Source organism: Mustela nigripes, chromosome 4 (genome assembly GCF_022355385.1).
Source record: "Mustela nigripes isolate SB6536 chromosome 4, MUSNIG.SB6536, whole genome shotgun sequence".
Classification (NCBI taxonomy): domain Eukaryota; kingdom Metazoa; phylum Chordata; class Mammalia; order Carnivora; family Mustelidae; genus Mustela; species Mustela nigripes.
Genome location: NC_081560.1, coordinates 155,491,568 through 155,779,925, shown reverse-complemented (window position 1 = coordinate 155,779,925; position 288,358 = coordinate 155,491,568). Strand labels below are relative to the sequence as shown.

General features: G+C 40.0%; 2 protein-coding genes across 19 annotated transcripts; one reads left to right on the top strand and one right to left on the bottom strand.

Moving 5' to 3' along the window:
- Positions 1–86,061: 86,061 nt before the first annotated feature.
- On the bottom strand, positions 86,062–153,311 carry KIF20B (kinesin family member 20B). 9 transcript variants are annotated; one of them, XM_059398107.1, is made up of 34 exons: positions 153,217–153,303; positions 152,055–152,210; positions 149,433–149,580; positions 144,012–144,098; positions 143,791–143,907; positions 143,048–143,186; positions 142,304–142,488; positions 140,200–140,227; positions 139,492–139,719; positions 138,387–138,498; positions 137,391–137,462; positions 136,946–137,092; positions 136,096–136,258; positions 135,172–135,459; positions 130,568–130,707; positions 129,712–129,850; positions 128,842–129,070; positions 127,890–127,942; positions 122,188–122,341; positions 116,673–117,912; positions 116,195–116,333; positions 110,543–110,662; positions 108,585–108,645; positions 107,446–107,571; positions 106,456–106,583; positions 104,916–105,071; positions 100,179–100,355; positions 98,417–98,527; positions 95,998–96,195; positions 94,938–95,006; positions 93,172–93,273; positions 92,625–92,775; positions 87,989–88,131; positions 86,062–86,304 (listed from the first exon to the last, which is right to left on the bottom strand). In XM_059398107.1, exons 3-34 carry the CDS (start codon positions 149,577–149,579, stop codon positions 86,227–86,229), a joined length of 5,427 nt encoding a protein of 1,808 aa, XP_059254090.1. In that variant the 5' UTR covers position 149,580; positions 152,055–152,210; positions 153,217–153,303; the 3' UTR covers positions 86,062–86,226. The 9 variants fall into 9 exon arrangements, with proteins under 9 accessions (XP_059254090.1, XP_059254089.1, XP_059254093.1 ...); XM_059398106.1 differs by having other exon boundaries at positions 152,055–152,191; XM_059398110.1 differs by lacking the exon at positions 152,055–152,210 and having other exon boundaries at positions 153,235–153,311.
- Positions 153,312–153,416: 105 nt separating this feature from the next.
- PANK1 (pantothenate kinase 1) lies at positions 153,417–261,948 on the top strand. Of its 10 annotated transcripts, XM_059398101.1 has the most exons (11): positions 153,417–153,627; positions 153,934–154,004; positions 154,098–154,231; positions 159,780–159,912; positions 177,648–177,772; positions 238,337–238,689; positions 247,898–248,151; positions 252,900–253,076; positions 253,581–253,704; positions 257,414–257,539; positions 260,421–261,948. In XM_059398101.1, the coding sequence occupies exons 6-11, from the start codon at positions 238,354–238,356 to the stop codon at positions 260,478–260,480; spliced, it is 1,077 nt and encodes a 358-aa protein (XP_059254084.1). In that variant the 5' UTR covers positions 153,417–153,627; positions 153,934–154,004; positions 154,098–154,231; positions 159,780–159,912; positions 177,648–177,772; positions 238,337–238,353; the 3' UTR covers positions 260,481–261,948. The 10 variants fall into 10 exon arrangements, with proteins under 10 accessions (XP_059254084.1, XP_059254085.1, XP_059254082.1 ...); XM_059398102.1 differs by lacking the exon at positions 154,098–154,231; XM_059398099.1 differs by lacking the exons at positions 153,934–154,004; positions 154,098–154,231.
- The last annotated feature ends 26,410 nt before the right edge of the window (positions 261,949–288,358 follow it).

Genomic DNA, 288,358 nt, shown 5'->3' with positions numbered 1-288,358 from the left:
CTCTCAGGACCATGAAGTCCTTGAAGGACTTGCAAATCTAAGTGGAGTTAATATATTTCAAATTACAGTTGAGAGTTGGGAATTTGCATGACAAAGGAAAAATGGGAATGAACAGGCAGCTACATGGGGGGCTAGAGGGTGCAAAATAGATTTCCTCTTTCTGGACCTGGTCATGGAACAATGGGCAAAAAACATGCTGCATCACAAAAATGAGAAAAAAGACATGTTTTCTCAGAGAGTTGCCAATGTGATTAAGAGTGACAAAAACTAAAAGGTAGGAGAGAAAATAATCTTTGTAAAACCAAAAATAATGGGAATTTCTTTGCAGGAAAAAAAATAATAACTGTGGGAGAGAAATCAGGAATCAACAAGAAAATACAAGCAACAATGGAGTTACACATAGGTTTTGGCCTGTGTATTGGAAATTGTTTAAAAATCAGCTCTTTGAGGGAAAAAAATGTGTATTTCCTATGTACTCATATTATAAATTTTACTTACACAAAATACGTATAGCTCACAATTTACAAATAATGATAAAATACATGATACTTATTATTGTAAATTCCATCTAGCAAATTGACTCTGACAAAATGTTTCTGTTGATTTTTGCTAAACTCTTGTATCTATATTCAACCTGTGGTTGCAAATGACAAATGGACATAATCCTGAAATAAATTTTGGTTGATGTTTTCATTTACACTGGCAGATAAGGACAAAGGCAAAACAACAAAGACATATGCTGGAACTTTACTCATTTGTCAATGAGGTGAACAATTTCCTTGATGAATTGGAAAATAGTTTTCAAATACTGGAAGGATATTTTACCATTTTTTACACTACTCCTAATGTAATGACTACAGATACATACACTTTTATGTTTAATGTGCATCATTTACATCTGCTCTACCACTTTTTTAAGACTAGTTAGCCAATAAAACAATAAGCCAATGCCTGACTTAGCATTTGCTGATTTCCATGAGTGTAAATATTCCCAGCACAGCCAACTTCAAGCTACTAACCTGATGTAATAAACAGAGTTGGGAAGAGATGGGCAGTTGTAGCACACCATTAAATCATATTACTACCTTACAGGAAAAATAGACACAGCCTTAGAATTCATATTTCTACTATACAGAATAATAGACATAGCCTTGAGAGTACAGATACTGTACAGTGCAGTAGAGTAAAAAATATAGTACAATAATTGAAAAGTGGTATGTTTTTGAATCTTTATTATCTCTGTATTTAATTTAATCCAATTAATACATGTTTATGTAATTTAACTTTTTATACTATGTTTAAAAATCAACTTACAAAATTCTTAGAAATTCAATAGTCAATACAAACTAGCTCCAGCCATATCTATCTGTGGAACATAAACAAAGAAAACTTACATTTTCAACCCAATGAAGGAAATGTAATCATAGGCTGCTACTGTGACTTACTGGAGTAGAACTTAGGACAAGAAACCTGCCAAGTTCCCTGGTTGAGTTTCAAGACTCTTCAAGATCTGACCTTAGACTGACTCTCTAGCCTCATCACCAGATACTCCCTGTCTTGAACTTCATTTTCTAACAACACCAAATGGCTTGTATTTCCCAGACCGTATCTTCTACCCCAATGCCTTTGCTCATGGCTTTCCCTCTGTCCAGAAGACCTTTTCCTGATCCCCGTGCCTCACCCTCCACTTTTACATCACTAATTCCTACTCAGGGCTAATATCTAGTCAGGTCTCTAAGCTTAGCTTGAATATCACAACTTCTGGGACCCTTCTCTTATCTCACCCTACCAACCAAGCAGGGTCAGAACTGCCCCTAAGCATTCCCATGAGGTTTGTGCCTCTCCTTGGCACTTAGAACACTATACTGGAAATGCTCCTTTTGTGTATCTATCTTGCTGAGAGGTCATAGCTCCTGGAAAACAGAAAGTATTTTACTTATTTTTCTGTCACTGTACCTTGCACACACACTAGGACTCAACAAATATTTATTGAATGCATAAATGAATGAATGGTATTCTTGATTTGGATTAAGAGAAACAGGCTTTTTCTTAAAGAGGAGCAAAAAATGGCCCTGAATGTAAGAAGATTTATCTAAACCAGAAGATGTACCATTGGTATATACAGCAATAGCAGAAAGCAGCAAGCTTCCCAGCCATACAGACAGAATGTTTGTGTCCATGGTGTAAATCACAATTCTGGCACAGAGACAAGATATAAAAGATGGAAATTATGTTCTGCTTAATAACAGAAATTCTTGGGGCACCTGGGTGTCTCAGTCGGTTAAGGGTCTGCCATTGGCTCAGGTCATGATCACAGGATCCTGGGACAGAGTCTCACGTCACGTCCCCTGCTCAGTGGGGCGCCTGCTTCTCCCTCTCCCCACTGCTCATTTTCTCTCTCTCTTTCTCTCTCTCAAGTGAATAAAGAAAATTCTTTTAAAAAAATTATTTTTAATTTTTTAAATTTTTAAAATCCTTTTTAAAAAATCTTTTTATTCTTCTTTTTTAAAAATCTTTTAAGAAAGATTTTATTTATTCATTTGAGAGAGAGACAGCATGAGCAGAGAGGGGCAAAGGGAAAGGAAAAAGCAGACTCCCTCCCGAACAGGGAACCCGATGCAGGGCTCAATCGCAGGACCCTGAGATCATGACCTGAGCCGAAGGCAGACGCTTAACAGACTGAGCCACCCAGGCATCCCCTAAATAAATAAAATCTTAAAAAAAAAAAAAAAAGAAAGAAAAAGAAAAGAAATTCTCACAAAGGTTGGACCTGCTTGCTGTCACAGTACCACTCCTTTGAAGACAGGAGAATGAAAGAGCAAGAGTAACTTAACAGCTAATTTTATCCAATTAGGAGAAGCTGAAAGAAAATGAAGATGTGGTAGAACTCTAGGTGAAAGCAACCATGATGTACATAAGCTCACTCCTTGGCACATCCAGTAGAGCCATGGACTGAGTCGGGCCGGTTTTGTCTTCAACAAGCAGAGATAGAACAGCATTATAAACACTAAAATAAAATACATAATGAAATAAGGGGAAAGAGATGTATATCTCTGATTCTATGAGAAGTTGCACTCAAGGGGCACCTGGATGGCTCAGTCAGTTAAGCAACCAACTCTTGATTTCAGGTCAGGTCATGATCTCAGGGTTGTGAGATCAAGGCCCGTGCCAGGTTCCCAACTCAGTGAAGAGTCTGCTTGAGATTTTCTCTCCCTTTCCCTCTGCTCCTCCCACTCATGCTCACTTGCACTCTCTTTTTCTCTCTCTCTCTAAAATAAATAAATATATCTTTAAAAAAAAAAAAAGTTGCACTCAATACTGGGCGGGGGCAGGGGAGCTTGAGAAGACTTCACCAAAACACCAGAGTTGCATCTTGAGAAATGAATAAACTTTCAATAGAAAAGAGTACATAGGAAGGATATTCCAAGTTCCAAAAATGACAGAAGGAAAGGTAGACTGGCATGGAATTGTTCAGGAAACAATCTGATGAGGAACCCTGTTTAATAAAGGGACTAGAAGACTAGAAAACAATATCTGTTTAACAAAATATATTGTTCATAAATCCTTGAGAATCCTGCTGATTCAAGTTTCTTTTTCTAAATGTTCAGTAACCATTGTTCAATAATTTATTCTAGAGCCCGGCCCAATAGCAGTCTCAAGGGCACCAGTCTTTGGTCTGCAAACTTCATTCTCTTCTCTCTTTTGTGACAGAATCAAATTTGCTCAGAAATTTGCTCTAATATTTTGGCATCTTTTCCATTTTATGTAGCTCCCGGAGATTAGAAACAGTGGGTAAGCAAACTCATCTATGAGTTCTAGCAGAATTCTAGACTATAAAACCAAAATTAATTAAGAGGTACACAACCCAAACACTGTAGCCAAAAATAAACAAAATACATCCTACTTCCATCTTTTTGTGTCTTCTTCAATTTCTTTCATGAGTGTTCTGTAGTTCCTTGAGTACAGATCCTTTAAAGAGCTGGAGCAAATAATCCTAAAATTTGTATGGAATCAGAAGAGACCCCGAATCGCTAAGGAAATGTTGAAAAACAAAAATAAAACAGGGGGCATCACATTACCTGATATCAAGCTTTACTACAAAGCTGTGATCACCAAGACAGCATGGTACTGGCATAAAAACAGACACATAGACCAGTGGAACAGAGTAGAGAGCCCAGATATGGACCTCAACTCTACGGTCAAATAATCTTCAACAAAACAGGAAAAAATATACGGTGGAAAAAAGACAGTCTCTTCAATAAATGGTGCTGGGAAAACTGAGCAGCTATATGTAGAAGAATGAAACTCGACCATTCTCTTACACCGTACACAAAGATAAACTCAAAATGGATAAAAGACCTCAATGTGAGACAGGAATCCATCAGAATCCTAGAGGAGAACATAGGCAGTAATCTCTTCGATCTCAGCCACAGCAACTTCTTTCAAGATATGTCTCCAAAGGCAAAGGAAACAAAAGCAAAGATGAACTTTTGGGACTTCATCAAAATCAAAAGCTTCTGCACAGCCAAGGAAACAGTCAAGAAAACAAAAAGGCAACCCACGGAATGGGAGAAGATATTTGCAAATGACAGTACAGACAAAAGGTTGATACCCAGAATCTATGATGAACTCCTCAAACTCAACACACACAAAACAGACAATCATATCAAAAATGGGCAGAAGATATGGACAGACACTTCTCCAATGAAGACACACAAATGGCTGTCAGACACATGAAAAAATGTTCATCATCACTAGCCATCAGGGAGATTCAAATTAAAACTACATTGAGATATCAACTTACACTAGTTAGAATGGCCAAAATTAGCAAGACAGGAAACAACATGTGTTGGAGGGGATGTGGAGAAAGGGGAACCCTCTTACACTGTTGGTGGGAATGCAAGTCGGTGCAGCCACTTTGGAGAACAGTGTGGAGATTCCTCAAGAAATTAAAAATAGAGCTTCCCTATGACCCTGCCATTGCACTCCTGGGTATTTACCCCAAAGATACAGATGTCGTGAAAAGAAGGGCCATCTGTACCCCAATGTTTATAGCAGCAATGGCCACGGTCGCCAAACTGTGGAAAGAACCAAGATGCCCTTCAACAGACGAATGGATAAGGAAGATGTGGTCCATATGCACTATGGAGTATTATGTCTCCATCAGAAAGGACGAATACCCAACTTTTGTAGCAACATGGATGGGACTGGAAGAGATTATGCTGAGTGAAGTAAGTCAAGCAGAGAGAGTCAATTATCATATGGTTTCACTTATTTGTGGAGCATAACAAATAGCATGGAGGACATGGGGAGTTAGAGAGGAGAAGGGAGTTGGGGGAAATTGGAAGGGGAGGTGAACCATGAGAGACTATGGACTCTGAAAAACAATCTGAGGGTTTTGAAGGGGTGGGGAGTGGGAGGTCGGGGTACCAGGTGGTAGGTATTAGATAGGGCACAGATTGCATGGAGCACTGGGTGTGGTGCAAAAATAATGAATACTGGGGCACCTGGGTGGCTCAGTGGGTTAAAGCCTCTGCCTTCAGCTCAGGTCAGGATCCCAGGGGCCTGGGATCAAGCCCCATATCGGGCTCTCTGCTCAGCGGGGAACCTGCTTCCTCCTCTCTCTCTCTGCCTGCCTCTCAGCCTACTTGTGATCTCTTTCCATCAAATGAATAAATAAAAAAATTTTTAAAAAAATAAAAAAATAATGAATACTGTTATGCTGAAAATAAATAAAAAATTAAAAAATATATATCCTACTGCTTCTTGTTCTATAAAGAAGTTTAGACAGATGGGTGAAAGAAAGATAGAGAGATAGATAGATATGTAGGTGATGCTATAAACAGAAATACAGAGAGAGATATATGGAGATGAGTTTAGTCTTAAGCTCCAATCCCCAAAATTCTAAAAATGTGCAAGTAAAGAAGTTCTCGTAATTCACAATTAAATTAATGTATGAAAGTAAGTATGCAACTATGGGCTATTTAAGGAAAAATCCTACAAAAGAACAAACATATCCTTTGTTTAGTTTGAGACTTAAACAGAAATAAATTCCCCACCTTTTTAAACGATAAACTCCGTGATAATTAGTATTAATATATTTGCAAGCACTGCAATCAAAAAACAATTAGGTCCAGTCAACAGTTTTTGAAATGAAAAGGATGTTTCACATTAATAAGTAGGTCATTTGAACAGCAACATAAGCAATACTTTGGAGATTATCCTCCACACAATATCGATTTTATTCTCTTGGAAGAAAATACTTTTCACTCTCCTCAAAGCTGTTGCTTAAAGCTTGAAATAAAAATAAACAGAAACGGAAACCAAGATTCCTTATCAGAATAAGCAAATACAACACTAAAAACATTAATAAATAAATGTAATCAAAAACCAAATGTACAATAACCTCATGATTCTCAGTGAGTGATTGAACATGAGGAAAATCCCACTGACTTCTGTTCAAGCTATTCTAAGAGTTCCACATCATGGGAAATGGACATTTACTCAGACTTAGTAGAGACATAAGTCACTATAAATGAGGGGACAAAAATATGGAGAAATTCAGGAGGCTGACCACAGGACCAGGAGGCCAAAGATGGAGTCAGAGCCCCCATCAGTCTAGCAAATGTCTATTCAGCCCCACACATCTTCTAGGCACCATGCCAGGTGGCCAGGTTAAAAGAAGAATGAGCTATAACCCCTGATCATGAGGAGTTTACAACTGAGTGTTTTGGAATACTCTGAGCTGTAAACACTGGCGAACACAATGTACAATAAGATCAGCACTATAGAAACACATGGTTGTAGTGAGGGGAGGGAGATCAAGGACAACGTTACAGCACAAAACTTTAAGGGTTGAAAGCTCCTTTCCTGATGAGACCATGAAGGAAGGACACCACAGTCAGGGAACAGGAAGAGCAAAGGTTCAGGCTGAGAAAGCCTGTTGACAGTGGGCACTATAAAGACGAAGAGGGTGCCCGCTCGAATCACTTTTCCCCTGCTGCACAACACAGCGCCTCGTCCATTGTGGGGCCCAACACATACCTACTGAATGGATGTATCCACACTAGCGAAAACCTAAAAGCTCTGAGAAAATAATAACTCATTATTAGATGTTACTGGGGCTTTGCTCATCAAGCCAAGGAGCTTTAGGAATGGCCTATAAACCGTGGGGAGCCACCAAAGATTTGCAAATAGTTTGTCTTACTCTCAGAAGTATGAAGGATACTGTTGGTGATAGCTCACATCAAGGTAATTGTTAACAACTGAAAACAATAAGCTGTCAACAAATACATGCTCAACGCACCACCGGGGAGTATTTGAGGAAATTTGGGTCTCACCACCGGCAAGTAGTTGAGGAAGGTCGGGTCTCAGACCATCGTGTGACTTGTTGGATGGTCACCTTTCCGACTGGGCTTCTCCACTCCGCCAAAATCACATTTCCACAGGGTACCGAGCTGGACTAGCCTGAAGACAGAATCAGGGCCGACTTTGTGCAGATGCGCTTTCATTTCATTCTCATGCACAAAGGTACCATGCGACTCCTCTTTGAGGGGAGATGCCCTTCTGATAATGTGCTCTTTCAAGGACTCTTCGAGCAGCACACCTTGCTCAGGGGGGATGACGTGATGATTGACGAAAGTAGCATCCACACTAAACAGACACCAGTGGGCAGTCATTTGCAGTTGCCACGGGGCCACGTCAGGCGTGTCCCCGCAGCTACACTGACAGGGCCGACGTGGCGCTGTTCTGAGCCGACGGCACCCACGTGAGCTGACGCGGCGGCGTCTGCGCATGCCCGCAGCTCCATTCGCGTTCCGGCTGTTCCGGCCGTTCCTCACTGAGAAACCCGGCAAGGAGAGCGTCTCTCTCGTAAAAGTTTGGCTTTAACAACCTTCATAATTGCGACCCTGGATACGTATTAAATTGTATTTTTGTGTGTGTTAAATACTGGGACAAATGGTTTGCAGGAGCATTGGGCCATTTACAAGGCAATAAAAGGATCTGGAACCTCGTCCTGACTGTCCCCGAACGAGCGGCATAACTTGGATAAAGTCTCTTCATTTCTCTGAGCTGTTTCCAGGAAGGGAAAAAGACGCGGCTCCTTTTAGTGCTCCTGGGCTATGGTTTGCTTTTGCACTTTGAACAAATCAGGGTGAAGGAGAAAAACTGTGATCCTTTTTTATAACCTCAAAGCTTATCATTTTCAACTCAGCGGTTGAAATACAAAAGGTCTGTCTAAAGGAAATGTTCTGGGAGTGATCCTTCAGAGAAATGTGCTCGCGCGTCAGGCTAAGGAGCCTGGGGAAACTGTCCCTGGGGTGCAGAGCACCACTCACGCCCCAGAGGCTGGGAGAAGCAAGAGAAGGGGCCCTGGTGTGGCCAGGACCCTGTGCTGGCCCTACCCTCTGCCCGGGATACGAACTGGCACCCCCAGATTCTCCCTTTGCCTGGCCTGATGTGCCGCCACCATCACTAGGCAGGCACTTCTCCCCGACTCTCTGAAAAAGCAACCCCTTCCTGCATCCCAGGAAAATCTCCCTGAAGAAAAGTCTGTTTGGGTCACTATAATGCAGTTTTGCGTGTGTGTTGCGTTGAGGCCCTGGCTAGAGGCTGGCTGGTCTGTTCCCAGATTAAGTCCACACCCTCAAACACCTCCCCTGTGGGGTGCTTATGCTTCAGGTCACTGTACACCCACCTTCAGTGCCCCAGGGCCAAGTACCAGACAACCAGCGGCAGTGTCTGTGCCACAGGAACACACTGAAATTCTTCGAAATTCTTCGAATTGGCCAGTCCTCAGCCTATTTGCCCTGCCTTGACCATTCCTCCTTCTAGGAACCACAGTAACATCCCTCTCTCCCTCTGCCTCATGACCAACCCTGCCTGGGTGTGTGTGTCCCCTCCCCAGGGAACTGTAAGAATAACCATTTGGGGTTTCTTCCCCTGACCTCACCACACCTTACTCCAACCAGCGTGATTAAAACAATCACGTGTGCTTCAACATGGCTGTGACAAGGAAGTATTTTCTGAGGCTTGAATAGCTATCCAGTGGTTTACATACAGAGCTATAGTTGGTCAAACTCTTGCCTCAAGATGGGACTAATTCTTTGCCAACAGTTTTGTGCTCCAGAATCTTTCTGGGGGATTGGATTGGAAATAGTCTCACACCTAGGTTGGAGGGAGAGGAGGGAGCAGAGATGGGGGAGGGGGCACAAGGAGGGGAGAAGAAAGGTAATCGAGTCACCCAGTGAAAGCTGGGGGCACAGTGGGCCTCACAAAAGCCTGGATCTTTGCAGAGGTATTTCTGCTGCAATAGGTATTGTCCAAGGCAGAGAGGCAGAGGTAGACATACCCTGGCTTCTCCCTTCTTCCCCAGTACCATCTCCCACCAGTGCCTCCGATGGGCAGGACCCAGGCAGAGCCGGCTGACAGGGGGGTCCAGGAAACACAGTCTCCACCATCAGAATAGAGAAGGGGGCAACGCAGGAATAGATTGAAGGGGAAAGAGAACTGGCTGCTGGGCAGCATCTTGAAAAACGCCGAGTTGGTAGCATGAGCCCTGTCATCATGCTAGTCTCTGTGGGTCTCAGCTGGCCAGCAGCCGCGGTCCTCAGCCCAGGCTCTGGCTCCTTACTGGCTCAGTTTACGCCCCTCCCTCTTCTCTCTGTAACTTACCTGCTTGGACTCTAGTCAATGTGTCATGAGCCTGTGAATCACAGAGTACTGGGGATGGAAGAGACTGCAGGGAACATCTAGTCCAAACTTACCGTATTATAGAGAAGAAGAGGGATGCCTCGGCCGGGGGGGGGGGGGGGGGACGACAAAGTCACCTAATTGCTGGAAGGCAGAGCCAAGCTGCTTTTCCAGTTTGCTGCCCTTTCCTCTACACACCGATCTGTGGCAGAAGGGATTCAAGTCCTCCTCTAATCACAGAGAGTGCTACAGACAATGACTGTATTTTAAAATGCAAAAGAGCAATTCAAACTTTTGAAGAAAATGGGTGGTTAAAATCAGGTTGAAACCCCCTTTGTAAAATGAGTTTAATAAACAAACAAACAAACAAAAAACACAACCTTCCAAACCTAATTGAAAGAGATCTTGCCTTCCAGTTTTTCTACTATATCTGAAAGACATGTTCTTTTCCTCCTAAATGACTTTAGAAGGAGTGCCTAATAATGAAGGCTATTACAATGAAGCTTTTTTTATGAATTAAAATAGCTGTTTTGTTGTTTCAGATGGCTACCTGGGTTCTCTCGATGTCTTAGTCTATTAGGCGCTCTGGCTTTTATCTAAAACATAATAAAATGGGAGGAGGGAGTCATTTCCTAGGTACCTTCTTTTTCTTTTGCATGTTGCACCATACATAATTTGGAAAAGGAAGTGATCTGGGGTAGCGCAGGTTGCTGGATTTTAACAGCAAGGGTTCTCAGACTTCAGAATTCCCAAAGATGTGTGAACTGGCTTTAACTGAATCTTATTTGCTTTAGTTGAAGAGTTAAATAGTTACCCCAATTCATCAACTCTCTCAGCAGTGTTCCTAAGCTTCTCCTCTAAACTGGCCCACTCCTGCCTCTATCTAAGCACAGCAATTTGCCAAGAGAACTTTCTGGAAATTTGGCACCAGGTGGCAATACTGCTAAAGTTTATCCTCATCAGAGCCAGGTAACCTCACAAATTCCTCTGTTCTCATTTTAACCACAGATCATTTGTGTAGGAAAATCATGCTAACAAATATGATAATCCCATACGTTTTATTACTTTTGCTCTGCCCTGCTATTTCAACAATAAAATATTAACCCTCATTTGGGTTCATTAATTCCACAGTTCCAAAAAGGGGTTCCTAGAATTTTAAAAACAGGATATTAACATGAATATTTCAACAGAAATAATTTCATATCAGAATAAAAGAAGGAAAAGATGCTGCTTAAAAGGAAAAGACTAGTTTTCCTTGTCTTCCCAATACAGGTTTCTCCACTATGCAAAAGTTTGCTTTACGCCATTTCTCTTTTACAAAAGACCTACCTTTGTACCTGTTGTCTCTAGCTGACAGAAATCCAAAGAGGACTTTTGCTTTCAGAAAATAGTAATTGCGAGACGCGTGGGTGGCTCAGTCAATTAAGCATCTGTGTTTGTCTCTGGTCATGATCCCAGGGTCCTAGGGTCCAGTCCTGCACAGTAGGGAGGTTGCTTCTCCCTCTGCCTGCTGCTTCCCCTGCTCATGCTCCATTTCTCCCTCTCTCTAAAAAGAAAGGAAGGAAAGGAAAGAAGGAAGGAGGGAAGGAAGGAGGGGAAAAAATAGTAATTGTTTCTTCCCTTTACACCATTTCAGCTTATGAAAGTTTCCATGGGAATATTCTACTTTCAAATAGCTTGAGAAAGTGGTATCTCTCTTTTTTGGGCTGCAAAACCTGTCATTTCAGAAACAAGGTTACAAATGAACTCCTTGGTTTTCATCAGCAGTTTATCAGCCTGAATCTCTTTAATAATCTCACTGTTCTTTCTCAGACACTATTAGCAAACTGAAAATCACACTGAAAGATAACTGACTTTTCGTGGTAACATAGTCCTGTCTTGAGGAATCTCTAAAAGAAGAAACTGCCCACCATCAAATAACAGTGGAGTCCTATGGTCCTTCTGGCCAAATTATGAACACTTCCGAGTCTCTCCCTTCCCCCAACGAGCTTCCTATTCCCCACCAAACCAAAGCCAGAGCTCTCAGACTACAATATGAGACTGTATTTCTCACTATTCCCAGCCCAAACAATGTTCCTTTGAATAAGGAATGTTGCAGAACACACTGGCACTTGTTTTAATCAGGTAAGGTGAGACACACAGATATGGAATGAAGTGTCATGAAGGAGGTTTCTATTCACAGATCCTTAGAAACAGGAGACATGGCATGCACAAACAAGGGGGAACCTACTTGGGGAAGTGCTGGGATCATTTAGGAGACAGAAAGAGCAAACAGAAAACGTGGGTAAGAGCCTTTAGTGTGTTCCTATGGGAAGGAATGAGTGAGGCTAAGTAGGCAGGTTTAGGACTGACTAGTTTGAATATTTCAACCAGGCTGTGGAGTGTGGTGCTGTCTCTAGTTGTCTCATACCTGGTCCTAGTATGATTGGGGCAGGTGGACAGTGACCCAGAGTGGAAGAGTTCAATAAAGGAGATGGGGGGATGTTGCGGGGAGGGAGTCTCTGTATTAATCGGTTTCCACGTGCTTGCTGCCAAGTCATTTACTATCTCTCAGAATTGGCTAGCCCTAGGAGGGACAGTCTCTCCAGGTCAGCAAGGTCGCAGATATCAACACCTCAGAATAAGGAGACACACAGGACATAGATAGTCTCAACTCATCTCAAAAGGTGATTCCTTTCTCTCTAATCAGAAAAGTACCTAGCCAACCTCTCTGCCTTTACTTGTACAAACCCTCTTATTTCCCGGATATTCTTTCCTTTCCCTACTGCCTGCCTTAATTCCACTCACCCTTCAGTTTCATTCTTTCATGAGATATTCCACAGCCACTCTTGTCCTCACTGATCCCTCCCACATCTGAATCTCTACAATTCACACTTAACCAAATACACCTATCAGGAGGAGCAAACTATTGGTAAGGTAGCAACTTTGACCAGACTATTTCCATGAAAATAAGGCAAGAACAACAGATTTATAACCAAAACATGCCTCTGAGTTGAAACGAATATCCAGCCTCTTCTTTTTTCTGAATAGCACCCCAGTTCTTTTCAGAGAGATCAATTGCCTAGTCCTTGAGGATTAGTCATGGTTGCACATACCAACAGTGGCAATCCTATTCCTCTCTTGCCTGGCCTCCTTGAGACTAGACATGGACTTGTGATATAATCCTGATGTAGGAGATATATGTGAAAGTAGACTGATAAAAGACTGTAGATACCTTGATTCTTCCCCCTTTTCCCTGATGGCTGGGACTATTGCAGCCATTTTGTACCCATGAAGCAAATAAACAAGAAAATGAAAAACAGGGGTACCTAGGTGGCTCAGTTGGTTAAGTGGCTGCCTTCAACTCAGGTCATGATCCCAGGGTCCTGGGATTGAGCCCCATATCAGGATCCATGCTCAGTGGATCCTGCGTTTCCCTCTCCCTCTGCCCTGCCTACTTGTGCTTGCTCTCTATCTCTCTTTCAAATAAAATAAATAAATAAATAAAAATAAAATCTTAAAAAAAAAAAAAAAAAGAAAGAAAGAAAATGAAAAAAAACTTGCTAAGAATAACAGCACAAAAAGATAGGAAGTCCCTGGATCCCTGATGGCATAGTTGAGAGGGTAAGCCTACACTAGTAGCCACTTACAACTGGAATGCCAGTTGTGGGGGGCATGGGAGGAATCTAATAAACTTTATTGCCTTAAGCTACTAAAGATGTTTCTAACTGCTATAACCTCATTTTCCCAGGAAAACCCTAGAAACTTTCTTTGAATTATTCTTCTGTTCACTCTACTATGAATAAAAGAAAGAAAACTTCTCATTGTCCATCTTCCTAAATTATTAAAACAAAATGCATAGGATAAAGATTTTCATCAGTTTAACATATTTGGTGAAGTGTTTAATTTACTATTGCACCTGAAAATCTTGTAGCTGCATCCAAACTGATGATTGGTAACGTGAGCTGTTATTTGGGTGACTGTGTACTTTATTTCCCAATTGCATTTTGTTTAATAGGTAAAATATCCATTTATAGAGCCCCTGCTGCTATATAATGGCTTATCATTAAAGATCTAGATCCCTTAATTTATTCATATACAATCCATTACAGTATATAATTTGGATGGGCTGGGGTCATAAAAATAAGTCTCTTTTAATGTGAGAGCAAAACAAAACAAAGTGAAACAAAAAAAATCAATAGATTACAGAAGCAAATTTAATTTGTCAGGCTTAATATTAAACTCCAAATAAATTCTGCTTTCCCCACCTCAAACAAGTGAATCAAAAATCATTAGAAGATAATGAGTTCATTGTGTAGTACAAAGTAGGTGCTACACAAAGTTAATGGCTCAAAATAATATAATTCTGACATTCCAGGTACGAGTTTATAGTATTTGAAGTTTCAGCAAACAAGCTGAATCCAAGCTGACTCCCAACCTAACTATCTATACCTTAAATTCTGTAAAATGTGGGTTTAGTTACCCAAAATAGACTAATGAAACCCAAAGGAATGATAAGCACTGCATGACTATTTCATAAGCTGACTAGGCTTGCATAAAATCTTTTATTGAGGGATGCCTGGGTGGCTCAGTTGTTAAGCATCTGCCTTCAGCTCAGGTCATGATCCCAGGATCTTGGGATAGAGCCCCGGGAAGCCTGCTTCCCACTTTCCTACTCCCCATGCTTGTGCTCCCTCTCTAACTCTCTCCATATATATCAAATAAATAATTAAAATCTTTAAAAAATCTTTTACTGAATTAATAACAAAGTTGTTGCTAAAAATAAACAAGTCAATTCAAGTATCCAGCTTCACCATTTCATATAAAGTGTCTCCCAAGTAGAATGACCAGGTAGATGCAATAAAGCAAGGGGAAGTAAGGTTCTGGGCACTGCCCAGATTTCAGAGACAGTTGGGCCCGGATTGATGCCCTTCTAGGCCACTACCCACTCTGCCTTCTTGGGCAAATCATTTCATATTAGTAAGCTTCTCTGTCGAATGGAGAGAGCTATTGAATGGAGAGAACACCTACCTTTCAAGATTGTTTGGATGATTATTTTGTAAACAGAGTGGTGGTCTCAGGGCCCCATCCCACGTAACAGTCAAGCGTGTTTAAAAAAGGAGAGGGTGGGGGCGTGACTGTGGACAGTAGACTCTTTCTGGCACCTGCTGTTGCAGCTGCCATGCTGGACTAATTACCCTATTGGCATAGAGCAACATAGACTCTGGACTTGAGTGTGAAGTGATGGATCTGTGTGCTCGTCAATCCCCATTGGTTAAGGGACCCAAAACAGTTTGCTTTTTTGTGGGAAGGACAGCACTGCTCATTCACTGTCTTGCCTCAAAGCACATCACCTCCTGCTCTCTGTTGTAAGGAAGTCCAAAAGGACCTTGATCTTCCTCACTCTCTATAGAGCGCCGTGCTGGCCTACTCCAGGGACAACACCCTGGTAACTGGCCCTGGTGATGGCTAGCGGGTTAATTCCTTGAACTCTTACACTCAATCCAGAACCGTTGCCAAATGCCATCCCCTTCTCTTAGAGGAAGAACTATGGGACCTCAGGCCAGTTTTTTAACCTCATTGTGTTTCAAGATCTTTTTTCTCTAAAGCTGAAGGAATAGTAACTCTCTTACAGAATTACTACAAGGATGACATGAGATAATATATGTGAATATATTTAGTCCAATGCCTAGCACATAGTAGGAGAAAAAAAAAAACTAAAGAAATAAGAGCTTTTTATGCTGATAAAAAAAAAAAAAGCCTTAAAGAGTCTTAATCCATCTGTTCCAGGTGTGTGGGTGTGTGTGTGTGTTTTCCTTCTAAGATTTTTGTGGTTGTTTTTTGGGGGGTTTTACTTAAGATTTTATTTATTTATTTGAGAGAGAGAAAGCACGAGAAGGGCGGAAGGGTAGAGGGAGAAGTAGGCTCCCCCCTGAGCAGGGAACCCAACATGGGACTCTTATCATAGGACCCTGGGATCAAGACCTGAGCCAAAGGCAGATGTTTAATCAACTGAGCCACCCAGGCGCTCCTGTGTGTTTTTAATTCATATTTCTTCTCATAGGTTTTACTAAATTAAAACCAGAATTACGTTTAAGAAAAAAACTCAAAACAATGACAAATGTGGGTAGCAATTGTAACCTTCAGGCATTGTTGAATGTTAATCTCTAATCATTTTTATTCAAATTGAAACTTCTTTGAAAAATCCAGTCAATTTACAATCATAGAAGGCAAACCAATGTTTTTGAATAGTTTTTGAATGTCAGAGAGCTGTCTCTGCCTAGGGCACCAGCTACATAAAATTAACGGGCCCTCACCTGACATGTCCAAGTAGAATGATTTTAAACATAGATAGTTCCTACATGAACCTGCAAAGCTTTCAAAATATCATAGAACATTAATTTTGTAGCTCAAAATTAAATGTCCACACTTAATAACAAAAGATACTATTCTGTTTTCCAGAGCTAATATTCTAACAGCACACTAGTTCAGCATTGACCTTAATCACCATTTCAAAGATTAATGGATGCAGATAATTTATTCCCCAGTCCCAGCCTAGGGTGGTAGCAAGGAATGACAAGAAATAGAAACAATTATATATCAAATTAACACAGCCATATAAGAACCTATTCTAGGATTTATAAAATCATTTTTATTTCCAGGAAAAAAAAAGAACAAAGTAAATATTTTAATGAATTTTTAAATGCTTAAAGGATAGCTATACTGGGTGCTTTCAGGAAACAGTGGTATTAAATTCAAATAAATTATTTTCTTGCAACAGCTGAGCAGGTAGAGAAAAATTATCTCTGCGCCAAAAATGTTTTCAGGATATGGGGATATTTGAAAAGAAGAATGTAAATTTGAAAAAATAATATTAAATATGTTTAAGTGGAAACAAATGAAACTATTAATTCCTTGGATTAAGGCATAGAATGTTCTTACAGTTTCGGTCTTTCTAAGTTATACCTTCCAGAACATGTTACTCAAGTATTTTTTCAGCTCAAAAACCTAAGGATACACTCTCAGAAGTAAACGTCTCAAAGTTGTTGAAATCTATTCAAATATTTAGAATGACAGCATTCCTCCTGTGATTCTGGTGGACTCCCCTACTTTAAAGCAACCAGTTCTCCCATTCCAGTCACCACTGAGAATCACCGATTGTATCCCACAAAAGTCTATATGGTATGCAGCAAAATATTCTGTAGTAAGAATTTGTTTTTTGTTTTAATTGTAGAAGCATAGCTTTCCATTTACAAAGAGCCAGACAGAAGACTTCATTTGTGAAGAATTAAATAAGATGAGGGAAACATCCTGCACAAACAATTTTGACCATTCCTCATCTGCTATAATTTCCCCAATTGCTTGTTTCCTTCCCCATTCCGTGCTCTGATTGTTCCGCTCTTATCTTATGATATATCTGAGTATAACAGGAATCATTTGACATGTTTAACAGACAGATGAAAGAGTGTCTATGGCTGATGGAGAACTTTGGGCCAGAATGCCTTCATCCCAGACACAAGAGTTTGCAAATTTTTTCTATAAATCCAGATAGGAAATACTTTAGGTGTTGAGGGCAACCATCCCTCTTGCGTATATCACTGTTGTTGTTGTTTTGCTTTTGCTTTTTAATAACTCTGTGACAACAACAAAGTGCACGAGACAATTAAGGTGATGGTTTTCTTCAGGCTGTTGGAACAGGGTCAGTGTCTTTTAATGAGGAATGTCTCAAAGAAAGGAAAGGGGACCTGAGGTACACAGGGAAATCATCCTTGAGTTTTAAGGAAATCTTGCAGAAGAATGGAGACAGGTCTTATCTCAGAATATGCCAGGATAGAGTGGTTGTCTACAATCAGCCTCAGGAAAATCAAAAGATGGAGAGATTTTCTAACAGTTGCTTTTCTCCAGGAACACAGGGCTCAGGTGAACTTCATACTGCATTATCACATGTAAAAATGTAAAAACCATTCTTGGATTGTGGACTAGACAAAGACAAGCTGCCCTCTGGATTTTGTTCCCGAGCCTATATTTTCCCATACCATGTTCCAGAGGCGCGCTACATTAACAGTGGGCCATCTTACCATGCACACTCCCTCCCCCAGTCTGCCTCATCCAGGCACTAAATTCAAACCACTACTTGACATGAAGGGAGTTTCTTCCATATCCATCGGTATGCCCAGTGTTTATGTGTACCATCTTGCCCAATCTTCGTAAAAGCTTCTGAGGTGGGTATTGTGTCAATCCCTGTTTTACAGAAAAGAAGCCTGGAGTATAAGAAGGTAGCAAAGGCTGGAAAAGGGCAAAGCTAGGCTCCAACCCATGTGTTTTCAACTTCATTGCCAGATCGCCAAACCAGTAATGCAGGTTTGGTCTACAGTCTTGTCATGATTTGACCAGCCAATTGTCTCAGTTCCCTGCCTTTTTTTCTTTTTTTTTTCTATGTAGACTCAGCCCAAATTCAACTTGGTGGTTTTTCTTTTTCTTTTCTTTTTTTTTTTTGTTGTTTTTTTTTTTTCCTTTTTCAATTTAACAGCTGCAAAACCTTAAAATGACTTCAATTTGAAAACATAGCTCTTTATTTCTTTAAACAAGCAAGAATTTGGTGCATAAGGCATTCACTCAGTTACTAAATTCAGAGAGCAGCGTGTGATAAAAATCCCAAAATGCTCTGTAATTCTTGCCAAAACATCTCAGGTTTGGAGAGAGATTTACAGAAAATTTAAGATATTTATGAGCATTATTTGTAGAAAAACATTGCCCTCAGCAGGTTATAAAATGTTATCAGGGTTCCCGATTCTAATCATAAGTTTCTTTGAAGGACTGACTCTATCGGAGGTGAACGGCTGTGCTTGGCACAGTACCAAATCAGAGCAGCTTTGGTTCAGAAGGGAACTGGATGCAATGATTTCTCAGCTTCTTTCTGATATCCACCAAGGAAGGAAGCCGCCCTGTGAGTAATGGCCGAAGTATAGCTGTCCAGGGCTACCACCGAGCTAACTGAACGCCACCTCTGAAAGCATCTGTGGAAAACGGCACACCGAGCTGAGCATGAACAGGGAACTCTGTTCAGCGGTGGGATGGGCAAGAAGGCTGTGTGAAGGCATATGTTTTGCCAGGAACCTAGTGTGTTATGTGTTTTTCTTTGATTCTTGTATTGCAAGTAGCACAAACCAACTCAAGCCAGCCAGGAAAAAAGACGAGAGGTGGGAATTTCTAAAAGGGGTACAAGAGAATCTCACGGAATCCAGTAGCGGGCCGACAGCTGGGTCTGAAGAAGGAACTGGGTGAAGGGACAGGAAGGAGATTGGGACTCTTCCCACTTCTCATGCTAGTCTGTACACAACCTTCAAGCTTCTCTCCACTCTTTCTTTGTTTCCCAACCTACCCAGTAGGAAATAAGCTCCCTAGTTTATAGGTGAAAGGTCCAGCCACATGAAAGGTCTCAATTTCAGATTCCCAGAAGAAAAGGCCAAATTTTGCTCCATTGAGTTTCTTCCCTTTGTCCAATCAACCAAGACCAGGAGGCCTAGGGTGGCACATAACAAAAGTTGCAGCTTGGAAACCAGTGATTATGAATCATGGGAAAAAAGGCCAATTCTCAGGAAGGAGATGGTTATTAGCTTCTCAACTAGACAAGCAATTCCAGAAGTCTATATGCTGGTCACCTCCAGCATGTGTAAATTCAGAACCTACTCTGTACCCAGGTGTCAAAATGCTAGAACTACCCTGTGAAACACACACACACATACACACACACACGCACACACACACACACACCTATATCTCCTCAAATGGTGAGCCTCTTAACTATTTAACTGACATGATGAACTCCTCGCCCCTCAGTGGCACTTCCACCGGCTTCTCCACCAATCCACCTGCTGGCTCACACATTATCATCAAAACTACGCTGTGAAAATTTTTATTCCACCTGCTGTGGACTAAACATTTGTGTCTCCCCATCATCTCATTCATTGGCTTCTGCTTGCTTTACTTCCTAAACATGTCTTGAATCCATCACTGCCCTCCAGGCCCACCATCACAAGCTTTACCACCATTCCTTCTCACCTAGATTTCAAAAGCCTTTATGCCTCTCTCCTATCTTTCCCTATGCCTAGGCATGCCCCCCTTCAATCCTCTGTCCACTCTGCAGCCAGGAGGGCCATTCACTCACTGCAATTCTGATCAGATCACTTTCCTGCTCACAGTTGTTCAGAGGCACCTTACTGCATTTAAATTAAAGTTCGAATTCCTTCCAATAACGTAGAGGTCCTCCAGAATCTGACTTCCTCAGCCTCTCCACACTCACTCTCTGCCTCGGTCTCTGACCCTCCAGCCATGCTAAACTTCTTTCAGATGCCTAACCTGCCCTATTGTCTCTTCCCTCCAGAACTTTGTACATGCAGGCGGGTCTCTCTGCCTTAAACACTCTTCAGGATTGCTCTTTTACTCACTGCTCTCCTCCATGGGGCCATAAGCTTCAGGACAGCAATACCCTTTCTGTGCTTTTCAGTGTTATCTCCAGAGTGTCTGTGACAGACTTGGTACTGGAATGGTATTTATGGCATGAACAGCTGGAAATCCACCTGCAGATTTCTATTTCCCTTGGATTGAAATCTTTCTAGAGTCTTTTACCTCCCTCCCCGACAATGAGGTTCCTTGCTTCTTGCTTCCTCTGGGTATCCTGTCCACACACACACTGACCTGTGGGTCCTGCTCAGCATGGACATTAACATGGTCAGCTGAAATGCACACCCCCCCCCCCCGCCACAGCTAGAGGGCAGCTAATGGGAGAGATGTTTCATCCACCCTGTGCTTCTGTCCTAAGCCTCCCTGGCTGCCCCCCATCCCCAAGGGTAGGTGTTCCACGCAGCACCTTAGGTATCCCTGGATGCAAACAACTGCTCCTGAAAACATCAAATATCTCTGACTTTGTAAGCATCCCCAGTGTCAGGGGTGCCTGGGCGGCTCAGTCTGTTAAGCATCTGCCTTTGGCTCAGGCTATGATTCCAGAATCCTGGGATTGAGTCTCACATTGGGTTTCTTGCTCAGTGAGGAGTCTGCCTCTCTCTCTGCCTCTGCTTGGCACTCCCCTTGCTTGTGCTCGTGCTTGCTCTCTCTCTCTCTCTCTCTCTCTGTCAAATAAGTAAACCTTTATTTTAAGAAAAGCATCCCCAGTGTCTTTTAAAGCCCCCTCAATATCTCAGATATGGACTTGGGAGAATAATCTGCATACACACCTAGGCTTAGAGCTAAAAAATATCTGTGATGTCACTTAGTTCAGCTCTTTTCTAGTCGAGGAAACCAAGATGCAGGGAAAAGATGTGTCTTGCTCCAGGTTGTAAACTATCAAAATAAAACAACTGGGAGACCCAAGACTAGAACTCATGACTTCTTTCTCTTTCAGCTATAGTAGGACTTTCCCAAGAAGAAACATGTTAACATGAATCTTCTGCCCAAAGTGATCCCTGAATATCCCAGCCCCCATTTCTATGTGGGATGCTCTCTCTTCCATGATGTGGGGTACAGGCCCCCCCTATCCTCCTGGTCAAAGAACTCAGTTCTTGACCTCAGCTTTGCAAGGAGGTTAGTTTTATAAACGTTTTCTGATTGACAGAAACATTTTGCTGGAAAGTAATACAATTAAGGCATACCCTGGAAACCAATTTAAAGCTGATTCTGCCAAATTAACCTTTCTTGACAAGCTGACAGGTCACCCCAGGAAAATAACCAGTAAATCTGACTTTTTTTTTTTTAACTGAATTCTCAAAGATGGAATTGGCTACCTCTTCTACCAAATTTCTTCCTCGGTTTTAATATCATATTAGCTTACTGTCAATAAAAATGAAGTACTTTATTTCCCAAATCCTCATCTTAAAATGCTTCATCTTACACTCCAGTGGGTAACATTTCCACTTTCTGAGACTTTTGAGGGGTTTACATGGCTCATATCATTTTGCTTGGGATTTTTGTTTTCTCTAGAACTGAAGGAGAAGTGAATTGGATTGACCAGTAAAAGATTAAGCATTTCTGGAATTTGATCAAGTTCGCAAGTTGCTATCTAATCCTAATGACCCAAATAATTTAGCTGTGAACAAAAATATGTAAATACATCTGCCTACACATATAGGCAACTAATCTTCCACCAAGAATTAAATATGGTACATGGGTATTCATGTATTCATCCACTCAAAAAACATTTTCTTGGGCATCAAATATGTACCCAGTGCTCCTTTTTATTTTAAAAACAAAAAGATGAAAACCAGGAAATGCCTGTCCTCAAGGAGCTCACTGTCTAGAGCCAAAAGATGATCAAACAACAATCAGATCCAGTAGGTAGGAAACAGAAGAGCAATTTGTCCAGGCTTCACTACAGTGATCTTTGACTGCACATTAGTCCATAGTAAGGGGACAAGGGCACCGTTCATTCTAGACCAAAACACTAGCTCACAGTGTGAGACATCACGCCCAGAGACACTACTTATAGGTCTGACCTGTGGAAAAAAATAGTTTTGATTATATATATATTTAGTCCTATCTCAGTTTTTCCCCATCTCTATTCCTAGATCCCATACAAAACTAGCCCTCTATTCCCACTTGGCCTTAATTAGAAATACTAATAATAACTAACATGTATTACTGTCTAGCAGGCACTGCACTATAGTCCTGACATCTGGTTGTGCCTTGCATCCTAAGGACAACTACCAGATAGTGCTATGATCCTCATGTCATACTTAAGGAAAGAAGAAAGAGAAAAGCAAAATAATTTGCACAACGACTTTGGACCCAGGTAGTCTCCTCAGCGCCCAGTGACTCCCATCTCCTCATTTCCAGGAATCTGAAGCATTAAATCATTTCTCTGACTGAGCTACTGGTTTATGGTATCTTACTCTTCGCCTCACCCCTACCACCAAAATCAATTTTCATTCTAAAGAAGCACTTCAGTCATTGTTTTGCAATATCAGGCATTGTGGAATGATATAAAAATTAGTAGCTGGGGAAAGAGGAACAGATCCTGACACCGCCCCTCAAAAAACATCACATAGTCATCTAACTTGAACCTTTTTCCAGTTGTATTGAGATATAGTTGACACACATCATGGTATAAGTTTAAGATAAAAATAAAATTTTAAAAAGTCCTTATCATAACTCAGGATCTCCTCTCTTAACATATTAGTTAATATACAAGAATATCATCCCTCAGTGTTGACCACACTCACCAGCTGTACATCACATCCCTAGTACTTATTCATAGGTGGAAGGTTGTACCTTTTGGCCACCTTCCTGCAATTCCCCTGCCCCCAACCTGCAGGAGTAGTACTTTTTTTTTCATTCTAGTATGGTTAACATACAGTGTTATATCAGTTTCAAGTGTACAGTATAGTGATTCAACAATCCTATACATCACTTCAGTGCCCATCATGATAAATGTATTCTTTCTTTTTTTTATTTTCAGCATAACAGTATTCCTTGTTTTTCCACCACACCCAGTGCTCCATGCAATTCGTGCCCTCTCTAATACCCACCACCTGGTTCCCCCAACCTCCCACCCCCCGCCACTTCAAACCCCTCAGATTGTTTTTCAGAGTCCATAGTCTCTCATCCCTTCCAATTTCCCCCAACTCCCTTCTCCTCTCTAATCCCCTTGTCCTCCATGCTATTTGTTATGCTCCACAAATAAGTGAAACTATATGATAATTGACTCTCTGTTTGACTTATTTCACTCAGCATAATCTCTTCCAGTCCCATCCATGTTGCTACAAAAGTTGGGTATTCATCCTTTCTGATGGAGGCATAATACTCCATAGTGTAGATGGACCACATCTTCCTTATCCATTCGTCTGTTGAAGGGCATCTTGGTTCTTTCCACAGTTTGGCGACCGTGGCCATTGCTGCTATAAACATTGGGGTACAGATGGCCCTTCTTTTCACGACATCTTTATCTTTGGGGTAAATACCCAGGAGTGCAATGGCAGGGTCATAGGGAAACTCTATTTTTAATTTCTTGAGGAATCTCCACACTGTTCTCCAAAGTGGCTGCACCGACTTGCATTCCCACCAACAGTGTAAGAGGGTTCCCCTTTCTCCACATCCCCTCCAACACATGTTGTTTCCTGTCTTGCTAATTTTGGCCATTCTAATTGGTGTAAGGTGATATCTCAATGTGGTTTTAATTTGAATCTCCCTGATGGCTAGTGATGATGAACATTTTTTCATGTATCTGACAGCCATTTGTATGTCTTCATTGGAGAAGTGTCTGTCCATATCTTCTGCCCATTTTTTGATATGATTTTCTGTTTTGTGTGTGTTGAGTTCTTTATAGATTCTGGGTATCAACCTTTTGTCTGTACTGTCATTTGCAAATATCTTCTCCCATTCCGTGGGTTGCCTTTTTGTTTTCTTGACTGTTTCCTTGGCTGTGCAGAAGCTTTTGATTTTGATGAAGTCCCAAAAGTTCATCTTCGCTTTTGTTTTCTTTGCCTTTGGAGACATATCTTGAAAGAAGTTGCTGTGGCTGAGATCGAAGAGATTACTGCCTATGTTCTCCTCTAGGATTCTGATGGATTCCTGTCTCACATTGAGGTCTTTTATCCATTTTGAGTTTATCTTTGTGTACCATGTAAGAGAATGGTCGAGTTTCATTCTTCTACATATAGCTGCTCAGTTTTCCCAGCACCATTTATTGAAGAGACTGTCTTTTTTTCCACTGTATATTTTTTCCTGTTTTGTTGAAGATTATTTGACCGTAGAGTTGAGGGTCCATATCTGTTCCACTGGTCTATGTGTCTGTTTTTATGCCAGTACCATGCTGTCTTGGTGATCACAGCCTTGTAGTAAAGCTTGAAGTCAGGTAACGTGATGCCCCCTGTTTTATTTTTGTTTTTCAACATTTCCTTAGCGATTCGGGGTCTCTTCTGGTTCCATACAAATTTCTGGATTATTTGCTTCAGCTCTTTGAAAAATACCAGTGGAATTTTGATCGGAATGGCATTAAAAGTATAGATTGCTCTAGGCAGTACAGACATCTTAACAATGTTTGTTCTTTTGATCCAAGAGCATGGAATGGTCTTCCATCTTTTTGTGTCTTCTTCAATTTCTTTCATGAGTGTTCTGTAGTTCCTCAAGTACAGATCCTTTACCTCTTTGGTTAGGTTTATTCCCAGGTATCTTATGGGTCTCGGTGCTGTAGTAAATGAAATCGATTCTCTAATTTCCCTTTCTGGTTTTTCATTGTTAGTGTATAACACTGATTTCTGTACATTGACTTTGTATCCTGCCACATTCCTGAATTGCTGTATGCATTGGATCCTATTTGCTAGGATCTTATTGAGAACCTTAGCATCCATATTCATCAGTGATACTGGTCTGAAATTCTCCTTTTTGGTAGGTCAATATTTATTTATTTATTTGAGAGAAAGAGAACATGCAAGTAGGCAGAGGGGCAGAGGGAAAGGGAAGAGAGAATCTCCAGCAGACTCCCCACTGAGCATGGAGCCCGACACGGCAGTTGATCCCACAACCCTGAGATCATGACCTGAGCCAAAATCAAGAGTCAGAACTTAAACAGCTGAGCCACATAGATGCCCCTCTTTGTGATAAGTATACTCTTAACCCCTTTCGCCTATTTCACCCATCCTCCCACCACCTCCCCTCTGGTAACCATCAGTTCTCTGTAGTTAAGAATCTTGTATCTTGGATGTTTTTTTCTTTGTTCATTTGTTTTGTTTCTTAAATTCCACATATGGGAGACTTAGCTGGGAAGATGGCAGAGTAGGAGGACCCTAAGCTCACTTCATCCCATGGATACAACTAGCTAACGCACACATTGAGGTAAATAACCCAGAAAATGACCCAAATATTGGCAGAACAAACTCCACAGCTAAATGTAGAGAATAGGTCACATCAAGAGGGTAGGAAGGGTAGAGATGTGGTGGAGAGCTAAAAAGGACTGAGGGACTGTCTGTGAGATGGATGGACTCACAGGTCATATCCTTGCCAATACTTGCTTCTTGTGTGTTGATTATAGCCATTCTGACAGGTGTGAGGTGTTATCTCATTGTGGTTTTGATTTGCATTTCCCTAATGATAAGAGATGTTGAGCATCTTTCTTTTGTCTGTTGGCCATCTGTATGTCTTCTGTGTAGAAGTGTCTGTTCATGTCTTCTGCCCATGTTAAATTGGATTATTTGCTTTTTGGGTGTTGAGTCGTGTAAGTTCTTTATGTATTTTGGATACTAACCCTTTATCAGATATGTCATCTGCAAATATCTTCTCCCATTCAGTAGGTTGCCTTTTAGTTTTGTTTCCTTTGCTGTGCAGAAGCTTTTTATTTTGATGCGGTCCTAAGTTTATTTTTGCTTTTATTTCCCTTGCCTCAGGAGGCATGTCTGAGAAAACATTGCTACAGCCAATGTTAGAGAAATTGCTGCCTGTCCTCTCTTCTAGAATTTTTATGGTTTCAGGGCTCAGAGTCAGGTTTTTAATCCATTTTGAGTTTATTTTTGTGCATGGTGAAAGAAAATGGTTCAGTTTCTTTCTTTCTTTCCTTCCTTCCTTTCTTATTTTTTTTCATGTAGCTACCCAGTTTCCCCAATACCATTTGTTGAAGAAGAGACTTTTTCACATTGTATATTCTTTCCTTCTTTGTCAAAGATTAACTGACCATATAATTGTGAGTTTATTTTTGGCTCTCTATTCTGTTCTATTGATCTATGTATCCATTTTTGTGCAAATTACATACTGTTTTAATTACTACAGCTTTGTAGAATAACTTGAAATCTGGGATTGTGATACTTTGAAGTTTTTTCGTTTTCAAGATTGCTTTGGCTTTGTGGTGTCTTTTGTGGTTCCAAACAAATATCAGAATTGTTTGTTCAAGTTCTGTTGGTATTTTGATAGGGACTGCATCAAATCTTTAGATTGCTTTAGGTATTATCAACATTTTAATAAAATGCTCTTCCAGTGCATGAGCCTGGAGTATCTTTATGTTTTGTGGGGGCCATGACTGATATTTTTAAGAAGCAAGAAGCTGAGCAAATTTAGCTTTAGATCAATGTGCAAATGACTCACATCACAATCAACAAGAGATACCAAAGTCTGTTCCTGACTCATTCCAAACTCTCTTGAGAGCTGTGTGGAAGGCTTCAGACACTCGCATAAACCTAATAATCTCAGCAATTACTGTGCACATGAGTAGCTTGAGTCATCCTGGCTCATGCAAGATGATAGGACTGAGGTAACAGCCACATTTTTAAGGCACTTTCAGCTCTTTCTTTCAAGCAAAATTTTTGTTTTTTATTGGTGGTGTTTTATAGTTTGGTGGGAGGGGGTGTTTTGTTTTTACCATCATTGTTTCTTTCCAGGTTAGAAGGGTAGTTATTACAAAATCCATCACAAAGATAAAGAATCTCAGGACCAGCTAAACTTTACCCAGTATGATATGATTATCAAATGCCAGAGCCTGTCTCTTAATAAGAACATCTCTCCCCTAGGGTGCCTGGATGGCTCAGTGGGTTAAGCCTCTGCCTCTGGCTCAGGTCATGATCTCAGGGTCCTGGGATCAAGCCCCACATCCAGCTCTCTGCTCAGCAGGGAGCCTGCTTCCCCATCTCTCTCTGCCTGCCTCTCTCCCTACTTGTGATCTTTCTGTGTGTTTCAAATAAATAAATAAAATACTTTTTAAAAAGAAAAATAAAAAAAGAACATCTCTACCCAAGGAGGAGGTGCTCTCCTCCTTGTGAACTGTTTCTGATCTTTCAAAACTCAACTCAAATGTAATATCCTCTAAGAACACCCTACCCCAGGAAGAAATAGTCACTCTCTTCTGTGTCCTCCCAAATTTAGAGAAATAGTGGCTCAGGTATAGTTGTTCTGGTTGGAGGGGCCTTTTATACACACAAAGTGCTTAATATAGTGTCTGTGTGTGTGTGTGTGTGTGTGTGTGTGTCTCTCTCTCTGTGTCGGCCTCATTTTATTAACTAATTCATTATTGATATGGTAATTTCATTTTGCTTTACTTTTTTATTCAGGTGTACTTTATATACAAAGAAATCCATTGATCTTGAGTATAAAGAGCAATAAAATCTAATAAAAAAATACATCCTATCAGATATGGAATTTTTCCAACATCCTGGAAAGGTCCCTCTTGTTCCTTTCCAGTCAATTTCATTCTCTATCCCCCCCAGCCAAGAGACAACTAATATTCTGAAATTTTACCTCCATAGATTAATTTCACCTGCTATGAGCTTCATATGAATCGAATCATACAGTAAATGCTGTATGAAATACTGTATGTAAAAGCATACCAGATTTTCTACTCAGCATGTTTTCAGAATTCATCCACTGGTGTGTTGTAACTGGCTAATACTGACTGGTCCACAAGAGCTGACTGCCAAATTTTAAGAACTGGTTGGCTGTTAAAAACAACTATTATTAAAACTAAATTATATAAACTTACAATTAAGTAGATTATATTTAAAAACAAAGATAATAGTCAAAATGCATTATTCCCTAATCTTTTATTACATTTCACTATTATCTATTCTCTCAAGGTTATTGAGGTCCTCTCTATCTGTGTAATGGTGTGCTGCTGTGCATTTCTTCCCAGTTCTGCGTTCAGTGTCATCACAATGGTAGCTTGAGACTGGCCATAGCAGGAATAATTGCACCATGAAAATTGGCAAACTCCACAAATATGAACTTTTTTTGACTTGGAGAACCAATTAAGCACTTACAAGCACATCACTAGAAAAACCTATGTTGCTACAGGCATCAATAGTTCATTCCTCTTTATTGCTAAATAGTACTCTATTGTATATTTATGTCATAATCCATTTTTACTGTTGATGGATATTTGTATTGTTTCTACTTCTGTGTGAAGAAAGTAGCTTTGAACACCCTTGTCTAAGAATTTTTAATTAGCTTATGTTCCTGTTTTTTTGCTGTTCCCATTTTATTTTATTTTGTGTTTGCATTGCTTTGGAGATTTGAAGAGAAGGTGGTGTTTGACTTTATAAGTAACTGGCCATTCTGTTGCCAGAGAGGTTGTGCCATGTTCCAATTCCATCAGCAATACACTAGAGTCTCAGGTGCTGCACATTCTTAGTTACATCAGTAACTGCCATTCTGCTAGGGGGTTTCAACATTCCCTGATGACTAATAATGTTGAGAAACATTTCATGTGTTTATTGGCCATTTGTGTATCTTTTATTGTGAGGCTTCTGATCAAGATTTTTGCTGCTTTTAAATTTAGTTTTGCATCTTATTAATATTGAGTAAGAGTTCTTTATACATTCTCCATAGAATCCTTTTGTCCAATATATGTCTTGGGAATATTTTCTCCCCATCTTTGGCATGCCTAACTTATTATTCATGATGTCTTTTGATAAGCAGAAGCTTTTAATTTTACTGAGTTCAATTTATCAATTTTCTCTTTTATGGATTCTGCTTTCTGTGACTTATCCAAGAAATCAATGCTTACCGGAAATTCATGAAGATTTTCTCCTATGCTTACTTCTGGGAGTTTTATAGATTTTTCTTTTAGATGGTGTGTGATCCATCTTGAATTAATTTTTGTGTATGATGTGAGTGAAATAGGGGACAAGATTCATTTTTTCCTTATAGATATTTTTTCTAGCATTACTTTTCCCATTTAATTCCTTAGTATCTTTGTTAGAAATTATTTGATTATATTAATGTATGTCTACTTATGTTCTCTAACTATTCCTTCATCTCTTTGCCCATCCTTACAGCAATATTATTACACTGTCATTATTGCTGTATATTTTAAAGATCATTAATTGATTGGTTGGTTGGTTGAGAGAAGGGAGAGGGGCTGAAGAAGAGGGAGAGAAATTCTCAAGCACTGAACATGGAGCCCAGCTTGGGGCTCAATCTCATCACCCTGAGATCATGACCTGAGCTGAAATCAAGAGTTGAATACTTCGCCAACTGAACAACCCAGTATTTTATAGTGAGTTTTGAAATGACTTTTTTTGTTTTTTTCTGCTTTCTGTTTTCAAGATTAGTTTGTTTATCCTAGGTCTTTTGCATTCCCATATATTTTTTAGAATCAGCTTGTTCATTCTAAAACAGAAAGCCTGCTGAAATTTTAATTGAGATTGCATTGAATCTACAGATCAATTTGGAGAGAATTGTCATCTTAACAGTATTGTGTCTTATAACTTGTAAACATATTATATCTCTCCTTTAATTATATCTCTCCTTTATATCTCTTCTTTAAAATCTGTCTGCAATCTTTTGTAGTTTTCAGCAGAAAATTCTACACAGCTTTTACTAAATTTATTCCTAAATATTTTTATGCCATTGCAAATGTTGTGTGTGGGGTTTTTTTTTTAAGATTTTATTTATTTATTTGACAGAGAGACACAGTGAGAGAGCGAACACAAGCAGGGGGAGTGGGAGGTGAAGCAGGGATCCCGCAGAGCAGGGAGCCCGATGTGGGACTCAATCCCAAGACCCTGGGATCATGACCTGAGCTGAAGGCAGACTCTTAATGACTGAGCCACCCAGACGCCCCTGTTGTGTGTGTTTTTAATTTCACTTTCCAATTGTTTACTGCCAGTATATAGAAATACAGTTAATTATATAATAATTTTATATTCTGTGACCTAGTTAAATTCATTTACTGATTCCAAATTTCTTTTATTTTTTTCACTTTTAGTAAATTTCTTAAATTTTTCTATGGGCATGATCATGTCAAATATGAATAAAGCAGTTTTACTTATTTTCCAGTCTATATCCCCTCTATTCATTTACATTCCTCATTATACCGACAAGAACCTTCAGAACAGTATAGAAAAGACATGGTAGGGCGCCTGGGTGGCTCAGTGGATTAAGCCTCTGCCTTCAGCTCAGGCCATGGTCTCAGGGTCCTGGAATCAAGCCCCACATCGGGCTCTCTGCTCAGCAGGGAACCTGTTTCTCCCTATCTCTCTTTCTGCCTGCCTCTCTGCCTACTTGTGATCTCCCTCTGTCAAATAAATAAATTTAAAAAAAAGAAAAGACATGGTAGGAGTGGGTGTCCTTGCATTATCCCCAATCCTAAAGGGTACATATTTAATCATTCACTAATAAGTATGAGGTTAGTTGTAGGCATTTAATAGATGTTTGTTATCAGACTCAGGAAGTTTCCTTATATTTATATTTTGCTGAGAAGTTTTATCTTGAGTGGATATTGAGGATTATCAAATGTCTATTCCAGTCATATATTGGTACAACCACTATGGAAACCATAAATGAAAATAGAACTGCCTAATGATCCAGCAATCCCTTCTCTGGGTATTTATCAGAAGGAAATGAGATCGCAATCTCAAAAAGATACCTGCCTGCCTGTGTTCATTGCAGCATTAATTAATTCATAGTAGCAAGACAGGGAAACTGTGTAAGTGTCCATCTACAAATGAATGGATAAACCCCATTTTGTTTTTCCTCTTTCTAGAACCCCAGATACATTTATGTTACACAGCCTGATATTGGCTCATAGGCCGCCAAGACTTTTTCTTTTTTTTTTTTTTTAAGATTTTATTTATGTATTGAGAGAGAGCACCAACAAGGGGAGGGGAAGAAGGACAGGGACAGAGAGAAGCAGGCTCCCCACTGACCAGGGAGCCCAATGCAGGGCTTGACTCCAGGACCCCAGGACCCCAGGATCATGACCTGAGCAGAAGGCAGACATTTAACAAGCTGAGCCACACAGGCACCCCAGCTTTTTCATCTTTTAAGCGTTCCTCCCCTTGTCCGTGTTTGCACCTTTTCTGTGGACCATTTGTGAAATTCTCCAATCTTCTCTTTTTCAGTGTCTGACTAGACACTAGACTTCTGTTAAGTCATCCCAGGGACTTCTTCATTTTGCATACATTTTTCAAAATGACATTTCTATTTCATTCTTTTTTATAATTTTTATTTTTCTCTTGAGATTCCAATCTACTTTTAATGTTCTTCTATTCCTTTAAGACTTTGCATGTATTTATAACAGCCACTTGAGGGGTGCATGGGGTGGCTCTGTTGGTTGAGTGTCCAACTCTTGGTTTTGGCTCAGGTCATGATCTCAGGATCCTGGGATCAAGTCCTACATCAGGCTCTGTGCTCAATGCAGTCTGCTTGTCCCTCTCCCTCCCCTTTTCCTCCTCCCCCTCCCCCATGCTCTCTCAAATAAATACAATCTTAAAAAACAAAATAATAGCCACTTTAAATTCTTGGCTGCTAATTCCAACATATCTTTCACTTCTATTCTATGTGTATTAGATGATCTTTCTCCTGATATTTTTCCTTGTGTTTCTGCCTTTCTACTGGTCTACTACTTTTTATCGTAAGGTATATATTGTGGATGCAACTTTATTGAGGGTCTACACTCCGTTGTTCTCCCTTCAGTGGTCTTGAGTTTCATTCTGGCATGCAGTTAATTCACTGACCAGTCAGATTTACCTTATTAAGACTTACTTTAGGGGCACCTGGGTGGCTCAGTGGATTAAGCCACTGCCTTCGGCTCAGGTCATGATCTCAGTGTCCTGGGATGGCGCCCTGCATCGGGCCCTCTGCTCAGCGGGGAGCCTGCTTCCCCCTCTGTCTCTGCCTGCCTCTCTGCCTACTTGTGATCTCTCTCTCTGTCAAATAAAATAAATAAAATCTTAAAAAAAAAATGATTTACTTTAGGCTTTGCAAAGGAATATCCAAAACAGCCCTCTGTATGGCAAGAGTTGCCCTATTCTTAAGATACGACCTTCCTGGGTTCTTAGTGAAATGTCTGGAATGCTTTGCAAGGCCTCCCACTCCAGCCTTCCAGAGCTCCAGTATCTCCCAGCACCATGCAACCTCTGCAATTTCTAGTCAGCTTGAAGACCTTTAGGAGCAACTTTTTGCCAGGTCTCATGGAGTCTTGCCTTGCATATGCACAGCTTAAAATTTTCCCAAAGGCTGAAGAGAACCCCTCACAGATTTCTGGAAGTCCTTTTCTATTTCCTCTTTTCAAGCACCCCACCCAGCAAATTCCAGTCAGCCACCAGTACCAGACTCAGATCTGTTCCATTCAGGGACACCATGGAGCTCCTTGTGGATTGGAAAGTGCCCCTCAGCAAAAAACTGAGGTGAACAGGAAGCTCACCTCATACATTTCACTATTCTCAAGAATCTACCCCTGTGGTTGTAAACCATTGGCTCATATTATTTTGATCATTTTATATTTTTTAATGACAAAAAGATAAATCTTCTGTTATTCTGTCATGGCCAGAACAGGAAGTAGGTATCATCTGACCTTTTGAGAATCAGTTCAAGATTCTCCCTATCTCTATTCCCCTGATAAACTGTGGTTCCCACACTCTCTATTGTACATAATGGTTTATGTCACATTTATACGTATCTCTCACTCTACCTTTTATGCTGTGAGCCCCTGGTGAAAGTGGACATTGATTATCATGTTATGGAATATAGTAAGCATTCAGTAAATGTACTATGATAATTTTTACAATAAATTGGATAAGGACTTTCTCCTTAAACTATGGTATGCCTATTTACGGAATTAACATAAGTGTTCTTACATGAAAATTCTTTGAACCGGCTGACAAAAATGATGGGGAAAAAGTCTAGAGACTGGACATCAAGATTTACACAAAGGGCCACAGATACCGCCCTCAGTCTGAGGGTTTAATGCCCAGGTAACAGCAAACTTGCCCTCAGACAGGAAGGAGTTGAGGGAGGCAGAGCTCTGCTCTGGGACTCCGTACGAGTGGCTGGAGGGAGAGGAAATTTGCTTTCAGTTAAGGCAGAGGGAGCTGTCTTTCAAAGTTGCTCTGACCCAACCCGTGAGAACATTTTCACACTTTTTATTGGAAATAATAGTGACAATGAAACAGCAAGTAAATCTGTCACATAAACTTTGGCACTAAAGACTCCTGAGTCATACTTTGCCCAACTTCTAATACTTGTCTAGCACTTAGCACTTGCTAAGAAGGTTGTTGTTGGATAAATGATTGAGTGACTTAACAAAGGACTATTTAAACCTGACTTCCAGAAATGAGGACCTCTGCTCAAGGTGTACCATCAAACAATAAGCACCTCTTCCCTTCAGAGGCGACCTTAGAGTCCCCAGAGTGCTTTCCTGGGCAGGATCACCTGACCTGAGGGGAGAACCAAGTGACCTGCCTCAGAACAATGAGATGGCACTGTTCAATTCAGAATTGAACAAAATCTAGTGAGCGCAGGGAGGATCCATAGGAGAGCAACTTAAAAAGGGTTTAAACAGACTTTCTGAGGAAAGGTTTTAAGAATAAAGATTATTTCAGCTAGAAGAATGGAAGGTGACTATAAATATTCAAACAATGAAAGACTATCCTACGAACAATGGTAGTTAGCTGTGAGCTGGTTTCACCAAGGATAGAAAAAGAGGAAGTTGACAGCTTTTAAGAGGAAAATATTTCCATTAAATCTAAGGAAGAAATGGGAAAAACTGCAGTTTGGAACTAATGAGAATAATCTGGCACATACCAATTTAAGGAAGTCTGTGTTTACATGACACAAAATGACGTAGATGTTTTAAGTCAGAAGAATTGTTGGTTATTTTTTAGAATGTTTTTCAGGTCCCAATTCTATGTATGTGGAAACTTCTTTGCAACATAGGGCAATATTTGGACATGAGATTTCCAAGGTTGAGGCTGTCATATAATGAAGTTGCATTTTCCTTGTGTACCATAAGGTGACCACCCTCAGGAGAGACTCACCTTATTCTAATTTCCATTTTATCGTGCATAATAACACTGTGGAGATGTCAATTGAGTCTCTACCATGAAATTCATGAGCATCAGGCTAGCGAGCCTGTAGCTGTCTATGTATTTGTTATGCTCAGAGAAAAATACAGTTATCTACTTTCGTACGAAAATATATTCTACTGAAAAGTGCCTCTCAAGTAGTTGCTAAGAAACAGATTTGACGGTGGGTAATGAAAACAAGAATAAGTGATTTCATGCTGGAAAGGGAGGCAGCACCTTCCAAGCAATGAAATCTAGGAAAAGTGTAACAGTTCAGACCGACTTAGCACTGGGCAGGCCGAACTTTGGAAAAGATTAGCCAAGTCTTTTACATTTCATCCAGATGTTCTGAAACCCAAACATGTTGGCCAGTAATTTAAGAGCAGCTTAAAATAAAAAAAGTCTGGGAGACAAAACACCTGCCAGGTTTTAACATAACGTTCCAATCTGAAGGTTTAAATGAGGAAGTGATCACAGAAAATTCTGTAAGGCCTGAGTGGTTAGGAGGCTTTTCCGCAGAGGCAGTGCGTGGATACTCCCTGAGCAGTGCTGGCATGTTGTCAGGGTGTGAGCAAAGCTGGAGGCTTATAAAGATTTTCATAGTGATGTAGGAATACCAAAGGCTTTATCTGGGGACCAGAGAGCTTTTCATGTGGCTGAATTCATGGTGCATACAATTATTGGGAGCTACAGAGCAAGTTGGAAGCGGACACAGGAAGCCTTCACTTGTCCCCTCTTCTCCCCATCTCCTCTATCCCTCCCCAAACTCATTTGCAGCTTCAGAAAACAGAACAGTGGGGAATCCAAAATACTCTTGGGAAAACCCATTGGACATCCCACAGAAGAACTTATGTAAGGCCAGTTACGTGGATGTGGGACTCTCAAATGCTCACCTCCCTCAGGGCTGGTCCAAGCTGTGTAGGGAGCTTAACTGTCAGCTTAGAGTGCTGCTCCCAGGAATGGAAGAAGCTTGATGGGGTGGGGTGGGTGGGCCCCAACACTTAATTACTTAGTGTCTGCCCATCAACACAAAAACTTCTGTTTATTTAAAACACGTGCTAAACCTATACAGTATGCTTAATACCATGCTGTTGAAGCAGGGGGTGTGCTAAGTTCAGGGACACCACTACCAGTGTAGTGGAAGAAATGGAAACACACGACTAAAATAATTAGCCCATTGCCACAAGAGAATTGTCTCTCCCTGTGCTCTGGGCACTCCTGGGTAGTCTTTTGGAGCAGGAAAGTCCAGAACTGTGGAAGGTAATTTCGAAATGAATGCTCAGCCCCCTGAACTCAAAATCAGTTCTCAAGGTCCTCTTTAACAGTCACTGCCATAAAGGGGTGCCTGGGTGGCTCCATCGGTTAAGTGTCTGACTCTTGATCTTGGCTCAGGTCTTGATCTCAGCGTCATGAGTTCAAGCCCTGAGTTGGTCTCCAAGCTGGACATTGGAACCTACTTAAAAAAAAAAAAGTCATTGCCATAGGAACACCCTCAACATTCAAATATAGGGATCAGCATTTCATCTAAGTGATAGAATGTTGCAGCTTTTAAATATTTTAAGTTTCATCTTTATTTTTTATACATATATATTGTGTATATATAATTTATATATATACACATACATATATATGTATGTAAGTGTAGATACATTTTTAATGGACAAGAGAACTGTTCAAGAATATAAAGTAGGAAAAATTATAACAATAAAAATTATGTATGTGTATATCACAGTTGTTTGGAGTCAGTGTCAGCCTTTAGCTAGTGATGCCATCGTGTGGAAATCCCTATGAGCACTCACCTGGGCCTATACTACTTTCTGGGAGCCCCACAGAGCCAGTGATGGGCCCAGACCAGTCCTCTGGTTCTTATTATGATTCCAAGTCAACTTCAGCATTTACCATCAGAAAACTTTGAAAAATAAAAATCTATTACTCACAAATTTGGGGGGGGGCACATGGCATGCCTGGGACCACCCACAAAGACCTCTGAGAAAGCATGGTGGGTAGCAGGGGTTCTGCCTTTATTGAGGTCCGTGATGTGGTGCCTCCAGAAGGGAAAGGCAAGCAACTGCATGTTTTCCCTTTCCCAAATTTCTAGATATAGTTGACTCATTGTGTTGTTCTACCACAGCTGGTGGAGGTCCAGAAGACCTGCCCAAGTATTCAGTGGCTGCCAGTGGGCTTAGTTGCTCCTGGCTCCCATGTTCCTGCTTCCCTCCACCCTCATATTTATATTACTTGTTTTGGTCTAGAAATGAAATTAACATCTGTTCACAGCACCCCCCCCCAAAATATCCATTCACACAATGCAGCCAAAGCCTCCCTCCACATCCAGATTCCCCAGCATTTCTGAATTCCTTGTGTCAGAGGACAACAAACCCCCATAGCCCTATCTCCTCCCTCCTTCCTGTATCAAGAGACAAGATGTTCTCCCACGCTGGATCCAGAAAATGTATCTGTTTATTTTTTTCTGTGGGGGGGAAAAAACAGAAAAAGAAAAAAGAATTTCACCAAATTCCAAAGAGGAATTCTGATGCCAGCTGTTACTTTAATTAAAAAAAAAAAATTTTTTTTCAACATATTACACACTAAAATGCGAACAGAGGAATTCCGAGGTCCCCAGACTGCGGAAAATTATTTTCTTTGTGATTGTCTGTATTTTCCAAACGTTCTGTACATTTCTTATCAAATAAAAGATCCAAAAGAAAAATGGCGTTATTGTTGAAAGCACTCTCTTCTGAAGAGGATGTGGAGACCCCTATAGGGGAGGAAAGCCAGGGGGCCACCTCAGAGGGTGCTCCTTTGGGGCCCTCCCCTGACGCCGTGGGATGCCTTATTAGCACTCTCCATTCTCCAGGGTCTGTTAAAGCGGCCCTGGCAAAGATTCCCCCTTGCACCCCTTGTGAATGATCTTGTCTCAGCCTCCTTCTTCCCTGCTCACCCCTGCCAACAGAGAGAGAGAGAGGCTGTGGCATTCTGGGATACAAGCCTCTGCCAGGAAGGGGGTCCTGGCTGCGGGGAGGGTGCAGAACAAGGGAGCCGATGTGTGGGGCCCCGCTCCCTAACAGGCAGCTCGAACCTCCTGGATTCATTAACCTTAGTTCTAATGAGTGCAGCTCCAGCGTTTTGCTGCCGCTCAACATCACAGCTGCTTAATTGCCTGAACAGAGCAGTTTGCCTATTTGGGGCTACAAATTAAAAGGTCTTATTTCAGTTTGTGTGTTTCCTAAATTTTAATCTAATTTGCAGCATTAATCCTTTCCAAGATTCATTAGCACAGAGACCCGCTGTTTGCCAAAGCAAGCAGCCCCACCTTGGGCTTCCCCACCGCTCTTGCTCTGCAGCCCAGAGGAGCCCCAAATCTGTTGGAAAGGGGAAGATACACTCTAGCAGAGCTGGGAGAAATCTCTTTCCTGGAGAGCCCTACTCTGGGGAGATAGCTTCCACCCCATCACTCACACCCAACACCACCCTCCATGAGGGCCTGCTGGAGCTCTTGACCTCCAAGGCTCATCTTTTCTCTTAGCTCTCCTCACTTGATCACGGCCTCCTACTACTGCTCTCTGCACATTCACTGCTTGCACCAAACCTCTGCTCCAGCTGGGAAAGGGGTGGAGGTAACCCTGTTCCCTGAACACCCCCTGAACTTTACTAGCCTCTGAGACTTGGCTCTCCTTGGGCTCCACCGTTCCCTTGCAAGCAGCCACTGAAAAGCCTCCTCCTTGGTCAACCTGTCTCAAGCCCCAGCTCTTTAATAAAAATTGCCTCATTGTTCCAAGGCTGGTCACTGTCTGATGACTTGATGACTCATCCAAGGCCATCTCACAGCTCATCTTCCTGATGGCGCCTACTCTCAGCTCCCCCACTTTCAGATATTATTACAGTGGGGGTTAGGATTTCAATATATGAATCAAGGGGTGAGGGGTGTGGGTTCAAACATTCAACCCTAGCAGTATCTAGGACTCAAACCGTAGGATTGCTAAGCACTGGTTTGGTGCTCTACACTGTCTCCAGTGGAGGAAAATGTGCTGTTTCCTAATTACCACACATTTGTTGGCTTAAAAGAGAAATTTATTCTCTCAAAATTCTGGAGGCCATTAGTACAAAATAAAGGCATCTGCAAAGCCACACTCACTCTGGAGGCCTTGGGGAAGAATGCCCCCCGCCTCTTCCAGCTGCTGGCAGCTCCAGCGTGTCTTGGCCTGTCTTCATGTGGCCTTCTTGCCTGTATGTGTCTGACTCATTCCTTGTCACTTCAGTGGACACTGTCATTGGGTTTAGGGCCACCCGAAATCCAGAATGATCTTATCTGAAGATTCTGTCAGTTTAATTGCATCCACGAAGGCCCTGTCAGTTTAATTGCATCCACGAAGACCCTATCTCCAAATAGTCACATTCACGGGCACTCAGGGTTAGGACCCAGATACATCTTTTAGGGGTCACATTTCCACCCCTGGCAGAATGGCCTCTCACCTGGCCGATCTTCTACTTTGAAGCAACACAGAGAAGACTGTGCAAAAGACATTAAATCCCTGATAACCCAAGAAAGAGGGTACCTCCTTCTCTGAAAGTGACCCTGGAAAATCCACACTACAGACAGAGCCTGGTTTGTTTTTAAGCTCCACCAGCACCCTGAGGCTCAGAGCAGGGAGGTAGAAACGCATGGCAGCATTTCCCTTGAATTCTCTGGAGTTAACAGAGATGAAAGGGAGAGAGATGAAGGTTGAGCAAACAGAGTGTAAAGATTTCTTCCCATTCACTCCCCCCTCTTCACTTCCACTCCAACCACACAAACATCACCGGAACAGAGACAAGGCAGAGTAACTGGTAGGTAAATATTTGACAGATGAATGCATAGATGAATTTGTAAACACACTGATGTTTCTTTTAAAAAGCCATGAATTTCTCTAACATGTAATCAGATGCAAAAGAAGCAACAAGGCAGATAATTTAATTTGACCAGTATTTAGTAAATGCCTACTTTGTCTTCTAAAGTTAGGATTGAAGGGAGACACAACAAATATGAGAGCTTAGTCCAGTGATGGTGGTGGAGCTGGTGATAACACCATCAGTTAATATTCATTCATTCATTCATTTATTCATCCATCCATCCATTCATTTATCCATTCTTCACATGGGCCAGGCAATGTCCTTGATGCAGGACATTGTCAAAAACATTTTGGCAAATGTGTGCATCTTTATTAATGCATTACAAATTAAGATCTAATAATTACCATAATTTCAAAGTAGCAGGAAGCATAAATGATACTTGGAGGAACATGCAGCAACTGTGATATGAGTACATCTATGGTGCATCTATTGCTGAAAAAGTCACAGGTTCTGCTCCTCCTCCTGGGTCTGTTGCTGCATTCATCACTGCAGGAAATGCTGATTTTAGTCAGAAGTTAACAGAAATAAAGAAGTAGTTTTCCCATCCAGATTTACAAACACTTGATTATTGTGAGCTCCTGAGTTTAAAGTCACAGGTACAACTACAACAGCAGAGACTGAACTCTGCTGCAGCTTGGAGCAGGTGCCCCCATTGGCCTGCCAGGGCCATCCCTATGACATTTTGAAGCATCGTATCGACAAATGGAGGTGGGGGTGGAGGGGGCAGGCTGAAAGACATACACCCTATGTCTATTACACTGGAAAATTGCTTACACTGAGCAAAGACTCGGTTGATCACACACGTGTAATTCATTCCATTACTGTTAACAACCTAAATGTGGCTTCAGGCTGGAATATAATAAGAAATCAGGATACATGGCAAAATGTGTTCATTCCCTCTTCTCAACTAAGTACAGGGACGAATGCATCTTAGAAACAATTAAAATCAGCAGGATGGAAGGTGAGGAAGAATTACTCAAATGCAATTAATAGTCATTAATAATTAATAACCATTCCACCCACACACTAGGATTCTACCTTTATTGTTAATAAGCTAAGGACTCAAGGGTTACATATTTTTCTGCGTGTATTTGTTCATTTCTTTTCAAGCATTCAGTAATTAATCTCGAATTAGGCTTCACCATGAGTGAGTCTCCAGGAGAGATGCTTATTCTCTCATAACATTTCCCAACGTGATCCTAATACACCCCCAGTCATATCCACCACTTCGCCATACCCACTTGAGTTCCAGAGAAGTAGAAGGTCTTGCCTTCTCCCAATTCGAGGGATAGAGTTATGCTAAAAACTATTCATTGTTTACCTGAGGTTCTAATTTAACTGGGTATACTCTATTTTTATTTATAAAATATGGCAACACTACCTGGATTACAGTTCATACTTTCAAAGGTCCTTGTCCTTGTCACACTATCCTTTCCCTTAGGATGCACTCCATTGTCCCCTTAGGAAATTCAGTCTTAAAGAACCACCTCAAACACCCTTTTCTCTGTAAAACCTTCCCTATTTTCCTCAGGTAGGTCATCCTGAAATATTTTCTTCTCTCTATTAAAGACTTAAACAGTGAATGGGCTACCTGTCTCCCCCACTGACTGTGAGCTCTTTGAGGGCACCACTGGGTCTGCGTATCTTTGTATCTTCATGCCTTGTATGCAGTAGATACTTAATAAGTGTTGAAGGAATGAATTAATGAATTTCTTTGTAAAGGAACCACTGCTGTTCTTTTTGACAGCCTTCCTACTCCTATTTTCCCCTCGCCACACTGATTCCTCTCCTTAAAACAGTATTTTTCAAACCCCAGGCCATTCCTTAGTAAGAATAAAAATTAGAGGGCCAAAACCAGCATGAAAAAGAATAGAGTGGAGGACATTAAATGTGGTGGTGTGTAGCACCCATGGAAGCTAAACCTTGTTAAACTTGAGTTTCAGGTGCGTGTGTGAATGTGAGTATGTGTGTGCACTAGGTTTTGTCATGAATGTATTTCTTACTGTAACTGATGGCCAAGATAGTAGGACAGTCTTGCTGGGAACATCAGGATTAGCTGTGAGTCTCTGTTAACATTTCTTGTGATTTCTTGGCACTCCCTTCAAACATCTTCAATGGCTCCCCATCTCCTACATTGGAGACCTTCTATGATCTGGCCTCAACCTCCTGCTTAGCCTTCTCTTCCCACAACCAACTCCGTAAACCATCCACGCCAGAGAAATGCCTATTGCACACCCGTCCCACCCCCTTGAATGGACAAGATACACCCTTTCCTCCACAAAGTCTGTTCATTTTCTTCCCCAGTCAGCTCACCCCTGTCATCCCTTAATGGCCCCTCTCTTCACTGTTTTATTTTCCATAGAATTAGCCCTGCTTCCTTGGACTTCCAATCCAAAGCAAACTCCTGCTTCCTTCAACCTTCTACAAAATCGCCTAAAACAAACCAAATCCTCTAATACATCCTTTCTAATTCCCTCTTACTGAGAAGCCCCTCCATTCCTTATGGCGTGCCCACTCGGTTCCACTACTGACTGATGTGTTCCTGGTGGTCTTGGGCTAGATCACACTGCCAGTGGCTCATACTGGTAAGTACAAACCTAATGTTAGCTGTAAAATACTCTTGAGATTTTTGTACCACCACAATTCTTAGCTTTTCATGTGGTAAAAATTATCTGAATTGTGTGGTGAATGTTGTTTGCACAGAGTAAGAAGTTGGTTGTGTACACAGGTTAGGTTACATAGGTCAGATTGGCATGAAGAGTGTCAGGCCAGCTGCAACCTGAAAGTTCTTTTAATTACCTAAAACTTGTTCTTTTGTTTTAATTAACTAAATCTTGTTCTCTTTGCACACCAATGACAAATAGCTCAAAATTCCAGCCCCGTTACTCCATGACTAATGTCAATAAGCCACAGAAACCTGAAGCCACCAAATATACTTTTTAGTGTTCTGGGAAAACTACTTCAAAGCCTTTTGGAGAGGGATGCAGTGTATAAATACATTTCCAAATAAATCATGCTGTACAGTTGTGTTTCACCTCATAGATTCCGAAGTTCTGTGACATCAGTTACTTTCTGGTGACATCCCATCCCACCAGTCATGACTAAAAGTGGCTTATGTAACATTTGTGCTCATCATGAAATGAATGCACATGAGCCCAGGAAACAAATGTTTCCTTTTCCAAAAACTCCTACATATAATTCACAAATGCCAAAAATCAATTTATAAGCATATATGTAATCTGTTCAGTCTACTCAAATAAATTCTAAATTTCTTTCAGTATCTCCCCTCCTCTCAATAGTCTAGAGCATAGTAGAGATTTAAGAAATAAATTGAGGGGCACCTGGGTGCCCAGTCAGTTAAGTGTCTGCCTTTGGCTCAGGTCATGATCCCAGGGTCCTGGGATTGAGCCCTGAATCTGGCATCCAGCTCAGCGGGGGGTCTGCCTCTTTCTCTCTCTCACCCTCTGTCCCTCCCTACCACTTGTTCTCTCTCTCTCAAACAGTAAAATCTAGGGCGCCTGGGTGGCTCAGTGGGTTAAGCCGCTGCCTTCGGCTCAGGTCATGATGTCAAATAGTAAAATCTTAGAAAAATTTAAAAATAAAAAATAAATTGATACCTATTTAAAAACCAGGTACTAAGTATCTATCTACTACATACATATTTTTATTTGATTTTCAGAGCTGGGTGCCAGCAAGTTTCATATGAGGAAATTAAAATTAAGCAACATTTCTGTAATATTCTGAATTGTGTGCCCCCACTCCCAGATTCATATGTTGAACATATTAACACCCAATATAACATATAACACCCAATGTGAGTATATTTGGTAACCGGGCCTTTAAGAAGGTGATTAGGGGGGCGCCTGAGTGGCTCAGTTGGTTAAGCCTCTGCCTTTGGCTCAGGTCATGATCTCAGGGTCCTGGGATCGAGCCCTGCATCGGGCTCTCTGCTCAGCGGGGAGCCTGCTTCCCCCTTTCTCTCTGGCTGCCTCTCTATCTACTTGTGATCTCTTTCTATATATCAAATAAATAAAATATTTAAAAAAAAAAAAAAAAGAAGGTGATTAGGGATGAATGAGGTCATAAGGGTGGATCTTGATCCTCCAAGACTAGTGTCTTTCTAAGAAGAGGAAGAAACACTAGATCTCCTTCTCTCACTCTCACACCCTCTCTCTCTCTCTCTCTCCACACACAGAAGAAAGCCAGGTAAGGACACAGTAAGAAAGGAGCCATCTGCAAGCTAGGAAGAGAGGTCTCCCCAGAAGCCAACCTTAATGGTAACCTAGTCTTGGACTTCCAGCCTCCAGCACTCTGAGAAAATAGATCTCTGTTGTTCAAGCCACTAGTCATCGGTATCCTGGTCAGCAACCCAAATAGACTCACACAAATTCCAAAATCAGATAATAAACAGTGAAGATGGTATTTAAAATCAAATTTATGGAGACCAAATCTAGCGTTCTTTCTAATGCACCATGCAAAAGTGTGTCCTAAATGTTTCATATCCGACTTTAGACCAAGTTCTGAACTTCCTGGGAGCTCAGAGAGGTAAAATGAAACCTAGCTACTCGGTACATAGCTCAAGTACAGTGGTTAACTAGTTTCCCTAGAAGTGACAAGAGGCTGGGGCTATAGCTCAGACTGCTGAGTTCCAGCTGGCCTGGCTTCAGGGAGTTCCCGCAACACTTACTCTTACTTTCATTTTAACTTGACCATGTGGCAGCAGTTCTGAGGCCAGAGGCTGTAGCATGGACAAGCAGGGGTGCAAGATTTGTTCAGTGTCAGAATCTACCCCAAACTTTCTTCTGCTTTTCTTTTATACTTTCCTCATTGGGAAGGGACCTGAGGCTGGAGATGGAGACTTGACCAGCCAAGATCCACACTTGGTCATCAGGGTGAACCTCTCCTCTCCATTACTTTTATTTTAGCTCTTATAAGAACCAAAAAACTGGATATTCTGCTCTTCTCTTGTTACTTTGCATTCCTTATGCAGCCAATGAGCTAATCCCCTGGAAGTTGCATCCATCATTTCTAATTTCCATTGGTAACTTTTTTTTTAAGGTTTTATTTTTATTTATGAGAGAAGAGTGGGAGCAGGGGAAGGAGCAGAAGGAGAGGGACAAGCATACTCTGAGCTGATCTGGGAGCCTAACATGGGGCTCAATCTCACAACTCTGATATCATGACCTGAGCCAAAACCAAGAGCCAGATGTTTAAGCAACGGAGCCACCCAGGTGCCCCTCCATTGGTAACTTCAACTTCCTGTAACTAAAGACAGCTGCCATTCTGTGCTATGGATGACCATGCATGCCATCCAGAAATCAAAAGTCAAGATCCTTTGTCCTCCCAAACTACATGTTTCAGTAAGTCAAGATCATTCTAGAATACCACTTCTCCTGACATTACTTGCTGTTTGCCCAAATGGGAGGTTTGAGGGTACAATCCTTCAGAGTGCCAAGTCTCCCTCCAACTTCTGACACCACCTGCAAAGATAGAGTCCAACTACAAAGTTAGAGGGCATGATTTCCATGACTTTCCTCACTTCTGACACCGACTGCAAGTTCAGGGGGTTCCCAAAACCACCCTCAGTCTTGTTCATACATTCAAAGGACTCACAGAACTGACTGAAAACTGTTATAGTCATGGTTATAGTTTATTACTGAGAAAGAATACAGATGAAAATTAGCCAAACAAAGAGACACATAGGGAAGAGTCTAAAAAGTTTCCAAACACAAAGCTTCCATTGCCCTAAAGACATATTACCTTCCCATCACCATTGTGTGACTATACACATGGAGCATGACCAGGGAAATTCACCTAGTCTTCAGTGTCTGGAGTTTTTATGGGGGCTTCCTATGAAGGTATTAATGATTGGCCATGGAGTTGAACTCAGCATTCAGCTCTTTCCCCTACCACAGGAGTAGGGCTGATATCAAGGGACTCACCAGGAGTCACTGGCCACTATAAATAAAAAGACATCCCTGTCACTTGGAAAATTCCAAGAGTTTAGAGTTTGCCTCCCAGGAGCCAGAGACCAAGGACACACCTCTCTTTGAGCAAGACAAGTTCTTTACTACACATTTTTCACCTGCTTATGCCTCACAGATATGCCTTACAAAGGTGGTTACAGAGAAAAGTAAAAATAGTAGCTACACTCATTGTGTATTAACTGTCAATGTACACTTATTTTTTTCTAATTATCAAAACCCAACAAAGTTGGTGAGTCCCATTTTACAGATAAGAAAATTGAGGCTCAGAAAAGTTGTTTCCCCAAAAACGAAAGTTGCCCAAAGTTTTAGAGAGGGAAAACAACAGATTTGACTGTGGTGACATGCCATACTCTTTGGGCTATTACAACCATGTTCCCAATTACCTTCACTCATTCATTCTATAAACATGTATTTTCTGTCTACTATGTACCAGGAACTGTTCTAGGTGCTGGAGATACAGTCAAGAACAAAACAGACAAAAATCACTCCCCAAATTGAGTAGATAGTCTAATGGGAGGGAAACAGAAAATTAGCAAATAAGCAAAATAGATAGTACTTTGAATGGTGATACTACTATGGAAAAAATAAAGCAACATGTACACTTTGTTTTATCTTTAAACATATCAACTATAACAAGACATCTCTGAGACACATGGGAAATTTACATATGAATTGGTGTTATGTGATACTATTAATTTTATCAGACTTAATGATGGCATGATGTCTGTGTTCCAAAAAATGGGTATTTTCTATTAAAAATATAGACTGATGTATTTATGGATAAGATTGCAAAAATGTTGATAATAATTGATGTTGGATGATAAATATGTGAAGGGCCTCTATACTAATATTTCTAATTTGGGGTATGCTTAAAAATTTACCTAACACAGTTTTAAAAAAAAGAAATTAATGGAAGGGAGTGGCAGATAGGTCTTGCTACACACCTCGCAAGGCCAAATAGGTGTATCAGAGAAGACCTGAGAAGGTGACACTGAAACAAATGCTTGAAGGAGGGTGGGGAGGGGGCTATGTGGATCTCTAGGCAAAGAACATTCCAGGCAGAAATAGGGAGCTAGTGCAGAGCACTGATGTAGGTTTCAGGGTGCCTGGCAGGACATGTTCAAGGAAGAAGTCCAATTGCTGGAAAGCCATGAGAGACTGATAAAAGTAGAAGGTGGCACCAAGCGGTTAATGGAGATGGGATAGGTGGAGAGGAAGGAAATGCTGGGCCATATCCAACAAAGAATTCATACCCAAAATATATAAAGAATACCTACAAACCCATTAAAAAAAAAATGCAGGCAACCCAATAGAAAAATGGCCAGAAGACTTGAACAAGCACTTCAAAGAAAAGGAAATAGCCAGTGAGCATATGAAAAGGTGCTCTACTTCATTAATCATCAGGGAAATGCAAATTAAAACCACAATGCTACACCACCACACACCCACAGAAAGGTTTAAATTAAAAGGCAGGCAACACTAGAAGTTAGTACTGATGCGAATGTAAATTGGTAGAAATAGCGGTGTGTACTGAAACTGAAGGTACGCATACCTTTTAGGCAAGCAGTCCCATTTCTCGGTACTATCCAACAGAAAACCATGTAAATGTTCACCAAAGACTGGAATGAGAATGTTCAGAGCAGCACCATTCTTAATCTCAGACAACTGCGGACGACCCAAATGCCCAGGAATAGTAAAATGGAGAAACCAGGGGTGATGCCATGGCATTTAGAATGACAAAGTCAACCAGGTAGATGAATCTCACAAAAACAGTGAGCAAAGGAAGCAGACACAAAGAATACTGTGATTCCCTTTATGTAAAGTTCAAAAACAGGCAAAATTAATCTATGCTGTCAGAAGACAGAACGTGGGTCATGACTGTGGAGAAAGTGACTGGAAAGGAGGATGGGGGTTGAGGACAAACTGGTGATGTCCCGTTGCCTGACCTGGATGCTAGTTAAGTACGTGTGTTCGATGTGTGGACAGCCACCGGGCCACACGCTAATGATGTGTGCACTTTTCTGTGTATTATGCTTCAGTAAAATGATTTTTAAAAATCACTCAGGGGCATCTTGCTTCCCCCCTCCTCCTGGTGAGCCATGATAGGTCCTCCATACAGACTCCCCTTTCCCCCATCCCACACTGAATGAGAGCAACACCAAGCATGAGGATTGTTGCCTGAAAAAGAAAGAAGACGTGCCTTCTCAGCTCACAGCTGATATCTCTAGGGTTCCAGACGCTGAAACTGTCATGGCGAGTTCTCTGGCTCCTAGGTGAGGATCTACTCCAAAGAAACAGGGCAAAACTGTAAACAAGAAATGAAAATATGAGGACAGTCTCTTCCCCTCAGCATCATGAATGTTGATAAGGAGACTTCTTGTATCTTATCCCACAGAACATTCTTACAGAGGATCACAATGCCAGTTAAGTTGTGGTGTCATTCTTAATTGTTCAGAGTTTTATAGAAAGAGAAATTGAATATTTTAAGTGTAGACATTATGAACTCTTTAAAAGCCAAAAATTATTACAGCTTTTCAAACTAGACATGAAAAGCCCACTGAGGCACCCTGCAGGTTTTAATTTCTAGTATGGTAAATATTGATCTCTGTAACCTACATAAACAAAAAGCTCTTTGGGTTCTCAATTTTTTTAAAAGAGTAAATGATCTTGAGATCAAAAAAGGGAGAAAATCACTGTAGATGATCTTCTGCCACACTAGGTCCATTTATTCCTATGACCTCGTACTATTGTCCTAGAACTCCAACAACCAAAGGAATCTCTGGCTGCGCCTAGGGTGCCATTCCTTCAAGCTCAGGAAGCTGCTTTTCAGTGACCTGAAGGACTTTGACCAAGGTTAGCTTGTTTCCTCCTTGGCACTTTGGTCTATTTTGGTTGTTGGGTTGTTTTTCCCCTATTCTTTTTTCTTTTTCTCATTTTTCTTTCATTTTTACTTTTATCATTTTTTATTGCTTTTCATTCAATTATATTTTAGTTGGTTGATATTTGCTTTTTGTCTAGCACTGTATTTTGATTCCATTACAAAGATCAGTTTCTCAGGTGAACTTTGAACTGATTTTCTTTTGAGGTGATTTGGACCAAACCTCTCCCCAGCTTTTCCCAAATGTAAGCTGACCTTAGGTCACCTTGACTCCAAGCACAGCCTCGAGGCCAGGACACTACGGGGCTCTCAGCCACCTCTGCTGAGGACAGACTCACTGGTACTGACAATGGTCTGGAGGCCACTGGCAAGCATGGCTCAGTTGTGGGGAGGCTGGCCCAGCACCTCCTGCCCCGAGAAGTGGTGGCCATGAAGGTCACTGAGGAGACGCCACAGAGTTCCTCCTGCCTCCAGAGACTTCCCCGCAAAGCAGGAATCATGAAGGCGCTGAAGGATGATCCCAACACAGGGAAATGCTGGAGGAGCCGAGGCTGAGGAAGCTCCCGGCCTCACGAGGAAGGGCGCTGGCAGACGGGGGGCGCCGAGTACCTAGTGGCTGCCTGCAGCAGGAAAGGGAAGAGGCTGAGGCAAGTTCCATCAGACGGTGTCCTCTGTGCAAATCGTCAGCAGAGGCGTGCTGCCCATCCGGACTTGAAGGCAGAAAACCTGCAATTGGAAGCTGGCGGGAACATCACGATTGCAAACTGGCTTCAACGACAAATTCACCTTTTCCAACAAGCCCGACACTGTCTGCGGCGGTGCCATTGGGCTGCCCCCAGCTCTCCCAGGGGAGAACCGGAGGGGGGAGTCCACACTCTGCCTTTTGAGGGACAGACGGTCCAGGAGCTGTGGGGCCCAGTACCAGGCAGAATATCGCCCAGTCCCTTCTCACCCACAGAACGTGGAAATCTGCGTGAGAAGTGCGCATTCCCATCCCAGCAAGAGAGGCAGGTTGAGGATGCTGAGAAGGCTCCGTGGATTGCTGCGGGTCATGACCCTGAGGACCCGAAGGCCGTCCTGGAGCCAGTCTGCGACTACAAGGACCCTGGGCAGACTGCGTGCGGGGCGGGGGTGCTGGTCACACGTGGAAGGAGAGATCTAGGACTCACAGGCCGGAAGGCGATGAGGCATCGTCCACACATCTGCTCCTGGGTTTAAGAGACCCGAGGACATCGCACTCCCTGAAACCTGGGCTTTCAGCTAACCCACCCCCTGCAGCTTTCCTCCCCGCCCCCGGTCTCCGCCACCCCGGGTCTCCGCCAACCGCAAGCCCTTCCCACCCAAACTGCTACTCCAGGGCCACTCGGAGGAGCTGCCCAGCTCCTGAGGACGCCCTGCTTGACGCCCGGGAGACAGTAGAGCCCCTGTGCTCGCCAGGCCCCTGCCGGCCTGAGGGGAAGGCCCTGCCACTGCCACTGTCCCCACTGCCATCACCAGCCTTTCCAGCAGCACAGATCCGGGCAGGAATCCCTCACTGTGAGGGAGAGCCAGCCTCGGCCAGGCCTCCAGGCAGAAGGGCAAAGGCAGCCTAAGTCAGCCGGGGCCCCGGCGCACGGCCCCTGCTTCTGCCAGCGACCCCGGGCCGCTGAACCAGAGACCCAAGGCCGCTCAGGACTCTGCGCGGCGCCCAGCAGAGCCCTTGTGAGGAGCCACGGCGGCCCGGCACAGCCCTCGACCCACCGCAGGGCCCCGGGGCCTCCCCTTTACACCCTGTGCGGGCGGCGGAGCCCCTCGTGTGCACCGGGAGCGCCCCCTGTCGGCAGCCCGGCGGCTGCCAGACCCTGCGATTCCTCGCTTCGCGAGACTAGGCCTCTCCCTGCGGCCAGGGCGCTGCCTACAACGTCCCCGAGAGCGTCTTCGGGCAGTTCCAGTTCACAGCCACAGGCGGAATCTCTGTCCCATGGTTGCCAGGAGGAGCCTGTATGACCCTGAGGGCAGAGGCCGAGGGACGGCACCCGCGCCCCGGGGCCACCGAGGGGAGGAACTGCCCACGGACGCGTGGAAGGTGGAGGACGGAGGTGACAGCTCCGCGGGTCCCCGCACTGCTGCTGGAGGCGGCCGCCGCTCCACCCAACAGCGGCGCGTGCCTCCGCCTCTTTCCGGCTGCTCCCGCCGGCCCTGTAAGGGGACAGACACAGTTGCCAGGGAGAGCACACGAGGCGGCGCGAGCCCAGCTGGGCCGCCCCGTCGCCAAGCTCACCGCGTTAGGCAGGGACTCCAGCAGCCAAGGCCGGGCGGGTGGGGGGAAGGGAAGCTTCCCGGGGCACAGGGAAGGCTGCCGGGTGCGGGCTGGAGGCTGTCGGGCCAGCGGCCACCTTTCCTCCCTGCTCCACCGCGAGCTGCGGGGCTCCTGCCGGTGGCCGGCGCTGAGCCCTCTCAGGGCCTCCGCAGGCCGACTTCCACTCCTACACTTTCTCCGCGTCTTCCCTCCTGGCAAACCAGAAGCCGGTCCTGCCCTGACCTCAGGCCCCTGGGCGGGTGGGCTGGTCCGGCTCTGGGGCATTAGAGGTGTGGCTGGGGCGCTGTGGCGACCTTCCACCCCCAGCCCTCTGCCCCCCTCCTTCCCCAGAGCGGGACACTTCTCCACACGGCGCTGTGAGAGGGGTACTTGTCCCCTTCCTCCAGCCTGTGCCATCACTTCCCCCACAGCCCTCCAGGGCTTGAGTGCTGAGGGGACAGACTGCAGGGCTCCGCTGGGGTCCACTGGGCTGTCTCCCTCATAACAGGAACACTGAGCATTCTCCGCAATAGCTCAGACTTTGTCTGGAAGCATCCGCTGCCCATCACCCTCTTCCCCTTGGTTTGCACTGATGTGGACACTCTCTAGTACCACCACAGTGACCTCGTCTGGCCCCACCCTCCTACCTAATCAGTCTGTCTCCCTGGCTGGCCCTTCCTGAAAATGTGGTCCATCCTTGGGCTGGGGGACAAGCAGGGCAAAGTGGCCCCTGTCTGCCGGCCTCACTGCTGGTGTAGGAATGGTTGGTTATGGGTGTTGGCTGGTGTTGGCTGCTGCATCCCTCAATTTATTTCTCTAGGGTTCTGTTCTTGAGAAATAAGGCTCAGCTCTTGGGCTCCTCTTCCCTCTACTGACTATTCCTGCCCTGTGGAACTATCCAGATGCTCCAATGGGTCCAGGAGGGCATGGCATGGCTCCTGAAGGGGGTGGGGCCAGGGGCACCCCAGCTAGCCCCCCACCCCCACCCCTAGCATCCCAACTGCACTTAATTTCTCCTCAGGATCAAACACATAGTAAAAAGAATGTTTGGGTGGGGGGAAGGGAAACTTTAAGCCTCTGTAAGACTTTGAGAGGAATGGGAGACATTGGAATCTTCAGAAAATTGACATAAGCTGACTGATTTGTTGTTGGTTTTTTTTAAAGGGGGCAGGGGAGAGGCAGAGGGAGAGAGAAAATCTTAAGCAGGCTTCAGGCCCAGCACAGAGCCTGATGTGGGGCTCGAACTCACAACTCTGAGATCATAACCTGAGCTGAAATCAAGAGTTGTTCACTTAACCAACTAAGCCACCTAGGTGCTCCAAGCTGACTGACGTTTTAAAAGGATCCCTATGTTGGGAAAAGTGTTAGGGGACCAGGAGGGAAGTAGGGAAACACCAGGAAATACTGCCATCATGAAGGGGTGTGGTGACCGTGGACAGGACCAGGGTGATGTGCACAAAGGTGAGGAGGAGGGCATCCCTGTGGCTGGCAGCTTGTACCTGTGGGATTAGCCGGCAGGGTGTGATTTCCTCCGGCCTGGCTCTCTCTGCCTCCCCAGGCCCAGTGTGGCCTTGTGTCCTCTTCTATCTCTTCTCTTAGACCCCCTCTTTCAGCTAATTATCAGAATATCCAAGTAGCAGAAGCCAAAAGAAGTCCTCTAAAATGCATATTAAGAAGTATAGAGCAAAAGGCAAGGTAACACAGAGAAAGAGAAGGCCCTCAGTTCACGGTCTCTGCTGTAAGCAACAGAAACCCAACTCGAATTAATCTCAACAGGAAAAGAATTTATGATAATGATCTTGGGTAGAATGCCACCTTGCCAATGTGCATGGAGAGCCAGGTTCCATGGAGCCCAGGGTCGGTGCCCACAACCAGCTAACCCAACTCTTTAAGGGCAGGCAGCCCCACCTCCAGCAGCGAGCTAAAGGCTCTACAGCTTGCTCCATCCAGCTCTCCAGCCCTGCACCCTGCATCTGTCCCACCCCAGCCCTGCTGTCACCACTGCTCTAGGAACTCAATCCAAGTGGAGGCTCCTGGTCCCTACCTCCCTGAGTCACGGGATCCTGCTTCCAGGTCCATGCAAGTCACTTGACCATGGGATAGCTACAAGGGAATCTGGGGAACCAACCGTTAGTCACTGTCATCTCCCCATTGGGGGGCGGGGCAGCCTCTGCATCCCACTATGACCAGTAAGGGAGGGGACATACCAAACATACAAGGGACTGCAGATACTAAGCCGACTTCAAGGAAGACACACACAAATGTCCATAAGAAAAAGGATATCAGATGGGGACCAGAAAATGTCCTAGGATTATAAATGCCAGACTTGGTTTCCTTCTGTGGCTCTAATCCACACTACCAAAAGGAAAACCCAAGAGCAAAATTATTAAAATGTCCCATTCTTTTAGTAAGGGATTTAGCCTCCTGAAAAAATTACCTTAATTGATTAACTTAATTCATTTGGATATTTGTTTGAATATTATTGACATGATAAAATTTCTTTTTTAAAAATGTTTGCATGAGGTGCCTTAGTCAATTGAGAGCAACCAGCTCTTGGTTTCAGCTCAGGTCATGATCTCAGGATTGGGAGATTGAGCCCTGGTCAGGCTCTGTGCTCAGGAGGGGAGTCTGCCTGAGATTCTCCCCCTCTGCTCCTCCCCCGGCTCACACATTTTCTCTCAAATTAAAAAAAAAAAAAAAATGCGTGATATATATGTATCTATATAGGCATACAGATACCTATATATATAGATAGAGAGTACACATCAGAACTCTGACAATACCTTTTAAACACCCACCTTTATCTAACTAGAACTGAGCTGAATAAACTCAGAATTCCCAGGTATTCAAAAAAAATTAATTACCTTTTGGGTTTCAGTTAGTTTGAGTTGAGTTTCTGTCACTTGTACCCAAGAGATTCTAGAATAAAAAATACATATAATTATTGTAAGTAAATATTACTGATACTTAACTTTTGTTGATTCTATTTAGACTACAGACATAAAGGGACTTACATGAGAGAACTTCAAGTATAAATGTAATAAAAACAGGTGATTATATTAGATTTTTATAAACCTCATTCATATCTAGAGCTATGACAAGTTTTTTATTTTAAAATTTCCCATTGTTCTTAAAGTCTCATTTTTCCTAATGCATGGAGGTGGGCCACAAGCTTGTTTAACAAAAAGAAGAAAGAGGTCCTGATGTATTTGGGAAAAAAGTATTTTTAAATTCCAAGCAAGACACATTCTATTATTCCTGGAAAGGAACTTGTTTTGACATAGATTTAATATCAGTGTGTGAAAGGATAGATTTTAAAACTTAAGCTATTTATAACATATGTGGGAAAAATGAGGAAGATTAGACTGGTGATTTAAATAAATGCAGTCATGGCATAAAATTAAGGCTCAGCTAAGTATCTGAGTCTAGCACTGCTGCCCTCTGATCCTCAATGCACACGCACACACACACACACACACACACACACACAGCAAAATAGTGATTTTGCTTTAAGGGCTGTAGGACACTAGATAAAGCTTAAATAATGCACAAAGAATTTTGAGAGACTTCCCACAATCACCAAAAAATGAACAAGGACACCTACCTCCACTCCCTCTTAAAACTCCACTGAAATAAGAGTAAAGGGGTTAGATTAAAAGGTCAAGCCATAAGGATAAATAGAAGTGGCAGAGAGACAAGAAGAATGACATTGGGGAAGCAAGTCTGCAAATGCAGGTGGAGTGACTCCATAGCTAACACGAGCAGGCCAAAGCCCAAGCCCCTCCCCAACCCCCCCACACCTGCCCTGGGGCAGCAGAGCTATGAGCAAGCTCCTTCCTGCCCCAGGCCCCTCTCAAGGTCTGAAATGGAGGCACCAGGGACCCTGGGGGTGGGGGGATATGGCATGCGGGTGAAAAGTCGAATACAGAAGTGGAATACAGTGGAAGTGTGAATACAGAGTGGTGAGAAGCCCCTTTCCACTCCCACTGGCAGAAGACTGGAGCTTTACTCTCTGGAGACGTTCATCCACAGAAACTGGATTTCAGGGCCTCAGGCCCCCCATGCAGGCAGTAAGCTGTGCTGAAAAACAGGGGATCAAGTGAGTGTCTGCCCACCAGACAGTGGGACCCCCTGGCTTCCTGGTCTACTGTACTCTCTGAATCTTGCTGGCTAATTTAGGGTGCTGCATTCAGACTGCCTCATACTGCCTTTACCACCTTCTTTCTGATTATGTTTAATTCCTACAATGAGGTGATACACACACACACACACACACACACACACACACACACAAAATGTAGAAAATGAAATATTTCCAATCTATAATGCTATATCCAGCCAAACTATCAACCAATTATGAGGATAGATTGAAGGATGGACCCAACATGTAAATTTATCTCCTAGAGGAGCCTTCTGAAAGATGTATTCTATTGAAATGAAGGGAAAATATGGGGTGGGGTGGAAGCCATGAGGTCTCAAAAAATAGAGGAGCCAATGTATGAGAGAAATGAATAGAATTCTCAGGATGAAGGTAAAGGGAAATATCAAGACCTAGAAAATAAGGAGACTGGAGAAAGTGAAACCAGGGCTCCTGGAGTGATGGGCACCTCCAGCAGGACCAGCTTATCCATGAAGCATGACAGACACAAGGCCATGATATGTTTAGGGATTTACAAAAATGTATTCTTTTTTGTTTCCTGAAAATCAAGAGAAAAATTTAACTGTGGACATCCAACCTGGATTATATTCATCTTTATACCAACGCAGTATAAACTAATTTTTATTATTTTTTATGGAAGAAGGGGATCGCAATGGCAATACTGCCCAGGACCTACAAAAGTCATTATGTGGCCCTACCTCCCAGGAAAAGAAAAGAAACTGGATAGATTTATTTGAACACATGGAAAGGTGATTTAGGCAGAATGGGTTAGTGATAGGTAAACAGAAAAAACTAAGTGAAGAAAAATCAAGACAACACACAGTAAAGGGAAAACAAAGTCTATAAGAAAGGAGATGTAACTCTAATATATACAAAATCAACATGAATAATACATTGTCAAAAAAACACTGAAAGCTGATGTAATAAAATATATAGCTCTAGGTCAGGAAGACAGGAGGAGGTGAGGGCCCAGTGATAAGAGAGCCAATTCATCATCTTCTCTAGTAGGAGGGAAATAGAAAATAAATTTTAAAATTAATACTGTTAGAGACATATTATAGAAATGCAAAGGCAAATGATAGAAGAAATGGTTAAAAGAGGTGAAAGTGCCTTTGGGAATGAAAATCAAGGGTGGCAAAGGTCAGAACTGGATGCTGACTTGCTTTATACCACTTACAGAACTCTGACTTTGTGAAGGAGAACGTGTGTTATTTTAATGAAATTTAAGATGAAAGGAACTATACCCATTGCTGTGTATTAATATTCTTACTTGAATTTTCTATTTGTCTATTTATGTATTAAATTTATAAAGCTTAAGACATGCAAAAATGACTGAATTGCACATTCGTTCGAATACTTAGAAACCATAAAAGACATGCTCATGGGATATTACATATTCAGGGCTGTGGAGCCAAAGTGAAATTCTAATATGATTGAGATAAGCACAAATACTACAAATAGACAAGAATGCCTGATTATGAGGAAAAGTGAAAAAGGCTAAATCTAATCAAACAGAAATGCCAAAAACAGTCCATATGTTCATAAGGCAGAATATAAGATAGGTTATAAATCTGAGGTCTCTATGATGAGACGCTGAGGGAAGAGCTAAACGAGAGAATACCATAATATTAATAGCTATTATGATCTGCTAAAATGGCATGTTAAAAAAAAGCCTTGAAGATACTTGAATATCTATTCCTAGAAATTACCAGCCCCCCCATTCAGAACGTTTTCCATGGATTTTTTAAATTCCTAACAACTTTCCAACAGCACACCTATAGCACAAGGCAGTGGATCCATCCATCCATCATCCATGGATGGTTGAGCTGTGTGGTTTTGAGAAAAGAGAAAATGGCAAAGATACTCTTAGCCAAAACAAAATCAAAGAAAATGATTCTCTCAGACATGAATCAAAAACTTAGAAATGCATAAAGTAGTGTTTTAAAAAGTCCATGTCACTTTATAGAAGTAGGAGGAAAACCTTCTGCTGACCATAGCATACTGAAGACAACAAGCATCCAGGAGCGGCAGAGAAGAGTCGTGATAAAGGCATCAGTGAGCAGTGAGGCCCAAGCTGACATGTTTCAGACCACCCGTCCTACAGCCCCTATGGCAAGTGAGGCACTTTGGGACTTCCCAGGGACTGGCCTGAGTTTAGAGGCCCAGAACATCCTCAAATACTCCACATAATATTTAAACATGGTCTTCCCTAATAAACTTTTTAAAGCTAGATTGTGAAAGCAAGTCGTTCATATACCTTCTCAGGCCACACCCTCCTCTTTGAGAATCTGAGGGCTGGATAAATAATTGGTAGACCTATCATTTATTATGTGCTTATTAGGGACTTCTGAGGCTTAGAACTAAAGCGTTTCAATAGTTTTAATAGTTTAAACTGTTGTGAACTAAACAGACACTATGCCTACCTTCCCTGAGTTTCTGGTCTATTAACTTATAGAATGAGAACTTGCACAGAATGGAAGGAAATGGGGGGGAAAGTCCAGACTGAGAAGGGAGAGAAGCAGAAAAAACCAACTGCTCCAGCCTCTGGAAGTAGTCATGTGAAAGGAAAAGGAGAACTTGCAGAGAAATCACGGGAACAACATCTCCAGTTTTAAGAATGCGACACAGGTGGGAGCTGGTGAAGAAGCCCATGGAAGGCTATTGCCTCTGCCTCAGAGCCTGGGATTGAGCCTGGGGTTGCTGTTGGTCACCAGCACAGGCAGGAGGAGAAAAGGGCTGGTGGCAAAACAGAGGAGGGCGACGACAAGCTAGAATCCTAGACCAGCACACACGCTGCCCCTTACTGCCTCTAGGCACTACTTGTGGGGAATAATGGCGGCTGCTTCACTTCCACCTCCAGATCTGGCCCAGGTAGCTCTTTTGGCCAACTCTACCATGGAACCATAGAGGCAATGTAGCTCCAGCTTAAGCCAGTTTCACACAATAGAAACTGAGCACTGTCCTATCCCTTCTCAAATTGGAATCCTATTCATCTCTTTGAATCATATTTAACTTTGAATATAAAGTCTGACTTCCACCTAACATGGTGCAAACTATTCCAGATACAACTGAAAACACCCTAACCCTCTCCCCAAAAGACAATATGAAGTTCCCATATGTCACGTTCTCTTTGGGGAATGCCCATTCGTTTTCTTGCTAAACGACACTCCCCTTTTAATAGCCTGAGAGAGACTCTGAACTACTACTAACACACTCACACTCCACGTCCACTAGCAGGAGACTGCGAAGGTTCCTGCAATTACTTAATGGTTTCTGATGGATGTCCACAGCGTAACTGGCTTTCGAGAGGGTGGTATGGTAACGTACCAAGGTCCTTAACGGCAGCTAGGGGCTCGAGCTGCGAGGCTGGGGAGGGGCCAAGTCTCGGCCTCACCCCGCCTCCCCCACCCCCTGCGCCTCCTCGGCAGGCTGGCTTCCTCTAGATGTCTTGGATCCCAGATTCCAGCCCCAGCTCCAGGGACTCTCGGAGGAGCAGTGGGAGATGTTGAAGCCCCAGGAAAGATTTCTACGCTACAACTCACAAGTTTTCTTTCAAGAACTTTAACCTGATGAAATTGCCATGAATGAGTAGCTTATAAGTGGTTTTTAAAAATGGAAATAACCCAAACACGCAACAGTAAAGGGGTTGGTTAAGTAAATTATTGTACTTCCAAGTGATAAAATCATAATGCAACCACTAAAAATCGTGTTTTTTAAAAATATTGAATGACAAAGATTTCCGTTATTAAGTTGGAATAAAAACAGACCCCTAAATTCTATTCAAGTTATGAGCACATTTATGTAAAATTATGTATGCAAAGGAAAATGAGGTTGAAAGTACTAACAGGTACCTATATTGAACTGACATAATCGCAAGAAGTCACTAATAATAAATTAATTTACAGAAAGGAACTTATTGTGAGGAACAAATAAAAAAATAAACTGAAGAAAATATTTGCAAAACATAACATAATCTCTTTAATATGTAACCAATTTTTTCAAATCAATAAGGATTAACCAATAGAAAAATGACATTTAGAAAAGGAAACAAAACGTTTTTAAACATAGAGTGTTCCATCCTACTCATAGTAAGAAAAAACCAAATTGTGGGCTCCCTAAGTGGCACAGTCCATTAAGCAGCTGCCTTCAGTTCATGATCCAGAGGTCCTGGGATCAAAAGTCCTGCATTGGGCTCCAGGCTCAGTGGGGACCCTGCTTCTCCCTCTTCCTCTACACCTTTGCTCTTGCTCTCTCTCTCTCTCTCTCAAATAAAATTTTAAAAAAAGAAAGAAAGAAAGAAAAAAGAAAAAAAAAACAATTGAAACCAAATCCAAGTACCATTTTTCAATCTGTAGCCTTGGCAAAGATCAGAAAGTTTAACACATTGAGTTGTCAAGAGTATAGGAAAACAGACACTCTGATATATTGCTGGTGGGAGTAAAAATTGCTAAAACCTCCCTGAAGGGAAATAAGCAACTCAAAATTTTGAATGCATGTGTCTTTGAATGCAACAATTTTACTTAAAAGAATTTGTCCCACAGTTATACCCAATCGTGTAGTAGTGACATACATAGAAGGACATGTACTGTGGCATTTTTCATAATAGGTAAAAACCAGAAACAACTGAGCAACTTGTTAAACTATGGCACAGCCATAAGATAGAATATTCTGTGGTGTTTAAAAATAGTAAGGTACCTCTTAATGTGTTTACATGGAAAAATCTCCAAGACACATTACACTAAAAATGCAGGATATGTAATGGTGTAATCGAACCCTACTATTTTGTAAAAATAAAATAAAAGATGTGTGTATGCATATGTGTGTATAATCTGTGTAAACTCCCACACGCCTGCGTGGGCATAGACCATCTCTGGAATGATACAATAAAATAACTGATAAATTTCTTCCCTATAATGTTGAGGGCAGGGTAGACAAGCTCCCAATAGCTAATTAATTCTTGTTCTTTACCTCCAACTGGCTCTTTCTTTCATTTCTTCATTTCCAAAAGGTACTACCATTTATCACACTGATTATGTCCAAAAAAGTGGGAATCAGGTTTGTTTCTTCTCATCAACCACCCACCCCCATTAAATCACTCATCAAATCTGGTTAATTTTATCTCCAAAACGTATCTCAGTTTTGTCTACTCCTGTGGCAGAAGATACTGGTTGTCCCCAGTGTTTGTTGTTCCCTTTGTTCTTAGCCACAGAATCCTGGCTTTTCAACTGGTCCTGTAGTTGCTCAGAATAATTATCTTATGTCTCAAACTCTTCTTGCAACCATATGAGGCCATGTGACTAAATTCTGTTGAATGAGCTATAACTAAAATTATCATGTGTAAATCTAGAAATGCCCTCAAAGAGATTGGATATACCCATTTCCTCCCTTCCTCATTCATGTTGGCTGGAATGAAAACATCACAGGAGTTGGAACAGTCATCTTGGACCAAGAGATAGAAGTCATATGTTGACAAACAAGATGAAGGGTTCTAGTGGCTGCTATTTGTGAAGCCACCAGTCTAACTCTAGGCTATGTGCAGATTTTAATTATGTTAGAGAAACAAATGCATATCTGCCCAAGCCACCCTAATATAGGACTTTCAGTCACAGCTACTCCTAATCCCACATAACAAAAGTTCTCTCCATTTCAACCATAAACCCCTTGGTCCAAGCCCCATACATCTCACCTGACCTACTGCAATAGCATCCTGACCATTCCAGCCACATCCAGTCTTGACCTCTCTCTCCATTCAATTCTACACACTCCAACCAAAGCTGTCTTACAGAAATATACACACGAACAGGAATATTTTATTTTATTTTATTTTATTTTTAATATAATTTTTTATTTTTTATAAACATATATTTTTATCCCCAGGGGTACAGGTCTGTGAATCACCAGGTTTACACACTTCACAGCACTCACCAAAACACATACCCTCCCCAATGTCCATAATACCACCCCTTTCTCCCAAACCCCCTCCCCCCAGCAACCCTCAGTTTGTTTTGTGAGATTAAGAGTCACTTACAGGCCATACCACCCTGAATGCGCCCGATCTCGTCTGATCTCGGAAGCTAAGCAGGGTCGGGCCTGGTTAGTACTTGGATGGGAGACTATTTTATTTTTTTTTTAAAGATTTTATTTATTTATTTGACAGAGAGAGATCACAAGTAGACAGAGAGGCAGGCAGAGAGAAAGAGGAGGAAGCAGGCTTCCTGCTGAACAGAGAGCCCGATGCGGGACTCGATCCCAGGACCCCGAGATCATGACCTGAGCCGAAGGCAGCGACTTAACCCACTGAGCCACCCAGGCGCCCCGAACAGGAATATTTTAAATCCCATAACTGCAGACAGACTGGAGTGATACCGTTTTAAAAGTTTTTCTTCTCCTTGTTATTAGGTTTGTTAATGTGTTAGGAAGAAACAACAAAATCTCATGTAGGCTTTTTCTAAAAATTTCAATGTTCTTTGTCCAGATTTTAGATTCTCAGAATAAATGCCTTTTACAGATAAAAAAAAAAAAAAAGAAAGAAATATACACATGATTAAATCACTCCTTTGTTTAGAGTGCTTTAATGGATTCCCATTGGTTTTAGGACAAGTTTGAAATTTCCAAGGGGACCTATTCCATCTTACATTGTCTGGCCTATTAAACTTTCAGCTCATCCCTTGCCACTTTCCCTTCTCATTCTCTGGGCCTCAATCACATTAAAGCTGCACATATCCTGTACTCTCTACTGTTGTGTTCAGCTTAAATCTTTTCTTCTGAGTCCCCACTGGCTAATCCCTAATAATCTCTCAGGTCATCAATAAAATATAACTTCCCCTGGAATTATAGTGAAAAGTTATTACTGTTCTTCCTCATGATATCTTGTACTTTTCATTATAGCCCCTATCTCATTTCCACCTACATAAGTATTTGTGCAATTATTCATTTAATGTAGAGGTTTCACATGGTGTGCCTACAACGTATTCCATGGCCTACAACATTGTTGCGGTGTTTTTCATTAAATTTAAAGAACTTTAGTCAATATCTCCTCTTTGGGTTTGCCACAGGTTCTACCAATTCATGTCATTTCATCAACTCAGGTCCATTTCTTGTGTCTTCTAGGCTTTTGTACCTTAACCTATTTCCCTCACTAGATTGGAAACTCCATTAGGGAAAAGATGATGCCTTTCTTGGGGCACCTGGGTGGCTCAGTTGTTAAGTGTCTGCCTTCAGCTCAGGTCATGATCCCAGGGGCCTGGGATGGAGCCCCACCTCAGGCTCCCTGCTCATCAGGAAGCCTGCATCTCCCCCTCCCACTCCCCCTGCTTGTCTTTCCTCTCTCGCTGTCTCTCTCTCTGTCAAATAATTAAAAAAAAAAAAAGATGATTCCTATCTCCCACAATATTCTATGCCTCCCATCTTAATATGCTTGGGACATATTCAGGTGCTATAGAAATCCTTGTCTAATAAATGAAAGCAATAAATGATATGCTCTTGCCACCATTATTAGGGGCTTTTTTTCTTTAAGTTTTTTTTTTTTTAAATCAGATACAATAGGGAGAAGAATCCATTTGGTAATTATTGCAAACCAAATTTTGAAAAATTTAGCACAAGATTCTGACCTATAAAGCAAACTTTCACCTTCTTTTCTACTATTGAAGTAAACAGAAAGTAAAATTATATGCTTACATTTTTGAAAGTTTTAAGATGAGGTTTTGAAACAAAAACATTTCATCTGGACCAATCTAATTCTGCTCTCAAAGAGTTAGCCATCTCACTGTCAGTGACCCTGATTCCCTGTTGGCTTTTTAAATGCAAGATGCTCCAAAGTGTATGTCTCTATAGTCTGTCCTTACCAATGGCAACACCAAAAATAAATCCAGATCACACTGCTGAAAATTCTTATCATATCAAACATATAGTATATTAGTATAACTTAGGAATGTCTAATTTCTGTAAATAATTAAAAATAAAGATACAAAATAACCATCCCTGTTCTGTCCAGATGTTTAATTTTTATCTTATATTTCCTCATCCCTCAAAACGGCACAAGTTTTCTCATTCATGAGGTTATGAAAGCCTAAGACTCTTCTAAAGCCCTGGGCTGCTTATATTTTGAGACAGAACATGGAACTGAATCACTTCTAAAAATTAAATTCCAGGTTCCCTACCCCTAGTACATCATTATACATCATTATACACTTCACTGCTTTGAAAATTACTTCTTACATCTTCACACACGCGCGCGCACACACACACACACACACACATTTTGTTTCACTTGATGAAGACTACAATCTTCTTAATGTGTCTATGCATTTCAGAGTTATCTAAACTCTAGATGAAAATACTAGAATCCTTTTTGAAATTTTACCTGTACCATGAGAATAAAAAAGACAGAGAGGGGAAAAAAAAGTCAGCTAATCTTAAAATGTAATGTTCAAAATAGAAATTTAAAATAGAATATAGTTTCTTTAACAAAGATCTGGATGGAAAATGTTTCCATAAGCAAAACAGTAAGAGTATTTGTTTCCTAAAACAAAGTGATGTTAATGAAAGCCAATCACACACTTGGCAAAACTGATGTCTTGAAGGTTTTTTTTAATCAGTATAATATCTCACCAAGTATGAAAACCAAAACATCAGACCACTAATTTTGTTCTATGATTATTCAAGTAGCTAAATGGTTTGGTCCAACATTATATATTTTCCTATTTTTTTTCCTCAGCCTCCTACTTACTATTCTTAGTTGAATTGATTTGAAGACGAAAAGCAATCATCTTCTCTAACTTGAGCTCTCCATTTTAAAATATCTCTACTGGACTTTTCCTTCAATTCATTGGAAAGACAAATCACATTGTCTCAAAGTTATGAATTGTGTGCTGCTGTGGCTATTTCTTTTTTGCTGAGAGCAATCTGTCCAACAACCCTGTGCCCTTCAAAAAATGAGTTTCCACAAAACTCAAAGTTCTCTAAATTAGCCTTACAACAGTTTTGAGATGATAAGTTTTCCATGTTTCCATTAAACCTCTCAGAAAATCCAAAATTATTTGACTCCATCATTGACACAGTCCCTGATAATAATAATAACCACTAGTATGTGTTGAGCACTTACTCTCCTGCAGGTGCAGAGTTAAGCAGTTTATATGCGTAATCTCATTTTATCTTCCAAATAACCCACTATTCGTCAAGAATTTTTTGGTTGCAAGTAGCAAAAATCCAACTTAAAATGTTTTTACATGTAAGTAAAAGAAGAATAAGCTTGTCTTGGAGTGTAGTTGGCTAAAGATGTGACTGGATCCACATCCTCAGGACACTGTTCTCCCAGCTCTATTTCCCTCTAAAGTGCTTTATTCTCAAACTATCCCTATGTTATTATGAGATGAATGCCATTATTCCCATGCTTACATCCTACCAACAGAACAGCTTGCTATGATCTGGCTTGTGGGCACATGCTCCCCTTCCACCCTGGCAAATTCATAGGTTGAAGCCCTAACCCACAATGTGACTGTGTCTGGAGACAAGACCTTTGAAGGTAACTAAGATTAAGTGAGGTGACCAGGGTAGAGCTCTAATCTGATGGAACTGGTGTCCTTAAAACAAGAGATGCAAAAGAAGTCCTCTATCATGCGAGCAGGCAGAGAGAAGGCAGCCACCAACATGCCAGGAAGAGAGGTCTCACCATAAACTTACCATCCTGGTACCTTGATCTTGCACTTTCAGCCTCCAGAAATATGAAAAATAAATTATAGAAGGGTTTTCCCCAAACCTCAGCAAAGTCCCAGAACTGATTCTGATTGGTCTTGTTCAGGTCACATGTCCACCACTGAACCAATCACTCTGGGCAGAGTTTTCATTACCTGGCCGCAGTCCCCTGCAGACCCTTTGAGCTGGTATGTGAGATTAGTCTTACTTGAACCTATTTGGGAAAGTTAAGGAGTGATTATTCCTGAAGAAAATTATTACCAAAAGAAGGAGAAAATGATGCAAAGAAAAACAAAAACAAAATGGGAGCAGTTAACTTCCAAACACTGTGGAGAAGGTACTGCTTATCTCTCTCTTTTTCAAAGATTTTATTGACTTACTAAGAGTGAGAGAGCATGAGCAGAAGGAGGAGCAGAGGGAGAGGAACAGGCAGACTCCCCATGGAGTACAGAGCCCAACCTGGGGCTCAATCCCACAACCTGAGCCAAAATCAAGAGTTGGATACTTAACCATTGGAGCCAACCAGGGACCCTGTATCTTATTTCTATAAGAGGAAACAGGTTGAGCAAAGTCAAGTGCTGAAAGACTTGCTGAAAGGCCCATGGATGGACCTCGGGCTCTTAAAACTCTGAACTGTGAGTCACTCCATTATTTAACCTTGATGATGAAGACCTTAAGAAATGGTGTACTATGCTATTTCCACCCTCTTCATGACCAATGTGTCCCACTTCCCTTTATCATAGGGAAATTTAATGGAATGCTAAGTAAGTGATATGCCTCTTTCTCCGTAATTTTTATCATAACTTGAAAAAAAAAAAAACCTCCAGCCAAAATGAAAACAAGAAATGATAATTTTCTGGATTGGATCAATGGCCCACTCAGCCCAAGAGCATCTTCAGCAATACATTTGGAATGCAGTTTGCCTCTGTTTACAGTCTTACTAGAAACATCATTTTCTAAGCACTTCAGTGTCCTTTGAATCATGACTCTTGTACCAATTTTTTAAAGATTTTATTTTTTTAGTTGACAGAGAAAGAGATCACAAGTAGGCAAAGAGGCAGGCAGAAAATCAACAAGTCAGGAAATGACAGATGCTGGCGAGGATGCGGAGAAAGGGGAACCCTCCTACACTGTTGGTGGGAATGCAAGCTGGTGCAGCCACTCTGGAAAACAGCATGGAGGTTCCTCAAAATGTTGAAAATAGAACTTCCCTATGACCCAGCAATTGCACTATTGGGTATTTACCCTAAAGATACAAACGTAGTGATCCAAAGGGGCACATGCACCCGAATGTTTATAGCAGCAATGTCCACAATAGCCAAACTATGGAAAGAACCTAGATGTCCATCAACAGATGAATGGATCAAGAAGATGTGGTATATATACACAATGGAATACTATGCAGCCATCAAAAGAAATGAAATCTTGCCATTTGCGACAACATGGATGAAACTAGAGCGTATCATGCTTAGCGAAATAAGTCAAGCAGAGAAAGACAACTATCATATGATCTCCCTGATATGAGGAAGTGGTGATACAACATGGGGGCTTAAGTGGGTAGGAGAAGAATCAATGAAACAAGATGGGATTAGAGAGGGAAGCAGGCTCCCTGCTGAGCAGAGAGCCCAATGCAGGGCTCCATCCTAGACCTTGAGATCAGGACCTGGGCGGAAGGCAGAGGTTTTAACCCACTGAGTTACCCGGGCATCCCTATTTTTAATCTCATAACATTTCTCTTGGCTTACTCTCCATCACAAGAAGTAGTATTGCCCTTTATTTATCCTAAGCATGCTTCACTTAAACTGCAAAGGCGGCAGCTCTCTCTTGCGTTCAGGACTTGGTATCTCTAATGATACCTAGACCAGACAGTTAACCTTAAAGATTTGCAAGAGTTGTACCTCCCCCTGGCCATCTCCTCTTTCCTAGGCTAGATCTTGGGCAGTTGAGCTTATCCTCAGGAAGCATCCTTCCTGTGATATCTTTCCTGAAAAACTGCATTTGGCATTTGAATGTGGCTCCTAATTGGTTAAAGGAGAAGATGCTTCAAGTCAGGGCATCAGTCAAGGTAAGGACTAGGCCATCTCAGTGTCTCCAGTCCAGATCATTAGGAACAGAAATCATTGAGGGGAGGAGGGAATGAAGAAGCAGCAGCGAAGAGGTTGGTAAGAGTAGATGTTTGAGGGGGTTCTCATCCATTGGATTCATCATAAAGCTAGAGTCCACAGCAACCATGCACATCGAGAGCATGCATGGAAACCCTTCAGACTGTTTAGTTATGAACATCATCAAAGTCTATTATAACCGCAAGGGCAAAGTCCTCTAGTGAGGCCATCAGAAATGTACTCATTGTAGGAAAATGTTATGGGGAAGTACAAAAAAGAAAAGAACGCTTGCTAAGAGTAACTAAATTGTTGAGTGTCAGTCAGCAGGGCAGATAAGTGACTGGTTTCCCAGAACAAGACTTTGTTCCATTTAATGTTTACCAGAAAATTACTTAAACATTTTATCAGGAATATTAGTTTCTTCCTAGAACAGAGGTTGCAAATGACTCCATGTAAAAAGATTTCTTCCCACACCAAGTTTGGGGCAAGTTCTCTTTAACAGTAGTCAGAATGTTTAAAGGTAATGACCATGAAATTCTACATGACAGTGTTAAAAACTGGAAGCTGTGTAGCAGATTGGCTCTGAATGTGGGTTTTGCCCCTAGACAGACCTGTGCATTCAACCTTAAACCTTAGTCTATTCGTGTGTAAAATGAGGGTGATCATAACTATCTTCTTGGGGAGGTAATATTTATAAATGCAATTTCATTCTTGTCATTTTCTCTGAATTATTACAATTGATAACTTTTATATTAATCATTTTTATAGTTATAATAAATAACCATATTTATTATTACAAAATTTTCTTAACAGCCAGGACCTATGTTCCACCTACCATGGCCCCTTTCAAGGCCCTAGGTAACTCCTAAAAATATGGAAAAAATTTAGGCAGCAAAATCTTCAGAAATACGGAACACTGAGTTCCCCAGACTACATGAAGGAGACAATTCTGGTGAAGTTTCACATGCAAAAGTGGGCAGAGGATTTGAACAGACATTTTTCCAAAGAAGACATGGAGATAATCAACAGACACATGAAGAGATGCTCAACATCACTGATTATCAGAGAAATGCAAATCAAAACCACAATAAGTTATCACCTTACAGTTGTTAGAGTGGCAGTTCTGAAAAAGACAAGAGAAGGGTGTTGGTGAGGATGGGGAGAAAAGGGAACCTTGAGCACTGTTGTTGGGAATGCAAGCTGGTGTAGCCACTATGGAAACAGTATGGTGGTTCCTCAAAAAATTAAAAATAGAATTACCCAACAATCTGGCAATCCCACTTCTGGGTATGTATCTGAAGGAAATGAAATCACTATCTCACAGAGATATCTGTACTCTATGGTTATTGCAGCGTTATTCTTAATAGCCAAGACGAAGAAGCAACTTAAGTCTCCACTGATGGATGAGATGAATGGATAAAAAATGTGGAATATATGCATAATGGAATATTATCCAGCCATAAAAAGAAGAAAATCCTGCCACTGGCAATAATATGGATAGACTTTGAAGGCATTATGCTAAGTGAAATAAGTCAGAGAAAATACTGGATGTTTTCGCTTATGTGTGAAATCTAAAAAATTTCATTTACGTTTGGAACTCATAAAAAAGAGGGTAGAAGGGTACTTGGCAGGGGCTCCATTCAGGGAAAATGGGAAGATACTAGCCATTGGGTATAAACTACGTTCTAAGATGAATAAATTCCAGGTGATCTAATGTACAACATGGCTGGCTATATTTAATAATACTATATTGTATACTTGAAATTTACTGAGAGTTAATCTCAAATTTTTTCACTATCAAAAAATGGTAATTATGGGAGGTGATAGAGATGTGAACTACTTTACTGTGGTTATCATTTCATAATACAAGTATGTATCAAATATCTCACTGTATGCCCTTAAATTACATACTGTGCAGCATCCCCTTCTGGCAAGTACAAGGAATGGACCCTGGGGAGGAGCACTGGAGCAGAGTTGGGGAGTGGGCTCCTTTCACCCAGGAAGTGCTCCCTTCACCCAGGAAGTACTGTGATCCAGACCCCCAAAGCTGCCGAACAACAAACCCAGAAGAGCTTTGAAGCAGCCACTGACTGCCTTGCCAGGTGCTGAGAGCCTTGCACCTGTGACGACAAAGATTAAGTCTAGGGAAGTCACATCTAGGAGAGGAAAGTGGTACACTGGATATGCAGGCAGGTGTGCAAAATGGAATGCTCTAGATTTCTCTTTCAATAAGATTAAAATGTACAAAATGTTCACATTGTTCAAAACTCCAAAAGTATTTCAAAACCATCTTTCCTTGCCCCTTCACACATTTCCCTTCCCAACTCCCCTGCGGTGGCCACTTTGGTGGGGGCTCTTTCTCTACCTTCCCTTAGGTCCATTCACTGCTTCATTGGAGGTGAACCATGAGAGACTATGGACTCTGAAAAACAATCTGAGGGTTTTGAAGGGGCAGGGGGTGGGAGGTCGGGGTACCAGGTGGTGGGTATTATAGAGGGCACGGATTGCATGGAGCACTGGGTGTGGTGCAAAAATAATGAATACTGTTATGCTGAAAATAAATTTTTTAAAAAATTAAAATTAAAAAATAAAAGCTGATTGAAATAGGAGGGTGACAGCAGAATGAACCACTTTCCATGTGACTTCAGGTATTGGTGGCTTGCCTGCAATGGGAAAGTTTTGAATGGCAACTGTTCCCAGTATAATCCAGCTTATTTTAGTTGACAAACTTGCATCTACCTGCTTCCAGGCCTCAGACCCCTAGCAAAAGAACCTTAACCTGCCCATCAGCTTGGCTAACCCTTAGGCCTTTTGACTCGAGGCCCCTGACAAGCCTCCCTTTTCTTAGAGCATAAACATTAGAAAATTTGCAGTTATAAATTCTTTCTCTGACTCTGAAATAAACATCTTCTGCAACCCAGGAATCTTTCTCTAGGACCTGGAGCCAGATCCTTGAAACGTAATCACCAAGAAAGATAGGGCCCCTATCTCCCAGGCTCTGTGAGTGGGTAGGAGCCTAACTTCAATAAGCATCAATTAGCAAATACAAATGGCTTAATCACATCGACCGATCTGCCCCCAGCCTCCTCCAGTACTTTCCCCCTTGCTCACCTCAGTGCTTAAAGTTCTTGGGTTTTTGTTTCAGGGAAGGTGAGTTCACTCTCTCCCCTGGTGTATACTGTTGATCCCTGTGCAATACTCCTGAACAAAGTCTCCCTTGCCTGTGTAATTCCATCCAGTGCAATATTTCTTTGACAACCCCTTCTCTTTTAAGTAGACTTCCTCTTTTTGAGGCTCTGGATACTGCCTCTTCTCAGAAGACCAATAGAAGTCTCACAGTGAAGTTTCTCAGCTACTCCTTCACAACTTAACAGCAACAGGCAGAGAGATGGACTGGAGTTCCTTCTTTGTGAGCAGACAATGTGCAGAACAGATTCTAAATTGCATTATGCTTTGCATCTACTTGCAAGGATGCACTCTTCCTTTATTTCTGTCCATCCAAAATGTCCCAGTTACTGAAAGCGTTATTCTGTGTATGTACAGGAATGAATTTCCATTGTTCTTGTATCCTATCAGCTGAAATCTTGCAAAGAGACAGCATGAAAGGGAGGAAGGCACACCTGGTTCTGGTCCTGAGTCTGACTCTAACTAGCTGGTTAGGTCTTGGGAAAACCCTTGCCTTTCTCTGGATATGCAGTATCCATGAGGTAAAATGAGTCATGAAGTAAAATGAGACCAAGGATTCCCTATCGTTTTGTTAACTTATGCCCCACTAATTCCAGGTCAAATAACCTCACTCCTCCCTCCCGCCATGAGAGGAACCAAAGCCAATATTCTCTGAGGATAGTTATACAGTCACAGGGAGGGTCTCCTGTTGCTGTATTTATCATCTTCTGTGTGTTTACACATTGCAGTGGTAGAGCCGAGAATAAATTTAATTGCTATCATTTCTAAGCACAAGAAAAACAGTAATTCCATTAGTGGTTACAATTTGTAAGATTTCATTGGCATGCATGTTATTGCTACAGTAAATCTAAAACATAGGCATATTTTAAAGTTGTAGTAGCGTCATGTGTAATAATGGGAAGGGAGTGATTAAGAGAAATAAGAGATGTGAAATGAATCCAGTGCAGAGATCGCATACTTATCCATGAACCTAGAGTTTGAGTAAACTATCTCAGGGGTGTGAGTGGGGGATAAATATTCACACTCTTTTCCGCTCCTCCCAACAATTCCAACACTGGTCCTGTATTTTTCCCCAACTCCCCACCGACCTCCCACTTCTGTGCTTCACTATGCAGATGGTAAGAATGGTAAGAAATCAGCAGGAAAGCCTAGATTTCCACAAGAAAAGCAAAAGTTAATCATGAGAGAAAAGAAGAGTCAGAAGAGATGGAGAGAAACGAAACTTGTCCTAGAAGAACATTTGAGGTTGGGATTTGAGAGAAAGAGTTTTTGGAAGCAACTTCTGTTCCTGAGGAACATATTTTTTTTAAGTAGGTTGTATGCCCAGCATGGAGCCCAACGCAGGGCTTGAACCCACAACCTTGAGATACAGACCTAAGCCAAGCCAAGATGGACCTTCCTAGACCTTTCAACCACATATGGAAACAAAGATTCTCTCCTTGACCAAACTAGTTGGGTACCTCTGAGCTCTTTTTCTAACCTTGGGCATGTCCTTAAGAGCCCAATTGTAGCAAGAATCTTGCTAAGTCTGATTTTGAGAACCTCCCACCCTCCACATTTGATCATTCTCCATATCAAATTAGATTCTTCATCCTCCACCGTTTCCTTCTGGCCAGCCTTCACTAAGAATCCCACCAGGCTGATTTCGCCAGAACCACCCCCCAACCCTTGATGGTTGCTCTTAGTAATTTTCTATCCACCAGCACTCCAGCCCCTCCAACACACACTGTTCCTTACCTATAAATTCCTACCTTTCCTTGTTGTATTAGAGAAGTTGAGCCCAATCTCTCCCTTTTACAGTGAAACCCTACTGCATTAGTCCCTATACCTCTCTCAGTAATCCTGAATAAGGTCTGCCTTACTGTTTTAACAAGCGTCATGGATAATTTTTTCCTTAACAATGGTCAGAGGATCTCAAAGATCAGATCTGGTCATTTTGAGGTCTGCTTGTGATTAAATGTGAATATGTACCAGGACATTTGGTCTGAAACTTGCTTCCATAATCTACTAGGAAGTTGCAAGCAGTAGCATATAAATCTCACCAGTTTCGAATATTAAAAACTAAAGACATTTGCCAGAAAGAACCTAATGGTTGTACTGAGGAAGGTAGTTTGGGTCCCTTCACAACATCCATCTCAGTGATGATGCAGACCGAGGGTCAAAATCTTGAAGATCTTTCCAGCTACAGCTTTCCACAGTTTTGCAGTTTATCTAAAATGGGCACAACATCTGCATCCCATGCCTAGAAGCAGTTATATAATCATGAAAGTGCTCCAAATCTTTCAATCTTCATTTTGATATTGATCTTTTCCATCAACAGCAGATAAAGAAACTGACTAGGTTTTTCCAAAGCCAGTAATCCCTGTTTTCAAAGGTGCTACTAAGTAGTGATGAGGTAACTGATGTTAGCAGTCGCTAGGACTCAACAATACGGCCCCCAGGAGACAGAAGTTGATGTGTTCACTCACCTCCCTGTCCAAAGAAGCTTCCCCCCGGAGTCCTGCCACCTGAGTGGAAGTATCCTTTGAAGAATGAGGTTGGTCCACTGCCTTCCTCCTTACTTGTCTGGATTGAAAGCCTCTTGCTGATGCCTCATCCAGCTCTTTCAGTGAAGGGTCCTTTCTCTGGCAGCAGGAGTTCTGCCCCTGCTGGAGAAAACCAGCTGGTGACAAGAAAATGGGAATTTAAACTCTCTTTGGGTACCTGGCACTGAGAGGTGGAGGAATCTACATGAACCTGCGGTCGTGTTTCCATGGAAACAAAGCAGTTTGGACCTGCAGTGTTAACATTAACCAGCACTGCTCCACAGACGAGCTCCCTCCCTCTTTTAATTCAATTTAAACCAATATTTCGTTGAACACCAACTATGGGCCACGCACTGAGCTGCTGCAAGGACAAAAAAGAACACAACAGACATCGTCTTTGTCCTCATGAAACTCCAGTCTGGCAGCCTGGAGTGTGTTCCAAGAGTTCCAAGGTACGATCAGAACATAAACTGAGCCGACTGAGCCATTCCTTGAGGCATATAATACGAAACTCAAAAGCTGAGTAGGAGTAATAGAACTTTGTAAATAAATGCATATACATATGTTGAAGATACATATTTTCAATTTTTTTTCACTGCTGGGGTGAATGGTCAAAAACATTTGAAGAACATTGTCTCCAAGCAAATGATCCCCAAACCTCACTGTGCATTAGAATCCCTCAAGGTGCTTACTAAAAGGACAGATTCCCAGTCCTCGCCTGTAATAATTATGTTCGGTAGATTTGGAGTGAGATCCAGGAAACTGTTCAGTAAACATTCCAGGTGATTTTGATGAATCCTGCTCTGCAGATCAGTCCCCTACAAGGCTGATTTATTTCCTCAGCCCTAAGTCCCAAAGGAGGCTTTTATCCAAGGCTAGCCCACATTATAATTCAGGGTAAGGAGGGAATTTTTGGTTTGTTTGTTTCTGTGGGTTTGCGGCATTTGATTATTTTGCTTATCATTATACAAAGCAGCCTCAGTAACTGCTACAATTTCTGGGTTTCCCCAATATTTAACTAGTTCTACTTTGTGGGGGCTTACTTTAAGCAGCTAACCACCAACCTGGACTTCCCTTACCCCTGACCTTAGCCTATAGCTCCACAGACCATTGAAGCTGTCTCTTTCTCCGTGATTTGTCTTCGTCTTTTCCAGTAGGATGACCAGCTATCCCAGTTAGTCCAAGACAAAGAGGTTTACAGGAACTCGGATTTCCATTAATATATTTGAGAAAAGAATAGGAAGGCCAGAATGAGCCAGTCATCCTAGCAGGAAGCTTGGCTTTCAATAAACAGGGTATTGGAAGAGTCAGAATGGTGCGCCTAGTTCATGCTGCCTGGCAGGGCTAGTGTCTTTAGCCTAACCACTTCTAAGCCTTCTTTGTTTTCATCCATCTAATTTCCACCTAGATCCATGGAAACAGGAACAAGAACAAGGCTATTAACTAGAATTTAAAAACCACTTGTCAGTGTTAGCTGCTGGCTGCCTGCAGAGACTTGGAAATGTCAAGTTTTACGGGAGACTCACACTGTTTGGAAGGGAGAAGAACTACTCCACCAGTGTCCACGTTCCTAAGTGTTGTCAGTCAACCCCATCAGATGCATCTTTCTCTGGTTCCAGGTAACTAGGAGCAGTGTGTTTCCAGTCTCGTGGCTTGAAGGATTGTAGTGGACCCAAATGACAAGCCTTCTACAGACTGACCCCATTCCTTGTAATCTGTGTTAAAGCCAGAGTCAGAAAGAGGGTTCTGTGTGAAATCCCTCTCCCTCCAAGTTGAGTCTAGCCCTTGCAGCCCCAGGCTTGCTAGATTACCTAGGAGGAGAGTGTTACTTTCTGCTCAGGAAGGAAGAAATGAGCCAATCTACTATCCGTGTGTTAGGACCTGCCATAGCTATTTTAAAGCCCAATCTCCCTTCGTCCTGGACTCATCCCTAGGGAGGAGGCATCCGCAATCCTCTGTGAGAAATGAGGAACTCGATGCACAGAGACTTTGCATCGTCCCTGTTATGCAGCTAGAAGATAGGGAGCAGAGAGCCAACCAGCGTTCTCTGAGCGGCAGCTTCTCCCACACCTGCCACTCTCTGCTTCTCCCCGCGGGGTCTCTGCTCCTTTCCCATGTTCAGTTTAATTACCACGGGGCAAGCAAGCAGGGAACTTTTCAAAACCCAGATCTTGGGAATGGAAGCTCCCAGATCTCTTGCGTCTGAGCAGCACCTGGGTTCTTAGGCAGCTGGAAAGCATGCAGCCACTCTCTCAGCTTTGCCTCCCAAGGAGCGGCCCATTTGGGTCCTGTTTCCTGATGCTGGTGGGGACTCGACATTCCTTCCTCAAGCGTGATCTTCCCCTTGCTGAATCCCAGGCTCCTCCCAGCCCTCCCAGCTGCTCTCCTAGCTGTTCCAGCTGCTGGATGTTTCCAGAGGGCTCTAAAATGTTCCTCTGTATCTGAGGTTATTCACATGAAGAGTCCCAGCCATTGTGCTCCTGCTTTTGATAAGGCTTAAGAAAAACGGGTGTTTCTATTAGATTGACTGGTGTATGGAAAAGCTGGTTGGCCTATCTGTGGTCCACACGCCATGCATTGTTCACCAGGCCCTAGAGTTTAGTCAGGAATCAATCTATGCAACTCCACAAAATACCACATCCAATAAGATTTCCCTGCCTTTTCCATAAGGTAGAGCTTTGGTCCAACTCTGAAATGTAGGGTTCACCCTCTCTAAGGAGCTCATCCTCTTCCTGCCAGAGGCCAAACTCAGATACCAACTAGGAAACTTGGAAAAAGTCCCCATTTCCACCTCAAAAGACATGACCTGTGCTTACTTCACAAAGCCGCTCACTTCCTTCCAGCATCTTTCTATCTTCTTGTCCAGCAAGACAGAAAGACAAACCAGCTGAGGTCCCCACAATCATCTTTGCCTTCTCCTCCCCACCTGGGATGTCTTTCAAGATTCTGAGGTGGAACCCTAGGGTCACAGAACCCAGCTTGAAAAACCAGTCTTTCCTTCCTCTGCTAACATTACAAAAGGAGCCCTGAGACTTCCTGAAGTGGCACTGCGTGTGCCCGTCTTTCTTCTTCTAGCCAGAGATAGGAGCCAGCTCCACGGTCCTCGATCTGGACTCTCCTCTCTGCGGGGGCATGGCTGGGGCCTCGGAGCTGAGGCGAATGCCTGCATAGTGTGGTGAGAGCGTGAGCACATGTGTCCTGAGTCACAGCGAGTGGAGAGCCTTCCCTCACCACCATCTTCTGTGAGGCTCGAGTTAGGGAACTTTGCCATCCTGCCATGCTCTCCAGCGAGAGTTGGGAATGACAATAACAGTGGAAGGAGAAGGGAGTGGGTGGCTCTGTGTTACTTCCATCTGCAGAACTGAGAAAAAATGAGTCGTGTGCATCAGGTGAGAGCTGTTGGCACAGCTGTGGCTTAAAGGTGACAGAAGACATGGGACTGACAAGGAGGGGAAGCAGGTCTCCCGGGCCAGGAGGGAGAGAGCCAGGGACTGATCAGCTGCAAGGGGACCAAGTCTGACCAAACCACGGAGTACAAGCTGGCTGTACTAGTGGGCTCAGCATCAACCAACATCTTTTCTTCGAACTGACCTAAGGAGAGAAAGCACGGGACGTAACTTAGCACAGAGGTACAATATAGTTCAGTGCAGCATTCTTTTCAACAGCAAAATCCTGGGAGCTCTGAGGACCCGATGACCAAGGAAAGAGGGCAGGCTAAAAAAATTACAGCACCAGTATCCAAGAGAACATCACAGTCTTTAAAGAAATTGAGGAAAAATACTGAATGGAATCTGAAGATGTTCACTATATATTGTTAAATTAAAAAGCAAGGTACAAAGCAGTATTATTTTCTTCTTCTCTTTTGTTGAAGAAAAATATATAGACATAGAAGAGCAGTCCAAAAGGGTATCACAGATGTTCATTTCCCCCACCCACCCCAGAAATAGATTTGATATTACATAATATATAATATAAATATGATTTTATGTATACTTTGTTTACTTTTTAAGAACTTGCATACATTTAAACTTTCTGTATTAACAGAAATTACAAAATAACCCATGGAAGAAAAATATGTTTTTTAAAAACCAAAACCAAATAAATAACTGTCTTTTAGAGCCAGGTCAAAAAGGTGGCATTTGTTCAAACATGCACCAGAGGGTTTTCAATAGCAGAGAGAGAAGGATAAGGCAGTGGGCTCAAAGCCCTTGCTGTGAGCCTTAGGGTGGCAAAGAAGAACTTTTGCTAAGCCGTGCAAAATACTAGAGAAAAGAGCGGGAGAGACTTGGGTACAGAAAGGGGCAGTGAGGTAGAGGAGGGATGAGCAGAGCTTAGTTGAGCTATTAGGCATGGCAGGGAAAGAAGGGAGAAAAGTCAGGGAATCCTGCAGAACAAGAAATGGCCAAATCTGCTAATAGCCTCGGCACGTGCTTGGGTGAAAATGAAAATAATGTCCAAAATGACCTACATCAGACAACAGCTGACCTGGGGACACATCGTGTTGTGGGAGGAAGCTGCATCTCAGGAACACCTTTCTGGGAAGAACACATGTTATGACTTTATCATCCGACACTCTGCAAAGGCAGAGGTTCTTATACATAGTAACATCAGCTAAAAGGATTCAAAGATAACAAATAGAGGAATTATGTTTTAGAGAATCCATTGAAAGGACATGAAAGCAGGTAGGAAGGAACAGGAATTGTGAGCTGGAGGATACTCACTGAGGTCTTTTTTAAAGTTGGAAGCAATAACATGCCTGTCACATAGCAGATTCCAATAAACGCAGATGTGATTCCTTGTACACACGGTTTAGCTCTCCTACTCAGGAGGTCCTTCTATGGTTTCCTCTTATTCTCCCTCCAGAGTGTCTACCAGGTACATTGCCTTATCAGTAGTAAGTGCTCAACAGCGTCTGCTGGAGAAATAAAAATTCTATTTTGTACTTCTTAATGCCACCTTTATTGATAATACTTGTTTCTCCTTATCTCTGCAGCCTCTGCCACTCTAACTAGGGAAGGACAGGTGTGATCAGCCACCAGTGGGATCCTCACTCTCTGTGAAATGATTCACTTGGACACCCAGACTGTCCCAGGTGGAAAGGAGTTTAGAAATCAAGTCCTGCAGTTTTGAAGCTGTGCTCACTTCTACCACATTGTGGTAGGGAGTGACCCATACTCCACTTCAATCAGCAACACAGCTTTTATCTGTTTTGTATTGTGGGCTTTCTAATAAAATTTCATTTGGGCAGTTTTTGAAACTAAGTGAAATCTGAAAACCACACACTTGGAAACCCTCTCATTTCACAGGGAGACAACAGCTGAAAGATGGAGAGCTGTGGGACACCTGCGTGGCTCAGTTGGTTAAGTGTCTGCCTTCAGCTCAGGTCATGATCCCAGAGTCCTGGGATCAAGCCCTGTGTTTTTTAAAAGTCAAAAGATGTATCATATTGAATTTTTTAAAATGTACTTTTATATATCTTATTACTTTTAAACAACACCCCAAAAGACTAAAATTAAAATGAGTCAGGGGCACCTGGGTGGCTCAGTCTATAAGGCTTCCAACTCTTGGTTTCAGCTCAGGTTGTGAGCTAAGGGTGGTGAGATCAAGTCCCGAATAGGGCTCCAAGATCAGCATAGATTGTGCTTAAGACTCCCTCTCCCTCTGCCCCTCCCCCTTGCTGTCTCTCTCACTGTCTCAAATAAATAAATCTTTTTAAAAATAAATGAACATTTAAAAATGATTCAGCTCCCTGCTCAGCAGTGAGTCTGTTTCTCCCTCTCCCTCTGCCTGCTGCTCTCCCTGGTTGTGCTCCTTGCTCTCTAATAAATAAATAAAATCCTTAAAAAAAAAAAAAAAGATGTAGAGCTGTGGCTAGAAACCAGTTCTTTGGACACTTTGTCCAAAATTCTTCCTCATACATCAAATAGCCCCTAACTTGGGGTATGTGTTTCAATTCGCTTTCACATAGAGTTGCCAGATAAAACACCTGATGTCTATTAAATTTGAATATCAGATAAACAAAAAAAATTGTTTTAGTATGTCTCAAAATTGTTTTAGTGTGTCTCAAATACAGCTGCACTTGTCCAGCTGTCCAAACACCAGGCTCCATAAATGCTTCATCTTAGAAGCTGCTGCAGCACCTGGGCCCTCAGTGTTTTGCTATCAGGAACCTATTACTTAACTCTCAGTTTGAATGACAAAAACCCAGCCAGTAAAGCATACTCTCCATGAGCTATTCCAGATGGAGCCAGGATCCAGCAGCCATCACCACAATAGCCCTGGCCACTCACTGAGGTAAAACGAGGAACTTCTCAGGGTAAGTGGAAAGTGCGACCTGTCAGGGTTACCCTGAAGACCACACCCTGCTCTTGTTCACAGTTCAGTAGGTCAAGTGGCTGTGCCCATCTGGGACTGACGAAAAGAATGTCTGTATGTAAGGGAGTTGTCACATCTGCACTGCTGACGTTTAAGGCCAATTGGACAATCAAACCATAAATCATAAGTCGCTTTCTTGTCTCAGGGATCAAATCAGATTTCTTCCAAGGCAAACTGGTATTTCTTCACTTCTGGTTCCATCCCATAATAAGCTCCACTACAAACTGCATTTGTCAAACATACTGCTGGACATGGAAGTGAGTGAAGGAAGTTCCCATCCTTGAGGTGCCCACATTCTCGAAAGGCAGGCAAGTGTGAAACATACTGTGTGTGTGTGTGTGTGTGTGTGTGTGAGTGTGTGAAGCACTACAGTGAGGGTAAATAAGCATGAGCCACTATGAGTGCAGGAGGGCCATGCGAGAAAACCCAAAGTCAGACAAAGATGAAACAATGAGGCGGAGCCACAGAGATGGGACAATAGGATCAAAGGCTCAGAGGCATGAAATGCCATAATAGTGTGTTCAAAAAACCATGAATAGGGCGCCTGGGTGGCTCAGTGGGTTAAGCTGCTGCCTTCAGCTCAGGTCATGATCTCAGCGTCCTGGGATTGAGTCCCGCATCGGGCTCTCTGCTCAGCAGGGAGCCTGCTTCCTTCTCTCTCTGCCTGTCTCTCTGCCTGCTTGTGATCTCTGTCTGTCAAATAAATAAATAAAATCTTTAAAATAAAAAAAAACAGATAGGTTGGTGTTGCTTGAGCGCAAAATTTAAGATGATGAAAAAAATGATGAGGTTAGAAATCTAAGCTGACTCTAAAACATAAAATAGAAAACTACTAGAAAAGCTTGAGGCAGAAAAGCAGCACAGTCTGGTAGAGGTTTTGGAGGAAGCTGACTGGAGGCCGGTTGGGAAGGGATGGGGTGGAGGGCAGGGCAAGGGGGACACTGAACAAAGGCTGGCATCAACGGGTAATGCATGGACCCCGTGGAAGATGGAGACGGTCTCACGAGGCTAACAAGGAAGGGAGAGGATCTGGGCTTGAGAAATACAAGGCCAAACAGGTGAGATGTGGCTGGTTGTGAATGAATGGTCAGAGGGAAAGGACAGAACCAAGCCCAGTTTTCTAGCCTGGGTGACCTGGTGGGTAAAATTTCTGTCAAAGGAGGGGTGCCTGGGTGGCTCAGTGGGTTGAGGCCTCTGCCTTCAGCTCAGGTCATGATCCTAGGGTCCTGGGATCAAGCCCCGCATCGGACTCTCTGCTCAGCGGGAAGCCTGCTTCCTCCTCTCTCTCTCTCTCTTTCTCTCTCTCTGCCTGCCTCTCTGCCTACTTGTGATCTCTGTCAAATAAACAAAAAAACCTTAAAAAAAAAAAAATTCTGTCAAAGGAGACAGAAAGTTCTCCTCATCTCAGATAACACCCTGTGTCCATCCCTTTGTCCTCCTGGAATGAAATATGTCCTTGTCATGTGCTTCTTTGTCCCAGGGCAGCCTGCCCCTCTGAGAACGCAGGGGCAGAACCATGTCAGGTGCCCAGGCCCTCGCATCACCGGTGCTGGTGCCCATTCAGCACGCAATAAATATTTGTCAAGAAGAAAGACAAATACCAAATACTGCACGGTGTCACAAGTATTTAGAATGTTAAAAATAAATAAATAAAATTTTAAAAAGCTTGATCTCCTAGAGAGGATAGAGGAGTGGTTGCCAGGGATCGGGGAAAGGGGTCGAAATAGGGTGTTGGGGAGTAACTGGAAAAGGATACAGACCTTTGGATGGAGGATAAGCTAGGTCTAAGGGTCTAATGTACCACATGGTGACCACAGTTACACACTGTAGTGCATAACTGAAAGTTGCTAGGAGAGTAGAACTTAAATGTTTTCACACACAAAAACAGGTAAGCATGTGAGGTGATAGGTGTGTTAAAGGTATCACAATGTATACACAGACCAAATCATCACGTTGTACACCTTAAACAGCCGCACCTTTGTCAATTATATGTTAACAAAGCTGAATAAGTGCCAAAAATTATGCTCGTGAAAGGGAATATACAAGGAAAAAAGACACAAATAAATTGTCTTCTGGACGGTGGGTCCGAAATGACTACAAATAGACAGTGTGGATAACCGGGAAGCAGCAGGAAAAGTCTGAATCTCGGGGGCAGAATAGGTTTGGAGATAAAGATGTGAGAGATACCACCTAGTGATAAAAGCATGAAAGTGAGAAGAGCATCAGGAGTGGACCCTAATGAAATTCAACATTTAAAAGGGTTTACTTCCTCCCACTTTATAGTGAATTACCTTTGCCTTCTAGAAATGCACCAACTCCGCCCCCTCAGAGCTGAGGTGTGACACAATTCAGGAACACGTTCCTAGGTTGTGACGCAGGGAAGGTTCACCTGTGCCTTTATGACCTTCCCAAGGCAACACCATATGCCTATTTTGCCCACTCAGTTCTCCTGGGTTCTTTAAACAGCCTCTGAATTCTGTGAAATTCTCCTTCATGAAATCCTATGGACCATCTTCAATATTCTAGCCTGTGAATCACAAACTGCCATTCTGCTTAATAAAAGTGTAGAACACTTAATGTTTTACCAGTTCTTTTTCCAAATAGGTATCTTTGTCATCTACCTTTAAGATGAAATTAGACTGTGTTGATGAAAACACCTGTTGTCTATTACTCATTGGTATACTGTTTCTATCCTGTTGACTGTGTGTTCAGCCACAGCAGGATTCTGTGTGCTTTAACTGGGGTGTAGCCTGAGGAAACCACAGGCTATGTCGAGCAAGGTGAGATGACATCCTGGACGTTCCAGCGTCAGTCTGTTGAAACCACGCTATAGCCACGTGCTATGTCAAACTATGCATTTTGGCTTGGAAAATGTGGTTAGGGCAGGAATGTTTTGTAGATTGTGTGGTATTTACAATTAGGCATTTGACATAAGCTTTTTAGAAATAACCAAAAAAGGATGTTGAGCTTCTAAATTCTTAGCTTTGTCAAAAGCCGACAGGGTTTCTTTAGAAAGATTAAAAGGATAATAACTAGAAAGGAAAATGTCTAATGTCAATACGATAAATATATATTTATGTCTATGGGCCAATATAATTTTCAGTGATGGATCAGTTAAGAATAAATTCGTCTGCAAATCATAAGAAGCCTCCCTTTCCCACATAACAAGTTCAGAGACAGGCAGTCCTTGTTAGCACAGGAGCTGCCCACTGCGACCCAGGTTCCTCCTGCCCGTCCTCTCTGTCTTCACACTTGTCCTCACACTTGTCTCTTAGGGATGGTGATTTCTGGTTGGCCCACCTCCAAGGTTCATGTCCCTAAGAAGACAGGGGGAAATGGGTAGAGTCAAGGAAGAACAGGAACTTGTTTTAGTCAGGAAGAGAAGCTCTCCAGTGACTTTCACCTACCTTTCACTGACCAGCTCCGGCTAAAAGAGGACAGAGATCAAGTTTGTAGCTTGTATAGCTTCCATGCAGAACCTGGTCAGAGGTAGGAGAAATCAAAATTAGAAACTGTCAGTCAGGTATTTCAGACAAGAAAAAGTCTAAGTCACATTATTAGATCTACCTATTTCCTAAAATCTTGTGAGCATATTTTAATCTAATTTACACATGCTGATGTTGATTTCTATTTGCATAATCCTTAAGGTGATCTTACGTCAAAATTTTCCACTCTATACAAGCAATATTACCCTCCTTTTTTATATGGTCTACTTTATCAAAGTGAGCTAGGAAAAGGATTAAAAATATTTCCAGATGCTAGCTCAGGTAATAGGGTGACTAGGATATATTTTTAGTTACATGTTATTTTTTAAATTGGTTCCTGAAATTTCCCCCAGCCGTGCCAAGAATATCTGTGGTGGGAAAGCAATGGTATCATGGATAATTTTACCTATCTTGCCACATGTTTGCCCTGCTTGGTCCAAACAAATTGGAGTTGGTACAGATGTAAAGTCAGAGAATGGGTTTTGTGTGTGTAGAGCCTTTTCCGCAGAGAAGTGCTTTGTCTCCATCTGGTGGACAACCTTGTCTTTGCAATGTCGGTGGTGGTTCTCAGGCCCGGCGGCACCTCAGGATCCCCAGTGATGCTTGCAAATAATCTGGATCCCCAGGCCCCTCCCCAGACCATTTCAGTTGGATCTGGGAAAGGATACAAGCAGCAGCACTTCTGTTTTTCTGAGATACATAATTCTAATATGCAATTAGGGTGAAGATCCCCTGAGTTAGAAGCTGCTCTAAATTGGTGATGATACTAGAGAATCATCCCTCCTGCAAGATTGCCATAAAGGAGAAAGGGCAATCTATGAAGGTAAATTCTAGAATGTTCCTGAGGTCTTTCACACCTTCCAGAGGGGAAGTCAGCAAGTTGATGCTAAGAATATAAGAAAGCTAAACTTAAATTACTTCCTGTGTGACTCTCCCTATGAGACAATGTGCTGAGCAAATACATAATAAGACCTCTCCCCGGGCAAAACTCAGTCTCAATCCAATTTTAATGGTTTAGGTGTTTACAGAAGATTTTTACACATTTTCCCATTTAATTCTCTTAAGAACCTATGAAGATGGGTAGTCCATCTTCCCATGCGTACTGGCACTCATCTAGCAACAAAAAGCCCTAGCATATCCTTGGTGCCCACTCAGACCCTGTTTTTCCCTTCATCATCTCTCATTAAAACTTTAACTCTGCTAAACACTGTAATGTATAATTGATATTTCCTACAACTTAAATTTGCTAACCAAAAAAAGGTGGGGGGGGGTAAGTATGTGAGGTGATGGATATGTTAACTTGATGGCTGGGGGATCCTTTCACTATGTATACATATATCAAGTCATCACTTTGTACATTTTAAATATCTCACAATTCTGTCAATTAGATCTCAGTAAAGCTGAAAAAAAATATCTGAGTAAAGACAACGTAAGTATTCTGTGTAATATTCTTATTCATGCAAGTTTTCTGTAATCTTGAAATTTACAAATGCAAAGTTCTTTGAAAGTATTTTTTAGAAACTGACTTTATTAAGATCTTTCTCAGCTTGGCTTTTTTTTTTTCCAACTGATTACAGATTTTACTTCATGTGCACTTGATGACCTTGAAAGAAAAATACATCAAAGGCATATATACACTTAAAGTTCTTATTCAACATGTAGCATGGAAAAATACATCTTATTTATTGCTTTTTACACATTCCAGAAGATATCCAAATGAAGATAGGTTCAAACTGGTCACCCTAAGTGCTTCTCAAATTGATTCCCACTTACTTGTCATGTCCTCTGATCCCATCTCCTGACCCCAGCCTCAAAGCAATCACTATAGTTTTGCCTTTATGTCCAGCTTTGTCTTTCCATGATAACCAATGTCGTCTTTTCATATGTATATTGACCACTGCTTGTATCTTCTTTAGTGAAGGATCTGTTCAAGTCTTTTTACCAGACGTTTATTGGGCTGGTTATGCTCACATTACAATTTTTTACAATCTTATATTTCTCCCAATCAGTGGCTCATATACATTGTGTTGTTTTCCTCACAATTTTTAAGACTGTGTTGATTTTTCTTTCAAAATTTTCTTTATTGTTGGTTTTCAGTAGTTTGACTATGATCTTCTGAGGAGTAGTCTTTGGATTTCTTTATTGGGGTTTATATCTATCAAAGCCAGTGTTTCTTCATAAAACTTTAAAATGACCATTTAAAAAAAAATAAATAAATAAAAATAAAATGACCATTTTTTACAAGTATATTTTTCTGCCCTATTTTCATTTTTTATCCTTATGAATCTCCAATTACATGTCAATCCATTTGATATTGTTCTATAGGACCCTAAGGCTCTGTTCTTTCTTCAATCTCTTTTCTCCCAGTTTGGGCAATTTAAATTGATCTGTTTTTAAGTTCACTGACACTTTCTTCTGACATTTCCACTGCTAAATCTATACAGTATCTCTCTCATTTCATTTATTTTACTTTTCTGCTGTAACAACTCCATTTTATTTTTTATACTTTCCATTTCTCTGCTGAGATTCCTTATGTCTATAGTCATTAAGATGACATTTCCTTCAAATCCCTGAACATACACTTAAGAGTTGCTTTAACGTTTTTTGCAAAATTCAACATGTGCATGTCAAGGTTTGTTTTGACTCTGTATCACACATTATAAGAGATACATTACAGAGAATCTATATTGTGTCTTCCTTTGAAGAGTGTTGATTTTTGTTCCAGGAGGCATTCTGATTACTGACTACTTTCAACTTTATGTAGGTTTGGTTTTATACTTCGTATGAATCTTTGGAAAGCACGAGGTATTTCTCAAGCCCTTCTAATTTGGTAAACTCTGCCTCCCTCACAAATCTCGTTGAGGCTTGATTTCAGTCTATATTCAGGGACACTCATTTACACTCTGAGAGCTGAAACAAGAAGGCCACGTCACTTGTTCAACCTAGCTGGGAAGATGCATGTTGGGCAACTCAAATTTTTTGCCACTCTGCACATGTCTGAGAAGGACTACAAAAGTGCCTACCCCACTGAGACGTACATTTTCCCAAGTAAGCAAATCTGCAAATGTAATCCATGAATGAAGATCAACTATGTAGCTATTTTTAGCATAATGAAACCAGGTAACATAAAAAAAATTAGTGCTTAAAAAGTTTTAATGAATTATTTTGATGGAAATTTTCCCTAAACATAGTGTATCTTAAGATACTAACGATAACTTGTTTCCCTGACTCAAGGTCATCATTATAATACACTAAACAATGATAAAATCCAAAGAAACCTTTAAGGTTTTACATATATAAATGTATACTCTTAGATTTAAAATCCCCAGTTGGCAATAGTTCTTGACACTGCTGCTTTGGTTTTTGCCGGTTACTTTTTTTTTACTTTTTTTTTTTTTTAATCAAAGCTCAATAAACCTTAGCTGTATGATCTTATGAAAAGTAAATTTTATGGGTCTCAGTTTTCTTATCTATATTAAGAAAATGCATTTCTTAGGTCCCTCCAGATCTAAAATTCTATCTTTCCTAGCTAGCTGTGTCTTTTCAGCCTCTAGATGATTCTTTTCTTCCTGCTTCTGATCTTCTGTGTTCCCAAAAAATAGGAAAGCCAACTCTATTTGCTCACTAACAAATAAAAGACATTCTAATTAAAGACTTGAGATCTTTTCTAAATTATGTGCCCACAAATTCTGGTAACTAAGAGACCTATACACACTTACTCCTGGATCTTAGCTATACTCCAAACAGACATGTAAAATCAGTTGTATTTCCTGCCAAATGAAGTAAAAACAATTCATAAGACACTGTTAAATACAGTAATCCAAATATCTGACCTATGATATGAGTAAAAAAACAAAACAAAAAAATAGCATCCTTCCTAGGATCTTCACTGATCCTATGCCTAGGATAAAAGGAAAATGAACAGAGTTTTTATATAGCTTAATATATAACCTTTTCAAATCACTAAGTTGTATACCTGAAACTAATGTAACATTGTGTGTCAACTATACTTAAAAAAAGAGAAAGAAAAAGAAACTATTATAAAAAGTCTTAGAAAAGTAGACAAATAGTGCTGTTAATTTATTATCTTTATTGAATTAAAATTATACTATGTATAAAACAGCAATGTATACACAGGAATTAATGCATCATAATATATACAATTATCTTTGAAAAGTCAGGACTCAAGTTACAATGATTATGAACATAAAACCTGTATTAAAACATTTTCCATAAGTGATTTATTTAGCTGTTTTAGTTCGGAGTCGTCGTTTGAGAATCTGATGATCACTTTCCTTTACTTTATGTTCCATCAAAATCTGAAATTAATAATTTCATATTTTTATAAATAAAAGATTATTTATAATTTAGTAAGATCTATTCATGTGCTTAATAATTGAAATAACAGGTACAATGTTTTTGTCCCTTTAGACTATAAGTATACTAATCTATTAAAAAGCATTATCTAAAGTAATAGATTTTGTAATGATTCTTCCAACACTACCTAACATAGGATTAAAATAATATATACCCTATACTGAATACAGGAATATATAGCTTGAAGTAATTACTGAAATATTTGGAGGCAAGTACTTCAAATACTGTTTAAGAAAAAATCTTTCACAGCAACAAATACAAAAATCCCCCCTTATCTGTGGGATATGTTACAAGTGGATGCCTGAAACCAAGGATAGTACCAAACCCTATGTTTATTGTTTTTTCCTATATACCTATGATATACATATACCTATATATACCTATGATACAGTATAACTTATACCTATATGTATATGATATACATATACCTATATACCTATGATACAGTATAACTTATGAGTTAAGCACATTATTATATTAACAATTCACTAATAAAAAAATTATAACAACATACTACAGTGGGTTATGTCAATGTTGTATTTCTCTTCTAAGTATTTTATCTACTGTACTCTCCCTTCTTCTTATGATGATGAGAAATGATAAAATGCCTATGTGATGAGATAAAGTAAGGTGAATGATGTGGAGGCACTGTGACACAGTGCTAGGCTATTACTGATCTTCTGAAATATATCAGAAGAAGAATCATCTGCTTCCAGACCACAAAGACCACAGGACACTGAAACCAAGGAAAGCAAAACCAAGGATAAGAAGGGACTACTGTAGAGCTCGCTTCAGCAGCACATATACTAAGAAGGGACTACTGTATATAACTTAGAAGAATAGAAAGAGCATTATATTGCAACTAAGAAAAGAAAGAACTTCGATCAAGGGAAGAAATTATACATTAATCAGACAGATAATGAAAAATGACCAAGAAAATAGTATTTCCTATTGACCCTAATTCTTCACCACCTGCCTTCCAGTGTCTGGTATCTGACATCTACTGTTGCAAAAGATCTCTGCCCTGATTTCTCTGAGCCACTTTCTGTTGAAGGCTTCTCCTTAAATTACTTTTCTACCATCCCTTTCATCCACTAGGCAAATGCAAGCATGATGGAAAATTAGAACTTTCCCTGTAATAGCACAGATTGTTCTGAGTGAAGAGATGAGTCATCAAGTCAGCATGACAAACTACAGTCTTTTCTTAAAAGAACCTGGAAGGCTTAGAGGAAAGGTGGGAGGAAATGACTGAATGTCAATTCTGTATTTTTACCAGGCCCACTTAGGCCAGATTTGTACAACTCTTGTAATAAAGTTAACAAAAAAAATAGCTGTTAGAAGCAAATAAATGACTGAACTAATAATTCTATTGATGGGATTAAAATTTCTCTGATTAATTTACAAATGTAAATAGGTGACACCTGTATACATTAATGCAGTACTTATAATTATTATAAATTTAACACATCAGATAGCAAAAGTATAACATTTAAAGCATATTCCAAGAGATCTGATCTAAAGAATAAAAATTCAAACCATTATAAAATTCAGATTGTTATGAATACTCCCAAATTAAAAAGAACATGAACAGTTTTATTTTTAAGAAAACCAAAAAGAGTAGCTTACCACTTGCCCAGATATATCAATAGGAGATGAAATTTCATTGGTGTATAATTTCCGTTTGGCCCGTTTTGGTCGAGACACATTTTCTTTACTTACTTCTACATTTGAGAGCTTTGGAGAACTCATTGTTTCAATTATCTTCTTTGCTGTGAAGGAAAAATTGAAACAAGATAGGATCAGGAAGGGGGCACCTGGGTGGCTCAGTGGGTTAAAGCCTCTGCCTTCGGCTCAGGTCATGATCTCAGGGTCCTGGGATTGAGCCCCGTATCGTATCGTGCTCTCTGCTCAGAAGGGTGCCTGCTTCCTCCTCTCTCTCTGCCTGCCTCTCTGACTAATTGTGATCTCTCTGTCTCTGTCAAGTAAATAAATAAAATCTTTAAAAAAAAAAAAAAAAAAAGATGGGATCAGGAGGGAGACAAACCATAAGAAACTCTTAATCTCATAAAACAAACTGAAGGTTGCTGGGGTGTGGGGCTGTTAGAGATACGGTGGCTGGGTTATGGACACTGGGGAGGCTATCTGCTATGGCGAATGCTGTGAAATGTGTAAGCTTGCTGATTCACAGACCCGTACCTCTGTGGCAAATAATACATTAAATGTTAATTTAAAAAAATTTAAAAATCTTGTTTGGATCTAAAAAAAAAAAAAAATGTGTGTGTGTGTGTAAATTATTTAAATCCTGAAACAAATAACTTTCTAATTGAAAAGGTATGATCCTTAATAAAGAAAAACATACCAAATTAAAGAGAAAAAGCACTGTGAAAGGACACGACTAGTCAACTCACAAAGAAAAAAATTAACTGTCTCATAAACACATGAATAATGATGAACAGCGAAAACAAAAAAGCAAATAAATAAAACATCATTTGGCTAATGTCAAAAAAGGTCTGGTAAATTAGAGTACAGCCAATAAAATTCAGGTGTTTTTAATGATTTGGAAAGCCTTACGCTGTTATGCAAAAAAGTCTGGACTATGCAGCAGTACACATATGTAAAGATATCCACAATAAATGTTAAGTGAAAGTAGTTTAGAATTGTGAGCCCTTTGCTTATCACTAATACACACAGACACACACACATAGAGTAAATCAAATTCTTAATAGTTGATTGCTTCTGGGAAGTGGAACTTTTGTCTTTCAACAGGTACATATTAATTTTAATAGGAAACATATTTCCATCTGGGAACCTCCTGGGTAGAAAATCCTTGTACATATAATATCAAGTGTATATTTTTAAATAGAAAAAATATTGAAGGAAATATGCTAAACTGAAAATCTACTTGTAAAGTGTTAATTTATCCTTGAAAGACCTGAGCTGCCCAATGTCAGAGCAACCTATTAAGTCAATAAGCCACAATGAAAGTAACACTTAAACCTTTAACTACTTACTGCAATAATAGAATAAGCAAGAGGCAAAACGTAAGAAAGTGCCAACTCCCACCCCCACCTTCTGTCTTTCCCCACGTTGGTCCAGGTCAGGAAGATCAGCACAGAACTGGGGGGTCACCCCCTGCCGAGGGAGTACTGAACAAAAAGCTCTTGCATTGCAGTTTTATGGATCTTGGGACTGGAGGCCAGAGGAAGGGCTAAGAATGGAAAAGTAAAGTCAGAGGAGATAGTGTCTTCAAGCTTCCCTCCCCTTTCCTGCCATAAGAAGGTCTTAGGCAGAAGTGCCTGAGGAATCTCTCCGCTGAAGGGCCCTGGTAAAGAGGCTCTCAATGAAGGCACCTTGGCTAGAACTGCAGATATGGATCAGGGCATTGCTGGCCAGGGTCCTGAGTCTTTGACTCCTTTCAGAAACTGCTCTCCTTTGCTGTGGGGAGGGCTGTTTTCCCCATGAGGCCTAACAGGTAAAGCCTTTGTAACTGCCTATGGTCCGCCTAAAAAGAAGATTTGGGCCAGTACCACCAAACCCCTCATTACAGTGTGCCAGCCCAATACTAAGAGCTGAGAATAGGAACCATACAGACATGCTGCGCTTATGAAGTTTATACTGTAGTGCAAAAAGTAAGAAAACAAAAATCATAGCTTAATCAATTTGCACTTTGAAAAGATCACGGGTGGCCACACACTGGATGGACAGGAGATAGATAAGAGGAAAAAGTTGGAAAACCAGTGAATGAAGGAATGAAATAACGGTGATTATCTAGGACAGATTTTTAAAATTAATACCTGTTTTTTCCCCCTACATTTCCAAGTGATCAACAACAGACACAGTGTAGTTATAATACAAAATAGGGGTATCTTCTACTCCTAGAAATAACTTTTAAAAACCCCACACTAGGGGCACCTGGTTGGCCCAGTCAGAAAAGCATTTGACTCTAGATCTCAGGGTTGTGAGTTCAAGCCCCATGCTGGGTACAGAGATTAAATAAATAAACTTAACAAAACAAAAGAACAAATAAACAACAATAACAACAGCAGCAAAAAAACCAGGCACCTGGGTAGCTCAGTCCTTGTGTCTGCCTTCAGCTCAGGTCATGATCTCAGGGTCCTGAGATTAAGCCCTGCATTGGGCTTCCTGCTAAACTGGAAGCCTGCTTCTCCCTCTCCCACTCCCCCTGCTTGTGTTCCCTCTCTTCTGTCTCTCTGTCAAGTAAATAAATGAAATGGAAAAAAATAAAATAAAATAAAGACCCACACCAGGTATACAGGAAGGGAAGAGGTTATAGAGCTGAGTCAACCAAATAAGGAAGTCAGTTACCATATGGGTACTTCCCTGTCCTTGAAAACCTATTTTCTTTTACTATGTAAGTGCTAATCAATATGATTTAAATAAAATACTTATGGATCGAAAATAACAAGTCCTGCCTCTCCACATTCAGACATTTAACAGTTTGCTGTTTGTCCCTTCTATGTTTATACTAATTACGCCTTTTAAAAAAGTACATATTTTTTGAAAAATATATACAAATGGGGTCTGGTAAGTCTGAAGTTCCCAAGCTGTGCACTAACACTAGAGCCAACTCACAAGAGCATATTGAAATATTTTAAATATTCAAAGAAAACAGTGACACACAATAGCTCAAGATAATTCATAGTTTCAAATGATAACATATTACATTTCTTTTGATGATGATGTATCTTTGTAACCCTGATTTTCAGAAGCTGAGTTTTCAGTGGTTGTTTGGCCTTAGTACTAATGGATAAAATATTAGGTGTTTCTCTGGGTACAGGGGAACAATGAAAACAAACAAACAAAAAAATCACTTACTGAGACATTAAGGGCACTGTGAACGAAGAAAGTTCGGGGACCTCTGTGTTAAGTTTTTACAGAAAGTGTATTCAGACTTCAACTATCCCCTGCTTTAGTTCCTTTCCTCCCCCATTCTCCTCACTTCTAGTCTCTAATTTATCTAAGTGCTACCATTGAGGCAATCTCCTGAAAATCTACTCTACTGCCTGTCCCTTTCCCCAATGCTCTCTCCACACTCTCCATGTCAGATATGTACTGTTAACCCAAAGTGCCTGCATGTGCACTACACTTTCCTGGTACTGTGCCTCTGTTAAAACTGTTCCCCTCCAGCAGATGTGTGTGTGGGTGTATGTGTGTACATATACATGTATGTTTGTGTTTATGTATATGTGTACAGAAAAAGTATAGGTCTTAGTATGTGTTTATACACAGGTAGTTAATAAGGTTAATGCTATATTATAAAGAAAAAAGCATGAAGCAACTAAACCCAATAGATATTTACAGAAATACATATTTTTGATATATATGGATCGATAATGTTTGTCAATGCATAGAAAAATATACCATTAAGAATATATACCATAATATAGTAGTTACCTCTAGAGGGTGTGATCCTGCCAGGATTTCAATACCCAAGCTAATCCCATCTCTTCCAAAAATTAAAATTTTCCCTTAGCCTCTGAATCAAAATAGCTCTCTTCCCTCCAATACTACCACAGCATTTTGCTTGAACCCTATAAGTACATGAAGCAAGCCGCTTTGAATTAATTTGATCCTTGAAGAACACAGAGCTTTGGGGTTCTGACCCTTGCATAATGTCAAAAATCTGAGTTCAACTTTTGACGCTCCAAAAAGTTAACTACTAATAGCCTACTGTTGATCACAACTCTTACTGATTAACACACATTTTGTATGCATTATATAGTGAATTCTAACAATAAACTAGAGAAAACAAAATGTTATTGAGAAAATCATAAGAGAAAATACATTTACAGTAGTGTACTTATCAAAAAACATCCATGGGGCACCTGTGTGACTCAGTCAGTTAGGCCTTTGAATTTTGATTCTGGCTCAGGTTATGATTTCAGGGCTGAGAAATTAAGCCCTCTGTCGGGCTTCACGCTGAACATGGAGCCTGCTTGGGATTCTCTTTCCCTCTACCTCTGCTCCCACCTCTAAAAACAAAAGAAAACAAAAACCATCCACATATACGTCAACCTGTGCTGTTCAAACCCATGTTGCTCAAGGCTCAACTGTACTCACACATGGTTCATTCTCTTCCACTCCAGTGAACGTCTAAGCATCACACCCTCTCATACTCTCCCATAGTAATCAAAATAAGACAATGTCTGTTAGAACAATGGTAATCACTGTTGTTGAGTTTACACACTAGTTGGATATTAGAAAACATCTAACATAAAAGGTCATTTAGTTTTCTGCAAACCTTTTGATTGAAGAATTGTTGGAGAATGTTGTAAGAAGTCTCCAAATTTCTGTAGTGTTCCTTCTTTTTTCTTAGTGGTCACATTTGTACTAACTGTGGACGCCTGACTCCGTAAAGAGTATGTTTTCTTAGATGATGGACGTGTAGAAACCTAAAAAACAAACATTTTTTGTTACCGTCAATGAGAAATGTTAACAGGAAACAGTTGTAACCATAGCTGAATAAAAAGAGGCCACAAATTCGCACGCAAGGAACTTGGGAGTAAGTAAATGAGAGGAGGGTAAAAGAACCAAGGCATAGCAAGATGGGTGTGACAGGCTGATAAGACGGATTCCGAAGTATTGAAGGGCCTGCTGCTGGCCCAATGCTGAAGGCTATACTCTAAGCCAAGTTAGATGAATAAGAAATGGAATATAAATGAGTTATAACTGGACAAAAGTGGATTTCTGAGTAATTACTGATCAACTTTTACATCTTTATTTTTATATTCTACTTTATAAATGTAAGTTAAGAAAATGGTCAATTCTGAACACATTTAAAGACAAACCTTTTGTTCCTTTTTGACAGAAGAATTTCTATGCTCAGAAACAGGAGACTTCAGATTAGGTCTGGGTGTAGCATTCTTTTTATTTTCACATTTCACCAAGTCCTAAAATTAATGAATTTCAGAACTAGTTAATTCCTAACAATATTTTCTTTGTCTAGGCTTTTAAAAAAGGATGATTTTTTTTTCTTTTGAAGATTTTATTTATTTATTTGACAGAGAAATAGAGAGAGATCATAAGTAGGCAGAGTAGCAGGCAGAGAGAGAAGGGGGAAGCTGGCTCCTGGCTGAGCAGAGAGCCAATGGAGGCTTGATCCCAGGACCCTGAGATCATGACCTGAGCCGAAGGCAGAAGCTTAACCCATGGAGCCACCCAGGCATCCCAAGATGATGGTTTTTAACCAAGGGTGATTTTGACCCTAGGAGACATTGACAACGTCTGGAGATATTCTGGGTTGTCATTGCTGGGGTAGGAAGGTGTTTACTGGCAACTAGTAGTAGAGGCCAGCAATGCTCCTAAATACCCTTATAAATGCATAGGAGAGCCTTCCAAAACAGAGGTGTATAAACCCAATATCAATCATGCTGAACTTGAAAAACCCTGACCGAAGTTATGACTTTTTCTCCCAACTTTATTGAGGTATTATTGACATATAACATAGGTAAGTTTAAGATGTACAATGTGAGGATTTAATACACACATATATGGGAACATGACTGAAGGTATGAATTTTTCACACACATCATAAATAATGAAATTACATAAGCTAAATAAGAAATAGTAGAAGGGATACATCTTTTATTTGAACCCCATTTCTAAAATATAGCAATACATCTACTCTTTCCCCAACTCCCAAATCATGCAGAGTCTCTATGTTTAAGAACTCTTACTGAAATCTGGCAGCATCAAAAACAAAACAGAACAAGAACAAGTAAAAATCTTCAGTATAAGCACAGGCAAAATGTTAAAATCAAGAAATATAATCTATCTTCCCTACCTAAATAGGTATGACATATTACTTTTTTTCTCCCATAGAACTTCTCTTAGGACAAAGTCTCTTGTAATATATTAACTGAATCAAACTCATACAAATCGTAGTTGTACCAAAGATTATAAACATAAAAGGGAAAAAAAAAAAGCAAGAAAAGAAACAAAGAAAACATTATGACTGAACCTCAGAATTCAAGTTACAAAGCAGAAGTCATAAGGGTAATAAGAAGTGGACTTCCTGAAAGGGGAAAGACAGATGGCATCAATGGGAAACAAATGCACAGTAGTAATGAATCATACTTGCAGTGTGCATTGAAGAGGGCTCTAGAGTCTTCACTGGGTTAGAACGTACAAAGCACTACACAAGTGGTTGTCATGAGGACCTTACAACACTCGGTTTACTAGAGCAGTGAAGAACTAGTCAAATCAGGAAAAACCTTCAATTTCTACATGATTTATCTACACCAATCTGGATATCTATTCTGAAAAACACTTGAGTAGTGTATATACAAACAGTAAAATGAATAAAATAATGGGTTTTCAAATCCCTGAATACACAACCAATTTTTTCTTTTCCCTTGAAAAAAATGAATCAAGGAAAAGTCAAAATAGATCATAATGAAATTAAAATACTATTTTAATGTTATCTAAAATTTATTAAATATAAATTAAATAAATATTGAATAAAAGTTAAATAAGGCTCTACTAAACAAGCACTAAAGTATTCTAGATGTAGCAGGAAAGATGATAAATAAATTTCATTTGGCAAATTTATTACCTGACAGAGAGCCTCAGGAGTATGGTTAATATTATTTCTGCTCTTCCACCAGCTTGAAAATATACTACTCTTTAAAGAGGTAGGAAAAAAAAAGTTGAAGAAAAGTTATTGTGCTAGAGAGTTTATAATTAGTTTTAAATTTAAAACAAGTTACTTTTTAAAATAAATATTACCATTTATTATGTATCCACCAAATGTGGAACAAAAGCTAAGCATTTTAAACATATTATCTCTAATCCTTTATTTCCAAAAGTGAGAATGAGAAAGTTTATGTGACCAGCCAAACCTGCTTGACTAGGATATGGCAGAAGATTAGCTAACCCTACAATCAGAGAGCTACAGTACAAAGTAGTAAAGAGTTTGTATCCTACCACTAAACAGAGGGCCACATTTTAATATACCAGCTGATAGAAAAAGTCTCTCTTCCAAAATCTACTATAACCATAGGGAACTAGATTTTACTTAAATAACAAAGAGTATACTCGAGCAATTTAGCCATTTGGTTTCTGTAATTTATCAACCCTTTTCTCTTCCAATAGAAGGAAAAGCCACTAAGTTTGAACAGGACTGGTATACTGAAATAGCTTTCCTCTGAAATCTACCATCGATCAACCTATCACAGCTTCGATGAAACAAAGGCTAAGTTTTAAAATAACCCTAAGCTTTTTGTTTAAGGACTATTCAACTACAATAATAGTCTTTATTTTTCAAGATTTTATTTATTTATTTGACAGAGAGAGAGAGAGACAGCGAGAGAAGGAACACAAGCAGGGGGAGTGAGAGAGGGAGAGGCAGGCTTCCTGCTAAGCAGGAAGCCTACTGCAGGGCTTGATCCCAGGACCCTGGGATCATGACATGAGCCAAAGGCAGACGCTTAACGACGGAACCAGTAAGGTGCCCCACAATAATATTCTTAAGGAGTACAAAATTTGCCACAAATTATGATTTTGGTCTCCAATAACAGTGCTTATGAACAAGAAGGCTGTATGAAAGTTTAATTATGTATAATAACTAAGCTTAAGTTTTGCTTGTTAAATTTACTCACTAGTTAAGTACTTACCTCCTCCATTTCATTACTCTTCCTCTTCCGGGCCTTGGGAATCTTAACCGTCACGGGTAAAGTGCAACCAGGGTGTTTCACTGCCATTTTGTTTGGGCGTAAAGGTGTAAATTGAATCTCTAACTCAGGTTTTGGAAATCGAGTGGTTTGATTATTTTCTGTTGACACTTCACAAGAGTCAAGAACTACAGAGCCATCCTACAACAGAATTAAAAAGAAAAACAAATCTTATTTGCAGAATATGAATTCATGAATCACCAAGAATTAACTCTTTCAAATACCTATCAGAGACAATGAATTGGAAAAGATTAAAAGAGTGCTGGGTCAAATAAACCACAGCAAGGGCAGAAAGATGAAGTTATGATCTACTCTTTCCAGGTTTATACATGATATGTTAAAATCCAAGGAAACAGAGATCAGTATTTCCCAAACTTGTATGATCATAAGGATAATTTAGACAATTTGTTTAAAAAAGATTCTTGGACCCTACCACAAACCTACTACTGAGTTTGTTGGTACTCCATTTTTATTTTGCACCCAGAACAAAGAGCCTCACTAGTCCCACCTGCCTCTTAGTCCTGGCCCCAGGAGGCAGCCCCCGTGATGTGGGAGAGCACTGCTACTGGAGTCAGGGATGACTGGTTTGAATACTAGTTCTGCTCACCTCTTACTCTGGGTTACTTTGAGAAGCTTCCTTAATCTCTTCACTTTTTTCTTTTCTCTTGTTGACAAAGGCTTATCTACTTCCAGGGTTACCATGAAGAATAAATTATGGGACCTCCTGCATCACAAACCTACTAAATCAGCAATCTCCTAGGAAAGAGTCTAGGATTTTTTTTTTTTTTTTTTTGAGTCTAGGATTTTTAATAAGCACCCTAGTTAAGGTAGATTAAATTGGCTTCTAATTCTTTGTTACTCTTCCCATTGAGAAATGGAGTCTCATTCCCCTTCCTTGAATCTTGAGTGGTCCTTAAAGACTGCCATGGCCAGCAGGATGTGGTGGAAATAACATCAACGTTCTGAGGCTCAATCATAAGAAGCCTATAACTGCCATCCTGTCCTCTTTGAAAAGTTATTTCCACTTCAAAATGCCGCATTCAGAATACAGCCACTGTGCTTTGAGAAGCCCAAGCCACAGGGAGAGGCCACATACAGGTCCAGCTGAGCTCCCAGAAATCAACTTTTAGCTCTATGAATGAATCATTTCAGACTTTAAGCAAAACAGAGCATATTGATTTCATAAAGGCAAGAAAAATATACAAACCAGCATAACAAAACCACTCCCCAGAATACACAGTAACTTTTGGAATTCGTAGTAAGAATTGGAATCAGGAGGTTTAGAACATAAATTTATGTATATATATATATAGTTGTATCAACATACATAAATTTATATATAAATTGATAAAGAAATGTTCCATATATAACTGCCTTTGCAATCAAGATTAATCTTGTTTATGAATTAACTTCAAACTTTTCTTCAAATGATATGATCTTAGTCTCTAAGGCCAATGCTAATTATCTGAAATTCCACCAAAAACTATCAAAGAAAGGGCAAGAGAAAAGAAATGACTACTGCTATTTCTCCAGCTTAAGATACCCCTCTCTTCCTATTCATAGCTCAGTAAAATCTATTCACCTCAAGACCCACTATGATGTTAGCTTCTCTAATCCACATCCACAACCACTCAGGAAAAACTCATCATATCTTCCTCTCAGGCAATGTTCCTCTTAGCACTCTTCATGACTCTTAGTCCACAAGAAGTCAAACAAGTAGTCATTTAGGCATCTGTCTTACTACATTCTTTACTCCTTGAGGATGGCGATCGTGCCTTATGTTTGTCTCAGTATTTAGCAATGTTCCCAACCATTGTTCCCAACCATTTCATTGTTTAAAAACAAATGAAAAAAAGGAATTTTGTCTTCAAAACTTTAAGTGACATAGAATTTTTATCTATTTCATAGGTAATCTAAGACTCTATCTATTATCCAAAGTGATTCATAGAACCCTAAGCCCACTACAGATTAAGGAAACTCACTGTGAATTACTGAGATATGGTGACAAAGTTATTAAATGGGTACAATTTAAAAAAAAATATATTGAATAGAATAGACATCTTATGAGGACATCATCCATGCTTTATCTTTTGCAGGATTTCCTATTTCTGACCATCAAGTTTGTTTATAATAACAGATCTGTTGTTTGCAATGAGTATCATTTTGAGAAGAGATTAATACCATTTGGGGATCTAATCTTCCAAAAGAATTTCACTTCTCAAAAGGCTTTAGGTTTTCCTTCCCAAAGCCAAGAGCACATACACATAACTGCACAGCAAGATACTAAACTTGCAAGTGTTATTTACTAATTAACAGTCACTGTAAAGAGGGTAAAAAGTAGACTGAGTTACCAAATGCCCACCTCTACCTCATTCCTAGAAACTTCACAACTTGTTGACTGAGGTTCCATTTCAACTCTGCCAGGATCCATTGAACTCAGATGTATAGGCTTGATATCGACATTTTGTTCTTCCTAAGAAATATTAAAACAAGCCACTGTAACCAAATATATATTAAAACACTTCACCTGAAGAAAAGAAAATCAAGATTTGGGTGGATTAAATCACGGAAGTAATGAAAGACTTCCTCCTCTCATTCTCAGAGACTTAGGAAAGGCTGGGAAACTTGCCAGCCCCTGGCCCTGATTGAAAGAGAAATCTAAAAGACTACTTTCAATTTTCAAAATTTTAAGTGTATTCTCTCATTTTACTTTCATTCCAACTCTCTCAGCTAGATTTGGCAAGAATAATCATTCCTACTTTCTAGATGAGGAAACCGAAACCTAAAGACGTAAAATCACATGGCTAAGATCTGTATTAAGTTGGAAGTGCTGGAACCCCAGCAACCGCTTTGACGACACCATTCTGAAAAACTCGAGGAGTCTTGAGAATGCAACTACAGTATCAGAGTAGAAAAGACCATATTGATAACTAAACCTTTTCCTGCTGCACACCTCATCCCTTTTTCTGTCATAGGGTATGTTCTATCCCTATACTCTATTTAAGGGATATATAAAGAAATATCAGATTATATTTTTAAACTTCATAAATTCCACCATTCCACCTTGATAAACTTGATAAATTCCACAATTCCACCACTTGAAAAATTCTGCCTTCTCACAACTGCCATTAAAAGCAGAAGTCATATATATTCCTTATGTCACCTACCCAGATAAAAAAGGTTGTACCGAATCTACAATATGGAACAACTAGCATGTATTGACATCCACTTTGGTAAAAACTGTGCTAACTGTTTTGCAAATGTTCTTAATTTTCACAACTCTATTAGGAAGACATTACTATCTCTGTTTTAGAGAAGTTCAGATGTAGTAAGTAATTTTCCCAAAGATCCCGAAACCACAGTGACAGCAACACACACCTAGTTTTGCTGTTTCTAGTCTGTGCTGTTTATAACACGTGCTACTACCTCTTTTTTTTAGCAGTCTTCCTCTTAGGATCATGAAGTCTTTTGTTGTGACAGACAGGCACATACATTTATCTTCCTATTGTCTGGAGGCAGCAAATTTTTAAGCATTGATCATTTATTTTGGAAAGACTAGCTTCAGATGTACCCTGATTCGATTACACCAGGAAGTAGCTATCTGTGAAATGCAATCCTCTCTCCATGCAGGGTTCCCAACCCTGATGTAATATTACAAAAGTAACTCCTGAATGACTCACCATCGTGAGTCACTATCAAAACAATTCATTTTCAAAACAATTCATATCTTTATATAGTCAACTATATAGTTGTTAGGGTGGGCCCAAGTATTTAAATATTACCAAGGGTTCAGGTTGAATCACATTTCCACATTTGAGAGGTAGATGAGGGACTAAATCACAAACTGTTTATTTTCTAATTACGCTACCTGAAAGATATGACCAAAATATTTGAAGAAGTACTATTTCTCAGTTGGTCACTGGCAAATCAATCATAATGATAAAACTCTGAAAACATGACATACATAATAACTACCCAAATAACTCTTCCAACTCTGATTCCTCTGTGATCTATTGAAACTTATTTTTCTATCTCCTGAGAGTTAATCAATTAAATAATTGTGAAAAATTCCTGTGTTCAATTAAAAAAAAGGCACTGAAAGATAAGGGTAAGATTCTACTCACGGTTTCAGGAGGCTCCAACGTGATCTTTCTTAATTGCTCAATTTCATTATCTTTCTGGATATTACTGGAGATCAGTTCCTTCAGCTGTACTTCCAAAGCTGCAACCAGTCGATCCCGTTCTTCTCGCCACTTCTGAAGATTCTCATCTTTCTCTGCCAGTTGTGCTCTAAGTATTTCCTAACCAGAAAATAAAGAAAACATTATGAAAGTAAGAATTTTTTGAAATTTTTACTAGAAATAACACAACTATGAATAAAACAAGGAACAAACTACATAGTTAAGGCTAGATAACATATTTACTTGTAAAACAAAATACACAATGCCTTTCCATATTTACTGCCCACATGCTGTATTTATCCTTATCCCACCCTCATTCCAAGAATCAGTTTATTGGCCACTTTTTCAAAAAGCAATTATGGTTTTTAAACTAATGCTAGCATTTCCCCCAGTATTTTGGAAATGAGAGGGTAATACCTCAGTCAAGCAAATGACAAACTAATAGGAAAAAACAACAGAGAAATGAAAATTTGAAATATCATTTTCAATGAGTTCTAAAACCATGATAGTAATGAATTAAAGAAAATATGCATCAGACCTAAACATGAGGAGCCACAAAACACTGCTGAAAGAAAAATACATCAATAAATGGAGAGATAATTTGTGCTAATGATCAAAAGACTCCATATTGTTAAAATGTCAGTTTTCCCTAAATAGATCTAAACAAAGTCAAAACAATCTCAATCAAAATCCAGGCAGGTGAGAGTGCAAGTATATGGAAATGGGAAGGCTCACTGTAAAAGTTATATGAAAATGCAAACGATCTAGAATAGTAAAAATTATGTTGAAGATGAAGAACAAAGTAGGAATAAATACACTGTCATTTCAAACCTACTATAATAATCAAGACAATGTGATACTGGTAGGAACAGAGATCAGTGGAATTGAAAAGAAGGTCTACAAGCTCATGGTCAATTGACATTCTACAATAACACCAAAATAAGCCAGTGGAGGAAAGGACAGTCTTTTCAATAAAGAATGCTGGAACAACAGCCAAATGAAAAAAAAAAAAAAAGAACCCCAATCCCAATCTCATACCATATACAAAAAGTAATCTTTGGACAAAAGTGCCAGAGCAGTGGGAAAGTTTTTTTGTCAATAAGTACTATCAGGAAAATTAGTAACCCACATTAAAAAATTAGTCTTGATGCCTAACTCACTCCAACACAAAACTCAATACTAGAATCAAAATAGGAAAGGTAAAAACCTATACAGGAAAAAGTGTAAGAGAACATCTTCATGTCTTTAGGGTTAATAAAGGAAAAGATCAGGAAAATGAACTAAAATATATTTAAGAACTCGAATTCATAAAAAGGCATTAAGGGAATAAAAAGTAAACTAGAAACTGAAAAAAGGTACTTGCAACACATGACAAGGATAGGAGGGTTCCCATCCAGAAAGCATAAGAAGCTCCTACATACCAACTAGAAAAAGCCAGATAGTCCAAGAGGAAAAAGGTACAGGGCCCCATAATCTTCAACCTCATTAATACTCAGGGAAAAGCACATTAAAACCATAAAAAATGACCAGTAATACCACATTTTAAAAAATATACAGCAACCCTAATACTAATTAGAGTATAAATGGAGTATAACTACTCTGAAAACCAACCTGACATTCTACCAGAGTTCGACACACAAATACCCTATCATCCAACACTTCCATTCTTAGCTAATTATGCAAGAGAAATGCATGCACATGTGACTGAGAGAAATGTATAAAAATGTTTATGGGAGAATTTACATGTAATATCTCAAAGCAGAAAATAATTCACATATCCTCAGTATTAAAATGAAGAGGCCATGGTATATTCATACACTGCAATATTCAGTAATGAAAACGGACTAATTCCAGCTATATGTGACATGAGTAATTCTCACAAACATAATGCTGAAAGAAGCCAGGTACAAACAAATGCATCCTGCATAATTCCATTTACATAAAAGTGAAAACTGGCCAAAACAAAAGTACAACATTAAGACAGAATAGTTATTACCACTAGGAAAGAAACAGAAGAGGAGCCCCCTGGGGGGGGGAGCTGGTAATGTTCTATTTCTTGAAATGGGTGGTACTTAAGTGGACACTGACTTTACAACAGTTCATAGAATTATCGTTAGTTTTATTTACTGTGATTTACTGCATTACATGTGACAATTTTATAAATTAACAATTTATACCTTAATATGACAGGACATACATCCTAGGTATAACTGCAAAGAAATATATGGGAGAAAGAAGGAAGCTAGCTTTCTCTAGGATTAAAAACTGAAAGTAGGTTTTGGGCACCTAGGGGGTTCAGTCAGTTAAGCTTCCAACTCTTGATAATGGTTCAGGTCATGAGGTTCCTCATGGGGTGTAGAGCCTACTTCAGATTCTCTCTCTCCCTCTTTGCCTGATCCTCCCTCCCTGCCCCTCAAACATGCTCTCTAGCTCTTAAAATGAAAAACAAAACAACTTAATGTAGGTTTACTTGCTAGCACTGCTGCCAGAGGGATCACTGACTAGGAAAAGAAAATAGCTCTATTACTGGTTTAGTGCTGGAGTGACGGACAGTGCCAACAGTTTTGATTCCACTTCTTGCCTCTTACTATTGCCTAGGAAAGTATGATGGGCTGTGGGACAAGAGCAGAGAACTAGTAGCAACCTTTCCTGTTAAGACAAATGCAGCATCAGAGAATCATGCTCAACGCATTTTCTGAAGATCTACTCAATCATGTGGAATTGGGATATGAACTATGTTGCCATTTCAGAGCTGTAGTAATGACAAGTTATTAGTCTTCCATGATTTAGCTTATGACAAAAAGAGTCAAGACTCTAAGGAAATGACAGCTAGGGAGCACCTGGGTGGCTCAGTTAAGCATCTGACTTTGGCTTAGGTCATGGTCCTGGGATCCTCGGATCAAGCCCCACATTGGGCTCTCTGTTCAGCAGGGACTCTGCTTCTCCCTCTCCTTCTGTCCCTCTCCCGAGCTCAGACTCTCTCTCTCTTTAGCTCTCTCTCAAGTAAATAAATAAAATCTTAAAAAAACAAAAAACAAAAACAAAAAAAAGACAACTAATGTAATGTAGTATTATAGATGAGACCCTGGACCCAGAAAAAGATAATAGTGGTAAAATCCATGAAATTCTAATATGTTCCACAAAGTAGCAAACAGAAATACAATAATGTTAATTTGTTGATTTTGATCATTGTACTATTGTGATGTGAGGTACTAACATCAGGAGAAGTTAGTATTAAGTACACAGGAAATCTGAAATAGTTTGGCAACTTTTGGTTTCCAAAAAAAAGGTAAAATTATTTTTAAAAATCAGGGGGAAAATCACCCTTAACTTACTGAAAATTAGTATCTTCGTTTTAAAAGGAAGCTCAGCAATTATCTGTAAAATTCTGTCATAAACAAACAAAAATAACCAGCAACGACAATGTGATACTGCCAACTTACTACTACTGAAAGGAGGCTTTTCATTTAAAGACAGAGTCAATGTGTTGCACAATAGCTTTCCTAAGACCAACAATACCTTTTAGCTTCTTTTTTCTGTTGGCAACATACGGTGTCAAACAGACTAAGCAGTCAATTAAAACAGGAGAGGAAAAACAAGCTAAGAATTGCTATTAAGAGCTATAGCTACTGAAGATAAAAACTAAGGGGTATTTTTACTTATCGTCTTCAAGAAACTATTTAGCTGACTTTTTTTTTAAGATTTTATTTATTTTAGGGGTGCCTGGGTGGCTCAGTGGATTAAGCCTCTGCCTTCGGCTCAGGTCATGATCCTAGCGTCCTGGGATCAAGCCCCACATCAGACTCCCTGCTCAGTGGAGAGTCTGCTTCCCTGGTCTCTCTCTGCCTACTTGTGATCTCTGTCTGTGAAATAAATAAATAAAAATCTTAAAAAAAAATTTTTTTTAATTTATTTTAGAAACAGAAAAGAGCACAAGCTGGGGGAGGGACGGAGGAGGAGAGAGAATCTCAAGCAGACTCCATATTTACTGTGGACACCAACAAAGGGCTCGATCTCATGACCCCAAGACCATGACCTGAGCCAAAACCAAGGGTCAGATGCTCAACCAACTGAGCCACCCAGGTACCCATAAATGACTTTTTAATTAAAAGTCCTGATAAAATCAGCTTATGAGGGGCACCTGGGTGGCTCAGTGGGTTAAAGCCTCTGCCTTCGGCACAGGTCATGATCCCAGGGTCCTGGGATGGAACCCCACATCAGGCTCTCTGCTCAGCAGGGAGCCTGCTTCCCCCTCTCTCCTCCTGCCTCTCTGCCTACTTGTGATCTCTATCTGTCAAATAAATAAAATCTTTTTTAAAAAAATCAGCTTATGAGATAACATACACCATATTAATAGAATCTACAGTTCACAATGCAAAATTTTATAATAGAGTTCACCCTGTAGCAATCAAAAGAAAGAGATGTTTAAGCTCTGTATCTAGATACTAAGATGTAATTAGGCATTTTCCCAACTTGCTAAATGGACTGAAGTAAGTTAAAATAAGAACGTAAGTGAACTTCAAAATTGGGACAGAAAAGTCATCTTACAAACAGACTGTCTTTTAAAAGAGTGAGAAAATCAGGCAACCGTGTAAAGACTGGTAAAAATCTCAGGGATAAACTTAACAAACGAATGAAGCTGGTGAAATACATCAAAGATAAAGTACAATTGTTACCGACCACTTCATTTTGTTGTTTTAAACAACGCTCTCTGTCTTCAGCATATTTTTTCATCTCTTTGTTTCGAAGATTCTCAGCTTCTTTTGCCTGAGTGATAAGCATCATTTTTTCTTCTAGCCATTTCTTTCTATCGGCTTTATATTTATGTTCACATTCCTATGTATATAAAAATCATACAAATAACTATCACGTGCTTAAATAATACTTAAGCAACAGTCAACAAATTTATTTTGAAAACATATCATATAACCTATCACTTTTTTACCTTTTTGAAAATTAAAAATAAGTGTTTTTCCTTAAACAATGATAAGATCAGAGTTTATTTCGGATTATAAAATGAACACTGCTTGTTTCCTTTTCCAAATGGACTTTCTTTTATAAACCATTTAAGGACTCTCCTTCATCAGTGACCTTAAGAACAAACAACTTCTATTTCTGAAACAGTTATAAAGACCCAAGCCTTCTTAATGCCAGAAAAGAAAAAGCCTTGGTTTGTGATGGTCATTTCTAATTGTATGGTTTTAAAAATAAAATATTTCTGGGTAGACGCAATGCCAAGTAAAAAATAACTTTGTGCAACAGGACATTCATGAATCTGAGGAACACTGGGAATGGCTAGACTGAGGATATAGCTGATCAGTAATTTCCATTCCAGAATTACAAAGTTTATAATCTATGTGATTAATCATTTGAGAACATAAAATAAACCAATACTCCTAAATATGAACATTCCCAATATAGCTAATATTTTTTCATAAATAATGGAGTATTTACTTTGTTCTGCTTTGGGATTTTCCCAATAGAAAGGGTAAATTCTAGAATATATAATTAATAGTTAACAAAAGAAAGTATTTTTTTATTTGTTCAGTATCTGATTACATATAGCATGAATTTAAGAAAATAATTTAGATGCAGCCAACTTTTTAAAATCACTATTATGCTTTCTTCAATTTCAAAACTAGTTCCTTTTAATAAAACATATAAAATTTTAAATGGTATTTGGTAAACCCCATTAAAAATATTTTCTCCATATGTTGTATTCTATACAGTATTTAGAACTGAACATGGAAAAAATACAAATGCAAAACAGAATATCTTTTATATAATACAGTTTCAAGTATATTCCAGTGTCCAGATACACAACTGTATTCTTTTCCAAATTTATAACTGAAAATTAAAATGATTATATACAAAATACTCTTCCTAACAGTCCTCTTTTCCATAGCAGAATTTGAGAACAAAGAAGTTTAAGGAGTAGAAAAATAGGTACAAACATGTAAGAGGTAATGATTCAAGAATTAAATATACAGAATATAAAAGAGCAGACCCGACCACTGTATTGTCATTGGCACTAATAGTGGTTTGTATCTTGGGAATTTCTGCCCCAATGTCATCTCAATGTATACTGAAAAATTATACCTATATGTTAACATTTCCCAGGTAATGTTTCCCCCATATTTAAATTAATTTTAAAGTATTCGCTGAATTCTCCTCTCATAAGAAATACCAGGGCTAGATACATACATACAGCAAATCATACCTGTAACTCATCCTGAAGCTTACTGAGCTTTTCACTATGTGTATCTGTGTTATCTTCAAGTTCTCTGTTTGAACTTTGATTACTTTTGGCTTCCAGATCGTTGCACTTTTCCTTCCATTTTTCCAATTCTAATTTGAAAACGTAAATTATTTTTTAAAACACATGCAAGTTATACTATATAGAGATACCTACAGCATAAGATACAGACAAGAATCAGTAGAGCCCAGAAGAAAAACATAAACACAGAATTGAGACAATTCTAAGGGCTGCACTTTGAAGAGTTCTTATAAAATGCCCAGAGAAGAGTAAGTATGGAGGACCTCTTAGGAGCTCACTGAACAGTGTTCAGAGTATACAGTATAAACACATCTCAATCTTCATTATACAGGAAATCTCACATAGTTCTCAAAATATCAAAGAAACTGTGATGGTATTCTGAAGGATGGAATCAGAGTATTTACCAAGATAAACATACAAGATGATACTAAGAAGCTGGACAGAGCTGAAACTTAGTTGAAAATTTGTTTTTAATGTCTGGGAAATTTTGTAAGTTACCATCTGGTTATTATGAAAGTATCCTTATTCTCCCTTTACTATGCATGATTTTACTTAGATAAAACAATTTTCATCACACTGGAAAATAGCAAGTGATAGGACACTCCAAAAACAAACCAATACTTTTTCACTATGAATTATTATAAATACTAAACCACTTGGGCCACCTGGGTGGCTCAGTCATTAAGCATCTGCCTTCAGCTCAGGTCATGATCCCAGAGTTGGAGCCCCACATCAGGCTCCCTGGGGGGCAAGGAGCCTGCTTCTTCCTCTCCCACTCCCCCCCGCTTGTGTTCCCTCTCTCGCTGTCTTTGTCAAATAAATAAATAAAATCTTTAAAATAAAATACTAAAAAATATTTTAAAAGGAAAGAAATCTAGGGAAATACAGAAAATGTCAAGTGGGTCTGGAGATATTTGAGCAGTCTTGTTTTACCTGTGGCCAGTCTTTCAGCTTCCTCTAACTTAGCCTCGAGCACTCGTTCCTGTTCCACCTGAGTTTGTTCCTGTTCTTCCAGGGTCATTCGCATGTCTTCAATTATTTTTTCTTTAACATTTACATCTAAAAATTCAGGGAGAACATTTTAGAAGCTACTAACATCTATATTAAAGATGTTTTACTTGACATATATTCCTACATGATTTTGTCTAAAAAGCTATTCCATTCATTGTGACCAATGTAACTAATGACTTTGTTTTTCACAAAATACTGGCCATTACTTAAAAATCAATATTCGTTTAACTGAATATTTCTGTTTTTTTATTAACATATAATGTACTATTTGCCCCAGGCGTACAGGTCTATGAATTATCAGGCTTACACATTTCACAGCACTCACCATAGCACATACCCTGCCCAGTGTCCATAACCCAGCCACTATCTCTACCCCCGCCCCAGCAACCCTCAGTTTGTTTCATGAGATTAAGAGTCTCTAATGGCTTGTTTCCCTCCCGATCCCATTTTGTTTCATTTTTACCCTCCCTACCTCCCAACAAGCCCCCGCCTAGACTCTCAAATTCCTCATATTAGAGAGATCATATGATAATTGTCTTTCTCTGATTGACTTATTTCACTTAGCATAATACCGTCTAATTCCATCCACATCATTGCAAATGGCAAGATTTCATTTCTTTTGAAGGCTGCATAGTATTCCACTGTATGTTTCTTAATGTTGTATTTTTCTAAGAATAAACTTTTTGGGTGGCCTGGGTGGCTGAGTCATTAAGTGTCTGCCTTTGGCTCAGGTTATGATCCCAGGGTCCTGGGATTGAGCCCCACTGAGCAGGACTCCCTGCTCAGCAGGAAGCCTGCTTTTCCCTCTCCTACTCCCCCTGCTTGTGTTCCCACTCTTGCTCTCCCTCTGTCAAATAAATAAATAAAATCTTAAAAAAAAAAAAGAATAAACTTTATGTTTACAAGTCACTCACTAAAATCAATGCTCTTCTCTTTTGATAAAGTTACATCTTTTGTTGCCCTTACTTTATAAATTTCAAAGGAAAATGCTAACTCAATTGTTATGGTGACTACCTATTCTGCAGTTATTTTAGTACTGGAAGTAGAGGTTTGTTCCTGACCTTTGCACACTCTCTCATACTGTTGCATAGCTTCTTCCACATTTTGATTACTTAACTGCTCCTGCAAGATGAAAAAGCATGAATTCAATGCAAATGTAACTAAAATGAACAGTGGTATTTAACAGTGAAACCTGAAAACAGGGTTCAATGTTGGGTTTGAAATCTCTCTCCCACAAGGTTGACTACTAGTCTCATGCTTCCAAGTTTCTTTTGCCCTGGAAAAAAGGGCTGGGTGAAAAAACTTGACACATTTAATCCACCACAAAGTTTACTACCCAGTCATTTTATTTACTCAATTTTTTTAAGCTACCATGTTCTCCTACACACCAGAAAAAGAAGAAATGAAGAAATGGAGGTTTACTATGCATTTAACATAGGAGGAACAAGGAATGCCATAAAAAAAAAAAGCCTCTTATCAATAAACTTAAAGGGCAGAAAAATAGGGTCCTCCACCCCCTCTATGTCAGAAGTAGCTGGGGAGTTTGAAAAAAGTAACAGGAGCCACAAGAGGCAAGAATAAATTACGGGCTCTGGAAATCCTCCAATTCTAGTTTTAACCTATCAGGTAATCCAACTTTCACTTCCTATCTCATTTAACATCAACACTATCTCCTTACATTTCAAGTCTTTTCATTACAGAACCTGAAAATCTCAGAAACCTATTATGAAAGCACAAACTGTTTTATTAGGATTAGATTCAGTTAAAAATTAAAATCATGTGTTTACACTTAGTCATTAGTTTGCTTCATTCAAAAGTCAACATGCAAAGAATACAATAAATCCACTTTATAATTGTTGCCAAATCCATTTAACTGATGTCAAGCAAAATTTAACCACTTATAAAGGGATTTTGCTACTTTTTGTAAGATATGAACTTCATTTTCTTTTTGCTTTTTATTCTGAAATGGTTTTAGAATTACAGAAGAGTCACAAAGATAGCAAACATATCCCGTATAAGCTCTACTTAGCTTCCCCTAATGTTAACTCTTGTATTACCACAGTACATTTATTTAAAAATCGAGAAACACTGGACCAAAATATGAGCAGTTGAGTCTCTATGCTCTATTATTTAAAATATGGAAACAATCATCTTTGTATGAAAAAAAGAAATTAGCACTGCTATAAATAATTTTAATAACACTATAGACTGTATTGGATTTCACCAGTTTCTCCAGTGAATATCGTTTTTTGCTTCTAGGATCTCATATAGGATATAAGACTGAATTTAGTAATCGTGTCCCCTTAATCTCCTCCAATTTGTGAGAAGTCCTTGGTAGTCCCTTTCTTTAATGGCCCTGACACATTTTACTGGTCGGGTATTGTATACAGACATCCTCAGTTTGGATTTGTTTGATGTTGTCTCATGATTAGACTGAAGTTATGGATTTGGGGGGAAAAATACCACATGAGAGATGTGCCTTTCTGGTCACACAGGTCAAATCAGGAAGCACATGGTATCAATATGATTTACTACTGGTGATGTCATTCTTGAACACCTGGTTAAGGTGGTGTCTGCCAGGTTTCTCTACTGTGAAGTTACTAATTTTTCCTTTCCATACTCTATTCATTAGAAGCAAATCACTATGACCTTATTTAAGTAATTAATTTTTAGATTCCAGAAATAGTCAAGAGAGAATCTGTTATAAAGAACTGATACACTGAGGTGCCTGCCTGGCTCAGCTGGCTAAGTGTCTGACTCTCGATTTTGGCTCACATCATGATTGCAGAATCAGGAGATCAGGGCCAGCATCGGGCTCCAAGCTCAGTGGGGAGACTGCTTGAGATTCTCTTTCTTTCTCTCTCTCTGTACCCTTCCCCCACTCACACTCACTCTCTCAAATAAATAAATAAATAAATAAATAAAATCTTTAAAAGAAAAAAAGAATAGATACATTTAAGTAGACACTAAAACGTACAACAGAATCTACTTAAACTATTTTTAAAAACAAGACTGTTACCTTGAGTTGCTGAATAGTTCGCTGTTTCATATCTATTTCCTGCAAACACTGGTTTTTCTTTTTCTCCAGTTCATTAATTTTAATCCGCAGTAATTTCTCCTCATCACGCATTACAGAAACCTAAAAAGTAATGTTTATAAAACAAATTAAATATTTTTATAAATGCTAAATTTTTGTTGACGTTTAAAATTCATGGCCAGTGGTTCAAAAATTTGTTATCTTTTAAAACCCATTAGAGTGCTCGCTTCGGCAGCACATATACTAAAACCCATTAGAGGGGTGCCCAGGTGGCTCAGTCAGTTAAACATCTGCCTTGAATCAAGTCATGATCCCAGAGTCCTAGGACTGAGCCCCACTTTGGGGCTTCTCCCTCTTCTTCCGCTCATATTCTCACTGTCTCACTATCTCTCTTCCTGTCTCTCTCCAATAAATAAATAAAATCTTAAAAAAAAAAAAACTTTAGAAAAATTATAGATTCTAACATACTGTATGATATGACTTCAAATTATCAGGAAATTTCTTAATACACTAAAGGAGAATGCACATGAAAAGATCATTTTCTTCTAACGATATTTTAAGAATCTCAAACTCTGTAAGTGCTCTCAAAAAAAGAATCAACACAGCACCTTGCAACAGCAAAACCATTATCACAAAGAAATCAATAAAGATACTCTAAGAGGAAAATACTGGCTCAGTTTTCCAACAGTTATTGAGTAATGTGATCCAGTAAAACAAGAAATACTTTAAAAGCAAATAATGGCCCACAGAGGATGAAAATGGAACCGTTACAAGAACAAAAGTTATTCATGTATGTGAAGGTCAGTTGATCTTTTATTTTACTGGTAACCTCGTTCTACAAACTTGTTAGAGAAATCAAAAGCACTATGAACTAGTATGTAAATCTTCACAAAAAATATATATATAATCTACAAACATCTTTATGCCAATTTCATTTCCATCACATCAATTCTAGAGATTTCATAAAATAAAGAAAATTAATTGAAAAAAGTTCTCCTTCATAAAGAGCCTGGAAATATACTTAATAATAATAGCTCTGAGTGGTTTGGCTTCAGGGAATTTTTACATTCCTTTTTAGACTTTCTGAAAGTTCCAAACTTACTACAATACATATTTCCTTTATAATCAATTAAGACTATTTATTTAACTGCTTATTTTGTTTAAAAATGTGGGACTTGTAGTAACAAACACCAACCTTATCAATTTTACAGGTATAAACTGCCAACCAATAATAAATAAAGATCATGTGTTGCATCAATATGCACATAGGGACCACGTCAGTTTCCATCCTGGCTCTACCATTTACTAGCTAAGTTAACTTGAACAAGTTATACCTCACAATACATAATTAAAAACAATGCCTACCCCTAATATTTGTCTGAGAACGAAATGAAATATTATGTATAAACTCAGCATAACTGACCCAGAGTAAGCTGTTATTATTAGTAGTAGTACTAGCATTGACATTACACATTATTTTGAAAAAGAGAAAACAATCCTTATAACGATTATTAGAATACTAGTAACGTAACTGAAGAAGAGATACACTTATAAAAAGTGGGATGAAAAAAATCTCGAAGTTAAAAAGCAATCTTTATATATAGGTGATCCCATAAACAAAAATAAAAACATATAAGTATGTACAGTATTTACATACATTGTTAAGCACAATATATATATCTAATTAGATAAATTAATACACTATGTTAAATACAACATAATATATGTATCTAAATAATTACTTTGTGTTTTCATGATCCAGAAGTGTGTTTTAGGGTGCCTGGGTGGCTCAGTCAGTTCAGCATCTCTCTTTGGCTCAGATCATGATCCTGGGGTCTTGGGATGGAGCCCCACATCAGGCTCCTTGCTCAGCAGGGAGTCTGCTTCTCCCTCTCCCTTTGCCCCTCTTCCCTCTCTCTCAAATAAATAAAATCCTTAAAAATTTTTTTTAAATTTAAAAAAAGTGCGCTTTAGTGATCTAAAAGTGATCTAAAAGAACACTGACAAGAGCTGTTATATTTAAAAAGAAAAGAGAAACGTTTGGGAAGAAGGCTTTCATTTAAATCTACATTTGTTAAAAAATATTTCCAGGGGTGCCTGGGTTGTTCAGTCATTAAGCGTCTGCCTTTGGCTCAGGTCATGAGCCCCTGAGGGTTCTGGGATTGAGCCCCACATCAGGCTCTCTGCTCAGTAGGAAGCCTGCTTCTCCCTTTCTCTCTGCTCCTCCCCACTTGTGTTCCCTCTCTCATTCTGTCTCTGCCAAATAAATAAAGTCTTTGAAAATTTTTTTTCAAAATAATATATACAATAAAAAGGTTTAATTAGAAAAAGTTATTATTTAATTGGAAAAAAGAGCTATTATTTAAGTAATTGGTTCCACTTGAGTCAAAGTCAATTATACCATGCCTGAAATGGTTACTGATAATCATGGTGCTCAGAAATAGTATCTTAAACCAGGGACTTTACATGTCTAGAAAGTAAACAATCCAAATCTTTTGAGTGACAAGTGCTTTCCCAAATTATGCCACATTGCTTTGAACTTACTGATTTGACTAAGAATTTTCCTATAACTAATTATAGTTTAAGTCATCTTTACTGTCTTACATTTCTAATCTGATCTAGTACTGAAATATTTGTCACATGACCTGGAAACCTTCTGTATGTAATTACAAGAAACATCACAGTATTTTGCATTGTAAAACAGGGGTACCTGGGTGGCTCAGTCGGTTAAGCGAATGCCTTTGGCTTAAGGTCATGATCCTGGGGTCCTAAGATTAAGCCCCAAATCTGGCTCCCTGCTCAGTGGGGAGTCAGCTTCTCCTTCTCCCTCTGCTTCTCCCCGCCCCCCAACTTGTGTTCTCTCTTTCTGTGAAATAAATAAATAAAATCTTTAAAATAAAAATAAAGGATCGCACAATTAAAAGAAAATATGAGGTTGGTGGGGTTATGGACATTGGGGAAGGTATGTGCTATGGTGAGTGATGTGAAGCGTGTAAACCTAGAGATTCACAGACTTGTACCCCTGGGGCTAATAATATGTTATATGTTAATAAAAAAAGAAAAAAATATTTTAAAAAAAAAGGAAGAAAGAAAATATAGGGGCACCTGGGTGGCTCAAATGGTTAAGCATCTGCCTCTGGCTCAGGTCATGATATCTAGGTACTGGGATCAAGCCCCAAGTTGGGCTCTGAGCTCAGCAGGGTGTCTGTTTCTCCATCTCCCTCTGTCTCTCCCCCTGCTTATGTTCTCTCTCTCTCTCAAATGAATAAAATCTTAAAAAAAAGAAAGAAAATATGAACAAATGATTTCATAGATTAGAAACCAGAAGAGACAAATATCCAATAAAAACATGAATAGATGCTGTACTTCATTAAGTAATCAGAGGAATGCCATTTCAAATGACAATGATATACCCCTTCATATCCTCTGATCAAACAATTCCACCCCCGGAATATAAACTCTTGCACAAGTATACCCACAGGCATGTGTAAGAGAGGAATACAGTTTCTAAGAGCAAAAAAAGAAGAAAAAAATCTGACTGGTCAACTGGCAAATAGATAAATAAATTGCACACACCCTTCACACAAGGGTGGAAGTAGTTATTACAACCATATATAAATGAACCTCAGGAATATGTGAAAAATAAAGAGTCTCAGAAAAATACAATATACTGCTTAGAAATAAAAAATAGGTATGACTTAAATTATATTTTTAGAAGATAAAAGATAAACACAAAACATTCAATGTAATAACTTCTATGGAGGTAGGAAACCTATAGGGATGGGACCCACAAGCATTTGCTGTATCAATTTCACAGACCTTACACATTAAATATTCTTTGTGACTAACTTAAAGTAATATTATATAATTCTTTAAAATTCTCTTAGTTTTTTAAAAAAAGAAATAAATAAAAATAATAAAACCGTTTCAGCTTTTAGAAAAAGTCTAACTACAAGACAAAATCAAGGAGTCAGAATAGGAAAATTAATAAATTTAAATTCATGAAAATCAAAAATTTGATCTAAACAAAAAGAACCTTACCAAAAAAACAGCAATAAGGGCAGGGGTCTACAATTCATACTCTTAAAAAGATTAACTTCCTGAATATGTTATAGGCTCCTATAACGCAAAACTAATTTAAAAACAGAATAAAAATCAATAACCCAAATTTAAGAAGCCCAAGACATGAATATACAGCTCACAGAAACACACACACACACACACACACACACACAAATGGCTTTTAAACAAAATGATACTCACTCATAATTAGAAAAATGCAAACTGGAATTACAGTGACTTTTTTAAAACTAAAGTTTTTAAAATTAGAAACAGAATTATACTTTTTATTAAGATTTTATTTATTTGACAGAGAGGGAGAGCACAAGCAGGGGAAGCTGTAGTCAGAAGAAGAAGGAGAAGCAGGCCTCCCACAGAGCACGAAGCCAACACAGGGCTCATACCCAGTATCCCATAATCAAGACCCAAGCCAAAGGCTGATGCTTAACTGACTGAGCCAACCCAGGCATCCCCAGATATATACTCTTTATCTGTCAAATATAAAAAAAATATGATAAAATACTACTTTGTGGATAAGGGTGAAAGAAATACTCTTATTCTCATACATTACTTCTGGCATATAAATTGGCATAACAAGCATAATAAATACCAAATTACAATGTACCAACAAAATTCTACTTAAGTAAATGTTCAAATAATTTTGCTACATAAGGTCAATCAGAAGAAGATGAAATCATCTGAATTGTCCAACAATCCAGGACCAATTAACATTTCTGTCATAATTTTGTGATCATTTTGTAGTCATAAAATTTTGTAGTCATAAAATAACTATGTTACCCTGATACGACAGCCAAGATGCACTACTAAGTGAAAAAACTAAGATTTACAACAGTGTTTACAGGATGCTTTCATTTTTTTTTAAACAAAGAGGGAAAAAAAAAGGATAGAAAGAGGAAGAAGTAAAGAAAAAGAAAATAACTGGTGTCATATGATGCCTTGAAGAGAAACTTGATCACTGGGACAGCTGGGAGGGAATTTTCTCACTGAATGCACATTTGTATATTTTGTATTTGGAATCAGTGATTGTATTTCCTATTTTCAAACTAAACTATGATAAAAACTTGTAACAACTATACTGCATACTCTTGTGAATATTATCTGCAAACAGAAGTCTGCTTTTTACTTTTGGTGGGGAACTGAACTGGGCAGTCCTTAATAGAGAAAAAGATTCTAGTACTACACGAGGCACATTTTTTTCTTTTTTGAAATTTATTGTTTTTTATTTTAATTACAGCAAAGCTAACAGAGTGTTATATTAGTTTCAGTGGTTCAACAATTCCACACATTACTCAGTGCTCATCATTAGTGATTAATGTGCTCTTAATCCCCACCACCTCTTTTACCCTTCCCCCAAGATCTCCCCCACATATTTTTTCCTAATGTTGGACATTCTTCACTTTAAGCTTTCTTTTGTGAAATAAGTGTTCTTCTCACTTTAAAAAAAAAATTGAGTTGATAAATGTTTTATTCTAAAATTAGTGTCAAAAAATGTGCTCTATAATGAAAACAATCTTTGTTATTTAAATTGGCCACACAACTTTTCAAATAACCTACCTCTTTCTGAACTTGCTCAATCTGTTTTTTGGCATCAGTGAGTTTCTCTTTCAGCTCAGCATAATCTTCTTCCTTCCTCTGAAGATCTGCTTTCAGAGTCTGTGTAAGGGCAGAGCTTGCAGATAGCTCCTCTTTCAACCTAAAGAACACAAATCATTTTTCCATAGTGACACACCACAAACCACACAGGATCATATATGTGAGCTAGTAACAACCTATAAAATTCTAAATTTTCAGAATCCCAGACTGTCCAATCAATGACTGAGTCCTTCATAGAAGATTTCATGTTATTTTATGAACAGATTTTTGCAATAACTTTTAGTTCCAAAGACTTAGTTGAACTAAGTTCAAGTTCTTTACTCTTTAAACACACTATGCTAGATTAAGTTATACCCACCTAAATAATTTAAAAGATAGAGGAAAACTGATAAAATAAACCCTTTGTACATTTTTAAATATTTTAATAACATTATCTTACTTTTCTGCTTTTTGCAAGTTGGTTTCCTTTTCTTCTTCCTTTAACTGAAGTGAATGCTTTGCATCTTGCAAATTACTTGTTAATTGTGAGATTTCTTCTTTCAACTTGACTTCCCTTTCACTTAAATCTCTGTTGTTTTTGACAGAATCCTGAAGATTTGCTTGAAATTCCTTTAGATTTTGTTCTAGCTCTAAGATGACAGATTCCTTTTCCAAAATTTCTTGTTTTAACTTGGCTGAATGATTGCATTCATCTTTTTGAGTTTCTAAAATTGCTTCAAGTTCTTTTATTCTCATCTTATAGCAAGTAACATCTTGTGTAAGTTCTGAAAGTGCTCTCTTCCCTTCAACTACATGTTGTACTTGATTATCAAGAGAAATATTTTTTTCTTGCAATTCTTGTTGCAGCTGCTGTATAAGATTTTCCTTTTCTTTTAGTAGGTCACCTTGATTTTTATTCTCCTTCTCCTCTGTTTTTAATCTATTGTTTTCAGCCATGCAACCTTTTAATTCTGCCTGTAACTTTTCAATTTGTTGTTCCAGTTCCTGGATCTGATGACTCTTTTTGGAAGAGACCTTTACAATTTCCTTGCATTCTTCCCAAATGGCCTCAATACTAGAATGGAAAGAACTTTCCCTACTGAGTTCTTGAGTATGATATTCTTTAACCTGCTTACTTACCAAATTATCATTCTCTAAAAGGTGTATCTGTGTATTTGGCAAATTATCCTCTTGAGAACCACTTGACAGATCCCTGAGATTGAGTAAATCTATGTTTGAGATCTGAGCAACTGAATCAAGCATTCGCAGTTCATCTATTTTTGCTTGCATTAATTTAATTTGGGAAACATTATTTGTGATGTTTTTCCTAGCGGTTTCTATCTCCTTTGACAATCTCACAATCTTTTCCTCTTGTTCTTGATTTATACCTCTCTGCACATGTAACTCAGAAATTGCATTATCATAATTTGACTGAATTTGTTGGACCTCTATACTTAAAGTAAAACTCTTTTTTTCAGAAAGAGAAAGTTCCTGCTGCAAACTAATAATCTTTTTATTTAATTCTGCTTTTTCTGCCTTTTCATTTTTAAGTTCATTTTCAGTGGAAAGTAAACATATTTTCAGCTCTTCATTATTTTCTTGTAAAATTCTAATGCCTTCCCCATCTTCTGAAATGCTCTTCTGCATTTCTTCACTTTTCTTTTCATCTTCAGTGATAGTTGGACTAGCATGAATAGATCCTTTAAAAATAAGAAAATTGCTATTAATCAGGTAAATCTTAAGAAAACCAAAAAGTTACCATATAAGCCAACATTTAAACATTAGAAAAAAAAAACGGAAGCAAACTTCTAATGAAAAACAAAAGTAAGCCACTGAGTGAAAAAAAAAAAAACCCAGCTTGCAAAACACACCAATATAAGCCCATTAAAAACTATAGTTCCATTAATTAATGCAGAAAGAGCAAAAGAAGTACACCAAAACTGACGCAAACTACCCAATTTTTTTATAACTTTCAATATTCTTTCAATTATCTACTAATTATCTACTAATTAGTAGATAATTTCAATTATCTACTAATATTTGTTATTATTATAATGTGGGACAGAGGGAAGGAAATCACATGAGACACCCCAATGCAGACATTCCAAATCCTAAAGATAATTTAAAAGCACAACTGTATTACAGATCTACTAAATGAATGACTTGAAAACTGAGTACCTTGTATTTTCATAGCTAAAATTAGGGGGAAAATGGTTGAAATTCTGGAAACTCTCATGCAGCCTTACCCATCACTAGCTGTATAACTGTCAAACTCCTTAACCCTATGACCACTTCCTCAGGAAAACAAAAATAGTATCATCTGTCTCAGTTTCCATAGTATTTATGCAAAAACAAGCTTTATTAGTTCAGTTTTCATTCTTCGAATACAATCCACATTAGTTTCCTTCACCCAACCATCTAGATGCTACTGTACAGCTGTAACTGTGGAATCCCAAGATCTCTTTTCTTTAATATGGACTAATTTTAAAAGCTCAGTGAATAAGGATTTATTATCTATAACTTACATTGTTATAGATAATAAAATTACATTGTCTCCTCTGCCTCAAAGAGTGCAGGGAAAACATGGCATTACCCTTGTGATAGAGCGTCACTTTCATCAAAGCTTGATGAGGAGTGTATTTCTGAAGCTTTTCTTATGTTTGTAGTTACATTTTCCTAATTTACTGCCTTGAGATTCATGATTTATTCTAAGTATTCCAGCTACTCTGAAATCTTAAAGATTCACACTATTTTTATAACAAACTTGCCCACTTACTCTTACATATTTTTTCTTTTTTTAATAATTTTCAGCCAATATATCCTTCTTCCCTCAGACTGTCTCCTATCATCTTACAGTTATGGCAAGTCATCCCAAAGTGGAATGACTCTATCTTCTCCACTGGTTCAGACTTCTATTCTACTTTCCATTTAATATAATTCTCTACTTTTGATGCTATTTTTATACCTTTGACTTCATCAGTGGAAATGACTAAGTAGGAAAACTAAATGAGGATGGATTTTTTTTTTTATAACTTAGAAATGGTTTTCTAGGGACACCTGGGTGGCTCAGTTGGTTAAGCAGCTGCCTTCGGCTCAGGTCATGATCCCAGCGTCCTGGGATCAAGTCCCACATTAGGCTCCTTGCTCCACAGGGAGCCTGCTTCTCCCTCTGACTCTGCCTTCCACTCTGTCTGCCTGTGCTCGCTCTCTCTCTGACAAATAAATAAATAAAATCTTTTAAAAAAAAATAAATAAATAAATAAAATCTTTAAAGAAAACCATGCTCTTTAAAAAAACAAGTTATAAAACTATCTGAACCATTCATCAGGAGAGAGAGAGAGAAAGGATCTAAGCAAGTTTAAAATGACAACAATCAGAAATTCAGAACTCACAAATAGATCCTATCTATCCTGAGTCAAGAGATTTGAGTCATGCATACCATATGGATACATATACTCCAGTCCCTAAACCCTAGAGTGCATACAGAAAGCTCAGTGAAACTTTTGTGATCAAGTAATGTTCTTCTTTTAATTTTACCATATTCAAGAACTAGGATAATTACATAAGGTAAATCAAACTAATTTGTTTTGTACCTAATTTTTTTTTTTTTCAAACAATCACACTACTCTTTCAGAAAACTTTAAATTGTCTACAGCCATACCACCCTGAACGTGCCTTAACTCATCTGATCTTGGAAGCTAAGCACAGTCGGGCCTGGTTAGTACTTGGATGGGAGAAAACTTTAAATGTTTTATATCCAAAGATTTATACAACATATTCGGGACAGCCTTCTTAGGAAAACATTAAAGTATTTGTCCAGCAATAGAGATGGGATAACTTTTAAGTATCCATTGTTAACTTATAAAAACTAAACACAAACAACAAGAATGCAGTTGACACTTTAATTCAGTATTTACACTACATTCAACCTATACTCTCCTGCTTGTATTCTGTTACAACAATTACAGTTTGATTGAAAAATCACAAGTAAGCAGACTATATTGTGTCTCCGGTTTGTCTCTTTTATTGCTATTTGAAGCCTTATTTCTTGGACTGTTCACATGGCTACCAGTTTTCCCAAACTACAGAAACAATGATCTCAAGCAAGCAAATTCACTTCCACGGGGAAATGGCTTTGCATTTCCATGAAGCATCAAGCATCCCATGAAACTATCAACCCCCTGATCTTATCCTAGTGGTTAAAGGAGTCAGAGATTTTATTCTAGACATTTTTTAGTATGAGGTAAAGGGGAGGAGGGTGGTTACAGCTACGATTTTCATAGGACACCTTATGTAATCCCTGTTGTCTCTAATAACATAAATAATTGAGAAATAGTCAAAGTGGTTGTGACTTTAAGGAGAAAAAAAGTCTTTTGTCGTGTTACCTAAACTTACTTAAATCTATCTGCATCAAAATTATTTATAGCTAACAACTATAGTTCTTAAGTATGCTTCTTCATGAATGGGTTACCTTTAGGATTAGTCCCACTGTGTGTTTCACTTGTTCCTGGCCACTTCTACTTCTTTTTTTTTTTTTTTTAAGATTGATTTATTTATTTGTCCAGCAATAGGTAGGCAGACAGGCAGCCAGGGGGCGGGGGGACAGGCTCCCCGCGGAGCAGAAAGCCCGATGCAGGGCTCGATCCCAGGACCCTGGGATCATGATCTGAGCTGAAGGCAGAGGCTTTAACCCACTGAGCCACCCAGATGCCCCACCACTTCTACTTCTTAGTGACCTACAGATCCTACATTCTCAGCTATTCTATGGCACTGACCAAAGTGAAAGGAGGAAAGGAGGAAAAAATCATAGCAAACTTGTCCTCCCAGTTGCAAAGAATAACAGAAGGCATATGCATATTATTCTCGATCTATTAGCTCACACAGCACTATACATCCCATAAACCATATATCTAATATTATCCTCTAAGGCATCTACTTTTGAAAACATTCATTTTACTGCAGCTCTATGAGGTGTTTATTAAGTTGGTATACTACTCCACTGTTTTCATCGTTGACAACCCAGGAGGCAGGTGGTACTTATTTTACTTTACTAATAACAAAAGTAAGACTTAACTTACCCATTTTTCTCAGGATGAAGCAGCTAGGAAGGTTTCTAAAGCTACGTTTCTAAACCTCTTAGAAAGCCCTTACTCCCTGTATCATATTACAACAGTTTTCTAAAAGAGATAACAGGGATGCCTGGGTGGCTCAGTTAGTTATGCCACTGCCTTCGGCTCAGGTCATGATCCCAGGGTCCTGGGATGGAGCCCCACATCGGGCTTCCTGCTCAGTGCAGAGCTTGCTTCTCCCTCTCCCTCTGCCTGCTGCTCTGCCTACTTGTGCTCTCTATCTCTCTGTCAAATAAAGAAATCTTTAAAAAAAAAAAATTAAATTAAAAAAAAGAGAGGTAACAAATAGCTTAGAGAGAACTTTAAAATTGATCCATCTTCCACATAAATAGGGACTTATACTATACAGTAAGCATGTACCTACTTTTTTAGTAATTCATTCACCTACTTCTTTAGTAATGTACCTACTTTTTTAGTAATTCCCTAATAAATGCAATAACTTGATCACATACATCTTTCATAATGCTCAGCTTGAAGTCTTACTGGCAAATGTCTTTTCATAGGCGGAATAAACAATGTGGGGAGATTTGGGCATAAGAAAATACTATAATTATGAAAATAGAAGTGATGTTTTAACTACCATAGACATAGAAGTTAAAAGAATCATACGTATGCAAAATGTGATAAAAACACAGTATCTAAAAATATTTTATTAAAATAAAGGACAGCTATAAATACATATACCCATACTCCAGGCAGTCTATAACATGTTAGCAAAAAATCAGTGACATATACATTTTCTTGGTTTTTTTTTTAATAAAAATTTCCTTCTATTTACAACTTTTCCCATTACCAGCTTAGGAACTAACTTTCTGAAAGCCCTCCTAATGGCAAGTTAAGTAGTACCTTTCTTTGCTGGTGGCTCTTCTAGTTGAAGTTCATTTTTATTTATTCTTTTTCTTCCCAAATCAGTTTTGGTTTTGTTGTCCTCAGGCACTTCAGTGGTTTCATCAGAAGCCGATTTATTGTTTATTATTAAAGAAAATGTACCATCCTTATGCTAAAATAAATAAAGATTAGTTGGCATATACAAAGCTGTAAGAAACAAAAGCTATAGGAATTATGTTTCAGTAGTGTAGCGTAAAAATTTTATTTTCAAATTTGTTGAAACATTTTCTAAATTATTTCTTAAGTCTCACCCTAAATAACTGATGGCTCTGGCAAGAGAATAATATTAACTAACTTGTACATTCAGTAAGGAAAACAAAAACACTTATCTTAAAGTCAGTTAAGCATATAACTTTATCCTGATACCTACAAGCAAATTCATTGTTAATGGGCTAGATATTATTACTGAAAAACCCTAAAATACTTACCCCAGTCACATTCAAAATGTGTTTTGAAAAGAAAAATACAAAACACTATGACAAAATTGTTTTATATACTTGACCTTAAAATCTTGAGGTTCCACTCTAGAAACTCAACAACTGTTTTGTTACCAAAGCCTCTGAAAGATAGGCAGCATTTTTTTATACTTTAACAACTCCCAGAAAAATAATTTTTGGCCTTAGCTTTAAATATAGCTTTAAATATATAGCCTATATATATTTAAAGATATACAGTCTATAGACAGCCTTAAAACTGAGCCTCTTATTTATCTAAACAATAAAAATCACTTAGACTTCTATTTTTTTAAAGCAAATATTATGCCTCCTAGCAGAAAAGGATACTATATACTGTTATCTGGGAAAAGGAAGGGTAAAGCTCAGCAGTTAAGGACTAGTTTATAAAATGATCAAAGGTATAGTAAAGTCAGAGTTTTTTTTTAAATGCAAAGATTATTTAAATCCCTTCTGCTGGTAGCAAACCATTTCTAGGGATTAAAAAAAAGTGCATGAAAAACAAAAAGTCATTTTCCATCATAAAATCAAACATTTTATTCAGGAGATTAGATGCCTTTTTTAATTATAAATTAATGAGGTTTTTAAAGCAGTTTTTTTAGATAAGAGGGTCTCATGATGAAAAACCGCTACTCTCACAATTAGTCCCCTGGTAGCACTGAGAAATAACAAAATCCTGGAATAGAAAGATCACACCTGTGACAGAGCCTAAGAGTTTTCAAACACTGCATGACAGGTCAAGTTGTCTCTTCCCTCACTCTTGGGAAATGATCTGATCATTTTTTCCCTCCTTCAAGTTACACAACTTCTCCAAAAAAAAATCTATCCTCCATAACTGTTTTTTTTCTTTAAAGATTTTATTTATTTTATTTGACAGACAGAGATTACAAGTAGGCAGAGAGGCAGGCAGAGAGAGAGAGGAAAAAGCAGGTTCCCCGCTGAGCAGAAAGCCTTATGGGATCATGATCTGAGCTGAAGGCAGAGGCTTTAACCCACTGAGCCACCCAGGCGCCCTGATATTTTTTTTTTAAGATTTTTTATTTATTTATTTGACAGACGAGTAGGCAGAGAGGTAGGCAGAGAGAGAGGAGGAAGCAGGCTCCCCGCTGAGCAGAGAGCCCAATGCGGGGCTCGATCCCAGGACCCTGGGATCATGACCCAAGCTGAAGGGAGAGGCTTTAACTTACTGAGCCACCCAGGGGCCCCTACACAACTGTTACTGAAAGGAGTCTTTTCTGCCCCTAGAGTATGTGTGGATATTAAATGATCAAGAACTACCATTCAAAATAAAGTTTATCATTAGGAAGAGTCTGCTTTCAACACAAGTTTTGGAACAGTGACCTAGATCAACAATTAAATAGCACATCAGGTTAAGTTCCAAATTACTTCACATTTGTTTACGTATTTACGTGAAAAATTTCACATACTATTTAAACCTAGCTGGTAACAGAATCTACAACCAATCTAAAAAATCTATTTATAGGCTAGGACTATTAAAATAGGAACATTGCTAAGTTGTTTTTTTTTTTAAGATTTTATTTATTTATTTGACAGAGAAAGACACAGTGAGAGAGGGAACACAAGAAGGGTAGGGGGAAAGGGAGAAGAAGGCTTCCCTCGGAGCAGGAAGCCCGATGTGGGACTTGATCCCAGGACTCTGGGATCATGACCTGAGCCAAAGGCAGACACCCAACAACTGAGCCATCCAGGTGCCCAAACACTGCTATTTTAAATTGTTTATTTACTATTACTTAAACATGACTAACACACTGCGGTATATAAACATCCTATAGAAATAAATAGAATTCCAGCTTAAATTTCCAATAATTTTCTTCAAAGAAGTAGTTGCCAGAGTGATGTCTCTGGCTTTTTTTTCTTGTTTTTATTTTCCTTCACCAAACCAAACAAGACTTACAATCCAAATCAAGTGATCAGAGCAAAACCATGTGCTGAATAGCCAAACAAAAGTGCTAAGAGTCCGAAGGCCCAGCAGTTCATACTATAAAAAGTCAAGCTCCCAGTCCCAAAAGGTCTTATCTCCCCTTATTTCACAAGTCAATATCCTCTCTTAATTTCTACCGCCACCATCCAATTACCCGTAATCAGAGGCCTCATCAACCATCACCTGACTCTTCCAAAGAGGCTTTTCTGGTCTCTATGCCTCCAGTCTAACTCCATCTCAATCCCATCCTCCAAATTTCCAAATACATCAAACTCAAAATAAAAAATCAGCTTTACTACTCTTCTCCTTAAAATTAATGACTTCTCATTGCCCATCGAATAAAACTCAAACTCTTTAATGCAGAATTTAAGAACTTCAACCACCTTACCCCAACCCACTGCTTCCTGTCTCACTTCTCACCTCTCCTTGCTTCAAACTTTTTCTTGAACAATGCTTTCCTACACTGACTGAAAGATTTCCCATTTCTAGGACTTTGAGCATTCTGAATCCTAAACCTGGAAGGCCAGCCTATTTTCTTGTCCCTCCCAGGTATGGACTGCCCCTTCCCCATACTTTCAACTGACCGAATTTTAATCATCCTTCATGGCTCAACTTAATCATTGTCATCTCCAGAAAGTATTCTCTAAACCTCCACCTATTCTCAGCTTCCTATATATACTGACTACCACTGCACATTTCATTGTAATTCTGTTTACGCGGTTTCTCTCCTACTGAGGAGTCATTAAGGGGACTAGTTTTTAGTTATCTATATAATTCTCAAAATCTAACAGTACCCGGGACACAGCAGACATTCAATAAGTGTTTTTGTTGTTGTTGTTATTGTTGTTTTGACTGAAATAAATCATTTTATGCTTCTCATCCTTGCTCTTCTCCTTACTACAAGGGTGTCTCTCCCAGTTCAGGTACCAAAAAAAAAAAGTCAGACAGACTGAATAATGCTTCTAAAGAATACCAAAATGGAGGTCTGCTATCAGAGATTAGACCGAAGGTAAGCTATTCTAGAATGCTTCTTATTTACTCCTATAATATCAAAAGCCCACCTAATGCTCAGATGATTATGAGAATACTGGTGAATACTGGACCCTGACTTTAAAGAGAGAAAGGATAGTCAATAGCACTTTTTACAAGATGTCAATCTTGCCTCATCTGGAAGAAAAGACATACTTTTTTATGTATGAGAGGTTTGGCTATTGGTTTACTCAGGCTATTATGTTATATATATATATTCTGCCTTCTTTAATTCAAACAATAATATAAAGGAGTTTACAATAAAAAAACATAAAGGAAAACCAAAACCATTGTTTAAAAAAAAAAAGGATTAAAAGGCAGGCTGATTATGCTAAACTGACTAAATATGAAATTACCTAAGCTTGTACTTCTAAAACCCTTAAACATTACATGGCATAATATATGATGCAATTTTTAAAATAAAATATCCTTGCCATTAAGCATATGAACATTAGCAAAAAAAATGCATTTAATAAGAATAACCCTCTAACCAGGGCGCCTGGGTGGCTCAGTGGGTTAAGCCGCTGCCTTCGGCTCGGTCATGATCTCAGGGTCCTGGGATCGAGTCCCACATCAGACTCTCTGCTTGGCGGGGAGCCTGCTTCCTCCTCTCTCTCTCTGCCTACTTGTAATCTCTCTCTGTCAAATAAATAAAAAAAATCTTAAAAAAAAAAAAAAGATTTAAATTAAAAAAAAAAAAAGAATAACCCTCTAACCAAAAAAAAACCCTAACTCCACTGAATTTCATTTATAGTTCTATAAAAAGACATAGAAATACAGATAGATACAGTGATAGAAACAAAGAGAGACAGAAATCTTTATGACCTCCAGATATCTGATCCTTTAGCCCAAAGCTCCCCTTCCAACTAGCTAAGGCTTAGACTTCCAAGAGCAACATATTCTTTTCTTTCACATATGTAAAGCACTTGCCAGAATAGTTCATGGGATATTATGTTCAAAGAGGTCAAATGCCCTTTTGCATGTTCTCAAAAACTCAGATTTGCACAATGGTAAACTAAATTCAACACCAAAACAAGCAATTCAACATTCTTAGTAAATTAATCTTAGCTAAATAAGTTATTTTAAATTACTTTATTTTGAACTAAAACATAGACTTTTTAATGTAATTTGTAAGGCAGACAAAGTTAAATTCTTATACTGCTTGCAAATGTGTTTTCTGTATGAAATTTCACATTTTGAAATTTGTTGTTTGTATCCTCTTTTTGATCAATTTTATCTACCAACTCCTGAATTCTTTGATTCTGCATAAGTATTTTCTTTGGAAAGAAGAAAAATAGCAATGTTTAATAAATATATTTTAGGATAGATAAAATGCAAGTCTGGAGCAATTTTAGAATTCCTTCACCTTTTAAGACTAAGTAAAAATATCTGTATGCATAGTATGACCTTATTTATGTTTATTTCAGTAACATATGTTTATTTCAATAAAGGAAAGAAAAGCAATATAACATAGTGGGTAAGAGGAATCTGGAATCAGACTATCCAGGAATGAATCCTAAACTTTTCTACCTTCTGAAGCTGTATGGCCCTGGGCAAGTTATTTTAGGTCTCTGTAAAAATAAAAAATAGTAACAGTATCTACATCATAAAGTTGTTCTGAGATCTAAAAGAGTTAATATATGTAGAACATTTTAGAGGATACATAGTTAAGTGTTCTATAAAAATAAATACATATGGGGTGCCTGGATGGCTCAGTCAGTTAAGCATCTCATTTCAGCTCAGGTCATGATCTCAGGGTCTTGGAATCAAGCCCCGTGGCAGGTTCTCCCTGCATTCAGTGGGGAGTTTGAGATTCTCTCTCTCTCGCTCTCCCTCTGCCCCTCACCCCTGCTCCAGTGCACTCTATATCTTAAATAAATAAATAAAATCTTTCAAATAAATAAATAAGGTAAACATCTAAAAACAAGCTATCAACCAACTTGGTTTTCTCTCTTATTTTCATTCAGGAGGAAGATTATGGGGGGGGCTTTCTTATCTTCTATTTTACATAGAAAAAAGATGTATGTATATGTTTTCTATATATAAATAAAATATCTTCTGGAAAGACTGAAGAAGCTTTCCAGGGGCTATCATTGGAAACTTATAATTTTCAATCTTCTATCAAGTATTACTTTTTCTTTAATTATTTTAAAAATAAAAGTACCTTGTCATAATTCATGTTCCTTCAATTACTTATTAAGTTCCTTATTAAGACAAAATAAAACTGGAAGTATTACCTTATTAGATTTCTCAAGCTCTTGAACCAACGAATTTAAATTAATTTCTGATTCTGAAAAAATAAGAATATTGAAAATAAATAAGCATCTAAAACATATATCACTGAATAATCACAAAACATGTATTACATTTGGGAAAAATGATTTTGACAGGCCTAGAAGCACAGCATTCACCTACTAATTCTACCCCCAGAGGGCAATGTTTCTGAAAAAGCCACATTCAACATCCCATGCAGAGTAAAAATGAATGACATACACTAAATTATAAAAAATTTCTGGTATAATTTCAGAGAAGAGAGAAAAATAGTACCTTTCTAGTCCACTTAATTATGTAGAAACACCACTTACATGCTATTTTCTAACAATTTTTTTTTCACAAAGAAAAGGGCAGAATATTTAATCTAACACTTAAAAATCAGGTATGACATTATAAATATATATGTAAATTTAAAAAAATACACACACACACACACACACACACACACACACACAAATATATAGCTCAGAGCTGGCATGGAGTACCAGCAAACTTAAGAGCACTCCAGAGGAGTCACTTTATCCCAAACTTATAAGCCCAGAGCAGAATATACTACACTATGACAATTCATAAAAAATAGAGAATAAAATTCACAGCATTACAATTTCCTGTAAGATTTCTTTATTTGCTCATAAAACTAATGCTTAGTTTGATGGTTGTTGTTCTTTAGTTTTGTTTTGCTTTTTTTGAGAAGTACATTTTCTACTAATATTAGTCTGAAAGTAAATAAAGGCAAAAAAAGGTTTTAATAGTAAAGTACTACAAAGCCACTAAAATGTTAAATTTTAATTAAATGTTATCTAGATCAAAGAATCTTCTAGTCACTTAGTAAATAAGCTACATAAATCTCTTATACTCACCAACTATCTTTGTATACATTTGTAACATCTAATATGGTAAGATACTTCTACTTACCATTTTCTCTCTTTTTTAACTCTTCCTGGGTTTTGATTAATTCTTCTTTGGTTTTAGTTAATTCAGCCTTAACTTGATTAAATTTTATTTCTAAACAAGCAATAGCTTCCTGGGGGTCAGCAAGAGATGCAATATATAAGTGAGCAATTTCAGCCTGTTTCTTAATATCAGTGACATCATCTTGAAGAGAATCAATAATATCTTCAATTCCTACATGATTATGTGCTTCCTAAAAATAGCAAAAACCACATGCCTATTGTTAACAGTGGCTTTCACTCTTACAATGTGGCACTATCTGATTTAGACAGTTTTAACATGTAGCAAAAAATTCACAACTTAAAATGTTTTCCAATAATGTATATTAAAGTATCTCCAATTATGAAAAAGCTGTGTTCCATTATGCATTTTCTGTTTTATGGAATGGGAGACATAGTTCCACTCTTTAAAAAAAAGTCATAAGCTAGAAGTCATTATAGAACAATTATGACATCAGTTCAGGTATAGTTTCACCTGTAAGTCTCCTAATTCTCTGTTGGGACAGTTGAGGAAACAAACCTCCATTATCACAACTCAGTCCAAGAGCCAAACCATGTTTGGGACATAAAAAAAAAAAAAAAAAAAAAAAATCAAACAATGCCCAAAAGACATCAATTTCAGTGGAAGCAACAGAAAAAGATAATTTTTCCTCAACAGCAGGGAATGGTCAGTCAGCCAGCAAGAGCAATTCCTTTTATATATAATGCTTTTGCTTTCATCACAGCAAAATATTCTGAAAATTCTAAAGTATTTTAATGTTTTTTCATTATTGATGTGGTACACTACATGCTGGCACCAAAAACATCACTGGACTTAACATTTCAGTTAACATACTTTGGTTTCAGCTTTCATGGCACAATCTTGATTTGCTGATTCTTCTTGAGTGTCACATTTACCAACCAAATCCTTGAAGATAGCCAAACGACATTCAGCATTTTCTTCAAGTATCTCTCGTTCCTGAAGGAGAGTTTCCCTTCATAACACAAATTAATCCCATTAAGAAAAAGCAACACTTTTTGAATTTTTTAAAATTTTTTTAAATTTCCAAGATTAAGGACACATGCTGTTTACTGCAGCATTATTTATAATAGCCAAACTACAGAAGCAGCCCAAGGGTCTATCAATAGACAAATGCATAAAAATGTGGTATACACACACACCACAATGGAATATTATTTAGCCATAAAAAGGAATGAAATACTGCCATTTACAACAGAATGGATGGAGTTAAAGATTTTAACACTAAGCAAAACAAGTCTAAGAAAGACAAATACTGTATGATCTCACTAGTATGTGAAATTTAAGAAACAAAACAAATGAACAAAGGGAAAAAAGAGAGACAAACCAAGAAACAGACTCTTAACCACAGAGAACAAACTTAAGGTTATCAGGGTAAGTGTGTAGGGGGATGGGTCATATGGGTGATGGGGATTAAAGAGTACACTTACCATGATGAAAAAAATAAATAAAATAATAATAATAAATTTCTAAGATTAAGAACATTAAAAACTAAAAGCAGATTCTAAATCATTCATGTACAACTCTGAAACACTGTAAGGATTAGCAAGTTACTTTCAAGCCCGCAGAAAGGTCAGAATTCAGAAGCCACTTAATATAAATAAATAACTTTTTTAAAATTCTGAACAAATAAAATTCTCAATTTTTACTAGGACATAAAGAAATAACTTACTTAAAGTCAGCTTCCCGTTGAGCTAAATATTGAGTAAACTCCTGTGTAACTTCATCACGAATTTTAAATTCCAGTGTTAACTTTTCTTTTCTTTCATTTATCAGTTTTTTTTTCAAGTCTTCTATTAAATCTAATAGTTTCTAAAACATAAATATTAAAATCCTAAGAATAAATATATCCCAAAAGAAATACTACAGTCTGAGCATTCAAAAATAACTCTTCATTTAGTGACCACAATTATGCATTCTTTCAATAATGGTAGTATTCTCACTGAAAATATTGCAGAAATTCATTACTCTGAAATATCAAGTGGACCTCTCTGTATTTTAAAAATATACTTACAGTAACTCAAATGTATTACCATGAGGCTACACAAAGAAAGGAAAAAAAAATCTAAAAATCTATTATCTACCAGAAACTACTCTGAAGAGTTCATATTTGATGCTTTTCAATCCATACAACCTCTGTGAGGTTGGTAGTAGCATCCATATTTCAAAGGTGAAGAAAGTAAAGAACAGGTCTGTGGAAAGTGCTGAAGGTTGGATTATAAATTAGTCAAGATCTAAAGCCTAAGTGTTACATAGAGAAGTTACTAAGAATCCCAAAACACTTTCCAAAATGGAAAAAAGAGATGTAACATAAACTTATCTTACTAGGCTTTTATAAATATCCAAATGTAAGCAACAACTCTAAGACTTTGGAAAATGCATACATAATCATATAATATGGACAATGGATAAATAAATCAATTAACACTTAACCTGGCCAATACAGATCTATGACAAAATAAATTAGAGCATCAGATAATAGCCTCATATTCCTTAAGATTTCTATTTAAAGTTTCTCAATAATAAATTAATCAGTAAACACTCTCAAAGCTACAGATCTTTCAGTGTCTCAATTTTAAATCTGAAAATATTTTTTATAGATATTTTGACTTTTTAATTCTCCCATGAAACTATACCAAGTAAATACTTATATAACAGGACCCAGTGTTTTGGCTGTGAAAATTGTTATCAGAGTATTGTTTTGTAGTAGCGATTATATTTAATTAAGGAAAAGTGAAACCTAATTGAAAAGTCAAACATAAAAAGATTGGTTCAATTATGGTGCAATCACAAAGAAACCTACTGTAATGAACAATAATGACATACTATTAATTCATACTTTGCACAATCTTGCACAATTTGCACTTTCAAGTGAAGAAAATCAGCATACAAAAGTGTAATGTGCAGTAAAAAACCATTAACATGACTGGTATGTAAAGAGATTTTTATATTTAGTTTCCCTCTTTTTCTTTTTCCAGACTCCACCATGATTAAATAATACTTTTATAATTTCAAACAACCACATTTTCCCACTGTTTAAAACAATAAGCTGTAATGAAATCTGAGCTGAGATCAAGAGTAAGAAGCTTAACTGAGTGAGCCACTTAGGTGTCACTATTTTTTTAGCAGCAATATCCACAATAGCCAAGCTATAGAAAGAACCCAGACGGCCATCAAGAGAGAATGGATAAATAAGACACACCCACACACACACACACACACACACACACACAGGAATACTGCGCTCAGCCATCAAAAAAATGAAATCTTGCCATTTGCAACAATGTGGATATAACTACAGGGTATTATGCTAAGTGAAATCAGAGAAAGACAATCATCATATCATCTCACTCATATGTGGAATTTAAGAAACAAAAAGGTATCATAGGGGAAGGGAATGAAAAATAAAACAAGATGAAATCAGAGAGGGAGACAAACCATAAGAGACTCTTCAACATAGGAAACAAACTGTAGGTTGCTGGAAGCAGGGTGGTGGAGTAACTGCATGGTGGACATTAAGGCATGTGATGTAATGAACACTGGGTATTCTACCTCTGAAACTAACAATACACTATATGTTTAATAAATTGAATTTAAATTTTAAAAAATATAATAAAATAATAAACTATAATGACTAAAGAAGAAATGCAGGAGACCTAGAGAAATATGCATGAATGTGGGAATAGCTTGGGAAATCGCCTTATTTTAATAATTCTCAACAATTCATGTTTTATCATTATTAGCGCATGATAAAGTTTTTGCTAAAAAAAAAATCTGGTCTTTCTGGCTAAATGAACCATAAGTATCAATATGCCAATATCTATGTATCTCATAATGATTTTTAATGCAAATTAAAATGCTAATAATATAAAGCAAGCAGTCTAATCAGTTTCATTTTTAAAAGTTAAATATTATAGGGGCGCCTGGGTGGCTCAGTGGGTTAAAGCCTCTGCCATCGGCTCAGGTCATGACCGCAGGGTCCTGGGATCGAGCCTCACATCATGCTCTCTGCTCAGCAGGGAGCCTGCTTCTTCCTCTCTGCCTGCCTCTCTGCCTACTTGTGATCTCTGTCTGTCAAAAAAATAAAAATTAAAATAAAATAAAAGTTAAATATTATAATACACTTTGATGTAATTTTTATTTTATCAATGCTATAGGGAGATATGCACTTATACGATATTATCAATTATAAACTGTAGCATTAGTTACCTCTGGTAAATTCAGAAATTTTACTAACATTTCAACTTTAATCAACATCACATATAAACTTCAGCTTTGAGAAAATTACTACAAACTAAACTAGGCCTACTGATCGCTCCTTTTATCACTGAGGTAAAGCATTACATTACAGAGGTCCGCAGTAAGCAAGATCCCATCACAGTGAACAGATAGATTGGGACAGCATCTGAAGCTTTCATTCGCATTTCCAAACAACACATGTGCAATAATGGTCTTCAGGGACATTGAACTAAATTATTAAAACAAGAATATTTAAACCAATATATCATCCATCTACTTTGACTTCTACAGTCCAAGGGTACTAGGACGTGAGATTTGTCAACACTTATATTTTATTTTACTTTTTTCCAAGATTTTGTTTATTTATTCGGCAGAGATCACAAGTAGGCAGAGAAGCAGTCAGAGAGAAAAGGAAGCAGGCTCCCTGCTGAGCAGAGAGCCCAATGCAGGGCTCGATCCCAGGACCCTGGGATCATGACCTGAGCAGAGGCTTTAACCCACTGAGCCACCCAGGTGCCCCTTGTCAACACTTTTAAAGCACACCCATGAGCATATGGTTATCAGGGTACCTAGGACAATGGTTAAGAAGACTCCATATATACAGATGTAGTTATGGCCAATTAATGAGGGGAACCAGTAATATGAACATGACCTAAATCTCAGATTAATACAATGTAAATAAATGTGTGAACTGTATCTGAACAGAGGCTAAAATTACCACCATTCAATCTTATTTATTTACCATAAATATATAGACGAACAACCAATTCCTGTTTTTGAAGAAAGACTAATTGGTACTAGGTGGCCATTTTGAGTGCTTGTACTTAAGACTGCAAACTAAGTTTGGTGCAGTATGCCAGAATCATTGTGTGAAAGGATACTGCAGAAGAAGGCATCCATATGGTCTCAAAAGTATCATCACACAGGTGATACAATTTCACAATGAAAAGAGATCTGAAACACAATACCTTAACCAAATGAGCAAAACCTAGCATCACCAAGAATGGGGAAATCAAGTATCCTGTGTCTCCATATAGGATGCAATATGAAACTCACAATGTGACGTAGATAATAGTGTAATACCTGAATCATGAAGAAAAATCAGAGAAATCCAGATTGGGGGTGTTCTACAAGACAACTAGCCTTAACTTCTCAAAAAATATCTTTGTGGGATTACAAATAACTAAAGAAACATAAGAAACATGACAATCAAAAGCAATTTTTTAACTTCAGTTGTAGATCAAAAACAAAGTGCCTATAAAGGACATAGTAGAATCACTGAAGAAATCTCACTATGGACAGTATAACAGATTATTCTATCAATGTTAAATTGCTTGGGTGTGAAAATGGTCTTGTGATCATAAGGATTATGTCTACAGTATTAGGAAACACAGTGAAGTAGTGGTAAGGTATCATTCATTATGTCTATATCTCATTTTCAAATGGTACAGGCAAAAAATGTGTATTCACAAACATATAAAGAATTGAACATGGTATAATGTTAACTAAAAATCCAATGAGTTTTCACTGTACTAGTCTTTCTGTGGGTTTAAAATTTTTCAAATTATAGGAGCACCTGGCTGGCTCACTTGGTACAGTTTGCAACTCTTGATCATGGAGTTGTGAGTTCAAGTCCCATGTTGAAAAGATTACTTAAAAATAAAATCTTTAGGGGCGCCTGGGTGGCTCAGTGGGTTAAGCCTCTGCCTTCAGCTCAGGTCATGATCTCAGGGTCCTGGGATGGAGTCCCGCATCAGGCTCTCTGCTCAGCGGGGAGCCTGCTTCCCCCTCTCTCTCTGCCTGCCTCTCTACCTACTTGTGATCTCTCTCTCTCTCTGTCAAATAAATAAATAAAATTTAAAATAAATAAATAAAATCTTTAAAAAATTATTTTCTTTCAAAATATAAAGCTGAGATATATAAAAAATTTAGCACATTGTTGAAAAAAATTAGAAGACAGGGAGATTTAAGTATTATTAAAACTAACTTCACAATAATAATAAGCCAAGCTTAGAAATACAAGTTCTTAATACATACTCTCTTCTCCTCGTAGCTAATGAAAGCCTTATCTTCCTCCAGTGTTTTATCTAGATCTTCATCAGTAAGATCAGTTTCCATACTTTGGTTTTCTTCACCTTTTTCTAAATCCTCAATTATATCTTCATCTTCCACCACATCTTCTAGACCACTTTCCCATGAAATTGTGGATCTTTTTACATTTAATATTTTATTAACTGAATTATTAATGTCTAATAATACATCTTGAGACTTGACAGGTCCAAATGATTTCTCTTGTGAAGAATTTAAAGTGTCTGGAACACAAACCTGTTAAAATATCCAATGTGACTTTTAAAACAGAAAAGGAAAAACTGTCGACGAAAAAATAATTTCATAAATTTAAGTCAAATGACAATTCTAGCATTTAAAAAAGACCTATGCAAACAAACATACAGAAGGGCTCCTAGCAGAAGGGCTTCCTGATTAGACAGTGAATTAGATGGGTGGTGGAGCAGTCAATCCATTACAAGAATACTCATAATTTGGGGGTGCCTGGGTGGCTCCCTTGGCTTAGCATCCAACTCTCAAGTTTCAGCTCAGGTCATGATCTTAGGGTTGTGGGATCGAGCCCCATGTTGGGCTCGACATTCAGCTCAGAGTCAGTTTGGGTTTCTCTCTCCCTGTCTCTCTGCTCCTCTCCCTCCCATGCTTTCTTTCGCTCTCCCCCGCACTGTCATTTTCTAAAATAAATAAATAAATCTTTAAGAAAAAATAATAACACAAGGGATAACTTTCAATCTTGTCACATATCCTCTTACTTGGTCAAACATTTACATTTTTAATCTTCAATTATTTCCTAGGTTTACAGTTTTAAGTGCAAAATGTATTAGCCATGCTGAGAAAAAATGGTTCACATTCTAATAAGAGACTTAATAAATTCTGCAGAAATTTGAATATATTTACTTTTTGTGCAATGGCTGAGAATTTCAACACATTGAGCGTTTCATCATAGGCAAAATAACATTGGCTGATGTTGACAATCATGCATATTTTCCCTTTACCATTAAAAAAACTTTGAAAATAGTGGGTCAGTTTGCTTTCCCGGAAAGGCACGTGCTGTTGAAACCTATGGAAAAATTTTTCAAAAAACTCTAAGTTAAAACAAATCTCATGAAGTAAGAATGCTAATAAATTTTACAAAGAAATAATTGATCTGGCTATCACGGACTTCTAGGTTAGTGACTAGCATATAAAACAGAAAAGTCATTTTGTTTATTCCTACTATTGTCTTTAAATACTGCTGATAATAATACCAACAATAACAATACCTCACAAGACAAAATGTTAAGAAAATCAAATTGAAGTGGGTTGTGTTTTCTAATGTTAAGAAATTTTACAATATATGCCATGAAACACCTTTACTAAAAATGATAAAGGTTAATTACAACTCATTCAGCTTAAAATGCTAATTAATGCAGAAATCTATTACATCTAGAAGAACAAAATGATTAGTAAGAATAAAGTGGTTATAGATGCTAAGCCAGGATCATGAGAGGCTTATTATCTCTAGTGTCTATTGACATATACTTGCGATGGAAAATATTATGTTTACTTGATGAGCCAATGGCATCGACTGACATTGTTTTTTCATTTCAGTTTTTTTAATCCAAGAACTCTAAGTATTTCTTTCATATTTCATGTATAGCCATTACAAAAAAGCAGGTTAAAAACAAAAAAGAACTTTCTAAAATAAGACTTGAAAATTTAAATATTATTAATACTTAATATACCCATTGCACTTCCAGCAACTTACTTTGACTTTTCACTGTTTTTCAAAACATTTATACATTTTCCCAGAGTTAATAAAGAAGTGTTGATATTCCCAGTCTCTCTTAACCTTTCCCCTTCATTCTGTGTCTTCATGCTTCTTTCTGAACCAGCAAGATCACATAAACACAATCTGAATTAACAAAAAAAAAAAAACTATAAAAAGTTCTTCAAAACAAAACAATTCAAAATAATTACAATTTTTTTTTTTTTTAAGTGAGAGATAGAGAGAGAGCCTTAGTGGGGGTTGAGGAGGAGAGGGAGAGAGAGAATCTTGAGCAGGCTCCACGCTTAGTGAAGAGTCTAATACTGGACTCAATCTCACAATCCTAAAATCATGATTTGAGCTGAAATCAAGAGTCAGGCACTTAACCAAGTGAGCCACCCAGGCGCCCCCAAAATAATTACAACTTAAAGAATGCTCAACTTACTCACTGACTCGTATTACACGAGGCATTTCAGAATCTTCAATCTGTAATATTCTAATGGTGAATATGCTATGACTATAAGAAATATAGAAAAATCAAATGTTATCTTTCATTTTTAATTTCTATATTCTAAACAGACAACATATGCATCTAAATCAACGTTTATATCCTAATACTAGCCATACCTCCAGCACTGTACTTTCCAACTAGTTGCCAGATATTTCAATCCAGTGTTCCACTGTCACCTACATACCTAATTCCCTAAAACCAAATATCTTATCTTTCATTAAGCCCCAAATTCTCTGAACCCTCTCCTTCTCTTAACATTCGAACTTCTATTAGTGAAATCATTTATAATAAAATCTCAATATACTTGCAAAGATTATGCTATCAGTTAAAATGGTATATATACTAATTTTCTTTTAGTATACACTTAAAGTAAAGCATACATTAGGCCCAAATACAGGCTTATCTGGATCATACACTATCTTCAAGCCATACTGAGTATGGGGGACAGGGCTCTTTCCCCCTTAAGAGACAGCCTGTTTTAAATATTTCACTGCTCCTGTACCCCTGGGGATAAAAATATATGTTTATAAAAAATAAAAAATTTAAAAAATAAATAAATAAATAAATAAATAATTCGCTGCTTAAACTTATTTCCTTTTGTCTCTCAAGCCTCCATCCCTTCCTTCAAAAACATCATTCCTTAACCCCTTGAGATGCATACTGTAAGCAACTCTTAAAATATTGAGCTTAGATATTCACATAAAGAATAAAAATACCTAAGAGACTTTATGCAAATTAGTACATTTTGTTAGAACAATAAATAGTCCTGATAATCTTTTGTGTTCATTGCTCTTAATAAAATATTTTTTATGCCCATGAATTCATTTAACATATCAGAGAACCTACTGCCCACTTTAATCTTAGTTGTATTTATAATAGCACAGATTATACTGGGTACTTCAAGTTCACACAGCAGGGCTTCCTCTTTACCTTCTACTAGAAGCATTGTTCAGTTTGGTGAAGGCAACACTCTGGTGCTTTATTCCTAGTTTTAAGAGTCTATACGCTTCTTTGGAATCAGACACTTGAATCCACTGTAGATCTTTGAAAAGTAAAGAGGACACTTACCACTTTATAAAAACAGCATTTGTTATACAATGTAATCTCTTTAGAGATTTGTAACCTCTTTTCCCAAAGACATATAATGAAATCTTTTAATAACAACACCTAGGTGGAATCCACTCACACATTCTATATTCCACTAGAAGAGATACACATGAGGAGGATACTATACTATTTTCCAATATTTAAGTTATACAAACACAGATGTTTTTCAACAGTAGTCCAAAGGGAAAATTGAAAATAGAAGAAACTCCTTAGAATTAAACACCCAGAAAAAAAAAAAAGATGAAAACAAAGCATATTATAGATTAAACCTACAAAATTACCTAGATGTGAAACACTGCAGATTGCAATTCATTAGTCAATCATGAAGTCAAATTTAGAGTCATAAACAACATTTTATAAAAATGAAACAGAATACAGAAAAATATCAAAGAGTATTCCTTGTACTAAGGGTAAGTATAATTAATGAAACTTCTCAGTTGTAAATACATATGCATATATATACACATGCAAACTAGATAATGTTAATTATCTAGTATCTAGTTTATCTAGTTAATTACTAGATAATTATCTAGTTATCTAGTTAATTACTAGATAATGTTAATATATGTATGTACTTTCTACTTTGAGTAGTGATTTTATAAAGTTGGAAAAACACCACTGTGGAAGAGCAGATACATTTCCATAGCTTCACAGCTGCTACATAGCTGCAGATTAATGTGAATACCAACACACACAGCTTTTCCCACCTCCTAAAATCTACCAATGAAACTCAAGCAAAACAGTATCAACCCTGACCCCTTTACACTCAGGTTTAATTAACATACCAAAACATACCTCCCAAAGCACAAACTTCTCTTACTATGTTGATGTTAATGATTAATATAAAAATTTTCTATCTCCAGCTTGCTGTAACAAAGTCTAGAAAGAAACTTCAGAGCAGTAAAATAAAAAGCATTAATTACTATACCTTTTATAAAAGAATAGCCCTTTACATCTTGCGAAAGGCGTAGCATCTTTCTCTTTTGGAACTTAGATAATACGGGAACTAACAAATCATAAATACATTCATTGTAAATCTCAAAGAAAGAAACCCACACAGAAAATTTTATATTATTATCCATATTCAAGCTAGCTTGTTCACAGTCTTTCATGGATTCTTCAAACTCTGGGATATTCAAAGAGTTGGTTAAACTTCCTACAAAAAATAAAAAAGGATAAACACAAAATTTAAAAACAGGCTAAAACTGACACAAGACAGATCAAGAACCTGAAAAACTAAATAACCTTAAATCTTTCAGCAAGATTAAATACTTTTTGGACCAAAACAGAGGTTTTAAAAAAACTCTGTATGAATTAAAGCTTGGCTCCTTTTTATCTTTCTTTTCTTTTTGAAAGAATTCCAATGAATCAAATTGAAATCACCTGTAAAGGACAAAGAAAAAATAGTATCTCTCTTGAATTCTACATGAAAGTTACAAGTGAAAGGGATTCCTTCTGATATTAAATCCAAATAAAACTTTACAGTGACTGATATTTCATATAGTATGTACCATTTTCTTATAATTATTGTTATTAAAAAAAATTAAGTCACTAGGAGTGATTCAAAAATTAAAAGCTATTCAAATGTATTTCATATAATAAACATTTGAAAAGTAAGTGAGAAAGGAAACCTTACCATCGTAACTATCATTCTGCATCACAACCTAAAAAGGAACAATTTTTTTTAAGTTAAAAACCATTTTTAGTTAAGGTTAAATAACCAGTACATTGATTGTCTATCTGAATAAGTCACCATACAAATCACAACCTTTCATCTACTCCATTTCAATGACCACTATTAATTCTTTCCCCCAGTTAAATAACAGAGTCTCAAAATAAGAAATCTGGGAGGAGCGTCTGGGTGGCTCTAGGTTAAAGCCCCTGCCTTCCGCCGAGGTCATGATCCCAGGGTCCTGGGATCAAGCCCCACATCAGGCTCTCTGCTCAGCGGGGAACCTGCTTCCTCCTCTCTCTCTCTTTCTGCCTGCCTCTCTGCCTACTTATGATCTCTGTCAAATAAATAAATAAATAAAATATTTTTAAAAAAAAGAAATCTGGGAAACCACAAAAGAGTATTAAAAAGACTATCAGGGGCGCCTGGGTGGCTTAGCTGGTTAAGCAGCTGCCTTCAGCTCAGGTCATGATCCCAAGGTCCTGGGATGGAGGACCCTGCTTAGGCTCCCTGCTTAGCAGACAGCTTGCTTCTCTCTCTCTCCCTCTGCCTGCTGCTCTGCTTACTTGTGCTCTCTATCTCTCTGTCAAGTAAATAAATAAAATCTTCAAAAAAAAAAAAAAGAATATCATCACATATGATCCCTGCCACTCACAATTACTAGTAATATTTCAACATATTCCTTTCTATTCTATTCTCCACACTTATTACACTGACAGCTTTTACTTTTACTATGTTTAAAAAATTATTTATAAACAAGTAATGGTGGCTGTGTAATTGAAAAGATGTGAAATACATTAATTATTCCCCTACTACTAAGCATTTAGATCATCTACAAAGTTATGTCAGTAAAATAATACTAAGATATATAACTTTATCATTTTTTTCTTCTGTACTCTAATTAGTTCCTTAGGACATATCCCTAAATGTGAATTAGTGGATGAAAAGTTATGAAAAATTTTTAAGTTCTCACTCACAGTATTGCCAAACCATTTTCTAAAAACACATTTTACAAACAATATATGAAAGCGTGATTTCATTTTTCTAAAATTTTAATAACTTCATAGACTATGTTTTAACTGGATAACTTGTGAGGGAAGTTTTTTTCATGATTAATGACTTCCATCTCCTCTAAGAATTTTCCTCGCTATTCCCTACAATTTCCATAATTTTTATTTATACTCACTATTTTACTTTCAGAGATCTTAATCATGGGCTCTAAATTCTGAACTCACTGAGCAAAAAATATTTTATTACCTTGAATCCCTGATTTCTAAATGTCTTAAAAAAAAAAAAGAACCCCATCAATATTATGCAACTATCTATAAAAACTGTTATTAGTTTTAACAATCTTGAATAGGATAAATGTCTGAAAATGGAACATTAAATCCATAAGAAACAGGAATAAACAAATATTCCTTTACAAAAAACTTTCTGTGTGGAGCGCCTGAGTGGCTCAGTGGGTAAAAGCCTCTGCCTTTGGCTCAGGTCATGATCCCAGGATCCTGGGACGGAGCCCCACGTCAGGCTCTCTGCTCTGCAGAGCCTGCTTCCTCCTCTCTCTGCCTGCCTCTCTGCCTACTTGTGATCTCTGTCTGTCAAATAAATAAATAAAATCTTTAAAGAAAAAAAAACCTTTCTGTGAAAAACTGATTGAGGAAAGAAAGAAAAGAGGCCAATATAACCTAACAGATAAGAAATTTATAATTTCTTATAATAAATTATAATTTATTTAATGTTATAAGAAATTCTCACTTTTTATTTATCACAGTCCCTTGATTAGACTTTGTATGTACAAATTACTTCTACAATTAAAAAATTTTTAATCATTACATATAGTAGTCCCTACAACCAAAAAAAAATTTCAGAACCATTTACATGTGTACTGTTTAAACATTTCTGTTATTTGTATAATATAAAGCAAAACAAGTTTATACTTTTCTCAAAAAGAAAAGACAATGATCACCACCACCACCACCATCACAAAATATTCTAATATAAGCTGAAACAAAGAGCTTATAGAAGATCATAATGTATATATTTTTCACATACTAGACTACTCCCATACCTCTTTAATTTGCCGAAGCAATGCACTTTTGCTAGCAACCTCTTCTTTCTCTTGATGTGGTGATAACCGTAAATATTCTCTAGATCTATGTGGTTTAAGGTTCATCTTTGTGTACAGCCTTTCCTGAAGACTATCAAATAATACATTCAAAGTTCGTGGCAAAATACCAATATTTTCTTCTGTGCCTGTGAGAAAGAGTTTTTGTTTTATACTTTCTTAGAGTATTAGGAAAGTGGAAAACATTCCTGCATTACCAAGGTTCCTTTTATACCACCAATAGGCAAGAGTAAACAGCTATGACAAAAGCAAGAGAAGCTGAAGGATTACTCAGTTTTCCATCACTTTGCTCTTCATTGTATAATGGGACATTTTATCAACTATTCTACTGGTGCAAAATCTGAAAATTTCCATTCAGATCAGCCATAACATTTGCAATCACCCATAATCACAAAGTATAAAAGTAAACAAAATGCTTCCTTGGTTATCCATGCTTAATTCACTATGTCACATAAATCCTTTTTCTGAATTTTTATCATCTCCTTCTCTATCATCTGGGTAAAGCAATTTCACAAACGAATTAAATCAATCTGAATCAAAACCCATCAGCAATACACATTCAAAATGCTATTAGTATTAAAAATGGAGTAAATGTACTAGGTGATGGAAACATAACTACATGCAAGTATTATGAGAATGAGGGTATATTAGTGCTTTAATCCTTTCCAGCAAAAATAATAAGTTTACCTTGAAATGTATATGTTTTTCCTGAATTGGTTAGCCCGTAAGTAAAAATCAGCCGACTCTGTCCTTTCAAGAGGTCTTTTACTGGCTGCATAATGCAACCCTGGAAGAATTCCTTCTGTGTAGTTTCTGGACCAAAAACCTAATAAGCATTTTTTAAAACAAGCCTTTTTAGAAAATTCAAGTAAATTTTTACACTCAGTTCTACCCCCATAACTCAGGTTTTAAATTTTTATTTTTAAAGCTTATTTATTTAAGTAATCTCTACAGCTAACATTGGGCTCAAACTCATGACCCTGATACCAAGAGTTGTGGGCTCCCCTAACTGAGCTCGCCAGGCACCCCTCATGCTTCAAAAACTTAAAAGATCTCTTTTACAAGATTCATATACTTAGGATAGGTGCCATATCCCCAACTCTCACAAATACACATGATATTTTAACTACGTCAGAAAGTTTTCAGGATAGAAATCTGACCTAGTCAATCAAGTTTTCATCTAAATTTTGAAAAGAACATTTCTTAAAACAAAAAAAGGTTTAAAAACTATAATCTATTCACTTCCAATTATATATTTATAAACCTGAAATTTGAGTCCTACTCTTAAGAGAAAAATACCAGTGCCTAATACCTAAGTTCCATAAGCAGATGATGTGTATAGTTCATTATATACAATTATGTGGCTATTTAGCCTAAGTCAAATCGCTTCGACTTAAAAGAAAAATCTCCAGTTTCACATAAGTACTTACCTTGGAAAAACTGAATTTCTGTGCCATCTGTCCAGAGCTTTTCTCACTTAACCGACCAAGGATGCTTTGAGGATCTTTCAGCAGAATGGTCTGTGAGTCCAGCATATACACACAGCCCTAGAACACATAAATAAACATAAATAATCCCACAATAAATAAATAAAAAAAATGGCATTTTGTCCATTTAATGAAAGTAAAACCCAATTAAAGTCACCACAAACCTCAGACTCATGCTCTTTTTCTGACTGTGTAAACGGTCTTATTCGAAGACAAACCTGGAGATAATCTTTGGATTCCAAACTATTTGCCTTAAAAAAGAAGAACAAAATAACTGTATTTTAAAAATGCAAAATATGGCTTTTCAGAAATCACCTTTCTTTAAGTGGCTATTACTATAACTAACTGAGACTACAGAGAACCCCTAAGCAAACTGTGATTCTTCTGTTTGTAATCACTTTATATGTCTAAAAAGAAGCAAATCTACTTTTAAAAAAACACTGCAAAAGACTGTTTCCTCTACTTTCTCTATTTATACTTGAAGCTTACAATATGTCTCTTTTCCATAAAATCCTTGCCTTTATAACTAAATAAAAATAGGGCTCTAAGTCACTAAAACACAGTACTCTAAAATACATTACATGCAACAGAATAGTCTATTAACCGAAATGTTCAATTCCATCTAAAATTTTTTTGCTATACATCATTCTCTTTCCTCCTTCCTTTGGGAAAGAAATAAGTTTAGTTCACGTCTTAAAATAATTCTAAAGAAATGTGGTTTTGGTTTTTTTTTTTAGTAAAAAGGAAAGAACTACTTAAATACACCTTACTTTAAAAAAAAAAAAAAAGCACCCAGAAACTAGAAAATCTGAACAGTTCTATATCTATTAAAGAAATTCAACTTATATTCAAATAAACAAAATAATCCCACAAAAAAACTCCAGTCCCTGGTTTGAGAGAATTTATTAGTCAATTCTCTCAAACATTTTAGGATATAATCATACCAATCATAGAGAAGCCTTTAAGAAAATAAAAAAAAACACTTTTCAACTAACTTTGAGTATGACATAACCCCGGTACCACAATATGACAAAGATATCACCAGAAGAAATTACAGAACAATATCCCTAATTAAGATAAATGGAAAAATTCCCTAATAAAGTAATAGCCAATATATAAAATAAGATAATACATCCTGACCAAAAACTGTTTTATCTCAGGAATGCAAGGTCAATTTAGCATTGAAAAATCAATTTAGGTAAATAACCACACTAAAAGAATAAAGCAATGTACATCTCTAAGGGTGTCTGGGTGGCTCAGTTGGTTAAGCAACTGCCTTCAGCTCAGGGAATGATCCCAGAGTCCTGGGATGGAGCCCCAGGTAGAATTCCCTGATCAGCGGGGAGTCTACTTGTCCCTCTCCCTCAGCCTCAAACCTGCTCGTGCTTTCTCTCTCTCTCTCTCTAATAAATTAAAAAAAAAAAAAAAAAAAGCATTTGAATGATGACATGAAATTGACATAAGTATTCAACATCCATTCATAATAATTCTCAGCAAAGTGGAAGAGACAAAGGATATCCTTCACCTGACAAAGGACATTTACAAAAACCTACAGCTAACATCACATTTAATGGTGAAAGACTGAATCTAAGATGAATAGCAAGATAAGTAACAATATGAGGATTTCTGCTCTCACCATTTTTATCCAGCTCTGTACAAGAGGATCCAGTAAATGTAATTAGGAAAGAAAAGAAAGGAAATGGAAAAGGAAAGAAGGGCATCCCAAAAAGAAAGGAAGGGCATCCAGATTGGGAAGAAATAAAATTGTCTTCATTCACTGACAACATTAATATCTATATGCAAAAATCAAATAAAATCTACCAAAATGTTACCTGAACTATTAAAGGAGTTTAGCGATGTAACAGGACATAAGATCAATATGCAAAATCAATTATTCTTTTATATACTGGGGAAAAAGTCAGAAATTGATTTTAAAAAGCAATACCATTTGGAATTGCATCAAAAATCATGAAATACTTAAGGGATAAATCTGACAAAAGATGTGAAAGGGCTATTCCTTGGAAACTACAAAAACAATGTTCAGATAAATAAAGGAGACCAAAAGAAATTGAGATACACCTTGCTCATCGTTTTGGTAAACTCAATATTGTTAAGATGTCAATTCTTCCAAGACTGATCTATAGATTGAATACAACAGCAATCAAAATCCCAAGAAGCTTTTGTTGTGGCAACTGACAAGCTCATTTTAAAATTCACATAGAGGGGCACCTGGGTGGCACAGTGGGTTAAGCCTCTGCCGTCGGCTCAGGTCATGATCTCAGGATCCTGGGATGGAGCCCCGTATCCAGCTCTCTGCTCAGCATGAAGTCGGCTTCTCCCTGCCACCCTCCCCCGCCCCGCCCCCCGCCCCCCCGCTTGTGATCTCTGTCAAATAAATAAATAAAATCTTAAAAAAAAAAGAGAGAGAGAAAGAAAGAAATGCAAAGTACCTAGAATAGTCAAAACAACTATGAAAAAAATTTGGTGGGCTAACAGAACAACACTACCTGATTTCAATACTACAATGATCAAAACAGTGGGGTACTGGCAGAAAGACAGACAAATAAATGAAACAATATTCAGAAATAAACCCCTACACAGGACATCTGATTGATGATAAAGGTGGAAAAGAAATGGAGTACAGAAAGCACAGCTTTTCCAACAAATCAGGCTAGAACAACTGGATACCTATACATTTAAAAAAAATAAAAAGAATCTGAATACACAGTTCACATTGTATATAAAAATTAATTTAAAATGGATCATATCCTAAATGTAAAATTAAAACTGTAAAACTTCTAAAAAGAACACACAGAAGAAAATCTTTGTGGACTTGAGTTCGGCAAAAATTTTTCTTTTTTTTTTTTTTGTAAAGATTTTTTCTACTTATTTGACAGAGAGAGAACACATGGGGGAGTGGCATGCAGAGGGAGACAGGGAGGGAGAAGCAGGCTTCCCTGCTGAGGAAGAAGCCCAACATGGGACTCAATCCCAGGACCCTGAAATCATGACGCTGAAGGCAGACGCTTAACCAACTGAGCCACCCAGGTGCCCCAGGCAAAGATTTCTTAAATATGACACCAAAAGGACCATCCATAATAGAAAAAATATTGATTAAATTAAAACTTCTGTTCTTCAAAAAAACACTAGTAAAGGATAACAGGCAAGCCATAAACTGGGAAAAAATATTTATAAAGTATATACCAAACAAACCAATGCATCTGAAAAATATAAACGATACTTAAAATTAAATAATAATATAAAAACAAACAACCCAATTTTTTTAAATGGGCAAAGATTTAAATTTAATTTAAAAAAACACTAATGAAAAATAATCACATGAAAATGTTCAATATCTTTAGTTATTAAGTTAAATGTAAATACCAAAGTGATACCATTACATCTATTAGAATAGCTAAAAATAAAGACTGCCCAGAAAAGCCAATATAAAATTGAAGGAGTAGATCAAAGTTGAAGGACTGACAGTGTACAACTTCAAGACATACTATAAAGCTACAGTACTCAAGACAGCAAATGAACTGGCAAAAGAACAGAATCCATCAATGGAACAGAACATAGAGCCCAGAAATAGATGCCCATGAATACAGTCTACTCATCTTTAACAAAGAAGCAAAGGCAATACAATGGAGCAAAAACAAGTCTTTTCAACAAGTGGTGCTGCAACAACCAAACATCCACATGCAATAAACTTAATCTAGGAAAATTAATCTTATACCCTTCACAAAAATGAATTCAAAATGGATACAACCCTAAATATTAAAACTATTAAAGTCCTAGAAAACCCAGATATGGATTTTGGCTATGACTTTTTAGATTCGACACAAAAGGCATTCTTAGCTTGTGAGCAATACAAAAACAGTCCATTGCTTATAGCCCCTGTGTTAAGTGAAAGAAGGCAGACATAAAAGACTACATGATGCATGATTCCACATAAATACCAAGAGGCACGTATTCCTTCCTCCCTTTTTACCTTCTTTCTTGATTTTTTTTTAAAGATTTATTTATTTATTTATTTATTTTAGAGAGAGAAAAAGAGAATGCAAGAGGTGGGGAGGGGCAGAAAGAGGCAGAGAGCGAACCTCAAGTGGGCTCCCCACTGAGTGCAGAGCCCAGACATAAGGCTTTATCCCATGACCCTGAGATTGTGACTTGAGCTGAAGTTAAGAATTGGATGTTCAAACAACTGAGACACCCAGGCACCCCTCTTTCTTGATGTATGATTAAATGAGCTCAAGTAAAAAACCCTGGCATATGATGGATATTTAATAAGTATTATTTTTTTAATTTATGCTCCCCTTCCCCTTCCATCATTCTTTAAAATAGTCCATCTCTCTAAGGCATCAAAATTAACAATAGAAAATATAACAAAGAGGATATAAATAGATTGAAAAGTAAATGTGTAAGAAATAAACTCTAGGGGCAGCTGGATGGCTCACTCAGTGAAATGGCTGACTCTTGTGATTTTGGTTCAGGTCAGGATCTCAGGGTCCTAGAATGGAGCCTGCATCAGGATGCAGGTTCAGTGGGGGAGTCTATAGCTCACCCTGCTGGAGCTCTCTCTCTCCTCCTTTCTCCCTATATCTCTTAAATAACAAATAAATAAATCTTTTTTTTAAAAAAAGGAATAACGTCTACAAAGACACACAACAGTGGTAGTAGATAGGGTGGTAGAAAGAAGGACTTTTACTTTTTAAAGTTATTTTAATTTATTTTATTTAAATATTTTAATAATTTTAATTTAACTAAGGCCTGCAATTCCTAGGGGCATAGTGGAATATTTTACATTTTTGAGGGAATCACAGGCATAGTTCAACATACTTGACATATGTTGAACACCACGAATGATTAGCTTCAAGTAGCTCACAGTTTCAGTGTTAGATCATAGTATTTCTTTTGTTGTCGTTTCTCAGTGAAGCTAGATTTTCAGTGGTTGCTGTGATTAAAAAAAATAAAATAAAAAGTACTACCCCAAAACAAAGAAGAACAGAAAATAAAGTTGGCAATGCCTAATCTGATTCCAAATCTTGAAAAGTTATGAAGTGGCCAGAAGGTATTATCTCCTTTTTTTTTTAAAACATTTTATTTATTTATTTGACAGAGAGAGAGAGTGAGAGCAGGAACACAGGCACGGGGAGTAGGAGAGGGAGAAGCAGGCTTCCCGAAGAATAGGAAGTCTGATGCAGGGCTTAATCCCAGGACCCTGCAACCATGACCTAAGCCAAAGGTGGATACTTAACCAACTGAGCCACCCAGGTGCCCTCAAAAGGTTATTACCTTTACATTAAATAACTGTGGTAATTATTAAAGAAAGTAATCTTTTTAATTTACAATAATTTTTTCAAATGGCTCTTGGTTAAGTATAGTAGTTATATATTAAGTAGTTTGGACCTACTACTTAGAAGAACTGATATATTTAGAATGCCACGAAAAAATTACTGAGATAGAAAGTTGCCTCAAACCCACAAAGTCTAGAAAGCTCTGGTCATACCTGTCAGCAAGTATGTGTGTGCCACACACATTTCCACTCAATCACGATAATCAACATAAAATTTTCTTGTACTTACCTCAGTGCTTGAAGCAACTAAGGAAAATTCATGAGAGAGATTAAGCTTAATGCCATCAAAATTTATTTCCGAAGGCCTTGCAACTGGGTCAGCACTAACAACATAAGATGGTCTAGGCACTCCATCTTGATTTAAATTAGATTCCATTCTGCAAAAATAATAGTAACTTCAGATAATCTTAATAAATTAGCATCTAAGCCACCCATCGTTTAAGAATTGAGTCCAGTCCACTACTAACCCCCATATAACTAGATTTCCAAAGAAGGAAAACATTAGACTGCCTCATCTGTAACATGATGACCCAGGGAAAAGACAATGATCAAAGTATTTACAGATTCTGAATCAAATAATGGCCACAGCCTACCACTACTACTCATATGACCCAACCTATAGATAGATTCATCAAAAGAGATTTCATGAGCAATGGTAGCCCGTTACGTAAGACAGTATAAAACATTCAATCTCTGCCTGAAATCCTCTCAGAAATCAAATAAAAGTAATTTATAATCTTGTGTTATTTTAGTTATTTAATGTCTTCTGAGAATGTTACCTACAAACTCTGTAACATTTTAGCATTTAAGAGCTAAACTCAGTTATCTGTTGAACTCTTTCTACTGAATTCTTCCAAATAATGCAAGTGAAAACTAATGTATGACACTGTGTAAGGCTTAAAAATTAAGGTGAATATGGAATAATGCATCAAAATGTTACAACTAAAGTAAACCTTAACTAAAAAAATTTTAACATTCTAATAGTTATTGACAATCTACTAGATGAATAATACCAGGAAGAAAGAGAGCTCCCTGCTGTTCTTTGACAATACGATGAAATATCAGAATGGTACTCCCAAACGAGGGTTCCTGGCTCAGGAAGACATTAATGGGCAGCCATATGTGTTATATAAAAAAGCCAAAGATGGACCCTGTATATTGCCCCTATGTTGCTTACTTCTTCACAGGCCAAAAATATTAATTCAAAAACCCATTAGGTACCAGACTCAAATTTTTATGCATCAATTTGCTTTTAATATAGCTCAAATTATTTTTTTTAAGAAGTCATTTAGAGTCTAACTAGTTTGCACATCCCAGAAACTGCACCCATCTGCTAGTCACAAACAAATTCAGGACCAAAAGACCGAAACCACTAATGCCTTTTGGAGTTCTCTGACCCCGGGACTCCCCACTGTGCTGCAGAGAAAAATCACTTAAGACCATAAGCCCCCAATTCTAATTCTTCCTCTCCTTCCCCTCCCAAACCCCTAGTTCCCTTGCCTTTTTACTCTTCTAGTGGTCCTTCACTCTACTTTCTGGAAGGTCTCATGCTGTGGGGGACTTCCCTTGCATGCAATCCTGTCAAAGTGCTACCCCAGTAAACCTCCTTGTGTGTGATACCACCATACCATGGTCATAGCTTTCTCCTTGATCAGCCCTGAAACCCACAAACTCAATACAACAGGGTTTTGTTTTTGTTTTTCCTAAATCTCCAAAAGACAAAGGAAATTATTTACTGTGCACAAAGCCCAGCAAACTATAAGATCAACCAAACATACACTTAAACAAGTTTAGTACCTTGGCTGCTTTTGTCTTTATTGTATTAAATCAGTGACATAATAAAAATGGGATAATTACTTAAATGTAGTTTAAGAGAATATCTCAAACATGCAATGTATGAAAAGGGGTATGTGATAGAGTAAAAATAACCACTGATCTACAACATAGAGGAAAAGTTTGCAAAAACATTAAAGCAATGGCTTGACATCACATAAATCAAATTTTATGGAAATGCCCATGAATTTGGAAGATAAATTTCACTTTGTCTTCAATTAATTTCTGGTTTAAAAAACAGGTAAATCTTTTATTAAATTATTGAATTAAAAAGAATAACTAGGGGTGCCTGGGTGACTCAGTGGGTTAAGCCTCTGCCTTTGGCTCAGGTCATGATCCCAGGGTTCTGGGATCAGGCCACACATGGGGCTCTCTGCTCAACAGGGAGCCTGCTTCCCCCTCTCTCTGCTTGCCTCTCTGCCTACTTTTGATCTCTGTCAAATAAATAAAATCTTTAAAAAAAATAAATAACTATATCTCTTTTAAAAAGTAAGGTTATAGGGACGCCTGGGTGGCTCAGTTGGTTAAGCAGCTGCCTTCAGCTCAGGTCATGATCCCAGCGTCCTGGGATCGAGTCCCACATCGGGCTCCTTGCTCAGCAGGGAGCCTGCTTCTCCCTCTGCCTCTGCCTGCCATTCTGTCTGCCTGTGCTCGCTCCCTCTCTCTCTCTGATAAATAAATAAAATCTTTAATAAAAAAAAAAAAAAAAGTAAGGTTATAGTATTTGTACTTGTTCATAGGTTTAATTTCAATAAACTGCCTCTTAACATTTATAAAATTGTTGAGACGGACTGTCGCATCTTGTATGTTTGGTTAACTTCTACTTGCATGTGAGACGTTAACTTCTCCCTAACTAGACTACAGATCTCTTGACAACAAGAACTTTCTTTGTCTTATACTACTCTGTATCCCCTACAACTCATTCAGAGATGCATGAGTGATAAAAACTCCCTGTCTGATTACTTAAATAGTAATAATAAAATCCTCTAAACCAAAGAAATATAAAAATTGGTACTACTCTTTCAGTGGTAATTGTTTTTAGCTGCAGCAGTCTTCAAGACTTCATTTCTCATTTCAGAAGGCTGTTCCCATGACTGAAAAACTGCATCTTTTATCTCTTTTATCTTCTCTCCAGTGAGAGTCCATGGTTGAACACTGGTGAAAGATAACAAATCTGCTACTGAATGAGGTTTCTGAATGTCATCCACAAAATGTAGTCTCAAATATCTATCATCTAATTGATGAATCCTTTATATGATTTTTCAAACTGAAGTCTTGGGTCTTGGACATCTAAATATAAATATATATATATATATATATATATATATATAGCTATCGCTGCTTCTGAATAAACATGCTACTTGGTTTTAAAACCAACAAAAGCAAACCTGGATCTGGTCACTTTAAGCAAGGATTGCTTAAGGTAGGAACCTGTGTCAACTAATCATTCAGCAAAGAATATTAGAGGGTGTGTCAGGCAGGAATCACTGAAGCAGGTAGTGGAATGACATGGAGGGAAACATTCTAAAGAGGGGGATGAGAGCAGTCATTGAATTCGCCACACACACTCCCTTCCATTTGGTACTGCAAAGCCTAAGAGGGCAAGCCCCAGGGACCTGCGGCAGCCTGGAAATTAACGCACAGATGGCCGCGACAGGGCTCCCCGCAAAAAGAGGTCATAGCACCTGCCAAGCAAACTGCTCACCTCGGGGATTCAGAAAACTAGGCTTGGCAATGGAGACCTGCGCCTCAACAGCAGCAGCAAAGCAATAGTAAAAACGTTAATGACTGCAAACACCTGGTGCCTAATATATACTAGCACTGTTTCTAACAACTTTCCATACTATATTATCTAAACAAGGACCGAAAAATTAAGTACTATTATTAGTAGCCCTTTTAACAGATGACCCAGAGAGATTAAATATGTTGCCTTGCCTCCCTCAGCGAATATGCGGTGGAGACAAGATTTAAGCTCCAACCCAAGTAGTATGGCTCAATCCTACGATGCGCAGGCGGCGCCCACGGTCCCCAGGAGCACCCATCGCCCTACAACCCAGTTCCTGAGAGTATCCTCACGGGCATCGCGATCCCCGTCGGAAGGCACTCACACCGCCAGCGCGTTTCCCAGCTTCAGGCCTGGTATATGCGCAATCACCCCACCTCCTTCCTCGCACCCTCACCTGGACGCACAGCTTCACCTGCAAAAACTGTCTGGGCCGCCCAACCTGCGCGCAGCACCGCGGTGTTTTCGTTTTCAAATTCAAACAATGGCGGCGAAGTTAGCGCACGGAACGCTGGGAGTGGGCGGAGCTTCCGGAACGACGCCCGGGAGCGCAGAGGCTCGCGCGGTGGGTTTCCCACCCGCTCCCGGAAGAAGCTTTCAAATCTGGGGCGGATCTCAGAACGCGGGCAGTCACTGGGCGGAGGGGCTGGTGGGCCGCGGGCGAGAGGAGGGCTGGGGCTCGGCGCCGAGTCAGGTGTGCAGCGCGGGCTGGGGCACTGCGTGGTTACTGCGGCGGGTACCACCTCTGTTGGCATGGACGCCAGTCTCGGATACCGTCCTGGAGATGAGACGTAGCAAAGGCCTGGAGGTGAGGCCGCTACCACGGCACTTGGTCCCGAGACTCCCCCAGGGACGGGCGGAGGAACGGAGAGTTAGCCTCTGCCCTGACGCGTCCCCGCAGGCGGGAGCAGGCTTCGCCTCGCGAGAGTCGCTTAGAACTAGGGCAGTCCGCACCCAGAGGGAGACTCCTCCCGCTGCCTGACCCCCTGCCATCCCCAGTGACCCTCCTGGACGGACGAATTAAGTTTCTCCCAGAATAGACTTTTATAGGCATTTTCTTCTCTCTTTTTTTTTTTTCTTTTTTAATCTTTCTTGCCATTCCGAAAATATAAAGCACCTACCGCGGCCAGGCGCTGTGCTGTGACAGTCTAAATCCCATGCGTAGGCAAGGTCTTTGCTCAAAACGTAAGTGCCAGTGCAGCCTTATCTGCTTCTTTTAAAGTGATCCTCTTCTTTTGTGTGTTGCTATAATATTCACGACAAGCATTTATTATTTAGGCCGCCTCTCCCTGCTGTGCTTGATTTTAAAGAAAAATAACTGCTAAAGTTAATTGAAATTTTACCTTGTGGCAGTCTTGGTATTAAGCATATAAAATGGATCGTCTTACTAATCCTGAGAACAGCCCTTGGAGGTAGGTACTATTATTATCTCCATTTTATTGATTCCGAGGAAACTGAGTTCATATGGTTAAGTAATTTGCTAAAAAACCTATGGCTATTAAGGGAGGAGTTGGGAATTTAAGTCAGCGGAATGATTTCATAGACCCACCCTCTTACATAGGGACTTATTTTTTACTATTTTGCTTGATTAGGAGCAGTTTTAGAATACCTACTTTGATGAACTTCAGGTCTTCCTTACCTTATCATTCTATGTATCTCCCTCCACTTAACTCTTCTCTAACTAACTCCCCACTGTCTCCTCATTCAGTTCATCTTCTTTCCCCACAAGATAATCATTTAAAGTGAGCCATTTTGGAGTAGAGGAGAGGATGCAAGGCCAAGAGTTAAAATGAACAGAGAAGGGGCACCTGGGTGGCTCAGTGGGTTAAAGCCTCTGCCTTTGGCTCAGGTCATGATCCCAGGGTCCTGGGATCCCGCCCCCCATCGGGCGCTCTGCTTCGGGGGGAGCCTGCTTCCCTTCATCTCTCTCCGGCTGTCTCTCTGCCTACTTGTGAACTCTGTCAAATAAATAAAATTAAAAAAAAAAAAAAAAAAAGAACAGAGAAAGTCAATGTAAAGGGGAAGACACGAGGAAAGATAAAATAAAAGCTATTTCCTCCTCTCCCGTCTGGCTCGAAAGTCTTTGGTGAACTCAGTGTCAAAGTCTCCTTTGCTCTTTCAGGCAGGTCTACCCCTAAATCTGTTGTTTCTTGTCATACCTCACAACATCTTTATTGCTTTTATTTTAAGATTTATTTATTTATTTAAGAGAGAGAGAGAGAGAGCGCGCGTGCAAGTGCACAAGGGGAGGCGGGAAGCAGAGGGAGAGGGAGAAGCAGACTCCCCTGCTGAGCAGGGAGCCCAACCCATGACCCGGAAATCATTACCAGAGCCAGAGTAGAAGGGAGATGCTATACAGCTAAGCTACCCAGACACCCCTGCCTTTTATTTCTTTTACCAGCCGTTACTGAGTCCTGTCTCCTGAACCCTCCAGGGGTTCTGTTTATTTATTATTATTTGACAAATACTTATTGAAAACCTGCTTGCTATGTGCGAAACGCTAGGCTGGAAGGTAGGGAAACAGTGGAGGAGAGTGAGCAAAATAGACACTAACCCTCAAGGAGCTTACTTTCTAATGGGAGAAACAATCAAGTTTAAAAATACAAATAATTGAGAAATCACAACTGTACTGAGTGGTTTCAGGGAAAATATTCTAAGAGCTGTAAGACTGTCACGGGGAATCTGAGAAAATAATGTTTGATCTGCATCTCCACAGCTCATTAGGAAATTAACCAGGTTTTAAAAAGAGAGAAAGGAGTAAGCATTCCAGGCATAGGAAAAATAATACCAGATACAGGGGAAGAAAAAAAAAAATCCAATGGATTCTCTTATTTTTATCTTGCTCCCAGAAGCAGCCACACAGTTAAATGCTTGAGCCTTGCCACCCTCATTTGGCTTCTGGGTCAGCAAAAAGTCACTTTGTCCTTGTATACTCCCAACCTTACTAACCACCTGTCTTAATCTCCTTTTCTGTCTCTTCTATCTAACCTCTAAATAATGGGCATCCTCAGAGTTTGGTCCTGAACCCACCTTTTTCTCTCCTCTATAGTCGTCCTTTTGGCAACCTTACCAACTCCCATGGTTTTAAGTATCTTTATCCTTACTGGTGACTTCCAAATTCCTCGTTCTTTCCAGACGTCTCCTCTGAACGCCAAACAGATGCAAATATCTGAGTACCCACTTAACATCTCTACTATATTCAATATGGGATGGTGATTTTTCACTCCAAACCCCAACTTCTCTCCTCCCCAATCTCCATCTCAGTGAATAACACCACTATGTCCCTGCCAGTTACTCAAGACAAATAAAAGAATCATCCTTGGGTCCTCCTTTTCCCTCAGCAATTTCACTCAGTTCATAAACAAATGTATCTGTTGTGCTTTTGTGCTACAAGTAAAAATAAACACCTATTTCCTTTTCATTGCCCAGACCACCATAGCCTCCCAACTTGTCTTCCTGCTTAAGATCCTGCTCTCCTCCACAACATTCTTCATAGAGCAACCAAACTAATTTCAAGATGTAATGATCAAGTCACTCCCTGTCTTAAAGCTCTTCAGTGATTTCAGAAAAAATTCATATTTATGTTTTTAAGGGAAGAAAACATACCAAAGAACCTAAAAAATACACTAAATTTTGTGTAAGAAAGAAGAAAGTGTACATACATACATACTACACACGTTGGACCTGTTTTTTAAGAAATAAATTCAAAAACTAAATCAGAAAATTCGCTGAATGAAAATAGTTCCCTGTGGGGGGTAGGAATGTTTTGCAGGGACTAGTGATGGCAGTGTGGCTTCTCTGAATAACCTATATAAATATATGTATATATACGCTGTGTGTGTATGTATATACATATATATATACACACGTATGTATATACATACACACACGTATGTATATATATAATTTTTTTTTGCCTTTTCAAAACATTAAATCTAGGGGCGTCTGTGTGGCTCAGTGGGTTAAGCCTCTGCCTTCAGCTTCGGTCATGATCTCAGGGTCCTGGGATCAAGCCCCACATTGGGCTCTCTGCCCAGTGGGCAACCTGCTTCCCCCCTCTCTCTGCCTGCCTCTCTGCCTACTGTGATCTCTCTGTCAAATAAATAAATAAATAAATAAATAATCTTTTTTTTTTTTTAATCTTTTAAAAAGAAAAACATTAAATCTAAAGCCCTGGAAATAAAACCAAGCCCTAAAATTTAATACAAAGAAAGAAGTGAACATACTTGAGTATCAAATTGCCAGCATAACTATACAGAGAAAAAGCATTCAGTCAATTAATTGAGCACAGTACTCTATCAACTGGAATTAGGAGTTGTGGGATACAATGTACAGTGCAAAGAAATCAGTAACTTCACCTAGTAGGTCTGATGTTGAAAGGGGTATTGGTGTAGCAATTTTGAAACTACTATGCATGAGTTATAGGACAAAGCAAATGAAGAAATATATTTATGTTGCTTAGAACTGAGGTTCTCAACAGTAGGAGAAGAAGATAACAAATACAGAATGATAGAGGCTAAGGAAGAATCCCACAGTGCTGGATTTGAATTGGTAGTAGTAAAATCAAGTTATGATTTTTTTTTATCTCAATTGGTCCATTAACAGGGCCTAGAGGCATAGAAACCCCAACTTCCCAGTGAGAAGAAGCACACCTAGCATCAAGCCACCCACACAGTTGCTAAATACCATTCATCACTAAAAGGAATCAGTGTTCCTTGGAGAGAAGGCTAATTCACACCTGGAGCAAAGAAATTGCAAAATGAGCCTAGAACATTCTTCTCAGAAACCAAAGAAGTCCTTAGAGATTAACAGGGACATTTCAAAGGATATTGGACCTGGATTAACAGAGCTGCTGTTGACCACACTTGTAACAATTTGAGCATTGAAAAGAATAATGATGGTGAGAAAGCAAAACAGATTTAATTTTTTTTAAGCTGTCCCCATGAAAGGGAGAAATGAAATAAAAATGAAAAATTCTTTACACAGGAATGCCAGTTCATGAATACAAATGAAACAATAAATAGAAAATCCCCATTTTGTACTTTCCAATATAAAAATTAATATGGGTAGGGATGCCTGGGTGGTTCAGGTGTTTAAGCATCAGTCTTCAGCTCAGGTCATGATCCCTGGGTCCTGGGATTGAGTCCTGCTGCTACCCATGCGTGTGTGCTCTCTCTCTCTCTCTCTCTCTCTCTCTCTCTCTCCCTCCCTCTGGCAAATAAATAAAATCTTATCAATACATGCTGAAACAGTGGCTGAAATGAAATGAAATGCTAAACTCATTGGCTGAAAGGTTGTTGGGTAACAGGACTTTAACACTATCTCAAAAGAGCGTCCTAGAGATGATTTCACAATCATAAAGGGAAAGGGTAATATTACAACATAGAGATTTATTTATTAGATATACCTTAGCCAAATGAGGAAACAGCATCACCAACAATGGAGCAATTTATCACCTGATGATATCTGTGCCAGAAATGTTTAACCTAAATCTAACTATGAGGAAACAAAACAAAACAAAAACAATATAGAACACTGTAAAAGACAACAGGCCTAGGTTCTTCAAAAAAATGTCAAAAGAAATAGTGTCAGGGTCAAGGGAAAAAAAGAAAAACTAGGTGGAGGATTGCATTAGTCAGGAGACAAATATTACAAACAGAATTCATAAATCTTGGTCCATAATTGTTTTATTTTTTTTAAGAAGTAACTACAGAAAAACATTTTGTGGACAGTTGGAGAAATTTAAATATGGACTATAAGATAATACTGGACCAATATTAAATATTTTGGCATGTGATAATTTGTGACTATGTAGAAGATTGTTTGGGGAAGATAACTTGCCTCACTATTCAGCAACTTACCTTCAAAAGATTTGGCCGAAAAATGAAACAAAAACAAAAGAGAAGTGAGAGGGAACAAAAGAATAGAACAGGGAAAATAGGAACAAAAAAGCAAATGTGGTAAAAAGGTTAAATAACTGGTGAATCTAGGTGGATCATCGTCTCTACATGAAACAATGTATATTGTGCTACACTTCTAATTTTAAAAACAACTTTTGAGATTTTCTAAAGTCAAAAGGAAAAAAAATTTCTAATTCTTTACCATGATCTATCAGGCCTTGTAGGATTACCCACTGGCCAACTTGACTTCCCTCTTCCCTTTATGCAATGACAGTGTCTGCTCTGGGTACTTGACCAGATTCTCTCTTGCATATATGAACTTTGCATTGGTTGTTCCCTCCTCCCCATTCGTCATGTGGCTCACTGTTCTTTCCCCTTTAGATCTCTCTATAATAGTAACTTCTTTTTTTTTTTTTAGGATTTTATTTATTTATTTATTTGACAAAGAGAGATCACAAGTAGTCACAGCAGCAGACAGAGAGAGAGGGGGAAACAGGCTCCCCACTGAGCAGAGAGCCTGATGTGGGGCTCAATCCCAGGACCCTGGGATCATGATCTGAGCCAAAGGCAGAGGCTCAACCCACTGAGCCACCCAGGCGCCCCTATAATAGTAACTTCTAAGAGAAGACTTCCTGCCTACCTTATTCCCATAGGCCCCCTTTTTTTAAATTTGTGAGCTCAATTCTACTTTCATACTTCTATACCACCAGCAGTTATTATATTCATCTGATTTTTGTTGTGTTTGTTGTTCGCCCACCTCCTCAAATATAAGTTCTATGAGTACAAGAACTGTGTTTCTCCTGGTCACTGTGACTATATAAATCCATGGTGATCAAATAAATACTTGTTGAACAATGAATGAAGGCAGATGTGTCTGGGGTGAAGACTGTGGGGAGGGATGGCCCGAACCAAGTTTGCAGGGACAGGCCAAGACTGGATCCTACAAGACTCAGTCAACTAAGCACTGATTTACGTCCTTAATCTGAGGACAATGAGAAACCAGTGGACTTTTTTAAGCATGAGCACAATACAATCTAATTTTCCTCTGTGTTTTGAAAAGGTTAATCTCCTGGAGCAGAGAATGAAGGCAGCCAAAGAAGAGTTGCTGAACCGGTTAGGAGACTACAGCAGCCATCCCAGCAAGAGATGATAACGTGGATTCGCAGATACAGAAAAGTGGACAGGTTTCAGAGGTACTTTTTCCCTATATTTTCCATCTCAGCACCAGCCACTGGGTTTTCCCTTAGAAACAGAGCCAACTTGACAGAGATGCTTCAAATATCATCCCCATTCCAAATAATTCCATCTGTCCCCTTGAAGTGAACATTAGCATAAGATGAAGAAATTGTTAAATTACATTAAGCTGATTTCCTTCTCTCCTCACAGCCTCTAACTGGTACTCTACCAGTCACAGCTAACTTGCCATGTGCCAGAGACTAAGCACTTTATACTCACTTAATCTCAATGGTAAACCCTGTGAGGTGTTTTTTTGTTATTATCCCCCTTGAACAGAAAAGAAAAGTGAGGGGGCGCCTGGGTGGCTCAGTGGGTTAAAGCCTCTGCCTTCAGCTCAGGTCATGATCCCAGGGTCCTGGGATCGAGCCCCGCATCAGGCTCTCTGCGCAATGGGGAGCCTGCTTCTCCCTCTCTCTCTGCCTGCCTCTCTGCCCACTTGTGATCTCTGTCAAATAAATAAAATATTTTAGAAAAGAAAACTGAGGCATGGAGCTAGTAAAGAGTAGTAAAGTTACCACAGAGATTAACATGGAAGTGTTAAGAAGTTTCATTCAGTTAATATTTGTAAAGTACTTATGAAAGTGCCTGATGCATGTTTCATAGTCACCTCTTAAATGTGTGTACATAGTAAACAATGGAATTGGAATCTGGGTAATCTGGCTCTAAAGGGTGTACAGTTAACCACTGCATTCTACGGACTTTCAAAGGTTAAACCCAATACCCCTATAATTCTATTAAAAGAAGACCGAGTACCTACCTTCTGTGCAAAGCCACCTCCAAAAGTGGGACTGACATAGTTTTTCAGCCCTGAAACTGAGTATATATTGATTACAAAGTTTTGAATGGCAGATTCAACAAAAATTTGCCAAGCACCCAATATGCATCAAATGTTTCTACCCTTAGAAGCCTTCAGTCTAAAGCAAGCCCTTCTCGAATGAGATTTCAAGAAAGAATTAATCTCTAATTTCTGAAAGTACCCAATATGTGTAATGCATTCATTTCTCTCCTGTGCATCTAGAGTGGTACTACTTCTGTAGCATCTGAGAACATTGAGAAAATAATCAACACAAATAATTTTGTATGCCTTGTGGTTTATATGGGGAACCCCATGTACAATTTCAAAACGATTTGGCTAATGTTATGGTAGAAGTGTACAAGGAATAATAGGGGCAGAGTGAGTATAGCTTAAGAGTAAGAGCTCTGAAGTCAGACAGACTTGAGTTTGAATATTAGCTCATTATAGGAAGTGACCTCAGGAAGAGTATTTTACTTTTTCAAGTCTTATGAAGTTGTAAAGATTAAAATAGCACATGTGAGTCATTTAATACAGTCCTGACACATAGTGGATTTTATGATTATTTTTATTAGATCTACTTCTTAAGTCACTAGAATGTGAGCTCATGAGTGTGAGTCTTGGGCCACTAGAGCCCTGACACCTGAAACAGTGCCTTGCACGAAACAGCCGCTCAGTAAATATTTTTCAATTTCATAAATGTCATGAACCAGGAAAGATTTCTTAAAGTGCCATGTGGGCTAAAATGAATAAGTGGCAGGGAACTGCCAAGGGAGGCAGTTTCAGGCAATGAGGACAAGACAAGTGCATGCCAGAGTTTCCAAAACCATGTACTACTGTGAGTACGTAGTTCACTGTGACTGTGAGTATTGCTAACATGGATGACGACAGGAAATGAAAAAAGTAGGCTGGGCCTAGACCCTAAAGGGCCCGGTATAACATGCTAAAAAGAGTGGGAATTACATTCTATGAGCCATAGGAGGCTGCAGAGACGTGGAGGAAGAGAAGCAATGGGGAGAACTGGGTCTATAACCTGTCAGTCTTACAATGTGGGAGCCAAGAGATGAAGGATCCCGATGTCGAAGAGATGGGAGCCAAGAGACGACATCCCGATGTCAAAGTTTATTTTGTAGAGGTGCAGAGATAGCCAGTAGAGGAAGAAAATATAACCATAAGGCTCTTTAGCTAAATGCTTGTCATTATAGGAAGTAAATAGATGATATCTATAATTGATATGAGAAGAAATAAGACTAGGAGCATGCTATTCAAAGATATGCCAAAAGAACTAAAATTTTAAGAGTGGTTGCCTCTGGGAGGCAGGACTAGAGGTGTGGAATAGGGGAGGATATTTAAGCCCTTCTTACATTTGTAGTAAACATTTTTTAAAGTAGTTCATCAGAGGAAAGAAGGAAAAATACCATTCTTTTATTAAGCACTCATTGTATGTTAAGCCGTAAAGATCCCATCACCTCCTTACTGAATGAGGCTCCCCGCTCCTGTGAGCCTGCAGAGACTGTACCATTGACTACCTTTCTAGAACACGCTAGACTAGTACTTGTCTGAGAGCTCCTGTGCTTTCCAAGTTTCTTGGTGTTACTTTTTATTCAGTGTTCATTTCAAACACCTTCCCCAATGAAGCTCTTGCCCACGCTACCTGAACTTGTTCCCTTCACCCCCCAACCGGTTACTTTCTATCACATTGGCCTATTTTACCTTTTTCACAGCACTTATAACAACTGAAATTACCTGATTTGTTTATACTATATCTTCCCCACCACAATGTAAGCTTACAAGACCAGGATCTCATCCATCTTGTTCACCACTATATCCCTAGTATTCACAACAGTGCCTGGTAAATAGTGGATGCTCAATAAATTATTTGTTCAGTGAATGAAGTCTTGCAGGTGTGCTATGGACTTCTAACATCCAGGGATAACGTCCTTGAAGACTATGATGGTGTAGCCTTTTTTAATTTTTTTTTTTTTTTTTTTTGGTGTCCCTCGTACCTAGGCATAGGGCCTGGTTCAGAATATGAGCTATTATAAATTTTCATTAGGTATTCAATAAAAGTTTATTATTTGAATATATAAATGAATTAATGCTGTGTACTTTCTTATATGCTATTTCATTATCCTTAACACCTTAGTATTTCCTAATAAAAATATATACACATTTAACCTGGAATGGGTTTCCCACTGTTTAGACCATTCCAAGTGCCAAAGCTGGGGCTTCTGATTCTACTCCATCTTCAGTTTTCTCTGGTGGTGAAGGAACTCAGACTGTTCTGAAAAGTGTGTCCCATTGACAGGGGTGAAATCCATAGAGAGCAGGTCAAGTGGGAGTCTAGCAAAGTCTTAGGGCACAGGTGGACATCCTTCACCTGGTTGGTGCAAGAAGCCAAGTGCAGGTGCTATAAGGGCCTCCTGGTGACGACAACAGCATGTATGGCTTCTCTACACAGAGTGGCATGTTCATTCAAATGCTGGGGGTGGTCTGCAGTCACTGGCCAGCAACCATCGCTTCTCTTGGGGTCTCTCTCTCTGTATGCCCTTTTTTGGAAGTCGGTCAATTGGATATTAACTGTTTCTTTCTCTTTGTATCCCTAATCTAACAATCTCAGTTCTCCACAAATCTGCACAGAAAGATCTAACCCCATGGAAGTGTTGGGCAGGAAAGAAAAGCTCAGCACTAACTTTTCAAGACCTTTTGTCACTGCTCACAACATAGCAAATAAGATAAACAATAACATTCCATTGCCAAAATGGAACTACTTAAAATCAAAATGGTCCTATTTATAGATCATATCTTGCATTGCTTTCAAAATACATAGGGCAGTGCTAGTGGACCTCACATACATATTCAACAACAATTATAGACTTTCTGCTGCATTTATCTATTCCAAAGAGTTCTATTTCTGATGACCTATTTTAAGATTCTAGCTTCCTCAGAAAGAGGAAATAGGACTGTTCCAACATGATCTTTTTATTGTAGAAAATATTTCACTTTTTGGATTTCAATTACTAGGGAATATAATGATGGCATGAATAGCATGGCCATTTTTCATTAAAGAAAGCCATTGAATACTGTGATTAATTGATAAATAGTGAGATTAGTTTCAATAAATCCCTCAAAAAATACAATCTTTGCTGTATGCCAATAGGGCCTTTGTGATTAGGAGGAAGGGAGGGAAGAAAGGAAGAGAGGAAATGAGGAAGAAGAAAAAAGAAATGCATATTTATATACTGTTCATTTTCAGTTATCTAAAAGAATATATTTGAGTCTTTGGTCACAGAGGTGTAGAATATTAGGGACATGTAATGGACCTGACAGTCTGGTTCAACTTTCTTTATTTTATAGGTGGGGGGGAATAAAACAAGGTTCTGAAGATTTAAGTGACATGCCCAAGCATAACCAATTTCTTAAAAAACAGATACACAAGGAAAAAATACCAAGGTATGAATAATTAGTATAGTATGATCTCATATTAGCAATTTTGAGGATGACACACAATTTTAAAAACTGCATGAACAAGCTCCTAACAATCAGAAAACTAGCATTGGTTTTATTTCCCAAATTCCTTTCATCCCAACTTCCCCAGAATTTTACCCTAATATAAATTTTTTACCCTAATGAAGTGTTTGTGTCAAATAGGCTTTTATTAATCCCCTTATCATGTCTCTCAAACAAAAATCCTTATATAGATGTTATTTTTTATTCCAAGTTAAAAGCACAGTTCTGTAGTTATCATGACAATTATTATTATTTTACAAGAAATTAAAACAATATAAATATATTAAATATTTTTATAATTACTAACATTTAAGTAGAAATTTTCAGAAACATATCATTTATTGAGATTAATGGGATTTATTTTTCCATTAGTTCATGTGCTCACAGAAGAATATTATATCTAAAATGGGACAGATTATCATTTCTATTGCTGTTATTCATTTTTATATATGTAAGCGTATAGTTGCCTAATGGGGTGCCTGGGTGGCTCAGTCGGTTAGGCTGAGCCAAAGACCATGACCAGAGCCAAAGGCAGATGCCTTTGGCTCTGGTCATGGTCTTAGCATCTTGGGATCAAGCCCCACATCAAGACCCACCTCAGGCTCCCTGCTCAGTGAGGAGCCAGCTTCTCCCTCTCCTTCTGCTGCCCCCCCTGCTTTTCCTTTCCCTCACTCTCCCACTCTCTGTCAAATAAATAAATAAAATCTAAAAATAAATAAGTAAAGTTGGCTTATACAGAAAATAATGTAGGAATAGAAAGACTTTATGACAACATCACCCAATTCTTTAAACAGCTTTCAAATTAGATGCCAAAAACAAGAGTGACTTATTATCTGAAATTATTTTTAAAGACAGTTCAGTTAGGTCTTCTTTAATTTTCTTGAAAGCTATAAATTAGAAAGAGCTTTATTACACAGACATTAGAGTCTCAATATCTTAAACTACACCAAAAAGGATTTATCAGAAATCAACAAGTAGGGTGCCTGGGTGGCTCAGTGGGTTAAGCCTCTGGCTTCGCCTTAAGTCATGATCGCACGATCCTGGGATCGAGCCCTGCATCAGGCTCTCTGCTCAGCAGGGAGCCTGCTTCCCTCTCTGTCTGCCTGCTTCTCTGCCTACTTGTGATTTCTCTCTCTGTGTGTCAAATAAATAAATAAAATCTTTTAAAAAAAATCTACAAGTAACTATCAATTATATCTTTTACTCTTTTACACAGTGGCACTTCATTTAAACCAATATACTCAGTAAAAATTGGAAATACTGTTTTCAATATCTGTGCAAATGCAATATTTTTTATAAAATTTCTTTCATTATGTATTTGAAATATATTTCTCTCAAAGTCTTACAGGTTTCATTTATTGAATATGTGGGAAAATGTCATATAACCTAATTGAAAAAGCCAGTCCTCACTGTCAAACTAATCAGTTTGTAACACACAGTGTAAGACTTATTTTCTGTTAGAAAAAGTCTGATTTTATTCTTCAGTTTAAATTAATGTGTTAATATCTGGGGTTTTTTTTTAAGATTTTATTTATTTATTTATTTGACACAGAGAGAGAGAGATCACAAGTAGGCAGAGAGGCAGGCAGAGAGAGAGGGGGAAGCAGGCTCTCCACTGAGCAGAAAGCCCGATGGGGGACTCCATCGGGCCATGTGATGTGAGACGGGTCATGTGAGATCATGACCTGAGCCGAAGGCAGAGGCTTAACCCACTGAACCACCCAGGCGCCCTGTTAATGTCTGTTTTAAGGAATAATATCAAAAACACTGAGAGCTGAGTTATAGAATCTGTGTTGTATGATATATTTCCAAAAGCAGTCAAGATTAAAATGATAAACAAGCACCTGGGTGGCTCAGTTGGTTAAATGGCTAATTCAGTTTTGGCTCAGGTCATTATCACAGGGTTGTGAGATTGAACCCCAAGTCCAACTCTGTGCTCGGGGGGAGTCTGCTTGAGGATTCTTTCTTTCCCTCTGCCCCTCCCCCATTTCGTGCTCATTCTCTCTCTCTCTCTCTCTCTCTCAAATAAATAAATAAATATTTTTTTAAAAGATTAAAATCATACAGGTCTAATATAAATCATTTTACATTAGTTAATTAAAACAAGTAATACTTCTTTTATTGCTTACTAGCAGTAATGCAAAGTGGTATCCAGCTAAAACTAGAAGTTACTGATGTAGCAAGACCTATGAGAGTAGGTATTATATTCTTTAAGAAATGTACATATGCATAATTTGAATTCTGATATTAAATTTCTTAACATAATAGAAAGCATGCTTAAAAATCAGAGATAAAGTCATTAATTGCATTAGACATCACAACCAAACTTTTCTTATGTGTTTAATGAAAAATAAAGGTATATAATAATTAGACTAATTAAAGCCAGCTGCTGTAAAAAACAACTCCACACTGTTTTGTTTCTCATTCATTTCTGATATACCACCATTGTGAGTACTACCCTGGGCAACTGCCTTCAAAATACTGCCTTGAATCCTTTCAGTCGGTGATCTGCAGTATTGACCTCCATGGACTTAACAGAGGGGAAACAGAACTTGAATAGGGGTGCCAGAAGGATTTCTTACTAGGTCTGGAAGTGATGTATGTTACTGCTGCTCATATTCCGTTGGAAGGAACCCAATCTAACTGCAGGGGAGAGTGGGAAATGTGGCTTTCCTACACATTTAGGAAGAGGAAACCCAGTTGATGAGCATATGGCCAATCTCTCTCACAAAGCTGTTAACTAATTTGTCCAGCAGCTAGCGAATTCATGTGTTGTTATTGGGAGATAGTAAAATCAGATAATTCAGAAGAGGAAATAAAATGGGAATTGACTATAATCAGAATAAATATCCCATGATCTGCTTTGATAAAATAGGTATAATTACTTTATTGGATGATATATAACTAATCTGTGAGAAATCTTGTAAAAATTTGATCTGAGTATTAATCAATGTCTCTTTTAAAAGTTGGTATTTCTGGGGCGCCTGGGTGGCTCAGTGGGTTAAGCCGCTGCCTTCGGCTCAGGTCATGATCTCAAGGTCCTGAGATCGAGTCCCACATCGGGCTCTCTGCTCGGCAGGGAGCCTGCTTCCCTCTCTCTCTCTCTCTCTCTCTGCCTAACTGTGATCTCTCTCTGTCAAATAAATAAATAAAATTTTAAAAAAAAAAAAAAAGTTGGTATTTCTGAAAAAAACATTTCAGTTACTCTAGGAGATAGTCAGCATTGCTACTACTACTATTCAGGCTGTTTGGAGGTACTTTTCTTTCCAGCTAAAGACAAGTGCCAAGGTGTGTGTTTTTTTAAATAGCTGGAAAGAATTGCTTACATTTAAAAAGGTTTTTTTTTTAAAGCTCTTTTCTTTGCTATCATAGAACTCTCTCTCAAGAGCATTGCATTCTTTGATAGTAGTCCCAAAAGAGCCAAAAACATAGTCACCCCACTGCTCATTCTAATTTCATTCAGAGCATCCCAACACTGGCCAAAATACTCTGGTTCCAAAGCAACACCGTACTCTTAGAAGAAATATGTCTGAGAAGGACAAGCATCGAGCAGGTTTCTCTGTGCTTTGATTAATTGTTCAAGGAGATTTCCCCCAAACCAGTCATTAGAATTGTTCTTTTGTTGGGCAACCAGGAGATTTTTACTCCTTGGAACAACGCACCATAAAGTAGATTAGACTATAATGAAGGGAGAGGCAAGAATGCAGACTGTTTGCTCAGGAAAAAGGAAAGAGTATGTTGAAGGAAAAAAATAGGGCATTAGAGTCAAAGAGGTAGATCCCAGGCTTTGTGAGTTAGAAGTTTGTGACACTAGGCCAGGTCAACAGACCTTTCTGAATCTGATGCTTCTTAAATACCAGCTTCTCTGTGTGCCAGCCTGGCACACAGAAGATACCCAGTAAATGGTACTTATTAGTATAGTCAAATGGGAGAGACCAGTGCTGAAAAGTAATGTGAGAGCAATCTCGCCCTACCTGACAGATATGATCTCTTCCTCTCCTAAGGGAGAGAATCCTCATTGGATTTTATTCATTTCTCATATTTAGTTACTAAATTTTAAACTTTTCTGTGATTACAGCACCTGTGCTCTACTCACTTTATAAACCCCTCAGCTCTTTGACTGCTCTTGCACCTTCTGGGAAAAGGGAGAAGGGCTTGGGACTGAATCAGCAGTCTTCAGTCTTCTATAATACAGGCATCCCCCCCCCTTCTTGAAAGTTCACATTTTTAAAAAAGATTTTATTTATTTATTTGAGAGAAAGAGAGAGAGAACACACGAGCAAGAGGGAGGGCATAGGGAAAGGAAGAACAGACCCCCCACTGAGCTGGGAGTGATTCTGAAGCTGGGGGGCCTCCATCCCAGGACCCCGGGGATGGTGACCTGAGCTGAAGGCAGACACTTAAATGACTGAGCCACCCAGACGCCCCTGAAAGTTCACATTTTTCTGCTTCACTTTTACAAAAGAGCTATATTAGCACCTGTTTTCGCTAACCAAAAGAAATCCAAAGAGGGGTTTTGCTGTCATGAGAAAACATGAAAACAGAGTTCAGCATGTGTTTCAGAGCTAGTCCTTACAGGGACAGCATGGGGCCCAGCGATGAGGGTGGTGCCACGAAGCTCCTTCTCCAGGAACTACACTCGGTGTCTCAGGATCCAGTTGCCATAGCTTCGAAGTGTGTTGTCCCTGAGCATCTGCACTCCATCTAGATTTATTTTGTACATTTGTCAGCTGTGTCCCAAGGTATTAGAAAAGCCTGGAAGAGGTTACTTTCAAAATTCTCATGAATTCTAAGTTGAAAGAAACTTATTAGTAGAGTGTCTAAAATGTGTTTTAATTCTGAGCTTGATTAACAATAATTCTGAGTCCCACTTGGGATATATAATTTGTGGAACAGTTAAAAAAACAAACCAAAAACCTTTCAAATGAGTGGATATTTAAGGGAAATTTGTGGGAGTGTTTGGGACATAATCGGAAATGAGTGGTTTTCTTTCAGTTTTCCTGATTGCTCATTGTGGGACAATAAATAACTAGGCAGATAAGTACCAAACAGATAATTTGGTACAAAAAGAAACATCTATATTCAATGACTATAAATTTAGCATCTCCAGCCACTTCTTGCCAAGACATCTTCATGTTATCCAGCTTGGCGGTCAACTTCTGATTATGCCAGTTAAACAGCCAAGAGTATCAGGTTCCTTTGCTAAAAATATTTCAACTCAAATCATCTTGGCATACAATGATACCGAAATAAGAAGTCTTTGTTCAGCAAAGTGACCAAATTTGAGGAGATTGAACAGAGGCAGAAAAAGACAAATAATAGCTTCATTACCTTGGGCAAGTTACTAATTGAGCCTCAGTCTTTTCATCATAAAAATGATATTTTTTAATACGAGTCCATAATCTCTACTCCGCAATTCCAAAATAGGATAAAAAACAAAAAAGCAAAACTTCTCTGAAACACACAACTATCTTTTTAAGTCTGGCCCCAGGATGATTTGGCAGCAAAGCTGCTGTGGACAAACAAGATTAGCACTTATTTATGTCTTAGCACTCCTGTTCATCACACACACCCTCTGCTGTTTGCTGACACTTTGTGACTTGGGGATTAACTTTACTGTGCAAATGCCCAAAAGACTTAAAGACATGTCCATGGGTAACAGTGAGAAGAAGAAAAGGAAACATGGGTCTTTATGCACAACTCAGATAATGGAGTTATAACAGAAGATAATAGTAGTGTCTGTAAGACATCTTACTGAGACTGCTCTGGAAACAACCACCATCTGAGACTTCAAGAGACAGAAAGATGAGCTGTTAAACTTGTGTAGCGACAGTCATAACCAAGAACTGATGAAAAACAGAGAAACATCGCACAAGGCCAAAAACAAAGAGCTTGACCACGTGTTGATTGAACAGATTCGACAACAAAGAAGTAAAGATATGCTAATGACTAGTTTGTTGGTCCCAAAACAACCTAGAATACGGCATGAAGAACTGAGTTTTGAAAGTGAATATTCAGAATGCTGGCTGCAGAAATGTAAAACGTGTCCTTGTATCAAGTATCTTAAAATCTTTGAAAAAGCTCCTACTGATTATAAAACCACTGATGAATTTGCTAAGATAATACCTGACTAAAACCTTAGCCAGGGCAAATTGACAATGCTGATGAAACAGCTCTGTCCTGGTCCTATTTTCCTAGAAAAATCTTAACAACAGCTGACAAAAGGGCACCAAAGGATTTCAAGGACGCCAAACAAAGTTTGACTATTGGGTGTGCTAGCGCTGTAGGCATACACAAAACGAAATCAGCAATGACTGGGAAAGCCTATATCCAAGGTTTTTTGTTGTTTTTTTTTTTAAGATTTTATATAGTTATTTGTCAGAGAACACAAGCAGGAGGAGTGGCAGGCAGAGGGAGAAACAGGCTTCCTGCTGTGCAAGGAACCCCATGTAGGACTTGATCCCAGGACCTGGGATCATGACCCAAGAGCCAAGACATACCCTTAACCCACTGAGCCACCCAGGCATCCCAATATCCAAGGTGTTTAAAAGGTATGTGCAGGGGCACCTGGGTGGCTCAGTCGGTTAAGCATCTACCTTTGACTCAGGCCATGATCCCAGGGTCCTGGGATCCAGCCCCACATTAGCCTCCTTTACTGAGGAAAGAGAGGGGGAATAATGCCCTTTACCTGTGCATTATTATGTAAACAGGAAGACCATGGTAACAAGAGGAATCTTTTCTCATTGGTTCCATAAGCACCTTGTGCCAGCAGCACAAGCTCACTACAAGCAAACTGGACTGCAAGACAGATGCAAATTATTATTCCTAGACAACTGTTCTTCACATCCCCCTCCTGAAATTCTTATGAAAAGTAATGTTTTCAGCATTTGCTTTTCCCTCAGTGTGACTTCCAAAATACAGCCTTGTGACCCAGGAATTCTATACTCTATGAAGAGCAAGTATAGGGCCCCCAGTGGCTCAGTTGGTTAAGCATCTGCCTTCAGCTCAGGCCAGGGTCCTGGGATAGGATAGAACCCCATGTTGGGCTCCTTGCTCAGAGGGGATCTGCTTCTCCCTCTATCCTCCCCTACTACTCGTGATCTTTCTCTCTCTCTCTCTCTCTACCCCTGTCTCGCTCCCCCTTCTCACATAAATAAATCTTTTTAAAAAAATTATGAAGAGCAACTATAAACACTTATTTTTCCTAAACACCATGTTTGTGTCAGTTAACAGATGTTTGAAAATCCAAGACTTTCTTTATAAAAATTTAGTCTTAAAAATGCCATCAATGCAGTTGCTAATGCTTGGAATGATGTTCATAAGTCAACGTTAATTAATGTTTGGCACTGCACTGGGCTCCAATGATGTTTGAAAATGAGGGGTGCCTCGGTGGCTCAGTGGGTTAAAGCCTCTGCTTTTGGCCCAGGTCATGATCTCAGGGTCCTGGGATCAAGCCCCATATCGGGCTCACTGCTCGTCTCTCTCTCTCTCTGCCTGCCTCTCTGCCTACTTGTGATCTCTCTCTCTCTTTCTCTCAAATAAATAAATTTAAAAAAAAAAAAAAGAAAAGAAAAAAATGACCTCCCTGATGAAGATTTTTAAAGATTCAGAGATTGCAATGAGAAGATATTACCAAAACTCATTACTGGAGTGCCTGGATAGCTCAGTCAGTTAAGTGTCTGCCTTTAGCTCAGGTCCTGGGATCCGAGTCCCATGTCGGGATCCATGCTCAGTGGGGAGCCTGCTTCTCCCTCTGCCTGGTGCTCCCCCTGCTTGTGCATGTGCTCTCTCTCTGTCAAATAAATAAATAAAATCTTTTTTTTTTTTTTTTTGAAGTCATTACTTATGCCAAAAGTCTTATCAGCCTAAAATAAGTTGGGAGAAGTTGGAAGTTCCAATAAATTGGAAGAAGGTGACATTGAAGAAATGCTGAACACTGGTAATGGTGTACCCATCATGCGTTCTTTCAGTTATGGGGAAATTGCTGAGATAGTGTTAAGTACAGACCACTATGAAGATAGTAGTAATAATGACAATGATGACATGAACACAGCTTTAAAAAGTCTCTATAGAGTATATGGTGAAAATGTGTGACTGATTAATTGCTAGCCTTGAACAATGTGCATCCGTCAGTGAGCAAGAGATCATGGCAGTTTAATCAATTAGAGAGAAACTGCTTAGACCGAAACCTATGCTAAGGAGACCAGTTAACACCAGGGAAAGTCTGCAGAAAGGCTACTTGTGGTGATGCCTCTTTGTCCCTTAAGAATCCCATTTGTCGCTCATCAGATGTCCAGCTCCAGCCTGGTTTCACAGACAATGCTAACCCCTGGTTCAAGATTCTCAAACAACCAGAAGTGTGATGACTATTTCTTGCATGTGTTTAGGTTAGTTTTTCATCAATACAAATTTAAAATTTCATTTAAAAATATTTATCATAATCAAGAAAAGAAATAAGTTTAAGTCCTTATGGTCTGTATTCTTATATCCTATATAGATATCATATAGATATCCTATATATATATATATATATATCCTATATCCTAGTAAAATTTATTTACCAACAAATTTCATTTGCAAATAAGTTTATTTATATAAATAAATTGTAACATTATTTATGGACTTTATTCCACTTAGTGCGAATTTTCATACATTTCTCTGTAGAAATATTGTGTTCCATAACCATTTGGGATGTTACAAAGTTACTAGTATTGGCACCATATGCCAAATTGCTTTTTAAATTCCAAAAAAATTCACATTTCCAAAACACATCTGGTCCCCAGGGTTTTGGATAAGAGAATGTGGGCCTGTAATACCTACCTTAGAGATTTGTTGTGAAGACCCAGTAAGATAGTTAATGTAAAATGCCTGGCACAGAGTAAATGCTCATCAAACAGAGTAATTGCTGTTATTACTATTCCATTGCACTACTCTTAAGAGGAAAATGTAGGACAATGTCTCTTTGAAATTAATAAGTTGACCTTGCATAGATGATAATAAGCATGACTCAAAATTTACCACCCTAAGAGATCCTTTGTCCGTATGCTGCTGATATGGACTAGAGTATCTTATAAATCTTCAGCCAAGAGATGGAAGCATTTCCCAATTAGAGAATAGAAAAGCGTTCTGCTACAACAAGCTACACTGTGCTTTATAAAATACATCTACCTCCAGTTAGTCTTTATTTTCTGCAACAAAGAAACATAATTGCTTATCTGCCTGCTAACCATTTGGTCAGCTCCCTCTGCCACAAGCACCCCATAAACAATGATTTAATCTTCCTTGTGAGTAAGGATTTACTCTTAATCCTCTGTGTATACCCTCAGCTGCTATCGCCAAACCTTGAACGGAGCTGAATAAATAAAACTGGCATTTTGTTTTGTAAGTAAAGTTTGCTTTGTAAATTTGCAGTGTCTATAAGATTTATTGCTTTCATTATAAAAGACATATAATAACTATGCAGAATATATGGAAAATATTAACTTATACTTTGTAAAAAGAAAATAAACTCACCTGTAATCTTACAACCAGTGACAATCACTCTTAATGTTTATTTCCTTTCAAAGTTATCTGTTGTCCTAAATCGTGAACCTTGTGAGGGTAGGAAACACGTGCATTCATGACTGAAAGTCTTCCCCATTGACATAGAAGCCATCAGAAAACATTAAACTTTGTATTGTGAGTCAGACCCTAGGAACTAAGCTTATGGGATTAAATTTGTGGACCCTATTCCTATATCAGGCTTTTCCTATCATTTTTACAATATTCTAATGAAAGATAGTATTCTCCTTCCTCTCCCAAATAATATGCTTCACATTAGCTGTTAATTTATCTAGGGATAGTAAGCAAAAATATCATTTATCCTTTGTTTTCTAAAGTGTTACCATCAAATGTCTAGGTGTGATCTGAGGTTTTTTCGTTTTTCTGTTCATTCTAAGCAGGCCCTTTCATTGAAAGTTTCATGTCTTTCATTGACAATGAGATATTTCATCCTTCTGTTTTTCTTGAATATATCCTCGCCTCCATTCCCTCTCTTCTCTCCTTCTGAACTCCTCTTTGCTTTTCTTCAAATGTTTGAGGATTCTTGTTTGTGTCATGTTTGCATTTTCAATTGCTTCTTAGCCTGCCTATATGTCTGAGTACTTACCTATGTATTACTTTCTGCTTCCTGTGGTTCTAGGGAAGAGGTAGGACACACTACCAGTTTGGGTAAGTCATTAGCATTTTCTCTGGACCTGGGAACTCCCATTTTCTTTTGGGGTATACACGCCTCTTGGGTACTACCCTGCTGGTAATGTCCCAGTGGTCCTTTTCACAGGAATTGTCTTTGCTGTTTGCTGCATCACCCAGGTGGAAGGAGGAAACAGATTGTTCCTTCTGGTGTAATGTTACACAGATCACACTAAATGTTAGATCGGGACTGCCTCCTGCTCCCTATATCCACTAACCCCAAGCTTGTAGCAGTACTGAAGCCTCTCTCATGATTTATAGATGTTTTCTTCATTAAGGTCAGACAATGGTTCCCTCCCGTGTCATCCCAGTTCAACTTTCTGTCCTTCAGCTGTTTCCCCAGAATATTTGGTTCATTTAGAATAATTCATCTTGCAATTCAGCATCATCTTCAGATATCTGTGTGTATATATATATGTATATATATATATACACTTTAGGTTAGTTTTAGGGTTTAGACCAGGAGAGGTAGTCTAAAGAATATGTGTTTGCTTTTACTGCCACCTGGACCCAACATCATTGTGGAAGTTCTCAAACATGTTTAACAAACATACTACATTTCAAATAAAATCATTTGTAGAGGATCAGTCTATTAAACAGTTAAAAGCAAAACTGATCTAGTTGAAGTAGAGAAAGCAACTGTGAATGTGAATTCACTGGTCTCCCTTTCGCTCTCCACTGCAGTTCCCAAACCTTCCAGGGAATCTTACAATTCTGCAGAATAGGTTAAAAACCACTGACATGAATTATAGTCCAGGGGTATCTGACCTATAATAGGTTCTTAATAAATGGTAGCTATCATTATTACTACTATTAAAAACCTTACCTCTTGACCTTCCCCTGCCCCAGGCCTTCCAGAAGTCCTGGTACCAACTTCTGCCATTTGTACTAGCAGTCCCATCTTGGTGAGAAAGAAGTAAAAAAAAAACGATTTCAGAGACTCAGCTGCAAGGGAGCACTTAGTAAATATGCCAGAGTGTTCTCCCAGGCCTCACGTGTTAACCTTCCTTAATCCCGTCAGTGACCTGTGAGAGAAGTGTTTTGCCCTCCAAGATGCGATGAAGAAATAGAGGCTCAGACACACAAAGAAGGGGAAACACAATACCAAATGTGTAAGAAATGTCCATTTATTTTATTTTTTCAGTTTAATGCAGACCAACTCCTAGCAAGATTCCACTGTGAGGGCAGGAGATGATATCTAAACCATTCAGGGGCTTTCCTTGCAGAATTCTGGATCTTGCCCTGTGTGCCAAAGCATGGAGAGGGCCTATCTTTTCATGCCTCTTTTTTGGGCACAAGAATCTGCTAGATACCTGTTTTCTGTACCAGAAGAGTTTCCTCTAGTTTGGGACATACCATGGCTCTCTGCAATATAGGATGTCAAGGAAGTCTGAGAGGTTGGGGTGCCAGTCCCTAGGATTCAGTATTTCAAGATATGCCTCAGTTTACAGCCATCCTCTCTGAGCACTGGCTTCCTCCTCTGGCCTCTGCCCTCAGCACATGCAGATCCCTCTTGGGGAGACCTCTTTCCCCCAGACACCCCTTTTCTAGTGTCACAGAAGTATTTGTCTCTTCCTTCCTATTGCCTTCAAAGAATCTCCCTTTCTCCTCTCCTCCTAGGGACACCTGGCAGAATCTAGCAGAATGTGAACTTTTAAAAAAGAAAAGCTGCTCCGTGGCAATGTCTGCTTTCCCGGTACAAAACAACTCTGAGGCAAGAAAATACCAAGAGTTCTTAGCAAGAGAATGGTGAGCGCAGGATACAGAGAGTATGAAAAATTGATTCTCAGTGAATTTCCCACCACAAAAAATTGGATAGCTGAATGATCCAAAGCCCACAGCAGTAAGAGGCAGAGCTAGGATTCACTTCCAGTTAAATAGAACACCTAAACAGAACACGTATGCATTCAAGTTGCTACAAGGCAGGTGCCCCAGGGCAAGGGAGCATGGCGGCCACAGAGTTCCGCCGAGAGTGGCCCCCTGACTAGTCTGATGGAGGGGGCCAGTGGTTAAGTGCCTGACTCCTGACTTCAGCTGAGATTGTGATCACCTAGGCCTTGCAGGGGGATCCATGCTCAGCGGTACTCTCCTTGGATTCTCTTCCTCTGGCCCCTCTCCCCACTTGTATGCACATACACTCATTCTCTCTCGCTCTAAAATAAATGAATAAATCTTAAAAAAAAAAAAAAAAAAAAAAAGGAAGCAGGGGCACCTGGGTGGCGATCCCACAACTTGAGTCTTAGCAGAGATGGGTTTGCAATCCAAACCCACCTATCTCACCTACAGAGAGACCTTCCGTCATCTTACACTGATAAACACAGTGTGTACCAAGGATAGAATCCAAATTATTCTAATCTTGGAATTTCCATATGGTTTAGGCTTACGTAAAGCTGGGCTTGCCAGAAACATAGTGACAGCACTGTCAAAGAGCATTTAAATGGAACAAACCCAGGCAGCTTCTCAAACTGTAATACATGCATTATGTAAGGGAAGCAAACAAAATGACTTTTCACACATGGATGTGCTTTCAGGAGATCCTGGAATTATATTCCTTTGAACAATAATTTCATATTTCCAGAAAGAAGACTTACTTTCATCCTGTTTGAACCAAGAATTTTATTTTGTTCTAAATTAATTTACTTGCAATTTTTATTGTTACTCAGAGATCCATTTTTTTAAAAGATTTCCTTTATTTATTAGAGAGAGAGCATGAGAAATCAATTATTTAACGGCTAAGGAGTTAAATCACTGAGAAAACAGCCCCTGAATTTAGGATCTATCTTTATTTTTATGTTTACAGTAGTATTTTTTATATTGACCTAACTATCAAAAACACATTAAAAATAAAAAGCAAGGATGAGGGGAGGTGACATGAGCCCTTGGAACAGCCAAAATAGGGTTTCTAACGTTCAGGTTTTCATAACTGAGACCCTTGGACCCACAATCTTTGTGTTTACTACAGTTCTAAACATCGCAGACCAAACATCTTAAATATGTCATAAAAATTATGGAAAAAATCCCAGAAAACTGAAAGTACAAAGAAAAACTCTCTTGAAGATCTGTTTGGTGTTTTCATCTCTTTCTTTTGGGGTGTTGTCTACCTATGTTTTCACACTTCCACCATCATTACTTAAAAGAATTTATTTATTTATTTGCCAGAGAGAGAGAGCCATCACAAGCAGGGGAAGTGGCAGGCAGAAGAACGAGAAGCAGGCTCCCCACTGAGCAGGGAGCCTGACGTGGGGCTTCGTCCCAGGACCCCGGGATCACTACCTGAGCTGAAGGTAGATGCTTAACCAACTTTCTTTCTCAGTCACGGACTACTTTTGCTTTCTCTTTTTTCCTTACCATTTTTAAAAAAATATATTTTATTTATTTATTTGAGAGAGCAAGAGAGAGCAAGCACAAGTGGGGTGAAGGGCATAGGGACAAGCAGACTCCCTGCTGAGCAGGGAGCCTGACACAGGGCTCTCTCCCAGAACCCTGAGATCATGATGAGTTGAAGACAGATGCTTAACCAACTGAGCCACCCAGGTGCCCCTGCTTCCTTTTTTTTTTTTTTTTTAAGATTTATTCATTTATTTTAGAGCGAGAGAGAATGAGTGTATGTGCATACAAGTGGGGAGAGGGGCCAGAGGAAGAGAATCCAAGGAGAGTACCGCTGAGCATGGATCCCCCTGCAAGGCCTAGGTGATCACAATCTCAGCTGAAGTCAGGAGTCAGGCACTTAACCATTTGCTTTCTTTTTCTATAAACTTGACTATAAATTTCTACAAATCTGACATATTAATAGAATTCTACAATATTTGTCTTTCTGTGGCTGGTTTATTTCACTTAGTATAGTGTCCTCAGCTTCCATCTATGCTGTAGCTTGTGACAGGGATCTTCCTTTTAAAGGCTGAATAATATTCCTTTTTATATAGATACTAAATTTTGTTTATTCATTCATCCATTGGTGGACATTTTCTACCTGTTATTGGGAGTAGTGAACACGGATGTGCAAATATCTCTTTGAGATCCTGCTTTCAATTCCTTTGGCTATATACCCAGCAGCAGGATTGTGGGGTCATGTGATGTTTCTAATTTTAATTTTTTGAGACGCCTCCACACTATTTTCCACAGTGGTATAACCCATTTTTTTAGTGGAAAAAAAAATAGCAAAGAAATATCCTATTTGTAAAGGGTCATGTTGGACCAACACCCTAGGTTCACAAGGGGGTGGGAATTCACTTCCCCCGTTTCCATGGTCTCCATTCCTTTTCCTGACAAAGCCCTGATTTGGGTCAGGTATTCACTCTTCCTTCAGAAGATTCAATGGAATTTGACCTTATCTCAGCTTTGGAAATGTATCTTGCTTACTCTAAACCCCTCTCAATAATCCCACTACCTTGCCATTGAATAGGAATTCAGACTTCAGGCCTGCACAGTACAGCTTTCCCTCGAGGAGTATTGGTAGCGGAGCAGGCAGGTCACCTAAGTTGGATCAGTTTGAAGGGAGAGGTTTCTGGAGTATGATTGGGTAAAAGGTTTTCTTTTTCTTCTGTAAAATATGAACAAAGAAACATATGTCCCCATCGGCTCCTTTAAGCCATTTATTAGCAGTGAGGGCCCTAGTCTCCAGACAAAACTGATACACAAAGGAAGACGAAACCAAGAGAATATGAAATAAATGTTTTGGCGCCTGAAACCCTTCTGAGCTCTGGACTGCTGGAGCTAAAACTCTGTCAATGTTTAAGCTAGTTTGAACTGGATTTTTCTGTACCTGGCAGCCCACAGCCTCCTACCTGGTATAACACTCTCTGCTATTCAGCAACCTTTGGAGAAGACTTTGAGAATTAACTATCTCATAGCTCTGAGGTCTAACTACTGCTCCTGTTGCTGTTCCTCTTTACACATTGTCTGGTCCCACAACCAACCTGGGGACACCACGCCTCAGAACATTTCAAAAATCTGACAGGTTTCCATTATGTGGCTGAGGGTTAGGTGAGAAAGGGGTTATCCTCCGGCGAGGAGATGGCCTGTGACAAGATCTAACGTAGAGAAGGAGAGATTTTTCCCTGGTGGTAGCTTTGGAGTGCCTCCCCTATACTGCTGATCCATCATGTTCTTTGATGTGAATCGGGGGTGGGGGGGGATGCCCTTCCCAAGACACTACTTCCATATGATGGTAAACTGTCATAATACAGTGATTTTGTTAGCACAAAACATTTTTCTTTCATTTGCCAGAAATTTGTCATAATGAATATACAAGTGTATGCTGTCTAGGGTGTAAATAGCTCTCTCTTAGATCTGGCACCACTGAGCCTGGCACCATCTGGACAAAGGAACGTGACAGCCTATTAGAGACAGAACACAGAATGACAGCCTATTAGAGACAGAACACAGAATGCAGAACAGATGAGAAAGCTGGTGGAGACGTACTTAAAGTCCATTTACTTTTAGTTCAGACAGGATTTCAATGGGTAAACAACTTTTAACAAGTAAACTGGGAAGATAAGGCTTTTTAAAACTTTTTATTTTAAAATAGTTTCAGACTTACAAATAAGGTGCTAAAGGAGTGGGGGAGGGAAACAAAAACAAAACAAAAAAACAAACCAACAACTCATCACTGAAAAGTAATAATCAGTTCTCGTCTATCCTTCACCCAGCTTCACAACTTACATAAAGATAGTATAATTAAAGGGGCACCTGCGTGGCTCAGTTAAGCATCTGCTTTTAGCTCAGGTCATGATCCCGGGGTCCTGGGACAGAGTCCCACCTCAGGCTCCCTGCTCAGTGGGGAGCCCTGCTTTTCCTTCTTCTTCTGCCTGCCGCTTCCCCCGCTTCTCTCTCTCTCTCTCTCTCTCTCTGGCAAATAGATAAATAAATTCTTTTTTAAAAAGATAGTACAATTATGAAAATCAGAAAATTAACTTTGATATCATACTATTATCTAATAAACATCTTATTCAAATGTTACTAATTGTCACACTAATATTTTTTGTTTTTTTATGGTCCTGGATCCAATCCAGAATCACATGTTGCATTTAGTTCTCTTATTTTCTTATATTCTTATATAGTCTCATATTTCTTTTCTCATATTTTCTTCAGTCTAATGTAATTTCTTGGTGTCTCTTTGTCTTTTATGAGATTGACACTTTTGGAGAGTACTGGCCAGTTATTTTGTAGAATTACCTTCAAGTTGAGTATACCTAATGTCCTTTTGATTAAATTCAGGTTATACATTTTTTACAAGAATACCACAGAAGTAATGCTGTGCCCTTCTACGTGCATCATTTCAGGAGTCCCGTGACATTAATATGTTAACTTTCATTACATGCTTACAGTGCATTGTGCCTGGTTTCTCCACGATAAAGTTACACCTACTCTCTTTATAATTAATAATTATCTTGTGTTGACATACTTATATTATTTCTTTTTTGTTTTTTAAAGATTTTATTTCTTTATTTGACACCCAGAGAGAGAGATTACAAGCAGGCAGAGAGGCAGGCAGAGAGAGAGGAGGGAGGAGGCTCCATACCAGGACCCTGAGACCATGACCCAAGCCAAAGGCAGAGGCTTAACCCACTGAGCCACCCAGGTGCCCCTATATCCTATTTCTTATCAAACTTTGTCCCACTAATTTTACCACCAGGTAATTTTTGTCCCACTAATTTTACCAGGTGATTCCTACCTACAGCAATTATTAGTACGGTATTGGCCAAATTGTGAGATCAAGATTTGAGCTTTAGAATGAAGTTTGGAAACTCTCCCCAGAAGTAGGTGAGAAACATCTTGCAATCTGAGAGTATAATCTACTGCCTAAGAGCAGGAGTTTCACAGTCATACAGACCCAAACTCAAATAATGGCTCCACTGGTTATTAGTTATGTGATTCTAAGCAAATTAACTTCTCTAAACATCAGTTCCCTTATTGGTAAAATGAAGATTATTGAGTCTGCTTTATAGAGTTTTTATAGTGAATATAATAAATATAAAATTTATCATGTCTGTCCCATGATAAATGCTCAGTAAAATTTAGCTTCTCATTATAATGATAATGATTATTATCATTGGAATAAAGAGTCTCAGAACAAATCTTCCCCAAAATGCCACTTTAGCGTGCAGACAGTTTTGAGCTGAAGGCAGTCAAGATCTTGTGGGCTCAGGGCACCTGAGTGGTTCAGTTGGTTAAGCATCTGCCTTCAGCTCAGGTCATAATTCCCGAGTCCCAGGATCCCAGGATTGAGCCCCACAGCAGGCTTCCTGCTCAATGGGGAGTCTGCTTCCTTCCCCCATCTTGTGCTCTCTCTCAAATAAATAAATAAAATCTTTAAAAAAAAAAAAAAAAAGACCTTTGGGCTCAAGAGAAACTCTTTCTCCTCTTTTAACCATATAGAAGAATCTAAATTAGGACTCTTTCCCAGAATAAAAGTTATTAGCAGAGACAGATTTTATTTGAATGTGCCATCTCTGTGGCAAGGCAAACATCTTACTATGGATGAAATCATCCCTGTCATAGAGGAGAAACAGAGTACAATCAAAAACATTTCATGATGTTTCCTGATCAGGGAAAAGAATGCCTGTTTTACAGCTTTGGACCAGCATTGACTCTATGTCTTTCGTTTTTTCCCCCTTTCTAACTGGGACACTGAGGTTATTTGTTTCTATTTGCTACTGTCTTTTTGAGGATGAGAAAAGAACAGAGGACAGATAGCTCTTCTTCTTAGCTTACAAATTACTCAACCAAAAAGAACCACATGTGTACCAGCTGGAGATGCCTGAACATCTCCCAAGGCTTTTACTGGATTCAGTGACTTTGGACAACATTCTTGGGGTAGAGTGGGGAGGAAATTATTCTGTATATGGGAGGAAAGTGCAAAGGAAGTTTATTGGCCAGAGGACAGATTGTGACACACTGACAATGTGTTTTCCAAGCTCATTTCTTTTTCCTCCTAGGTACTAAGTTAAACTACATTTCTCAGCCTCTCATAGAATTAGATGAGCGCCACCTACTTGAGTTCTGGCCAATGAGATGTGGGCAAAGTTGCAATATGATACTCCTGGGCCTACTCCATAAAACATCCCCCACAATCCTATTCTGTGCTTTTTCTGTTGCTCATCTGCAAGCCTGATGACATCTAGGGCAATACTAGCTTCCTAAAGGACTGCACAAAGCAGAAACCCCCAGCTGACCACTTTGAATTCTTTGTGAACAACAAATAAGTGTTTATTGTATTAAGTCACTGAGATTTATTTATTGTATTAAGTAAGTGAGATTTTGAAATTATTTATTGCAGAAACAAGTATCAATTATGCTAATTTAACATGCTGTTATACAGCAAATGGGCAGCTGTTTATTCAGAGATTCCAAACCTATTAAATGCATTATTTCAGATGAGTATAGACCAGTCAATTTGATAAATAAATTTTAATTTTCTAAAGGTTGCCTTTTGGACACAATATACCCACCCATAGTGGAATAATGGATGTCATGTCTGAATGCGCCTGAGGGGCGGGCTGGAAAGGGATGTCAAAAAAGTGGGGTCAGCTGTAAAGTGAGTAAAGTCTAGGTCCAATCCTGAGTCCAAAATCACAGATGGCCTATCATCCACAGTCCAAACAGGGGAAGAGAAACCATCCTGGGTATTCAGAAGAGAGACACTGGGGTAAGGGAAAGAGGAAGAAGCAGAGAAACCAATTAGAGGACAGTGAGGCATCGCAGACATTAGCAACAGCATGAAGCCATCACCAGCCTTTGACTGTAAAACACAGGCAGACAGTGGTTTAATTGGAGCCCAGGGGTTAAGATCACCAATAGAAGAGACAGTCAAGGCAGACATCCCCACAGATGCTGGAGAGCATGGAAGAATGGCAGCAGCTTTGGAGAGCCGCCCTTGGAAAGGAGAGGGAGATTCTACCATTCCATCACCAGTGCCTCCCACTGACTAATGCCAGCAAGTGACCCGAGGGCCTGAGAAAGACGGTCTTACAGGAGCCAGTCCTCCTGCCTTACTGAGCAGGGTAGGCAGACCACAGGCAAAGGATCTGAGCACACCAAAGCCTAGGATATCCGGAAACTCAGAAAAACAGGAAGATATGTAGAACACTCTATTCTCAATAAAATCAAAGCTCAAGGGTTAGAGCAACTTAAAAGAGCATTGCAATCAAAGGTGGGACATTTTTAAATGTTCTTGCTTCTCAGAGATTCTATTCTAGTTGCTGTGATTTAAGTTATCACTTTTTCATTTTTATTCTAGGTCATGGAAGAGCCAGCATGGCGGGGGGGGGGGGACATTATTCTTATGTCCACATATGAAATCTAGTCAGATGCAGCTTCTTTGTCCATTCTTGTAAGGAAATTTGATTAAGCCTCAGGAAACTACAGAAGTGGAAGGTGGAACGAAGTCTGCCTCTGCTACTTAGCAGCTCTGTGAGAATGAGCAGACCACTTCCCTGACTCCTGCAGGTCTGCTTTCCTCATCTCTCAAGTGGACACAATAATACTTTCTTACTTATCTCATTGGCTTATTGGAATAGTCATAGCTTCTGTTCATTTTGTTGATTGGTTGTTTGGTTGGTTGGTTGGTTTTAATGAGACAATGTACGTGAAATAGTGGTATACAGGAAAGCATTATATAATGCTGGAACGTTATACATATCAATATGACTCCAAATCTCCCCACCATTCCATCCTTTCTTTTGAGGGATAGCTTTACTGAGATGTAAATTATAATCAATTTCATCAAGTAAGCATACGATTCAATGAGTTTTGACCAGTGTATATAGGTGTGTAACCACGACCACAATCATGATACAGAATATATCCATTGCCCCAAAAGTCATCCCTAGTGCCCCTTTGCACTTTTGTACTTTGAGTCAATACGTACCCAAGAGAAATGAAAACATACGTCTCGGGGCACCTGGGTGGCTCAGTGGATTAAGCTGCTGCCTTCGGCTCAGGTCGTGATCTCAGTGTCCTGGGATAGAGCCCCGCATTGGGCTGTCTGCTCAGCAGGGAGCCTGCTTCCCCTTCTCTCTGCCTACTTGTGATCTCTCTCTCTGTCAAATAAATAAGTAAAGTTTAAAAAAAATTGCACAAGGATTACTGGGAACATGAAAGAGGTTTTGTGCCTTCTCCCACACTTTATTAAAAAAAAAAAAAGAAAGAAAACATATCTACACAAAAACTTGTACATAAATGTCCGTAGTAGCATTATTCATAATAGCCCCAAAGTAGAAACAACCCGATAGACCCAAATGTCTATTAGCTAACAAATGGTAAGTAAAATATCCTATATCCATGCAGTGGAATGTGTTCAGCCACAAAAAGAAATGGACTGATGCATGCTATGACATGGATGAACCTTGAAAACATTATGTTCAGAAGAGAAAACAGTCATGAAGACCACATATTGTATTATTTCATTTATGTGGAATGTCCAGAATAAGCAAATCTATAGAGATAGAAAGTCGATTAGTGTTTGAGTGGGACCAGAGGTTAAGGGGAAATGGAGAGTATTTGCAAATAGGTATGGGTTTCTTTGGGGGGTGGTAAAAATGCTGTCAAATTGAGTTTGGTTGCACAATTCTGTGACTATTTTAAAAACCATTGAATTGTGTTTTTAAATGGGTGAATTGTATGGAATGTGAATTATATCTCCATTAAGTTCTTAACCAAAAAATTAATCCAAGAATTAAAGGAAATCCAAAACAAAGGCAAAATTTCAACCACAGTATTTCAGTATAACTTTAATATACTACTTTTCCTTCAAAGATACAAGAGCATTTCTATAAATTAAAACAGAAAGATATGGGGCACCTGGGTGGCTCAGTGGGTTAAAGTCTCTGCCTTCAGCTCAGGTCATGATCCCAGGGTCCTGGGATCAAGTCCCGCATCAGGCTCTCTGCTCAGCGGAGAGCCTGATTCCTCCTCTCTCTCTGCCTCTCTGCCTACTTGTGATCTCTGTCTGTTGGGTAAATAAATAAAATCTTTAAAAAAAAAAAAAAACAGAAAGATACCATCCGCAATCCTAATATCCTAAGAAAGCAAACTCTTTTATTTCTTGTCCCTTCCTCACCTCATCTTTGAGTATGTTTGCTTGGTTTATAGTCGTCAGTGGTACACACGTAATGAGTAGGTTGCTTTCATCAGTTAATGTTACATGATGAACATTTTCCCATCTTGCTACATAGTCTTCCTTGTGATTATTTTGAAGAAAATATGACATTCCACCTGACAGACCACATTCCTCCATCCACTCAGACACCCACGCCAGAAACCCAAGCTACACCTATGTTGTTCCTGCCACTGCTGTAATGCAGAACAGCATACTCTCTTGCCTAAATTACTGCCGAGATTTTCTAACTGGTGCCTGGCTCTTTGGTGGTACTCTAGCAATCCATTCTCCACGCAGCAGCCAGGCCTAAGACTAGTGTCTTCAAGGACTCCCAACCAACTACGTAATAGAGGCCAAACCACTCCAATGGTTCACAAAACCCTTCAGGTTTGGGCTGTTGTCTGCATCTTCAGCCTCATTACCCACGCCCTCCTATTCCTTTCCCCAGTCCATATTCCCTGTGTTCACTGAAATGCACACAGCATAGTGTTTGAGGTTTACTCTGCCCAGAATAATTCACCCACCACTCCTGCCCTCTCTACTCTGCAAACTCCTACTTATCCTGTAAGTAAGTCTTAGCATAAACATTGCTTCCTCTGAGGAGCATCTCCTATTTTTCCCAGATGGTGGGAGGTGCTCCCACTTCCATACTCCTAGATACCTTTGTACATATCTCCATTTCATATTGTACCTCCATGTATGCTCCATGCTTACCTATCTCCCTGGTGTAGGAATTATGCTCTTTTCAGCTTGTTACTTCCAGCATTCCAGCATCTGGCACATCGTACATCCCAGGAAATGTTATTTCAATAATGTAAAAGTTATTGTTGTGCTAATTCATCTCTGTTTCCAGGCAGTATTCAAATGACTTTTCACATATTATTTAATTCTGTAAACAACCTTACAAGGTTAAGTGCTATTGTTATTACCATTTTAAAGATGAGGAAACTGAAGAGGTTAAATACCTTTCCCCAAATCATTACACAGCTAGTAAGTGGCAGGATCAGGATTTGAATTTAGGCAGTGTGATCCCATGCTCCTGATCGCTACATTGTACTTCCCCTTGAACAAATCAAGTAAACCTTTCCTTTATTGTCATATGTATAGGTTACTTGTAATCTACCTTTCCCTCCCTCCCTCCATCTCTCTCTCTCTCTCTCTGATATAGATGGAACTGTAACAGAAAATGGTATATATAGCTTATTTTCCTTTTTTGAATTTGGCTCAAGATAAATCTCTGTAAGTAGAATTTAAAGACACATTACAAGATGAAGACATTTAGGGCACCTGGGTGGCTCAGATAGTTAAGTGGCTGGATGACTCTTGATTTCAGCTTAGATCATGATCTCAGGGTCCTGTGATCCAGCCCTGCACTGGGCTCTGCACTCAGTGGGGAGCCTGCTTCAATATTCTCTCTCTCCCTCTATCCCTCCCCACCACTCGGGCGGTCATGCTCTCTCAATCGCTCTCAAATAAATAAGTATTTAAAAAAAAAAAAAAAAGAAAGAAATAGGGTGCCTGGGTGGCTTAGTGGGTTAAGCGGCTACCTGCAGCTCAGGTCATGATCTCAGGGTCCTGGATTGAGTCCCACATCGGGCTCTCTGCTCAGCAGGGAGCCCTCTTCCTCTCTCTCTGTCTGCCTCTGCCTTGTGATCTCTCTCTCTCTCTCTCTCTGTCAAATAAATAAATAAATAATCTTTTAAAAATATATATATATACTTGATCTTTTTTTTTCAAAGATTTCTTTATTTATTTATTTGAGAGAGAGAGAGCTCAAGCAGGGGTAGTGGCCGGCAGAGGGACTATGCCAATGGCAGACACTTAACCAACTGAGCCACCCAGGCCTCTCTATACTTGATCTTTAAAAAAAAAGAGAGGGATGGGGACATTTTTTTGGATCTTTTTGTGTCCAATAACAACTTCACTTAGCATGATATAGCTTCTGCTAAAGAGGTAGAAGCTTCAAGGCCATCGGCCATCCAGCTGATAACAGGATCAACCAGATGGGATCAAGCACTCTGACGACTGAAGATGGCTGCAAGACAAGTTCAAGAAGGGGCAGCCTGGTGGGAATCAGCCTTGGCTGGCAGCTGGCCTAACTTCACTATACAACCTCGATCTAATTTTAGGGTGAAAGAATGGAAATCACTTCTGTGTTGCTTCTCAAAAATGTACAGACATGAAGGACTTGGTGGCCAAACTACAGCATCAGTCTAATCAATGGCATTTTTTCATGCCACAAAATAAGTTCATTTAGGCAGTATGAATTTACATTTTTTTAAAAGATTTATTGATTTATTTATTCGACAGACAGAGATCACAAGTAGACAGAGAGGCAGGCAGAGAGGGGAGGGGGGAAGCAGGCCCCCCCACTGAGCAGAGAGCCCAATGTGGGGCTGGATCCCAGGACCCTGAGATCATGACCTGAGCCAAAGGCAGAGGCTTTAACCCACTGAGCCACCCGGGCGCCCCTGAATTTACATTTTTGAAGCCTGCCACCACATAAGTCTGCCCATCTGAGACTGTGTGTTGTGAGGCAGTCCAAGCTAGCCCAGCAGAGATACCCTGTGGAGAGAGAGTGATGGCCAGCCAGCAGGTCCAAGCTGCTCCAGCCATTCCAACCTAGGTGCCAGACGTGGAAATGAAGGAGCTACCTTGGACATTTCACCTCCAGCAGACATGGTGTGGAGAAAGACGGAAGAAACAAACTACAACCAGAATTCAGGCCTCAGATCTATGGCTCCAGTTAAACCATCCCACCACCTATAACCATTTGAGCCACCCCAGCCACCCAGGCTTCATGAAATAGATAAGCTATTTCCCCCAAATTCCAGATCCACAGAATCAGGAGCATAACAAATGCTGTTTAATACCACTAAATAAACCAACAAAACCATTTTTATCCACCATGGAATTCGAAGAAGATACTTGAATGAGAAACACTGACTGAAAATAAGTGCTGTTTCTACCCTAGCTGCTGACTTGGCTCCTGGGTAAAAGGCAGTTGCTCACGGTTGCCACTGATTTGATCCAGAGTCACATGTGTGACCTCTTCAAAGCAGCAGGAATCTCTGGCCGAGTTTTCTTCCTCTGCTTTAACCCCAGAGGACCAGGGGTGATCCGGGAAAGCCGGTGCTCCTCCGGACTGCCAGAGGGCGCTCTAGCAACTGTGCTGCCTGATAGGGCGACGCTACCTCAGTCTCCTTGAGAACAATAGGGAAAACTCCCGCTTTGAAGGTAACCGGAGTAGGGATCAAATCCCAGCTCCACCAACTAAACTAGTTGTATAGTTCTCAGCCACTTAATGAACTTGGAGGCACTAGATTTTCTCCTCTCTGAAATGAGGACAATAACACCTAACTTAGCAAGTGTGTTTTTAGGGTTCGGTGAGCCTTACCCATCGGGCATTTCATCATAATGATAGCTAATGTTTACTGAAACATCAAAAATGACTTAAAATTCCTTATCACCATCCTTAGGTGGTCGCCCAACACTGCCTGGCAATTTCAGAATAAATTGAATATTGCGCTATTTTGTCTTCACACCCTCCTCTCTCGAACCTCCCCCAGACCCTCGCTCTCCTCACTCAAAGCTGACATCACCTCAGGTTTCACTGATAAAAGAGAAGGAAACTACCCCACCCCTTAGTCACCAATTCTAGACTTCTCCCTGCATCTGCATTCCCTTCTCCTTTCCTCTTTTCCCTCCTCCTATTAAAGACCTGTCCTTCCATTTGTGTTCTAGATCCCATCATTCTCCCTCTTTACCGATCTTCCCTCGGCATTCACACAGGCTCCCCCACCTCTCATCTTTGGAAACCTTACTTTGACCCCTGAACTACCCCCAGGTACTGCCCTGTGTCTCTGCTCCCTTTCTGGCTGACTCTGGGAGTTTCTACAGATGCCTCTCTTGCTCCATTACCTCTTCACCTGCCCCCTCACCCAGATCTGGATTCCAGTTCTGCAACTCCTCTAATATTGTTTTTGTCGGGGCCACCTTGACTTTCTTCTTGCCAACAGCAGTGTCCACTCGACTCTTTTCCTCTCCACTTCTCAGCAGCAGCAGGCTCACTTGGACTTCTTGAAATATTCTCCTCTCTTAATTTCAGCAAAACCATAACCTCCTGGCTTTCCATCTCTTTTTTGTGATGGTCTCCATTCTCCATCTCCTTTCCTTTTTCAACACCATGTGTAAATGATGGTGTTTCTCAAGATTGGATCCCGCTCCTGTTTTCTTCTGCTTTGACATATTCCCCTAGACATCTCATCCACCACCAACTTTAAATGCAATATTACGCTGATGCTTTCAAGAGTATATCTATAGTTCAGGCCTCTCTCATCACCTCCAGACTCACATATCTGCCAGACTAGCTCTTGTAACTACTTTGAAACTTTCCTCTTTCAATTCCACTCTCTCGCTACTGTCAGAAAACCAGGTGTTATTCTAGACCTTTTCCTAATTTTCTCTGGTAACTTAATAATTTCTATTTTATTTCCAAAGTAGGTCTCAAAACCGTCCTCTTCTGGCTGTCTCTGCAGCCAACCTCCCGTCCCCTCTCATCTGAACGGCTGCCTCCTGCTTGGTCTCTCAATGCCTTCCTTCCAGCTCCTGCTCTTGCTCCTGTGTGTTCCCAATGTAACAGCCAGAGTTCTCTTCCTCAACGTTACTGTGTCAGTTACTGTGACTTAGCTACTTCAAAACTGTCAGTGGTTTCCCGTTATGCTTTGAATGATCCAGACTACTTGCCATGGGCTGCCGGGCGTCTGGCCTCCAAGCCCCTGCCTACACCTTCAACCTCATCCTAACCCCACCCTTCTCCTTCATGATGCTCCAGCCACACTGGCCTTCTGGAAGGCCTGCCCCCACAGCCTTCGGACTGTGGTGCCCTCTGCCTTGCTCTTCACCTAGATTGTACCTTCTCGTGTTCTGGATCTTAACTGTATCAGTTATGAATGGTCTTGCCTGAAAATAAAAGAAACCTCATCTCAGAGAGGCTTAAACACATGGAGGTTTATCTCTTATAACAAAATTTCCAGAGGTCAGTATGGAAGGACTGGCACAGCAGCTCCATGAGGAACTTGGCCTCCTTCAAGATTTTGGCTCCAGCATCCTTCATATACCGACCTCCCATGTCTGGCCTCATGGTCAGAAGATGCCTCCCGCACCTTAAGGCCTTAACTCTTATCCCCGGCAGAAGAAGGGGAGGTAGGGAGCCAAGTCCCCTTTTTATTGAACTTCCTGTTATGTAGAATTTCAAACATAAAAAAATAGAGTACATATAATTCTATATATATAATTCTATAGTATAACAGCCCCGCAGGGACCCATCATATAGCCACAATAATTATCAACCTGCAGCCGATCTCATTTCACCTATACCCTCCCCACACACATTTCCCTCTCCACTTAATATTTTGAAGCAAGCCCCAGACATTGTATTTTTTCCCAAAGTGTTTCATTATGTATCTCTAAAAGAGAAAGCTCTTCCTATTAAAATATAACCACGATACTATTACCACACCAGAAAATGAATAATTCCTGAATATCATCAAATAGCCAGTGTTCAAATTTCCAATCATCCCAGAAAGGTAATATTTTTTATAGTTTGAAGTATGCAAATTGGACCAATATTTGCAATTGATATGTCCTTGACATCCCTTTTAATCTATAGGATCTCCCTTCATACTGTTTTTTTTTTAAAGATTTTATTTATTTATTTGACAGAGAGAAATCACAAGTAGATGGAGAGGCAGGCAGAGAGAGAGAGAGGGAAGCAGGTTCTCCGCTGAGCAGAGAGCCCGACGCGGGACTCATCTCAGGACTCTGAGATCATGACCTGAGCCGAAGGCAGCGGCTTAACCCACTGAGCCACCCAGGCGCCCCCCTTCATACTGTTTTCCTCTCAATTTATTTTTGAGAAATCAGATCACTTATCTCCAATTTGCTAAAATCTGGATTTTCCTGATTTCATCCTAATGATGTCCTCTAATATATCTTGCGAACTAATAGTTGGATCTAAAGGTTTAATTAAACTCAGGCTTTTTTTTTTTTGTTACTGTAGCTTTTGTTTGCTTGTTTGCATGTTTGTTTGTTTGTCTGTTTTGGCAAGACCTCTTTGTAGGAGGTGGTGTACTCTGCTCTCTGGAGTTGCCTAATGTCTGATGGTCTTTTTATGGTATTAGCAGCTTTTGATGATTAATGTCTAAACCTACTAATTCATTAGGTTATAAAGTGTTCATATTTTAATTCCATCATTCTTTCTTCATGTATTGGTTGAAACACTTTTATTTATTTTTTTAAAGATTTTATTTATTTATTTGACACAGAGAGAGAGATCACAAGTAGGCAGAGAGGCAGGCAGAGAGAGGGGGGAAGCAGGCTTCCTGCTGAGCAGAGAGCCCGATGTGGGGCTCGATCCCAGGACCCTGAGATCATGACCTGAGCTGAAGGCAGAGGCTTTAATCCACTGAGCCACCCAGGCACCCTGAAACACTTTTATAAAGAGAAACTTCCTCTATTATTACATTCCACAATGGATACAGATAAATAAATAATAAAAATAATAAGTAAATAATGGAAAAGTAAATACTTGATTCTATCTGGATACAGATAAGTAAATAATAAATAATTAAAGGAAAAGTAAATACTTGACTCTTTTCGTTAATTTACTAGTTTGCAAAATAATGAATTGATTCACTGGTATCCTCCAGTGATGGCCACTAAGGGATCCTTTTTTAAAAATTGTCTTTATGAACTTATAGATTTAAATGTATTTGATGTTATTTTACTACATTGCAGTTATTCTCCTTAGTGATGCTCAGATCGTGCCATCCTTTGGCCTTTGAGAGTGTCCTCACATTGGTTCACCATTTCCTTTTCTATCAGAAAAACTGTAGCTTTCCTGAAACATCACTCGGCCAGTTTCGACTTCTGTCTCACTGGCCAGAGTTATGTCACATGGCCACCCTGAGCTGGATGATGATGGTAGATGACATTTGAGTCATATGCCATCTCTTCAAAGAGGCTTCTCCTGGTGCCCCATCTAAAGTCTGTCCGTACCCCCTTTTATTCTGCAGAATTTTATCCTGTTCGCTTCCTTTACACTACTAACTTTAAACTCTAGTTATTTTATTTCTTCACTTGTTATAAGGGTCTGCCTCACTAGATTATAAGCTTCATGACATATTCCCTAGCACGATACCTGCAGATGTTCATGGAAGATACTCAGTAAATATTTGTTGAATAAATAAATAAATGAGGTAAACACAACTATTATCTCCACTGTATACAGTGCTGTCCCATATAGTAGCTGCTAGCCACATGTTGCTATTTCAGTTTAATGTAGAACAGCTACTATGGAAAACCACATGAAGGTTCTTCAAAAAGTTAAAAAGAGAACTACCATATGACCCAACAGCCCCACTTCTGGGTATGTATCCAAAGAAATCAGAATCAGGATCTTAAAGAGCTATCTGCACCCCCATACTCACTGCAGTACTCTTCACAGTTGCCAAGACATTCAAGCAAATGAAACATCCATCAACAGACAGAAGAATTTTAAAATGTTATATATAGGGGCACCTGGGTGGCTCAGTCATTAAGCATCTGCCTTTGGCTCAGGTTATGATCGCAGGGTCCTGGGATCAAGCCTCACATTGGGCTCCGTGCTCAGCAGGAAGCCTGCCTCTCCCTCTCCCACTCCCCCTGCTTGTGTTCCCTCTCTCGCTGTGTCTCTCTCTGTCAAGTAAATAAATCTTTAAAAAAAAAATTTAAATGTTATATATAAATACAATGAATGCCGTTCAGCTTTATAAAAAAGGAAATCCTGCCATTTGCAACAACATGGATGAATCTCAAAGACATCGTACTAAGGGAAATTAACCAAACACAGAAGACAAATGCTGCATGCTACCACTTATATGAGGAATAGTATGAGGAATACCACTTATATGAGGAGTAAAATAGTCAAACTCATATAAGCAGAGAATAGAATGGTGACTGCCAGGGGCCAGGAGGAGAGGGAAATAGGGAGGTATTAATCAAAGGGTACAAAGTTTCAGTAATGGAAGGTAAGTCTTAGAGATCTATGACATAGACAGGATGATTCCTATAGTGCATAGTACTGTGTTGTGTACTTACAAATTTGCTAATAATAACAATGAAGTAATAATAAAATAAAGAGAGCAGAAGGAAACTTTTGCAGGTAATGGATAAGTTTATGGAAGATTATGGTAATGGCTTCATGGGTATATACTTATCTCCATACTGATCAATATATATACATGAAATATGTACAGTTTTCTGTATGTCAATCATTCCTCAGTGAAGTGGTTTAAAAAATAAGTAAATAAAAATACGAATTTAATTTTATTTAATTTAAAATCCAGTTTCTTAGATTAGTCACATGTACTCGAAAACCACATGTGACTAGTGACTACCCCCATGTAGAGTGAGTGCATTTACCTCATCACAGAATTCTACTGGAAGGTGCTGGATAGAAGAAGAAATTGGCTGAGAGATAAATTAGCCAAAGTCACACAGCAATAAGAGGAGGAGTTGGGATTCAAACCTGTGTCTGAGTGACATCGGAGGTGGAATTCAACACCATAACATAGTCATCACTGCTGTTATTACTTGCTTAGTCCTTTTTCTTTTCTTTTCTTTTCTTTTTTAAGATTTTGTTTATTTATTTGACAGAGATCACAAGTAGGCAGAGAAGCAGTCAGAGAGAGAGAGGAGGAAGCAGGCTCCTGCTGAGCAGAGAGCCTGATGCGGGGCTTGATCCCAGGACCCTGAGATCATGACCTGAGCCGAAAGCAGAGACTTTAACCCACTGAGCCACCCAGGCGCCCCATTAGTCCTGTTTTCAATATCAGTCTCTCTGAAGGAATTTACAGGGAGCTTCAAACCTGGCCACCTCACAGGGTGACCAACTGTCCTAATTTGCTGGGCCTGGCGATATTCCCAGGATGCAGAAAAGTTCTGGAAAACCATTGTTAAAAAAACAAAATTCAACCAAGTAAATTTGAAGATCCAATTGGCTTTATTAAGCAATTCATGATTTGGGCAGCATCCCCTCTGGTAAACAGAAAGGGAGTTCTGTGGAGTATACAACATGGAAAGCTTTTACAGGAAAAAGGGTGGGGGTAAGAAGTTGTTAGCAAAAAGAAAAGGTCACCTTCTCTTAGGGGGAAGGCCAGAGGGTCGTATTACGTGGACTACCTCATCTTTTTTTTTTTTTAATTACCTCATCTTTCTGTGGAGAAGAATGAGGGTCCATGTGACAGATTACTTCATTGATGCTGACCAGAAAATTCCTGACTGACTAGTTAAGACTACAGTTCCAGTTGAGGTTGAAAATGCAGTTAGGTTAGGTGTGAAGCCCTGATTTGGTGACTTGGTTTAAATTCCATTTAGGGTCTGTGGTTCTGTTTTCTTCCTTCCTTTCTTCCTTTCTTTGCTTTTAAAGTAGGCTCTATGCCCAACATGAGGCTTGAGCTCACAACCCTGAGATCAAGATGCACACTGAGGTTTTCTTTGAACACCATACTACCCATTTATAAAATGGGTTTGTGGCAGGTAAATAGTTGGCCTCACTCAACTCTATTTCAACCCTGCGTAATATGCCACACTGCATGCTAGAGGTGAGAAAATTGAAGACTTCGTTTCCCAGACTCCCTTAGACCTTGGGTCTAATATATAGTCTAACTCTGGCCTAGCAGATGTACTTGGGCAACATCGAAAAGGCCAGATTGGGAAGGAAGCTGCATTTCTGCTGTTTTATCTGCTGAATGGTGCAGTGGCAGCAGAGGTCCCTGTGTCTCCTCTTGGATGTCAGGGACTCATGCATTCTGCAGGTGTAGATCTCACCTGAGCCAGTCAGTCCTGATCCCGGCAGTAGAAGCAACAGCTTTCTTGCTTTCTCATTTCTTGCTTTACTGTTGTACCAGAAGTAGCAGCTCCCATATCCCAGTTCCCTGAGTAAACTGATACTGTGATGGAATTCTGGGAGGTCATTACTGGGAACTCAGCCTAGAGGCTGCCTGTTCAGCCTTTCCCAGGATTCTTATCCACCCAGTCCACTGTATTCATTTTATGCTGAAAAGAGTTCAAGTGACTTTTTTTTTTTTGCAGATGAAGAATCTTCACAACTTAGCAGGGATTTCCTCTGGAAAATAGGGAGACTGTAAAACAAATCTGAGTGTCCTGAACACTGGGACCCTAACAGAAAACTCTCCCTACCACTGCTAGCATTCTCAAAGGAAGGTGCATATACCTGAATCACCAGCATCTCCCAAATACTGGAACTTTGGTTGTGGTGAAATGTCTACACACACACGCACACACACACATTTTTCTTCTATATGCTGAATATTCTTCCAAATCTCTTTACGTGACAGTTCGCATCTTAATCTCTCAACCTCCAGGTACCACCACATCAATTGTGGCTTCCTCAACTTCACCATCTAAACTGTTCCTCTCCTCCAGTTGTTGTCTGGAAGAGAGGAACATTTTGTTTAATTTTTATGTTACTTAGCACAATCTTTATTTATTAATTTACTTGTTTATTTTCTGTATCCCCCTGTCCCCACCTTCTCTCCCCACACCACACCCAGGTGTGCTCCGTGATGGAAGGGAAATTTTTTTGCATTATTCATCACTGTAACTTCATTACAGTGTTTGACCCTGTTTAAGTGTCTTGTTTGTTTTGTTTTGTTTTTGGTCAACAGAGATGGAAATTCTGTTGGCACAGTAGCTCGCACATGGTCGCATCATTTTTTTTTTTAAGATTTTATTTATTTATTTGACAGATAGAGGTCACAGGTAGGCAGAGAGGCAGACAGAGAGAGGGGAGGAAGCAGGCTCCCTGCTGAGCAGAAAGCCTGATGCGGGGCTCAATCCCAGGACCCTGGGATCACGACCCGCGCCGAAGGCAGAGGCTTTAACCCACTGAGCCACCCAGACACCCCAATGGTAGCATCATTTAAAAATATATCTTTAATAAATGAAAAATAGAGATTGTTATAGCTAGGAAAATTTTTAAAAGAGAAAAAGCCTCTCTTCTAAACAAGATTAATCCAAACTGCAAAGAAATAATGAGAAATAAAGGCACCCAACAATTGTGATGAAAGGCAACACAGTGCAAGTAGTGGAGTATGACAGCAGACATTTGCAACCACGGCATAAACTCTAGGCAATGAGAGACACACTGCCTTTTGGGAAGCACCATGATTGAGTTATGAAGTGTTCACGTTGGGGTGCCTGGGTGGCTCTGGTTTAAGCCTCTGTCTTCAGCTCAGGTCCTGATCTTAGGGACTGGGATCGAGCCCCACATTGGGCTCTCTGCTCAGTGGGGAGCCTGCTTTCCCCTCTCTCTCTGCCTTCCTCTCTGCCTACTTGTGATCTCTCTCTCTATCAAATAAATAAAATAATAAATAAAATAATAAATAAATAAAATCTTAAAAAAATAATAAAATGAAGTGTTCAGGTTCTAGAGCCACCTCAGTGTGATTTTAAATGTCAGTTCTACATTTCTGCTATGTGATTTGGGGTAAGTTAATGAGCTTCTCTTGATTCCATTCCCTCACCTGGAATATGAGGAGAATAACCATACCCAACTCACATGCCTACTGTGCTAATTAAAAGAAAATATGATATTTACATGCTTAGTACGGTGTATGGCCTGTGAGGACTCAATAAATGTTAGATAATAAAACCATTATAATTCTGTGAAACCCAGCTCCATTCCTGAAATCATGCCCAGTACTTGGGGTCACTCTGATTATAGCCTATTACATTTCTAGCCACCACACCCTATCCCCCTTCACCAAATCATAATTAGTAGGTACTTTAAAAATATTAGTGACTAACAGGAAGTTTGTTCACGTGGGATGTGTTCCATTCCTGCCATTCCTATATACACAGTTATTATTGGTGGTGTTGATGCTATATTTTTCCATCTCTGTTGACCAAAAACAAAACAAAACAAACAAGACTCTTAAACAGGCAACAAGAGTATTGGGTGGAAGGGCGCCTGGGTGGCTCAGTCGGTTAAGCATCTGCCTTCCGCTCAGGTCATGATCCCAGAGTCGTGGGATCCAGCCCCACACTGGACTCCCAGCTCAGTGAGCGGGAAGCCTGCTTCTCCCTCTCCCTCTACCTGCTGCTCCCCCTGCATGTGCTCTGTCAAATAAATGAAATCTTTGAAAGTAAGTAAGTGAGTATTGGGTGGAAAATACTCCCATCATTGGAGAGAAGAGCAACCAACATGAAAGAACAGTAAATAGAGAAGGATTGACTTAAACCTTTCCAGTGATGCATTTCAGTGAGTAATTTTCCTTACATTTGATTTGTCCAATTGAGAGGGACAGGGTCAAGTCATTCTTTCGTTCAGCAAGTATTTATGAAGTGTCTACCAAATTTATCATGTAGAAAGAATAGGCTAGGAATACCTCCTCTGCATTCACCTCAACCCAGTTAACCTCTATTCAATATTTAGAATTCAGCACAGGGCCCCCTGCCTGGCTCAGTCAGCCAAGCAAATGAATCTTGATCTCAGGGTCATGAGTTCAAGCCGCATTATGGGCATAGAGCCGACATGGGGAAAAAAAGAAAAAAAGTAGAATTCAGCTCAAATACCATTTCCTCTGCTAAAGCTTAAGACTAGGTCAGGTCACCCTGGTAAGTATCCTCATGGCACTGGCAGCCTTACTTTTCCCCACTTGTCAGAATGTACTTAGGCCTTTGCTTTTTAGGTGATTATGTGCTTTACTGCATGTCTTTTCTGTAATCTACACAAGGGCTGGGACTTTGGTTTTGGTCAAGAATGTATCCCCGGTACTCAGCTTGGTGTCTACTCTGTAGTAGTTGCTCAATTCTGAAGAAAGGAAAAAATCAAGGCCCTGATGAAGGGATCCATTAGAACCTCACACTAACACTATTAATTCACCAGGACAGGTTTTGTGTTTTGTTTTGTTTTTTAAGATTTTATTTATTTATTTCAGAAAGAGAGAGAGAGAGCATGAGGGGAGAGGGTTGGAGGGACAAGCAGACTTCTCGCTGAGCGGGGCTCGATCCCAGAACCCTGAGATCATGACCTGAGCCAAAGTCAGATGGTTAACTAATTGAACCACCCAGGCACCCTGACACTAGGATAGTTTTGTCTTGTTTCTGGTGGCCTCCTACTCCCCAAGGCAGCTCTGCTCTCTAGGGCCCTGAAAAAGCAATATGAAAATCCCTGTCATTGAAAATAGTGCTATAATCCAAAATTGTCTCTTGTATCGCCTGTATGAAATGGCCTCATGGCGAATCTCTAAGCAAGGCACCAGCACCTGTAACAAAAGCAAAAATGAAATAAAGAAGTTCATCTTGGCTCAATATTATTCTGGCAGCTAAAGTTTTAATAATTCTTTTAAAGATTCTTGTTTTTTTTTTTAAGTAATCTCTACACCCAACATGGGGCTTGAACTCACTACCTCAAGATCAAGAGTCCGTGCTTCAATGACTGAGCCAGCCAGCCGCCCCTAAGATTTCTTCTTACACTAAGTCTTGAAGTGTACCTTATTTCCATGCTCATACTGTAGCATCAGTATAACTCCCTGGATGAGAACTTGAGCACGTTTGACTTTATCTTCATTTTGGCAAATAACTACAACTTCTGCAATGATAACTTATAACGATAGCATGGCAAGCAGGTTTTATGTTTGTCTTCAGAAAATAACCAGTCATGCTTAGAATAACTAAACACTAGGTTATAAGTCTACATTGCTGACCTCCCTCTTTTTCTGGAAGGAAACCTTTTCTCAAGTCTCCCAGACCTTCCCTGTGTTTCATCGGCCACTCCAAAGTCAACCACAGACATGGGCCAATTAGGATTGCTCTCTTGAATCTCAGCCCACCTCCTCGGATAGGCCTGTGGTCCCTGCTCACCCATACGGGGCACCTCTCCTCTCCTTCCACTCTGAGGCCTCAGCATCTTTTCCCTGTACCATGAGGGAACTGCATCCTCCAATGATTCCACACACATATTTTCAGCTCACATTTGTGCTTGCACAAATTCTGTGAATTCACAGATAGGAGCCCCTACAATTGGGTTGAGAGGCTGAGAGCTGCCAGAAGTTCTTCAAGGACCAGGTAGACAACACACAGGTCTAAATGCAGCCTACTTCCTTTCTTGGCTTTTGTTGTTTGTTATTGTTGTCGTACAACACAATGATTTAATATTTGTATATATTGCAAAATGATCACAAGTCTAACTAACAGGGATTCCTGGGTGGCTCAGTCAGTTAAGCATCTGCCTTCTGCTTGGGTCATGATCCCAGGGTCCTGGGAGTCCCTTACTCAGCGGGGAGCCTGCTTCTCCCGCTGTCTGCCGCTCCCCCTGCTTGTGCTCTCTCTCTCTCTGACAAATAAAATCTTTAAAGGAAAGTAAAAGTTTAATTAACACCCATCATCACACATAGTTAAAAATTTTTTTTCTTGTGATGAGAACTTTTAAGATCCCCTCTGCTAGCAACTTTTAAATATACAACACAGCACTATTAACTATAGTGACCATGTTGTACATTACACCCCCATGACTTACTTACTTTATAACTGGAAGTTGGTGTATCTTGACCACCCTCACCCATTCTGCACTACCTCTAGTCACCAATCTGTTCTCTGTTTCTGTTTTTGTTTTTTAGATTGGACATAGAAGTGGAATCCTAAAGTATTGTCTTCTCTATATGACTTATTTTACTTAGCATATGCCCTCAAAGTCTATCCCAAGTTGTCTCAAATGGCAAGATGTCTTTCTTTTTGACAGCTGGATAGTATTCCACTGTACATATGTACCATATACTTGTTTTCTAATACACACCTTCAATTTACAACCCCCAGGTGGTCAAAAAGAGCACATCTTTGATGGGACGGGATTTTTTTATTTGGTTTTAAGATTTTATTTATTTATTTGAGAAAGTGAATGAGAGAGAGCAGAAAGGGCAGGAGGGAGTAGGGAGAGCCAGACTCCCTGCTGAGCAGGGAGCCTGATGCAGGATCCCAATCATAACCTGAGCCAAAGGCAGATGCTTAACCGACTGAGCCACCCAGGTGCCCCAGGTTTTGGTTTCTTGTTTGCCCATCCTTGAGGGAACCAAAAACACTTCTTATTTTACAATGAAACGTGGTACGTGTGAATCAGACTGTGATAAGTAGAGTGATATGGCTTACACCACAGCTCCCCTCCCCCCAATTCTGGAGGGATCTGCTGAGAAGGCCTTTGGGGAACTGTACCTGTGATCTCATCAGAGCACCTGGTGTGAGTGTGAGTGCAGGAGATAAAGGCTGAGGCAGGCAGAGTACGAAGGACGGGGATGAGCCAGTTAGAGAGTTTAGAATGTTAGGAATTGTTGAGCATCCATGAAGGACGTTAGGTACAAACACGTTAGGGTCAGATCTGTATTCTTATTTTTTTAAGATTTTATTTATTTATTTGACAGACAGAGATCACAAGTAGGCAGAGAGGCAGGCACAGAGAGAGGGGGAGGCAGGCTCCCTGCTGAGCAGAGAGCCCGATGTGGGGCTCAATCCCAGGACCCTGAGATCATGACCTGAGCCGAAGGCAGAGGCTTTAACCCACTGAGCCACCCAGGTGCCCAGATATGTATTTTTAAAGGATCATCCTTTTTAAAGTGTAAAATCCAGAGAGAATAGAGAGAAAGATTCTCCAGAGATAACAGAGAGAAAGATTATCTCAAGATAAAGGAGACTCTTTCTCCTTTTCTGCCTATTTTATCATGCGTGTTGAAACCACCACTTTGCCAGTTGCCCAAACTGGAAACAAATCATCCTAGCCTTACCTCTCGCTTACCTTCCAAATGGCGATCAAGTCCTATGGACTCTACCCTTAAAAATTCTTGAATCTACCCAATGTTCTCATTCCCACTGCCAAGTCCTTTACTCAGACCCTTCCCACCAGTTATATGAACTTTTCCAATAGCGTTTTTCATGATCTCCCTACATAGGGACCTCCTCCCCGAATCTGTTCTCTAGGCAGCTACCAGAGATCCTTCCAGAATGCAAATCTTGTAGTTTTCCTATAGCTAAGTCTTTTTCACAGCTTCTCCAGGCCCTGAGGAAGAAGTTCAAACTCCTTCCTGCTGGCAGAAAGCCATCTGCGATGCGGACCCCTGCAACAGACTCAGCTCTAAGCACTCTCCTCCCTTGCTAAGCAGTACTTCAGCCTCGTTGAATTCCTGGCAGATTCCCAAACAGACCAGAAGGTTTCAAATCCACCCACAGAGTCTCCATTTCCCTCCTTCTGAGTCGATTTTTCTCAACCTTCCCTAAAGAAATCCCATTATTATTAAAAATTCAGTTAAAGGGTTATTTCCTCCTGGAAGCCCGCGTTAACCTCCATCTTAGCCACGCTGTCTTCTGTCTCTGTCCCGAGCAGCCGCTCCGGAGTTTTCCAGAGCTACTTGCCCGGCAGAGGTGACGCTTGGCTTTGTTCACTGTTTCTCCAGTCAAGGACCATCTACATTATAATCTTGTTTTTTAAAAAAAAAGTTTGTTTGCTAAGAAACAAAAACAGTTTTTTGCTACGGTTTTGCTTCCTTAATTTATCATAGGGCGACTGGGTGGCTCGGTTGGTTGGGCGACTGACTCTTTATTTCAGCTCAGGTTGTGATCTTGGGGTTGTGGGATCCCCGAGCAGGCTCCATGATTAGCGGGGAGTCTGCTTGAGATTGTTTCTGCTCCTCCCCTCCCCCATCTCTCTCTCAAATAAGTAAACAAATCTTTTTAAAAAATAAAATACATTAAAAAATACCTACCATCATCACCATGTAGACTCCCGTGCTCCAAACCAGTGCATGGACCTGGGCCCAGAGTCTGCTCTTGAAAACTCTCCTAGATGACGGGTAATGTTCGTTTCTTGATCAGGTACCAATTACACAGAGTGTTTATTTGTGCAAAATTTACTGAGCTCTATCCTTAGGTTATGCATACATTTCTGTGCATATGTTATTTTCAATGAAGAGTTGAAAAGTAGAAAGTCCCTAGGTTATTTTTGTGGACACTGATGGAGAACCATCGACTTATCTCTCTTGCTATGAACTGTGAACTCCTCCAGGGAGGTGAAGGCATCTGTTTTGTCTCTATATTCCCACCGTCTTTTTAGTACCTACAACATAGTACACACTGAATGAATGATTGCTAAATCAATGAATGAATGAATGAGTGAGTGAGTGAGTGAATGAATGAATAAAGGGAGAGAAGTGGCTTGTGGGTTCCTTCCTCTCTCACTCTTTTCCAAACATTTGTTCCCTGCCCCTACTGGAGCCCATGAAAGCTCATACCTCAGAGTTACATTTCCGAGGTACACCTTCCCTGAATACTCCCGTAAGTATTCTGACCTGTAAGATGCCACCTGACTTCCTCTCTCCCACGTGCCCGGTGTGACGGATCCAGGGCACCAGCCTGATGAGGACAGGAGCAAGTAAGCAGGTGGAGGACGTTCTGTCCCAGTACCAGTACTTCTGCCCTGCCTGGGTCGGAGCCACCTGGCTCGGGCCTTTCTCACCATGCCCGGGAATCAAGCTGGAGAGAGTATGTCCTTGGAGGTACTGAACGGCTAAAGCTTCTACTTGTATCTCGGATATAAACTGCTTCCCAATCTACTCAGATCAACTTACATGAGAATTTGAAAACTCTATCTTTGAATACTTAGGAATAGCAATGGAGATTTTTTTTTTTTTAAGCTAATTTACAGTAGAAAGTAAGAGACATCCTGGGTAAAATATTACGCAAGTCATTTATTCAGCCACAGATGATTACCAAAAGTTTCCTAAAGATGCAATGAGGAACAAGAGTCATCTGCCTTAATGGAGATCACAGTGAGAGTGTGTGTGTGTGGCTGTGTGTGTGTTGTTGGGGGTAGAGGTCCAGACCAACAGTCAAATGGTAATATTAAAGAGGACTTCAACTCCCTCTATTTTGACCTCAAACTTTCTTTCTGAATAAGTTCATCTTTCCAGCTTATCTCTTAAAGTCAGGCAAAAGACCCTGTGGACAAAGCATCCCCTGATGGGAACCAGAACTACTCAAGCAGTAAGGACTGGCCTGGGCCAGCAAGGCCTGGGTGATTGATCCCAAGACAACCTGACCAACCTGACCTTGACGACTCAGCTGCATTTACCCACTGACCTTTGTCCCACATTTTCCTTATATAAACCTGGAAGTATTTTTAGCACTTTGGAGACAGTCTTTGAGACATTAGTCCAAGGTCTTGCAAGTGTTGGCCTCGCTGAAATAAATCCCTTTCTTGTTTCACCACCACTCGTCTCTCTCCCTTTGGATTGTTGTCAGTGGCAAGTGGCCAGACTTGGTCTGTTTGGGACCCCCTGAGCCAGGGGCTCTTGCACCCCTGGGCCCCCATTACAATATGTAGCTTTTTCACAGCAGCTATGATATGCACTTTGCATATATGTTAATTCGTTTCATCATTGTAACAATTCAGTGATGCCCTATTATTATCCCCATTGACAAATAAGGGAACAGATGCATTGTAAAGTTACAGACTGATACAGTCATGAAGATACAGTGTAGGGAGTAGGAACACCTGATCTAGTCCTAAGGGTCAGGGAAGATTTCTCCAAATACAAGAGGTTGAAGCAGAGGTCTGAGGATTGAGTCAGAATCTAGTGGACAAAGAGGTCTCAAGGAAGAACGTTTCAGGCAATGGAAATAAAAGGTGCAAAGGGGTAATAATTTGAGGAACTGGCAGGCTGCCTTATAGCAGGAGCACAGGGAGCTGGAGATGAGGCAGGAGAGGTAGACAGGAGCGATAGCACCCAAGTTTGTTTGTTTTTCCTCTATGTCTCAACTAGTATGATAAGGTCAGGAATAGAAGATATAGGGTTTAGTCTTAGTTTTGCTCTTAATAACCTCAGCCATCTCTCTGTGGCTGTTTCCTTATCTGGAAAAATGAGTGGATGGACGGGAGTTCTCAAGTGGCCACTGATGCAAGAAACAAAGGCAGAAGGAAATGTAGATAAAATTAAATGTCCTTACTGACAAATACTTGAGGCAGGCAGAGTTTAGCCTTCCTCTAGGAAGCTCCCAACGGTCTTAAAGTGAAGGCCTTGTCGGAAGAAAAAACAGCCTTGGTTTGATTACAGCAAGGCGTCCAGTATCTGCTGAGTCTTCTTTAGCATATGAAAGTCCTTTTGGAACTTCCCTTACCTTTACTTCTCCCCACCCCAACGTATACAAGTCAGCTGCCCCCTCGCAATCCCAGCGCAACAGGCGGCGACAGCTCTTTCTGTCTTTGGGTCCTGTACCTGTGCTTTAGTAAAAAACCACCAGCTTTGCTCTGAAGACACCTCGAGAATCCTTTCTTGGCTTTTGGCTCCAGATCCCACCGAACCTCACCTATATTCAAAAAACATCAGCCCCTATGGTTCCAAAGCTGTGGCTCTGGGTAGGGCTCTCTGGGAAGCAATTGCCCATCCGGAGTACAGGCTCCAACTGCTGCCAAATGCCCTAAGGCCCGGGGTCTTGGCAACCCAGGGGCCCAGTCCACTCAGCCACACTTGCTGGCCTCTCCTTTGCAGATTCAGTCCATACAAATGATGGAGAACATCACACATAAGTAATCACACAGCAAATATGGCTGCGAGCATGGTTTGCTCCCCTCACTTGAAGGGTGAACTGCTAATAACAATGTCATTAAAATAACTGCTTCTTTGAAGAATTTACTGTGTGCCAGGATTGTACCAGCTACTTTAGGTAGATTTCTCACAATAGGGCCTGGTTCAATTCAAAAGCTGAGGCCTCGAGAGATTACATAACTTTGGTAAGGTCTTCACCACCCAAATTTGTTCTGCCTACTGAGCATGTCCAGCCCTGTTTCTGATTGCCAGGTGTGGTAACTCCAGCAATTTTCCATGGCTTTGCTAGTGGCTGAGTTGGAATTTGAACCCAGCTCTGACTCCAAAGCTTATGGTGTTGACCACCCTTCCATGCTGCCTTCCCTTCTTAAAACACAGGCAACTCCTTCCTCTATAAATGGAATGACATTGTCTCTTGAAGTCCTTTCTGGGTGAGGAAAGCGCTTTTTATAGCTTGGGACTGCTTCTGTTTACTTGGTCTCTTCCAGCACCGGTTAATCCCGTTTGCAGCTGTGTCCTTCACTGTCCTTACACTGTATTCCTAGGTTTCCTCCCTGCAAAGACAACTCCAGGGAAGCACATGGTCTGCCTGTGTGCCAGTAAAGAAATTTCACTCCCTTCGCTTCCCAAATCGGCCTACCTTTCTATAAATAATCGTTCTCCTCCCTCCACTCGGGCCTGTGAGTAGTTTGGTCACTTAACCAAACAGGCACACTCACAAAGCAAGGAGAGGAGGGGTGTTGGAAGGGACAACGTGAATGACCTTGCAAAGGTGTTTAGCCCACTGCGGGCAGGATTAGCAAACCTGAAACCTCTACAAATATTTGTGTTCCTCCGTAATTCCTCCTCCAGACAGCCCGCTCCTCTAGCGCCAGCCTCGCCCAGTCCCCTCTCGGCTGCTCCGAGATACAAAGCCCAACCCGCCCATCTCTTTGCAAACCCCGATAACTTCAGTCCCCATGTTGAAACTCGTCGGTGGCGGTGGCGGGCAGCACTGGGCATGCTCAGTAGCGGGGACAGGTCTGGGAGGCAAGGAAGCCGCGTTTGAAGTCGCGCGGCCCGGGGATCAGAGGGAGGCGGGCTGTGGGGGCCCCGGCTGGGGGTCCTCGGGGATCCCGGATTCCGCGCCGGGAGCCGGCATGCTCCCGGCCGGCGCGGCGGGGCGGGCGCGCGGGGGGCAGAGCACCGAGGAGCGGGGGGAGCCGGTGGGAGAAGGGGAGGAGCGCCGGGCTCGCCATCCCCCGGCGCCGGCTCTGCGGCTGCTGAATCGGAAACCGCAGGGAGGATCCGAGGAAATAAAGACGCCCGAGAATGACCTCCAGCGAGGCCGCCTGAACCGGGGCCCGCGCGCCGCCGCACCAGCCCCCGGCATGGGCGATCGGGGCGGGCGGCCGGAGCACTCGGCCACGCACGCCCCGGGGGCCCCCGCCGACACCGGCGCTGCCGCCGTGAACGGGCTGCTGCACAACGGCTTCCACCCGCCGCCTGTCCAGCCGCCGCGCCTCTGCAATCGGGGCCCCGCGGGCAGTGGCGAGGCGGCACCCCCGCGCCTCCCGCTCTTGCCCGAGCTCCAGCCGCAGCCACCGCCCCCTCAGCACGACTCCCCGGCCAAGAAATGCCGACTGCGAAGGAGGATGGACTCGGGGAGAAAGAACAGGCCGCGTAAGTCCCTCGCTAGGGGAGCGCCCGAGCGAGGCAGGCGCATCCCGCGGGCCCGGCACCCGGGAGCGGTGGGGCAGGCTCTGCTGTGCGCCCGGTGCGCCTCAGCGCCCGCTGTCGGGGGAGTGTGCGGAGGGGGCTCCCGGGACTGATTCTTTCCCCAGGGGCGCCAGGCACTAAACATCGCCGCCTGAGCCTCACGCTTGCTCGCTTCAGTCTGTAGAATGGGCCGATAGAATGCGGACCCTGCGCTGCTCCCTCGGTCCCGACTCTAAAAAAAGTCAGCGCACTGCCAGCCTTTCTAATTTGCTGATGGGAAAATGCACGTGTGAGAACATTTCTCGGGGTCCGGGAGTAGGCGTTGAGCTGGAGGGACAGCTGGAACCGCCCTCTCCTTTCTCCTTGACCCTTTTCCTTCTCAGAGTTCGTCTTTCTGGGGTTGGCGCTCAGGCAGCCACCTTGTCCTTTGAATCGCAGAGTAGCCGCCAGTACCTCGGGTCTATTGGCAAGCGCCAGGCCTGGAGGCGTGGAGTTTGACAACCCCCCAAATCACAGCCTATTAAATGCTTTTTCTTCGCAGCCAATGAGTGGACCTGTTGGCAGCGACACACCCACTGATACCATGTGGGCCGGAACTATGTGGACCAATGATAATTGGAGGTGGTTTTTCTTTTTTTCTTTTTCTTTCTTTTTTTTTTTTTTTTTTTTTTCGGGAACTAGGGATGTAGGGTTGAGGGTTTCTAATGGTAATGTGAGGCGTAAAAAGCTGAAATGCGTTATTTCACAATCTAAAGCTTGTATATGATGTTAGTCTATAAGAGTACCTTCCCTGCAGGACATTGTGAAATGTAAATTTGTAGATCAAGTTTACAACTGGTTTCTCCTATCTGAGCCGAACCTCATTCAACCGGTTACCTCTTTTCTGGGTGTCTTTAATGAAGCTTATAAATGGCAAAAAACAAAGTAAGTAGAATGCACTGCTAATTAATGATTGCATTCAACATCATTTGCATATGTCTGATACTGAGAAATTGCTAGTATAGGTTTTGGATTTATCTGTAAAAACTTGATATTTGGCAAACTTTTTTGTTTCTATCTTTAGACTCTCAGACTTTGGGAAATACTGGTGTGGGACGTGACTCTGATACTTGTATTTTGTAGATCTGAAAAGTTTAGATTGAAAGTTAAAAGTCTTGTCTGGAACTTTGAAGTCACGCAGCGGATTTGGCAATGGTTGTAAGGAGAACATCTACTTAGCACTTGAATTTGTTTTTTTGTTGTTATTGTTGCTGTTGTTGTTATGGAGACTTGTTGGAAAATTACTTTCTTTATGGGCTTAATATTGATTACTTACGGTTTATTAACCTATTCTACTTCTTTCGAAACCACATTTTAGTTATCTCTCTGATCCACGCGTACAAATTGTATGACAGTTTGCAATGTAAATTGCTAAAATATATTGAAAGAGAACTATATTGAGATTTCCTGTATTACAGATAGCTTAAATGGTCTATGAGAGCATAACACCGTTTGAAGTACCTTTTAAAAAAAATTTTTTTTAAAGATTTATTTATTTATTTGCAGAGAGAGATCACAAGTAGGCAGAGAGGCAGGCAGAGAGAGAGGAGGAAGCAGGCTCTCCGGAGCCAGATGCCGGACTTGATCGCAGGACCCTGAGATCATGACCTGAGCCGAAGGCAGAGGCTTAACCCACTGAGCCACCCAGGTGCCCCGAAGTACTTTTTTTTTTTTTTAAGATTTTATTTATTTGATAGAGAGAGAGACAGCGAGAGAGGGAATAGAAGCAGGGGTAGTGGGAGAGGGAGAAGCAAGCCTCCACCTGAGCAGGGAGCGCGATGTGGGGCTTGATAACAGAATCCTGGGATCATGACCTGAGCCGAAGACTGAGGCTTAAGGACTGAGCCGCCCAGGCACCCCTGAAGTACTCTTTGAGGAATTTTAAAGTACACTCTTTTTTTTTTTTTTTTTTTTTTGACACTGAGAGGGACCATAAGTAAGCAGAGAAGCAGTTAGAGAGATGGGGGAAACAGGTGCCCTGCGGAGCAGAGAGCCCAATGCGGGGCTCCATCTTAAGACCCTGAGATCATGACCCAAGCTGAAGGCAGAGGTTCAACCCACTGAGCCACCCAGGTGCCCCTAAAGTACACTCTTAGTAATAGATTGGAAGCATAGAAAAAATAATTTTGAGCCTTAATTTGAGCTGGCAAACCCGTAGGGGTTTTTATCTTAGAATACAAGAAAAATACAATTTTATGCCTGTATGTTTGGTGTCAGAAATTAAAGTGGTTTATATTTTTTTATAAAAATAAACACCTTAGTTACTTAAATTCAATAACCAGCACTCTTACTTATATTACCTTTAAAATGATTAATCAAAATCAACTTTTCATTATCCTACCATGTTTTCTTTTCTCAAATTTGAACTAACATTTTTGAAATAAATTTTACATGTCCCGAGTCACATCTGTTGTGTTCACTACCAAACTTTCCCAGTGAAAACTAGGTTTGATAACTTTACACCTAGCCTAGGTATCTTTTGGGTATCTTTTTGATGTTTCGGTATCTTTTTATAAAAAAAAGATAGTGCTCTATCAGTTCATATTTAGGTTCTCTAAACCACTTAGAGTTAAGCATATTCCTATTTTCTAATGACTGATAGATTTTATGTGAGCAACTATAACAGATTATTAGATGCTTTAAATAAAATATAAGAGTGTGTTGGGGTGGAGGCATCGAAGCTAGACAAATAATTCCTGCTTACCAGTTTACAGCACAGACACCTGAGTCTACTACCTAAACCAGAAGTGTGTTCAAGAGAGCCAGATCTCACTTCTCTCAGATAAGCATCTGGAATGCTGGTGTGAGTAGGTGTGTTTCTGTTTGGTAATATCGAGGTTAAAGTGCGGTTCATAAATGTTTATGTTTAAAAACAATGAATGGAATGAAACAAACAATTCAGTTATTTCTAATTGTTTTAAAAATGTAAATCTCAGTGTAGGGACTCTTCACAAGACTGTAATCTAAACACCAGACCCGTGGCTGGTTGGTTTTGCTAAAGCAGGAGATGGGAGCATTGGCCACTGTTTCCATCAAAAGTACTGTCATCTCACTACTAACCCTTGGAAGGCTTTTCTTTTTCTTTTTTTAATTTTCTTGATTTTATTTCAGCATTACTGCTATGTAATTGTCAAGTTACTAGTTCTCATCTTGAGATACTGGAGTTGGCTAGGTGATCTTCAGGTGTGGTTTCTTGCACCTTTCAAATTCTGACACTTCAGAGCTGATAGTTCTTTCCATGTGACTCCTACACGAGTTATCTACTCTGCCACATGATTAAGATTTAATTATGGTTTGCTCTGGTTTGGTTTTGGTTTTGGGTTTTTTTGCCTTGTGCTGATTGTTTCATGAGTGTTAGTTGTCTTCAATTAAGTTGGAAGTCGGATTATAGCTGATCCAGTTCTTTCTCTTATGCCTTGCACCTTGGGGACATGAACATTTGATTGAGGTCAGGGAGATAAGGTACAAGTGACATTTTCTTCACCTCATTGAGGTAGCCGTGTCTGTCTATAAGATAGACTTTGGCAAAAGTCCTTCAGTGGAATTTCCATAAAGTATCAACTGGGAGATTCCTTCAGCCTGCTCCTTGGTGCTTTGATTCTTTGAAGCACACATAAGTAGCACCCTAGAGAGTCAGCTCATTTCCCAAATATTTTGAAACTAATAATAGTCCTTATAAAATGCTGAGAGGACCTAATGTGTTGTTAATGGTATAGCCATTCATACTCAGGATGGCTTCAGTTTGAAATGAAGCTGAATGGCCTCAGGCTGATTATTTTACCTTTCTACTTCAATTCTGTATGATGAGATGGAGATAATCATACTAGCTCGCTGGGTTGATGTGAGGATTAAATGAGATAGTATATATTAAAAATGTAGGTTCCTGCTTGGGACATAGCAGTTATTCAACAAATGCCAGCTGTCATCATCCACATACAGAATCCTGTCCACTGTTAATCCACAGGACAGGACAACTGAGCTGGCAGAGACAACCTCAGACTGACTTAGTTTTAAAAAAATATAGGATCAGAATAAGAAAAGCCAAAACGTTTTATCTGATTAGCTCTGACACTCTCAGTCTTTCAATGATTTTTTTTTTTTTTACCCTTCCCCAGTAAAAATAGTGGATAATACAAAAATGTAGGAGAAAAGCAGTTAAAAAGTACTCACAGACAGAGAAAACACATATTTAAAATGTACATTTTTTAGGGGTGCCTGGGTGGCTGAGTGGGGTAAAGCCTCTGCCTTCAGCTCAGGTCATGGTCTCAGGGTCCTGGGATCAAGTCCCACATCAGGCTCTCTGCTCGGCAGGGAGCCTGCTTCCCTTCCTCTCTCTGCCTGCCTCTCTGACTACTTGTGATCTCTGACTGTCAAATAAATAAATAAAATCTTTAAAAACAAATAAATAAATAAAATAAGATTTTAGCATAAGCATTTTCTTATGGCATTAAGACATCGTTTTTTAACGTTATATTAAAATATATTAATTATATTAATATATATTATATTATATCATATTATATTATATTAATTATATTGGATTGATATATGGATATACCAAAATTTATTTAATCTTTATCTCATAGCTTTAGGCTGTAGCGGGGGTCTCTATATCATAAACATCACTACAGCAACAACTTTGTACATAATTCTTTCTTAAGTCATTTTTTGTATGTTTCTTTGTTTTGCTTAAAGATTTTATTTATTCATTCATTTATTTATTTATTTGAGAGAGCAGGGGGAGGGGCAGAGGGAGAGGGAGAAGCAGGCTCCCCCAGGAGCAGGGAGCCAGATGTGGGGCTCAATCCCAGGACCCTGGGATCGATCATGACCTGAGCAGAAAGCAAAAGCCAACTGACTGAGCCACCCAGGCGCCCCTTTCTGCGTTTTTTTTTTTTTTTTTTTTAAAGATTTTATTTATTTATTTGACAGAGAGAGATCACAAGCAGGCACAGAGGCAGGCAGAGAGGAGGAAGCAGGCTCCCCGCCGAGCAGAGAGTCCGATGTGGGACTCGATCCCAGGACTCCAAGATCATGACCTGAGCCGAAGGCAGCGGCTTAACCCACTGAGCCACCCAGGCGCCCCGCGTTTGTTTTTTTAAAATGTATTTACTAATTTGAGAGAGAGAGAGAGCACACACACATGCATGAGTGTGGGGAGGTGACAGCGAAGAGAGGGAGAGAGAGAATCTCAAGTTGGCTCTCCACTGAGCAGGAGCCCAGCTTGGGGCTCAGTCACACTCCCCAGAGATCATGACCTGAGAGGAAAGCAAGAGTCCAGTGCTCAGCCGACTGAGCCACCTCGGTGCCTTTAAAGTTATTTTTGTTGGGATTGGTGAATACATTCTTTTTGGAGGAGGAACAGAAAGTGAGTACAACAGAAATCCATCATGGTTTTAGAAACAGAATTAGTAGGGAAACAAAGGAGAACTAGTTCTCATTGACTGGTTTCAGGGGTTTGTTTTGTTTTTGTTTTTGTGATTGCCTGGCTTGTGTATGTATGTGTCGTTTTAAAACAAACCAAATGCCATGAGAGTAAAAATAAATCAAAGTTCTACTTCTATGATACTTAATTCCATGTGCTTTAGCTTTAATACATAGGTCAGGATTCACCTTGCGTGGCAGTATTCTGATTCAGATATGGAAACTGTTCAGTGTACCGAACGTACTGCACAGAATTTCTAAGTAGACCTTTTCTCCAGATAGTGCAGCTGTCAAGCTTGGTATCTCATTACTTAATTCATGCCATCTCTTAGATGCTTAGAGCTGGCTAATCACACGTGTGTGTTCATATTCTCCGTCAATTCGAAGGGGTGAGGTAATGTTATTTTTAGAGCCAGTTGCATCAAAATAATGGTCTGGACCTCTAGCAGATTTCCTCTGTAGTTGGGAAGGAGGACAGGAAAAAGTCATGACATAGTGAGTACTTGCAGTAGTCACTTTCAGTAATCAGAGTAGCTGTTGTTGCGCGACATCTGTATGCCTAGGTTCTTATGAAAGTATGCAAATTACCAACCCTACTTTCCATTTCACAGATGGGGAAAGAGAGGCTCAGAGGGGTGAAGGATCCTGCTGGAAGACTTTGTAGTGAGTGAATGGGCAGGGCCAAAATTCAGACGGAGGTCTAAGTCCACTGACAGCTAGCTGGCTCTCTTTTCTGCCACAATAAGTCTACTCTTTATATCAGGGAAAGAAGTGTGTTCTGTAAAATTTTCAGAAGAGATAAGCGTCTGCAGTCTGTGCCCCTCTGGCAGAAAGCTGAACTGAGGGTCTGTGGAAATAACAGTGGCCAGGCACTGGCCAGGCATGGGCACTTAACTACGTGCCGACCCGCAGCTAAACGCTTTACATGGATTATTTGAAAAAACACTCCTCGCACCCTGTGAGATGGGTACGACTATGGACTGAATGCTTGTGTGTCCCCCCAGAGCTTATATATTGACCTTGTAACCCCCAAGGTGACTGTATTAGGAGGTGGGGCCTTTGGGAGGTGATTAGGTCGAGAGGGTAGAGCCATTGGGATTAGCATCCATAAAAGAGACCTCAGAAAGCGAGGTTATAGCCAAAAGCCAGCCATCTAGGAAGCAGGCTCTCACCAGACACCGAATCCACCAGCACCTTGATCTTGGACTCCAGAACTGTGAGAAATAAATTTCTGCTGTTTATAAGATACTCAGACTATGGTAAGACAGATCCTATCATGATCTTCCTTCTTCAGGTGGAGAAACTGAGGGAGGGCCCAGGGGCTCAGGGTAAAACCATCTGATTTCAGATTTTGACTCTGCCGGGCTAGGCTCAAGATCCTAGAGGGCTTTCGGAAGTGTGAGTAGTGTTCTGTAGTGGAAAGAGCTTTAGAGCCACCAGACCTAAATGTAGAGCCTCACTGCAATATGTGTTTTTTTTTGTTGTTGTTTTTGGTATTTTTTTGGTTTTGTTTTTATAAAAGATTTATTTATTTTAGATAGAGAAAGTGTGGGGGAGGTAGGGGCAGAGAGTTTTAAGCAGACCCTGCACTGAGTGTGGACCCTGACATAGGGCTCCATCTCAGGATCCTGAGATCATGCCCTGAGCCAAAACCAAGAGTTGGGCACTCAACGGACTGTGCCCCCCCAGGTGGACCAGCACTGTTTAATAACAGTATAGCCTTAAGGTGAGATCCTCAACTTCTGGGGCTACTTCTTCTTCTTCTTTTTTTTTTAAGATTTTATTTTATTTATTTATTTGACAGAGAGAGCACAAGTAGGCAGAGTGTCAGACAGAGGGAGAGGAAGAAGCAGGCTCCCTGCCAAGCAGAGAGCCCCATGTGGAGCTCCATCCCAGGACCCTGGCTGGGATCATGAAGGCAGCCACTTGACTGCCTGAGCCACCCAGGCACTCTGTGGGACTACTTCGTGAATAGAGATAATGGGGGCCTATCTTTTTTTTTTTTTTTTTTAAGATTTTATTTATTTATTTGACAGACAGAGATCACAAGTAGGCAGAGAGGCAGGCAGGGGGGCGGGCAGGAAGCAGGCTCCCCGCTGAGCAGAGAGCTCCATGCGGGGCTCGACCCCAGGATCATGACCTGAGCTGAAGGCAGATGCTTTAACCCACTGAGCCACTCAGGCGCCCCTATCTTTTTTTTTTTTTTTTTTATTAACATGTGGTGTATTACTTGTTTCAGGTGTATAGGTCTGTGAATCATCAGTCTTACTCAATTCGCAGCACTTACCATAACACATATTCTCCCCAGTGTCCATCACCCAGGCACCCCATCCCTTTCTCCCCCTCCCCCCCCAGCAATCCTCAGTTTGTTTCTGGAGATTAAGAGTCTCTTATGGCTTGTCTCCCTCCCTGGTCCCATCTTGTTTCATTTTCCCATCCCTTTCCCACATGACCCCCTGCCCTGCCTCTCAAAATTCCTCATATCAGAGAGATCATATGATAATTGTCTTTCTCTGATTAATTTACTTTGCTTAGCATAATACCTTCTAGTTTCATCCACATCATTGCAAATGGCAAGATTTGGGGGGTATTGATGGCTGCATAGTATTCCATATAATGGAATACTATGCATATAGTATATACTATGGAATACTATGCATATACTATGGAATACTATGCATATATATATATGGAATACTATGCAGTATATATATATATATATATATATATATTCTCACATCTTCTTCTTTATCCATTCATCTGTTATGGACATTAGGTTCTTGCCATAGTTTGGCTATTGTGGACATTGCTGCTATAAACATTGGGGTGCCCATGCCCCCTTGGATCACTACATTTATATCTTTAGGGTAAATACCCAGTAGTGTGATTGCTGGGTCATAGGGTAGCTCTATTTTCAACTTTCTGAAGAGCCTCCGTGCTGTTTTCCAAAGTGGCTGCACCAGCTTGCATTCCCATCAATGGTGTAGGAGCGCTCCCCTTTCTCTGCATCCTCGCCAACACTTGTTGTTTCCAGACTGGCTAATTGTAGCCATTCTGACTGGTGTGAGATGGTATCTCACTGTGGTTTTGATTTGTATTTCCCTGATTCCGAGTGATGCTGAACACTTTTTTGTGTGTCTGTTGGCCATTTGGATGTCTTCTTTGGAGAAATGTCTGTTCATGTCTTCTGCCTCATGGAGCCCATTTTATTCGTTGTGAGGACCAAATGTGGAAAATGTAGTAAGTGTAGAATAGAATGACTGCACCCTGGTGTGTGCATAGTAAAAGATATTTTGCTATTAACACTAGCGACTGTTAATAAAGGGCATTTAATATTAATATTAATATTATTGGTGTTATTTCATCATAGAGGCTTTTAAAACTTTGTAAAATCTCAGAATTTGCATGAACTCATCTTGCCTGGACTGAGACTGGGCCTGGGTTTCAGGGTATGTTCCAAACTGACCTAACATCACATCCTGAGTGAACTCCCTCTGACGTCTCTTGAAGCGGGATATGTGGCCTGTGTCACAGTTCAGTGACCTCATTGTTACTTTCAAAAGTTGCCCCATTGCAGCTCCTGAAATGGAGTACAGCGTGCCCTGTCTGAGGGTGATGTTGGCAACTTTGTGACTAAGAAGACTGTCATTTATTTTACTGCTAATTTGGAGCCGGGACGAAGTTAACTTTTAAAAAAGCAAGTTTCTTCCTTTGATCTTCAGATCTTGATACCTCAACCCTTGAGTGAAGCAGGTAAGGCACAAAAGAGATGAGAAGGATTGGGAAAGTGAGCACTTCGCCTTTGTAAAAGCTGCATGAATCAGACAAGGCTTCAGAATTCAGAACAGCTGCATGGAGTTCTTCAGCCTTCTTTTTTTTTTTTTAAGATTTTATTTATTATTTGACGGAGAGAGAGAGATCATAAGTAGGCAGAGAGGCAGGCAGAGAGAAGGGGGAAGCAGGCTCCCCGCCGAGCAGAGAGCCTGATGTGGGGCTTGATCCCAGGACCCTGAGACCATGACCTGAGCCAAAGGCAGAGGCTTAACACACTGAGCCACCCAGGCACCCCTTTTGGCCTTCTTTTTAACCCATAGCCTAGCAAACTTCGTTCTGGTAGATGAGGACATGGGTATTTCTGGGCACTTGTTGCCTTTAAGACTAGCACATGAACCTTCTGGTGCACCTGGCCTTGACTCTATGCTGAATCTGGGCCACAGGGCCTTTAGCTTGTGCCTCTGGACAGTGTGAGCCTACATGAACCTCTGTGAGTTGGGGCCAGTCTGGGCAGTGTTGCTTACTAGGAATCCTCTGGGGCTTCTTGGACACACAACTCCTTTACAGCCTGAGGTACGTGGTCCAGGAGTGAGAGAGACAGGGGTGGACTTGTGTGACTTCAAGCTTGATATGGGTCAGCAGTGTGATGAGGCTTGCAGCAGAATGTAAGCACTCAGATGTTAGCTATTATGGGTGGTGCTGTTAGATGCCCTTCCTTACACTAAGTCAGATCAGACTCTCATAGCTTCTACCTTGGCCGCACATTGTGTCCAGTCTCTCTTCTACATGACTGCTTACTAGATATTTAAAGACAGCTATTTTATCTTGACTTTCCTTGCGGTCCTACCCTCTGAAAAACCAAGACCCACACACTCCCCTGCCAGACTCCATCATCCATGTGAGTCAGTACCGATTGGGTTGCCAACAGTATTAAAGCTTAGATGGAAGGATGGCCTCTTGAGTTGTCATAAAGGGGATTAGGTAAGTACTGACTTGGGTGACCTTGAACACTGAGATTTAATAAGCCTACAGGTCCCACAGGGGCTAACTAGTTTTTAATCCCTGGGCTAGACTCTACATGTGATACTTGGCTTCAGTGATTCCAAGCTGGAGTGTGGTCTGAAGCCCGTTGCCTGGCTTGATTTTACTCAAATACTATGGCATTTCCAAAAGTCACTAAACTCTGTGTGTATGAATCAGAGAACTTGTTGAGGCTGTCTGTTTATGATTCATACTTTATTATATTTTTTAAATTTTTGTTATTCATTTGACAGACAGAGATCACAAGTAGGCAGAAAGGCAGGCAGAGGGAGAGGAAGGGAAGCAGGCTCCCTGCTGAGCAGAGAGCCCGATGCGGGGCTCAATCCCTGGACCCTGAGATCATGACCTTAGCCAAAGGTAGACACTTAGCCAACGGAGTCACCCAGATGCCCCTATCATCAACACTTTTAAAGAGTGGTGAGGGGTATCATGAATAATTATACCAGGACCACAGGCATAAACTGGGATTATCCGAGGCCAGCCAGGATGAGTCCCCATGACGTGCTGTGCTGCTCCTACAGGCTCTGAGAGCTGGCTGTACCCATTACTTCCTAACTCTGCATTCAATGTCCTTGTGTCGGTAGCTTGAAATTGGCTACAGTGGGTGTGTTTACACTGTGGAAATTGGTGAACAGTGAAAATCAAGGCTTTATTTTTAGAGAGCCAGTTGCTAAACATTTACCAGTACACCTCTGACCAGAAAACAGGTCATGGGTCATGCGGAGTAAAGTCCCAGAGACCATCAGTAATACAAGTTGAATTATTAAAGCATTTGAGTCAGAAGGGGAGAAAAAGGTCAACATGTCCTCTACTAAGTGGGACAAAGCCAGAAGAGGAGGAGTTAGACAGAGGAGCTTCATTCTCAGGAAAGCAAGTATTCTACGAATATTTGAGGGCCCACTATGGTGTAAGGGTAGAATTTAGAATCACATTGTTATCTGTCTCCCTTTCTCCCTCTTAAATTCCTTCCCCAAATACAGTTGGGTTCCATGCTGGATAATGCAATAGGTAGAATAAGCAGGTGTTACTGTACTAGCAGTACAGCAGGAGAACTAAGGAAAGGAGAAGAAAATAGTATACAGATATATAACAGTATACAGATAAATAACCATATATAATAGTATACAGATAAATAACCATACCTGCACCAAAGTGCTAATCATAGGGAAAGCACAACTTTGGGCTTCTTTATACTCATTTTATGATTCACTCTTGTTTTTGTTTCAAATGACTTGAATTGTCTTGAGCTATATGTTCATTATACATGGATTGGGAAACACCAACATTTCTTTAAATAGGTGCTATGTCTGCCCCAATGAGCCTTGCACCTTTCTAGAGTAATTTAAAGTTAATTTACTGTTGGTGAAAGGGCAGGGTGGAGTTCCGGAGTATCTTTGTTCCATGTTTCTGGTTAGGGCAGACAGGTTGAAATTTGTCCCAGCCAAGAGGGAAAGGAGCTTGACATGTTTGTTTCCACCAACAGCATCTGTGCGGCCAAAAAAGGGACTTCTCCAGTTCGTTCCCATTTGAATTTTACTCCAAAGGTGACTAATGTTCCACTGTCCTCTCACTGTTTTGTAGGAATGTTTGGAAAGTGTTGGGAATTTAAAGAAATCTTTTTATCTAGGAAAATTTCAAACGTTATACAAAACCAAAGTGTTTATCCAAAAAGTGCTAGTCATCATTTGGCCTCTCTGTCCATTGATGTCCTATCATATCTGTTACGTCCAAACCTCCCCTTTTATTTTTTTTTAAATTTTAAATATTTTTATTTATTTATTTGACAGACAGAGACCACAAGTAGGCAGAGAGGCAGGCAGAGAGAGAGAGGAGGAAGCAGGCTCCCTGCTCAGCAGGGGCTCCATCCCAGGACTCTGGAATCATGACCTGAGCCGAAAGCAGAGGCTTTAACCCACTGAGCCACCCAGGCGCTCCCCAAACCTCCCCTTTTAAACTGAATGACTTACAATGAATCTCAGATACATCATTTCAGTGGGAAATGCTTTCATATGTATTTCTAAAAGGTAAGAACTCTTTTTAAAAACATAACCCTAATCTGTTAATTGCTGTAAAAAGTTAACAATGTATTATTTTCAGTTGAACTATAACATTTTATGATGCACAGTTAGAGGAATACATTTAGTTATCTAACTATGGATAAAATAGTTACATCCTGTTTGTTGATAGGTAGATGAAAATTTGACATTGTGTGTCCTGGAAGGATTCAGTTTTGTGGGTTGGGAGGAGATTGTTGTTTGTTTTGCCAGTCCCTGTTACCATTAGTGTATGATTAATTTTTAACTATTTCTTCATGGTCTGAGACTTCAAACTTCATTCTTGTAATGCAATAATCCTGTGCCTAAAAGGTGCTTGGGGAATCACCGCAGGCTCACTGGCTTAGAAGTGACTCGTATCTCCTATGTAGTTTTCATCTTGAGATTGAGAGTTTGGGAACAGCATTAAAAGAATTCCAGCCTTCCTGCTTCCGCAGCCACTAGGGTGAGAGCAGGTGAGCTAGCACTCATCCTGAAGACTCAGGAAGTAGGACTGGGATCAGGCTGGAGGTCTGGAGATGCTGCCTTGAAGGTTGAACCTGGGTTTTACAAGAGGTTCCCAGGAGGGGTATTGCTGAAATTCCTGTGGTTTGCTATTCTAGACGATCTTTACCACAAAAAAACAAAAACAAAAACAACAACAAAAAAAGAAAAAGATCCTTAATCTATTTAGTATCACTCTTGCTTGTCAAGCATTTCTGGGGATCAAACCAGTTAAACATCAGTGAGTTCTTACCTGTGTTAACTGCCAGGACTGGCTTACTCCTGTGAGTCTTAGGAAGTTTTCAGTTTTTATGAAAAACGTGCTTTGGGCGCCTTGGTGGCTCAGTGGGTTAATAAACCTCTGCCTTCAAGCTCAGGTCATGATCCCAGGGTCCTAGGATGGAGTCCCACATTGGGCTTTCTGCTCAGCCCGGAGACTGCTTCCCACCGGCCGCCCCCGCGTCTGTCTCTCTGTCTACTTGTGATCTCTCTGTCAAATAAATAAATAAAATCTTTAAGAAAAAAAGCTGACATGCCATTTTAAAAATAAAAAAAGAAAAACATGCTTCAGATGCATTCTCTACATTTGTGTCTTCTTTGACAGAATACTGAGGATCATGTGATATTTTCTAATAATTTAGGGGCATTACTATACCTGTTTTTATACTAGATTGCATAAGTACTGGTGTATAAATGGTTGCTCTCTTGTTGCTCAGCAGAGGATATTTGCTATGTACAGGGTGGAAGTTTTTGAAAAGGGTCCAAACATTTCATTCAAGTTCTGCTTTAAAAATATTTTTGTCTATTTAAAAGCTGTCATTAAAAAGCATGTCAGAAACCACCTAAGTAATGTTTGGGTGAGTTCCTTCACTTCTCATCTTCAGTTCTGTCATCTGTAAAGTGGGCATAATAAGAAGGCCTACCACATTGGGTTGTGAGAATTAAATCAGATATTGTACATAAAGCTCCTAGCACAGAACCTGCCACGTAGAAAGCACTTAATGTTAGTTGGTACAGAGTTGCTGCTGGGTTAACCCATTTTTTTGTAGACCTTGGAATTAGCTTCTCCTGAATTCTTACAAACAGACCATTGATTGGCCAGTTGGTGGCTCTGAAGTCTTTTAAAAAATTTGGCCTGTGTGCAAATGTCCATATAAAATTGCATAAAATTGCACAGGCTAATATACCACTATAGTAAAGTAGACCACACTCAAATCTTAGGCAAGACTTAGTTTTTGCTTGGCAAATGCTCTCACTCTGGCATAGGTCAGTTATACAACAGGTAAATGAATAACCTGTCCAGTTTAAAGTTATAGCACTTACTATAAGGTTTAGATGCTTTCATCTGATTTTTGTGTTTATTACATGCAAGCTGAGGAGTTGTTAGTTTTTTTCAGTGTTCAGCTATTTGTGAAACATTTTCAGGAGATCTTTCCCAGTTACTGAATCAGTTTTTTTTTTTTTTAAGATTTTATTTATTTATTTGACAGAGGGAGATCACAGTAGACAGAGAGGCAAGCAGAGAGAGAGGGAAGCAGGCTCCCTGCTGAGCAGAGGCCCGATGCGGGACTCGATCCCAGGACCCTGAGATCATGACCTGAGCCGAAGGCAGCGGCTTAACCCACTGAGCCACCCAGGTGCCCCCTGAATCAGTTTTGATAACAGAAATCCCCGGATTGCAAGGAAAACTGTTCAAAAAACAGTGAGGATTTGCACCTACTCTTTTAGTCAAACTTTTCTCCATATTGTGTAGTCCCAACGTAGAACAAAAATAAATTGGATGCTGAAGTTTATGAGAGTACCGCTATCATCTATAAGTGATAACTGTCCAGCCTTCATATTCATCAAAACAGCGTTGTTCTCATAGATGAACTTTACATTAAATATGTTATGTGTTTGGTAAAGTTAACCAATATAAAGATGTTGCTTTTATCTCTTTCATATGTGAGGTCTAGAGTTCAGATATAATAAATTTCCAGTGCTAAGTCGTTAGAAAAATCTCATCTTAATGATGAAGAAGGGCACTCTGTCCCCAAACTAAATGGCACCAGAAAAATATTTTCAATACTCATATTTATAGTTTTAGAGTTGAAACCTCTTTTTCCAACTACATATTACATTTAGCTGTGCCTTTGATAAAAATTGTTAGAGTAAAAGAATACATTTATTACTAATGACAGTGATCGTCACTTCTGGAAACATGCCAGCGATAAGCCAGAAGGCGTCTGAGAACCTGGAAGGAAGCCAGCCACCCAAATCAGTGTTGGAAAGTAGATAAAATTGGAGATGCTTTTGCATTTTGCATTCAGAGTACTTCCTGTGCTCTGAGTCCATTTACTCCTACCAAAGGCACAGTTTTTAACAGACTTGATTTTGTTTCTCCACATTCATATACAGTGTGTTTGGGATAGAATCACTGTAGTAACATTGATAGCAGCAAGAAATTAACAGCATTAGCCCAAAAGCAAGACAGAGAAAGCTATAATAAAGACAAAGAATACTCAGGTCATAGCAGCCTGAGAAGCACAGGTTCTTGTGGTTCCTGAGGGCATCAGTCTATAGTGGACACAAAAATTGATTTTCATATGTCTATCAGTCATCAGGAAGAGCTAAAATTTTTTACTATTTATTTTCTTTAAAAATATGGGAAAGTTGGTCGTGCATTTTAAATTTTCTTCAAAAGCAATTATAATTTGGCATTTATTTTAATTTATTTTTTTAAAAGATTTTATTTATTTATATATTTATTTGAGACAGCGAGGGAGAGAAAGAGCACATGTACAAGCAGGGAGGGAGGAGCAGAGAGAGAGGGAGGAGCAGACTTCTCTTCGATCAGGGAGCTGGATGCAGGGCTTGATCTCGGGACCCCAGGATCATGACCTGAGCCAAAGGCAGGTGTTTAACTGACTGAATCACCCAGGCACCCCAGTTTGGCATTTATGTTTTAAAAGTCACCTGTGAAATGAAGGGATTAGACCAGAGTTTCATTTATGCATAAGATCTGCTTTATTAAGATATAATTCAGGGATGCCTGGGTGGCTTGGTTAGTTAGGCGTATGCCTTAGGCTGAGTTCATGATCCCAAGGTCCTGGGATCGAGTCTTACATCCGGCTCCTTGCTCAGCAGGAAGTCTGCTTCTCCCTCTCCCTCTGCATTCCACTCTCCCTGCCTGTGCTCTCTCCCTCTCTCCCTGACAAATAAATAAAATCTTTAAAAAACAAAAAAGATATAATTCACATGCAGTTCACCCATTTAAAGTGCACAATTAGGTGTTTTGTAGCGTATTCACAGAGTACAACCATTACCACGGTCAATTTTAGAACACTCCATCGCTCCCCACCCTGGAAAACTTATTGGCAGTCACTCCTTTTTGCCCCCACAACTCCCAAGGTCAGGCAGCCACTAATTTTTCTGCCTCTTACAGATGTCACATATTGGAGTAATATACTAGGTGGTCTCTTGTGATTGGTTCCTTTCACTTAGCATGGCGATTTCAACGTTTGTCTATGTCTCAATGCATATTAGTACTTCATTCCATTTTATTGCCTAATAGTACTTCACTGCATGGAGATAACATAGGTTATTTTTTTTTTATTATTTTTTTTAAACATAGGCATTTTTTTCTTTTTCTTTTTTTTTTCTTTTAAAGATTTTATTTATTTATTTGACAGAGAGAGATCACAAGTAGGCAGAGAGGCAGGCAGAGAGAGAGAGGGGGGAGAAAGCAGGTTCCCTGCTGAGCAGAGAGCCCGATGCAGGACTCGATCCCAGGACCCTGAGATCATGACCTGAGCCGAAGGCAGCGGCTTAACCCACTGAGCCACCCAGGCGCCCAATAACATGGGTTATTGATCCTTTCATCAGCTGGGGACATTTGGGTTGTTCCACTTTCTGGCTATTATGAGTAATGCTGCTATGAACACTCACATGCAACTTTTTCTGTGGACATGTTTCCATCTCTCTTGGGTGTACCTGAGAGCGGACTTGCTAAATCATATATTAGCTTACGTTTAACCTCCTGCAGAACTGTCAGGCTGTTTTCCAAAGTGTCTGCACTATTTTATATCCCCACCAACAGTGTGTGAGGGTTCGTTTCTCCAAATCCTCACCAGCACTTGGTGTTTTCCATTTTTTAAATTATAGCTGCTCCAGTGGGTTCGAAGTGGTATCTCATTGTGATTTTAATGTGCATGTCCCTCAAAGAGCTCTGATGTCCCTCCAACACTCACATCCTGTGGTTTTAAACATTTCTGTAGGGTTGAGTATCATCTCAAGTTTAATGATAAGGTTCTTGTATGGTGAGGGAGTCTCAAGCTTATCTTTTTGATGATTATTGTGCCTAAGAGGGAACCCTGCTTGGAGGGTTCCTGATTGTTCTTCATCAATGGTCAGTCCTTGCAGACCCAAATGTAAGTGCTGAGGGGGCGGGTTCATGGCCATATCCCGACTCTGTGCCGCAGTGCCTCTCACTGTCATAAATACACATTCATGAATCGGTGGCTCCCTCAGTGCGTACTTGCTCCCAGATTATTTGAAGAGGGTCTTGTGATCTCTTTCGTTCAGCTTGCAATGCCGTGTGAACGGTTGGCACGTCTTCCTCAGTCTTCACTCAGCTCGACTTCAAAGATATGCCAGACTTTCACAGTCAAGCTAAAGTGCATGAGCAAAGCCCATTACTGGTAGACCTGTTGTTCCGCCCGGTGGGGCCACCTAGCACACCGCAGTTCTCCTGGAAGCCTCCAGGTAACCACTGCCTCGTATTAAATGGTCGGTAGCATCCCTGGAGTAAGTATGTATGCTCTGGTGGCTTATCAAGACAGAAAGCTAAACCTCTCGGTGGTTTAAACTGGGATTTGTTTAAGCAGGTAATGAGATTGCCATCTTGAGCTTCAGCGCAGGGCATTAGGTAGCAGGAAGAGCCGTCCCTAGGTGGATGCGCTGTTTCGTTCTGGGTGCTGCAGTGATCACACTGGAGAGAATCACACAGGCCCACTGTACTCTTGTCCCTCAGCACGTGTCTGTAGGATTTTCTTTTTAGTCCAAGGGACTGTATTTCTGATGATGAAAGTGGTGTTATGAAAGCCGAGGACTACATGGAAGGTTGATACTCACCTTCTCTTGCCTCTGTGGGGGCAGGACTGACAACTAACTTCTTGGTGAGAAATAGGGTCAATGTCCTGAACTGTCTGTATCTGTCCCCCTCCCCCGCGCCCCTTTCCTTGGCTTGACAGTGTTACTGAGCGCTGGGAGACAGTTTTCATTTCCTGTTTCACTGCCTATCATGTATCCTCCTCAGGACCTAGGATAGAAATCCAGGGCTTGGCTGTGGGGATGATAGAAACAGAATGAGCTCTGTGGTCACTAGAGCGACATTCCTCCTCCTGTTCTGATTTTCTCTTGTAGGGGTGGCAGGGAGAGGCTCCAGGCCCTTGGGAAAGAAACCGCACCTCATTGAGTTGCTCAGGTTCTTGAGAAGGACGCTCAAGGAAAAATTTCTTTCACCTCATGGGTTTGACATTTTGGATTCCCTTATCTGTAGCTTCATTTTGCCCCTGCTTCCTCCTGGCCCGGGTTCAAGCTAAGAATACATTTATGGGTAATACCAGAATGGTGTTCTTTTTTCTCTCTTTCTCTCAAATCTTAACCTAAAAAAAAAAAAAAGTAACACAGCTTTTATATTGGTCTTTCTGTTTGTTGTTCATATTTCATGTGGTCTGTGTCAAGGTCGGCCCCATGGGTTGCGAATCAAAGAACATCTGCCTACCTGCCCCGAATGCACTAGTATTGTGTCGTGAGCTGCCTTCTTTATGGAGGAAGGCATGGTCACCTTTAACCTGGGAGTCACTGGGAGAGAGGAGCACACTGACAACACTTAATCACATGTGAAACGTTTCTAAACCCATGACAATGGGTTTAGTCGTGGGTGGATGATACCTGGAAATTCAAAAGCTGTATTTAAAATTTAAAAATCGCCTGCGGGCCTCATGGTATAAATTGCCCAATAGTAATTTCATTAAAGAGCAATTAGATGTGTTCAGGTCCCTTTGGGGAATGGGAGCGTCTGCCAAATCGGTGCTAGGCACCACACCAGCTTCAGAGCTCCCTCCCAGTTAAAAGCAAGAGTAACCCGTTCAAATTCTGATTTCTCACTTTTCAGTTGTGGTCTGGCTTCTTACAGCATTCATTTCGTTTCAGCTAGAACAATGGTTTTGAACTTGACCGGTGAGAATTACAAACCCCACCCCACTGCGAAGGATTTTCTCCAGTCCTGCCTCCTCCTAGGCTCCAGGCTGTGGCCGGGGAGTCCATATTTTTAACACATGCCTTTGGCAGTTTTTAATAATGAGGCACAGTTGAGAAAGCATGTGGCTGAATATAGCCTGTCCTTTTTAAAAAATAAATGTCATTAAAATTTTGACTTTAAATTTAGTTGCACTAACTACTAGAATTGAAGTTGCTTTAAGGAAATAAAATTATAAACAAACCAGTTCCCCAGTTCAAATTGCAGATGCAAAGCAGACTCTGGTCTGGCATCTTGTCAGTTCTAACCTGGGACTGGATGTGGTGCAGAATGTAAACTGGGGCTAACTTCCGTGGACCCCACCCCCACCCCCCTCTCCAAGGAGCAGTTGGTTTTCATGTGCTTCTTCCTCCATATGAAATTCAAAGTTAAAAGTCTTTAACTCTTGGTATAAAGACAATTGTGTTAATATGACATATTACAACATTTTTTTTTGCCTTGAAAATTTGTGTGTTTTCTTCTGATTTTTAAAGAAATTATAATTTTTTCATGAGTGCCCAAAAAGGAGGCAGGTCCTAGGCACTGAGTGTGTTGTGTGTAGCAGAGCAGAGTTGGTGAAATCCCGGCCTTACTTCTGGTGTCTGATGGGATGATGCTTCTGCTGGCCTCAGACGTTCTGAAAGGAATCTTTGCTATTCTCTTTTTCACTCTTGTATATGAGAATATGATCAGGCTTTTTTTTTTTTTTTTCAATCAGCTAAAGTTGATGGGAATTGGAGGCTATGCCAGTGGCAGGAGGGTTATTGTCACACAGGGATATGTGGCCTTTCCCACGGTGATCCTTTCCAGCAAACATATCTCTGCCATCAAGTGCGTTTACAGTGGCCAGGTTTAACCAATAGGTTTTGCTCTGACGATAGTGCAGGCAGGTAAATCAGGACTCCTCCTACCCTAAATTTCCACTGTCAAGGGTGTAACTGATGAAACAGCTTTGTTCTTGGGGGGCCTGGTGTTCCTGGTCACTGATAGCTTGTGCCTAGTGGATTTTATTAAGAGGCTTGCTCCAGGGAGAGTATGTCCTGAGCAGGGAAAGGGCTGTGGGGCTGGGGAATGCAGGCACATGGGTTCCTGGGGGCAGGACCACAGATCTGCTGTCAGCTCCCTGAAACAAAAGGAAAATAATTTCTTTTTCTTTTGCATCGTGAAGTGAAGTTTGTGATTCAGAATTCTAAAATAACTCTGATTATTGGGCATCTGGGTGGCCCAGTCAGTTAGGTGTCTGACCAGCTCAGGTCATGATCTCAGGGTCCTGGGATTGAGCCCTGTGTCCAGCTCCCTGCTCAGTGGAGAGTCTCTGCTTCTTGCCCTTTCTCCCAACCCTTCTCCCCCTGCCCCCTGCTCATGCTCTCTCTCTCAAATAAACAAATAAAATCTTTATCCATAAATAAATAAATAAAATGACTTTTATTATTAAGATTAAATTAAATGCATTATTAAGATTAGGTTATTATAAGCAATTGAAAAGCATCATCAGGGGCACCTGGGTGGCTCAGTGGGTTAAGCCGATGCCTTGGGCTCAGGTCATGATCTCAGGGTCCTGGGATCGAGTCCCGCATCGGGCTCTCTGCTCAGCATGGAGCTTGCTTCCCCCTCTCTCTATGCCTGCCTCTCTGCCTGCCTCTCTGCCTACTTGTGATCTCCCTCTGTCAAATAAATAAATAAAATCTTAAAAAAAAAAAGAAAAGGCATCATCAGAAAAGCCAGGAGAAAAAAATTACCCTAATCCATGACCCAGAGATAAAAGCAGATTACATTTCCACCTGAAGTTTCTAGTCTTGTCTGTGTACGAATTGCTATTTGATTTTTATACAAAATTATAATCTTGTACACTGTAACACTGCATCACCTTCCCTTTTCACCTAACAACATATAATGAACATTTTTTTCACATCATTAAATGCCTTCCTACAAAATTATTTTAATGGTGGTGATTTGTCCCTTTATATTAATGGGTAATCGTTTTACTTAGTTTATTTAACCCATTCTGTATGTTTAGACAATAATTAATTTTCTCTCAGTAGTGGAAGTTAAGTGGCCTTTTAAAGATAAATTTTTGAATACATGCATAATTATTATTTCTTTAGGGTACAGTGGAACTGATATATTAAAGAATATAGGCAGAATCTGGAGCTTTTTTAATAGGTATTTCCAAAAAGCCCATGCTTCTATTCCCACCAAGTGCTATGTAAGTGCTTAGGTGTTTTTCCCGTTGACAGCTGGGGATTGCCATGTGACTAAAATTCAAACGAAGGGAACCTGGTGTGTGTGCATTTGAAAGAGAGCATGACTCAGGTTTCTTTGCATAGAATATTTCATGTTTAGCCGATTGCTCTGTGTGCGATAATTATGGGTTCCTTCTACAGTGTTACCGAAACCCTTTTATTAAATTTTACATTTACCACTTTCTTCAAAGTCCTTAAATAGCTGTTAGGTTTTTAGCTCTTGTTTTACACAGTTAAAAAACTATGGTTTTGGAGGACTCTGTGTGTGTGTGTGTGTGTGTGTGTGTGTGTGTTGAGGATGATGGGATGTGAGAAGTGGACACAACCTTGGTGATCGGTGAGCCCACTTCCAACTTACGGCTTAGTCAGTGGCTCAAGGAAGGAGCTTGCCCGCGACCATCCTGTCTGTCTGCGTGCTGTCACTGCAAGTGACAAGCTGCTCAACTCAGGCAAGTCTTGCAAAATGGGGAGCTTATTGGCTCATGAAACTGAAAATGGGTCCAAACTACTGGGACTGACCTTGGATAATCCTTGATCTTTCTGAGCCATAATTTCCTTATCTGCAAATAGGATGTTGGACTCGACCTAAGGTCCCTTTCACCTCCTAAAGTTAAATGTTTCTGTGAATATATTAGCAAAGACTACATTATACTACCAGCTAAATTTAGATATGGTGAAGAGGAAGCTTGGCCTCAGAGAACTAATTTTTTAAGAAATTCAGTTCTGTTAACACCCTCGAATCTAAGTTAACTAAGTTTTTTTTTTTTTAAACGTGTAGAGGTCCTTAGGCAACTTGAACATAATTAGTATTCATGTAGCATAAAAATATCAGTGCTTTTTTTTTTTTTTAAGATTTTATTTATTTATTTGAGAGAGAAAGAGAGAGAGAGCATGCACGAGCAGGAGGAAGGTCAGAGGAAGAAGCAGGCTCCCCGCTCAGTGAGGAGCCCAACTTGGGACTTGATCCCAGGACCCCAGGATCATGAACAGAGCTGAATGCAGACTTAACCAACTGAGCCACCCACAGCCCCCCCCCAAATATCAGTGCTTTAAAAGTCCCATTTTCCCCTGTTGCTTATCCAAACCTAAAATACCTTTTCTACCCGTTAGTTAGCTCAACAGATCTATTTGTAGGGCTTCTGGGTGGCTCAGTCCATTAAGTGTCTGACTCTTGATATCGGCTCAGGGTCCTGAGATGGAGCCCTAAGTTTGGCTCCATGCCAAACAGAGTCTGCTTTTCCCTCTTCTCATGTGCCCCAACCCTTCCACTTGCACAGTCTCTCAAATAAATAAATAAAATGTTTTAAAAAATCTATTCTCAAGTAGTGGGGAAAGAAATTCAGTCACACTGTTCCCTATTTACAATTAGTTCACCAAATTCCAACTTGGTGGAACCTAGAGAAATGTATTAAACTGTGCAGGACAGCGACTGGTTGCTGAGTCAGACCTGTGCCCAGAGGTGCTAACCTTCCACACAGAAAAAAATATTGGTGGATTAGTGAACTTTGCCTCACTGGGAATACCTTAAAGCTCTGGCCTGTTGTTCAAGAGGAGGTCAGGCTCCCTTGGCCCTTAAAATTGTTCCTTTGACTGGTAGGAAACTTTTTCTGCGTTGTGCTTGTTGGGGTTTTTTGTTGGTTTGTTTGGTCTTTGCTCATTGATGTTCCTTGGAGTTCACTGTGTAACCCTTGAAATTTACTGCGGAAAAGGTCTTTAAGAAACAGGCTTTGTTTTAAAGCCACCGACTACCAATAAGACTTCTAAATATCTTTGCCACAGTATTTGGAATACAGATTTGGAATACAGGTTTTAAATTACTACCAGATTGCCAATCCTGGTTTGTGTTTGGAGAAATTTTTATTTTTTTTATTTTTATTTTTTTTTTAAGATTTTATTTATTCATTTGACACAGAGAGAGAGAGATCACAAGTAGGAAGAGAGGCAGGCAGAGAGAGAGAGAGGGAAGCAGGCTCCCCGCCGAGCAGAGAGCCCGATGTGGGGCTTGATCCCAGGAACCTGAGGTCATGACCTGAGCGGAAGGCAGAGGCTTAACCCACCGAGCCACCTAGGCGCCCCATGGAGAAATTTTTAGACAGAAATAAATGCAACAGGACCTATATACCTTTTTATTATTATTATTATTATTATTATTCTACATACCTTTTTATTAACGCTCAACAACCACATGTTTATCATTGAGACTGACAGTCCCTGGGTCTGGTTCTGCAGGAGAGGGACGGTTCCAGGGAAATAACAGATTTTTTTTTTTTTTTAAGATTTTACTTATTTGGGGTGCCTGGGTGGCTCAGTCATTAAGTGTCTGCCTTTGGCTCAGGTCATGATCCCAGGATCCTGGGATCGAGCCCTGCATCAGGCTCCCTGCTCAGCGGGAAGCCTGCTTCTCCCTCTCCCACTCCCATTCCCCCTGCTTGTGTTCCCTTTCTCGCTGTGTCTCTCTCTGTCAAATATTTTACTTAATTATTTTTGAGAGAGAAAGAGAGGATGAGCATGAGTAGGGGGAGGGGCAGAGGGAGAGAGAAACAGGCTTCCCATTGAGCAGGGAGCCCCAGGCGGGACTCAGTCCCAGGATCCTGGGATTAGGACCTGAGCAAAAGGCAGACGCTTAATGACTGAGCCCCATCCAGGTGCCCAATAGCCAGATTTTGATGGAGGACATATTAGTGAGGATAAATGAATCATCTGTGTGACAACCCTCAAGTCTCAGTTCCTTAGAACAACAAAGATTTATCTCTCATTCACACTATAAGCCCATCAAGGGGGTGGCTGGGGGCTCCATTCTGGCTCATCCTCACTCTGACCCAGATGAGGCAACAGTCATTATCTCGGGCTTGACTGGTCCTGGTTATAGGGAAGGTGATCTGAAGGGTCTCACCATGGCTGTGAGTGCTCTTGCTTGCAGGTGACAGACACTCGCCCAAGCACAACTCACCGACTAGAGTAGGCACGTTGCCCAGCTCAATTATAAAATGGCCAGGAGATGCAGTCTGACCCCATGGGCCTGGCAGGAAAAGAAGCAGAAATATTTGGGCAGCAGCACTAGTGACCACCACAATTTACTTTTCGGATTACCAGATAATTGCCTTGCAGGCGAAATACAGGCATTCCCGTCCCAAAGTAGATAGCCCCGAAGCGTCCCCCAGTCATGGCATCCAGATGATGGGCAGGGGGATCCAAATTGGGGGCAGGGGGTGATACAAAGTGGTATTGACCTCAACTCTGGATATCTGTCCTCTTTAGCAGAAATGCTGAAGCAGTTCTGAAATCCGTCTGGGCTCCTTGATTTGTAGGTGGAGGATGTTTCTTTGGGTCTTGATCGTTCTCTCGGAAAGCGGCTCCCCAGTCCATTGGTCTCTTCAAGCCTCGGCTTTTTCCAATAACTTCCTGAATCACAACTAAGGCAAGACCGAAGAATATGCCCTTTGTGGGAGCTGAGCCGCTTTCTCAGCTGACTTCAGAGGTTTGGGGGCTCGGGCATTCTCTGGCAATAAAACTCTTTTCAAAAGGAAGTAAGTTTCCTATCTATTTAACTCTAGTTTATTTCCATATGCCAAGGCCTCAGTCCTTGGCATACTTACGTTCCCTGGATGCCTTTGTAGTTTTGCTTCCAGCATTTCTTTATTGATTTAATTGATGATACTTTGAACCTGTCAGCCTTTGGTGAGAAGCCACACCTCTGGTCTCTTTTCCCCTGAGGTATTCTAATTGAAAGAATTAACTAAGAGCCCATGATTTTTTTTTTAAGATTTTATTTATTTATTTGACAGACAAAGATCACAAGCAGGCAGAGAGGCAGGCAGAGAGAGAGGAGGAAACAGGCTCCCCGCTGAGCAGAGAGCCCAATGCAGGGCTGGATCCCAGGACCCTGGGATCATGACCTGGGGTGAAGGCAGAGGCTTTAACCCACTGAGCCACCCAGGTGCCCCAAGAACCCATGATCTTAACTGCACCTTTGCTTGGAGATGTTGTAACCCTCTCACAGTGTTAAGAGTGTGAGAGCCTATTCTCTTCCTTTGAACCTCACCCCACAGCTAAGTGCTAATTGTCCTCTCTTATGCAGAGCCTTTCTAGTCTCTGGATTTCATTGCTTATCTGTTGGAGAAGAGAAGCAGCTGCTTTTTCCAACTCTCCAACTCTCCAACTCTAACTTGATGGACCCTATTCCCTCTTTTTGTTTGTAAACCAGCCAGTACTTTCTGAGTGCACGTTTTTTTTTTTTTAATGGTAAATTCCTTTTTTATTTTTTTAACTTAAATTCAATTAATTAACATAGCGTGTATTGTTAATTTCAGAGGTAGAGTTCAGTGATTCATCAGTTGTATGTAACACCCAGTGCTCAGTCATCACATGCCCTCCTTAATGCCTATCACCTAGTTACCCCATCCCCTGGACTGTCCTCCCCTCCAGCAACCCTCAGCTTGTTTCTGGGCGCACCTTTTAAAAATGCAGCCAACAGGGATGCCTGGATGACTCGGTCAGTAGCTCACACAGCCCTTGATCTCAGGATTGTGAGTTCAAGCCCCAAGGCAAGTGTGGAGCCTACTTTTACAAAAATAAATAAATAAAATTTTAAAAAATAAAATGCAGCCAATAGTAGCCAACATATGCTATTAACATTTGACTTTCAATCTCTTCCACAATATCTACTAATTCTTCAAGTATATTATCTGCCTTTCAAGTTATCATACATGATGGTTTTATCAAATGTTTTGCCAGCCTCCAAAATCCATTTCCTCCCTCTCTGCTGGCTGAACTCCTTTGTTGCTGTTGAAGTCACTCCATTTCAAGTAGCAGTCAGGTCAGGGTCCATTGCAGTAACAGGCAATACCCAAGTCTGGTGGTTTAAAGAACAAAGGTTCATTTCGTGCTCATGCTGTATGTGCATTGAAGACCCGCTCTGTCTTCACTCCAGGACCTAAGCTGATAGATCAGCCAACATGTGAAATGCTTCCTGCACAGTGGGAAAGCGCTGTAGGGTCTTATGTCTCTAATGAAATGTTCTGGCCTGGGAGTGACGATCTATATGTCATGGGCTCACCATTAAAGCAGTGTTCCTTCAGCATTGTTTTTGGGCTCTGTTTTGACTCATACTAATCTAGTTGCTTCTCATAGCTATATAGTATTCCATCATATAAGTATATTACTTTTCATTTACGTACTGATGGATGTCTACAGTATTACCAGCTTTTCATTGCTAAAAATTGCTGCAGTGAACATCTTTGTGTATGTTTCCCGGTGCACCCTTGCAAGAATTTCTTTTATTCTTTTATTCTTCTTCTTTTATCCCTTTTATTCTTTACTATTATGATGATTCTTTATAATATGCTGAGGGAAGGGAAAGTCCACTGCTTATCTGTAGCACCTTGTTTGATGAATGTTGGCTTCTTGTTTATGCACAACTCACTATGGTAGGAACCATCTAGAATGAGTAAATCAGTTGTCAAAGTCTTCTTGGACCCTTTAAGCCATGTCTTCTGCTGAACATCTTTGATGAATATTCTAGAAATTCTTTTAAAATGACATGTGATGGAAGGAGTAGAGGGTGAATGCAGACATTCTGTATCTAGAACCAGCATCACTCCCGGCAAACACAGAACAGACTCTTATCAGTGGTTCAGCTGAATTTATCAAAGCATTTGGACATTCTGGATTAAAGAACACACGAGTTATGGATGATAGCTGCACTGGGATGTTCTTCCTTCCCCTTGTCTTTTATCTCCATCCAGGGCTTATGGTTGGGAAGTGTAAGATTTAGGTAGCTCTTAGTATCAGGGAGATGAATAAAACTGTGCATTCAGAAATCTGACAGTTTCTATAAAAGCATTGACATGGGAATAGAAGAGCATTTTTTTTTTTCATGAAGGTAAGAAGTGAACACAGGTAAGTGAAAGCTGTTTCTATTGCAATTTAAACTAATGCAGTGTTCCAGTCTTTATTCCCTTTTACCTTAAGCAAAACTGCTAATATAACTGAATTTTCAGAACTCTACGCATTTTCCCACTGTTTTGTTGGGTTGCCAACAAAAGCTTTGAAATGAGCAGGAGGGGAAGCAGGAAAGACAGCAGGATTCTAAATAACTTAACAAAATGTTTAGGTGTCCCCTCTCACGTTTTTAAAAGTGAGACCTCTTTGCAGTTGCTTGTACTTAACCAATAGCCAACCAAATAAAAAGCCGTGAAGGGACTCTTCATTTCCGAGGTCTGGTGACAGCTGTGACTGAGTGAATACTGGGTTTCGACTACAGAACTAGATTATTTCCTGGGTTTCACACAGCTTGTTCTGTCGATTCTGTGCTGGGACGTCTCCTGTTTTCCATTGTCACTGAACTTTTTTTCTTTCTTTCTTTTTTACTTCTGCATGTACTGAATGATCTGAGTGTAGAATTTTCTTCGTCCCCTCCCTTAATCTCTCTAGAGCCTCCACCCATACAGCCAGCCCTTCCTGCGCCCCTGCTAAAGATATTAATAGCCTGGAGGGAAGAGAGCCTTCTCTATCTTTCAGAAGGCTCATATCATCTTAAATATAGGGTTCTCCCTTCCACCTATTTTCCTACCTTCCAGCCATCCTCCCCCTCCCCCCAAACCACACAGGGTAAATAAATGATTTATTTGTACTTCTGGGCATCTTTTAATTCTCTCATTAACAGAAGCTTAGGAATAGCTGGCAGCTGGTATAGATCTCATTCATTCTTTTCAACAGCTGCCCAATAGTCCGTGGTTTGGAAATAATAAACTTTGTTGAACAGTTTTCCTGTTCACTTTGTTTTCAGGTTTTTGTTTTTATGTTTTTTTTTTTTTCTTTTTGAAGTTTTTATTCATGTAAGTAATCTCTACCCCGAGTGTAGGGCTGAAATGCATGAATCAAGAATCACATGCTCTTCTGACTACGCCAGCCAGGTGTGCCTGTTTTGGTATATGTGCTGCCGAAGCAAGCACAGGTGCCCCTGTTTTTGTTCTTTTTAAATTTGGCCGCTGTAAAGGGTACTGCAGTGAACATTCTCCCCCCACCCTTTTTTAATTTAAAAATCAGTTTAGTTAACCTATGGTGTATTATTAGTTCCAGGGGTAGACTTTAGTGATCCATCAGTTGCCTCTAACACCCAGTGCTCCTTATATCAAGTGCCCACCTTAATGCCCGTCATCCCGTTTTCCCACCCCCCACGCACCACCCTTCCAGCAGCCCTCAGTTTGTTTCCTAGAGTTAAGAGCCTCTTGTGGTTTGCCTCCCTCTCTGTTTTTGTCTTATTTCATTTTTCCTTCCCTTCCCCTGCGTTCATCTGTTTCGTTTCTTAAGTTCCACGTATGAGTGAGATCCTGGTATTTGTCTTTCTCTGACTGACTGATTTTGCTTACCTTAATACCCTGTAGTTCCATTCATCTGTCGGTGGACATCTGGGCTCATTCCATACTTTGGCTGTCATTGCTGCGATAAACATTGGAGCGCATGTGGTCATTCGAATCACTGTGTTTGTATCCTGTGGATAAATACCAGTAGTGCAATTGCTGGGTCATGTGCAATGAACATTCTTATACTTATCCTCAAATACTAGTGCTTTTTTTTTTTTTTTAAGATTTTATTTATTTATTTGACAGACAGAGATCACAAGTAGGCAGAGAGGCAGGCAGAGGAAGAGAGAAAGGGAAGCAGGCTCCCTGTGGAGCAGAGAGCCCGATGCGGGGCTCGATCCCAGGACGCTGAGATCATGACCTGAGCTGAAGGCAGCGGCTTAACCCACTGAGCCACCCAGGCGCCCCAATACTAGTGCTTTTTAAGTATGGTCCAGGAGAGGGATTAGCTGGGTTAAAAATGTATGTGTACTTTTGATTTTAATAGGTGCTGCCAGAGTTCTTCCAGATGATTAGCCTAGCAATATTCCAGAAACTTCCCCCATCCTGTCCAGTAGTAGGTGTCTTTCTTAGGATGGTAAGAATGGATTATACCTGCAACACTGATTGCATAGCCCAGGCACCTGTTGACATGCCAATAAAGTATTTCACTAGAGATTTAAACGGGGGTTCTGGCCAGCCTACAGGATTGGGGGTAGTTGTAATTTATATACATATATAAATCATATATATATATATATTTCTGAAAGAATCCATAGGAAGTTTAGAGTAGGGAGAGAACTGGAGACCATTCTGCTGCAATTCATTTCTTTCACATTAAGGGACTTGAGACCCAGAGAGGTGGAGGGAGTGACAGTGAGCTGGTTATTGACTGCTATTTATTGGAAGCAGTTGTGAATCCGGATTTTAGGTTTGACCTAAAACTGCTTCCAGTTTTCTATTATCTCCTGCTAGGACAAGCAAGCTCACCAACCTGCACTGTGGGATTTGCTTCGCAAACTTCCGCAATTACAGTAGGACATTGGCAACCTTGGTCTTGTCCATAGAATCTGCTGCTCTTAATCTTTCGGGGAGTTTGGGGTTTTAGCTACACTTGTTAAGAGTTACTGCTTCCAAGGGTGGAGCTGCTGGCTTGGATTACAGCTCAGATGACCGCAGGGAAGCACTGGAGAGAAACACTGCATGTACAGGGATGGCTTCTTACTATGTACCTCTCCCCAGACCCTCCCCACCTGACTGATGAAGAGGGCTAAGAAAAAAGAACTGCCGGAAGTCTCCCTCATGTTCCTGGCCATATTCTCTGTGTTGGACAATACACAACTTGAGTAGGGCTCGGATGGATGTTTCTCCAGGGCTGAATAAAATAAACTCCTGAAAGAAGTCATTTGAGCTCCCTATATCTTTAAACTCAGCTTTAATATTCCAGTTTCACATTTTTTCCATGGCGTCTGCTGAGGGAAATGAAAAGGGAGACCCCGGATTTTGCAGTCTCATTTGGGTTTGCTCTGTGTTCATCGCAGAGCATCTGACAGCACAGTATTAACTTTCTAAGTCGCCTCTAAATGAAGTCGGGGTTCAGGGAGCTCAGCCTGTTCTTATAACAAAAAATTATTATGATGAAATTAATTCTGTTATAGATAAGCATCTCAAGCAGATTTGCTACATATATTCATATATATATACATGTAATGTACACGCACATACACACACGCACACACTGTTGTCCCCAAAGGTATACCTTCATGTTGGAGACCTGGTCGGGCGCCGTGCTTATTGCTGGTCTTGCCTGTCAGAGGCCATGTTTCTTCTGGTTTAATAGTTCCCAAGCCTGCAGAATGGTACCATGAGGGAACTTTCAGAAAATACTCATGCCCAGGTTGCAGCCCTGAATTAAATCAGAACAAGTGGTAGAGGAGATGAATCGGGATGCTAAAGGTGATTTCTAGCCCACAGCTGAGTGGAGGACTCCTTAGCAGGCCATTTTGAGGTGAAGAGAGTGTCTCTGATTCATGAAGAAAGAAATGAGCTATGACAGAAGCTGTTCTCTTTAGAGTTATGCCGCCGTAGGGTCATCATCTTTCGTAACCCACTCACTTCCTCCTTCCTGCCTCTTCTGTAGGTTAAAGTAGTGGACTCATGTCTTGCAGAATGAGCTTGTGGAGGCAAAAATTGAATGCTGTAACAGTTGTCATTGAAAAGTGCCCTAAGAGTGCACCAAGTGGGTTAGAGACCAGCACACCCTGTGGTACACCTAGCACAGCCAGTTTTTCCCTTGGTGTTGGAACAGATGGCTGTTTCTTTGGCCGAGATACTGATAAAATCGTTAGCATTTGGGAACCATGGAGTATGCAGATCTAAATCTTTAAGAACTGGAATTGTACTCAGCTTGGGAAGGCACTTGAGCCCTGAGAAACCATGGGAATTGAGACGGGCCTAGGGGCCTAGTCCTGTTTTTCATCTCAGGCTCAGAGCCAGACTCTGAACAGAGAATGGGCACAATCATGGGCGCCATGTAAATGGGGAATGTCTCCTTCCTTGCCTGTTTCTTCTTTTAGGCACATAGAGTTGATGGTAGGGGCATTGGATGTTCAATGCACATACCAGATGTGACACCACTGCATTTCGTGATCAGATATGCAGAAATTGAGCATCTTGTTAAATGCATAGAATTCAATAGTACTCTCCTTCTGTCTTCTAGCATTCCCCTGGTTCGGCATGGATATCGGTGGAACACTGGTTAAATTGGTCTACTTTGAGCCAAAGGATATTACAGCCGAAGAGGAACAAGAGGAGGTGGAGAACCTGAAGAGCATCAGGAAGTATCTGACCTCTAACACGGCTTACGGGAAGACGGGGATCCGAGACGTCCACCTAGAACTGAAAAATCTGACCATGTGTGGGCGCAAAGGGAACCTGCATTTCATCCGCTTCCCCAGCTGTGCAATGCACAGGTTCATCCAGATGGGCAGTGAGAAGAACTTCTCCAGCCTTCACACCACTCTCTGCGCCACAGGAGGCGGGGCGTTCAAGTTCGAAAAGGACTTCAGAATGGTAGGGCAGCTCTGTGCTCCTTAAACAACAAAACGGCCTCTCAGAGAAGGAAAGGAAGCCTCTCCCGTGTCCATAATCATGGCTTCTCATGTGGAAGAGCTAGACTGGAGCCTTGGGGCTCCGGACTGGTTCACATCCCCTCTCTGTGCCTCAGTTCCCTCCCGTGTCTAGATAGTTCGTACCTTATAGGGGAGTTCCATGCAGGATTAAATGAGGAAATACGTACTTGGCACTTAGTAAATGCTCATGAATATTAGCTATCGTCATCATTTTTGTTACAGTTACTGCTGCATGATATGCTAAAGATAAGATGGTATCAGTCCCTTTCTGGAGTATTTAAGAGTTTTCCGCTGGTTTTTACTACAGTGCTGTGAAAAGCGTAGTCATCATTCTGGTTCTGTCAGCCCCTCCGGAGAGGCTTCCTATAAATCCTATGAAAAATGACGACTGCTGCCTACCTGTTGTTGGCTCTAAGTGTCTTTTTTGTTTTGTGACTGTACTTTAGAAGTTTTGTTCCAAACAAAAAGGAAACATTTGGTTATTATTCATAGGTGGCTTCCTTAATTAGTGAGGAAGGTTTTAGAAGTATGGTTTTAAGTGTTTAGAATAATGCTGTCTTCTGCGTGGCCGTCCGTACCAGCTCTGCACTGCTTGTGTACTTTTCACAGATCTGGCTACGTGGAGGACATGGATGAGTAAGATAGCTCCTGTTTCTCTTTATTTAGTCATTTAGCAGCTGTGTGGTTCAGTTTCCCCATCTCTACAGTCAAGATAATCTCTCTACTGTCCAGCCTCAATTCACAGGGAATAAATATCAGAAAAAAGTGAAATAAAAGATACAGAAAATAAAGAGAAAAAAAGGTTAACTAGGTCCAACTGAGTGTTAGAGAAGAAAGGGTTGGAAGATTTGGGGGTGAGTCTTGCCAGAAAGTTGAAAATCTAGTGAGATAAGTGGTAAAATACATTTTTTCAAAGCCTGGCGTGCCAGTTGATGCATTCTGTCATGGAACTAGTGTACTCCAGTCTTACTGTAAAGTCTTATCATTAATGAAGAAGTTAATGAAGCAAACTAAGTAGTTTCCAGGAAAGCTGGCAGTGGAGTCCTAGCACAGTGTCCTGGGTGAGACCGATGATAAGCAGGGTTTGGCTTTTTTTTCTGGGTCCCCTTTCCCAGCCTGTCCGTAGAATTTGATGCTGCCTAAGTGGTCTGTGGCATCTTTTTCCCACCAAAGGGGCCCAATGACCAAAGAGTTTTGAAACTGAAAAGGCGGAGATCCAGGGTCATGAAAATTAAATTTGAGTTCATAGTTGGAAGAACATTGAACCTGAATTGTAGTGTTACCTCTGTGTTTTACTAGCCAGATGACTTTGGGTGAGGCAGATCCCTTCTGGGGCCCGTGTATTACCATCTGCAAAAAGGTGGCAGTAAAATAGAAGACAGAGGAGTTCTAGGACATCAGAACACAAGGTCACCTTTGGAGACCAGGAAGTACAGCATTTTTGTGCTTCCTGGATGAAGAAACTAAAGCTAAGGAAGGATTAAGGGACTCTAGTAGTTCCTCCTCATAAGAGCGGGGGTGTCAGCTCAATTCTGACTCAGAAGAGTACGCCGACCCAGCCGTAGTGCTGAGAACTCTCCAGGTCACCCTATCTCGACATCTCCACTAGGGAACCTGAAGAACCCAGGTGACCCCGGGGTATTTTTGCAACAATCCTCAATGCCTCCATTCCTCCTTGGGGTAACGGACGTTCTGGGAAAATGTTACTCAATGGATGTTGGCTGTGAGCAAGTGTGTTTCTCAAGGTTCTGAGCTGAGAAAGGTCATATTTTATAATAACCAAGATAAGGAAGCCTCTGCTTCTTCAGGCAGGCTGCTGGAGCCTAGTGGATAGACTGGAGCCAGGAGCAGGTCCAGAGGATTTGCCCAACAGCCTGGCCAACTAGGGGCACACATCCGTGAAAGAAAGGAAAAGGGCTGCCTTCTGTTTCCACGTTCAGTCTCAGCCAAAGTCAAGACAGAACGGATCTCTTCCCGTAGCCTGTCAGTCCGTTCGCTAAGTGATGTGCTCTTATCCTTCCAAAGCGTGGCAGTGGGGGATAGGTTGTCTCATCCTCTTTCCTAAGACTCTGTTCACTCACCCAGTAAGTGTTCATGTGCTCCTTCTGTGCGCCAAGTACTGTTACGAACCGAACAAAGCCCCTTGCCCTCCAGGAGCTTATATTCTAGTGTGGGGAGATGGTCAGTAATTAAGCAAATGAATATGGAAGTACAGAATATACCACTATATCTCATATCTGTATACCTGATACATGTTATGAAGGAGGAGGGAGCAAGGCATGGAGGATCGGGAGGGTTGGGAGAGTTTTAGCGCAGTGAAGTGACATTGGAGCAGGAACCAGAAGTAATGAAACAAAGCAGACCAGTATCCCAGGAAGGGTGTTTTAGGCAGAGGAAACAGTAAGTGCTAAAACCCTTAGGTGTGCTAAATCCAAGCTCTTCCCTCTTTTTCCAGAATAGAAAAATAAAACCTGGTTGTAATCTTGTAATATTAAGCAATCTGACAAAATAAAGCAGTGCATGTATGTATATATATACATCACTATATATGTATGTATGTGTGTGTATATATATATATATGTATGTATATATATACATACATGCATATATATGATTTATATTATATATTATTATATATAATATATATTATAAAGTCCTGTCATTGTTATTATATAAAATCACTGTTTTTAATATAATATAGCTTTGCAGACATGTGTTTTAAAAACCTAAGTAATTAGAGCTAACTAAAAGATATTCAGCAGACCCTGAATAGTTCATAATTATTATATCTAATGACTATATCTTTTTCCTTTGTAGTAAATATACTTAAATCCGCAGATAATGTCAGCTAGTCATCACCCAATTTTGAATGTATAAGAAAGCGCTATAAACTGCAAGACAAGCATTGTTAGACCCCATGTAGAAGACTTTCAACTGACCAAAGCTACATTTCTTGTTTCCTTTTCTTTCTCTTTCTTTCTTCCTTCCTTCTTTCCTCCCTCTCTTTCTCTTTCTTTCTGTCTCTTTTTCTCCCTTCCATCCTTCTTTCCTTGCTTCCTCTCTGCTGCTTTGAACATTTTAGGATTACTGTCACAAATGAACTTTGACTGGCAAAAGCAAGCCTTCTAAATTAACGATACACCAAAATGGAACAAAAGAAAAACTTAGTCTAACTACAGATGGCCTAAGAAAGTGAGAAGACCATGAGGAATCCCACCATTGAAGAAGGTGGTCCTCAGGGGGAAGACTTGGCTATCCCCTGTCTCTATTTCTGTGAGTTTTGTTTCAAAGAACCCACCAAAAATACTGTAGGTACCAAATCTAATATTTTCATCCACAACTACACTTCCTAACTTCAACAAGAGTATTCTTTAAAATGCAAAGTATTCTAACAATGGAGAATGTATAGGGGGAAAAAATCATCCTTTTTATCCACCTAGCTCTTTATTATAATAGATACTTTTCCTTGTGAGTTTTGTTTGGTCTAAGACTAGCTTTAATTAGAAGCTAGAAGTGACTCTTTCAGTTACTTTTCAAAAAAGACCTATCCTCTAACAAATAGGATGTAATAATCGTATTTGGTTGGCTTGAGATTTAGGGAACAGGAAAGGATCTTCTGGTGGCTTTATGATACTTTTCTCAAGGTATGAGCACTTAAGAATTGGCCTTTCTTAAGCCAGAAATCTCTAAGGAAACAATCTAGAAAAGTTAAGAATAGGGGGAAAAATTATCAGGAGGAGGGATATGTGAAATTCTAAGTCTACGGTAGACCATTCAAGAACATTTATTAGATTGGCTCCGATTATGAATCCAGGGACTGATTCATGGCATTGAGGCAAAGTGAGGTTTGGTAGACAATGTCATTCTCCGTTTGGGTCTGGCTTGACCCTCGAGCGCTGGTCTGGGGTCTCTTTATCATTGGGCTCAGGGAGGAAGGAGCCATCTTTGAGGTTTTGTCTATTTCTCACTCACAGAATGTGTTTGAAATTCCTCTCTCTTGGGTCTTCTAGGTCTCCTTGGGGAAGAGAAAAGAGCCCTGAGTGAAATTTGTAATTCAGAATCAACTATTTTATAAGCAAATTATTCTCAGTTTAGTAAGATAACCTTTTCTGCTACTTCCAATGATTTATGGAGCCAGTGTCCTCAAAAGCACCTTAGGAAGTGTAAGGTATCATATAGATGTGTATTTTATTCATTTCTGAAATATAATGTGGTGACTTATATCTCAATTACAGGGGAGCAGTGTAACTGGTTTAGGGGAAGGTCCATAGAACAGCCTCATAGGAGTAACTATGGAATCTCTTGGGATGGCTTTTTATTGTTTCACCAGATTTATCTATTTAACTCTTTATTTAGTATTTTTGACAGACTGAGCTGAAGCACATATGGACAACATTTTACAGTTGTATCCTGAACATGCCTTGTGTTTAGGAACCATATTTTTTCCCTAGTACTAATAAACCAGAATCACTGAATTCCCTCCATGAATTAGAGTCTTCAGTGTGGAAATAGTGCTTTGACTAGTGGACTAGCACATTTCAACTTGAGATAAGAAGACCCAAATTAGTTTACTCCTCATGTAATTAAAATCCATATGTATAGTTCTTTTTTTTTTTTTTAAGATTTTATTTATTTGACAGACAAATCACAAGCAGGCAGAGAGTTGGGGGGCATGGAGGAAGCAGGCTCCCCACTGAGCAGAGAGCTTGCATACGGGACTCAATCCCAGGACCCTGAGATCATGACCTGAGCTGAAGACAGAGGCTTAACCCACTGAACCACCCAGGCACCCCCCCATATGTATAGTTCTTTACAGTATCCAAAAACATTTTTACAGAGGTGTCTCATTTGATTCTTGAAGGTAGCCCTCTGAGTTAGCTAGGGCAGGTGCTGTTAGGGACAGTATGTGATCTTACCCAGTGTCTGTTCTCACTGGGGTCACAGACTCATCCCAGTTCTTCAACTCCTACTACTGTGTGGTCCAAGGCCCCGCAGCATCAGCATCACCTGGGATCCTGTTAGAAATGCAGTCAGAAACTCTGGGAGTGGAGCCCAGCCATCTGTTTCAACAAACCTTCTGAGTGTTTCTGATGGCCCCTATAATTGGAGAATTCCACTGCACCCACACACTTGCTTGAGTGACTTTAGTACTAGGCACAATCATGTTAGTTCATCGTAGTTGTAGTTTGAAAGTTTTTTCTACTCTACTTCTTGGAATCCAGACTAGGTCACTCAACCACTGACCCCCAGTGATATATTTCATCTGCAAAATGGGTCCTAATAATAATAGCTTCCTTGCCTGAAGTCCTGCAGATGAGATCCATGTAGTTTTTTATTAGCTTCCATTATTTATACAGAGTTTATTTGAGTCTTAGGAGAAGCTGAGGTTTGTTGCTTTTATATTTGGGGAGTGGTTTAAGCTTAATGATTTAGGAAGTAGCAGAACCCATATTTTCTGAAAGTGCTTAGGAGACTTAGAAGCAGTGGGGTGCTGAGGCCAGTTCCTACTGGGTTAAGAGAGCCCATTGTGTGCATGTCTTCCCATCTCTTGTGTTCAGTGACATTATGCTGATACCTTGAAATTAGCCATTGTGGGGGCACTTATAGCACAGAAATTGGTGAATGTTATAAACCAGGGTTTTGCTCCCCCAGAGCTGGTTGTTAAACATTTACCAGCATACCTTGGTTACAAGTTATGTTCACATGAGCTATAAACTTCATCTGCATGTTTGCTGAATCTGATATTCCAGATCTGTCATCACTTAGGACCCATCATAGAGATCAGCATTTGAATGCATATAAAATTAATAGGATGGAAGTCAGCATCAACCTACAGATATGTTTGGTTGGCTTGCAATAGTTAAAAAAAATTTTTTTTTTAAATAGCTCTCAGCTAATTAATTACACTGAGCTCCCATTTTGACTTGGCGACAATGGGCTGCAGGTGAATTGTAAATCTGCGTGTATTGTCCTCTGTGTGTTCTATTACTTGACATCTAGCCCAGGGCTTCACTCTTTTGTGGTTGTAGCCATTTGCTTTTGCTACTCCTGATAGAAAGAAAACCAAGCCCAGAGACGTTTCTCCATAGCTAGGATCTGAACATGCTAAACGTTGCAGAGTCCGCTCAATCGTATTTACCAACTACAGAGTGTAAGAAGTACTTCCCATCTTGTTCTGAATTTCAGATGGCCTGTGTGAATATCCCAGTAATGATTTGATTCAGAGGTTACATTTGGGAGCCTGGACTTTTCTCTGGATGGTGAAGACTTTTTAAGGAAGATCTCTGTAGGTCTCAATGAAAGAGATGAATGTTCCTGTTTCCCAGTTTGGGAATGTAAGACCCAGGCTTCAGAAATAACTATACTTCAGTAAAATGTATAGCAGAGGTGTCTGTTTGCTGCTGACACTGTATTTGGAATTGAATTTGATGAGCAAGGTGAGATAACAGTGTTTCCTTTCAGATCAAAGTTGTGTGTGCTTAGTGTATTTACCTGGAGAGGTTTTTCTTTCTCCACAGTATAGGTTCAGGATGTCCAGCCGGACACACAGGTGTCTCTGGCTGTGTTTTTGATGTTGGCCCCCGGCATGGGCGGTCGATATTGTTGATGGATCTCTGATTAATTTTTAAGCAGGTTAACCCACAGCCCCATGACTGGCTGACGAAATTGCTACTTTTCAGTTTGGTTTGATCCAAGAAGTGATAACTTTCCCTGTCCCACTTAACAACTGTTTATTAAGCAATTATTATGGGGTGGGCTTTGAGCATGGTGCTCAGGGGGACCTGATGAACCAGAAAACCAGACAGAATGTGATTAGTGCTGTAAGTGGAAGAGGTTAATAGGTCTGAGAAATGGATAGGACAAAGACGCTGTTGTGTCTCACTACCGTCTTTCAGGTCTCCAGGTAGTTCTATACCCAAAGTATTACCCCCTTAAAACATGTGTAATTCTTTGCATCTCACCCAAAATTTTCTCTGGGTAAAAAAATGAAATGTTTGGAATCATTTATAAGATAGATTTACTTTATTAGCTAGTGTCATTTTGGATGATGGTTTCTGGGGACCTCCTTTCTCCTTGCTAGATGGTATGCTGTCCAATTCATGAATCATTGACTAGAACCAATTAGATTTTTAAATTAAAACAAAAACAAAAACAAAACCCAGAATGATTGTTTCTTTGTATCAAGAAAATTGTACCACCTTGCTGGTAACCTAATTCTGCTCTATAGGCACAGATTTAGTGGAGTTCGTTGAATGGGAAATTCAGATGAGTGATGTGAAGTCAAGAGTGTTCTTCCAGCTCTTAACTTTTGTAATGAAGATGATGCCTTTTTGGCAAATTTTCTAAGTATAGTACTTGTTTAGGTTGTTTCCAGATCCCAGAAGCAGTATGCATTATGAAAACGAGAAGAATAAGGAGCCCCTGGGAGTTTTTTTGCTAGTTGTTTCATTTAGGGAAAGTTATTTAAGCTCTGCAAGTCTTAACCATAAAGTGAGGATAAAATATCTACTTAGAGGATTTTGTGAGAATTAAATGATCTAGTTCTTCGTGTATAATAAATAATAAATACTGGCTGTTATTTTCTTAAAGATATTTCTTTAAGAATTTGAGTTAGAGGGTGGCTGGGTGGCTCAGTGGGTTAAAGCCTCTGCTTTCGGCTCAGGTCATGATCCCAGAGTTCTGGGATTGAGCCCCACGTCAGGTTCTCTGCTCAGCAGGGAGCCTGCTTCCCCGTGGCCCACCCCCCGCCGCCCGCCTGCCTCTCTGACTACTTGTGATCTCTGTCTGTCAAATAAATAAATGAAATCTTTAAAAAAAAAAAAAAAAAGAATTTGAATTAGATCTCCATTGGTTCAGTGTCATGTTGGGGGTCATTAGATTTATTATTAATATTTTGTTGTTGTTGTTGTTGTTACTGTTCATGGGAAATGGTCATCAACCCAGACATCTGGATCAGCAGTGATACTACTTTTGGGGACTGTGAATTAAACTTTGAAGGATACAAGATGGCCATTCTCCCCTAAGGCTGTCCCATACCCTACTCAACCCCATTTACTTTTTTTCTCCCTATATCTGGGAGAATGGGAGTTTTTGTGTCATAGGAGCACATAAAGCAGCCAACATATTTTGAGCCCTTTGTGCATATATTATTATTATAAAATCTTTATAACAACACTGTACGGTGGATAATATCCCCATTATACAGAAAGGCAACTGAGATCTCTCAAGTTAAATAACTTGCCTCGTGCCCCTCTGTTAAGTGCTAGAGCTAGAATTCAAAGCCAGGTCTATCTAACTGCAAAGCCCAAGCCTGGGAAAAGCAGAGTTGGGTTTTGTGGGCTCAAAGGTGATTGCCCCCAGGTCCTGGCTCACCATGCCTTGCTCAGGACATGTATGGGCAGGTGTGGGGTTTTTCCTGTTCTCAGAACATTCTCACTCTTCTCCCCCTGTGGGAGAGCCCTGGTCTTAGTGATACCCTGTATTGGTTTCCTGTGGCAGCCCTAACTAGATACCATGATAACAGAAACGTAGTCAGTTATAGCTCTAGAGGTGACCAAAATCAAGGTGTGGGAAAACCATACCTCCTTTTGTGGCTCTCCAGCAGCTTCTGGTGGCTGTGGGTATTCCTGGGCCACTGGTGGAGTACGCCAGTCTCTGTTTTCATCTTCACAAGGCCTTTTCACTCTGTCCATCAGATCTTTCCCATGTGTCTCATAAGGAAGCTTGTCACTAGATTTAGGGTCCACACAGATAACCCAAGATGTACTCTTCATCTCAGGATCCTTAACTCAAATCACATCTGCAAAGAGTCTTTTTGAGAATCAGGTAACATTCACGGGTCCTAAAAAGGAGGACCTGGACATACCTTTTGGGCCACCAGTTCAACCCATTACACACACTCCTGGAGGCTTTCCCAGCAACCAGGTAACTTCCTGTCCTTCCTTCCCCACTGTGGGCAGACATAAGGTCCAGCAAAGGCTTGCTTTTGTGTCAGAGCGATTAAGGATCAGTAGGGTTTTGCAACTTGGAGTTTGGAAGATATCTCCATGCTTCTATGGCTACTGACACGTGTTTAGTCCAGCTGAAAGCCCCTGGGGCTTCCCCTGAGGTGGTCATAGCATCTCTCACGCGGTTTTATTCTCTTTCAGATTGCTGACCTGCAGCTCCATAAACTGGATGAACTGGACTGTCTCATTCAGGGCCTGCTTTATGTCGACTCCGTTGGCTTCAATGGCAAGCCGGAATGTTACTATTTTGAAAACCCCACAAATCCTGAATTGTGTCAGAAAAAGCCGTACTGCCTTGACAACCCATACCCTATGTTGCTGGTGAACATGGGCTCAGGGGTCAGCATTCTCGCAGTGTACTCCAAGGACAACTATAAAAGAGTCACAGGGACCAGGTAAACATGGTTTCTACTAGGAGAACCTTTCTGTACCCAAACCCAGGCCTCTTCGTTGAAGACCAGTTGATACAAAGATTATTTGTATCTAACAGTTTTCCAAGAAAGATCTTATCCTTCTCGGCCAGCCAGAAAAGATTTATTGCATGATATGTTAAAATAGTAAGAGGGTAATATATGGAAAGGGTCATAAAACCTAGTCCTTAGCTTGCTGGAAACTGGTCAGGTTGAGGGAAGAAGGATCGCACACACCACAGCAAAAGGCAGTATATGGTTGAGTGCCAGATGGATGGTGGGGACAGGAAGAAAATAGGATCCGGAAGAAAGGATGCTTGGGATGGTCAGAGAGGGCCTCAGAAGAAAACTTCTTTTGGAATTTCCTTGGTGCCTAGCACAGGATGAATTGCTTGACATAATCCGTCATTCCAATCAGTGAACCAAACTGGGTTTACCAAAAAATGTTTTTTACCCTCAGTTAGATGTTCCACCTGAATGCTGGAATGGTTGGCACGCCTCACCAGGCATTTCGGAGTGCTCCAGACAGGAAAAGAGCCTGTGAGGAAAGCCAGGCGGAGGGCCATGTTCTCCAGCCTACAGGCCCCAGGGGCAGATGTGCTCAGCTTCCTGTTAGTAGTGATTCGGCACTGGGCAAAGAATCTAGGGTCAGAAATCGTTGAGAAATCCTAGTGTGAACGTAACTTTCAAGTTTTTCTTACTTCCAAGTAAAGGCTTTGGTCTGAGACCCAAGAAGTCATTTTTGGAGGAGTAACTTTAGGAACGAGGGCTATGGGGCATGTGCTTTGGACATGATATGGAAACCATTGCTCTTAAAAACATGAAGACATCATGTAACTCCTCTGGGCCTCAGTGTCCTTGTTTGTGCCTTTAAGGGGGTTATTTCTTAGGTTCTTCGGGCATTTCCAGCACTGAAATTCTGCAGCACTGCTTGTCGTTTAGAAGGAGAGCACTGTTTTTCTCCTGTCTGTCCATGACCCGTAATGGGCCTGCATTAGTCAGTGACTCACCACCAGGGAAGGGAAGGTTGAGCCCCCCCAGGGGATTTTGGCAAAGTCTGGAGATGGGTTTTTTGGCCCTCACAATTGGAGATGGGATGCGGCCAGAATCTAGTGGCTAGAGGTCAGGGGTGCAGCTAAATATCCTACAGTGCACAGGGCAGCCCCCTAACAACAAAAGTACTGACCCTCAGAAGTCAAGAGAGTGTAGCTGATGAGAAACCCCAGCACATGCACACACAGGTGTGCACCCCCCCACACCCACGCACACAGTCGCACAATTCTGCCTGTGTTCAGAATAAAGGATGCTAATTGCCCCCAGGCATCCTTTTTCTCACTGAGCGTACAGACTCCGCTTCCTTGCTCGCCGAAGAGTCACAGCTGACCCATGGCTTCATGAGGACTGTCATGGACATCAAAGACAAATGACTATTGCACCTGAGCTGGTTTTACTTTAGAGGGCCATCTCCTCATAAAAGTACCCTTTTGAAGAAACCTCGGGCTTCCTCCTAGAAGGAGTCATTGAATTGAGAGAGCGAGTCCCGAGGCTAACAGGCTAACCACTGTCCTCGGTTAGAGGTATTTATCATCTCGTTGATTAATACTTAGCAAATCCATGAATCACCATCACAATTCTAGTTTCTCAAACTTGGAAGTTCTAGGAATCCGGATCATCTTCTTTTTTTTTTTTTTTTTTTTTTTAAGATTTTATTTATTTACTTGAGAGAGAGACAGTGAGAGAGAGCATGAACGAGGAGAAGGTCAGAGAGAGAAGCAGACTCCCCATGGAGCTGGGAGTCTGATGCGGGACTCGATCCCGGGACTCCAGGATCATGACCTGAGCCGAAGGCAGTCGTCCAACCAACTGAGCCACCCAGGCGTCCCCGGATCATCTTCTTTAACAGCAGCTGATGAGCTCACTGTGGTGTTCAGCTTCTCTTACATGTGTAATCATGCTCCTGAATTCCAGTTATTGGTAAATGCCCACGAATGACCAGTGTTTGGCAATCCTCTGGAAGTTCAAGTTCCCCTGCGAGTGCTTTTCAACCAGTAGTTTTGGAAACGTGCTGCAGCAGACGGAAAGTTAATGAGGAGCCCTGGTGGGGGCCATCACAGGCAAGGGAAGGGAAGAAAGCGTCAATTTGGTGGGCTGCAGCTCCTCCTGTCCAATCAGAGCTGTCATGCCAAAGGCATCTTTTGATTTAAGTTGCAAAACTGCTGGTAGAAACTATGACGGTGAGCAGCCGACATGAGTGTGTGGAACACACTTTGGGAATCACTGATCTAAGCAAAGGGCTTCAGCTTCAAGTTTGCTACTCTTAATGTGAACTGAGAGTTGTAAGTCCAAGGTGTTTGTTATTAGGCTATATGCCCTAGTTTCTCCTGGGACATTTTTATTTTTAGGGAGCCACATCATTATGGGAGATCGGTTCTCCTTTAAACATATGATTTTAAATGGTTTGTTTCGTGTTATGTGTGATTTTATTGCATCTTAAATTAGGGAGCTTGCTTTTTTTTTTTTTTCCTACTGACACTACTCCAAAGGTATTGTAGAAGCCAAAGGAAAAAGAGGACTCTGCAGCCGACCTTTTAGTAGCCATGTGCGATGATTAAAAGAGGAATGTAAAGAATTTTGAATCTTCAGTGAAAGGAGTAGCGCAGCACATCTCATTGTTTTGGAATCTATTTTAAGAGCACAAGCACTCAGTAATGGAAGGTTTCTTCTACTTTCCCCTAAAATCCCTCACTACTACGAGGTTGTTGGGCTTTCCAAACAATAATGATGCTTTTCAACTGCCGTCTCTGGCCATATGTTCTTGTCTCCGATTTGCTGAGGATCTTAACTGTGTCTGCTGCAACAAACAGAAGTAGCTAACTGATCGTGAGCGAGGGCACCACATTGATTAGCGGGTTGAGTTAGCGGGTTGAGGATAGGACTGAGGTGCTCTCCTACAGCTGTGCCTTCTTCCCTCGTGCCTGAAGTGTGCATGCTCGCTTTCCCCACGCAGCCCCAATGCCTTGTCCGCAGTCACCGCTCATCTTCCAGTCACACAAAGCACTTCGTTCTCACTCATACCAACATATCAGCTGATAAATTGCCTTCTTTCTAAGTCAGCCAATGTCTCCCGTAGCCTATGCTTGGAGTAGGCTGTTGACTGCCTTGATGGATACGAATACCTAATGTTCAAAGAGACCTTATCAGTGTGGATGAAAGCAGCTAGAAGGGAGAGAAAAGACTTAAAAATATACAAAGACAAATCCCGAGGGCACGCAGACCAAAAATTGTTCCTATTAAAATAAACGAGCTTTGTAGGGCAGCCTGAACCCAACAACATGCATGACACGCCATGTTAAATGAAAATAAAGATAAGCTTTCGTAGAGGAAATGCAAAATCTCGACGGTGACTGAGCTGTCAAGGTGGTGATGTCCATGAGGCTCTTGATCTCCTGGTATCTTGTGGTGGGTTCAGGTAGCTGCCGCCAGTGGTGCCTGGCTACCGAATTCCCCACAAGGAGCTCTCTTTTCCATCGAGTGTGTATTTTTGTGACAATCACTACTTAAGAACTATGACGGTTTCACTTAGATGTCATTTAGAGAACTGTGTGCCTGTCTGCAGTCTGGCACCTTTTTTGCTAACGGTTATTGACAGTAAATACAATCTCTCCTAAGTTTGTTTCTTCAAATTCACATTCAAAATAACCTTCATCTCGACTTGGATTTTCTTCTCGGAAGGGAAAGCCAAGGGCTAGCAGCTCTTGGGATTGAGAACAAACTGATGTGAGCAACTGACTGTTCTGTGTACACTCGCCTGCACCTGCCCGTGGTAAACAGAGTGATGCCCACATCCGCGGCCATGCTGCCAGGAGGTCATTGGTGATAGCTTTACTCTCAGTCTCCTTTCCTTTCTGTGACATACCTGTGATATTCATACAAACGAAATTCACTCTCACCTACTGTAATTAGTTTCTAATTTTGTCTGGAAAGACGATTTTAGAGGAATTTTCCCCAAAGCGACTGAAAGCTTTTAAAACATAGCTGAACATTGAGTTACTATTTTTAACTGTTGAGTAGTAGGTAAAATATTAATAACCTTTTCCATAGTCTACCAGAAAAAAAAAAAAATCCAGCGTGTGAGCAATCAGTGGTTTCCTTTTAGAAATTTCTGAGAAGGTTCAATGAGATGATGTCTGCTAGAGGATCAAGGTCAACATAAAAGATGCAGCCTCTGGACTGTCTGCTCCTAGCAGCCCTAGGTCAGTCTGGCTCTGCATTGTGAACTTCATGTACACGTGGTTTCTTTCTCCAGGTATTTGTATTTGGCTACTTTTTATTTTTTTTTTTAATAGCAGTCATTTCTCTGGTTATTTGCTGCTTTCAGGCCACCAAATAAGATCTTGATTTGGCCCCATTTTATAGATGAGGAGACTGAATGAGGTACTTAGGTTAGCAGCTAGCAGAAGGTCTCACAACGGAAATCAGTGAGAGTCTTTCTCTGGTTTGTTCTTAAATTGAGGGGAAAGTTTTCCTTAATGTTCCTTTTTGGCCTCTGCCCTTTTTTAAAAAAGCCAATCTACCCTAAGACTGTGTTGCACCCTACACTTTGATTCAAGTGCCCCTTTGTTTTTTTTCCTCCTGCTTTTATGAACCTATATTAGTGATCTTGATGTAGTTGGGGACTTGGATGGGCATATCATAAAGTAAAATTTAAAAATAAACCTTATTGTTCCTTCCAGTCTTGGAGGTGGAACATTCCTAGGCCTATGTTGCTTGCTGACTGGTTGTGAGACCTTTGAAGAAGCTCTGGAAATGGCAGCTAAAGGCGACAGCACCAATGTTGATAAGCTGGTGAAGGACATTTACGGAGGAGACTATGAACGATTTGGCCTTCAAGGATCCGCTGTAGCATCAAGGTAGAGACAAAGTAGCTAGGAGCAGTAGTGTGTGAACAAGGCAACCTCTCCACCCTGGCCATTCACTTAGTTATTTTTAAAATGTCAACCCACCAGCCTGGTGCAAGTATCTGTGATTACTGGAGCTCAGACTTGATCTCCCGCCCTTGACAAAACTTTGAAATGTTCAGCCCCTGATGCTTGTGCATCAAGCAAAATAGGGCAGCTTTGAAAGAAGGTTCTGGAAAACTGCAACCGTTTCCCCTGTTCCATTCTTGTCAATATATCTAGAGAGCATTAAAAAATTTTTTTGTTCCCATTAATAGCCATGCTACTTTGCCCCTATTAAAAAAAAAGGGCAGCCAACCATCCATACCGTAATCCTGTCTGCTTGTGATACATGGTAGCCAAATCAGGTCATTTAAATTTTAAGAATTATTCATAAAGTTTTCCACAGTACTTTGGTGGAAGCCTGGGCCTGCCTGAGGATGATTTTGAATACTCTCGCTAATATTTCCAACATAGCTTTGGCAACATGATGAGTAAGGAAAAGCGAGATTCCATCAGCAAGGAAGACCTCGCCCGAGCCACACTGGTCACCATCACCAACAACATTGGCTCCATTGCTCGGATGTGTGCATTGAATGAGGTAAGGCCTTAATCCAGAGGAAGCCTTGTATCATTCATATACATCTTTAGCAGTGCAAAACTGTTGACCCTTGCAAAATGATAGATCCTTGGGAAACCTACTCTTTGTCCTAGTCACAAATTGTAGAACATGAGGGGTGTATTTGGGGGAATGGAGAGGAATACACATCTTATTTTTAAGTTGGCACTAGATAATAAATGATAAGCCATTTGACCCAGGGTCCAGGTAAAATCACAGCCCGTACCATAACCTCTCTGACCATCATTATTACTACCCACCTACCGAAGTGTGAGGAAAAGTTTGGTGCACCCTTGCAAATCATTGCAGGTAAGACGTTCTGCTCGCAATATTCGATATTCTCTCTGCTTTCAGCTTCTTTACAGTGTTGCCTTGTGGCATGGAGTTCAAGCAGCATTGTACAGGGCTATCAAAGCATGGAGAGCTTGCTACGGCCGAGGCCACGCAGAGCCCAGGCACAAGAAGGGGTGGAGCTGGGGACAAGCAAAGCTTTGGGAACAGGTTTTGAAACACTGCAGAATTCCTCTGGGAAGCTAGAACTCTTTTCTGTAACCCAAGACATGTAAAGTACAACAGCTCTCACTGAGTTGTGTTAGGAAGACAAGAAAGGGGTTAGAACAGGCAACGGGTAACAGAAGGATTAAAGAATCATAGTCACCACAGCAATAGTTTTTTAAAAATGTAATTTTAATAGAAGCACAGAACACCGTCATATCCCAAGTATGTAGACAGCTTGGATTTTCACACACACGCCTGTATAGCCACCACTCAGTCAAGAGATAGAACATTACAGGTACTGCAGAAACCACCTCCTGGACCCTCCTGGTCGAGCATTCGGGGTTCAAACAGGGCAAGAGGTGATCTTGATGCTGGGTGGTGCCACTCCTGCCTTGGAGCCCTGGGGTTCTGAGAGAAACGTGCTCCTTTACATCGAGTAGAATATGTCTCTGATCTGTGGCTCAGGGTCACAGCTCTGTTAATGCCCCATGTGGGATTGAGTTCAAATGCAAGGCCGAAATGCAAAGGAAGAATGTATCCCAGACATGTGCCTTTCAAAGTCCACATAGGTCCCAGGACTCATTTTAACAGAGAGTTTATTTTTTGACGTTAACCTTTAAAGGGAGTTTTTCCAAATAGCCAAACAAGGCCTGACCAGTATGTGTGTGGTGGGCTGTCCTCCTGCACTATCAAAGGCCAATGAGCCTGAACGTCCACTGCCCCACAAAGTGGTAGATACCCTTTCCCCTGCTTTCCACAGACCTTGAGTGAGCCAGCAGGAGGCCTTTTTACAATAATTCTATTCACTTTGGGGAAAGAGTGACAGATTTTATTTTTCACTTTTGATTTAAACTTCAATACCATTTGTTGTTGGAGTATAGCAAAATGGCAGTTTGAAAGTATGGCCAGTGAGAGGAATCACAGATCACCCTGGGCAAGGGCTTCACGGGCGGGCATCCCGCCCGCACGGGCTCCCTGTGGGTGCATCCAGAAATGGCGGCTGTGTTTCCTGTGAGAGTCAAAAACGCAAGCTTCAGCCATTGCTGAGGGCACTGGACTTAACAGTGCCTTGAACTCAGCTGTTTTATAGAGGGACACCACATTTACCGACTCTGCTGTGATTATTGGAATTCTGTAAAATGCTTCTCCACCAACACTGAATTTTTTTTTTCACATTTTTTAGTAGAAAATACAAACAGTTAATACAGAGTTCTAAAGGATGAAGGATGTACAGGAAGGTGGGTAACTGTTTGTACCTGTCCTGCAATGTTAGCCTTACTGGATGGAGATAGCCATTGTTTTTCACTTTTGGTGTCTTACTCTTTGTTGTCTGCAAGATAGCAGACACAGCCTTCGAAAGGCAGCAAACTCTCTATCACATTCTTGCTTTTTAACAATAATATTAGGAGATACAGTTACATGTCATACAATTCACCTTCATACTATTTTATGTGTTGCTTTGGTTGTATATCAACCTTTTATTATGAAAATTGGTAAACATACATAAAGGAGCAGAATGGCATAAAGAACCTCCTTACAGCCATTATCAACTCAATAGTTAGCAAAACTGTGCCACACATGCTTTATCTGTTTTCTTCTTCCTTCTCCCTCTGTTCCTCTCTCCTCCTCCTCCTCTTCCTCTCTCTTTTACAACATAATTTGAAAACAAATCCAGAGGTTATATCAGTCTACCTTATGTATTTCAATATGTACTTCTAGAAACATTACCTCATGGTTTTTTACATAATATATGTGAGTGTTAATATCTTCCTTACTTTGATGTTATTTTTTTTTAAGATTTTTATTTATTTATTTGACAGGCAGAGATTACAAGTAGGCTGAGAGGCAGGCAGAGAGAGAGAGAGAGGAGGAAGCAGGCTCCCTGCTGAGCAGAGAGCCCAATGCGGGGCTCGATCCCAGGACCCTGGGATCATGACCCGAGCCGAAGGCAGAGGCTTTAACCCACTGAGCCACCCAGGCGCCCCTGATGTTATTTTTTAAAAAAGAATTCTCCTGTGGTTTCCTCTAGTCTGTCTGTCTTCTTATTCTCTCTTTCTTTCTCCTCCTATATATTTGACTCACCTGGAATTTATTTGAAGTAAGGAGTGTTCATCAGCATTCCCTCTGGGTATTGCCATTCTATTCCTTCTGGCTCATTACCAGAGTAATGCAAGACTGGGGGTTTGAGCAAGTCCTACTCTGGACTCACTTGTTTTAGGGGAAAAGAGAGAACTCCTAAATTTAATTAAATTTGTCTTTAATCTGACTTACTTACTCTGAGTCTTGTCACAGTTCAGTCTGGGCAATTTGTAGCTACTCTTCTTCTTTGTGGAAACTTATTAAAACCACCTCCCATTCCTCTTCCCATAAAAGATATTCACAGTAGTTAATGAGCTCATCAATTTACACTGTCAAAACTTGAGACAGTTAAAAGACTATATTCCTAGATCCCAATGACCCAATGAATAGAATGCCATCTTCTGGGACTCTCTTCCTTTGCCATAAGTGACCATAGCAACTGGCTCTGTGAGTGGGTGGCTGGTGACAGCCCCTGTGTGGTAGACAGGATGAGCTCAGTGTTAAGTGTATATGCAGAATGCAAGTCCATATCCATGTCAACAAAAGTATAGGTGTATTTTTCATTATGATATTTCAACCCACACATTGACCAAACAGGATGGTACACCATATATCCCAAGGATAGAGACTGGGAACTGTTTCTTTTTGTATTCTCATATTTGGCATAGAGCAAATTGAGCAAACTGGTTAGATGAATAGCCCAAGCCATGGCCATTTTATTTATGGGTTGGTAATAATAATATTTTATAGTTGAAACTTTGGGGGAATTAAAGGGAATGCAAAGGCAAATTTAGCTGAACTTGAACTCCAGTTACAGTTTTATATTATGTGTGTTAGTAGCTGCATTTCATATCAGGCCTAAGTCAGTCTGATGTAACACCTGCCAATAAGCCCAGTAGAAGTCTCTAGCTCACCCAACCAGAATCTCACCCTTTTGTTCTTGTGGAATGCACTATGAGGTTTGTTTGACTTCATACTGGAAATGCTGAAATAATTTCACTGAACAAGTTGACTCTGCAAAGTCCTAGGAAGACAGTGAAGTATGGAACATTGAGTCTTTACTAAATACTATTTTTATACCATTATTTAGTTGTTCTTTAATTTTTTTTCCCAGAATATTGACAGAGTTGTGTTTGTTGGGAACTTTCTCAGAATCAATATGGTCTCCATGAAGCTGCTAGCATATGCAATGGATTTTTGGTCCAAAGGACAGCTAAAAGCTCTGTTTTTGGAACATGAGGTAGGTCAAGTCTGCATGGACTTAGTTTTCCTATGTGGAGTGTATTTGGTGTCATCTAACTTTCGAGTGAGTCCCTCAGTTTTAAAATTGGTCAAGTAGAAAGAGTTGTCATTTAAACTTTGCATTTATACAAAAGATAAAAACTATATACAAAATGGAAGCTTTCTTCTTCAGCAATTAGGACTGGTAGCTGGTTAATTAAAAAAAATCAGCTGAAATGGGTAATCATTAAAAAACTTTCTAACCATTTTATTTTAACATAAAACATATAAATATTCATTCACTTACCAATTTCTTTGATGTAGGACTAAGGCCCATTTTTGACCAGGGGTTCTGCTATTACCCTTTTTTTTTTCAAAATCCACAACTATTATATGCCTCCTTTGATTTCTGATTTATTTCTTTAAAATGGATCAAGAAGTTAAAGATACCTATGAAGCACTGTGGTTACATAATCCTAGATTTTCCCCTTAACCTTTCATTTGTGGTATCCACCTAAGGAAAGAGTAATGGTTTGTGACCGCCTTTTTCAGTCTTTTTTGAGAATTTAACTGGATTTTCAAAGAAATGACCGATTTATTTTGTACTCTTTTTACTGGTTTAGGTGGTATATAATTAACTTAGATTATGACATTAATGTAAAACTGTCATAAGCAAATCAGAGGATAAACACAGCTGACTCTTGGCAAGCAGATGACTCCACTGGTGAGAACAGAAGTGCTGCAGCTACTAAGAGCAGCCTGTGGCCCAGAGAGCTGATGTCCTTAGACATTAGCAGTCTCTCTGCAGAAGATACGGACATCAGTTACTTGAGAGAGCCCCTTCTATCCAGTTTCTAACAATCCTATAAATCAGGTTTCCAAGAGTAAGTGGGGACCTTCCTCTCTTTTCCCTACCTTCTGTGCCACCTTCTTTAAAATCAGTACTGTAGAAAGCAATTGTTTCATTATCACGGGATGGAGGAGGAGGGTTGGTATGTAATCCCTGGAGTTTACTGTAGTAGAAAAAACTGTGAGAGAACAGATACCACAAACTTGTAATGAATAACTACTCTGGCATTTTTCTCATCTTCAAACCAAATTATTTATCTGAAAAGCTGCCCATGTATTTTTAAGTTATTTAGAGTTTCCTAAGCCCATATTTTATTTTCTTAAAGCAGATAAAGCAGTAGGAACTTAAATACTAAATAGTTAAGGCCCAGTGATAGAACTTAATACTTAAACATAATACTAAAGAAAGTCTGATTTTTTTTTTTTTTTTAAAGCAGGCTTAAAGCATTGAGTGATAGAACTTTTGGGGGGTGAGGGGAATGGAGTCCCAGAATTTTCAACCCCTCCCCCAACCAGAGCACCTCCCTTTTTATCTACTTACTTATCATTTCCACATAAGATTTTGTTTGAAAAATGAAAAAAGCACCTCAGCTTTAAAGAAGCAATTGAAATGAAAAAAGAAAACCACTGTTCCAGTTCAGCTAGAGTTGCCATATTTAGTGATTTAAAAAAACAGGACACAGTTATTTTATCTGGCATTTATCTATATTTTATCTGGCAACCCTAAGTCCAGATTCTCTTCAACTAAGGCAAAAAACAAACTCAGGGAGCCATCAGGAATTAAAAGCCATCCACAGGGTCCCATGGGGAGTTAGTTGGTGGTAAAGTACAGAGTGAGATCCCACATTCGGGGGAAACTCACTTCTGTAGGTGAAAACACAATCACATTAGCTCGTACAAACCTAGTCACTGTGGACCGTGGCTTGACTTTGCGTATAACTCAGCCTTTATGGCCAATGAAAGTGGAGCATTTTTATAGCCCCTTGTAAAGTTCTCTCAGAAGAGGCTCTGCGTTCTTAAATTCACTCTGCCATAGGAAGGCCTTCCCGGAGGATACCTCAGACAGAGAACTTTTGGAAGGCACTGGGGCAGCAGTTTTCCTGCCCTGCCACAGGAGTCCTCACTCCTGTTGTCTCATTCATTCAACTAACAGGATGGAGAAGTTGTCAGCCAAGCAGATAAGACAGTGTCTGTTGACTGACAAGGAGTCCTTAGACAATGACTCTACCTCTACATCTTTGTTTTAGTCTTTGTAACATGGGGTGATAATATTTGTCTCATAAGGTTATTATGCAGATTAAATAAGTAAATTCATGTGAAGTGCTTAGAACAATTGTTAGGATCTAATGAGGCCTCAATAAATGTTAGCTGGCAGCAGCCAAAGCAGAGATCCTGTCACAGAACTGCCGGGCCTGGCACGCTGCCACCCATTTGGGTTAGTGACCCCTTAAGTCAGGCAACAGGAGTGGAGTCTCAGACCTTTCAGAAACCAAGTTCTCCAAAAAAATTTTATTTTTTGGTTCCTTTCACTTCCACAGAAACATGGGCTCTTATTTTACAGATGAGCATAGGGCAGCTCTGGTTAATTAAGTTGCCTTTCCAAGCTCTGCTGAGGGGCGCTTAAGAGTTCTCACCTGTGACCTACAACTTTGGAGTCTGAGGATTCGGGGTTGAGCCCTGGCACAAGTGTGTGACCGGGAATGGGAAATTCACTTTATTACCTTCCATTTCTCATCAGCAAAATGGGAGTCATAGTATGAATTTTGCCCTGGCACAGGTTAAAATGCAGTCATGTAATTCTAACAACAACAGCCCTCATGTAGTCCGACTAGGTGCCAGATGTTTCCCTTAGCGCTTTATTTACATCGGTTAACGTAGTTAAGATAGAAAAACAGGTGTATCTAATAAATATTATGACTTATTCTATGGTGCATGGTCAAGTTTAGGTTTTAAGGGGGCAGCAGGCTTTTAGGGGGCAGCATTCCTAGAAGTATTCAACACAGTAGGCATTTAGCTGTTTAGGGATCATCAGGGGCGCATTGCTCTTGTAGGGTTATTTCGGAGCTGTTGGGGCGCTGCTGGAACTGTTCAAGATGACTGATGACCAGTAGTGATGACCGGTGGGTGGAAGAGCCTTCTGGGAGAACAGAGAACTCAGAGCTACTGCCGGAGGAGGGAGATGCTGCGCTGTGGGACGGAAGCCAAGCCATTACGGCGGATGAACCTGCTGGATTTGTAAATAATTTAAAATCCTTCTAGCTGATCTTTTACTCTTGGGTTTTGAGCTGATGATTCAAAATGGGGAATACAAGAGTTTTTTCTGTATACGGTATTTTTAAAAAAAAAAAAACAACATTTGTGCAGCGAGGCCAAACCTACGAATTTTATGCATTAATCTTGAAAAGTTGAATGATGTATAAGAAGGACCCGAAATGTAAGTGCTGTTTATTTTTCTTCTGGGGTTTACTGATCAGTGTGGTAATTTTAACTTCATTTAGTAATGACTCTAGGAGATTCTACCTTTACTTATATTCTTCATGACGTTTCATGATCTGCTGTTGGTTTCAAATGAAACTACAAATCTGGCATGTTTTACTGTAAACACGATTTTGTTTGTTTGTTTATATACCTTTTCTCGTCTTGTTTTTTTTTTTTTTTCCCTGTTGGAATGTCTTATGGAGAAAGAAAGTCCTTCCCCCTGTTTCTGTCCTCAAATGACTCCCTCTCCTCCTCAATACCTTCCTTTAACCCAGTTGTTCCTATCAATCAAGGTGCTGACCAACTCCATATGAAGTTAAGCACGAGATCAAAAGCTCTCGAAAGTGCCCTTGCTGAGAAAACTCTGAAAGTGTTCACGAATTTTATGAGTCAGGCAAAAGTTGAAAATGACACGCAATTTTGTCTTAACCCTTATGAATATGCAATGTTTTGTTGGATTTATTTTCTGTTAGGTTATAGTACATTGAAATGTTTCTCTGATGAAATGTCCTCGCTCATGCCCAGCCTATGAATGGCAGCAAATCCTTATGCAGGACTTTGGAACTTCCCGGGTAAAGTCTCCCAGTAGATTAACTGTTCACATTGGGAGATGAGGGAGAAGTCACAGGTTGAGGTGTCAGGTAATAATACCTATTTGTTTTGTACACGTATGTACATAGGAGCTTTGTAACAAGGCATCTTAAATAATAACATTTTTTCATTTGAAATATTTCAAACTGAAAACTGTATTTCAATCCCAGTTTCTAATATTTAAAAAAAATCATGATACTGATCTATCTATACTTATTTTTTTCTTCTTTTTCGAAAGATGTCATTGGAACTGATGGGTAACTTTCAAATGAGAGTCTTGTACAAATCCTGAAACGCATGAGGTCTAATGATTTAGAACTGAGTAATCTTTTGAACTGAGCATATTGTTGAAAGGGATTTTTGAAGGCAGTGCAATTCCTCCATGATGAATCTTTCCTTTTCTGCCTCCTGAGCACCATCTTTAATTGCCATATCTTCAAGTCCTGAAGAACTTGATGTTAATTGAAGTTCTCACTTGTCTGGTTGAAATAAAGCCTGTTTCTGTTGTGATGTTTTTAGTGTATATGTTATTTTCATTTCTTAATCTTCATGTCCATATTACCTGCTTTTGTACCATAAAATGAATGTGTTGTATTTTTGCTACACTACATTTCATAATTTGAGGCTTTCACATAAGGTTATCTTCAGTTGAAGCTGTAACTCTATGCATTGATTTTTTTTTTCAATAGCTTTATTGTTCTTATACAACTGACTCATTGCCAATATGTCATTACTATATTTGGTAATTCAAAAAATTTTTCAAAATTTGGTCATCGCAAGTACATTTTATTAACTTCCACCTGGCTTAAGAAAATTCAAGCAGCTAAGATGTTCTTGAAAAAAGATAAGTGTAAAAATGTACATATGATCTACATTAGTGCCTTTTTGACTGTTCCCTTCTATCAGTCCCATTCTCCTCTGTCAGGGAATAGTAGACCTTAGATATGGTTCTGCAAAAGGAATCAGGGCAAGTTAATGTAATTATATAATATTTTAATTACCTGGAACCACTTGATCTTTCATTGCAAATGTGTAAGACATTGGTTTAGCTGAGAAAATCAATTCCACTACACAAATATCAGTAAATGTTGGCTCCATACAGCAGGGCTTTTTTTTTTTTGTAATGAGAAACGTATATCCTGAGGAATTTTACATTCACTTGAATCATAGAGACTTTCCTTTGGCTCACCATTAAGAAGGAACTTGACGAGACTAAAGAATTTTTATATTGCACTGTGTGAATTCAAGATGGTCAGGTAGTCCAGAGTATGGCTTTTAATTGTGAGACAGTTTCAGTATGGCTCTTGCTTAGTCCTTGCCTAGCTGTGTGGACAACACTCTAACCCTCTCTCTAAACCTTAGCTTCCTTATTCATAAAACAGGACAAACAGTTTTCGCCTCCATAGTTAAAGAGCCTAGCACAAAGGCTGTCAAACAGTAAATGGTAGCTACTGGGAAAAGGAAAACAGATGTTTTAAACTAATGTGAAATCAGTGGTGTCTACTCTTCTAGAATGTAGGGAACCTATTTCAGCATAGATATAGATCTCACTGTGCCAGTACATGTCCACAGCTCTGTGTGCACAATTCCAAAATTCCAAACTCTTAAAATGTATCCTGACAGTCACTTGACGGAAAAAGCTGACTTGAGCATTATTTATCAATCTCTGTAGGACTCTTAGCATGTTTTGGTGCAAAACTTCTAATGTGTTTGATTACAGGGTACTGCCCCAGGCTCTAGTGAGGGCTGTACTATGGAGTGGACAATTCTGAATTTTGAAAGACATCTGGTCCCAAGAATTTTAGATAAAGGGAATTGTAGCGATATGTTGTATTCTACAGTTTAGGTAATATATGTGGGTTCAGAGTCCCTTTGTTGGGAACTCTTGTTACAGGTAATTTATGCTTGACATCATCTGTTCATACAAAGAATAAGAAGTAACTTTGTGCCAGGAAGGAGCTGAGGAATTTCCAAGAGGAATTGGCTGTAACCCCTGCCATTCAGCAAGGAAGACCGGTCTCAAACCAGTTCACATTGTAAAATATCACAGGTGTCATTCGTTCATTCACCAATATGTACAGCAGTGAACAAAACAAAGACCCATCCTCAGAGCTTACATTCTAGAAGGAAGACATATAATCACTAAATAGATCGTGCTAGATCAGTACTACAAGGAGAAAAGGAGGTAGTTGTATTTAGAAAGTGGAAGGGAAGAGATTCTTCTTTGGTAGAGTGGTTAAAGACAACTTCTCCTACAAGGGGAGATGTTCGAGCCGTCAGATGAAGTTGGGAATGTACCGTATAAATCCCTGGGAGATCATTTTTTACTCCTGGCAAATGAGAATGAAGGTTGTGAAGAACTGCCAGTATTCCAGTGTGTGTGGAGTAAATAATGGGAAGAGCGACCGGAAATGTAGTTTGGGGAGCCACGGTAGGCCAGGCCCGATATGAAGGCTGTACGTGAGAGTAGAAGCTGCTCCTGAAGGGGGAATTGGTCACTTCTCCTGGAGGAGAGGGTTCGAGAAGTGTCCATAGAGTCTTAACCAATGAGTAGAAACCACTGAGTGGGCCTGGAGAGGAGGGCTTCACAAGCAGAGAGAGCAAGGTGAGAGGGGCATTGAGAGATGAAACAAGGGTCAGATTATTCAGGGATTTAGAAGCTGTTTGCTTCTGTTGGAGCCTTGTTTAGGGAGAGAGAAACCAGATATTGGGAGAGAGGAAACTAGCCAGATTATGGAAGGACTCATATTCCATGATAAAGATTCTGGTGTTTTCTGTAGTCGGGGCAGAGCCCTCAAAGAGTTTCAGGTAAAGTGAAACTAGAATTAATCTGGCTTCAAAGTGGTAATAGAACAAAATGTCCTACTGAGGTAAACGAGTAGACCAATTATTGTGCTTTTGAATGCATAACACCATTTTTATGATCATGTTTACTTTAGTTCCTCTATTGTGCCCAACCTCATGCAGTAGCTGCTTAGTGAACCACATTTCTCTGTAATGAGGAGGGTTATATAAGGTCTTGAGAATTTTCCCACAGGACCAAGGCTGCTAATAGCTACAACCCTGCTATGATTCTGTTTAGTGACTACGGAGATTTCAACATCCGTGATTACCATTAACTCTGTTCCTTGCAAGAATCGTTTGGAGAGAAGGCTCTTTTTCTCCCAGTGATCAGATGACCCCAAATTTGTGAGCAAAACTGAATTAACCCACAGTTTCTACTGGGTCTACCAGATGCTCGTGATTCATTCTTCATGGATTTAATTTTGACTGAATGCCTGTGATCTGGGAGGCACTGATTGGGTAACCTTCTGGAGACATTCAGTTGTAGGACACCACGGTCCCTCCTTTCATCAGGCTTCCATTCTCATGAGGGAGGTAGACTTCAAGCATGCAAGCCAACAAATAAACAGGAAAATAGCGGTTAGTGGTCAATGCCGCAAAGGGAAGAAAAACAGGGTGATGTGGCGGAGAGGAAGGCAAAGGATTTCCTTAGGAAGCTGGGCACAAGATACAAATATGAAATCATGGCCTCAGCATTTGAGGAATGACCCTCAGGTGTTTCTTGCTTTTATTTATTACTACCTCCTCAATGAAAATGAAAGATGTTATTGGGAAAGAGTTTGAGAGCTAATTCATTTGATTTTACTTAGAATATTTAATTTAGTTCCCATATGAATTTAAAACCATATGTTACATGAAACAATAGATTAATCTAATAATGCCCTCTTTGTACTACTCACTCATTTTATGAAACAATATTATTTAGGCTGTTCACTTGAATCTTTATTGTCATTGCCTTTGTCCTGGCCAGGGTCATTTCGTGGTTTCCAGAGCACACCAAGTTTGACACACAGCACTTTTTGAATCTACTTACGATATTGACGCTAGACTTTTTTTTTTTTTTTTTAACCAAGCCAGAAGCTCCTATTCTCACAATGACCTCACTTACTTGTTTCTATTTTCCAAAAGGTGTTATATTGGTGATGCCACAGTGTAACCATTTATGTAGTGCCTTTTATGGTCAACTTTAAAAGGTTAGTTTATAAATATTCATCACTTGCAATACAAAAATAAAAGAAAATTTGTATGAAAACTCTTTGCCTCTTTTTATGCTCACTCCATCAGGTAAACACCAAGCATTCCAAATTGGAATTAATTGAGGTGATTTCAGTTAATTTTGTCACCAAATAATTCTCAACCAGTCTACAGTTAGAATTCATCTTCTTACATTTAAGTATTTTTTTTTTAATTTTAGGAAGTTTTATATGCATATAATCTAAAGTTTAAAAGTTCCAGAAGACTATGAAAAGACTGCAGTACCCATGTTTTCTTTTTCTCCCTCTCTTTCTCTTTATACTTTATTCATGACAAATGGTGCTTTCTCAGGTGTAAAGGCAAAGCCAAGAGCAGGAAAAGGGTCTACTTGGACATGTCAGACCACCAAGGTTGTAGCTAAGACTCATAGCCACAGAGATAGTCCTAGTTGGAGGATTTTGGAGAGGGGTATGCTCAGCATTCCAACCAATGATGCCTGGTTGTATTTTTCATCAGGAATTCATTTTTCAACATTGGCTGCTGGTCTGTCTTGTTTTATTTCACTATTCTAAGCATAGCAGCTTCCCAGAGAAAGGGAAGGGTGATAAAGGGAAAGATTTGAGTAGCTGTATGTCTAAAAATATTTTTATTCTATGCTCATACTCAATTGATAGTTTGGCAAAATAAAGAATTTTAGGTTAGATATTTTCCTTCAGGATTTTTGAAGGCATAACCCTATTATTGCCAAGCATCCAGCATTGCTGTGAGAAACACTATCATTTTGGCTCCTGATCTTCCTATGTGACTATTTTTCCTCTCTTTTCTAGAAGCTTTTAGAAAATTTTCAACTTCTGGTTTCAGCCCTAACATGTAAAGAGCTTATAATTCATTACTCCCATCCTTATCAGTAAAAAGCTGGGGTACCTGGGTGGCTCAGTTGGTTAAGCATCTGCCTTAGGCTCAGGTTGTGTTTCTGCGGTGCTGGGGTCAAGCCCTGCATCGGGCTCCCTGCTCATGGCGGCAGGGGGGGGGGGGTGTCTGCTTCTCCTTCTCCCTCTGCCCCTCCTCCCTGCTCATGGCTCTCTCTCTTTTTCTGACAAAAAAATTAATAAAATCTTTAAAAAAGAAGGGGGGGAACTAAACAAACTGAAAATCAATAACTTTTCTTGGACCTATCAGAGAATCAAGGACACAGAGCAAACTGCCACACTGAAATTTGAAGAGACAAGAAATAACAGAAAATCACAGCTGAAATCAATTTACCTACCACCCACAAACTGGTGGGACACTTAATGGCAATTTTGACAAACGTGGAGGCTGACTAACATAAGAGTGAGAAATTCCCGGGTACCCACGGTCTTAGGGAGGGTCTCCACACTTTCAGGGGTTGTACCTCTAAGAACGCCATCCAGTTCTTGTGGTGGAGAGCCAAGAAAAATTCTCCTGTGTCTCTGGCAGGCGGGAAAGTAAAAGAAACCATTTTGAAATACGTCTAGAGTGCTCTGCATGAAAAAGGGCTGTTTTCCAGGAGACAGGAGTTTATCAGAGACTTATCTCACCCCAGGGAGGAAGGAAGTTACCTAATGTCAGCCTCCTGCTGCATCCTTATCTCAACCAAGGCTTGGGGAGGGGTTGCTGGGGAAGAGGAGGGAGAAACATATTTCTGAGGAAACGGGAATGCTGGCAAACACTTGAGATCACAGCCCAGGGACACAGGCCCACTGAAAGGAAGACTGAGATTTCTTCTTCAGATTATGGATGCTTCCCCCATATCCTACTGATGAAGTTCTAGAACCTAGGTGAGGTTTGGTGGGCTGAGGTCCGGAGCCGATGACCAAGAAAGAATTCTTGAGACATCTTTGGTGCAAAATGGTGGTTTATTAAAGCACGGGGACAGGACCGTGGGCAGGAAGAGCTGCTGCCCCGGGTTGTGAGGGATGGCAGGTTATGTACCCTGCTGTTGGGGGAAGGTGAGGGGAAGGGAGGTGTCAGTGGAGTTTTCATATGCTAAAGAGGGCCTACAAGGTGCCAGGATGTTCCAGGCCTGCCGGAGGCCTTGCCCTTGCTGCTGGATCAATGTTGTCTTTAGACCAGCCATTAACATTAAGATCTTTGGGAGACTTTTTGGTGGGGTGTCACAATCCTGCTATCAATCGTCTTTGTTAGTGAGATTTAGAACATTTGTAAGCCAAGGGAGACTCCTGTCTAGCAGGATTGTGAGCTCTGCAAGTTAACTATTTGCTTATTGTTCATGGCAGTCAGGGCTGCCTGAGGGATGCTATACTTATGGAGGGGAAAGGGTGAAGAGGGGGTGCAAGGCGCCAGCTCCTGCTTTGTCCTCAGCCAGCCTCCTGCTCCCTCATCACTACCACCACATCACCACAGCTTCAGTGTAATAATAGTGGATTGCAGCTGAAAGAGAGCTGTAAGGTGCAGATTCTATTTAATAAGAACTTATTAGGAAAACTCAAAGATAATGGAGAGTTAAAAACAAGGCCACAAGAGGAATTTGAAGCTTCTGGTACCTACAGCTACAGCAAACATTAAATGCAGCCCAACTCCTAGCCAGAGTCACATAAACCTCACACCAATAAGCTGTCTTACCTCAGTTTCCATTACATAATGCATCCCATGTAGCTTTCTGTAAAAGATTATATGACCTGCTGAGAGGCAAGGAAAAAAATAGTCTGACGAGACCAACTGCATCAGGCACCAATAGGACATAGATTTTGGAATTCCCAATCAAGGAATTTAACATAAATATGATTAATACGTTAAGGACTTTAATGGAAAAAGAAAAATAACTGATTGGCAATGTAAACAGAGAGATGGAAAAATCTAATGAGGAATCAAAAGGAAATCCTAGGAATTAAAAATGTTGCAACAGAAATGAAGGATGCCTTTGATAGGCTCATCAGCAGACCAAACATGGTCTAAGGAAAGAATCAGTGAGCTTGAAGATATGTCAATAAAAACTTATAAACAGAAATTCAAACAGAAAACATAATGAGAAAGTTAGCACAGAATACCTAAGATCTGTGGCACATTTCAAACCGTGTAACATACATATACTTAGAATGCCAGAAGAGAAGACAGAATGGAGCCAAAGAAATATTTGAAGTTATAACAGTTGAGAATTTTCCAAAATTAATGACAGATACCAAACCACAGATCCAGGAAGCTTCATAATCTAAGCAGGATAAAGACCAAAAATCTATACCTGGGTAAATCCTTTCAAACTGCAGAAAATCAAAGAGAAAACTTTGAAAGAAGGAGGGAGTCGGGGGGACTGTACATGTCAGGGAACAATGCTAGGACCTACAGTGGACCTCTCAAAGACCAAACAAGTGGTAAGAGAATAGGTTAAAAATATTTTAACTACTGAAAGAAACTTCACCATATCACCAGTATTCTGAAAATCTGTAATGATAGGCCTTAGTGTGAACGTATTTTCATTGACTCAACTGGTTCCATAATGGGTTCCTTCAAACTAGAAATTTGTATCCTTCGCCCCTGAAAAATTTTTTTAATATTATTTCTTTTGTAATTCCATCCCCTCTTTGATCTCTCTTTCAGGAACTACTCCTGTTTGGATGTTGGACTTCCTATACTGGTTGTCTAGTTTTCCTATTGTTTTTCTTCTGTTTTTCACCTTCATCTTTTAGCTTCATTTCAACTTTATTTTCCAGCTCTTCTATGGAGAAGAGCTACTATTTCTACCATCAGGCTGGAGTTCGCAAGAGCTCTTTTCATGTCTTTTTGTAGCCTGTATTTTATTTTTCAAAATATAACATTGTCTTTTAAATTTTTACATCTTTGAATAATCACTCCTCCAAGTTGCTTTTTCCTGTATTTTGGTCTCTTTCTTTGATTTCAGAGGCTTTCCCTAGATGTCTTGTGATCCTCCACTGTGTGACCAGAAGTTGATTGAGACTTTTTTTTTTTTTTGAAGATTTTATTTATTTGACAGACAGAAATCACAAGTAGGCAAACAGGCAGGCAGAGAGACAGAGGAGGAAGCCGGCTCCCTGCTGAGCAGAGAGCCCGATGCAGGACTCCATCCCAGGATCATGATCTGAGCCGAAGGCAGAGGCTTTAACCCTCTGAGTCACCCAGGCACCTGAAACTTTAAGTAAGGGGTAGAAATTGTTGATTGGACTTTACTGTAAGTTGATCTGGCTCAGTCATTTCTTTAGAGAGCCTCCCTGTCAATATCTTTGGATCTTTTCTCTGGGATTGGTGATATCCTCCAGAGAAGTTGCTTCCCAGGTACTCTCTGAAGTGTAAGCTTGACTGCAGCATTCTGGGAATGGGGCGGAGGGAGGAATCTGAATGGTCAGAATCAGAGACAATGAGGTACTCTGGAGCCACCTGCTGTATGCGTTTAGGCAAGCTAACTTCTCTGTGATTCACTTTCCTCAACTGTTAAATGCAAACAAAACTTGTTAGGAGGATTAAACCTGTTAATATATGTGAAATGTTGTAGTGAGCTGGAAGATATGTCAATAAAATCCCCATTAGGGGATGGATCCTTAAAAATAGTTGTCCTCTCAGAGTCTCTTACAAGACTTCCTGAAAATTACCTCATAAGAATTTAGGCAAAGAACTATTATCAAGTGAGAAAAAAATTTTATAATTAAAAATAAAATAACATAGCCCTAAATTATATGGGGCAAAAATGGGTAGAACTGAAGAGAGGAATAGAAAATTCAACAACAGGTGGAGATTTCAATATCCCTCCTCGCAAAGCACATAGAACAATTAGTCAGAAGATCAACAAGAAAATATAAGACCCAAACAACGCTATATACCAAGCAGACTTAACAGACATCTATAAAACACTAGCAGAACACAGGAAGACCCTATAAGACAGCTGCAGAATGCACCTTCTCCTTCAGAGCACGTGGAGTCATCTCCAGGATGGACCACATGCTTAGGACATTCAACCAGCCTCATCAAGCTTGAAGAGATTGAAGTCATTCTAGTTATATTCTCTGATGACAATAGAATTCAATTAGATGTCAATAACAAAAGAAATTTGGGGAATTCACAAATATATGAAAATTAATACACACCTAGATAATCAATGGGTCAAAGAAGAAATTACATAGGAACTCAGAAAATGCTTTGAGATCAATAACAATGACAATACATGTCAAAACTGTATTGGATGCAGTTGAAGTTGTGCTTGGGGGGAAATTATGGCTGTAAATATTATTTGTCTGTAAAAAGGAATGACGTACGGATGCCTATGACAGCATGGACAAACTCTGAAAATATGCGGAGTGAAAGAAGCCAGTCACAAAAGACCATGTATTGTATGAGTCCATTTATATAAAATGTCCAAAATAGGCAAATCTATACATATAGAGAGTAGATTAGTGGTTTCCTAGGGCTAGGGGTTTGGGAGAAATGAAGAGTTGCTGCCAACAAAAAAGAGGGTTCCTTTTTTGGGTGATGAAAAATTGATTGAGGTAGTAGTGGTTATACAACTCAACTAGAAATCTTTGAGTTATACACTTTTTTTTTTTTTTTTTTTTTTTAAGATTTACTTATTTATTGGGGAGAGAGAGAATGAGTGAGCACACTTGCTGGGCAGGACAGAGGGAGAGGAAGAATCTCAAGCAGACTCCCCATGGAGCATGGAGCCTGACATGGGGCTCAATCCCACAACCCATGAGATCATGACCTGAGCCAAAACCGAGACTGGGATTCTCAACTGGCTGAGCCACCCAGGTGTCCAAAGTTATATACTTTAAATGGGCATATGGATTTTATTCCAGTAAATGGGCATATGAATTATATTTCAGTGAAGTCATTTTTCAAAAGCAAGTTAAATTCAAAGATGGAAAAAAATCCTTTGAATATTGCACAAACGTGAAAATATGTATGTTAATAATCAGATGTTCTTTTTTAACCTGACATCATTTTTAATTTTGTTACATAGTCTACTTGTTATTTTGCTTTTCCATCTCCTTTTCCTTGTACATTTCTTGAATGATCACATTTTTAGACACAACCACCAAGTGCATCAAGTAAAATTTGTGTGGCCCAAAGCTGATGTGTTGACAGTAGGGACACTGTTGATATAAAGGCAAAAAGCCTCAGCTCCAGTTGTGTAAATTGCTGGGTATTTTTTTGCTTTTGTTTTTTAAACAAATCGATTTCCTTTTTGCAATTGCAGATTAAGGAGAGTTTTAAATTTTCCCTTAGGTCATAAAGCAACATGAAAAAACTGGACCTTTCTTAATATATTGCACTTTCTCTTCTCTCTTCTCTCTTCTCTTCCTCCCTTCACTCCGTTCAGAGAGATTTACTGTTGCTATTTTAGCCAAGTTTGGCATTTGAAGAATTTATGCCATTTGGCCGCCATGACACGGCTGAAGAATTGTGTCTATTTTAGCACCTGCCGTATGTGAGACAGGTGGACCTTGTGTGTCTTTAAGAGATACCTAAATTTTACTTTTAAAGAAAACTATAGGGGCGCCTGAGTGGTTCAGTGGGTTAAAGCCTCTGCCTTCAGCTCAGGTCATGATCCCAGGACCCTGGGATCCAGCCCCACATCTGGCTGTTTGCTCCGCAGGGAGCCTGCTTCCTCTTCTGTCTCTCTCTGCCTGCCTCTCTGCTTACTTGTGATCTCTGTCTGTCAAATAAATATATAAAATCTTTAAAAAAAAAAAAAAAAAACCAAACTATAAATTCTAAAATAATTGCTTTCCATTAACTAATCAGGATTATTTACCCTGACATAGTAAATGTGTTTTCTATTCTCTTCTCAGACTGTGTTTTCTAGACTGTTTTCTAGCATTTATGGGGTGTGTGTGTGTGTGTGTTGTATATGTGGTGTAGGGGGAAAGAGACCCCAAGTTAACTGTGCAAGTAATGAATCTGGAGTTTATATCAAAACTGTAATTTTGGCAGAGTATATTTCTAAATTAGATATTTGAATAGTTTGGCAAGTGACACATTATTTTAAATACAGACCAAAAGTGTTTTCGTACTGAGCTCCAGAAGTGTGTGGGTTGAAATCAGGCAAGTTACATGCAATTGTGAATTTTAAACAGGAACAGTTTTAAGCATTCTCCTTTGGAGTTTGATTACTAGTTATATTGGATTGATAAATTTTGAAAAGAGCAGTCATTCCTGTCTATCTCTGTGTGTGCCAATATCAACATTGAATTTATCAAGTAGTTATTTCACAATGTTTAGACAGGCAAACTGGAGGGGAGAAGGGAGGCGATTATCTATAGATCCTACCCACACAATTTATAGCAACTTCTGGTTGTCCAGGAAAATTGAGTTTTATTGGCTCTGCCCTGCACACTTAGTTGATTACACAACTCTTCCCATCATTTAGCCTGCATCCTACGGCCCATGTCCGACCTCCGCTGGCTGTGACGGTCACAGCAATGATGGTGAATGGAAGCGTGAGGTGTGTGGGGCAAAATCAGGCTGTCGGGATCTCTGTCCATTATAAATCTTGTTCTCAGAGAACCCTAAGGACAGTTTCATCTATGGCAAAATCTGTTTGGGTGGCCATCGAGAAAGATACTACCAAGACGTAACCTTACTTGGATATAAGAAATGAACATTTTTAAAGGGTAGATGGCATTAGGTTCTGGGACTTCATCATTAAGATTTGTTTAAAAAGGAATCACCAAACTGCCTAGTTTTGGGATGCTGAGCAAATTCAAAATACCATGGCATACAAACTCTAAGACCTAGGGATTTATAAATTCGTTACATAAGGTTAATTCCTGATAAATTACTGCTCCTGTTCGAAGGTCAGCTTGTATTCGTTGGTTCAGTGCCACAAGAGAACTTAGGTGGAAGCAATAAGTCTTGCCAGTGTACCTCAGGAGCAGTTAACTTTGATCACTCAAGTGGTAAATTGCAAAACTATGCTAAAGGCCTTGCCCAAAGCCAGGCCACCAAGTATGAGAAGTGGAAATTAGGCTTTCCACTGTCATTCTAATTTTAAAATTCCCAAATAAGTGCTAAACAATTGTTTTTAAAATATCCCTTAGGAAGGTGCCAGATCTTAAGCCTTCTTTGAACTCCCTTCAACTCTCACAAGGTTGTGACCTAGCACTGAAGGAAGAGGGAGGGCTGGGAACCCCCTCCCTCTTTAACACCCTCCAAACCTGAGCTTCTATGAGAGGCCCTGGGCCTGCCCTTTCAAAGCTACCACATGGGAATAAAAGGTGTTGACACAGAAAGGAGTTTCTAACAATGACAGCGCTGACAGATGAAGCCCTCATGTGCTTGGCTGTCCTGCAACAGCCTTGGATCCACTCAGACAACGAAGGAGGTGGGGGTTCCTAGCTTCACTGGCCAGGAGAAAAGACTGAGGCTTGAAGAGGTAAAGGAACACTCCCCTGAGTGTTCTTGCCAATAATCCAGAACCCTGAAACGGCCTTCTGGGGAAACTCAAGGCTTCTTTGGGTCCAAATGATCCAGATGTTTGCTTCTGTTCTCCAGAAGGGTTTGTGTATGGAGGCAAAGCCTGGCTGTGCAACTACCACGCCTACAGTTCATCTCACCGAAATTTCTTCACAAGTTCACATTGGCTGGTCTGAGGTCCTAGCTCAGGTGCCTTCCTTCCTTGTCATTCAGTTAATATGAGCATTCTTCCATTTGGCCTTCTTTCTTTCTTTGTTCTCCATGCTTCCTTCACTTTCTACACCAACACTGATGCAGACCGGTACACACTGGAGTCCTTATAAAACACACAACAGGTGCCTGAGAGGCTCAGTCAGTTAAACATCTTCCTTCAGCTCAGGTCATGATTCCGGGGTCCTGGGATGGAGCCCCACATCCCACGATGTGGCTTCCTGCTCAGTGGGGAGTCTGTTTCTCCCTCTGCCTGCCACTCCTCCTGCCTGTATGTGCTCTCTCTCTCTGTCAAATAAATAAATAAAATCTTTAAAAAAAAGAATTTTTTATTGAATTATGTTTATTCCTGTTCAATTGGGGGGGCAGTCCCTAGAAATGATGTGAGCCAAAGACAGTTTTCTTTTCTTTCTTTCTTTTTTTTTTTTAAGATTTTATTTATTTATTTGACAGACAGAGATCACAAGTAGGCAGATAGGTAGGCAGAAAGACAGAGGAGGAAGCAGGCTCCCTGCTGAGCAGAGAGCCCGATGTGGGGCTTGATCCCAGGACACTGAGATCATGACCTGAGCCGAAGGCAGAGGCTTAACCCACTGAGCCACCCAGATGCCCCTAAAGACAGTTTTCTTTTTGCAAATCAAATTCTTTGTTCTCAAACTTAGCCCAGCACAATTACTTTAGTGGCATTTCAGATGTCAGATGGCTTTTATTGAAGAAGATGCTTATAATACTGAGTATCTTAAAGTGTGGTATAAGCCACAGGTCTTAGAATAACCTGGACAGTTTGCTTAAAGGGGGGACTTCTCCCAAGACCTTCTAAATCCAAAACTCTAAGACTGAGGTCCTAGAATGCACTTTAAAAAAAAAAAAAAAAAAAAAGATTTTATTTATTTATTTGGGAGAGAGACCAGGCAGAGAAGGGGAAGAGGGAGAGGGAGAAGCAGACTCCCCACTGAGCAGGAAGCCCAACACTGCCAGATCCCAGGACCAGGGGATCATGGTCTGAGCTGAAGGCAGACACTTACCCGACTGAGCCACCCAGGTGTCCCCAGAGTACATTTTGAAAAATCTTCCCAGATGACCCTTAAATACTTAAAATTTGAGAATCCCTGTACTAACGGTTATATTGCTACAAGCATTAAAAATGATTTGCAGGGGCACCTGGGTGGCTCAGTGGGGTTAAAGCCTCTGCCTTCGGCTCAGGTCATGATCCCAGGGTCCTGGGATGGAGCCCCACATCGGGCTCTCTGCTCAGCGGGGAGCCTGCTTCCCTTTCTCTCTCTCTGCCTGCCTCTCTGCCTACGTGTGATCTCTGTCTGTCAAATAAATAAATAAAATCTTAAAAAAAAAAAAATGATTTGCAGACTTTGCCCAAAGCTTCCTAATTCTTTGGCAGGTCACACCCAATTGCGAACACAGTGTCCCATCTTGTCAGTTCACACAGAAAAACTAACACTGGAGGCCCTATCGCCCACGTCGGTGCAGGCCAGGGAACACACAGGCCTAGGCTCACAGGACTGCTTATCATTCAAGGCAGTCTGTAAGACAAACAATCGGCACTGCCCTAAAGATATAATCACCAGATGTAAAATAAAGATATTTTTCAAATTCCAAGCATTTGGGGATGAAACAGGCCTCCAGGAAACCAGACAAAGTGGGATCAGAAGTTGTTAAGTAACATCCGCTCACATGACCTCGTGGGCTTCCCATCAATAGGGCCACCTGCTTAGAAGATCCCTGCCTCCAGTTTTACCCTTAAAAACCCTCATCAGCAAGCCATCAAGGAGTTTGGGACTTGTAATCTTCAGCTCCCCATTCTCCTGAGCAGTGCCACACAGTGAACAGCCGGTCTTTCTTCACTTCAAAAGCTCAGCGTCCATTTTTAGCGGCTTGCTGCGTATTGGGCCGGTGAACTCCCCGTTTGGTTCGGTTACAATGGCAGGAAAGCAACCTTGTTGGGTGGCCAATGGCTGATCAAACACACCCAGCGGCTGTCTCAGTGTTCAGAAGGATGGCACCACCTCAGTCAGCCGCGGCTACTGGGTAATGACTGTCACTCCCTAAAACAATACACAAACGTGTCCCCCGCACAATGTGGAAACAGATTTTGCCAGCACTATTGTGGCGCTGTTTTACCCCCTCCTGCCCCACTCCCACACTTCTCCAATACCTCCTTTGGCCTCAGAATGTTCTCAGTTGAGTTAGCAAGGGAGAAGGAATCTCTTAGCTCCATAGTTACCCTGCTTCAGAGGGAAGTTCCCCGTTGGTGAGCCACGATCCTCTCTCCACTAGCAGTGACAAAAGACATCTCCACAATGTCAGCCTGCCCTTGACTGTTGCTGTCGTCTCTGATTACTCAAACACTTGGCATGTTCTAAGCCTTCCCCAAACACACTGGAAATTTTAAGGATGAGTGGCACAGAAGCTTAGAGATTCCATTTTTTCCAAAGGGACCCTTGTCCTGAATAGCAGAGGCAGGGCTGAGGTCTGCTTATTTTAGGCTGTGGGAAGCCAGCAATCACTCCTTGCAATCACATGGACCTTCACCTAAAGAGCCTCCCAGTTTTCTCCAACAACAGCAAGAAAAATGATAACCAAAACCTGCATTTTCTAACAGACAGCATCTTTATAAAGGTTTCCATGACAGACGTTAAGCTAATCCCAGTTTGTTAATCACCAGGCCGCAAAAGGACTATTGGATTCAACAAGTGTTTATTAATTGCTTCTTGTGAGATATTACATTTAGTCCCAAAGCTCATCTCTGGCTTGGCACAATCCAGAGACTGACAGATATCTTTCCATTTCCTCCAAATTTAAACATAAAAGTAATCAAAATTCATTACTTCTTTTTTTTTTTTTTTTTGGAATAATTAAGCCACTGTGGAAGACAGTATGGATGTTCCTTAAAAAATTAAGACTAGAACTACCATATGAACCAGTAATTCCACTACTGGGTATTTACCCAAATATGAAAACACTAATTCAAAAAGACACATGGGCACGCCCCCCCGCCCCATGTTTATTGAAGGCTTATTTAAAGAGCCAAATTTTGGAAGCTGCCCAAGGGTCCATCAATAGATGAACAGATAAAAAAAGGTGTACTATATCTATACAATAGGATATTATTGAGCCATAAAAAAAAGAATGAATTCTTGCCAATTGCAACAACATGGAGGGTGCTAGAGAGAATAATATGAAGAAGCAAAATAAGTCAGAGAAAGACAAATGCCATAGGATTTCACTCCTATATGGAATTTAAGAAACAAAACAAACAAAGTTAACGACAACAACAAGACAAAGAGACAAAGCACAGAAACAGAAACAAAAAACCGAACTATAGAGAACAAACTGATGGTTACCAGAGGGAGGTGGGGGGGGTGGATGAAGCGGGGAAGGGCTTTAAGAGGCCACCTAGGCTGGTGAGCACTGAGTAATGTACAGAAATACTGTCACTATATTGTATACCTGACACAAAGAGAACACTGTTAACTGCCCTGGAATTAAAATAAAATTAAGAATTAAAAATAAAATGAAAATAAGTAGTGCTCTCCATGAACTGAGACAAGAAGTGGGATTGTTTTAAATCCACTGGGCACTGAAATGCCAAAATTCCCAAATGACTGCAAATCACTTATTCATTTGGTATTTAGGTATCTTTACCAAACTCTTAATTTTTAGGACATCCTGAAACCATGTTACTTTGAAAAAGCCTGTACCCTATTAAATTAAAGATTACTCAAATAAACATATTGTCTTCAACTCTTACTATGTAATTGCTAAAATTTTTCTCCCCAGGGTCTTTTAATTTATCTAGAACTAGAGACATGTGGTCTTTTTTCTCACTTAATGAGGTGATAATGAAGTGAAAATATCAAGAAAAAAAAAGCTTACTTTTTGTTCTTAGTCTGTAAATTTATGCTATATTATTCTGAAAGCGTAAGTTCCATCATTTTGAAAGCTTACGCTATCTGAAATCATTTCACGACAGAGATATAGACATGTATCTACATTTAGGACGATGCCGTTTCATGGACTTACGGTGTGAGTTTATGGATTGCTATTATATCTTATCACTAATAAACACTTCTATTATATTAAAAACCCCATTCAAAGTGAGCTTCCTTTAATTGTTACATTTCATACAAATACGTCATCCTAAAACTTCCTTGTTGCACTTCAGTCCAGAGTAATGAGGTATACAAAATCCTAAATGATTTTGACACTTGATCCAATTACAGCGCTGAAGCCAAGCCTCATTGTTCTTTAAAGTGGCAGCTGGCTGCGTGGATGGCGGACAACCCTGTCCCTGTCCCTGCGCTAAGAACAGGCATCTGTTCAACCTTGTGAGGCACATATTCTGCTTCCCAAGTCAACACTACTTCATGATTATTTCTCTCTCCCTCTCTCTCACTAGCTTTTCTGTTTTTTTGCTTCTTCTCTCTCCCCTCCCTTTCTTTATTTCCAACAATACTTTCCTGAAGGTACTGAGACAGAGAATGGGGTATAAGACAGAGACTACAGCTTCCAAGAAAGGTTCAGGTTGGTATTTGAATCAATTAAAGGCAGAGACTATAAAGAATGTTCTAATCACAGGACTACACCACATTTTGCTGTTTCAGTCAAATCGGGGTTAGGCTGGTGATTAATAGCACACATTGATGAGAAAAGTCAAATTTGCCTTGATTACCAAAGGCAAATTTTTCTTTAGTGAAGAAACAGAATAAGCATAAAACTGACATTTATGTTCCATTCTACTGGAAAAGGCTTTCCAGCCTTTTATAAAAAAAAAAAAATCTTTATATTTTTGCTACACATCAAATTTGGAAGCGTATGCTTTAAAAATATGCTATTAGCAAAAATTCGTCTTGGCAGCTGGTTCACATATCTATTGACGAATATGGAGCCCTTTTGTTGCCGGGGGCTGGCCCCGTGCGTCAATCACCAAAGTGGTCTGTTTGGATTTCCTTAACATTTTGCTGCTTTGAAGTTTGAGGGGACATCATTTACCCTCTTTTACTGTGTCCTTGGAAGAGCAAAGAAGGTTTGGAACGCTAACTCGGAAATGATGACTCTGAAGATACACACAACTGCTCAGGGGAGTGAGCAGAAGCAGCCAAAACCCTCAGGACTCTTGCCCCCCTACCATTCCAGCTCACTCACTCCGTCCTCCAGTGGAGACACTATCTTCAGCTTCTAGGTCTTTGGAGATTTAGTGCTAAGTCAAAACCCAGAGAGAATTCATTTTCTTCATCAGAAAATGAGTAAGAAAACAAGAGAGGACTGTATAAAGACAAAATACATGTTGCCGCCATTTCTCTTCCCACTTCAGCCATGGAAACCCAAGAAGTCCAGATTTTGGAAGAATCTTAATGACTCTGGGGTTTGGCACTGAGTGTGGCACCCAGTAAACACTCAGTAAATCTTGCACAAGTGAGGGTTTCCTCCACTTAGCCTTTCCTCCGCTTTTTCAGGCTCACTGGTAATTTTTTTTTTTAATTTGTTCAGTGACTTTTCCATCCATTCAACCAAAAGATATTTCCCAAGAGCCACCTAAAGTGGTCGTGACAATGCAAGGTATTTGACAAGTATTTTGCCTAGACATTTGATTTCTACCCACAAAGTTTTATTATAAAAATATACATCATTCAATCTCTCTCTCTTTTTAAGATTTTATTTACTTATTTGTCAGAGAGAGCAAGCACAAGCAGGGGGGGCAGCAGGTAGAAGGAGAAGCAGGCTCCCCGCTGAGCAGGAAGCTCGCCGCAGGGCTTCATCCCAGTGGGGACCCTGAGATCACGACCTGAGCTGAAGGCAGATGCTTAACCACCAGAGCCACCCAGGCATCCCAACATCATTCGATTTTTCAAGCATTTTTTTTTTTTTTCTGTGTAGTATTGAATAGTTTTCTACAATACAAGATACTTGTTTTGCTAATGAGGCCAAGAACCATCTAGATGTTTCAGTCAAGAGTTAAAAGTCTGCTTAAATGTTTGGTCTGTGATAAAGTCATTAATGAGCTTAGGAATCTCTAGTGAGACTTGTTAGAATGCGGATTCCTTGGCCCTATCTGCATAGATATCAATTAATTTGCCAGGAAAGGGATTGGGTCGTTGGTATTGTTTAACTCTCCTTAAATGAGCCTAAATGTGAAAACAGGGTTGAGAGCCATTGGATTCAAGGCAGCAAAGAATACTGAAAGTGAATACTCATAACATCGTATCTCACATCTCACATTAGTGAGAACTGCTGGGTGTAAAGACACTGTGTCAGGTGAAGGCAACTAGTGAAAGCTTTTCTGAGCAGAAGAATGATGTGGTCTAAAGCCTGTTTCCTTTGAGACCCTTGGGCTCAGTTGGGTAAGCGTCCAACCCTTGATTTCAGCTCAGGTCATGATCTCAGGGTTGTGAGATTGAGCCCCGTGTTGGGCTCTGAGCTGGGTGTGTAGCCTGTTTAAGATTCTCTCACTCCCTCTCTCTTGTTCCCTCCCCCGCCCTCTCTCCTTCTCTAAAAAAATAATAATAAAGGGGCACGTGGGTGGTTCAGTTGTTAAGCAGCTGCCTTCGGCTCAGATCATGATCCCAACATCCTGGGATTGAGCCCCGCACTGGACTCTCTGCTAGGCAGGAAGCCTGCTTCTCCCTCTCCCTTTCCCCCTACTTGTGTTCCCTCTCTTGCCATCTCTCTCTCTGTCAAATTAATAAATAAAATCTTTAACAACCATAATAAAGACTACATTTTCATAAGCAAATAAACCATGGCTCTTTTTGTTGTTGTTTTGCCAATTTAAAAAATTATAAAAGCAGGGGTCCCAGCTGGCTCAGTTGCATGTCAGCTGAGCATGCAACTCTTGATCTCAGAGCTGTGAGTTCAAGTCCTGTGTTGGGTATAGAGATTATACCCAAAAACAATTTTTAAAATAATTTTTTATTTTTAAAAAATAATAGAAAAAAATTATTTAAAAAATAATTTAAAATTTTTTTAATTAAAAATAATTTTTAATTTAAATTAAAATAAAATAATTTTTAAAATATAATTTTTAATTATATTAAAGAAATAATTTAAAATTTTTTAATTTAAAAAAATTTTTAAAATTATAAAAGTAACATAACCTTCTTGTGATAATTCAGTAATATATCAAATGAGAGTCCCACCTTACCCCTGTTCACCCTCCATATCCCCAGAAGGAGACACTCATGGCAATTTGGGCTACTATATTTCCAATTGTTTTTCTGTTCATTTGCATGCCTAGGTACTCATGGAAATATGTGATCTGAGTCATACAGATTGGTTATGGATATATACTTGTATATTAGAAATATAAAAACATGCATGGGGGCGCTGGGTGGCTCAGTGGGTTAAGCATCTGCCTTTGGCTCAGGTCTTGATCCCAGGGTCCTGGGCTCAAGCCTCACCTCCGGCTCCCTGCTCAGTGAAGGGTCTTGTTTCTCTATCTGCCCCTCATCCCTCTCATACTTTCCCTCTCACTCTTTGTCTCTCTCAAGTAAATAAATAAAATCACACACACAAAAATAATAACATGCATGGGATTAATAAACATGAAGTTCAAGATAAGGTTATGAGGGGAGAAAGACATAGATGAACATGAGGTGGTTTTATATGTTGAGAAGTAAGCTCGGTTTGGAGGAGAGTGGCTTTTATGTTATTATCTATACTTCTTTAAATGCATGAAATATAATATAAATCCATGCTTTTATTGTGTGTTGAAATACATGTTTAAACGTATTTTGATTTTAGAACAGCTTTTTTTTTTTTTTAAGATTTTATTTATTTATTTGAGAGAGAGAGAGCAGGAGCAGGGGGAAGAGGGAGAAGCAGACTCCCCACTGAGCAAAAGGCCCAATGCAGGGCTCTATCCCAGGACCCCAGGATCATGACCTGAGCCAAAGGCAGATGCTTAACCAATTGAGCCACCCAGGCGCCCCAGAATAGCTTTACATTTAGAGAAAATAAAATGGAAAGATCGGACAGAGTTCAGATAGTACAGGGCTCAGATGCTACAAGGCTCCCATATATACTGTACTGGTTTTCTCTCTCATAACATCTTGCATTAGCAGGATACATTTGTTACAATGATAAAGCAATATTATTAACTTAACTAATATTTTATTCAGAGTTGGTAGTTTTAATTAATGTTCTTTTTCTGTTCTAGGATCCCATCCAGGATACTACCTTATATTTTGTTATCATGTCTTCTTAGGCTCTTCTTGTTTTGGATTCCTCGTTTTTGATGACCTTGACAGTTTTAAGTACTGGACAAGCATTATGTAGAATGTCCTTCAGTTGGGATTTTTTTTTTTTTTTTTTTTTTTTTTTTTTTGGTGTTTTCTTCAGTTGGGATTTGTCTGGTGTTTTCCCATGATCGAGCTGGGGTGATGGATTTGGGGAAGACCACAGAGGTAAAGTCCATTCTTATCACATTATATCAACATGACATCACTGATGAGGTTGGCCTCCGTCACCTGGCTCATTGTTAACGGTCTTGGGTTACTGGTGGTGTTATTTCTATTTGTTTTTAGTTACATTTAATGTTAGGCATCAAGAAAGATACCTTATTGAGTAAGATCATGAATCACGACTTATATTGTTCTTAATTTATACTAGGATATCACCACCTCTAATTTTAGCAGATGATATCTATCAGGACCTGTTCTATCTTGAAGTGTGTGTGTGTGTGTGTGTGTGTGTTTTAAGGTTTTATTTATTTATTTGAGAGAGAGAGAGAGCACGCATGAGTGAGGGCACCAGTTGTGGGGAGGGGCAGAGGGGTCATGACCTGAGCCAACAGCAGAAGCTTAACGGACTGAGCCACCCAGGTACCACAGTAAATTGTTTTTTATAAAAACAGCTTTATTGAGGGCACCTGGGTGGCTCAGTCTCTTAAGCATCTGCTTTTAGGCTCAGATCCGGAGGTCCTGGGATCAAGTCCCACAAGAGACATCCTGCTCAGTGGGGAGCCTGCTTTTCCTTCTCCCACTCCCTCTGCTTCTGCGGGCTCACTCACTCTCTCTCTGTCAAAAAAATAAATAAAATCTAAAAAAAACCAACCAGTTTTATTGAAACATAATTTACCAGCCATACAATTTGCTCATTGTAGGTATGCAAATCAATGGGTGCCTGCCTGGCTCAGTGAGAAGAGAGTGCGACTCGTGATCTTGGAGCCATGAATTTGAGCCCCATGTCAGTGGTAGAGATTACTTGAATAAACAAGTATATATAAATAAAGAAAGTGTGTGATTCAATGGCTTTTAGTATAATCACAGAATTGTGTGACCATTACCACAGTCAATTTTAGAATATTTTCATCACTCCCCGTCAAAAACCCATGCCTATGAACAGTCATTCCCTCTTTGTCTCTAACCCTTCTCCTGAGCTCTAGGTAACTGCTAGCTTACCTTCTGTCTCTGCAGATTTGCCTATTCTGGACATTTCGTATAAATGGAATCACACAACATGTGGTCCTTGCGACTGACTTTCTCACAACATACTGTTTTCAGGATTTGTTCATGTTGTGCCATGATATGTTATAGTATTTCACTTCTCTTTGTTGCTGAATAATATTCCAAGGTATGGAGGTATCACCTTTTGTTAATCTACTCATTATACGATAAACTTTAACTTGGGCTCTTTCCACTTTTCCATTATGGTGAATAATGCCGTCACAGACATTCTTGTACAAGTTTGTGTGGGTGCCTGTGCGTTTAAGTTACCAACACTATACACCTGTATTATTCTGTACCATTCTGTATTCTAGCTGTCACATTTGTGGCAATTCTACAATAAGCTTAAGTTATTTTACCTTTTATTTTTATTTTATTTGTTTATTTGAGAGAGAGAGAGAGAATGAGCAGGGGAGGGGCAGGGGTCGAAACAGACTTCCTACTGAGCAGGGAGCCTGATTCGGGGCTTGATCCCAGGACTCCAGGATCATGACCTAAGCTGAAGGCACTCGCTTAACTGACTTAACTACCCAGGTGCCCCGATTTTTACCTTTTCATGAGATTATGACTGTTTACTTGTCAAAACATTCTATATTATAAATTACTTTGTGTTAATTTTAGCATCTTATATAGGGTATTGGGTTGATTCTTTTAAAATTCTGCTAGGTAATTTACATCTAGGAATTGCATTTCAGATGGCCAAAAAGAGCATTACAATGTATATCTTATTAAGAGGAAGAGCTGTTGGATTTAATAAGATTGGGGAACACTGGACCTCTTCTTTCTCCCAATCAGACTTAAGGATTCCTTTCCCTGAGCACCACTGTATATATCATCACTAAAGCAAATCATGTGACCATATGATCATTGTTAACAGATTAGTTCTTCGAAGACTACGAGCCCTTTGAGCCAGTGTCTTTGTCTTTTATTTTTATTTTATATTTCTAAGGTTTGGATAGCTTCTGGGGCTCAGCAAATATTTGCTGCATGTTGAATAATGGGGAATAAATGAGACGACCACCCAAAGGCAGCAAGGCAAGAAAAAACACTAGGTGGGAAGAAGGGAAGACTACTGTGTCCTGACATCTGAGTTCAGGCTCTAGGCTCTGCTCCCTCACTTCCAATCTAATTCTCCAAGTTGGCTCTGGACCCATTGGGTGGAACTCCCCCAAGCCACCACCCTTCACCATCACCTGCCCCAGCTCTGGGCAGCCAGGCCTGGACAGATTGCCCCAACCTCTCAGCAATGCAGTGTAGTGGGAGTGTACTTGCAGCTGCTGACCTTGTGCCCTCTAGATGAGTGCTGCCTTTCAGAATATTAGTGCCTGGATCCCGCTGCTAGAACAGGCATCAGTGGGATGCACACTGCTTCATTTGCTGGGCTCGATGGCAGCATGTTTAAATTAAAGCTGAGCTTCTCTGCACCTGTGCTGGTTTCCATCAGGCTCTAGCTCTGGAAACTTTCCCAAGGGTCTTTGCTGCATGGCACAGCCTCAGCAGCCCCCACAAGTGTTGTGCCCTTTTCCAGGTGGTTAGTCATCTTTCCTCTCCATTGTGCCACTTATCACATTCCACCTTCTACTATTGGTATTAGAATGTATGAAGCTTCGCCACTTAACTGTAACTTTTAGGGATAGAAACTGGGTTACACACCTTCACATTCTCATAGTACCTAGAGCATTGCCTCGGTCCACAAATGACAGGATACATATGGTTTATCATGTTCTGTGTTAAATTAATGTATTACAGATTACTATGTTTCATGCATGTATTTTATTAAAAATGTGTCTCAATGAAGTAAAATTCACATAGCAAAATCAATTATTTTAAAACAAGCAATTCAGTGACATTGGTACCTTCACCACCTCATGCATCAACCGTCTCGTTCCAAAACATTTTCTTCACTGCAGAAGAAAACTCTCTGTATACTGAGTGGTCACTGCCCATTCCTGCTTTCCCCTATTGCCTGGCAAGCACTCATCTGCCTTCTGTCTCTATTCCAGATAGATACTATTCCACATAGCTCTTATACCTATTCCAGACAGCTCATATAAATGCAGTCATACAATAGATGACCTTTAGTGCCTGTGTGCTTTCACTTACCACCACGTTTTCAAGATTCATCCATGATGTAGCGCTTATCAGTATTTCATTCCTTTTTATGGCTAAATAAATTCTGTGTATTTGCAGTTGATTGCAGGTACCCAATGTTACCACTAGATGGCACTACTTTCCTAGAAATTTCCTGGTGGTGGTTCCGGCAAGTTAGTGAAATTATGGAAACAAATTACATCAATTCAAGGACTGCTTTCATTGCAATGCCTGATGAATGAGCCATTATGTGTTCTTTGACAGTACAACATACAAAATGTTACGGATCTAGCCATTATATGTTGATATAAACAACAGTGGTTTTCACCAAATTAGATACTACTTTCCAGATTTGTTTACAGTATTTGTTTCATCTTGAATTATCAAAATATAAATCTTTTTATTAAGCTGTTAATGAATAATAACATCCCTGTCTAGAGTGGCATAACAAAACATTGTAGAGAAGTTTGTAATGTCATTGTAAAATCTGCATGATATTTGGCTTGGTTTAGACTCTGGTTCTGCTATTAGCTAAAGGTTCATGAGAAATTCTTACTGGGCATACTTAATCCCCCAGAAAGAAATGAAAGCAAATTAACAACTTCCTTTCAGGGATTTATGGGTATCAAGTGAAATATGTCTGTGAAAATGCCCCACTATCTGGGAAGTATTATACTCATTGTTACTAATTTTGAAGATTTAAAAACTCATACTTAGTATTTACATCATGCATAAAAATGTTATTCTCTTTTAGGTAGTGTAATTAAGCTCAGAGCTTATCAAGAATTTTAAGAATTTTGGGGGGTCTGGCTGGTTCAGTCAATAGAGCGTGACTCTTGATCTTGGTGTCACAAGTTTAAGCCCATACTGGGTGTAGAGATTACTTAAAAAAAGAATTTTGACAACTTAAAAAGCAATTCCATTTTGAGCATTTCTCTGAGACTTTCATCAGAGAGAGTAGTTTGAGAAGATTCTGTGTGAGGAATTCTGTGAGGGAACTACAGCAATTTTAAGTAAGTAACCTTTGTACTGGAGAATTCGGCTGTTTATTTAGATTAGGTAACTTTGATTTGACCAACAATATTTTTTAGTACGAGAAGCATTTGTCCTATCTGGTGATAACAGTTCAAAGATTCTTTGTACCTTTAATTTAGTGCCCAACAGAGTTTGACATATAACAAACCTTAAGTATATAATGGTAAACAAATAAATGAGTTCTAGTCCCTATATTTCTCCCTTATTTGACTAGAAATTTTCCCTCCTTCCTTTCTTCCTACTTTCCTTCCTTCCTTCCTTTCCTTATTCCAAGATTTTAAAGTAATCTCTACACCTAATGTGGGGCTAGAACTTAGGACATTGAGACCAAGATGCTCTACCAACTAAGCCAGCCAGGCACCCTTTCTAGGAATTTCTTTACGGTAACAAATGTTTTATTTATCAAATTCCCAGACCAAATACTGCTCAGCCCCCAAATAAAAAACAAAACAAACAAACAAACAAGTAGTGTTTATTGGATGCATAAATGAATAGGAAAGTACATTAGTACTAAAATGCAGAAAATACAGGTTTAAAACAGTTTGTTATGTTTTTAAATTATTTAAAGTCTATTTCAAAGTTACAAATTCTCCCCTAGTTGATCTAGCAGTTTAGTTAAAAGCTAAAGCAGTTAGCATCTATAATTATCTTTTAACGGATAAAACCGAAGCAAGCCAGGGGTGTTCACAGATAGATTTGCAAGTGATTCATATGACCTGAATTTCTTAAAATGTAAGCAATACAGAGCTCTTTGCATGTATAGGAAGCACTGGGACCTTGAAAGCCGAAAGGGAGGAAGGCGTGGGGCAAATGGACTCCATGAGATTACATCCACACAAGCATTCAACTCGGAACCTGGCTCAGAGCACCTTTGTGCTAATTAGGTAAGGACCTCTCTGGGCAGCTGCAGCCCAGCTAATGGATTTCTGTTCCTAAGCTTCTTTGGTGGGGGGCAACCTTGCACAATAAACAGCCTGCAGAACTATTTTTGGAGGCCCTGGGGCTAGCTGTGGTCATTAAGGAGATGGCATGATATAGTGGTCAGATGGCATTCCCCATCTTACCTGTAGGGAGCTAGGAACAGAGCCACCTTTCCGTGCCCTGACTTGTAAAGTGAGACAATGCGACAATGTCACTAGGGTTGTTTTGCCCACGAAATGAGCGAATGCTGTCCACGGCTCTGTCAGGATGGCTGGTGTATGCGAACCTCACATGAGGTGGTTTTCTTAGTCTTCTTCTGAGATGATTATTTATGAGTCCTTTCCCAAATGCGGCAGCATTCTGAAACATATGCTGCTGCATCTCTTACTGTTTGCTGTCACCTCCACTTTCTCACTAGGAATGTTTCTGTTCCGGTGGCAAGGAATATAAACAAACACAGGATTCCTCAGAGTGCATTCTCCTGGATCTTGGAATAGCAAAATTTCTCATCATAGACTTAAAACACTGAATAAACTTTATTTTATAGAGTAGTCTTAGGTTCACAGCAAAATTGAGAAGAAAATGCAAAGAATTCCCACGTCCCACACACCCCTCCCCCGACAACAGCCTCCTCCATTGTCAATGTCATGCCCCAGACAGCTACACTTGTTACGGTTGATGAACCAACATTGACACATCAATGTTAACCAAAGTCCACGGTTTATATTCAGGTTCGCTCTTGATGATGTGTATTTTATGGGCTT

Bases quoted from the DNA above. Each gene is read 5' to 3' on its own strand.
- KIF20B (XM_059398110.1), bottom strand. From the start codon at position 149,579: ATGGAATCTAATTTAAATCAAGATGGAGTGCCTAGACCATCTTATGTT. The intron at 130,708-135,171 runs GTATGTATTAAG...TTTATGTTTTAG, and splicing joins TTAGCTACGAGGAGAAGAGA to AAACTATTAGATTTAATAGA. The intron at 105,072-106,455 runs GTATGATTTGCT...TTATATACATAG, and splicing joins AGCTTCAGGATGAGTTACAG to GAATGTGAACATAAATATAA.
- PANK1 (XM_059398094.1), top strand. From the start codon at position 206,198: ATGTTGAAACTCGTCGGTGGCGGTGGCGGGCAGCACTGGGCATGCTCA. The intron at 206,901-238,336 runs GTAAGTCCCTCG...TCTGTCTTCTAG, and splicing joins GGGGAGAAAGAACAGGCCGC to CATTCCCCTGGTTCGGCATG. The intron at 253,705-257,413 runs GTAAGGCCTTAA...TTTTTTTCCCAG, and splicing joins GGATGTGTGCATTGAATGAG to AATATTGACAGAGTTGTGTT.